The following is a 288,358-nucleotide window of genomic DNA, read 5'->3' on the forward strand; positions in this document are numbered from 1 at the left end:
ATTCTGGGTAACAGAACCTTGTCAGAGCCCCACAGGTCACCCCATCTTAGATTCCCCTAGGTCTCTAGTTTTCAAAAATGCACAGGTTTGATAGGTTTCCCTAGCTGCCGGCTGAGGTAGAGGCCAAAATCCACAGGTAGGCACTTTGTAAAAAACACCTCTGTTTTCTTTCCAAAAATGTGATGTGTCCACGTTGCGCTTTGGGGCATTTCCTGTCGCCGGCCCTAGGACTACCCACACAAGTGAAGTATCATTTTAATCGGGAGACTTGGGGGAACGCTGGGTGGAAGGAAATTTGTGGCTCCTCTCAGATTCCAGAACTTTCTGTCTCCAAAATGTGAGGAAAATATGTTTTTTAGCCAAATTTTGAGGTTTGCAAAGGATTCTGGATAACAGAACCTGGTCAGAGCCCCACAAGTCACCCCATCTTGGATTCCCCTAGGTCTGTAGTTTTCAAAAATGCACAGGTTTGGTAGGTTTCCCTAGGTGCCGGCTGAGCTAGAGGCCAAAATCTACAGGTAGGCACTTTGCAAAAAACACCTCTGTTTTCTTTAAAAAAATGTGATGTGTCCATGTTGCGTTTTGGGGCATTTCCTGTCCCGGGCGCTAGGCCCACACACACAAGTGAGGTATCATTTTTATCGGGAGACTTGGGGGTACGCTGGGTGGAAGGAAATTTGTGGCTCCTCTCCGATTCCAGAACTTTCTGTCACCAAAATGTGAGGAAAATGTGTTTTTTTAGCCACGTTTTGAGGTTTGCAAAGGATTCTTGGTAACAGAACATGGTCAGAGCCCCACAAGTCACCCCATCCTGGATTCCCCTAGGTCTCTAGTTTTCAAAAATGCACAGGTTTGGTAGGTTTCCCTAGGTGCCGGCTGAGCTAGAGGCCAAAATCTACAGGTAGGCACTTTGCAAAAAACACCTATGTCTTCTTTCAAAAAATGTGATGTGTCCACGTTGCGTTTTGGGGCATTTCCTGTCGCGGGCGCTAGGCCTACCCACACAAGTGAGGTATCATTTTTATCGGGAGACTTGGGGGTACGCTGGGTGGAAGTAAATTTGTGGCTCCTCTCTGATTCCGGAACTTTCTGTCACCAAAATGTGAGGAAAATTTGTTTTTTTAGCCAAGTTTTGAGGTTTGCAAAGGATTCTGGGTAACAGAACCTGGTCAGAGCCTCACAAGTCACCCCATATTGGATTCCCCTAGGTCTCTAGTTTTCAAAAATGCACATGTTTGCTAGGCTTCCCCATGTGCCGGCTGAGCTAGAGGCCAAAATCCACAAGTAGGCACTGTTTTCTATGAAAAAATGTGATGTGTCCACGTTCTGTTTTAGGCCATTTCCTCTTGCTGGCGCTAGGCCTACCCACACAAGTGAGGTACAATTTTTATCGGGAAACTTGGGGGTACGCTGGGTGGAAGGAAATTTGTGGCTCCTCTCTGATTCCAGAACTTTCTGTCACCAAAATGTGAGGAAAATTTGTTTTTTTAGCCAAATTTTGAGGTTTGCAAAGGATTCTGGGTAACAGAACCTGGTCAGAGCCCCACACGTCACCCCATCTTGGATTCCCCTACGTCTCTAGTTTTAAAAAATGCAGAGGTTTGGTAGGTTTCCCTAGGTGCCGGCTGAGCTAGAGGCCAAAATCTACAGGTAGGCACTTTGCAAAAAACACCTCTGTTTTCTTTCAAAAAATGTGTTGTGTCCATGTTGCGTTTTGGGGCATTTCCTGTCGCGGGCGCTAGGCCCACCCACACAAGTGAGGTATCATTTTTATCGGGAGACTTGGGGGTACGCTGGGTGGAAGGAAATTTGTGGCTCCTCTCTGATTCCAGAACTTTCTGTCACCAAAATGTGAGGAAAATGTGTTTTTTTAGCCACGTTTTGAGGTTTGCAAAGGATTCTTGGTAACAGAACATGGTCAGAGCCCCACAAGTCACCCCATCCTGGATTCCCCTAGGTCTCTAGTTTTCAAAAATGCACAGGTTTGGTAGGTTTCCCTAGGTGCCGGCTGAGCTAGAGGCCAAAATCTACAGATAGGCACTTTGCAAAAAACACCTATGTCTTCTTTCAAAAAATGTGATGTGTCCACGTTCTGTTTTAGGCCATTTCCTCTTGCTGGCGCTAGGCCTACCCACACAAGTGAGGTACAATTTTTATCGGGAAACTTGGGGGTACGCTGGGTGGAAGGAAATTTGTGGCTCCTCTCTGATTCCAGAACTTTCTGTCACCAAAATGTGAGGAAAATTTGTTTTTTTAGCCAAATTTTGAGGTTTGCAAAGGATTCTGGGTAACAGAACCTGGTCAGAGCCCCACACGTCACCCCATCTTGGATTCCCCTACGTCTCTAGTTTTCAAAAATGCAGAGGTTTGGTAGGTTTCCCTAGGTGCCGGCTGAGCTAGAGGCCAAAATCTACAGGTAGGCACTTTGCAAAAAACACCTCTGTTTTCTTTCAAAAAATGTGTTGTGTCCATGTTGCGTTTTGGGGCATTTCCTGTCGCGGGCGCTAGGCCCACCCACACAAGTGAGGTATCATTTTTATCGGGAGACTTGGGGGTACGCTGGGTGGAAGGAAATTTGTGGCTCCTCTCTGATTCCAGAACTTTCTGTCACCAAAATGTGAGGAAAATGTGTTTTTTTAGCCACGTTTTGAGGTTTGCAAAGGATTCTTGGTAACAGAACATGGTCAGAGCCCCACAAGTCACCCCATCCTGGATTCCCCTAGGTCTCTAGTTTTCAAAAAAGCACAGGTTTGGTAGGTTTCCCTAGGTGCCGGCTGAGCTAGAGGCCAAAATCTACAGATAGGCACTTTGCAAAAAACACCTATGTCTTCTTTCAAAAAATGTGATGTGTCCACGTTGCGTTTTGGGGCATTTCCTGTCGCGGGCGCTAGGCCTACCCACACAAGTCAGGTATCATTTTTATCGGGAGACTTGGGGGTACGCTGGGTGGAAGTAAATTTGTGGCTCCTCTCTGATTCCGGAACTTTCTGTCACCAAAATGTGAGGAAAATGTGTTTTTTTAGCCAAGTTTTGAGGTTTGCAAAGGATTCTGGGTAACAGAACCTGGTCAGAGCCCCACAAGTCACCCCATCTTGGATTCCCCTAGGTCTCTAGTTTTCAAAAATGCACAGGTTTGGTAGGTTTCCCTAGGTGCCGGCTGAGCTATAGGCCAAAATCTACAGGTAGGCACTTTGTAAAAAACACCTCTGTTTTCTTTCAAAAAATGTGATGTGTCCACGTTGCGTTTTGGGGCATCTCCTGTCGCGGGCGCTAGGCCCACCCACACAAGTGAGGTATCATTTCTATCGGGAGACTTGGGGGTACGCTGGGTGGAAGGAAATTTGTGGCTCCTCTCTGATTCCAGAACTTTCTGTCACCAAAATGTGAGGAAAATGTGTTTTTTTAGCCACGTTTTGAGGTTTGCAAAGGATTCTGGGAAACAGAACCTTGTCAGAGCCCCACAGGTCACCCCATCTTAGATTCCCCTAGGTCTCTAGTTTTAAAAAATGCACAGGTTTGATAGGTTTCCCTAGCTGCCGGCTGAGGTAGAGGCCAAAATCCACAGGTAGGCACTTTGCAAAAAACACCTCTGTTTTCTTTCCAAAAATGTGATGTGTCCACGTTGCGTTTTGGGGCATTTCCTGTCGCCGGCCCTAGGACTACCCACACAAGTGAAGTATCATTTTTATCAGGAGACTTGGGGGTACGCTGGGTGGAAGGAAATTTGTGGCTCCTCTCTGATTCCAGAACTTTCTGTCACCAAAATGTGAGGAAAATGAGTTTTTTTAGCCACGTTTTGAGGTTTGCAAAGGATTCTTGGTAACAGAACATGGTCAGAGCCCCACAAGTCACCCCATCCTGGATTCCCCTAGGTCTCTAGTTTTCAAAAATGCACATGTTTGCTAGGCTTCCCCATGTGCCGGCTGAGCTAGAGGCCAAAATCCACAAGTAGGCACTGTTTTCTATGAAAAAATGTGATGTGTCCACGTTCTGTTTTAGGCCATTTGCTCTTGCTGGCGCTAGGCCTACCCACACAAGTGAGGTACCATTTTTATCGGGAAACTTGGGGGTACGCTGGGTGGAAGGAAATTTGTGGCTCCTCTCTGATTCTAGAACTTTCTGTCACCAAAATGTGAGGAAAATGTGTTTTATTAGCCAAATTTTGAGGTTTGCAAAGGATTCTGGGTAACAGAACCTGGTCAGAGCCCCACAAGTCAACCCCTTTTTGGATTTCCCTGGGTCTTTAGTTGTCAAAAATGCACAGGTTTGCTAGGCTTCCCCAGGTGCCGGCTGAGCTAGAGGCCAAAATCCACAGGTAGGCACTGTTTTTTTATGAAAAAATGTGATGTGTCCACGTTCTGTTTTGAGCCATTTCCTCTTGCTGGTGCTAAGCCTACCCACACAAGTGAGGTACCATTTTTATCGGGAGACTTGGGGGTACGCTGGGTGGAAGGAAATTTGTGGCTCCTCTCTGATTCCGGAACTTTCTGTCACCAAAATGTGAGGAAAATGTATTTTTTTAGCCAAATTTTGAGGTTTGCAAAGGATTCTGGGTAACAGAACCTGGTCAGAGCCCCACAAGTCACCCCATCTTGGATTCCCCTAGGTCTGTAGTTTTCAAAAATGCACAGGTTCGGTAGGTTTCCCTAGGTGCCGGCTGAGCTAGAGGCCAAAATCTACAGGTAGGCACTTTGCAAAAAACACCTCTGTTTTCTTTCAAAAAATGTGATGTGTTCATGTTGCGTTTTGGGGCATCTCCTGTCGCGGGCGCTAGGCCCACCCACACAAGTGAGGTATCATTTCTATCGGGAGACTTGGGGGTACGCTGGGTGGAAGGAAATTTGTGGCTCCTCTCTGATTCCAGAACTTTCTGTCACCAAAATGTGAGGAAAATGTGTTTTTTTAGCCACGTTTTGAGGTTTGCAAAGGATTCTGGGTAACAGAACCTTGTCAGAGCCCCACAGGTCACCCCATCTTAGATTCCCCTAGGTCTCTAGTTTTCAAAAATGCACAAGTTTGATAGGTTTCTCTAGCTGCCGGCTGAGGTAGAGGCCAAAATCCACAGGTAGGCACTTTGCAAAAAACACCTCTGTTTTCTTTCCAAAAATGTGATGTGTCCACGTTGCGTTTTGGGGCATTTCCTGACACCGGCCCTAGGACTACCCACACAAGTGAAGTATCATTTTTATCAGGAGACTTGGGGGTACGCTGGGTGGAAGGAAATTTGTGGCTCCTCTCTGATTCCAGAACTTTCTGTCACCAAAATGTGAGGAAAATGTGTTTTTTTAGCCATGTTTTCAGGTTTGCAAAGGATTCTTGGTAACAGAACATGGTCAGAGCCCCACAAGTCACCCCATCCTGGATTCCCCTAGGTCTCTAGTTTCCAAAAATGCACATGTTTGCTAGGCTTCCCCATGTGCCGGCTGAGCTAGAGGCCAAAATCCACAAGTAGGCACTGTTTTCTATGAAAAAATGTGATGTGTCCACGTTCTGTTTTAGGCCATTTCCTCTTGCTGGCGCTAGGCGTACCCACACAAGTGAGGTACCATTTTTATCGGGAAACTTGGGGGTACGCTGGGTGGAAGGAAATTTGTGGCTCCTCTCTGATTCCAGAACTTTCTGTCACCAAAATGTGAGGAAAATGTGTTTTATTAGCCAAATTTTGAGGTTTGCAAAGGATTCTGGGTAACAGAACCTGGTCAGAGCCCCACAAGTCAACCCCTTTTTGGATTCCCCTGGGTCTTTAGTTGTCAAAAATGCACAGGTTTGCTAGGCTTCCCCAGGTGCCGGCTGAGCTAGAGGCCAAAATCCACAGGTAGGCACTGTTTTTTAATGAAAAAATTTGATGTGTCCACGTTCTGTTTTGAGCCATTTCCTCTTGCTGGTGCTAAGCCTACCCACACAAGTGAGGTATCATTTTTATCGGGAGACTTGGGGGTACGCTGGGTGGAAGTAAATTTGTGGCTCCTCTCTGATTCCGGAACTTTCTGTCACCAAAATGTGAGGAAAATGTGTTTTTTTAGCCAAATTTCGAGGTTTGCAAAGGATTCTGGGTAACAGAACCTGGTCAGAGACCTACAAGTCACCCCATCTTGGATTCCCCTAGGTCTCTAGTTGTCAAAAATGCACAGGTTTGCTAGGCTTCCCCAGGTGCCGGCTGAGCTAGAGGCCAAAATCCACAGGTAGGCACTGTTTTCTATGAAAAAATGTGATGTGTCCACGTTCTGTTTTGGGCAATTTCCTCTTGCTGGCGCTAGGCCTACCCACACAAGTGAGGTACCATTTTTATCGGGAGACTTGGGGGAACGCTGGGTGGAAGGAAATTTGTGGCTCCTCTCAGATTCCAGAACTTTCTGTCTCCAAAATGTGAGGAAAATATGTTTTTTAGCCAAATTTTGAGGTTTGCAAAGGATTCTGGGTAACAGAACCTGGTCAGAGCCCCACAAGTCACCCCATCTTGGATTCCCCTAGGTCTGTAGTTTTCAAAAATGCACAGGTTCGGTAGGTTTCCCTAGGTGCCGGCTGAGCTAGAGGCCAAAATCTATAGGTAGGCACTTTGCAAAAAACTCCTCTGTTTTCTTTCAAAAAATGTGATGTGTTCATGTTGCGTTTTGGGGCATTTCCTGTCCCGGGCGCTAGGCCCACCCACACAAGTGAGGTATCATTTTTATCGGGAGACTTGGGGGTACGCTGAGTGGAAGGAAATTTGTGACTCCTCTCTGATTCCAGAACTTTCTGTCACCAAAATGTGAGGAAAATGTGTTTTTTTAGCCAAATTTTGAGGTTTGCCAAGGATTCTGGGTAACAGAACCTGGTCAGAGCCCCACAAGTCACCCCATCTTGGATTCCCCTAGGTCTCTAGTTGTCAAAGATGCACAGGTTTGGTAGGTTTCCCTAGGTGCCGGCTGAGCTAGAGTCCAAAATCTACAGGTAGGCACTTTGCAAAAAACACCTCTGTTTTCTTTAAAAAAAATGTGATGTGTCCACGTTGCGTTTTGGGGCATTTCCTGTCGCGGGAGCTAGGCCTACCCACACAAGTGAGGTATCATTTTTATCGGGAGACTTGGGGGAACGCTGGGTTGAAGGAAATTTGTGGCTCCTCTTGGATTCCAGAACTTTCTGTCACCAAAATGTGAGAAAATTAGTTTTTTTAGCCAAATTTTGAGGTTTGCAAAGGATTCTGGGTAACAGAGCCTGGTCAGAGCCCCACAAGTCACCCCATCTTAGAGTCCCCTAGGTCTCTAGTTTTAAAAAATGCACAGGTTTGGTAGGTTTCCTTAGGTGCTGGCTGAGCTAGAGGCCAAAATCTACAGGTAGGCACTTTGCAAAAAACACCTCTGTTTCCTTTAAAAAAATGTGATGTGTCCACGTTGCGTTTTGGTCTGTTTCCTGTTGCGGGCGCTAGGCCTACCCACACAGGTGAGGTATCATTTTTATCGGGAGACTTGGGGGAACGCTGCGTGGAAGGAAATTTGTGGCTCCTCTCTGATTCCGGAACTTTCTGTCACCAAAATGTGAGGAAAATGAGTTTTTTTAGCCACATTTTGAGGTTTGCAAAGGATTCTGGGTAACAGAACCTGGTCAGAGCCTCACACGTCACCCCATCTTGGATTCCCCTAGGTCTCTAGTTTTCAAAAATGCACATGTTTGCTAGGCTTCCCCATGTGCCGGCTGAGCTAGATGCCAAAATCCACAAGTAAGCACTGTTTTCTGTGAAAAAATGTGATGTGTCCACGTTCTGTTTTGGGCCATTTCCTCTTGCTGGCGCTAGGCCTACCCACACAAGTGAGGTACCATTTTTATCGGGAAACTTGGGGGTACGCTGGGGGGAAGGAAATTTGTGGCTCCTCTCTGATTCCAGAACTTTCTGTCACCAAAATGTGAGGAAAATGTGTTTTATTAGCCAAATTTTGAGGTTTGCAAAGGATTCTGGGTAACAGAACCTGGTCAGAGACCCACAAGTCACCCCATCTTGGATTCCCCTAGGTCTCTAGTTGTCAAAAATGCACAGGTTTGCTAGGCTTCCCCAGGTGCCGCTGAGCTAGAGGCCAAAATCCACAGGTAGGCACTGTTTTCTATGAAAAAATGTGATGTGTCCACGTTCTGTTTTGGGCAATTTCCTCTTGCTGGCGCTAGGCCTACCCACACAAGTGAGGTACCATTTTTATCGGGAGACTTGGGGGAACGCTGGGTGGAAGGAAATTTGTGGCTCCTCTCAGATTCCAGAACTTTCTGTCACCAAAATGTGAGGAAAATATGTTTTTTAGCCAAATTTTGAGGTTTGCAAAGGATTCTGCGTAACAGAACCTGGTCAGAGCCCCACAAGTCACCCCATCTTGGATTCCCCTAGGTCTGTAGTTTTCAAAAATGCACAGGTTCGGTAGGTTTCCCTAGGTGCCGGCTGAGCTAGAGGCCAAAATCTACAGGTAGGCACTTTGCAAAAAACACCTCTGTTTTCTTTCAAAAAATGTGATGTGTTCATGTTGCGTTTTGGGGCATTTCCTGTCCCGGGCGCTAGGCCCACCCACACAAGTGAGGTATCATTTTTATCGGGAGACTTGGGGGTACGCTGAGTGGAAGGAAATTTGTGACTCCTCTCTGATTCCAGAACTTTCTGTCACCAAAATGTGAGGAAAATGTGTTTTTTTAGCCAAATTTTGAGGTTTGCCAAGGATTCTGGGTAACAGAACCTGGTCAGAGCCCCACAAGTCACCCCATCTTGGATTCCCCTAGGTCTCTAGTTGTCAAAGATGCACAGGTTTGGTAGGTTTCCCTAGGTGCCGGCTGAGCTAGAGTCCAAAATCTACAGGTAGGCACTTTGCAAAAAACACCTCTGTTTTCTTTAAAAAAAATGTGATGTGTCCACGTTGCGTTTTGGGGCATTTCCTGTCGCGGGAGCTAGGCCTACCCACACAAGTGAGGTATCATTTTTATCGGGAGACTTGGGGGAACGCTGGGTTGAAGGAAATTTGTGGCTCCTCTTGGATTCCAGAACTTTCTGTCACCAAAATGTGAGAAAATGTGTTTTTTTAGCCAAATTTTGAGGTTTGCAAAGGATTCTGGGTAACAGAGCCTGGTCAGAGCCCCACAAGTCACCCCATCTTAGAGTCCCCTAGGTCTCTAGTTTTCAAAAATGCACAGGTTTGGTAGGTTTCCTTAAGTGCTGGCTGAGCTAGAGGCCATAATCTACAGGTAGGCACTTTGCAAAAAACACCTCTGTTTTCTTTAAAAAAATGTGATGTGTCCACGTTGCGTTTTGGTCTGTTTCCTGTTGCGGGCGCTAGGCCTACCCACACAGGTGAGGTATCATTTTTATCGGGAGACTTGGGGGAACGCTGGGTGGAAGGAAATTTGTGGCTCCTCTTGGATTCCAGAACTTTCTGTCACCAAAATGTGAGGAAAATTTGTTTTTCTATCCAAATTTTGAGGTTTGCAAAGGATTCTGGGTAACAGAACCTGGTCAGAGACCCACAAGTTACCCCATCTTGGATTCCCCTAGGTCTCTAGTTTTCAAAAATACGCTGGTTTGCTAGGCTTCCCCAGGTGCCGGCTGAGGTAGAGGCCAAAATCCACAGGTAGGCACTGTTTTCTTTCAAAAAATGTGATGTGTCCACGTTGCGTTTTGGGGCATTTCCTGTCGCGGGCGCGAGCCCTACCCACACAAGTGAGGAATAATTTTTATCGGGAGACTTGGGGGTACGCTGCGTGGAAGGAAATTTGTGGCTCCTCTCTGATTCCGGAACTTTCTGTCACCAAAATGTGAGGAAAATGAGTTTTTTTAGCCACATTTTGAGGTTTGCAAAGGATTCTGGGTAACAGAACCTGGTCAGAGCCTCACACGTCACCCCATCTTGGATTCCCCTAGGTCTCTAGTTTTCAAAAATGCACATGTTTGCTAGGCTTCCCCATGTGCCGGCTGAGCTAGATGCCAAAATCCACAAGTAAGCACTGTTTTCTATGAAAAAATGTGATGTGTCCACGTTCTGTTTTGGGCCATTTCCTCTTGCTGGCGCTAGGCCTACCCACACAAGTGAGGTACCATTTTTATCGGGAAACTTGGGGGTACGCTGGGTGGAAGGAAATTCGTGGCTCCTCTCTGATTCCAGAACTTTCTGTCACCAAAATGTGAGGAAAATGTGTTTTATTAGCCAAATTTTGAGGTTTGCAAAGGATTCTGGGTAACAGAACCTGGTCAGAGACCCACAAGTCACCCCATCTTGGATTCCTCTAGGTCTCTAGTTGTCAAAAATGCACAGGTTTGCTAGGCTTCCTGTTGGACTTTTGCTTTTGCAGGGTCATCCCCAGACTTTTTTGCCTCCTGCCTCCTATATTTTTCTGACATGTTGCTGTTGGCTTTTCAACTCTGAGCACTTTACCACTGCTAACCAGTGCTAAAGTGCATATGCTCTCCTGTTTAAATTGTATGTAAGTGGTTTATCCATGATTGGCATATTTGATTTACTAGTAAGTCCCTAGTAAGGTGCACTAGAGGTGCCAGGGCCTGTAAATCAAATGCTACTAGTGGGCCTGCAGCCCTGGTTGTGCCACCCACATAAGTAGCTCTGTAATCATGTCTCAGACCTGCCACTGCAGTGTCTGTGTGTGTATTTTTACACTGTAAATTCGACTTGGCAAGTGTACCCACTTGCCAGGCCTAAACCTTCCCTTTTCTTACATGTAAGGCACCCCTAAGGTATGCCCTAGGTAGCCCCAAGGGCAGGGTGCAGTGTATGGATAAGGTAGGACATATAGTAATGTGGTTTATATGTCCTGACAGTGAAATACTGCCAATTTCGTTTTCACTGTTGCAAGGTCTGTCTCTCTCTCATAGGATAATATGGGGGCTACCTTTAAATATGATTAAAGTGTAGATTCCCCTAGAGAAGAGTTGGACAGGTGGAGTTTGGGATCCCTGAACTCACAATTTAAAAATGCATCTTTTAGTAAAGTTGATTTTGAGATTGTGCGTTTGAAAATGCCACTTTTAGAAAGTGAGCATTTTCTTGCTTAAACCATTCTGTGACTCTGCCTTGTTTGTGGATTCCCTGTCTGGGTCAGTTTGACAGTTGGGTTGTTTTTCACCTCACACCAGACAGTGACACAAAGGGAGCTGGGGTGTGATCTGCATTTCCTGATTAGCCATCTCTGCTAGGAGGGAGGGGTGGAGTGGTCACTCTCATCTGAAAGGACTGTGCCTGCCTCTGACAATGCTGTCTCCAGCCCCCTGGTGTGTGTCTGAGGCCTTGCCTGGGCAAGGCAGGATTTCACAAGAAGGTGTGAGTCCCCTTTGAAGAAAGGTGACTTCAAAGGCTAAAATGGGTATAAGAAGGGCACCCAAACTTACAAACTTTAGAAACACTTCTGGAATCAAGGGGAACCTCTGCCTGGAGAAGAGCTGATCGCTGAGGAACAAGTGCTGCCCTGCCTGTGACTGTGCTTTGTGGAGCTTTCCTGCAGTGCTGCTTCTGCCAGAGTAAGAGGGCAAAGACTGGACTTTGTGTGCCTTCCATCTTGAAGAAGAAATCTCCAAGGGCTTGATGTAGAGCTTGCCTCCTGTTATTGAAGTCTCAGGGATAGCAAAGACTTCTTCCTGCCAGCACCTGGAGTCTCTGGAGAGACCCCTACTCTGCTCTGTGGTGCCCTTCCAGTTCCTGGGACCCTGAAAGGAGAGGCTGGCAGCCTAAGGACAAAAATACACGCACCGAGCGCCGTGCGGAGAAAAGATCGACGCGAATCCGATCGCGGCTGAGAAAACGACGCGACGCCAGCTCCGCAGCTGAGAAACGACGCCGCAGGAAACGCGACCGAAGAATCGACGCCCGGAGCAGGAGAAACGACGCGCAGCATCGCTGACGAAGGCTGAGAGATCGCAACCTGCGCCGCGGGACTTTCGGACCGTCGCGTGGCTGGCTGTTTCGACGCGCATCGCCGTGCCGAGTTGTTTTCGACGCACACAGCCGTGCAGGGTTACTTTCGACGCACACCGCCCGTGCGGGGTTATTTTTGACGCAAACCAGGTACATTTACACGCTAGCAGCGCTAGTGTGTTGTTACAACTACCTAAAGACTCTTTTTATTTTAAACCTTTAAAAAATCATAACTTGACTTGTGTATGTTGGATTTTTGTCGTTTTGGTCTTGTTTTGTCTAGATAAATATTTCCTATTTTTCTAAACTGGTGTTGTGTCATTTTGTAGCGTTTTCATTAAGTTACTGTGTGTGTTGGTACAAATACTTTACGCCCAGCACTCTGAGGTTAAGCCTACTGCTCTGCCAAGCTACCAAGGGGGTAAGCAGGGGTTAGCTGAGGGTGATTCTCTTTTATCCTAACTAGAGTGAGGGTCCTTGCTTGAACAGGGGGTAACCTGACTGTCAACCAAAGACCCCATTTCTAACATTGGTGACCAGCGGTCGGGATTTGGACTTGTATTTGTACTTGACATACAGTAATTAAGTGTACACTACTGTTTTGATCTCAGACCACTACGTGACCACATACTACTTGTCTTGTGATTCTGCTTTTTGTTCTCTGATGTCCTCCTGGAAGTATTGCTAATATTTTTGGACTTTGGTTTTTGGTTGTGAAGCCTTTGCAGAAATGGAAGTCAATTTCTGGCACCTATCTATGTATAAAAAGTGGCAGCTTAAAGCATTCTGCATGGAAAGGGGACTGGCTGTGAACAAGGAATCCAGAAGGGAGGATCTTGAGTCAGCCCTGTTTCAGGATGAATTGAAACGTTGTCAGGCAACACCACCAAATGAGTCTGAGGAGGATAACTACTCTGAGGAGGAGGACTACTCCAAAGAGGAGGGCAGTGGCCCTGAGGAGGGAACAGAAAGAGATGATAGGCTCCTAGCTCGAATCCGGAGTCTGGAAGAGCTTAAGAGGGCCGAGGAGAAGAGAGCCTTAGTCCTGGCAGAAAGGAGGAGGGACTTAGAGATAAAAAAAATGATTTATGCTTACGAGCTTAAATTGAAAGAGCTGGAAGTCATGAGGGCTGAGTCCAGCTGGAATGGTGGCAGCAACAATTGTATATCCAGTGATGCTGCAGAAGTGCACATGCCCAGAGAGGTGGTGCCCTACTTGAAGGAGGGAGTTAACACACGCCAGGAGGTTCAGGGGTATGAGGTAGCTCCAGTGATGCACAGGGTCCCTGAGGTGGATTGGGGAACTGGCATGGGGAGTCATATTCCTACTGGTGGGAGGGACACTCTACTGACTCTAGTTGAGAGTGACAGGGAGAGGGGTTCCCCCCAGGTAGAAGTCCTGGTTATGGAGTGTGAAGACATCCCAGAAGAGTGTGGGTTGAGTGTCAGGGACAGTCAGGTACTGTCTCACCAGTCTCAGGAGGGTGATGTGGGGTGCTTTTTCAAAGCAGAGTCACTGGATGGTTGGGTGAAGGGTACTTTGGTTAATTCATGTGAGGGGCTGAGTGATGTAATTGCTGGAGAGCATATGTCTAGTCCTTATTTTCCAGAGCTATGCCAACACCAGGTGGAGTGTGAGTTCTCTGACCCCAGGGAGCTTACAATGGAGGCAGACTTCTGGGTGAGTACCAGAGAGTCTGAAGAGGCATTCGGGGGTGCTCCTGAGAGGAGTGGTCTAGGTAGTTCCCAACCAGGTGAGGTAGGGAAGGATTGTAGTGTCCCAGGTAGGTCCCAGTGTAGTGGGATGGGTGAGGGACCCCATGTCCAGTCTCAGAGGAGAGGGAATGGGGATGGGTTGAGGCCCAAGGTGCCCGAGATCCGGTCCCAGGTCCTGGAGGGTTCCCTGCGGGAACCCCAGGAGGGGAGCCTAGCCTGTACCATAGGGCCATCTGTTGAGGGAGACCCCACAGTGTCAGGAGAACTTGGGGGGGCGGCTGTAGCCAGCGTCCCACCAGTTCTGGTGTCTGGCAGTACCACTCCTAGTGAGGGGTTGCAGAAGTCCAGACAGAGGGTTGAGAGGGGGTTGCGGACCCCAGTGGAGAACCTGGAGGGTCAGGGGTCAGCTCTGAGTGCAGAGCCCCCCAGGAATGACCTTGGTGAGACCATTTCTGGGCTGGGGGGAATCCAGACTCTGTCAGATGGGCAGAGGTCAGGAGACCTGCGCCAGCCAGACTCTTGTATGGCCCTTGGGGAAAGTGTTTCCCTTGTGGGGGGTAGGTGTGCCCCCCAGGAAGTCCTGGTGCGCCAGGCAATGATTCAACCGCAGGATGGTGACTCTGGGTTGGATGATCAGGTTCAGGGGGTAAACTCTGACCTGATGGGGAGTACGTGTGCTCCCAAGGAAGTCCTGGTGCGCCAGGCAGTGGTTCAACCGCAGGGTAGTGACTCTGGGTTGGATTGCCAGATTCAGGGGGTAAGCTCTGATCTGGTAGGGGGTAGGTGTGCTCCCCTGGAAGTCCTGGTGTGCCAGGCAATGGTTCAACCGCAGGGTGGTGACTCTGGGTTGAATGATCAGGTTCAGGGGGTAAACTCTGACCTGATGGGGGGTAAATGTGCTCCCAAGGAAGTCCTGGTGTGCCAGGCAGTGGTTCAACCGCAGGGTGGTGACCCTGGGTTGGATGACCAGGTTCAGAGGGTAAACTCTGACCTGGTAGGGGGTAGGTATGCCCCCCAGGAAGTCCTGGGTTGCCAGGCAGTGATCCAGTCTGTGGGTACAGACCCTGGATTGGGAGGCCAGGTTAAGGGTGTCCCCCCTGACCTGGAGGAAGGGGCTACTGCTAACAGTACCCCTACCATGTTGTCTTCTGGGGGGGCCGCTCCTAGTTGGGTGGTTCAGGACCCCAGAAGAGAGGGCAGGGGGAGGGAAGCCTCACCCCTGGCCCTGGTCCAACCTGAAGGTACAGACCCCAGGTTGGAGGATCAGTTGCAGGTTAACATCCCTGCACTGATGGAAGAATTGTGCAGGACTGCTTCTACAAGCACCCTGACAGTTTTGGACTCTGGGGGTGCCGCTTCTGCAGGGAGGGTACAGAGCCCCAGAGGGGAGGACCAGGGTCAGGTTGTCATCCCTGACCTGGTGGAAGAGAGAGTGGTCAAAGGGTGCCAGGCACCTGGGGCTACCGCCCCCCACTCTCCACAGTCACAGTGGTTAGAGAGGCCTGAGGTCGGGCTCTCATCCCTGACAGTTGTCTGGGGCCACTGTGGCTTGCTGTCCTGGTGGACAGAGTTGCCCCTGGGGGGGGGAGGACGAGAGTCACACCCCGGGGGTGGAGTGGGCAACACCACTGTGTTGGCCCTGGTGGTACTATCTGCCCATTGCAATACATCTGTGAGCAAAGTAAAGTTAGGTGTTGCACAGATGGTGTCTGTAGATGTGGAGAAGGGTTCCCCATGGGTTAGCTTAGTGGGCCCTGAGAGTATGGACAGAGGGATCCAACTGGAGTCAGGAAGGCGTAGAACTGGAACATGCCCCTGCTGTTGTGGGCCTGGGTCCCTGTTCTATCGCCCCAATCAGGGAAGTACATCAAGGTATTGATTGTTCTCCCCTGGCTTTAGGCTGGTAGGGGGTCGTGTTGGACTTTTGCTTTTGCAGGGTCATCCCCAGACTTTTTTGCCTCCTGCCTCCTATATTTTTCTGACATGTTGCTGTTGGCTTTTCAACTCTGAGCACTTTACCACTGCTAACCAGTGCTAAAGTGCATATGCTCTCCTGTTTAAATTGTATGTAAGTGGTTTATCCATGATTGGCATATTTGATTTACTAGTAAGTCCCTAGTAAGGTGCACTAGAGGTGCCAGGGCCTGTAAATCAAATGCTACTAGTGGGCCTGCAGCCCTGGTTGTGCCACCCACATAAGTAGCTCTGTAATCATGTCTCAGACCTGCCACTGCAGTGTCTGTGTGTGTATTTTTACACTGTAAATTCGACTTGGCAAGTGTACCCACTTGCCAGGCCTAAACCTTCCCTTTTCTTACATGTAAGGCACCCCTAAGGTATGCCCTAGGTAGCCCCAAGGGCAGGGTGCAGTGTATGGATAAGGTAGGACATATAGTAATGTGGTTTATATGTCCTGACAGTGAAATACTGCCAATTTCGTTTTCACTGTTGCAAGGTCTGTCTCTCTCTCATAGGATAATATGGGGGCTACCTTTAAATATGATTAAAGTGTAGATTCCCCTAGAGAAGAGTTGGACAGGTGGAGTTTGGGATCCCTGAACTCACAATTTAAAAATGCATCTTTTAGTAAAGTTGATTTTGAGATTGTGCGTTTGAAAATGCCACTTTTAGAAAGTGAGCATTTTCTTGCTTAAACCATTCTGTGACTCTGCCTTGTTTGTGGATTCCCTGTCTGGGTCAGTTTGACAGTTGGGTTGTTTTTCACCTCACACCAGACAGTGACACAAAGGGAGCTGGGGTGTGATCTGCATTTCCTGATTAGCCATCTCTGCTAGGAGGGAGGGGTGGAGTGGTCACTCTCATCTGAAAGGACTGTGCCTGCCTCTGACAATGCTGTCTCCAGCCCCCTGGTGTGTGTCTGAGGCCTTGCCTGGGCAAGGCAGGATTTCACAAGAAGGTGTGAGTCCCCTTTGAAGAAAGGTGACTTCAAAGGCTAAAATGGGTATAAGAAGGGCACCCAAACTTACAAACTTTAGAAACACTTCTGGAATCAAGGGGAACCTCTGCCTGGAGAAGAGCTGATCGCTGAGGAACAAGTGCTGCCCTGCCTGTGACTGTGCTTTGTGGAGCTTTCCTGCAGTGCTGCTTCTGCCAGAGTAAGAGGGCAAAGACTGGACTTTGTGTGCCTTCCATCTTGAAGAAGAAATCTCCAAGGGCTTGATGTAGAGCTTGCCTCCTGTTATTGAAGTCTCAGGGATAGCAAAGACTTCTTCCTGCCAGCACCTGGAGTCTCTGGAGAGACCCCTACTCTGCTCTGTGGTGCCCTTCCAGTTCCTGGGACCCTGAAAGGAGAGGCTGGCAGCCTAAGGACAAAAATACACGCACCGAGCGCCGTGCGGAGAAAAGATCGACGCGAATCCGATCGCGGCTGAGAAAACGACGCGACGCCGGCTCCGCAGCTGAGAAACGACGCCGCAGGAAACGCGACCGAAGAATCGACGCCCGGAGCAGGAGAAACGACGCGCAGCATCGCTGACGAAGGCTGAGAGATCGCAACCTGCGCCGCGGGACTTTCGGACCGTCGCGTGGCTGGCTGTTTCGACGCGCATCGCCGTGCCGAGTTGTTTTCGACGCACACAGCCGTGCAGGGTTACTTTCGACGCACACCGCCCGTGCGGGGTTATTTTTGACGCAAACCAGGTACATTTACACGCTAGCAGCGCTAGTGTGTTGTTACAACTACCTAAAGACTCTTTTTATTTTAAACCTTTAAAAAATCATAACTTGACTTGTGTATGTTGGATTTTTGTCGTTTTGGTCTTGTTTTGTCTAGATAAATATTTCCTATTTTTCTAAACTGGTGTTGTGTCATTTTGTAGCGTTTTCATTAAGTTACTGTGTGTGTTGGTACAAATACTTTACGCCCAGCACTCTGAGGTTAAGCCTACTGCTCTGCCAAGCTACCAAGGGGGTAAGCAGGGGTTAGCTGAGGGTGATTCTCTTTTATCCTAACTAGAGTGAGGGTCCTTGCTTGAACAGGGGGTAACCTGACTGTCAACCAAAGACCCCATTTCTAACACTTCCCCAGGTGCCGGCTGAGCTAGAGGACAAAATCCACAGGTAGGCACTGTTTTCTATGAAAAAATGTGATGTGTCCACGTTCTGTTTTGGGCAATTTCCTCTTGCTGGCGCTAGGCCTACCCACACAAGTGAGGTACCATTTTTATCGGGAGACTTGGGGGAACGCTGGGTTGAAGGAAATTTGTGGCTCCTCTTGGATTCCAGAACTTTCTGTCACCAAAATGTGAGAAAATGTGTTTTTTTAGCCAAATTTTGAGGTTTGTAAAGGATTCTGGGTAACAGAGCCTGGTCAGAGCCCCACAAGTCACCCCATCTTAGAGTCCCCTAGGTCTCTAGTTTTCAAAAATGCACAGGTTTGGTAGGTTTCCTTAGGTGCTGGCTGAGCTAGAGGCCAAAATCTACAGGTAGGCACTTTGCAAAAAACACCTCTGTTTTCTTTAAAAAAATGTGATATGTCCACGTTGCGTTTTGGTCTGTTTCCTGTTGCGGGCGCTAGGCCTACCCACACAGGTGAGGTATCATTTTTATCGGGAGACTTGGGGGAACGCTGGGTGGAAGGAAATTTGTGGCTCCTCTTGGATTCCAGAACTTTCTGTCACCAAAATGTGAGGATAATTTGTTTTTTTAGCCAAATTTTGAGGTTTGCAAAGGATTCTGGGTAACAGAACCTGGTCAGAGACCCACAAGTTACCCCATCTTGGATTCCCCTAGGTCTCTAGTTTTCAAAAATGCGCTGGTTTGCTAGGCTTCCCCAGGTGCCGGCTGAGGTAGAGGCCAAAATCCACAGGTAGGCACTGTTTTCTATGAAAAAATGTGATATGTCCACGTTGCGTTTTGGGGCATTTCCTGTCGCGGGCGCTAGGCCTACCCACACAAGTGAGGTATCATTTTTATCGGGAGACTTGGGGGTACGCTGCGTGGAAGGAAATTTGTGGCTCCTCTCTGATTCCGGAACTTTCTGTCACCAAAATGTGAGGAAAATGTGTTTTTTTAGCCAAATTTTGAGGTTTGCAAAGGATTCTGGGTAACAGAACCTGGGCAGAGCCTCACACGTCACCCCATCTTGGATTCCCCTAGGTCTCTAGTTTTAAAAAATGCACATGTTTGCTAGGCTTCCCCATGTGCCAGCTGAGCTAGATGCCAAAATCCACAAGTAAGCACTGTTTTCTATGAAAAAATGTGATGTGTCCACGTTCTGTTTTGGGCCATTTCCTCTTGCTGGCGCTAGGCCTACCCACACAAGTGAGGTACCATTTTTATCGGGAAACTTGGGGGACGCTGGGTGGAAGGAAATTTGTGGCTCCTCTTGGATTCCAGAACTTTCTGTCACCAAAATGTGAGGAAAATGTGTTTTATTAGCCAAATTTTGAGGTTTGCAAAGGATTCTGGGTAACAGAACCTGGTCAGAGACCCACAAGTCACCCCATCTTGGATTCCCCTAGGTCTCTAGTTGTCAAAAATGCACAGGTTTGCTAGGCTTCCCCATGTGCCGGCTGAGCTAGATGCCAAAATCCACAAGTAAGCAATGTTTTCTATGAAAAAATGTGATGTGTCCACGTTCTGTTTTGGGCAATTTCCTCTTGCTGGCGCTAGGCCTACCCACAAAAGTGAGGTACCATTTTTATCGGGAAACTTGGGGGTACGCTGGGTGGAAGGAAATTTGTGGCTCCTCTCTGATTCCAGAACTTTCTGTCACCAAAATGTGAGGAAAATGTGTTTTATTAGCCAGATTTTGAGGTTTGCAAAGGATTCTGGGTAACAGAACCTGGTCAGAGACCCACAACTCACCCCATCTTGGATTCCCCTAGGTCTCTAGTTGTCAAAAATGCACAGGTTTGCTAGGCTTCCCCAGGTGCCGGCTGAGCTAGAGGTCAAAATCCACAGGTAGGCACTGTTTTCTATGAAAAAATGTGATGTGTCCACGTTCTGTTTTGGGCAATTTCCTCTTGCTGGCGCTAGGCCTACCCACACAAGTGAGGTACCATTTTTATCGGGAGACTTGGGGGAACGCTGGGTTGAAGGAAATTTGTGGCTCCTCTTGGATTCCAGAACTTTCTGTCACCAAAATGTGAGAAAATGTGTTTTTTTAGCCACATTTTGAGGTTTGTAAAGGATTCTGGGTAACAGAGCCTGGTCAGAGCCCCACAAGTCACCCCATCTTAGAGTCCCCTAGGTCTCTAGTTTTCAAAAATGCACAGGTTTGGTAGGTTTCCTTAGGTGCTGGCTGAGCTAGAGGCCAAAATCTACAGGTAGGCACTTTGCAAAAAACACCTCTGTTTTCTTTAAAAAAATGTGATATGTCCACGTTGCGTTTTGGTCTGTTTCCTGTTGCGGGCGCTAGGCCTACCCACACAGGTGAGGTATCATTTTTATCGGGAGACTTGGGGGAACGCTGGGTGGAAGGAAATTTGTGGCTCCTCTTGGATTCCAGAACTTTCTGTCACCAAAATGTGAGAAAAATTTGTTTTTTTAGCCAAATTTTGAGGTTTGCAAAGGATTCTGGGTAACAGAACCTGGTCAGAGACCCACAAGTTACCCCATCTTGGATTCCCCTAGGTCTCTAGTTTTCAAAAATGCGCTGGTTTGCTAGGCTTCCCCAGGTGCCGGCTGAGGTAGAGGCCAAAATCCACAGGTAGGCACTGTTTTCTATGAAAAAATGTGATGTGTCCACGTTGCGTTTTGGGGCATTTCCTGTCGCGGGCGCTAGGCCTACCCACACAAGTGAGGTATCATTTTTATAGGGAGACTTGGGGGTACGCTGCGTGGAAGGAAATTTGTGGCTCCTCTCTGATTCCGGAACTTTCTGTCACCAAAATGTGAGGAAAATGTGTTTTTTTAGCCAAATTTTGAGGTTTGCAAAGGATTCTGGGTAACAGAACCTGGGCAGAGCCTCACACGTCACCCCATCTTGGATTCCCCTAGGTCTCTAGTTTTAAAAAATGCACATGTTTGCTAGGCTTTCCCATGTGCCAGCTGAGCTAGATGCCAAAATCCACAAGTAAGCACTGTTTTCTATGAAAAAATGTGATGTGTCCACGTTCTGTTTTGGGCCATTTCCTCTTGCTGGCGCTAGGCCTACCCACACAAGTGAGGTACCATTTTTATCGGGAAACTTGGGGGTACGCTGGGTGGAAGGAAATTTGTGGCTCCTCTTGGATTCCAGAACTTTCTGTCACCAAAATGTGAGGAAAATGTGTTTTATTAGCCAAATTTTGAGGTTTGCAAAGGATTCTGGGTAACAGAACCTGGTCAGAGACCCACAAGTCACCCCATCTTGGATTCCCCTAGGTCTCTAGTTGTCAAAAATGCACAGGTTTGCTAGGCTTCCCCATGTGCCGGCTGAGCTAGATGCCAAAATCCACAAGTAAGCAATGTTTTCTATAAAAAAATGTGATGTGTCCACGTTCTGTTTTGGGCAATTTCCTCTTGCTGGCGCTAGGCCTACCCACAAAAGTGAGGTACCATTTTTATCGGGAAACTTGGGGGTACGCTGGGTGGAAGGAAATTTGTGGCTCCTCTCTGATTCCAGAACTTTCTGTCACCAAAATGTGAGGAAAATGTGTTTTATTAGCCAGATTTTTAGGTTTGCAAAGGATTCTGGGTAACAGAACCTGGTCAGAGACCCACAACTCACCCCATCTTGGATTCCCCTAGGTCTCTAGTTGTAAAAAATGCACAGGTTTGCTAGGCTTCCCCAGGTGCCGGCTGAGCTAGAGGCCAAAATCCACAGGTAGGCACTGTTTTCTATGAAAAAATGTGATGTGTCCACGTTCTGTTTTGGGCAATTTCCTCTTGCTGGCGCTAGGCCTACCCACACAAGTGAGGTACCATTTTTATCGGGAGACTTGGGGGAACGCTGGGTTGAAGGAAATTTGTGGCTCCTCTTGGATTCCAGAACTTTCTGTCACCAAAATGTGAGAAAATGTGTTTTTTTAGCCACATTTTGAGGTTTGTAAAGGATTCTGGGTAACAGAGCCTGGTCAGAGCCCCACAAGTCACCCCATCTTAGAGTCCCCTAGGTCTCTAGTTTTCAAAAATGCACAGGTTTGGTAGGTTTCCTTAGGTGCTGGCTGAGCTAGAGGCCAAAATCTACAGGTAGGCACTTTGCAAAAAACACCTCTGTTTTCTTTAAAAAAATGTGATATGTCCACGTTGCGTTTTGGTCTGTTTCCTGTTGCGGGCGCTAGGCCTACCCACACAGGTGAGGTATCATTTTTATCGGGAGACTTGGGGGAACGCTGGGTGGAAGGAAATTTGTGGCTCCTCTTGGATTCCAGAACTTTCTGTCACCAAAATGTGAGAATTTTTTTTTTTTTTAGCCAAATTTTGAGGTTTGCAAAGGATTCTGGGTAACAGAACCTGGTCAGAGACCCACAAGTTACCCCATCTTGGATTCCCCTAGGTCTCTAGTTTTCAAAAATGCGCTGGTTTGCTAGGCTTCCCCAGGTGCCGGCTGAGGTAGAGGCCAAAATCCACAGGTAGGCACTGTTTTCTATGAAAAAATGTGATGTGTCCACGTTGCGTTTTGGGGCATTTCCTGTCGCGGGCGCTAGGCCTACCCACACAAGTGAGGTATCATTTTTATAGGGAGACTTGGGGGTACGCTGCGTGGAAGGAAATTTGTGGCTCCTCTCTGATTCCGGAACTTTCTGTCACCAAAATGTGAGGAAAATGTGTTTTTTTAGCCAAATTTTGAGGTTTGCAAAGGATTCTGGGTAACAGAACCTGGGCAGAGCCTCACACGTCACCCCATCTTGGATTCCCCTAGGTCTCTAGTTTTAAAAAATGCACATGTTTGCTAGGCTTCCCCATGTGCCAGCTGAGCTAGATGCCAAAATCCACAAGTAAGCACTGTTTTCTATGAAAAAATGTGATGTGTCCACGTTCTGTTTTGGGCCATTTCCTCTTGCTGGCGCTAGGCCTACCCACACAAGTGAGGTACCATTTTTATCGGGAAACTTGGGGGTACGCTGGGTGGAAGGAAATTTGTGGCTCCTCTTGGATTCCAGAACTTTCTGTCACCAAAATGTGAGAAAATGTGTTTTTTTAGCCACATTTTGAGGTTTGTAAAGGATTCTGGGTAACAGAGCCTGGTCAGAGCCCCACAAGTCACCCCATCTTAGAGTCCCCTAGGTCTCTAGTTTTCAAAAATGCACAGGTTTGGTAGGTTTCCTTAGGTGCTGGCTGAGCTAGAGGCCAAAATCTACAGGTAGGCACTTTGCAAAAAACACCTCTGTTTTCTTTAAAAAAATGTGATATGTCCACGTTGCGTTTTGGTCTGTTTCCTGTTGCGGGCGCTAGGCCTACCCACACAGGTGAGGTATCATTTTTATCGGGAGACTTGGGGGAACGCTGGGTGGAAGGAAATTTGTGGCTCCTCTTGGATTCCAGAACTTTCTGTCACCAAAATGTGAGAATTTTTTTTTTTTTTAGCCAAATTTTGAGGTTTGCAAAGGATTCTGGGTAACAGAACCTGGTCAGAGACCCACAAGTTACCCCATCTTGGATTCCCCTAGGTCTCTAGTTTTCAAAAATGCGCTGGTTTGCTAGGCTTCCCCAGGTGCCGGCTGAGGTAGAGGCCAAAATCCACAGGTAGGCACTGTTTTCTATGAAAAAATGTGATGTGTCCACGTTGCGTTTTGGGGCATTTCCTGTCGCGGGCGCTAGGCCTACCCACACAAGTGAGGTATCATTTTTATAGGGAGACTTGGGGGTACGCTGCGTGGAAGGAAATTTGTGGCTCCTCTCTGATTCCGGAACTTTCTGTCACCAAAATGTGAGGAAAATGTGTTTTTTTAGCCAAATTTTGAGGTTTGCAAAGGATTCTGGGTAACAGAACCTGGGCAGAGCCTCACACGTCACCCCATCTTGGATTCCCCTAGGTCTCTAGTTTTAAAAAATGCACATGTTTGCTAGGCTTCCCCATGTGCCAGCTGAGCTAGATGCCAAAATCCACAAGTAAGCACTGTTTTCTATGAAAAAATGTGATGTGTCCACGTTCTGTTTTGGGACATTTCCTCTTGCTGGCGCTAGGCCTACCCACACAAGTGAGGTACCATTTTTATCGGGAAACTTGGGGGTACGCTGGGTGGAAGGAAATTTGTGGCTCCTCTTGGATTCCAGAACTTTCTGTCACCAAAATGTGAGGAAAATGTGTTTTATTAGCCAAATTTTGAGGTTTGCAAAGGATTCTGGGTAACAGAACCTGGTCAGAGACCCACAAGTCACCCCATCTTGGATTCCCCTAGGTCTCTAGTTGTCAAAAATGCACAGGTTTGCTAGGCTTCCCCATGTGCCGGCTGAGCTAGATGCCAAAATCCACAAGTAAGCAATGTTTTCTATAAAAAAATGTGATGTTTCCACGTTCTGTTTTGGGCAATTTCCTCTTGCTGGCGCTAGGCCTACCCACAAAAGTGAGGTACCATTTTTATCGGGAAACTTGGGGGTACGCTGGGTGGAAGGAAATTTGTGGCTCCTCTCTGATTCCAGAACTTTCTGTCACCAAAATGCGAGGAAAATGTGTTTTATTAGCCAGATTTTGAGGTTTGCAAAGGATTCTGGGTAACAGAACCTGGTCAGAGACCCACAACTCACCCCATCTTGGATTCCCCTAGGTCTCTAGTTGTCAAAATGCACAGGTTTGCTAGGCTTCCCCAGGTGCCGGCTGAGCTAGAGGCCAAAATCCACAGGTAGGCACTGTTTTCTATGAAAAAATGTGATGTGTCCACGTTCTGTTTTGGGCAATTTCCTCTTGCTGGCGCTAGGCCTACCCACACAAGTGAGGTACCATTTTTATCGGGAGACTTGGGGGAACGCTGGGTTGAAGGAAATTTGTGGCTCCTCTTGGATTCCAGAACTTTCTGTCACCAAAATGTGAGAAAATGTGTTTTTTTAGCCACATTTTGAGGTTTGTAAAGGATTCTGGGTAACAGAGCCTGGTCAGAGCCCCACAAGTCACCCCATCTTAGAGTCCCCTAGGTCTCTAGTTTTCAAAAATGCACAGGTTTGGTAGGTTTCCTTAGGTGCTGGCTGAGCTAGAGGCCAAAATCTACAGGTAGGCACTTTGCAAAAAACACCTCTGTTTTCTTTAAAAAAATGTGATATGTCCACGTTGCGTTTTGGTCTGTTTCCTGTTGCGGGCGCTAGGCCTACCCACACAGGTGAGGTATCATTTTTATCGGGAGACTTGGGGGAACGCTGGGTGGAAGGAAATTTGTGGCTCCTCTTGGATTCCAGAACTTTCTGTCACCAAAATGTGAGAAAAATTTGTTTTTTTAGCCAAATTTTGAGGTTTGCAAAGGATTCTGGGTAACAGAACCTGGTCAGAGACCCACAAGTTACCCCATCTTGGATTCCCCTAGGTCTCTAGTTTTCAAAAATGCGCTGGTTTGCTAGGCTTCCCCAGGTGCCGGCTGAGGTAGAGGCCAAAATCCACAGGTAGGCACTGTTTTCTATGAAAAAATGTGATGTGTCCACGTTGCGTTTTGGGGCATTTCCTGTCGCGGGCGCTAGGCCTACCCACACAAGTGAGGTATCATTTTTATAGGGAGACTTGGGGGTACGCTGCGTGGAAGGAAATTTGTGGCTCCTCTCTGATTCCGGAACTTTCTGTCACCAAAATGTGAGGAAAATGTGTTTTTTTAGCCAAATTTTGAGGTTTGCAAAGGATTCTGGGTAACAGAACCTGGGCAGAGCCTCACACGTCACCCCATCTTGGATTCCCCTAGGTCTTTAGTTTTAAAAAATGCACATGTTTGCTAGGCTTCCCCATGTGCCAGCTGAGCTAGATGCCAAAATCCACAAGTAAGCACTGTTTTCTATGAAAAAATGTGATGTGTCCACGTTCTGTTTTGGGCCATTTCTTCTTGCTGGCGCTAGGCCTACCCACACAAGTGAGGTACCATTTTTATCGGGAAACTTGGGGGTACGCTGGGTGGAAGGAAATTTGTGGCTCCTCTTGGATTCCAGAACTTTCTGTCACCAAAATGTGAGGAAAATTTGTTTTATTAGCCAAATTTTGAGGTTTGCAAAGGATTCTGGGTAACAGAACCTGGTCAGAGACCCACAAGTCACCCCATCTTGGATTCCCCTAGGTCTCTAGTTGTCAAAAATGCACAGGTTTGCTAGGCTTCCCCAGGTGCCGGCTGAGCTAGAGGCAAAAATCCACAGGTAGGCACTGTTTTCTATGAAAAAATGTGATGTGTCCACGTTCTGTTTTGGGCAATTTCCTCTTGCTGGCGCTAGGCCTACCCACACAAGTGAGGTACCATTTTTATCGGGAGACTTGGGGGAACGCTGGGTGGAAGGAAATTTGTGGCTCCTCTTGGATTTCAGAACTTTCTGTCACCAAAATGTGAGGAAAATGTGTTTTTTTAGCCACATTTTGAGGTTTGCAAAGGATTCTGGGTAACAGAACCTGGTCAGAGCCCCACAAGTCACCCCATCTTGGATTCCCCTAGGTCTCTAGTTGTCAAAAATGAACAGGTTTGGTAGGTTTCCCTAGGTGCCCTCTGAGCTAGAGGCCAAAATCTACAGGTAGGCACTTTGCAAAAAACACCTCAGTTTTCTTTCAAAAAATGTGATGTGTCCACGTTGCGTTTTGGGGCATTTCCTGTCGCGGGCGCTAGGCCTACCCACACAAGTGAGGTATAATTGTTATCGGGAGACTTGGGGGAACGCTGGGTGGAAGGAAATTTGTGGCTCCTCTCTGATTCCAGAACTTTCTGTCACCAAAATGTGAGGAAAATGTGTTTTTTTAGCCAAATTTTGAGGTTTGCAAAGGATTCTGGGTAACAGAACCTGGTCAGAGCCCCACAAGTCACCCCATCTTGGAGTCCCCTAGGTCTGTAGTTTTCAAAAATGCACAGGTTTGGTAGGTTTCCCTAGGTGCCGGCTGAGCTAGAGGCCAAAATCTACAGGTAGGCACTTTGCAAAAAACACCTCTGTTTTCTTTCAAAAAATGTGATGTGTTCATGTTGCGTTTTGGGGCATTTCCTGTCCCGGGCGCTAGGCCCACCCACACAAGTGAGGTATCATTTTTATCGGGAGACTTGGGGGTACGCTGAGTGGAAGGAAATTTGTGACTCCTCTCTGATTCCAGAACTTTCTGTCACCAAAATGTGAGGAAAATGTGTTTTTTTAGCCAAATTTTGAGGTTTGCCAAGGATTCTGGGTAACATAACCTGGTCAGAGCCCCACAAGTCACCCCATCTTGGATTCCCCGAGGTCTCTAGTTGTCAAAAATGCACAGGTTTGCTAGGCTTCCCCATGTGCCGGCTGAGCTAGATGCCAAAATCCACAAGTAAGCAATGTTTTCTATAAAAAAATGTGATGTGTCCACGTTCTGTTTTGGGCAATTTCCTCTTGCTGGCGCTAGGCCTACCCACAAAAGTGAGGTACCATTTTTATCGGGAAACTTGGGGGTACGCTGGGTGGAAGGAAATTTGTGGCTCCTCTCTGATTCCAGAACTTTCTGTCACCAAAATGTGAGGAAAATGTGTTTTATTAGCCAGATTTTTAGGTTTGCAAAGGATTCTGGGTAACAGAACCTGGTCAGAGACCCACAACTCACCCCATCTTGGATTCCCCTAGGTCTCTAGTTGTAAAAAATGCACAGGTTTGCTAGGCTTCCCCAGGTGCCGGCTGAGCTAGAGGCCAAAATCCACAGGTAGGCACTGTTTTCTATGAAAAAATGTGATGTGTCCACGTTCTGTTTTGGGCAATTTCCTCTTGCTGGCGCTAGGCCTACCCACACAAGTGAGGTACCATTTTTATCGGGAGACTTGGGGGAACGCTGGGTTGAAGGAAATTTGTGGCTCCTCTTGGATTCCAGAACTTTCTGTCACCAAAATGTGAGAAAATGTGTTTTTTTAGCCACATTTTGAGGTTTGTAAAGGATTCTGGGTAACAGAGCCTGGTCAGAGCCCCACAAGTCACCCCATCTTAGAGTCCCCTAGGTCTCTAGTTTTCAAAAATGCACAGGTTTGGTAGGTTTCCTTAGGTGCTGGCTGAGCTAGAGGCCAAAATCTACAGGTAGGCACTTTGCAAAAAACACCTCTGTTTTCTTTAAAAAAATGTGATATGTCCACGTTGCGTTTTGGTCTGTTTCCTGTTGCGGGCGCTAGGCCTACCCACACAGGTGAGGTATCATTTTTATCGGGAGACTTGGGGGAACGCTGGGTGGAAGGAAATTTGTGGCTCCTCTTGGATTCCAGAACTTTCTGTCACCAAAATGTGAGAAAAATTTGTTTTTTTAGCCAAATTTTGAGGTTTGCAAAGGATTCTGGGTAACAGAACCTGGTCAGAGACCCACAAGTTACCCCATCTTGGATTCCCCTAGGTCTCTAGTTTTCAAAAATGCGCTGGTTTGCTAGGCTTCCCCAGGTGCCGGCTGAGGTAGAGGCCAAAATCCACAGGTAGGCACTGTTTTCTATGAAAAAATGTGATGTGTCCACGTTGCGTTTTGGGGCATTTCCTGTCGCGGGCGCTAGGCCTACCCACACAAGTGAGGTATCATTTTTATAGGGAGACTTGGGGGTACGCTGCGTGGAAGGAAATTTGTGGCTCCTCTCTGATTCCGGAACTTTCTGTCACCAAAATGTGAGGAAAATGTGTTTTTTTAGCCAAATTTTGAGGTTTGCAAAGGATTCTGGGTAACAGAACCTGGGCAGAGCCTCACACGTCACCCCATCTTGGATTCCCCTAGGTCTCTAGTTTTAAAAAATGCACATGTTTGCTAGGCTTTCCCATGTGCCAGCTGAGCTAGATGCCAAAATCCACAAGTAAGCACTGTTTTCTATGAAAAAATGTGATGTGTCCACGTTCTGTTTTGGGCCATTTCCTCTTGCTGGCGCTAGGCCTACCCACACAAGTGAGGTACCATTTTTATCGGGAAACTTGGGGGTACGCTGGGTGGAAGGAAATTTGTGGCTCCTCTTGGATTCCAGAACTTTCTGTCACCAAAATGTGAGGAAAATGTGTTTTATTAGCCAAATTTTGAGGTTTGCAAAGGATTCTGGGTAACAGAACCTGGTCAGAGACCCACAAGTCACCCCATCTTGGATTCCCCTAGGTCTCTAGTTGTCAAAAATGCACAGGTTTGCTAGGCTTCCCCATGTGCCGGCTGAGCTAGATGCCAAAATCCACAAGTAAGCAATGTTTTCTATAAAAAAATGTGATGTGTCCACGTTCTGTTTTGGGCAATTTCCTCTTGCTGGCGCTAGGCCTACCCACAAAAGTGAGGTACCATTTTTATCGGGAAACTTGGGGGTACGCTGGGTGGAAGGAAATTTGTGGCTCCTCTCTGATTCCAGAACTTTCTGTCACCAAAATGCGAGGAAAATGTGTTTTATTAGCCAGATTTTGAGGTTTGCAAAGGATTCTGGGTAACAGAACCTGGTCAGAGACCCACAACTCACCCCATCTTGGATTCCCCTAGGTCTCTAGTTGTCAAAAATGCACAGGTTTGCTAGGCTTCCCCAGGTGCCGGCTGAGCTAGAGGCCAAAATCCACAGGTAGGCACTGTTTTCTATGAAAAAATGTGATGTGTCCACGTTCTGTTTTGGGCAATTTCCTCTTGCTGGCGCTAGGCCTACCCACACAAGTGAGGTACCATTTTTATCGGGAGACTTGGGGGAACGCTGGGTTGAAGGAAATTTGTGGCTCCTCTTGGATTCCAGAACTTTCTGTCACCAAAATGTGAGAAAATGTGTTTTTTTAGCCACATTTTGAGGTTTGTAAAGGATTCTGGGTAACAGAGCCTGGTCAGAGCCCCACAAGTCACCCCATCTTAGAGTCCCCTAGGTCTCTAGTTTTCAAAAATGCACAGGTTTGGTAGGTTTCCTTAGGTGCTGGCTGAGCTAGAGGCCAAAATCTACAGGTAGGCACTTTGCAAAAAACACCTCTGTTTTCTTTAAAAAAATGTGATATGTCCACGTTGCGTTTTGGTCTGTTTCCTGTTGCGGGCGCTAGGCCTACCCACACAGGTGAGGTATCATTTTTATCGGGAGACTTGGGGGAACGCTGGGTGGAAGGAAATTTGTGGCTCCTCTTGGATTCCAGAACTTTCTGTCACCAAAATGTGAGAAAAATTTGTTTTTTTAGCCAAATTTTGAGGTTTGCAAAGGATTCTGGGTAACAGAACCTGGTCAGAGACCCACAAGTTACCCCATCTTGGATTCCCCTAGGTCTCTAGTTTTCAAAAATGCGCTGGTTTGCTAGGCTGCCCCAGGTGCCGGCTGAGGTAGAGGCCAAAATCCACAGGTAGGCACTGTTTTCTATGAAAAAATGTGATGTGTCCACGTTGCGTTTTGGGGCATTTCCTGTCGCGGGCGCTAGGCCTACCCACACAAGTGAGGTATCATTTTTATAGGGAGACTTGGGGGTACGCTGCGTGGAAGGAAATTTGTGGCTCCTCTCTGATTCCGGAACTTTCTGTCACCAAAATGTGAGGAAAATGTGTTTTTTTAGCCAAATTTTGAGGTTTGCAAAGGATTCTGGGTAACAGAACCTGGGCAGAGCCTCACACGTCACCCCATCTTGGATTCCCCTAGGTCTCTAGTTTTAAAAAATGCACATGTTTGCTAGGCTTCCCCATGTGCCATCTGAGCTAGATGCCAAAATCCACAAGTAAGCACTGTTTTCTATGAAAAAATGTGATGTGTCCACGTTCTGTTTTGGGCCATTTCCTCTTGCTGGCGCTAGGCCTACCCACACAAGTGAGGTACCATTTTTATCGGGAAACTTGGGGGTACGCTGGGTGGAAGGAAATTTGTGGCTCCTCTTGGATTCCAGAACTTTCTGTCACCAAAATGTGAGGAAAATGTGTTTTATTAGCCAAATTTTGAGGTTTGCAAAGGATTCTGGGTAACAGAACCTGGTCAGAGACCCACAAGTCACCCCATCTTGGATTCCCCTAGGTCTCTAGTTGTCAAAAATGCACAGGTTTGCTAGGCTTCCCCAGGTGCCGGCTGAGCTAGAGGCAAAAATCCACAGGTAGGCACTGTTTTCTATGAAAAAATGTGATGTGTCCACGTTCTGTTTTGGGCAATTTCCTCTTGCTGGCGCTAGGCCTACCCACACAAGTGAGGTACCATTTTTATCGGGAGACTTGGGGGAACGCTGGGTGGAAGGAAATTTGTGGCTCCTCTTGGATTTCAGAACTTTCTGTCACCAAAATGTGAGGAAAATGTGTTTTTTTAGCCAAATTTTGAGGTTTGCAAAGGATTCTGGGTAACAGAACCTGGTCAGAGCCCCACAAGTCACCCCATCTTGGATTCCCCTAGGTCTCTAGTTGTCAAAAATGAACAGGTTTGGTAGGTTTCCCTAGGTGCCCTCTGAGCTAGAGGCCAAAATCTACAGGTAGGCACTTTGCAAAAAACACCTCAGTTTTCTTTCAAAAAATGTGATGTGTCCACGTTGCATTTTGGGGCATTTCCTGTCGCGGGCGCTAGGCCTACCCACACAAGTGAGGTATAATTGTTATCGGGAGACTTGGGGGAACGCTGGGTGGAAGGAAATTTGTGGCTCCTCTCTGATTCCAGAACTTTCTGTCACCAAAATGTGAGGAAAATGTGTTTTTTTAGCCAAATTTTGAGGTTTGCAAAGGATTCTGGGTAACAGAACCTGGTCAGAGCCCCACAAGTCACCCCATCTTGGAGTCCCCTAGGTCTGTAGTTTTCAAAAATGCACAGGTTTGGTAGGTTTCCCTAGGTGCCGGCTGAGCTAGAGGCCAAAATCTACAGGTAGGCACTTTGCAAAAAACACCTCTGTTTTCTTTCAAAAAATGTGATGTGTTCATGTTGCGTTTTGGGGCATTTCCTGTCCTGGGCGCTAGGCCCACCCACACAAGTGAGGTATCATTTTTATCGGGAGACTTGGGGGTACGCTGAGTGGAAGGAAATTTGTGACTCCTCTCTGATTCCAGAACTTTCTGTCACCAAAATGTGAGGAAAATGTGTTTTTTTAGCCAAATTTTGAGGTTTGCCAAGGATTCTGGGTAACATAACCTGGTCAGAGCCCCACAAGTCACCCCATCTTGGATTCCCCGAGGTCTCTAGTTGTCAAAAATGCACAGGTTTGGTAGGTTTCCCTAGGTGCCGGCTGAGCTGGAGTCCAAAATCTACAGGTAGGCACTTTGCAAAAAACACCTCTGTTTTCTTTAAAAAAATGTGATGTGTCCACGTTGCGTTTTGGGGCATTTCCTGTCACGGGCGCTAGGCCTACCCACACAAGTGAGGTATCATTTTTATCGGAAGACTTGGGGGAACGCTGGGTGGAAGGAAATTTGTGGCTCCTCTTGGATTCCAGAACTTTCTGTCACCAAAATGTGAGAAAATGTGTTTTTTTAGCCCAATTTTGAGGTTTGCAAAGGATTCTGGGTAACAGAGCCTGGTCAGAGCCCCACAAGTCACCCCATCTTAGAGTCCCCTAGGTCTCTAGTTTTCAAAAATGCACAGGTTAGGTAGGTTTCCTTAGGTGCTGGCTGAGCTAGAGGCCAAAATCTACAGGTAGGCACTTTGCAAAAAACACCTCTGATTTCTTTAAAAAAATGTGATGTGTCCACGTTGCGTTTTGGTCTGTTTCCTGATTCGGGCGCTAGGCCTACCCACACAGGTGAGGTATCATTTTTATCGGGAGACTTAGGGGAACACTGGGTGGCAGGAAATTTGTGGCTCCTCTCAGATTCCAGAACTTTCTGTCACCAAAATGTGAGGAAAATTTCTTTTTTTAGCCAAATGTTGAGGTTTGCAAAGGATTCTGGGTAACAGAACCTGGTCAGAGACCCACAAGTCACCCCATCTTGGATTCCCCTAGGTCTCTTGTTTTAAAAAATGCACATGTTTGCTAGGCTTCCCCAGGTGCCGGCTGAGCTAGAAGCCAAAATCCACAAGTAGTCACTGTTTTCTATGAAAAAATGTGATGTGTCCACGTTCTGTTTTGGGCCATTTCCTCTTGCTGGCGCTAGGCCTACCCACACAAGTGAGGTACCATTTTTATCGGGAGACTTGGGGGTACGCTGGGTGGAAGGAAATTTGTAGCTCCTCTCTGATTCCAGAACTTTCTGTCACCAAAATGTGAGGAAAATGTGTTTGTTTAGCCAAATTTTGAGGTTTGCAAAGGATTCTGGGTAACAGAACCTGGTCAGAGCCCCACAAGTCACCCCATCTTGGATTCCCCTAGGTCTCTTGTTGTCAAAAATGCACAGGTTTGCTTGGCTTCCCCAGGTGCCGGCTGAGCTAGAGGCCAAAATCCACAGGTAGGCACTGTTTTCTATGAAAAAGTGTGACGTGTCCACGTTCTGTTTTGGGCCATTTCCTCTTGCTGGCGCTAGGCCTACCCACACAAGTGAGGTATCATTTTTATCGGGAGACTTGGGGGAACGCTGGGTGGAAGGAAATTTGTGGCTCCTCTCAGATTCCAGAACTTTCTATCACCAAAATATGAGGAAAATGTGTTTATTTAGCCAAATTTTGAGGTTTGCAAAGGATTCTGGGTAACAGAACCTGGTCAGAGCCCCACAAGTCACCCCATCTTGGATTCCCCTAGGTCTCTAGTTTAATAAAATGCACAGGTTTGGTAGGTTTCCCTTGTTGCCGGCTGAGCTAGAGGCCAAAATCTACAGGTAGGCACTTTGCAAAAAACACCTCTGTTTTCTTTAAAAAAATGTGATGTGTCCATGTTGCGTTTTGGGGCATTTCCTGTCCCGGGCGCTAGGCCCACCCACACAAGTGAGGTATCATTTTTATCGGGAGACTTGGGGGTACGCTGAGTGGAAGGAAATTTGTGTCTCCTCTCTGATTCCAGAACTTTCTGTCACCAAAATGTGAGGAAAATGTGTTTTTTTTGCCAAATTTTGAGGTTTGCAAAGGATTCTGGGTAACAGAACCTGGTCAGAGCCCCACAAGTCACCCCATCTTGGATTCCCCTCGGTCTCTAGTTGTAATAAATGCACAGGTTTTCTAGGCTTCCCCAGGTGCCGGCTGAGCTAGAGGCCAAAATCCACAGGTAGGCACTGTTTTCTATGAAAAAATGTGATGTGTCCACGTTCTGTTTTGGGCCATTTCCTCTTGCTGGCGCTATGCCTACCCACACAAGTGAGGTACCATTTTTATCGGGAGACTTGGGGGAACACTGGGTGGAAGGAAATTTGTGGCTCCTCTCAGATTCCAGAACTTTCTATCACCAAAATATGAGGAAAATGTGTTTATTTAGCCAAATTTTGAGGTTTGCAAAGGATTCTGGGTAACAGAACCTGGTCAGAGCCCCACAAGTCACCCCATCTTGGATTCCCCTAGGTCTCTAGTTTAAAAAAATGCACAGATTTGGTAGGTTTCCCTAGGTGCCAGCTGAGCTAGAGGCCAAAATCTACAGGTAGGCAGTTTGCAAAAAACACCTCTGTTTTCTTTCAAAAAATGTGATGTGTCCACGATGCGTTTTGGGGCATTTCCTGTCGCGGGCGCTAGGCCTACCCACGCAAGTGAGGTATCATTTTTATCGGGGGACTTGGGGGTACGCTGGGTGGAAGGAAATTTGTGGCTCCTCTCTGATTCCGGAACTTTCTGTCACCAAAATGTGAGGAAAATGTGTTTTTTTAGCCAAATTTTGAGGTTTGCAAAGGATTCTGGGTAACAGAACCTGGTCAGAGCCCCACAAGTCACCCCATCTTGGATTCCCCTAGGTCTCTTGTTTTCAAAAATGCACATGTTTGCTATGCTTCCACAGGTGCCGGCTGAGCTAGAGGCCAAAATCTACAGGTAGGCACTTTGCATAAAACACCTCTGTTTTCTTTAAAAAAATGTGATGTGTCCACGTTGCGTTTTGGGGCATTTCCTGTCCCGGGCGCTAAGCCCACCCACACAAGTGAGGTATCATTTTTATCGGGAGACTTGGGGGTACGCTGAGTGGAAGGAAATTTGTGGCTCCTCTCTGATTCCAGAACTTTCTGTCACCAAAATGTGAGGAAAATGTATATTTTTAGCCAATTTTTGAGGTTTGCAAAGGATTCTGGGTAACAGAACCTGGTCAGAGCCCTCAGATCACCCCATCTTGGATTCCCCTAGGTCTCTAGTTTTAAAAAATGCACAGGTTTGATAGGTTTCTCTAGCTGCCGGCTGAGCTAGAGGCCAAAATCTACAGGTAGGCACTTTGCAAAAAACACCTCTGTTTTCTTTCAAAAAATGTGATGTGTCCACGTTGCGTTTTGGGACATTTCCTGTCGCGGGCTCTAGGCCCACCCACACAAGTGAGGTATCATTTTTATCGGGAGACTTTGGGGTACGCTGGGTGGAAGGAAATTTGTGGCTCCTCTCTGATTCCAGAACTTTCTGTCACCAAAATGTGAGGAAAATGTGTTTTTTTTGCCACATTTTGAGGTTTGCAAAGGATTCTGGGTAACAGAACCTGGTCAGAGCCCCAGAAGTCACCCCATCTTGGATTCCCCTAGGTCTCTAGATTTAAAAAATGCACAGGTTTGGTAGGTTTCCTTAGGTGCTGGCTGAGCTAGAGGCCAAAATCTACAGGTAGGCACTTTGCAAAAAACACCTCTGTTTTCTTTCAAAAAATGTGACGTGTCCACGTTGTGTTTTGGGGCATTTCCTGTCGCGGGCGCTAGGCCTACCCACACAGGTGAGGTATCATTTTTATCGGGAGACTTGAGGGAACGCTGGTTGGAAGGAAATTTGTGGCTCCTCTTGGATTCCAGAACTTTCTGTCACCAAAATGTGAGGAAAATGTGTTTTTTTAGCCAAATTTTGAGGTTTGCAAAGGATTCTGGGTAACAGAACCTGGTCAGAGCACCACAAGTCACCCCTTCTTGGATTCCCCTAGGTCTCTAGTTGTCAAAAATGCACAAGTTTGGTAGGTTTCCCTAGGTGCCGGCTGAGCTAGAGGCCAAAATCTACAGGTAGGCCGTTTGCAAAAAACACCTCTGTTTTCTTTCAAAAAATGTGATGTGTCCACGTTGCGTTTTGGGGCATTTCCTGTCGCGGGCGCTAGGCCTACCCACACAAGTGAGGTATAATTTTTATCGGGAGACTTGGGGGAACGCTGGGTGGAAGGAAATTTGTGACTCCTCTCTGATTCCAGAAATTTCTGTCACCAAAATGTGAGGAAAATGTGTTTTTTTAACCAAATTTTGAGGTTTGAAAAGGATTCTGGGTAACAGAACCTGGTCAGAGCCCCACAAGTCACCCCATCTTGGAGTCCCCTAGGTCTCTAGTTTTAAAAAATGCACAGGTTTGGTAGGTTTCCTTAGGTGCCGGCTGAGCTAGAGGCCAAAATCTACAGGTAGGCACTTTGCAAAAAACACCTCTGTTTTCTTTCAAAAAATGTGATGTGTCCACGTTGCGTTTTGGGGCATTTCCTGTCGCGGGCGCTAGGCCTACCCACACAGGTGAGGTATCATTTTTATCGGGAGACTTGGGGGAAAGCTTGGTGGGAGGAAATTTGTGGCTCCTCTTGGATTCCAGAACTTTCTGTCACCAAAATGTGAGGAAAATGTGTTTTTTAGCCAAATTTTGAGGTTTGCAAAGGATTCTGGGTAACAGAACCTGGTCAGAGCCCCACAAGTCACCCCATCTTGGATTCTCCTAGGTCTCTAGTTGTCAGAAAATGCACAGGTTTGGTAGGTTTCCCTAGGTGCCGGATGAGCTAGAGTCCAAAATCTACAGGTAGGCACTTTGCAAAAAACACCTCTGTTTTCTTTAAAAAAATGTGATGTGTCCACGTTGCGTTTTGGGGCATTTCCTGTCGCGGGCGCTAGGCCTACCCACACAGGTGAGGTATCATTTTTATCGGGAGACTTGGGGGAACGCTGGGTGGAAGGAAATTTGTGGCTCCTCTTGGATTTCAGAACTTTCTGTCACCAAAATGTGAGGAAAATGTGTTTTTTTAGCCAAATTTTGAGGTTTGCAAAGGATTCTGGGTAACAGAACCTGGTCAGAGCCCCACAAGTCACCCCATCTTGGATTCCCCTAGGTCTCTAGTTGTCAAAAATGAACAGGTTTGGTAGGTTTCCCTAGGTGTCCTCTGAGCTAGAGGCCAAAATCTACAGGTAGGCACTTTGCAAAAAACACCTCAGTTTTCTTTCAAAAAATGTGATGTGTCCACATTGCGTTTTGGGGCATTTCCTGTCGCGGGCGCTAGGCCTACCCACACAAGTGAGGTATAAGTTTTATCGGGAGACTTGGGGGAACGCTGGGTGGAAAGAAATTTGTGGCTCCTCTCTGATTCCAGAACTTTCTGTCACCAAAATGTGAGGAAAATGTGTTTTTTTAGCCAAATTTTGAGGTTTGCAAAGGATTCTGGGTAACAGAACCTGGTCAGAGCCCCACAAGTCACCCCATCTTGGAGTCCCCTAGGTCTCTAGTTTTCAAAAATGCACAGGTTTGGTAGGTTTCCTTAGGTGCCGGCTGAGCTAGAGGCCAAAATCTACAGGTAGGCACTTTGCAAAAAACACCTCTGTTTTCTTTAAAAAAATGTGATGTGTCCACGTTGCGTTTTGGGGCATTTCCTGTCGCGGGCGCTAGGCCTACCCACACAAGTGAGGTATAAGTTTTATCGGGAGACTTGGGGGAACGCTGGGTGGAAGGAAATTTGTGGCTCCTCTCTGATTCCAGAAATTTCTGTCACCAAAATGTGAGGAAAATGTGTTTTTTTAACCAAATTTTGAGGTTTGAAAAGGATTCTGGGTAACAGAACCTGGTCAGAGCCCCACAAGTCACCCCATCTTGGAGTCCCCTAGGTCTCTAGTTTTAAAAAATGCACAGGTTTGGTAGGTTTCCTTAGGTGCCGGCTGAGCTAGAGGCCAAAATCTACAGGTAGGCACTTTGCAAAAAACACCTCTGTTTTCTTTCAAAAAATGTGATGTGTCCACGTTGCGTTTTGGGGCATTTCCTGTCGCGGGCGCTAGGCCTACCCACACAGGTGAGGTATCATTTTTATCGGGAGACTTGGGGGAAAGCTTGGTGGGAGGAAATTTGTGGCTCCTCTTGGATTCCAGAACTTTCTGTCACCAAAATGTGAGGAAAATGTGTTTTTTAGCCAAATTTTGAGGTTTGCAAAGGATTCTGGGTAACAGAACCTGGTCAGAGCCCCACAAGTCACCCCATCTTGGATTCTCCTAGGTCTCTAGTTGTCAGAAAATGCACAGGTTTGGTAGGTTTCCCTAGGTGCCGGAGGAGCTAGAGTCCAAAATCTACAGGTAGGCACTTTGCAAAAAACACCTCTGTTTTCTTTAAAAAAATGTGATGTGTCCACGTTGCGTTTTGGGGCATTTCCTGTCGCGGGCGCTAGGCCTACCCACACAGGTGAGGTATCATTTTTATCGGGAGACTTGGGGGAACGCTGAGTGGAAGGAAATTTGTGGCTCCTCTTGGATTTCAGAACTTTCTGTCACCAAAATGTGAGGAAAATGTGTTTGTTTAGCCAAATTTTGAGGTTTGCAAAGGATTCTGGGTAACAGAACCTGGTCGGAGCCCCACAAGTCACCCCATCTTGGATTCCCCTAGGTCTCTAGTTGTCAAAAATGAACAGGTTTGGTAGTTTTCCCTAGGTGCCCTCTGAGCTAGAGGCCAAAATCTACAGGTAGGCACTTTGCAAAAAACACCTCAGTTTTCTTTAAAAAAATGTGATGTGTCCACGTTGCGTTTTGGGGCATTTCCTGTCGCGGGCGCTAGGCCTACCCACACAAGTGAGGTATAATTGTTATCGGGAGACTTGGGGGAACGCTGGGTGGAAGGAAATTTGTGGCTCCTCTCTGATTCCAGAACTTTCTGTCACCAAAATGTGAGGAAAATGTGTTTTTTTAGCCAAATTTTGAGGTTTGCAAAGGATTCTGGGTAACAGAACCTGGTCAGAGCCCCACAAGTCACCCCATCTTTGAGTCCCCTAGGTCTCTAGTTTTCAAAAATGCACAGGCTGGTAGGTTTCCTTAGGTGCCGGCTGAGCTAGAGGCCAAAATCTACAGGTAGGCACTTTGCAAAAAACACCTCTGTTTTCTTTCAAAAAATGTGATGTGTCCACGTTGCGTTTTGGGGCATTTCCTGTCGCGGGCGCTAGGCCTACCCACACAGGTGAGGTATCATTTTTATCGCGAGACTTGGGGGAAAGCTTGGTGGGAGGAAGTTTGTGGCTCCTCTTGGATTCCAGAACTTTCTGTCACCAAAATGTGAGGAAAATGTGTTTTTTAGCCAAATTTTGAGGTTTGCAAAGGATTCTGGGTAACAGAACCTGGTCAGAGCCCCACAAGTCACCCCATCTTGGATTCCCCTAGTTCTCTAGTTGTCAAAAATGCACAGGTTTGGTAGGTTTCCCTAGGTGCCGGATGAGCTAGAGTCCAAAATCTACAGGTAGGCACTTTGCAAAAAACACCTCTGTTTTCTTTAAAAAAATGTGATGTGTCCACGTTGCGTTTTGGGGCATTTCCTGTCGCGGGCGCTAGGCCTACCCACACAAGTGAGGTATCATTTTTATCGGGAGACTTGGGGGAACGCTGGGTGGAAGTAAATTTGTGGCTCCTCTCTGATTCCAGAACTTTCTGTCACCAAAATGTGAGAAAATGTGTTTTTTTAGCCAAATTGTGAGGTTTGCAAAGGATTCTGGGTAACAGAACCTGGTCAGAGCCCCACCAGTCACCCCATCTTGGAGTCCCCTAGGTCTCTAGTTTTAAAAAATGCACAGGTTTGGTAGGTTTCCTTAGGTGCCGGCTGAGCTAGAGGCCAAAATCTACAGGTAGGCACTTTGCAAAAAACACTCTGTTTTCTTTCAAAAAATGTGATGTGTCCACGTTGCGTTTTGGGGCATTTCCTGTCGCGGGCGCTAGGCCTACCCACACAGGTGAGGTATCATTTTTATCTGGAGACTTGGGGGAACGCTGGGTGGATGGAAATTTGTGGCTCCTCTTGGATTCCAGAACTTTCTGTCACCAAAATGTGAGGAAAATGTGTTTTTTTAGCCAAATTTTGAGGTTTGCAAAGGATTCTGGGTAACAGAACCTGGTCAGAGCCCCACAAGTCACCCCATCTTGGATTCCCCTAGGTCTCTAGTTGTCAAAAATGAACAGGTTTGGTAGGTTTCCCTAGGTGCCCTCTGAGCTAGAGGCCAAAATCTACAGGTAGGCACTTTGCAAAAAACACCTCAGTTTTCTTTCAAAAAATGTGATGTGTCCACGTTGCGTTTTGGGGCATTTCCTGTCGCGGGCGCTAGGCCTACCCACACAAGTGAGGTATAATTGTTATCGGGAGACTTGGGGGAACGCTGGGTGGAAGGAAATTTGTGGCTCCTCTCTGATTCCAGAACTTTCTGTCACCAAAATGTGAGGAAAATGTGTTTTTTTAGCCAAATTTTGAGGTTTGCAAAGGATTCTGGGTAACAGAACCTGGTCAGAACCCCACAAGTCACCCCATCTTGGAGTCCCCTAGGTCTCTAGTTTTCAAAAATGCACAGGTTTGGTAGGTTTCCTTAGGTGCCGGCTGAGCTAGAGGCCAAAATCTACAGGTAGGCACTTTGCCAAAAACACCTCTGTTTTCTTTCAAAAAATGTGATGTGTCCACGTTGCGTTTTGGGGCATTTCCTGTCGCGGGCGCTAGGCCTACCCACACAGGTGAGGTATCATTTTTATCGGGAGACTTGGGGGAAAGCTTGGTGGGAGGAAGTTTGTGGCTCCTCTTGGATTCCAGAACTTTCTGTCACCAAAATGTGAGGAAAATGTGTTTTTTAGCCAAATTTTGAGGTTTGCAAAGGATTCTGGGTAACAGAACCTGGTCAGAGCCCCACAAGTCACCCCATCTTGGATTCCCCTAGTTCTCTAGTTGTCAAAAATGCACAGGTTTGGTAGGCTTCCCTAGGTGCCGGCTGAGCTAGAGGCCAAAATCTACAGGTAGGCACTTTTCAAAAAACACCTCTGTTTTCTTTAAAAAAATGTGATGTGTCCACGTTGATTTTGGGGCATTTCCTGTCGCGGGCGCTAGGCCTACCCACACAAGTGAGGTATCATTTTTATCGGGAGACTTGGGGGAACGCTGGGTGGAAGTAAATTTGTGGCTCATCTCTGATTCCAGAACTTTCTGTCACCAAAATGTGAGAAAATGTGTTTTTTTAGCCAAATTGTGAGGTTTGCAAAGGATTCTGGGTAACAGAACCTGGTCAGAGCCCCACGAGTCACCCCATCTTGGAGTCCCCTAGGTCTCTAGTTTTAAAAAATGCACAGGTTTGGTAGGTTTCCTTAGGTGCCGGCTGAGCTAGAGGCCAAAATCTACAGGTAGGCACTTTGCAAAAAACACCTCTGTTTTCTTTAAGAAAATGTGATGTGTCCACGTTGCGTTTTGGTCTGTTTCCTGTCGCGGGCGCTAGGCCTACCCACACAGGTGAGGTATCATTTTTATCGGGAGACTTGGGGGAACGCTGGGTGGAAGGAAATTTGTGGCTCCTCTTGGATTCCACAACTTTCTGTCACCAAAATGTGAGGAAAATGTGTTTTTTTTAGCCAAGTTTTGAGGTTTGCAAACGATTCTGGGTAACAGAACATTGTCAGAGCCCCACAAGTCACCCCATCTTGGATTCCCCTAGGTCTCTAGTTTTCAAAAATGCACAGGTTTGGTAGGTTTCCCTAGGTGCCGGCTGAGCTAGAGGCCAAAATCTACAGGTAGGCACTTTGCAAAAAACACTCTGTTTTCTTTCAAAAAATGTGATGTGTCCACGTTGCGTTTTGGGGCATTTCCTGTCGCGGGCGCTAGGCCTACCCACACAGGTGAGGTATCATTTTTATCTGGAGACTTGGGGGAACGCTGGGTGGATGGAAATTTGTGGCTCCTCTTGGATTCCAGAACTTTCTGTCACCAAAATGTGAGGAAAATGTGTTTTTTTAGCCAAATTTTGAGGTTTGCAAAGGATTCTGGGTAACAGAACCTGGTCAGAGCCCCACAAGTCACCCCATCTTGGATTCCCCTAGGTTTCTAGTTTTCAAAAATGCACAGGTTTGGTAGGTTTCCCTAGGTGCCAGCTGAGCTAGAGGCCAAAATCTACAGGTAGGCACTGTGCAAAAAACACCTCTGTTTTCTTTCAAAAAATGTGATGTGTCCACATTGCGTTTTGGGCCGTTTCCTGTCGCGGGCGCTAGGCCTACCCACACAAGTGAGGTATCATTTTTATCGGAAGACTTGGGGGAACATAGATTAGCAAAACAAGTGTTATTGCCTCTTGTCTTTCTCTACATTTTTTCCTTCCAAATATAAGGAAGTGTGTAAAAAAGTCATCTATTTGAGAAATGCCCTGTAATTCACATGCTAGTATGGTCACCCCTGAATTCAGAGATGTGCAAATAACCACTGCTCCTCAACACCTTATTTTGTGCCCATTGTGGAAATACAAAGGTTTTCTTGATAGCTATTTTTCATTCTTTATATTTCAGCAAATGAATTGCTGTATACCTGGTATAGAATGAAAACGCACTGCAGGGTGCAGCTCATTTATGGGCTCTGGGTACCTAGGGTTCTTGATGAACCTACAAGCCCTATATATCCCCACAACCAGAGGAGTCCAGTAGACGTAACGGTATATTGCTTTCGAAAATCTGACATTGCTGGAAAAAGTTACAGAGTAAAACGTAGAGAAAAATTGCTGTTTTTTTCACCTCAATTTCAATATTTTTCTTTTTCAGTTGTTATTTTCTGTAGGAAACCCTTGTAGGATCTACACAAATGACCCCTTGCTGAATTCAGAAGTTTGTCTACTTTTCAGAAATGTTTAGGTTTCTGGGATCCAGCATTGGTTTAACGCCCATTTCTGTCACTGACTGGAAGGAGGCTGAAAGCACAAAAAATTGTAAAAATGGGGTATGTTCCAGTAAAATGCCAAATTTGTGTTGAAAAATTGAGTTTTCTGATTCAAGTCTGCCTGTTCCTGAAAGCTGGGAAACCCTTTGTTGATGCCATTTTCAGGGAAAAAACGACAAACCTTCTTCTGCAGTCACTTTTTCCCATTTATTTGAAAAAAACGTAATTTTCACTGTATTTTGGCTAATTTCTTGGCCTCCTTCAGGGGAACCCACAAAGTCTGGGTACCTCTAGAATCCCTAGGATGTTGGAAAAAAAGGACGCAAATTTGGCTTGGCTAGCTTATGTGGACAAAAAGTTATAAGGGCCTAAGCGCAAACTGCCCTAAATAGCCGAAAAAAGGCCTGGCACAGGAGGGGGAAAAGGCCTGGCAGCGAAGTGGTTAAAACAATTCAGTGACAAGGCTGTGCTGGAAAGACAATCGGAGATTTCTTGTGATAGGCCTAAAAGAATGTAATGCCCTTTCTGTGGAGTTAAAAATAAACCCATTCTCATGAACTATAAGAATGCCGTCTAAATGTTACTTTTCACCAATTAGGGCTAGTTTTATTATACAAATATCCCAAGTTTTTTGTTTTCTTTTATTCAGTCAGGTGCATACAGACAGTTTTGTTTGCGATACAGCCTATGCAAATTTTAAAAATGGAAAAGATAAATATATAATTTAATAATACATGTAAGCAGATGAGTGTAGAACCGAATTTGTAGTGGTTTGAGATTGGAGACAAAGGCGAGGTGGGATTGCTTCACTGTCTAAGTCGAATACGTTCAAGAGTTCCGTGATAGGATTAAGCATAGTGTGGAAGTAGTAGATGTTACAGTGTAATGAAAGGGGCTGATAAAGGGGAGTCAGAGTGCGTGAAAGAAGGAGTTCAGGGATTTGTTGTTAAGGAAGAGGAAAGAGGTGACATAAAATAGACAGAAAAATGTGGGTATAAATGGGTGTGTAGTGGAAGTGAGTTGGGAGAAGCAGGAAGATTTAAGATTTGCATGAGAAATTACAGGTGCAGGTGTGTGGGCGAGAGGAGGTGGAGGTGGGAGATAGAGGGCTTGGGAGGTTTACATCCATAATTGAATGTATGCTGGTGGGAGGAGATGTGGCTTTGGAAGATGGTTAGTGGAGGAAGTGGAAGAAAGTGTAATTGTACATGCAGCCATGGATGTCTGACTTCGACTTCACCAGTAAAACACAAAGGAATACACCATTTTGTGCGGCACACATATGGAGTCCAAACCAACTGCAGAATTTACCCAGCGTCCTCATGCACTACAGTATACATCGTTCACATATGTCCCCAGTATGATGATGGTAAAGGATCTCACATATCAGGATACGACTGGATGGACCCTTAAGGAGGAGAAGTGGGAAGCAATCTTCCCAGAGGAGTTCAGATAAACTGACCTTTATCCTTGTCTGAAAACATGCTGCCACCACCACTAGTCATAGCAAGCCTTAGTTAAAAAGGTGGTAGCGACTGTCACTCAGAATAGGAGTAATCTTTTGTGGCCATATTTATGAAAAATGACGCACAACTGTGCTAATGCAGTTGTGCGTCAACGTTTTTTAATGCCTCATAGCAACTTTTCTCAGTGCCATGTGTGCGTCATATTTATAAAATGGCACACCAGGGCACTAAGAAAAGGCTAGTATTGAAAAAATGGTGCTAACCTATGAGACATTTTGTAAGGAAAAATTATTCTAATGCTGCAAAAGTGGCGCTAGCATGTTTTTTGACGCTAGTCGTGCTAGCGCCATTTTATCATCAAAAGCATAAAAAAAGCCAGCTGAAACTCCAAACAGAATTCAGGAGGACCCAAGATGGAAAATGCAGGACAGGAGAGAACCCAGTCAATAGTAAATACAATCAACAGAATGGCTGAGGTCAAGAGGTCTGTGACTGAATGTAAAAAGTGCTGGCATGATTGCAAGTGCAGAACTGAAGAGAAACTGGGCAGCAATCAAAAGGCAGCACTGCAGGCCGGAGGTGGAAGTCCGGTACCCCATGAGCAGCTGGATGAGCTGGAGGAGATGGGGGCAGCTGTCATCCAGGAGGACTTGGTGATAAGAGTCCCAGGACAGGACAGTGCAGCACAGCAAGAACTACCACAAATGCAGGGTAGGTTGCAGCAGGAGGCAATATGGTAATTAACAAATGGCAGAAGGGGATGCACTGTATGCATGCAAAAGGTTTGCTAGGGGCACAATATTGGCTAAACACATGTAATGGGCACTGACCCTCCCCTATATGCACAGACCATTTCTCAACCCTCACATCACTCCCTTCACTGTGGCAACTTTACCATCTGCCCATGTGTCAACACTCATTGGGCATCATGTACAAGGCCTGTTGCGCAGGGTGGGGCAGCAAGAACTGGGATATGACTCCCTGCACCATTGGGAATGGGCACAAATGTGATTTATACACAACATATGGGGCATGTCTGTGATTACCATCTGCGCTGCTGTACAAGTTGCCGCCATGTGCCCATTCTGCAAGGGTTCCTGTGTAGTGAGGATGGTTGGTGTTGTGCCCAAAGGGACACCTTCCTGCATAACATCAGCCACAAGTGGTCTTTCCGTCTCACTAGGGGCCATATTAACAAGGTCTTAGTGCAACACTAGCCCCATTGTCATTGATGCTAATGTGGCCTTGAAGTTCTGATTCCCCTTTTACCATATGAACAAAGTGGCACAATGTATGCTTAGGTCCACATTGCAAAGCTTTGTGCAACAATATGCCTGTGCCAGTTATGACGAATGCAAGGGTGATGTACCCACGCAGTGAGGGATGAAAAAATGTAGTAAAATCTAGAAGATTTTGCTGCACCATCTTTTGATGTAATTTGTAATGCTTGCCAAAGCCAGACGTTCAAGTGACGCACCCATTGTAATCAATAGACCTTCCTGTGAATTGCTGTGACAATCGCCCTGTGCGTTGCTGTAATGGCATCATAATCTATGGCGCTAATGTAGGAAAGCACCACAATAGTGCCATAACTCATGAGGCTACTGTGGAAATGTCAGCCATGGTGTGCCGTATTGTAAATATGGGGCTACCATGGTGTCATTAGGCGGGGCGACGGGGGGCGCAAGAAAAGTTGTCCATCAGGAGCAATGCACCATTGTCTGCTAAATTGTACTGTATGCGTGATGCGCAATGCAACACACATTAAACAAATTAAATTACCGGTACATACAAAGATCTCAGACAGCCTCTTGTCACTGCTATTCCACCCCTGAGTGGGTTGGACAACACTGAAGCAAACCCATATGTGAAAAAAATAGAATGCATCGAAAGCTGGGCGGGTTACACATGTGTTGCATGGGATTACCCCCAGCAATACACATGGAATGCCAACTACATGCAGTGCCAGGTGTGAAAGGGGCATATAATTACCAGGCCATGATAAAGCATGCAAGGTGCTTTTCCTTGGCATGGTAAATATGAGCTAGTACAATGCATCACTGGAGTGTAATGTAAAAAATATGCACTGGTGGGGAACTATGATGTCAGTGTCTGGGAAATACGGCACATATTCACCCATGTGTGATGAAATTTTGCAATGCAGTGCACTATACCAGTTTGCTGTGCTGTGTTGCATCATTTCAAATGTGCAGGGGTGTGTAGTTGTCACTGGCATGCAAAGGATCCGTTTACTATCCTTGGTGATAGGCCAATAAATGATGACCAACACCAACACAGCCACACAATCTGCATGGTGTAGTGGTGCCTCTGTTGAAGGTCCAAATGCATATGTGCAGAAAGGGACACATCTTACAACGTCAACTAACAGGAATGCTGCCTGCCACTTACAATGTTTGTAGATAATTGCAACACCCATTAAAAAATGCAAAAACTAGACCAACAACATTGCCAGTCATTGTAGCGCTACTTGATTGCTACGGCTGAGGTGGCATAGCAACCTGATACATCCTCACATAAACAAGTTTGAAAATGTGTTACGTCATTATGCCACCAGACGTGTATTCTAAGAGTGATGGAAGGGGGTGAGCTATCCCCATGCATTATCCTTGCCTGTGTTCTGCATTCTGCTCCACCCATTGTAAGGATCAACCACCCCTTGTGCATGTGTTCAAACAGGAAGGTCTCCCTTCCTGCACTACACCACTCAGGGCTGAAATGCAGGCATCCTTGCGCACATGCTGCAAGGAGACCTGTGTTGCAAGGATGAGTGTTGCTGTGTAGGACTGTGAAGGGAAAATGAAAGTAGCTTCACTTCATCATGGTTGCCCGAGGAAGTTCAACTGCCTCATTTCCTGCACGTATGCGTCACGTTTTTATGTCATGCATCATATTTTTGGACGCATTACAGCCATGCGTATATTCTTGATGGACGACTGACAGGGTACAATGTATTATTTTTGAGGTGCAGGTGTGTGCATCATTTTTTGAATACGCAATGGCAGAAAAAGCCTGCATGCTCCTTTTTTTATGTCAATGTTGAAATGTGTTTTATTATGTATGTTGGTCTGTGGGATGCATGGGAGGAGTGATATGGACTGCAAGTGCACATGTGTATGATACTATTTTCCACATTCATGTTGTCACATGTGTACAATGTGTGTACTGTGAGTGTACATATGTGCGTAAACCAATTTGAGCCTGTGGTTTCCAGTGCAGGGCACTGGCATTTATTTTTGTGGGCTGGCACTTACTTTTTCTGCATCAGGCAATTACTGCAAGCAAATGGCACATGGGAAAGACCGCATAACAGAAAGACAGAAAAGCATTAGAAAGAGAGAAAGTGGAAAGCTGTAAGAGTGAGCTGACGGGTCAGGGAGTGGTTGTAAATGGATTAAAGAGGTCCACCATGGCTTTAGGATTACGTTGCCTCAGTATTCCTTGCTCGTACATTTAATCACAGCAGCCTCGTGTTTCAGAGGAGAGCTTTGGGCATTGGCACGTTTTTATCACAAATTAAGCATTGGTAAAAACTTGCATTGTTTGTCATACACTACACATTTTTTAGATTTCCTTTGTTTGTTTAGCCACACAGCTGTGCGAAACAGGTTCATGCACATGATACCCTTCACAACTGTATACCTAGGGATGCTGGTGACTTGACCTGGTATGTGGTCGGCTCACACAGACCTATGTAAGTGCATGTGTGACAATGTATGGTGTGTCTCAATGGCAATATATCACAATGTAATGCAATATGTGTAAATTACAGTTACCCATGCATGTAAGTTGTTGGATATGGTTGACTGACGTGTCATGGTCAGTTAATGTGTGATATGCTAATTTATGGTATGTGTTCTTCATGTGTGATCAGTAATGCCTACTACAGTGGTATGTTTAGGTATGTAACTCCTGCAAAGCTTTTGAATCCTTCATGAGTAATTGCACACCATCAGACCAAACATTTTTGCTCATATCAGTGTCAAACATGTTACCCTATGTAGATACATGTGTACTGCATCAAAATGTTCAGAGGTGGGTTTTCACATACACCATGCCATATGTTGCAAGTTTTCAACCCCAAGCCTGAGGCACCTATGGGGTTGATGTAGGATGAGTTTTGTGTCAATTTTGTTTGCACATGCACTTTGGCTGCACAAGTCTTCACCCTATTGTTTTGCAAGGACTTCCATTTTAGAACACAATCTGCATGGCAGGTCTGCTGTCAGACAGGGATAGCAGGCTACTCATCAATGCACCATTGGCATTTGAAATGTTTCCACAGGCCCATTGGTGCTGGTGTGGCCCCCACCTCAAGGTGGCCACCTCACTTACCTTGGTCACAAATCTGAAAAGCAGACATCACATGTTTTTTCAATGTGGCTGCTGCCAAATGTCAACCAGAAACACTTGTGTGATATGTTTGTTGCTATGTGAAATCATTTGTTCAACAAGGTAGGCATACATTCCACCAGCATATTAATTTATTTGTGAATTATGTGTAGTTGTTTGGAGTTCCTGAGTGTGCTCCTAATTGTTTCCAACTGGTGTGGCCTAGTCATGCTTTCCAAGATGTGGGTGCGTTGATGAGTCATGAGAAGGTGAAAAAAGTACTCTGAGACAAATCTGTGTTCAAGTGATTTATTTTAAAAATTGTGCCCAATGATGATTAAAGTACAGTCTCTAAGTGAAGAAGTTGTACACAATATTGTCCTTCTGGGTACTCCAGCAGTACAGTTTTGTTCTTCCCCATCCTCCTGTCATGCTTCATTGTCCTCATCCTCCTCCCTGGGGACCTCAACCTTTTCCTTCCAGGGGACATTGGTGCGAACACAGATGTTGTGCAAATTTGCAGAGTAGGATTGGGGATGAATGTAGTAGTCTTCCTCCAGATACATCTAGGCACCTGAACCTGAATTTCAGTATGCCAAATGTCCTCTCTACCACATTTCTGGTCCTTTTGTGTGTGGCATTGTAAGCCTTCTAGGCATCTGTATGTGGGTTTCCATATGGGGTCATGACCCATGGCTGGATGCCGAAACCTTGGTCCTCTGCAATGGAAGGTGAGAAACAGAGTCAGACTTGCATTTGTGTCTCTTTCTAACGGGCCTGGCACAGTATTTGTCATTGGAGTGGAGAATCTGACTAGCATCTGGCATTGTGTGGGTTGCTATTTGCATACATGATTGTATTGTTGTGTGGTGGTGCACTTTCCAGTCAAAGGTTGATTCTCAGGGGTATGGTGATTGTAGGATTTGTCTGGCTTGACAGTTACCCCATGCTGGATATCTGTGAGGTTACAAATCATTGTTCATTTGTCCTATAACTTTTGACCTGCAAAAGAGCCATGTTGTATGAGTGTGTACTTACTTTGTGTGGTGTGTGCCATAAGAATAGTTTTGTGCCCTGCTTGTTGCATGTGTACCCTGCCTTGGGCAGACAGAGCTGGTATAGATATTTCCTGGGTAGCATTCATGCTTGTATGCAGAGATCATGCAAAGTGTGACAAAGTAGCTTGAGTGTGACTACTTTAGACCCCTGTGGCACAGGGCATGAGGTGTTTTTCTGCATTGCCCTGCACCACTGGTAAAGGCCAGCAATATGCAATATCTCCTAGATATGGTACATTTCTGACCTCTACCAGTGTGCTGGCAGTAGATCAGCTGCTAAGCTCCAATGTAGGCACCCCTGTAGAATGGTAGAAAGATGGCAGCTTTGTGAGGTTGATTGTTTATGTGCAGGAAGGTGTCCTTTCCTGCACTTGACCAATCAATGATGGCGATTTCCTCTTTCTAGGTGTGCTGCAGTATGCACCACACATTGGAGAAGTCTACACAATGAAGGTATCAAGTATTTGTCTTCATTGGACAATGGTCATGCCACCCCTAGGGTTGTATTATTTGTTGGTGCTGTCTCAGGTTTACAGATTGTCGTAAATGGGGGGGGCAGTGCCAATATGCAAGGTGTGTTACAGTGGAGTGCCCACTGCAATTCCTATTGCAGACCACTTCCACACTAAGTGATGGGTGTGAAGGGGCTGTATTTTCAAGGTAGCGTAGGGACACAGCTAGTGGCTTGACACCATCTTTCAAATGCAGAGACGGCATTGCTCCACCGGAGCATCATTGAAACTGTAGCAGTAACAGGTCCATGTTGTCCTGTTGTTTGCCAGAGTTCTTTCTGAGAGCTTTCTTATATACTTATGGTTGTACTTCATTTTAATGGTTGGTCTGCCCAAGTATTAACATTTTAATGCAAATCAGAGTTTGCACAATTTTTCCTAGGCAATCCTAAGCATGCATTGTTTTTCCAAATCATCATAAATATCATGCTAGCATCATTTTTTAGGAGTGAATACTTACCTTGCATTTCATTGTCAATAAATAGTGGTGCTCCTAAAAAATGATGAAAGCCAAGGAAAAGTGCCACTAGACTTGCTTAGCGCCACTTTATGAATATGGCATTGGGGTAGAGCCGCTTATGCGTAAAAAAAGATGGGGCAGCGGCGGCGCAAACATTTAACAATATGGATCTTGGTGTTTTCTGAAAACAGAGCACATCTCTGGTGATGAATAAATTATGAGCTATATGAGCACCCCAGTTGACTTCTTTGATTGTTCAGCTCACTGATGAAAACACACCCTCTGTGGTCCACAATGATACAAGTGCCTGGTTACAGAGCTTCAAAAGCAAAAAAGCAATGCATAGAATGTTTTTCCCAGCAGGATTGTTCTGATAAAAATTATGTGTGGCTTCCTCCGAAAAGGGCAAGGGGTATGTTTAAAAGTGATGGAATGCCCCTTTAAACCTTCCTGAAACATACTGAGGACAAGGATTAAATATGCATGGGTTCACAGTTCACCTTTCCTCTCTCCAATATAGTGCAAAATAGTATTGTATTGTCCTATCACCTTCACTGGGCCCTGCATCCTATCATTTGCACTGTGAACCCAAGCTCACCTCTACCTACATGGTGTGACAGAGTTTCTACTTGATTAGGAACTCCAGTGATTATAGCAGAATCACTGTACCCTCATTCCTGATCTGACGGTTAACTATAATTCTACTTTCAACTGATTAGCTTGACTTTCATTGCAGAAATACTGTGCTGTATATGTAAGGCCATATGGCATTCTGCAAAACTAAAATCTGGAATCAGGACTTATAAAGATTATTAAATGCCATGATGATATATCAAATACTACTTAATGGCATACATCTCCTAGATCAAAATTGGTGAATCACTTAGCTAAATCTAGTGAAGATAAGATATTCTAAACTGGGCACTTTATGGGGCATTTCAACGAATATGTAACCAATTCTGAGTATAAACACACCTAACCTGTCACTTATTTTTCCGTTAACATCTTACACATGTTTAAATGCTACACCAATTATAATTAAATGGTGTGGCAAGACACACAGGGTCAATTACTTGTTTTCTTTTTGATTAGCGAAATGTTTTGAGCAATTACATCGGTTTGCAATGTTTCTGCCAATATGTTGGGGAAAAAAATATTTCTTATTTTTTTCAATAAATCTTAAGTTTGCATAATTGAAGATAAGGCATGCCAAATAATGAGAAATGCGGAAGCAAATATGCTAACAAAATGTAGGACGTTCACATCTCCTTTCTGAGTTGCCAAAACAATAGGAATAATTGCTCTACAAATATCCACCAAAATGAAAACTGAACTGTTGATACACTTTATGGCCTGATCTCCATTTTCTCTGGTGTACTGTTGAAAAGTGAACTATTAATTGAGGGGATGGAAGTCCACCACAGTAATAAAACGTAAGCTCAACCCCTGTTAGCTACAGCACAGAGAAAGGAAGCTTAACTTAGAATGTGTGAAGCATTTAGAAGTACCAACACATTTAAAAAAGTCAAAAACACAAAACAATAAAATCCCACTCCAATTTTGAAAAATACAGTAAAATTGAATGAACAGTGACAGCTAAACAGCAAAAAGCCAATAAGGTAAACCCGAGATATACATTTAAAAAACTTTCATGAAAAAATAGTTCCGAAAGCAGTATGCTAGTATGCTAGTCCATGGTCATGGTCAAACACATCCCAGGTGTGATTTTAGGCTGACTGCAAAGGAGTGTGGGTCTAACACACCAACCAGGTTGGTCCAGTCAGAGATTTTACTTCCTGATATAATCTATTTTATAGACTTCAGAACCCTCCAGCCCATAAAGTTGCAGGCTGTAAATGATGGTGAGTTCCACAAGGCTAAATACCTTCTCACTGACAGCACGCTGAAACAGATTTGCTGCTGTGGAGAAACCTGGTTGTTCAGCCCAACAAATTGGTGCCTTGGTTGGATATTCTTGGGTTGTTGTCCCCAGTAGTCCGGAGGTCTAGAAGTTAAAAAAAATTCTGAATTCCAACTTTCAGAGTTATTAGGGGAGGTCCATTTACACATAGCCAAATGTCCCAGGACCTTATGGTCAGCCCTTAGGGGGGTCAAGGCTCAATTCATCAGAGGCCACCAGCAGGGACCAGTTCTGGTCCAGTTGCTACTGGTCATCTGGGTGCTTCAGGGGAAAGGCCTATTACAGCTTGTTGAAGAGCCCACTGACACTTGAAATCCACTTTCTTGTCTGATCTACGGGTCGGAGCAGGACCATCGCTTCAGTTCTCCTCACAGGTCACAAAGTGCAGGTGCATTCTTTTTTCTGTTCTTCCACAGGTCCAGAAAGTGGTCTCAGGAGAGTGCACATTTATTACTGGCATTACCTAGTGTGTGTGGGGGTGACTCCTGACTCGTCTCACACCAATGGGGTATAAGTTCCCAGCAATTCATGTTTGCCCTGCAGCTTCAAGTTGGAGCAACCCTTCCTCAATTGTGCAGCGTCTGTGTGCCTACCAAGAGATGTAGCCAGGGTAAACAGCAGTCCACTCATCTGTGGTCACTAAAAACTGGTTCTGGTGGCGGCTTTCCTCCTGCTGGGTTTGGTGACAGCTTGACTGGAGGAACAAAAGCTGGCCTTTCCCAGTACTCGCGGACATGGAGACTGATGGTACACTGGCGTACTTGCAGAGATAAGAATCAATAAAGGGGCCGGTCGATTTAGGCATTAGACATTTCTATCTGGATCTTCCCAAGGAACTGGAGGATAATTAGAAGCTGCAGTACAAAATATAACTACAATATATGAGAGGGAGTACTTTGAGAGAAAGGGGATTTCACATATAAGCCTTGACAAGCCTTGAAAAAGTCATTGGGTGATTGTCCCAGACGAAACATGTGTTGGCTGGGCCGAATGTGGAGTTACAAAGAAATATCAAGTGGAATAAAGAAACTCATCACACTAATTGGACACATGAAGACGTGTGCCTGATTTCTCAATAATATTGTAACAATCATTGATTGTTAGTTCAGGGTTTAGGGTGATTCTCTGTCGGAGCACCGTCTAATACTTAGGAGTTAAGTTTATAATATGTCAACACATACTACTGTATAAACAAGATTGTGAGCACCAAATTCCCATCAAACCACCTTCCTTAATTACATTTTCCCAGTTATTGTCTTAGGTTTACATGTGAAATTCCAAGGCCCTATTGTAAGTAAATGACGTTCCTGTGTCCACCCTAACTGGACTTTGTGCCAGGGGAAGAAAAATACCTCCCCACATTCAGACCATGTCTCTGCTCTCATAGCAGTTTTTAAACCTTACTTTGACCAAGTAATGGCTGGGAAGGTGCTGGAGAGATAATGCAAATTATTAGCCTTCAGGAGTGTCAGGCTGGGAACATTTAACTATTTAAAAGTCACTTTTCATAAGTATTTCTTAAAATCTGACTTTACCATTAGATCAGATTTGTAATAAACATTACAACTGGTGGTTGAATCAATTTTCTAGCTGGCCCCAATCTCGAGATATCAGAAATAATATTTTAATCTGTACTCTGTTTTCTCATAGGGCAGTCAGAGACTTCTACAATGAAAAAAGATTTTGGGGCCTTCTTACTGTAGAGTCATTGTAACATTAAATTCATACATGCCCCATTTTTAAATACCTTTGAATACCATGCACCCTACCTTGTGGGCTAGAAGTCCTACATAAGGGTAACTGATTCATAGCTAAATAGGAGTTGTTTTAACTGATAAAACAGGTTATTGTGACCAGTGCTTAATTTGTGAATAAAAAGGTGCCGGTGCCCAAAGCCCTCCTCTTAAACATGCGGCTGCTGCAATTAAATATGTGAACATGGAATAGTGAGGCGGCGTAATCCTGAAGCCATCTCGGGCCTCTTCAATCCACATAAAGCCACTCCCTGCCCCTTCAGCTCACTCTTGCAGCTTTCTAATTTCTCCCTTTGTGAAGATTTTTCGTTTTTCCCTTCCGCCGTCTTTCCCATATGTGACTTTTGCTCGCAGCAAATGCTTGAGGCAGAAGAATAAGCCCCGGCCCTCAAAAATAAGTGCTGGTGCTTAGCACCGGAAACAACAAGCACAAATTAAGCACTGATTGTGACAGGTCATAGTGCAGGTTTTGACTACAGTAGTCAGGTTACAGTGGTAGGTCTGCAGCCAAATATTCTTTTTTACATTAGTGAATGGCACAATACGTGCTGCAGTCCACAGTTGACATTACTCTTTCCATACTATGGCCTTGTTTCTGCACCATATAATATTGCCTTATTGGAAAACTAAACATGTAAATAGGAGTTAGCCAATTTGCCATATTTTAAGGGGCAGAGCACATGCACTTGGGTCTCAATGGCAGTGTCCCGGCGTGCAGAGCCAAAAAACAGCAGAAAAAGGTGGTGGTGGTGGTCATGGAAATAAGAACATTTTCTCACAGTTACAAACCCAATTTTTTCTTGAAATATCTTGTTCCTTAAACACTTGGATCCTCCTGAATCGATGGGAGCAAATATTTCTATAGCTCTTCAAAAAGTTGTAATTAGTAATGGCAATCAATAATAAGGCTTGTAGGTGGCTGACAAACAATACTCAACTTATCTTTATCCCTTAAGACAGTTGCTGTGCTTCCGAGCAAGGAGGGAAAGAACATATGTAATTACTGCTTTTCTCACACTACATGCACAAGCCTGCTTTTCATTAGTTTACTTTTTCTTTTAGTCAATGGGGCTAAATGACCAGTTGGTTTTAGTTCTTTGACTGGACCTAAAGCAGGAATTTTGGGAGGTAGTGTTGTACAAATGCAGCACTATAGTTTCTTTCATCATAAAATCTTTTGTTGTGTTTCAATCAGCAAGGTGAGATTTATTAGGTCATTATTGGTTCTGAGCCTGTGCACCAAAACATAGGGCATGATTTAGATTTCGGTGGACGTATTACTCTGTCACAACGGTGACAGATATCCTGTCCGCCAAAACATAAGTCCCATTATTTCCTATGTGATTTATATTTTGGCGGACGTGGTATCCGTCACCATTGTGGCGGAGTAACCGATCTGCTGAAATCTAAATCAGGCCCATAGTCTTGGTGGACAGGTTCAGAACCAGTAATGACCAAATAAATCTCACCTTGAATCATTTAGTTTATCTAGCAGGCCTTAGTAGAATTCCACACCTAAGGTTCCTTGGTCCATGATGCTTCTCCTAACAGTTGTTGAAGCTCACTGATTAATGGTACCAGTCTCAGTTGCTTTATTAAGATGTCTGTGTGTGCTGTGTGAATGAGTTTGTCTTTTTTCAAATATAGCCTTAAACTGGTAGGAGAGATGGCATAATGAGTTAGCCTAGGGCTCTGGTTAAGCATGCAGGGCATGGACAAGGGCATGCCATTATTGCTAAGAAATTATAATAGAAGAGCTACTTTAGCTTAACCAGTCAGTAATTGGAGGGGTCTGGCCAGAAAATGAAGAAGAAACTGTCAAGAAATATATTTTGGGTCATCAATATACTTCGTTAGAGGAACCAATGTCAGAATAATCTTACTGAGAGAAATGATAGGAAGCGTAATGGCCAGGATACTAGCCCCTCTGGATCTTTTTTGGCTGTCAGACGCTGAGCAGTCTCAGATTGCATGGGAGAAGCTGCAGGTGATAGAGGAGACAGGGGAGTAATGCAGTCAGATTGAAGACACATTCCTGACTTTCTGTGTTAAGGTCTTGTTGACCTTTACAACACAATCTAAAGGTTCTCACTGGGGATCAATGTAGCCTCAAAAACTGCCAAGACACACCAACAATTCTGCTGGAGCTCTAGAGAACCCTACATCTTCCAACAACCCCTATATATGATCAAAGACAACTGACACTGTAAGAGGAAGATTATGGGGGAAATGGGGAAAGAAGAGGAAGACCAAACACTAAAGATGGTGACAAAGCAAGTGCTTCTGATCTTACATTCTGCTTTAACCTAATTTGTCTCTTATGCTAATACTTAAAAACAGGCGATCATAGAATTTATATTAAAATAAAATATAGACTACAATTCTCAATTAGAAGTATTGCTTACCAGTCTTTGACAGAATGAGTCCCATAACAAATGTTGGAAAAAACAAGTACTGAGGTGACATCTGTGAAGACTTGTCAACCAATGAGACCATGAGCTACACAGGAAAATGGTAAGTACAGCAGAAAACAAAAAAATGTGTGGGAATGATAGGCTGGATACTATCTGTAGGAAATTGTGAGCAAGCCACAACAACATGTTTTAAAACTTGCAAGGCAAGAATTGACTAGACTTACCATTACTTGTACTGACTCTTCCTACTCTCACCAGGAAGTATCCTCCCACCACACAGAAAAACATTAGCGGACTATGAAATGTTGCTTCTAAATTATGAATGCTGACCCTTAATATTCCAGACTAACATTGGAATGTCGGTTCCCAACTTGATCCTTTATTACTATAACATAATTGTAAAGTTAAATGTTTATCAAGAACATGTTGTCTGATCTAGTGTGTATGAATCTGGTGACTCCTATGCATCACCAATATGAAATCCATAGAAGGTCTGGTGGTGGAAAAGCACATGCTCTGCCCTTGGAGCTGAGTGTTTGCTCTATTGCAGTAGGATATGGAGGAACAACATTCATGGTGTGACTCTAATTTCTTTTTCCATCACCCATCTCCACAGGAAGTTAAATCACTGGATGTTCCATCATCCATCTGCAAAGGAAAAGACATCATTGGTCTCCAGCCCATGGCATCCTGTGCTTCTCCCCCTTCCAGCACATACGTAATGGCCACTACAACATGGTTGGTCACAGTGAGTGTGCCAAAGGTGTACCAAACGTTAGTCCATCTGCACCAGTCAGCTCCAGGCACACTGGTTCTTCTACAACCTAATGATACCCAGCTGCTCTCCTATGTGCTCTAAAACCAGGCCACTGCTCACAGGACTGCGTCCACATTGCACAACACACCATGAAAGGAGCATTCACATGTGCCTCCTGAAAGATCTCTCATAACCTGTACCCACCACTCCTACACAACAGCACCTAGTCCCCCACTCATACAGACCAAACACCACACACAAGACACCACACTTGTATGTATGCGCTTCAGCAACTGTTTGCTCACTAAGGCCCATATTTATACTTTTTGACGCAAAACTGCGCCAACGCAGTTTTGAGTCCAAAAAATTAGCGCCGGCTAACGCCATTCTGAAGCACCATGCGGGCGCCGTATTTATTGAATGACGTTAGCCGGCGTTAGCCGCCGGCGCCGTCTGGTGTGCGTTAAAAAAAACGACGTACACCAGGCAGCGCCGGCCTAGGGGGAGATGGAGCTTGGGCGTCAAGAAATGGGGCAAGTCAGGTTGAGGCAATTTTTTCGCCTCAACCCGATTTGCGCCATTTTTTTTCACTCCCAACCCCCATAGAAATGACTCCTGTCTTAGCAAAGACAGGAGTCATGCCCCCTTGCCCAATGGCCATGCCCAGGGGACTTCTGTCCCCTGGGCATGGTCATTGGGCATAGTGGCATGTAGGGGGGCACAAATCAGGCACCACTATGCCACAAAAAAAATAAAAAAAAAATACTTACCTGAACTTACCTTAATGTCCCTGGGATGGGTCCCTCCAGCCTTGGGTGTCCTCCTGGGGTGGGCATGGGTGACAGGGGGTGTCCCTGGGGGCATGGGGGGGCACCTGTGGGCTCCTTCAGAGCCCACAGGTCCCTTAACGCCTGCCTTTTGCAGGCGCTAAAAAACGGAGCAAAAGCGGCCGTACGTCATTTTTTTGGACCCGCCCACTCCCGGGCGTGATTTTTGCCCGGGAGTATAAATCCCACGCACATGCCTCGGAGTCGATTTTTTAGATGGGAACGCCTACCTTGCATATAATTAACGCAAAGTAGGTGTCCACGCTAAAAAATGACGCTAACTCCATGTACTTTGGCGCTAGACGCGTCTAACGCCAAAGTATAAATATGGAGTTAGTTTTGCGTCGAAATTGCGTCAAAAAATACGACGCAATTTCGGCGCAAACGGAGTATAAATATGCCCCTAAACATGCCACAGATGTATGCTATCTAATGCGCCACCATATTCTGGACCTTCCCTACCTTATGGAAACATGGCTAAACCCAACCTATGCACCAAATATCAATACAACCATCTCTGTTGGCTACAAGAACACCAGGCTAGGCTGTCAGCATAAATCTGTAGGTGGAGTTGCCATCATTTTCAAAGATACCATCAGGTGCACCCTCATCATCTACATGGAGCACCTCATGTCCAAGGTATGCATCACAACTATCTTCTCCCTCGGTGGAACCCTGACATACAGATCATAAGGACCTGTACCAATTTCCCCAGCAACCTCACATTGAACCCCTCATCATTAATGCAAGCACCTTCAGCTTCCTTGGATAACTTAGCTTTCATCCAGAAGACAACACTGACCCAAACTCTATTGCCCTTCTAGAAAATGTCACAATACTTGGACTCAACCTACATCTCACCCAACCCACCCACACTGCCATTCACCTATTGGACACAAATTTCTCCTCCGTCAGCAACATCACAGTCAACAAGTTGGCAGTCATGACCTGGATAGACCACACCCTCATCACTTTCAAAATACCCATTCACACCACCACTGACCTACCACCACTGGAACTGCCTGTCACTGGTGGAAAAGCATCACAGAAGAGGAGTGGCCTTTTCCAGGCACTGGCCCGAGCACACCAGCAGCTTACCAAAAGGCATCAAAAACGGAATCATCAGGTCTCGACACTCTGGCTCCCATTAAGTGCAACCCAATGGCAAGAGCCCAACCACAGGCTAGCTGGTATACAGAGGTACTCCAGGTGATAAAATACAAATGCAAGCAACTGAAGCATAAATGGAGAAGAAGTTACAACACCAAAGATAAAGACATTTTCCAAATATCCCTAAGAGGCTGCCACCAGCAGATAAAAAACACTAAGGGCCAGATGTAGGTAGGTTTAAAATTGCGACTTGCAATTTGCGAGTCCGTGCGACTTGCAAATTGCAAGTCGCAATTTGCAATGCAGGAAGGTGTCTCAGACACCTTCTGCAACTCGCAATGGGGTCGCAAAGACCCACCTCATTAATATTAATGAGGTGGGTCGCAGTTTGCGACCCCATTGCGAGTATGGGCACTCACGGGGATGGTGGCCTGCTGGAGACAGCAGACCACCATGTCCGTGACTGCTTTTTAATAAAGCAGTTTTTTTTTCCATGTGCAGCCCGTTTTCCTTAAAGGAAAACGAGCTGCACTTGGAAAAAAATACCGAAACCTTTAGTTTCGGTTTTTTTCAGAGCAGGCAGTGGTCCATTGGACCACTGCCTGATCTCAAAAAATATTTTGTGTCCATTCACAAAGGGGAAGGGGTCCCATGGGGACCCCTTCCCGTTTGCGACTGGGTTAGCATCCACTTCAAGTGGATGGCAACTGCGATTTCATTTGCGACCGCTTTTGCGGTCGCAAATGAAATTGCATAGCATTGCGAGTCGCAAATAGGAAGGGAACACCCCTTCCTATTTGCGAGTCGGAAATGCATTTTGCGAGTCCGATCCGACTCGCAAAATGCATTTCTGCATAGCGGAGCGGCTTTTGCGACTCGCAAACGGCGTTTTTTGCCGTTTGCGAGTCGCAAAACCCTTCCTACATCTGGCCCTAAGTCACAGCTCTTATGGATTACATTGATGCTGCCACTAAAAACAGCAAGGAAATCTTCAGTTCAAACCTCTCAAAATGTGGTTTGAGGTTGTTCACATGTAGGATCCTCAAAGGGTTTCTAGAAGTATGCAAGTTCACCCGATAGGTGACATTACTCTTGCGCTCTACCATCTCAAAAGGCCGAGTCCACTTGTCCTGGAGATCACAAGACTCCCCTGGGGCTATGATCCACACTTTCTGGCCAAGCTGAAGCTCAACCAGAGTGGCATTCTGGTCGTTCCACCGTTCCATGTCCTCCTGGCTGGCTTCTAAATTTGCCTGAGCGAGTTTCCTGAAGCGGGCAGTCTGGTTTCCAAAGGCCTGCACATAGCTAAATATGTCATGGTGGGGCCTACTGGGAACTTTATCCCAGCTCTCCTTCACTAGACTCAGAGGTCCTCTCACAGGGTGCCCATACAGCAGCTCATAGGGGCTAAAACCAAGTCCCTCCTGCGGTACCTTCCTATATGCAAAGAGAAGGCATGTCAAGAGGATGTCCCACTTATGCCTCGTGGGTTCTGACAGACCTATAATCATTCCTTTCAGGGTGCAGTTGATCCTTTCAACCAACCTATTTTCTTGGGGGTGGTAAGGAGTGGTGAACTTGTAGGTTACCCCACAATCCTGCCACAGAGACTTCATGTAGGTAGGTATGAAGTTGGCCCCGGTCAGATACCACCTCCTTAGGGAACCCCACATGGGTAAAAACCCCCATCAATGCCTTGACCACCATTGTGTCTGTCACTGATCTCAGAGGGTTGGCCTCTGGGTCCCCGGTGGCATAGTCTACCAAGACCAGGATAAACCTGTTGCCCATGGCTGTCTTAGGGTCCAGAGGCCCTACAATGTCAATTCTCACCTGATCAAAAGGGGTGTGGACAACAGGGAATGTTTGGAGGGGAGCCTTGCATTTCCCTCTACTCTTGCCACTTGCCTATCAAGTCTGGAAAAGACCTACAATTGGTGTCAGAGGGCCTTCACATTTGGGGCCAATGAAAGCGGGAGACAATCCTCTCAAAAGTTTTGTCCTACCCCAAATGTCCTGCCAAAGGCACATCATGAGATAGCCCCAGTAGGAAGGTTCTGAAGCACTCAGGTACCACCAGCACAAGGGCTGCCCCAGGCTCAGCAACCTTAGGCTCACTATACAGGAGGCCATCCTCCCAGTAAATCCAGTGTGATTGAGACTTCTTGCCAGATGCCTGGTCTGCAGCCTATTGCCGCAGACTCTCAAGAGAAGGGCAGGACTTCTGAGCCTCACAGAACTCCTCCCTGGTGGGACGGATCAGCTTGGGAACATCTCCCAGTTCAGCACTTGTTCCCCTGTAGGCTCTGGGTCATCCACACAGGTTCAGCCTCCTCACAGACTGTGGGAACTTCTGGGGTGGGTTTTCCGCTCCCCTTGCCCTTCCTTTTTCCTAGTAGACACCTGGGCCACTCTTTCAGGCTCCAGGGTATCCTGATCTCCCTAACTGTCTGACATAGACTGGTCAAACATGCCCACCCACGCAGACTCAACATCTCCAAGTGTGACCGTGTTCCACCCCACTACATGGGGAATCCTTCAGGTCATTACCTAAGAGACAATACACATGCATGGTTGGGCTCCTAGCTACCCTCAAGGAACCTGAGACCCCCCAATTCAAAAGGAACCTGAGCCACATGACACAGGAACTCTGAATTGTATATAGCAACTTCTTGGTGAAGCACATTGGGAACCACTTGCTCTTCAGATATCAGGTGACATCTGAAAGTAGTCACACTGGCTCAAGTGTCTCTCAGAGCTCCCACCCTCTGTCCACTGATGGTCAACCATTGCCTGTATTTCTTAGAGTTCTCAGGCACGAGGGTCCTAGTGGGACAAGGGTCATCTCAGCTACCTCCCACCACTTCTCCTGGAACCAATTCCTCCCCAAGTGCTACACTGGCCAAACCATGTGACTGTGATCACATGCATAGCACTTATGGGGACGCCGCTCTGCAGGCTTCCCTGTAGAGATCCATGTCTTCTCACCTGGGGGATGGGAATCCTTACCCTGGGAACTAAGTTTGGGTCCCTTATAGAACTCCCCCAGTTTACCCTTATCCCCCACTTCTTTTAATGGGGACCCTGCCCACCCTTAGAAAAGTCTCCCCCATACCTCTTTTGGACTATTGTGCTGGCTCACTGGTCCTCCTCCTGGGCAAGCTTTCTGGGGGAAGTCAGCTTGCTGTTAATTAGGTGCTGGCCCAGCTCTTGAAAACAAAGACTATACAAGGGCTTCAATGCTATCAAATTGTACAGCTGCTCATAAGTTGTTACCTTGCTGCCCTTCACCCTTCCATCCAGTGCCCTGCAAAATGAATTAACACCTTCTAACCAAGTTTGAGACTACCCCTTCTTGTAAGACCTTAATCTCTCCTTGTACTGTGTGGAGTGAGACCATATCTACTGAGTAGGGTGTCATTCATGGTAGAGTAGGTGAGTGCCTGAGAATCCCCTAGGAGTGTCAAGGTGTCCCTATCTTCTACCTCAAAGTGATTCCACAGACCCCCCCCCCCAGTGTACCTCAGGGACCAGGTTGATGTGAAGAGCTGACTCATACTCCTTAATCCACAAATGTATGTCATCGCCCCTTTTATAATCCTTTACCAGATCTTTGGGAATGCACACTCTCTTCTCAGGTTGCACAGGGGTACTGCTGCAACCGTCTGTGTTTGACCTTCCCTTCAGATCCAACTCCTTTAATCTTGGCTCATGAGCTAACAACATTTCCTCTGTGGTAAGACCTTTAGAAAAAAACACTGCTGCCTGCCCTGGAGGCCCTCCCACCAGGCAGGTCTAGGTTGTCTACCAAATCACCATGCATGCTCTGCACCTCCTCGCCCAGAGCTGTATTCTCTTATGCTGTGCGCCCCCTAGCATACTTTACTGCCAACCAGACCCTCAGCATCTTTTGCTGCTCATCCTTCTTGGTGGAGCTTTTGATTGGGCCACTGGAACTCCTTACAAAACTGCTTGAGCTGGGCCACTGTGTAATCCTCCAATTTCTCCAGCTCACACACCACTTTTGCAACAACTACTGATGGCTCCCGAGACTGAGACATGTTTGTGAACAAGATTCAATAAAGCAAAAGAAATTTAAGAGAAAAACAGCATTTGGTTGTGTAATGGTCTGCAATAAAACAGTAGTGTACACCAATCACTGTATGTCAAGTACAAATACAAGTCCTATCCTCACTGCTGATCACCAGCGTTGGCAATGGTGTCTCTAGTTGGGAGTCAGTTTGCACCCTGTCCAAGTAGGGACCCTCACTCTAGTCAGGCCAAGGGAGATACACAGCTAAGATAACCTCTGCTCATCCCTTTGGTAGCTTGGCACAAGCAGTCAGGCTTACCTTAGAGCCAATGTGTAAAGTATTTTTACAGACACACACAGTAACACAGTAAAAAACACCACAAAAGGACTCTACACCAGTTTAGAAAAACAGCCAATATTTATCTAAATCAAACAACACCAAAATGACAAAAGGCTGTGTGTTTACTTTTTTCTCCGACAGGTAAGCGATGTGTCGATTCTTTCCACGCAGGAAAGGGATGCGTCGATTTCCGGACAAGCAGCCTCAGGTTTGTGCGGTGATGTTGAAGATTTTGACACCCAGGGTTTATGCGTTGAATATTCTGACGCTTAGAACAAGCACTGTGTTGATTCTTCAGCCGCAAGGCAGGCTCTGTGTGGAATTTGCAACAGTGGGATAGGCTCCAGATCGATTGTTCTGATGCACACACTTCTAAGGGCCCAAGGACTGGATTTGGCACCACTTAGTAAGTCTGGACTTCCAGAAAAGAGCCCAGGCACTGGCAGATGAAGTCTTAGATGTCCCTGAGATTTCTTAAAAGGAGGCAAGCTCAGTCCAAGCCCTTGGAGAATCTTTACAAGCAGGATACACAGCAAAGTCCAGTCTTTGTCCTCTTTAAGGCAAGAACAGCAACTGTAGGCCAACCCAGCAAAGCACACACAGCAAAGGGGCAGTACTCCTCCTCCTGCACTTCAGCTATTCTCCTTGACAGAGCTTTCTCTTGATCCAAAAGTGTTCTAAAAGTCTGGGGTTTCGGGTCCACTACTTATACTCATTTCTGTCTTTGAAGTAGGCAAACTTCAAAGGGAAGTCTCTGTTGTTCACAAGATCCTGCCTTGCCCAGGCCTGGCACCAGACACACTCAAGGGGGTTGGACACTGCATTGTGTGAGGACATGAACAGTCCTTTCAGGTGCAGGTGTTAGCTCATCCCTCCCCGCTCTAGTCCTGAAAGACTCATTAGGATTTGCAGGGCACACCTCAGCTCCCTTTGTGGTTCTGTCTAGAAGCATTCACAAACAGCCCAACTGTCAGTCTGACCCAGACGTGTACTCCATAGGCAGGCAGAGGAAGGGAATAGTTAAGCAAGAAAATGCCCACTTTCTAAAAGTGGCATTTTCAAACAGACAATCTAAAAACCAACTCTACCGAAAGATGTATTTTAAATTGCGAGTTCAAAGACCCCAAACTCCATATCGGGCTCTGCTCCCAAGTGGAAACTGCACTTAACATATGGGAGAGATAGGCCTTGCAATAGTGAAAAACGAATTTTGCAGTATTTCACTATCAGAACATGTAAAACACACCAGTACATGTTCTACCTCTTAAATACACTGCACCCTGCCAATGGGGCTACCTAGGGCTGCCTTAGGGGTGACTTACATGTGGTAAAAGGGATGGTTTGGCCCTGTCAAGTGGGTACACTTGCCAGGATGAATTGGCAGTGCAAAACTGCACACACAGATACTGCAGTGGCAGGTCTGAAACATGTTTACAGGGCTACTCATGTGGGGGGCACAATCAGTGCTGCAGGCCTACTGGTAGCATTTGATTTACAGGCCCTGGACACCTCTAGTGTACTTTACTAGGGACTTACTAGTAATACAGATATGCCAATCAGGGACAATCAGTCCCAATCACAATATACACAGGGAGCACTTGCACTTTAGTACTGGTCAGCAGTGGTAAAGTGCCCAGAGCACCAAAACCAGCAGAGAAGACGTCCAGCACACAGTCAAAAATACAGAAAGCAGAGGCAAAAAGGCAGGGGAAATCACGCCAAGGATTCCAAGTCTAACAGTGTCCCTTCTCCAGCCATGTTGCCAACTCTCAGACCCGCCTCCCTCATTCTATTCTCAGCAAATGTCTTAGAGAAATGCCTCACCAAACACCTCAGCAACCACCAGCTCCTCAGTGCCATGCAGTATGGTTTCAGGCCCTACCACAGTACAGAAAGAGCACTTATCACTGCCACAGATGACATCTGCATGATCGTCGGCAGAGGAGACATGCTAGCCTTATTTTGCAAGACTTCTCTGCAGCATTTGACACAGGCTCACGCCCCAGCCTCATCAAGTACCTACTGCAGATGGTCATCAAAGGACCTGCTCTCTGCTGGATCTGCTCCTTTTTAACAAGAGCACAAGTTGTCAGCCCGGCACTTTACTCCTCAGAAGCCCACAAAATCATCTACAAGGTCACTTAAAGTTCATCGCTCAGCCCCCCCCTTCAACGCATACATATTCTATTTGGCCAATGTCATCTGTGCACACATCAACATCCTCTTCTACACAGCACATATACACTTATAACAGAGACTCTTAACTAATCTCTGAAAGTCTTCAGCAGTGTAACAATTCTCATCTGTTATCCACAACTAGAATACTTAGTATGTGTGCTGGGATGTGACATTCCTTTCTCATGAAGGAGCCACCCTAAATGGCAGCTGTGCTGGAAGTTTTCTGGGACATATATTCCAAAAGCTCCAAAGTAGGAAATAGCACACTGCTGCAGCTTCACAAGAACCACAGGACTATTCACAAATGTAGCTTACACTTGTGAGTAATTTACTTGTGTGAATTACTTTTATACTTTTGAGTTAGCTTTACTACGTTTTGCCTTAAAAAAAATGTAACTATAAACTTTCTCAAAAGTATAGACTTGCACATCTTTGCCTCATAAAAAATAGGTGGAGCCCAATTTACAAGTGGAAGTTACTACTGCCAAACAAGAAACAGTAATCAGTTCAGTGTGCTGCAACACACTCTCATAAAATATAATGAAGGAAGGGACTTAAAATAAATCTCCATTGGAAACAACGTGTAATTAAATGAATTAAAATAGTTAAAAATACAATTAAATGTAATTTATTGTTAAAACAATCTAAAGCTAGTACATACTTATTATTTCTGTTTTAAATATTTGAATAACCTTTCCTGAATTAAAAATCTATATAATATTATTTTGTAATTACTTTTAACCAACTATGTACATCACTCTTAACAACTATAAATGTTTAATTTTATATGTCACATGTGAGTTTGTTATTTAGCTTAAACTTTAGAAAAAATGAAAATAACTGTGCTGCAGCATTTCATTCTATTATTTTACATTTCAAATAAGTATATATAATTAATTTACATTCATATTTTACATAAAAATATGGTTACTATTTTTTTTTCAAGTTTTATAAACTTATTTACTTTTCTCTATTCTTTGCCATGCAGCGATTTCTACACTACATGCAGAGTCTCCCTATGGTAAAATACAGGGAAAACTTCTAGAAAATAATTTTGATTTACAGCTTCTACAACTTCTTGTGGATTGAAATGAGATTGCAGTAAACCTGTATCTTTGGAGTCTCATCTTGTTAAAGAAGTAGCTTTTCTATTCTGTGGACCTGGTCTAAAAATTACAATATTATCGAATTCTGCAACTAACAATATCAATTGTAGCTGATGGGGGTGAGTTGTCAAATTGCTTGCGTAAACTATACAGTACAGTGATCAGTAAACCCGAGAACTGCACGGTTTGCTCCCACCAATTAATGCCTCCATTGCTTTAATTTTTTTAATTGTTGAGAATTCTTTCACAGCAATGATGTAATTGATTTCTTCAGGATTTAGTATCCGGGACATGGATATGACATACTACCTAAATTGTCTTGTGCCATAGGCATATTGGGGGTCATTCTTACTTTGGCGGGCGGCGGAGGCCGCCCGCCAAAGTAACCCCGTCAGAACACCGCACCGCGGTCGAAAGACTGCTGCTGTGATTCTGAGATTTGCCCTGGGCTGGCGGGCAGCCGCCAAAAGGCCGCCCGCCAGCCCAGGGCAAATCAACCTTCCCACGAGGACGCCGGCTCAGAATTGAGCCGGCGCAGTGGGAAGGTGCGACGGGTGCAGTGGCACCCGTCGCATATTTCAGTGTCTGCTTTGCAGACACTGAAATACTTTGCGGGGCCCTCTTACGGGGGCCCCGCGGCACCCCCTACCGCCATCCTGTTCATGGCGGGTTTCCCGCCATGAACAGGATGGCGGTAGGGGGTGTCTGAATCCCCATGGCGGCGGAGCGCGCTCCGCCGCCATGGAGGATTCAGAAGGGCTGCGGTAAATCGGCGGGTGACCGCCGGTTTACCCTTTCTGACCGCGGCTGAACCGCCGCGGTCAGAATGCCCTTCGGAGCACCGCCAGCCTGTCGGCGGTGTTCCCGTGGCCGGTGACCCTGGCGGTCACCGGCCGCCAGGGTCAGAATCAGGCCCATTGTTTGGTAATAAAATTATCCCTAAAAAAAAACCACTTTGAAGGCAAATCACATTTTGGCAGTTTGCAATAATACTTATTTTTGGTAATGCTAATAAAACTGCTCACACATGTTGAATATGACCAGTCTCAATAGTTTAGAACTTACGGATGTTGTCAATGTATACAATGGCAATACAATGTAATAACTTCCAAAGAACAACATTTAAGAACATACTGGAGTATTACACAGCCTCAACAAAATTACCTAATATTAATTCAAAACATTACATATCCTAAATGCTATCATCCCCTTGTCTCCGTCTCCCACTGTCACCAAAGGATACACTCCCCAAGATCTGATTTTGTGTAAATGGTGGAGCTCTTCACTTGATTTAATAAGGCAGGGATCAATTGTTGTGGATATTTATTTTGACAGTTATTTTGTTTAGTGCCCCATAGTGAATGCTAGGCTGCAACTAACCATTGGTCATAGGTACAAAGAACAATGGTGAAGAGGTTGAGGAACATTATGGCCAAGTAAAACCATTGGCTAGCTATTTGTCTAGGTAAGCCCAGAGATGAATGTTTTCAGCTTCCGTTGGGGCATTATGGAATTTAGTACCAAAAACCAACTCAACCCAGTAATCATGTTGTTGACAAAGCAGCAAAACTCCAGCCATTTTTTGTAACATATGTCAAAATAAAGCACTGGCAGCTCTATACAATTTTCTATGGCTGTACATGACTATTCATTTAGGATTTACTCTTGATTCCCTAACAGATAAATCTCTGCTTAAATAATGCTTTGTACAAAAAGATGATTGAAACAAAACTCACCATTTCTTCTGAACAATGCTAGGGTTGTGGATTACCAACTATGGCAGTGCAGGAATAAACCTATAGTAGAGCGCATCACTCAAGTAAAAATAAATCCATTCTGTATGTGTACCTTGTTTAGTTTTGTACGCAAGAGTTAAAATGATGGTTTGCAATGTATTGGTCCTGTAACATAACTGGGTTCCATTGCCCCAAATACTACATCTGGAATTTATTTTTTGATCATTAAAATACTTAGTTCATTAACCATTTGGATATGGACAACATGTTTAGTAATGTCAGTCAATAATGATAATAATGGGGACTGGTGGTTGATCAGAGTGTGGCAAACTCATAAACAAAGCCAAAGGAGGTAGAAGCTGAATCTGGACTGAGAAGGAATTTCCCAGTTGTTACTGCAGGTACACCTTTCCTTCAACCTTCTTTTCAGTTTTTTGTTTTAACAGACAATAATTTTAGATATTGTTTCTGCAATATATGCAATGCTTATTTCATCATATGGCTACTTTTTCTTACTTCAATAACAAGTTTGAATTCTACCAGTCTCTATTTGTTCTGCAATGTTTTCAATAACATACCTAATAGATTTCATGGTATGTTAATTGCTACCAGATTTATCACTTCTTCCTTATCGACTTTTCTATCATTCATATAATAATTTATGAATTGGAATGTGGGCAATGTAATTACCAGCAGCTTCCAGTGTGCCACCCGCCGCCTTTTAGATAATCTCATTTCAACCTGTTATTCATTATTGAAACCTGGTTACACGAATATATAGCACCAATATTCCATGATGTAGTCACAGGTTACAAAACAGATACTGGTACTCACCCCAGGAAGAATGATTAAAGAAGGACTAGCCATGGTTTATAAAACACTTGGCCACTAAATCCATACACGATTACACTGCTGGAGAATGTTAAAACGTATTTGTCCAATGCTCCCCAACACCAAACCTCACATCCTCATTTATTCTATTAAACAGATCACTTGTAGAATGTTCTGTATTTGCTGCACTCTTGCTTGACTTTGCTGTGAAAAAACAACATAACAAGAGACCTACATTCCAGGTTTGGCAAACTTTGAAAGCCCAGGTCTACATGTATCTTTGATAATCTAAATCACACAAATGAATTCAACTCATCATTAATCCTACCCATACTACTGAACATTCCCTTGATGCAATATACACCCTTCAGTATCTCATAATGGGTCATATGTACAGAGAAACAGGTTGAAAAAAGTGGGTGCCAATCCCTTACCAATGAATTTGTGATGTGACCTTTGTACTGATAGGTTGCTTTACAAAATATACCAAAACAAACAGGGAGAAGTTTATGTACCCCTCTTAAGTCTAGGTTACCATAAAGCACACACCAATAAGGAGGGTCCTATCAGGTTCAATCAACCATTTTTCATCAACAATAACATTAAAATAGTTATTGGCTGAATTGTGTCCTTCTAATGTATTATTTAAAAAAAAATTACACACTGGATATCCCCTTTTTATGTACCTCTTAACATGTATAATACTTGGATATACAATTGTGTAATTTAACGCAAAGACATTTTAATATTAATTAAGTCTCAAAATCATATGTCTACACCACCCTTGTGTATACGTAATTGGAAAACAATGGTCACTTCTCTTGATTTATTAGTTCTGAACTGTCAAAAGATAGTCGGCTCAAGGTCAAGACCAGCTGAAAGATTTGTGCGCCAATAATCACAATATATTAAAAGCAACAGTCTACTATCTGATTGTTCATGTAAACGTTTGTGGCGGGATTCTGTATGGTTGATGCATTTTGGCCTATTGATTTGATGCCTCCTCAGTAATAAAGAAGGATGTGTACTACTGCTTCAAAAAACAAAATGTTAGAAGCATTGTGATCAAATGATATGTGTGGCCAAACAAAATCATGCATAGTGAATAAGGCTGCTTGAAAGCAGTGCTCACAGAAAGGACTATGGGCCAGAGTTGAAAATCCTTTTTTCAATGTACCAATGTACATTTTGCTTTTGCGATTTGGTATTTGAAAGGGGCTTGTTTAAGCTATCCCTTCCAAGTACCAAACCTGTTTGGCATATATTACTGTTTTGAGACTGAATTCCAGCCGCAATACTATATAACTTTACAACCAGATTCAAACAGGTGGTAACCCATTCACAAAAGGAAGGGCCCCCCCAGGGGACCACTTCCCCTTTGAAAATGTAAATAACAATATTATTTAAAAGCAGGCATTGGTCCAATGGACCACTGCCTACGCTTAAAAAATGAAATTTCAAAGTTTCATTCTTTTAAAATTTAAACACATCCCATTTCCCTTTAAAGAAAATGGGCTATAATTTTTTTTTTTAAAGATTGCTTTATCAAAAAGCAATGACAGACATGGTGGTCTGCTGAGCCCAGCAAGTCACCATCCCTGTGCTGGCTGCGATTTCTAATGGGTCGCCATTTGTGACCTACCTCATTAATATGCATGAAATATGTCTATTTGCAGCCCATTAGGAATTGCTAATGAAACACAAAGGAGTATTATACATTAAGAATAGCAATGTTCTAATTGCAATTCAGCGGTAATTGCAATTAGGAAATCAGTATACCTAATGTTAGTACATCTGACCCAAAGTGTCTACCATGACCCTGGAGTGGAAGAGCCTGTGGCTCCCAAACTCCAGGACAATATCTCTCAATAGTCACTTGTATCTGTGACAAAAGGTAATACAAGTTAATACAAGTATGCTGAAATGACTACCCCCAACAAACTTCCACTGCCTACACTTCCATCTGAGGTGTCTCAACTCTGTTATAAAAGGGGATGTAGTTCCTTGCGGAAGTCTTCCCTTCTGAAATTCAGTTACCAAGTTCTTTGAGGTGCCAGTAACTGCTCAATGGTTTGTGACTCTAGTGCCCCAGCTCATACTCAAGAAAGCTGGTAAATGAGACAGACAACTCCTGGTGGGAGTAGCTCATCTAGGTTTTGACATTTCATTGGTAGAGTTCCAGAATGTATCCCACCTGCTACAACCTGGCAAAGCCTGAAAGGTGGTTCCATAATTAATTTTATGTTTACTTTCTAAGAATTATTTTCCCTAATTACAGACATGAAATTCTATCATAAGTGATTATAATTTGATTGTATCAGCACAAAGATTTGAAAAGATGTTGGTGATGAAAATTTGATTTGAACAGGTAATTTCCAGGGTCATTGGTCTCCTTGTGTTGTGTCTCAAGCCCATTTTCCTCTTACTGCAGTAACAGGAGGGCCATTTCTTCATGTCAATAGAGAAATATTTAGTCAAGTTTGAATTGAAAATACAGAGGCCTGTGACGTGACTCTCAAAGCAAGACCATTCACCTAAATATTTTAAAGGTGTGACCATTTACCGAAAGGATGAGTTTAAGTCTAGTAAAGAAAATTATATCTGTCAAATTCTAATCTGCTGATCAGGTTTCAACATTTTAACTATTTCACTCTGCTACAGATGTGAGATTGTAAGATTAAGGCAGGAAATTTGAGACCTGCGACAAACGTGTGTAGAAGCACAGTTCTGGTTCTTCCTAACAGCAGCTGTATCGCAAATTAGTGTCTAAGAGTACTTGGACTGATAGCAAAAGTCACTAGAAGACTGTCAAAAGTCAGGATGTCTATTCTAAAGGAAGCTTGCACTAAGTACATATTTAAGTTTGCTGTGTAGTCATTTTAGTTTTAGCTCCATGCACGTTATTTTAGCACACTGGGCCTGCCGTTGTGCACTTTAATCTTGATATATTTTATTCAGCTTTGTTTATTATTTTAACAATAGCCACTTTTGCGGTCTTGTTTTATTTTTCTCTATCTAGCTGTTCTTTGCTTAGGCCAGCACTACGTTCTTAAACAAGACATTCTTGTCACTCTGTGCTTCTTTCAAGGCTGCAGTGAGATAGGCTGCCAGTAAAACGTGGCAGCGCTTTGTCTCTGGTATTTATAGAAATACACACATCCTTACGTAGAGACATTTTCTCAGAACCTCAGCTGTTTTATTATAAAAACACTTTGCTGTCCCATACACATTAGAGGGAGATTCCAGCCAGATGACCATGACTGTATGCTGATTGCTGAATGCTTTGCTACAGCTGCTTATGCAGAATTCAGGCCTTTGCTCAGGTATGGGGGATGATATCATCCCAGGGGAACCTGAAGGGCAGAACAAGAGCTTAACATGCTTCCTATATAGCCTAGGTAGGAATTAGTCTATTGACTCTAGTGACAATATGGTAGCGTAATTTCTATGCTTTACTCTCCTTGTCACAATTTTAATCCTGTCATGCTTTGTCATCCTGGTTATTGCAGTGCATGCTTCATTATCTAAGATGCAGTTGTTTCATTAAAACTTTATTGAAACATATACTGACTCTGTTTGTCATTGTATATGTGAGACCAATGTAATTGAGAGAAACGGATGAGAACTTAGTGACCATGATTTCCCTGATCATGTGCTCGGCTGCCCAATCACCCCTGCCCTTTGGTAGAGATGAGGCACTGCTAGTTAGCTGGAGAAAAACCCAGATTGGGCGACAGGTGTCACTTGTAGTGGGTTAAGACTCAGTCTCCCACACTGCAGGTGATTCTGCCACTCAAATCCAGTGGTCTCATTGGAATAATGATAGCCTACGCGACAAGTTATATTCCCAAAATGAGGGAAAGTGTATATCTGAGCACATGTTCGTGTTTACATAGTGGCTCGGATAGCTGTTGCACTTCTCTAATGATTGCCAAAGAATTTACAAGGGATTACAACACTCTCAAGGTCTAGATTGTTTACCAATCTTACTGATGAAGGACAACCCTAAATTCTACAGGAATTTCTCAATGCCCCTTTTCCGCCTCTACAAATTGAATCTTCCTTCTGATTTACAAAAAGAGGCTGCTTGGGTGGTTTCTGAAAATGTATGCAATGTGTAAACCTTTTGCAAAGTCTGTTCTGGAACATTCACAGAACTGGGAAGAACCCCAAGGCAGAGCTTGCAGCAGACAAAATAATTCTATTCTTCATATGTGTTGGGGAGTTTTTTTATGAGTTCCTTGCAGAATGTCTCTAAATGTGTTTATTGCCAATGGCTTGAAAAATAGTACCTTTTAATACTCACCCCTTTTTCCTCCCCTGTCTGTTCGTGACTCAGCCAAGTAGTTTGATATGGTTCAGAACTTTCCATGAATTATGGGTGGTAAAAAACTAAACATCCCTAAATATTCTGATGATGTGCTTTTGTTGCATTTAACACCTATTGTCCATGGATGGGTCAAAATGATCTTCATATTCATTCCAGTTCTCGTAATATGAAAATGAAACTTAAAAGAGTGAAATCATGGTATTGAAAGCCACCCAAAGAGAACTAGATTTTTGTAAAATCTTAACGGAGAGTGCTTGGAGCAAATGCCATACTGTAAATATATGGGCTTTGTAATAGCTGTTAACCTCACTATATATAGATCAATTTACTACTAAAGGCCTTTAAAGCAACAGGGAAACAGTCTAATCATTTGTTGAAGATTTACAGTGCACAAAATCCCCATTCTAGATTAAAGGGGATTAAATGTACCTCATTATCCAGCCAACCCTTTTTGATCAAACTGGAAAGTAGAATACTAAAATCTCTACTGCCTGTAAGAACAACTCTCTCAATTCAGGCACGTTGCCTTGTTTAAACAGCCATATAATATAAAGCATATGGTAACATAGCGATTTGGGAACTAGAGATCTTTTAGGCAGAACAAGACACCCATAGATTTCTAATAAAGGAGGTAGTTAAAAATGATATAGTCTATTACCAGAGTAAAAAATAGACACCTTATCAATGCATTATTTTTGTATAGCACTAAGAAAGGTAATTAGTAATACAGGTTTCAATGGAGGGTGTTGGGGTTTTAAAGAAAAGGTGCAGCAATATATTGTTTGTATAAATGCGGTACTAAGAAAGTCATATTTTAGTTTTTTGTTTGATCATCAGATACGCAGAATTATTTTTAATCTGCAAACATATGTGTTACCCTTGTTACACCATGCATCAAACAAGAATAGGCTTCGTAAACTCCATGGTCCATATTTATACTTCAATTTTGCCAAATTTGTGTCTTTTTTTTACTCAAATTCGGCGCAAACCTAACTTCATATTTATATTTTGATGTTAGAGATGTCTAGCGTCAAAATATAGGAGCTTGCACCATTTTTTGGACGCGTGCACCTACCTTGTGTCAATGAGCTGCAAGGTAGGCATTCTCATCTAAAAAATGGTGCTATCCCAATAGCCCCATATTCATCCCCCATGCTAAATTGACGCACGGGAGGGAGGAGGGGCTAAATAATGATGCGAAGCTTGCTTTTTACCATTATTTAAAGCCTGGGTCAGACCAGGCGTTAGGGGACCTGTGGACCCATTTCCATGGTTAAACACCATGTAATGGGTCTACAGGTGCCCTCCCCAACCCCCAGGAACACCCCCCCCACACCGGAGTGACACCAGAGGATGGGGACTCCATCCCAGGTGATTAGGGAAAGTATAGGTAGCTATTGTTTATTTTTTTGTTTTTGCGTTCAGGGGCCCGAACTTGCCCCCCCTGCATGGAACAGGGTGCAATGGCCATGCCCAAGGGACTCTTGTCCCCTGTGCTGGCCATGGGAATGGTGGGCATGACTAAGACAGGAGTCATGTTTTTAGTGCTTGTGCACCAGGAAATGGCGCTAGTCTGGTTAGAGGCATTTTTTTTTCATGCACAACCCCATCCTTCCCTGCCGCCACCCTCACCTGGCTAAAATCTTCTTTTAAGACGCTAGCCCAAGTTTAGCACCGGCTTGCGCCATTCCTTTAATATGGTGCCCGTCTGGCGCTGTGGAATGGGACAAGCCAGCACTATAATTTTTGCCACAAAACTGCGTTTGCACATTTTTGAGGCAAAAAGTATAAATCTGGGCCCATATGTCCCCTTTGAAATACTGATTCATGATCTTAACCATTTGGTGTCCATATGACCTGCATTAAGGACACATAGAAGACAGTACTTGCAACTTTTGTTCTTAAGAAGTAATGGTAGCTCACATGGTTATGCATACATTTTTTTCTATACTCTATTAGCATGTGATGTTAATGGAATGTTGATTTTTTTGAAAGCTTTTAAAATGTTTAGATCTTTTTAAATGTTGTGTGTATTGCTTAGGCTTGAAATATAAACATGTTTGTTGATCTCATTATGAGTTCGAAAACACCCTTAAATACATTTTGATTTCTTGATAGTTAAGTGACTGTGAGAAATTGGGTTGATGGTTTACCAGGGTGTGAGCCCTTGTCAAGCAAAAGCCACAATCCCTGTCAGTGTGAATCACAACATTTTCCAAATTAATCTGTGCTTAACCCTGGGTAGCTTGGCATTGAAACCAGTGAGGCTTAACTTTGAGGCAATATGTAATGCATGTATGCTGCATTCAAATAGGAATAAAGTGAAAACACAACACAAAAAAAAAACAAAGAAATAACCTAGACAGCTGAGGACCAGTGTACCATACTACCAGGGAGTTCTCTTGTATGTTTCGGATCATCGCCCACCTCCATAGGTTGGCTATCCAAAATCAGAGAGAAAAAGAGCTTAATCAGGGCTCATAGTGTTTGAAGAAGCAGTGTGTGGCAACCTGTGTGTACATTCTAGTGTCAAACTGATCTTTGGCAATTTGAAGCAAGGATGTAAGCACAGGTTGCCGCACATGGTATTTTCAAACATTAAGGAGCATAAGAACACGTCGATTTGTTCTGACATGAATCTGAATATATATTTTGTCATGATATTGACATGCGCTATGAGCCCTGATGAAGTTTGTGCATGAGTGAAAGCGTTGGCTGTTTTTAAGTAAAAGAAGAATAAATAAAGAGTATATTTAAATTATATTGGCTGAAAACACCTCTAAATATTGACTGCCTCTGGAAGACTGGAGCTGCACCTGAGTGACTCCAAGGGCTAGTTAGCCAGGCCCCTGTTCTGAGCTCCAGAGCTCAAGATGCCTCTCTGCAACAGCCGAGCTGGCCTGCTGTTTAGACCTGCCAGAGCCCTGAAACTGGACGTTTTTGAGACATGTTGGCCTCGGCTGGAGTGAGTTCCTGTTCCCCAAGAGGGTCCGTCCAGGTTCTGGACCCTATATGTGGCATCTGTTAAGCTCTGTCTAGAAAAGAAGGAGATATCTTGAAGTTTTGGTCTCGCCATGAACGCAAACAGGCCAGTTCATCGCAAGATCTAGCTGCCTGTGTCAGCCACCAACATAAAGCTTCAGTGAACCTGACTCTTCGTGCTACAGTGACTGCGGTGACAACCAGCGATGTGAGATCTGAACTTCGCACTACAGTAGTGACAGCCTGTGATGACTGCCAATGCTATGCTCCAACAACAACCATCTGTGATGCCCAACAGGATCTTCGTGCTACAGCAACAACCATCCATGACGCTCTCCCTGCTCCCGCGGCTTCCTTCACCACTTAAGGAACTCTTTGCACTGGACTATAGAAGGTAATTTTTCAGCAAGACTAATCTGGTCCCTGCTCACAAAAAAAGTCAGGCTTCAGTTAGAGGCAACATGGATATGTTACGATTCTGTTGTCCCATCTCTAGGGGGAGCTGTAAACAAACTATCTGTAGCCTGGGAATCACCGTTACATTTACCCAGATTCCCTTTCTGACCCCTGTTTGCTTCCCTTTTAGAGATTGTATGCTATGAAAGAACTACATTTGCTCCCATGGACTTCAGGTTCCATAATGCACTGCCTCGTAGTTGATAAGACCTGTAATCTTCTGTCCATTGCTTCCTATAGGAAAAGTCTGGTTGTTCCTTTATACTGGATTCTCTCCTCCAGGACTTGTGAGAGACTGAAACTGCACACACCTATGACCTCTCTTGTGCAGCCCAGCCATGTGACTCCGCCCTGGGCTTGCTGCTGCATGGAACTGCTTATAAACTGCCATTTCCTGAAGCTCCTTGTCGTGCATTAGAGTTCGATTCCATTGTGTTCCAGACCCCTAGTTGGATTGTGTTCCAGTCCTGTTCCTATTCTGCTTCAGTCTGAACCTGCTCTCTGTTTCCCCAGTCCTGTTCCTTCTTGTTCCAGCCAGAGTCTGCTCCCTGTTTCTTAGCCTTGTTCCTGTTTGTTTCAGACAGAGCCTGCTTTCTGTTTTCCAGCCCTGTTCCTGCTTGTTCCAGCTCTCTGTTTCTCAGTCCTGTTCTTGCTTGTTCCAGTCAGAGCCTGCTCTCTGTTTCCCATTCCTGTTCTTGCTTGTTCCAGCGAGAGCCTGCTCTCCTTTTCCCAGTCCTGTTCCTGCTTGTTCCATCCAGAACCTGCTCTCTGTTTTCCAATCCTGTTCCTCCCTTTGCTTCAGCCTGAGCCTGTTCCCTGTTCCTGTCTTTGCCTCCTAGTTTGTTCCTTCTGTTTCTGTTTCCTCTTGGGTTATTGTGTCTGGTAAGTGTACTATCAGTCCTCACCTATGTATAAGTGTTTTCCTTTGTACTGGGGTTGGCTCCTGGTTTCCAGGAGGCAATTCCAGCCCCATCCTTTGTCTGGTGTTGTATGTGGTATTTAGTGCCTAACAGTGACTGTGTGCTGTTGCTGTTTTTCAGGAATTGCCACTGTGATTCCAGCTGGACCCATAAGGGCTTGTCTTGTGCATGTAAGTACAATCCTTGTTTGGGCCCTACGAGTCCAGAGACAGAATCACTTCTGCTGCCTCCTTTCTACAGGGCTTGCAGGGTCACTATCTGTAAGAGTAATCTGCACAGAGGTGTTGACGCTCCCTGTTGCTGTGGGAAGTTCTGAGCCCTACCCTTTGTACAATCTTAGTGGTAACCCCAGTTCACACTAAGGTTGCTCTGCCTTCACCATCCTGTTTTCTGTGCCTTTCCATAGCTGTCTTTTCCCCGTGAATGCCTTAAGCTGCTCTTCTGCTTCGGTACACCACCTCCTTGGGACATGTTCTGTGAACTCAAGGGGTGCCCCTACCAGAGTCCTGAAAGACCCGCCCGAAACCATGACAGGATAGTATTTAGCTATAAAATGAGAAGACAACCCAAGAAAAATCCCAAACAAATTTATAACAGTAGAGTTAATTTTAATAAATACAATTACACCAAATAATCAAAAAATGGAAACAGTAGAGCTGATGTTTAAAGTTTCTAATGAAACTAGTTACAAAAAGCACAACATTCCAACTGTGGGTACCTGATTGAGCTGGACTGGGACAAAGTCACAAATACAGACCAACCAGGATAGAGTTCAGGCCTGGTTCATGACCAAGTTTGACCCAAAAGGAGTTATACCATATTTGATTTTGGTGCAGGGGCTGTGCAGTGCTGAAATGTAAAGTTCTTCGTTGCATTCAGTGGTACCTTCATGTAGGAGCTGTCTTGCTCTATTAGTTTCAGTATCTTTCTGCATTGTCATGACAAGGAGCTGCAGGGTGCTGGAGTGCAAGGTCTTGTGTCGATTTGCGGCACGCTGCATTGGTGCAAGTAAAGTCACCAATCAGGAACTGTGAAGTGTGACAATGTGAGGTCCTGCATCAGTCTGAGATGTGCTGCATCGGCTCTGGTGAAGCCTTTTGCTGTGCATGGAGAAGTATGCTCCTACGTCAGCCAAGGGTTCAGGACCTTAAGGGAAGGTCTTGGGTGGAGGTCAGGATTCACCCCCACTGAGGCCAGAAAATGGGAACAGGTAAATGAGGCTTGTGGATGCTTGATGTGTCCCTGTAACTCAGACAGGAAATCAGCAAACTGGTGCATGGAGTAACTTATGGGGAGGCTGGAATCAAGCAAGCAGGGTCACTCTTCCTTTTTTATGACAACAGGGTAGTCCTTCTACTGAATCTTCCACAGGTCCAGATGTGTTCTGTTGTGAGGTTCTGTGGTGCCACTTTTATCACTAGTGCCAGCCTGTGGGTAGGGGGTACCCCCTTTGTCTAATCTTTCCCTTTTCCTGGGTGTGGCTCCAATCTATCTATGTATGCAAAGGACAGGCAGGCCCAAGTGTGAGCTGCATTTGTCAGTTACAGGGCAGGCAACCCTTTGAAGACAGGAAGGGGGTGGCCCAACCTGAGGCTATTGTTCGAAGCTTAGGAAGGGCACCAGAACATGATGCACAGGAGAGAAACACCCTAGCACTCACCCAAGGCTCTTGTGTGCCTATATCTTAAAGGAATACACAAAACACCACAGGAGAGCTATTCACATGTGGCCATTGACATTCGCAGAAAGGCACAGTTGGTTTATGCAGAACAATGTACATTTCCTAAAAGTGGTATTTTCAGAATAGTAACTGAAAATGTGACTTTACCATCAAAACATTTTTTAAATTACAGTTTTTCAGACACTCAACATGACTTTCCCACCTCCTCCCAATCGAAGGTTACCACATATTAAATGTAATAAGGTGCCCCAATGTTATCCTATGGAAGAGGTAGTCCTCACAGTAGTGAAAATCAGGTGTTTCCCACTAACAGGACATGTAACACTCAAATGTACATGACCTACTTCTTGAGCACACTACACCCTGCCTATGAGCCTTTAGGGCCTAGCTCATAAGTATTAAAAGGGATGGTTTAGGCCTGACAAATGGTTTATTTTGCCATGTCGAAATAGCAGTTTAAAACTGTTTTACAGGATGTAGTGGGAGGTCTGAAATATGTTTTGATTGACTACTTTTGTGGGTAGAACAATGATTGTTCTTGCCAATAGAAGCATTTAACTTACAGGTCTTGGGTACATGTTGTGCCATTTACTAGAGACTTATAAGTAAATTAAGGGGTATACGCCATTTTCACCAAGTTTAAGGCAGAAAGCACAAGCACTTTTCTGCTGCATAGAAGGGGTAAAGTGTTCAGAGCTCTTACACCAATAAAAACGGATGCAGCAAAAAACAGGGGATGGAGGCAAAAAATATTGGGGAATACCATTCTAAGGATGTCTTGTCTAGCAATGATATATTTGAACATGACTCATAGCTAGTTTGATACTCCAACTGGGTTACACAGTTTAATAATTCACCATCACTTTAATTACACAGCAAGAACTGGGACTCAGTGGTATTATCTTGCAAGATAAATACAGTCCTTAAAAAAAGAGAATTGAGGTGAGACAAGCACAATCATAACGTCATATAGATTTAGTAGCATGTAGACCAGGTGAAGCTTATTGGAATGAGAACACGTAAATTGGTTTATTCACTTATAACATAATATTAATATTAATATTTATTTGGGATTAGTAAACATTGTTGTGTGACATATTTGGTTGTTTTGTTTTTGCTTTCATTTAGTAACTAGATTGTTACTAGATTGCATATAATATGTAACGTTGTGAAGAAGGGCAACTAAAAGGCCAAAATCCATCTGGGATACAGAGGAGATAAAAAAGAAGAGTAGAAGGCATATCAAGAAAAGTGAGCTTACAAAATATGAATATGGAATAGAAAGATGTTGACACAAATATATATAGCAATTATAAAATCAAATTAAAAAGACACAAGGTCTGATTTAGATCTCGGTGGAGGGTTTACTCTGTCGCAATGGTGACGGATATACCGTCCACCAAAATATAAATACAATTGTTTTTCATGGCATTTAGATTTCGACAGACTGGATATTCGTCACTGTTGAGATGGAGTAACCCCTCCACGAGATCTAAATCAGGCCTATAGGTCCTGATATAGTAGTTGGCAGAGGGGACTACTCCATCGTATTGCAAGTCTATTCTATCCTGTGGGGATCGTAATATGGCGGGCAGGATGTCCGTTGTGTTCGTGACAGAGGATTCCCTCTGCCAATATCTAAAACAGCCCCATAATTGAAAATGCAAAAATAAAAATGGATAAATAAAAGTGCCAAATGGAAATGGAGGATACAGAAATTAGAGGAAATAATATGTTTTGCAAAAGGGTGACATGAACTAGGAAGCAATATTAGTTTACCATTGAGGGATTTGGAAACCAACAGACCCACTCATTTTAGCATAAAACCTAAGGCATATTATGAAGAAGAACACGTTGGTAACAGTGAATTATGAGAATACTGTTCCCCAAAGTGTTCTGCATGACATCAAACAGGCAATGGGGAGATTTGGCCTAATGGCCAGGTCTCCCAAATTTGGAACTGGGATACCAGGTTCTAGTACCGGTGACAACTTACCATCCTGGGATTCTCAGCAAACCACTTAATCCCTCGGGCCTGAAAAATTTTTTTTGTAATTAATCTGACCTTGTGTTATGTACTCTGGTGCTTATATAAAGTACTCCAATGCCCTTGGGCAAGCTCACACTATATAAAAACCGCAAAAAAAACCCCAAAAAAACAGACCGAAGTTTGAGTTGTTTATGATGTCACTTAGATGAAAAACATGCCTGTAATTAATTTACCTATCAATAGTTTTCCGTAACGTATGGCCTTTAAATTCTTCTGCCCCCAGTTTCAACTGCTACACGGGGCAGAGCACTAATGGGGAAGCTATAAATAATATGACTTCTCTTCTGTGACCTTAATGTGAAAAAAGAATTGGCAATGCTGGTAGGTCAGGCTTATAAATGCACTGTCAAGCCAGAAGTTAAGGACTGCCCTCTTCCATCTGTGCTGCTGCCAGAGAGAAACGCCATAAATTATCTAGTTATTTAAGACAATTTAACTGCAGTGAATGGCATGTGTGTGCCCCTAAGAGTACAATCTCAGGAAGCTGTATAAATAAACAAAATGATCACAGTTTTGCAGAGGGCAGGCACTTCATTGTGAAAGCATTCAACTTCTGCTCCATTGAAACATGTAGTTCTAGCTCCCAGCATGTGGGCGAAGCCAAGGCCCCTCTCCAGGTGATACTCACATAATTTTCTGGCAAAAACTGCGTTGTCACACTAGACCATAACACAGACCATAATCTCCCATTCTTCACCAACCCCCACCGCCTGTCTGCCTTCGTTCCCGTTCCTGCATCTGTACTTTCTGCTTTTAGTAAAAGCAGACAAGGAGTGCTGTGTTAACAGGCTCTCAGAGTGCCCTGTCACCCTGGCCTGGAAGACCTTTATGAGGTAACTGAGGATAATGAGTTTTGATATTAGCTATTACTATGTCATAGCAGTGGTTTACCAGATTAAGATCTGGCATAAATGATAAAGGCTTTCTATGGAGGCCATGCATAACATATAGAATTATGACAGTGAATTACAGGGTTGTTTTCCACCAAGGAGATCTGAGTGAGGTCAAATAGACAATGAGAGCGAAACTTGAGTTGTCTATGATGTCACTTAGAAACCTATGGTAAAAAAATCACGTAATTCACTTGTTACCGGTCTATTATTTTATATTATATATGGCTCCCCAAAACTGTATGGCCCTGCCTTCAACTACTGTGGATGGGCAGAGGATAATGGGAGAGTTATACGTAACATGTCCTCTCCTCCCTGACGCAAATGTGAAAAATAAATATCTTATCTGCTATCATTAACCAAAATCCTCTACCTTTCACGTCTTCCTTTCCCCTCCTGCAGCTATGCTTTCTGCTTTCAGTCAAAGCAGGCAAACAGAGCTGAGTTGACATGCTCTTAGTCATGTCACCTGGCCTAGAAGGTCTTTATGACATCACAACAATTGATAACCAGTTTTGTTATCAACTTTTGTGAAGTCATAGCAAGGCGTTATGACTTTCAGAAACTGAACTACAGATAGAGGCTCTCTGGGAGCTGATTACAGAACAAGATCATTACAATATTTAAAGACTTTATTTAAAATTAAAGTGCCATTCTCAGAATTCTCAATTGAGGAAGCCACTGATAGGATTTTCAGAATAAGATTCAGCTCAAGTTAATGAGTTTGTGATCTAAGCATTACTGCTATATGTAATTGATGTCAGACTGATTACATGTGCTACCCCATCCTCCGATTTTCTAATTCTACTACCATCGCTAGTGGGGTCCTGTATTTTGATTGGGTAGAGGTTTGGCAGATCAAGTGCCTGCAGTCAGACTGTGACTAGTTCTTGCCAGGAAACTGTGTCTACAAAGTAAAGCCAGAGAAAACGGTCTGCCATGTTAGGGTAATACAGGGGCCTAACTCTGGCTCGTGCAAAGACCAGGGGCCCCAGAACACTAAAGGGTTGCCCTATTCATCTAAAAGACAATTAATATTTGTGCGGTATGGGCTACTCAGAGGGGACACTTCGGGGCAAGGTACCAAAGCTTGTGTGCTAAGTGCTGCCTCACATAGACTGGTTGCATCACATTCAGACCTGAGTACGTCAACGGCTGTGTTGTGCAAACAGCAAGGAAGCATGCAATTGGTGGCCGCTTAATTCTAAGCAGCCATTTTTGTGTTACTATCGACTGAGAATTATTGATAACCTGTCAGTGACACCGGCGTAATTTTCTAAAATGAAGCTAGACTTGTTAATTTTTTATGGATAATGTTTTTTTATGATGAACTCCAAGTTAAGACCGCTACTTACGGAGTTATTAATTACAAGCATTGCAAGAATATTAATGGCGGCCTTGTGGACAGGTATTCACTGTTCTTTGCTACTTTAAAAGGTGCAGCAGTAATCAAGAAAGCTTCTTCTTGCGTTCAGCGTCCTCCCACTTTTAGGGAAAATTACTTTTAGATGAGTTCTGCCCCACTGGAATTAAAAAATCAGAAATCATTTTACGGCACGAAAAGTTCACATTGTGTGGAAATAACCTTTCCTGGTTCCACCGGCTGGAAAGTTTTTTATGTATCTGTACCTACGGCTCCTTGCGAATCGCATAAATACACTCGAACAAACACAATGTGGTCATAAAAAGCTCCGCTTCGCCTTCCAAACGGGAACAGAATCGTGCTGGACTGTTGATGAGCTGGCATCTGTTTGGCAAACAGTTTTATCTGGCAGCGGCACTGAACTGATAATATTGACAAAAGTACATTTTTTAAATTGTAACCTTAATTTAAAGCAAATAAATTAATGGAATGGTGATATTATGAAACAACATTAGCTGGTGCTAAGGTACAGCGCCTTTAATCAGGAAAGCGGAAAAGATGTTTGTTGGTTCATGTCTCTTCTAATTATGGGTGCACATACTTTAATATCTTACTTTGTCTTTCTCATTTCATAATAACAGAATTATGAAGTGACATATCTTTTTCAGCTATTTTGCTTGAATAGGCAAATAGGATATTAAATTCAACCGTGGTATTGGATTATAAATTAGTCCTGAAACAGGCGTCATAATGACATTTAAATTTCCAGAATACATGACTCCTGCTGCAACTCCCGAGAGAGCTGCTGCAGAATTGGACTTGGGTGTCCGAAAATTGATTTTGTTGCTGATGTCAGTGAACTATTGCTCCCTGGGAAGTCATCCAAAATTAACATTTAATTGTAAATCTTAAAGCTGAGTAATGAATAAAGGGGCATATTTACAAGTCCCTAGCGCCTCCTTGCGCTGCCCTAGTATCATTTTGTTTTACTCTAAGGCGGCGTCCAGGAGGGCTTTTCCCCACACCAGATTTACAAAGTGGCGCAATGCAAGTATAGCGCCACTTTGTAACCCCCTGCACCACATTATGCCTGGTGTATGCAAAGGAGGGGCGTTCCCCTATTAGGAGGCCCAGAATAATGGTGCAGTGAAATTTACTAGTTTTCACTGTGCGATTTTTCCGATCATTTTTAGCGCCTGTCCAAGGCAGGTGTTAAAGTGGCGCTCCCATTGTTTCAAATGGATTAGCGCCATCATTTTTGGTGCTAGTTGACAAATGCGCCACAAGAGCGTTGAAAATGTTGACGCTATCGTGCTAACGCGCTCCATGGTGTGCAGTATTGAAAATATAGCACTACCATGCTGACGTTAGGCTAACACGGGGGGAACAAGAAAAGTGGCGCATCATAGCTGATGCACCACTTTCTTGCAAATATTCCCCTAAATACTTTGATGGTTTTGACAGACGGAACACAGTTGAGCTCTTTGTGTGCAACTTGAATGATTTCTTTCAGTGTAATTATGCAAATTTTCTGTGAAATTATGCAAGATTATATTTTGCCCTATATTTTAAAATGAAACGTATCCAAATGTCGAAGTTAAATACGAAAACACACATTGCTCTAAAATATAGCACCAAAAAATACAAACGGCTCCAACAAGAGCCTTTGCGATTTGTTCATTTGTGCCCCCCTGCAAAAGGATTTTTACTTGAACGAACTCCAAATATGCCATGTGCCACAAAGGCATAATTTCACCGAATTTCATGTAAAAACTGTTAAACAAAAAGCGAGTAATTAAGTGATTTACACAAAATACTTGTAACTGAAATTTGTCCAGGCCTGCTCTTTAGTAACATAGAAGGCTTTACTTTAATTACAGTAATACAAAACCAATCCGACTGAACAATACCTGCCTTATTTATTACATGTACACTATTTGGCCTTATTTATCACATGTATGCTTTCTCACGATTATCACATCTTCGTGTCTTTGCTTGAAAAAACCTTGATTACATTCTGAAAATGTTCATTTCTCCAGATACACAACCAAAAGAAACCACCCTGAACATACTACAACAGTCACTTTCCTTGCGCCCCTAAGCGCCCGTCTACCGCCACCATGTGTGCACTGTAGTTAAAATACAGTGTACCATGGCGCGGGGTATGAGGCAATAGTTTTTTTTACGCTATTGATGTACTTTGCAGGTGTAACACCAACGTTTGAAGCTACTCCTGCAGAGTGCATAGGGGCCCACTATCAATAATGGAAGCCCCCTTTTAATGCCTGCTCTAAAAAGGAGTTAAAAGTGGCAATAAAATGGCGCAAGGAAATCTCTTAGATTTCCTTGTGCCATTTCTTCAGTCCCCCTAACGGGGCAACGCCCTCTTGCATACACTATGCCTGGCGGAGGCATAATGTGGCGCAAGGGTTTACAAAGTGGCGCAATGCATGCATTGCGCCACTTTGTAAACATGGCGCTGGGAAAATGCCACTTTAGCACCACCTTAGTGCCAAAAAAATGATGCTATTGTGGCCCTAAGGTGGCGCTAGGGTCTCTTAAATCTGCTCCTAAATGTTTGTTAGCTGACAAAGGAGACTGAAGGTTTCTATGTGAACGAGGACAGAATGCTGTCAGGGGACAAGCAGGTAACAAAACATGCAATTTGTAGTGGCTCACATAGGTGTGAGGATGAACTCAAGCAGCAGCATTGCCTGAATTCAAACAGTGACAACACCTGTACTCTCATCCAAGATGCAGCCATCTGACGAATCTGCTCAGCACCCTACGGAGGGGCACCTGCGAAGTCAAATTCGTTAAAGGCGGCAACATGTGTATATAAGGGGGTGTAAAATAGTGTTAATTGTTCCTGTAAAACTCCATAAAAATATCTCAGGCTTATGTTTTTTGTGTGAAATATTGTTTGTTGGTATCCGGTGTGACTTTTTCACACAATCACTTGGGTAGAAGAGACTTAAGAGACACCGGAAGGAAACTAGTCCAAAGAGGAAATGGCTTGTGGCAAGATTTTTTCTGCTCAAAAGAGTTCCTTGTATGAAAAAGACTAAGCACAATGGCATAATATGACATTTGTAATTTTGAGAATTTCAGGTAACACGAAATTTGGGATATATGAAAATGTTCCCAGAATAATAGTAATTAAAATTTCTCCTAGGCCTAAATGTGCACTTGTGCTTCACAGTAGAAATGGAGGAGTCATACCTTTTCACCAATTCCAAAGGTGGCCAGTAAGGATTGTTGTTAGAAATCGGGTCATTAGTTATGCAGGGATTGAGGCCTCAACAAGAAATAGGTCCCTAATTTCCTCCTACTGGGGACCTCTTACAGTAGCAAAGCAGAGCAGTCCAAGGTACACTCAGGTGAGGAGGTGTAGGCTAGTGAACACCATTTTCTAGTATGCAAAGATAACACTCAAACAATGATTGCCCAATCAGTGTTTTTCTTAAATAGGAAAGTTACATTTACTACACGCACTCTATCCAATGCAACATAATAATTTACAAATATATAATATAAGGCAGATAGAAAAGCCTCAGTTGAAATTCTGAAAATCACATTTATCCCATAATGGATCAACCACGGTACCCCCACCGTCAACCTATTCCAGAATGAACAGTACATGGGGTTATCATGTCAAGTAAGGCAAGCCTATTGGCTTTGTCAAAAGGGTCATCACAACAACATATGAGGTAAGCCTATTGGCTTTGTCAAGGGTCACCACATTAAACAAAAAATAATCCACATGTTAAATACCACCATTATGTCACCATAATCAACAGCCGTGTTTAATTGTAATCATTGTTACCAATAAAGCATGCTCATGTTTAACAAAAATAACTCTCAGCCATATATTGATAACAAAGCATTTAAAATCAACATACCATGTATTTGAGCCTTTTTTATGCACCTTCATGCCACATGAAATGCAGCCATAAAACCAACCACTAGAAGATGCTACAGTCCCAGGGTGTAGAACTAAAGGTCCAGCCTTATGAGTGTTTGAAAAATAAGGTTGAAACACCTGGGGGGTCATGCATTTCATTTCATGATCCTAGAAAGTTAAGGTCATTTGTTTAAAGGGGGCTGTTGCTCTCCTGTAGCCCCAAGCACCTTTTTAAACATGTTGGTAGTGTCACTGCCCATTTTTGGGGTACCACAAAGCACAATTTGTTAATCCAAAGAAGACTCACAAGGCTTTATGGGGCCCTCCCTGGAGGAGCAGTGAATAATAAATTCATATTAGATTAGCAACCCTGGCATCTAAATTGTTACAGAGCAGCTGGGTGCCACAAGTCCTTTCTTCTTTTTTTATTTCAGATAGGGGTACCTGACCCCTGGTACCACTCGGAACACCCCAATGTAAGTAATGCAGCAGCAGGGGCTAGGGCTCCTGCAACCATGGCTGTCTCCCTCATGCCCGCCCTTCTCCGGCAGCCTGAGTGGGAGGCAGCCTGTATTGTTTTTCCCACCTGCACTCCATGAAGGTGGTATGCAGGCTCTCAGGTGCTCTCTACCCACCCAGACCCAGGCCTCACCAGTGCTGGGTCCCAGAACCTAGAATTTGTTTTCGGGGCCCAAAGGTGGTGTTCCTGGCCCCCTGCAGAGTTTATGCTAGCCCAAGAGATGGTTTCCTTGGGTCTGGGGAAGGGGCCATATGCACAGCCCCCCCATAAGGAAAATTAATTAATAAATGGTGACCCTGCCTATCCTGGGGGTAATTTAAGAAAGAAAAATCAGATCCCCACATGCTTCATTTTCCACTCTAAGGGTCAAAGATCCAATCTTTGAAAATGCCACAACTAAGGCTCGATGGACTGATTTCCACAGTTGAGGTCTTATTTTACTCCTGGAGGAGTGTTCTTTTTTCTCAGTTGCTCCTCTCCTTCTGCTAGGGCACAGAAGTCCAGACCTTCCTCCAACTGGTCCTTAAGGGGTGTACAGGTGCCACCCTCACTGGTCCTTGAGAGACCCACTGGTTCTTGGGTCAGCTGTAGGCAAAGTCACTAGGGCAATAAGGCATCAGGGGACTTGTTGTTCCTGCTTTCCATAGTTTTGCCTTCCGATTCCAGTGTTCAATTCTCTTTCTTTCCTTTGTGTAAGAGTTTTTAAATGAGAGTGGAAAAATCTAGAAGCAAGTCACACCTGGCCAACCCTAGGGTGCCACATCACCCAATTCACCCATGTTCCAACTCTCCTGCACAGCATGCTAAGACAATTCAAGATGGCGCTATCAAGTGGTCTCTGTTTACATCTCCTCTAGAGGTGTACGCTCCACCCCAGCTGATATCACTGCCAAGGACTTTCACACCAAAACTTCAAAGTGGAACCCACTTTTGGTTTGGCTTCCTCCTTTGATCAGTGAGCCTGGGCTGTCCCATCCTTGGTGCAGCATGACAGCTAATTATCAGATGTTCCTCCCCCCTCATTCTTCCTCAGGAGCTGAATGAAGCACTGTTAATTGCTCTTTTTGTGTGGGGAGGACTTTGGTCTCTCTGCTGGGGAGCAGAGCAATTAACTTAGCTCAGCATGGTGGCAAAAGCTCTGGTCAGTCTAATCTTGAGCTGAGTCAGAGAAATATGAACATTCTGGACCAACCATAAGATGTGCATGTAGGTCCTTGGACTTGCATATTCAAATGTGCATGAGTGTACTAAATCCTATGGCAACTCTATCAACCAATAACTAATAATTGTACATCGCATAGTACAGGTGAGGGGCAACCAACACACCATGCAAAAGATTAGTACAAAATGTTTTATGAGACTGCATATAAATTCTTACATTTAACACAAATAACATAAGACAGCCAAATTGAGACCCCACAAGAATCACATTCACATCTGCATGCACACATCCACTCGATCTCTACTAATAAAAAACAGAATAGAAAAAACAAGAATAGAAAACACAAAATCTACGTGTTCTCCCCAATTTGCTCAGATAATCCAAAGAATTTATTCACATATACAAATTTATTAAGTTCATATTGCGAAATCACTACATTATCTATCTCATCTCTTAGAATTCAATGCACAATACTGTTAACTTCATGTGATTTCCCTGCCTTTGGAACTCTGTTTTGTAGCAGGGGGCTCTTCTGTTTTACAATATGCAAATGTGCATACATGTTTTACCTAGTTTAATACCTTACTAGGCTTTGCAGGCCTAAGGGAACCAAAACTGCACTCAAAGACAGGTTTCCATTTCCACTGTATATGTATGTGTATGAGTGCCCACAAAAAGGATAGGGCCTACCCTAGGTCAGCATCTAACCTTGCAGAGTCCCCTCTGTGCTAGGCTACCTGTTTGCAGTTTCCAGGCTTAGAAGAGTAGTAGTCTCACATATGCAACCCCCATATGTGCACACAAGTGCACACACATGTTCACGTGTAACCAGCAAAGTGCCCTTTACCCTAGCGACATTGCATGGGCCTTATCTTAAAACACAGACACTTACGGTAGACATGCACAGTCCATTTACACTCAACCAGTGCCAGCTAACTCATGTTTAATGAGGGAAAACATTTAATTGCAGAATAGTGAGGAAGTATCTACACATGAGACCTCCTCTTTTCTTCTGAGCCAAATTCACCTGTGCAGCATACAGACCCTATACCAACGTTTGTATACGCAAGACTATATTTAAAAGGGTCAAATAAGGTTGGCACACAAGAGGCTTGGGCTCTTAATATTTAAATGATGTATACAATCAGAATCACATGTAATAGTTGAATGCCCCAGATATGGAACACTATGTATAATATTGTTTCTGAGTACACCTTACATCCTCTGATTGCTTTCTATCTCAGAAAGACTTCCCCCAACTATACTCCTAAAATGCTGCATGGCTAATTGACCTTAATGTACTCACACTTGTTTCCTCTCCTTTCTTTCTTCATTGGCCCTTTTCTTACCTTTATTCCTCTGCATGCCTTCTATTTTAGACTATAACCTCCTCTTAGTTTAATGCATGCTTTAATCTTTCTTACTGTATTTCTGTAATTGGCTGATACCTTATTTCATAGATCAAAACCTCTTGTCTTTAAAAGCTTATCCATGGAAACTAACATGATCTAATCTCCACTAGCCCATCTATCTCACAAACATTTCACCTTAAACCACATATCCCCCCACTAATGACCACACTTAACGGTTATTACATAAACTATCACAAAGTAACTGGAGTAAATGCATGCAGTTTTTCTTAAAAGCACATGAATAATTCCAATAACCAACAACAATCCCTAGATTAACCACTAACCTTGGGTTCTGGAGCAGTTTGCTATTTGCTGTAAAGAGCGTCAACCCGTCATCAAGGGTAGAAAGCGCAATATAAATACAATTACACTTATCGTGGGCGAGAAACAAATACTGAGACTCACCCACAGTAAAAAGTCAATAAACAGGTGATCAAAAAAGCAAAGTAATTGGGTGTACTAAATGGGCAGAACCCATTTGCAACAATTAGCAATGGTGAAACAACTTGTTTCAGATCCAAAAAAACAAAACTGCTAATGGGATATCCAGCATGTCCATCATGTGCCAAGTGACCTCATTCTCGGAGGATGGATGATGAAAGGATGCTGTCAAAATAGTAAGAAACATCAATAATCATTGGGACAAACCCATGCCGTGGTTGCAACTAGCATATCCGGGAAGGTATTGAGATAAGGATTGTTGGGAATATGCCCTTTCTGGATGGTCATTCCAGATTTTGCCTTCTTTTACCAAATCCATTTTTGTTTGCCATACAACATTGTGAACTTTATCCTTGGTAATTGGTGGTAAAATACTTATGCTCTACTCTCTAAACATGATATAATTGACATGCTACATGTGGGCTAAATCACTCATTATTCCACCCACTAAACTAGCATTGTAGGGCATGTCTTTAAGCCTTTCCTTGCAGCCTATGAGTGCAAAGTAGAGCATATATATTTAAAGTTTTACATGTGCTAGCAGTGAAAAAACTTACAAAGTATTTTTTCACTGTAGTAAGACTGAAACTTCATTAGGAAAGGACTGGGATACATTATAACAATTTATAAAGCTTAAATTCAGTTTGGTAGCAACTAGAACCATGACTCAAGGACTCATTTCAATAATAATTTAAAATCAGACGTAAAGATCAAGTTGAACTTTATGATACTATTTTAGAAATGACACTTTTAGAAAGCTGTCATTTCTCTGGCTAAGCTAAATCTGCCTTTCTGCCTGTGACACTTGACTGTTAATGGCTCTTCAGTGGTGCTGTATGTATTGCTCCCAGACAGTGGACAAAAATCATGAGGGTAGAGAGGAGTTTTTCTTCTTTGAGCAGGATGGCCTGATGTGGTGTGCTTAGCCCCTTTCTGAGCTTCAAAGGGTGACTACCCTGTCACTAGTAGATGTAGCTCACACTTAGGTCTATCTCTCTTTGTCTTCCTAGTCAGCTTGGCTCCAAAACAAGTGGGTGAGGGGAGCTGCCCCAGAACTGGTTTGGAGTGACCACAAGGGAAAGTTTGCCCATTACCATAGCCACAACTCTGTGTGGGCACAGGGAGCTCGGACCAGGAGGAGTAAGAGTTCCTCCATGTTTGATTTAGATGGAGAAGGGCACTGTGGAATAGTTCACAGTACAAAGCACAGCAAGTGCTGCAAAAGTGGGTTAGGCTACCCTGGGAATTTTCACTCCATTGGTTAGGGAATGGCCATGAGTTTCCCCTACCCGCAGGTTGGCCCTGGGTATAAAGTTTGCATCCTAAGTACACCTCTCAGAACATTATCGACCGGGGAATAATCAAAAGAAGGACTGCTCTGCTGTAAAAAAAAAACCTGAATGAAAACTCGACCTGCTTGCCCTGAACCCAGAACCCTAAAAGTGACTTCAAAGGTCACTTAACTGGCCTCCTGTTTGTGCTACAAAGAGACAACAAGCTTTCAGATGCCTTTCCTGAACTGCTCAGCTAACCAATTTCAACTAAACCTGCACTGGCCCCTGCTTCACGCATTGGCTGGAGTGAGCATTGACTCCTGAATGCTCTCCCAAAGTCCTAGATCCTTGACTGGTGACTCGCCTCCTCCTAAGTTTCCTGAAACCTGGGACTTAGAAATATTTTGCTCTGAGAATCCCACCCAACTCCCATGGATTTTGATACTAAAATAATGCCACAGGAATGATCTAATATTATACCAATTTGTTAAGTGGAAGGGTGAGAAAAATAACATCAAATCGCATACAGAATTCCTGTGGAATTCAAGTTTTCGTTAAAAGAATTCCATTGAGTGCTTTGACAAGTAAGTAACCCACAGCCACATTACCAAACTGAGTTGACTGGACCATTTATTAGTTTATCCCTTTTTTTCCTGACACTTCTCTCTCATCATTGTGGACATAGTCACCTTTATCTCAACTCTCATTGTGTGCCACTGAAGTCCTTGTACCCTTCACTGTCAATTGTGTCGATCTTTTAGTGCTAGAGTGCTGCAATTGGTAACCAGAGTTCCTACACTTGTGGCCATTCCAAAATTGTGCTCTAAAAATTCGTAAAAAAATACAGAAGGCATTCTTAATCCATACAAAAGTATTAGAGTAACCAGTTTGGGATGTAAATTGTACATCTTGAATACATAGGGCCTCATTACCAACCTGGCGGTCTCATGACCTATATGTTTGCGGTGGTGGTCAGCCCGCTGCCAATGCGGCTGTCCGAGCACCATATTATGACTGCAGTGGTTGCACTGCTGTTGGGCAGCCAGCACTCCCAGGATTAGTCATCCTGACGGTCTGGCAATAGAGGCGGTCCTAATATGCCAGGGTGGCACTGCAAGCAGCGCTGCCCTGGGAACTACAACTTCATTCTCCACAAGCGATTTCATGGCGGTTTCACCACCATGAAAAGGCTTGCGGAGAATCGGTGCAGGGTGCTCCAGGGGAGCCCCGTACTGCCCATAATCTTGGCATGAGCAGTGCAGGGCCCTCTGACCCGCACCGTCACAATGTTCAGTGTCTGCTTTGCGGACAGTGAATATTGCGAGGGTGCTGATGCACCCTGCGCACTACAGCATTGCCACCGGCTTGATTACAAGACTGGTCCACTTTCCGCTGGACCAGTGGGCGGAAACGGAGGTACTGGGCCCGGTGGGGAGGCAGCCTCCCTGTTGGGATTTCAGCAGACAGGTTTTTCCATCTGCCAAAATTGTAATAAGGCCCATAGTCTTTAAAATAGAAAATATACAGTTTGCATACATAATCTTCATAGATTAAGGAGAGTAACTGATCATGTTTACACATATATATTGTGCATGCACAAGAGTTAAAGATGATCTAAGGTAACATACATTGTGTACACATGATCTTCATAGATCAGCCAGTGTAACTGATCTGTCATCAAGAAATGAAGTGCAAGTGTATAATCTTTATAAATGATGTATGGCGGCTGATCAAGCAAAAAATTTGAAATATACTACTTGACAATGGCCCTCGTTACAACCCTGGTGGTAAATCCTGCTTACCGCCGTGCTGAAGGCCACCAACATACAGTGGCGGAAATCCACTACAGGTATAACGACCCACATCTCGTAATCCGCCACAATACAGACACCAACACAAGTCCACCACACCAAAGGTCAGTGATAAACTGGTGGTACCAAAACTCACACCGTCACGCCAACAAGAATATGCCCACACTATCACGACCCACGAATCAACGCAGCGGTCTTTCAACCGCGGTAATCCATTGGCTGTACAAACCGCTGCGCTCAAAATACACACACACTTACAAAACACAACCACATTCGACAATTCAAAATACACATACCTGATACACATACACACACCACACCCACACACTCACAACACTAAAAAACACACTTCCACATTACCCACAACCCCTTACAATGACATTTCTGTGAAGAAGCAGAGAGAGAGAATAGCAAACACTACACCAGCATCCACAAGCACACAAAACCATCACTCATACAACATCCACGCACCTCAAAGAACACACACCAACACTACATTTCACACAGCACAACAAACATCACCACACACATCACCCACACCACGTCATGGCACCTCAATGACACCCCAGGTTTTCTGAGGAGGAGCTCAGGGTCATGGTGGAGGGAATCATCAGGGTAGAGCCACAGCTTTTCGGATCGCAGGTGCAGCACACCTCCATTGCAAGGAAGATGGAGCTATGGCGGAGAATCGTTGACAAGGTTAACGCAGTGGGACAGCATCCAAGAACACGGGATGACATCAGGAAGAGGTGGAACGACCTATGGGGGAAGGTGCGTTCCGTGGTTTCAAGACACCAGATTGCTGTACAGAGGACTGGCGGTGGACTCCCTCCCCCACAACTAACAACATGGGAGGAGCAAGTCTTGGCAATACTCGCAGGAGTAGCAGGAGGACTGGACTCTGGTAAGTCATATCTTAACTACCATATGCCCCCACCCCACCTGCATGCCATCACAGACACCCACCATCACCCCATCACTCCAACACCTCAGATATACACCACTATCACAAACCACCCATCCCAATACCAAGCCCTGCATGCAACACCAAAGCATGGACACCCATTACCAAAGCATATCCAGTACAGATACCCACACAGACCCCAAAACACTAATCACACAATGGCAAACACAACAATGCAGGCACAGGAGTAGAGGGTAACTCACCCAATGGTGAAGATGGCACACACAGATACAATAACTATGCATTTATACCCCAACAGGACCCATACCCAACGTCACTGGACAGGTGGTGCGAGACATATCCAGTCACCCCCCCAGAAGAGGCCCACAGTGACAACAGCAGCTCTGCACGCCTGGATCTGGATGACCAGCCCGCCCATCAGGGACCTCTGGACAGTCGGTTCCCCTGCCACAGTCACAAACCACCACAGAGCCTCCACCCTCAGGAGATACCACCACAGCACCCACCCAGCAGACCCATCCCTCTGTCCCCAGGACACATCAATCAGCAGTGTGTCCACCACTACAGGGACCCCAGGCAAACCCACCAACCCAAGACAATCAGGCACCTGGGGTCAGTGGCAGTGGGCTGGGAGGACTGCTGTGCGACAGGGAGAGGACCGGCTCAGGGAACCCACTCTCCACGAGGCACTCTCCAACACCATAGGAGCATACCATCATTCCCAGGAGACCCTTGGCACGGTACTGGCCAAGTTTCAGGAGACCCAGTGGCTGCAGGAGGAACACTACCTGGGGATCAGGGAGTACTTGAAGTCCATCAACACCACTGTGGTCACCATTGCAGGGGTGCTGACAGACCTGGCCAGCACCATGAGGGTTATAGTGGCACACAAACGGGCCCCTGACACTAGCCTGAACGATGAACAGCCCTCCACCTCCACCGGTGCTAGTGGACAGGAGGTTCCGCACATGACAACAGGCCACCAGCACCCCACCCCCTGCAGATGGAGAACCACCCCGCAAACGGTCCCTGAGATCCAGGAACAAGACAGGGAACATTGCCAAGACGCCGCCAGGAAATAAGACTCTCCTGAATGTCACCCTTTTGTCCCACTTTGTCACCCTGACAACTTTGACCTGCTATCACTCCACTTCCTATGCCCCCTTGGACAATGCCCCTGTGAGACCAAGAGACTAAACTCTACCATGGACATTCCTCCACCATCACCCCAGCCCATTGCACACCCCCCTCCACTTATTAGCACAGAAATAAACACCCTTGAATCACAAATCTGGAGTCAGTCTTTACTTTCACAAATGTGTAATTGCAACCTCTCAGAAATATAGCTATGCCAATGTTCATGTCCACATACCAATGTGGCACAGTTGTTGGGCAGCAGTAAACATAGCAGAGGGCACAAAGTGGGACCCAGATCTGTGAAATGGAAAGGCAAAGTGACATGTCAGGGTCACTACACAGAGGTAAAATGGCAGATTTATGCAATATCCTACAGTAGTATGAGATGTGAGAAGCAGTGCCATCCTCTTACCTGTGTCTCACTGGAAGTATTGCATGATGATGTTGTTTCGGTTGTCTATATCTTCATCTTCTGCCTCCTCTTCTTCACTGTCCACAGGCTCCACAGCTTCCACAAGACCAGCATCAGGCCCATCCTCCTGCAGAAAAGGCACCTGGCGTCGCAAAGCCAGGTTGTGCAACACACAGCATGCCACGATTATCTGGCACACCTTCTTCGGTGAGTAGTACAGGGAGCCACCTGTCAGATGGAGGCACCGGAACCTGGCCTTCAGGAGGCCGAAGGTGCGCTCTATTATCCTCCTAGTTCGCCCATGTGCCTCACTGTAGCATTCCTCTGCCCTTGTCCTGGGATTCCGCACTGTGGTCAGTAGCCATGACAGGTTGGGGTAACCAGAGTCACCTGCAAATATCGAGGGACAACTGTTAGACATACTTCAACCCTTAGGGACTCTCCCATACCCAGACACCTATGTTAACCAGAAGAGGCCCACAGTGACGACAGCAGCTCTGCACGCCTGGATCTGGATGACCAGCCTTGGGCTCACCTATTAGCCACACCCGGTGCCTCTGGAGTTGCCCCATCACATAAGAGATGCTGCTATTCCTCAAATTGTAAGCGTCATGCACAGAGCCAGGATACTTGGCATTCACATGGGAGATGTACTGGTCTGCCAAACACACCATCTGCACGTTCATTGAATGGTAGCTTTTGTGGTTTCTGTACACCTGTTCATTCCTGCGGGGGGGACAAATGCCACATGTGTACCATCAGTGGCACCAATAATGTTGGGGATATGTCCCAGGGCATAGAAGTCACCTTTCACTGTGGGCAAATCCTCCACCTGAGGGAACACGATGTAGCTGCGTATGTGCTTCAGCAGGGCAGACAACACTCTGGACAACATGTTAGGGAATATTGGCTGTGACGTCCCTGATGCCATGGCCACTGTTGTTTCAAAGGACCCACTGGCCAGGACATGGAGCACTGACAGGACCTGCACTAGAGGGGGGATTCCTGTGGGATGGCGGATAGCTGACATCAGGTCTGGCTCCAACTGGGCACACAGTTCCTGGATTGTGGCACAATCAAGTCTGTATGTGATAATGATGTGCCTGTCTTCCATTGTCGACAGGTCCACCAGGGGTGTGTACACCAGAGGATGCAGCCATTTCATCACCTGCTCCAGCGGACGTTCCCTATGGAGGAGAAGGGTGTGCAGAGGGTCATACACCACATAGGTTTCACAAGGCTGTTTAGCACAATCATGATATAATAGTTGTGTGCTTTTGTCTGTCCGTATTCCTGGCCAAAAGTGCTGTGACACAGTTAGTTGGCCTGCCATGTGGCCACCTGAAATGGCGACTGCCTGACCTGTAAGGAGGGACAAGAGGAAATGAGGTACCTGCGGTGGCGTTGTGCAGCATCGCGGTAGGCGGTCGAAGACCGCTGCGCAAATCAGCATTGGTTATCAATGGGCCCTATGGGTTACAGGAGCAAATGACGATGTACGCCGGCAGTGACGGTACGCATCGCCGCAGACGTGACCGCCATTTTCTATCTGTTCACTCACTTGATACCTGACCTTCAACAGGAGAGGACCTACACTGCGAGTGCTGCTGTGACCTGAGTCTGGAAGCGACAATGACTACAGTGTCTGGGGAAAGGGCCCCTGCCTTCACTGCAGAGGAGTTGGACAAACTGGTGGATGGGGTCCTCCCCCAGTACATGCTACTCTACGGTCCTCCAGACAAACAGGTGAGTAAACTGTGTGCATGGTGGATGGCACATGATTGTATGGAGTGTCGTGGATGGAAGAGACGGGGGGAGCACAGGCCAGCATGTGAGGATGTTGAGTGTATGTTTTTCTGGGCCAGCGTGGGAGGTTTGTGGGCATTGAGTGTGAAGAACCGGGCGGTCGAGTAGCATCCATTCTTACTTCACTATTCCTCTAGGTCAGCGCCCACCAGAAGAAGGGTATTTAGCGTGCCATTGCTAAGGAAGTGCGGACGCTGGGGGTCTACCATAGACGGAGCACCCATTGCCGCAAAAGATGGGAGGACATGCGCCGCTGAAGCAAGAAGACCGCGGAGGCCCAGCTGGGGATGGCCTCCCAATGTGGAAGGGGTGCCCATCGCACCATGACCCCCCTGATGTACCGGATCCTGGCGGTGGCATATCCTGAGTTGGATGGGCACTTGAGGGCATCACAGCAGCCACAAGGGGGTGAGTACAGTCTCATTCAGCTGACTCTGCGCGCTTCATGAGGTGTCTGGGTGGGGAAAGTGGGCTGTGGGTTCCCCTAGGCCAGGGTAGAGGTGCCACGGTAGATCCATTGTTTTGCAGGCTCAGTGCCACTCCAACCCCAAAGGTGGTAGTTGCCCTCTACACCTAGTCAGGCTCCTGTGGGTTCCAGCTGTGCATCAAATGGGTCTAGGCAGAGTCCCTCATGGGCATGTGCTTTTCCCCTGCACTGTTAGTGCATGCGCTAGTGCATAGGGCTGCTCCCTGTCTGTTGTGTCCGCCAACGGTAGTAGTGTTGCAGGCATTGAACATGTGTCTCTTCTGTCTTTTTCCCCCTTTTTGTTTTGTCACCCTGTCTTTGTGTGCATTAGCATCATCTGGCGGAAGAGCACTGGCACCGGAGCAGGAGGGAGCTGCAACCCACATGGCCGTGGAGGGTTGATTTACGGAATCTGAAGGCACCAGTGGGACGGAGGGTGAGGGGAGCTCCATGATGGGGCAGGAGCAGACACCAGCGACAGCGACTCCTCCTCTGATGGGAGCTCCCTTACGGTGGCGGGCACATCTGTGCCCACCACAACAACAGGTACAGCCGCCACCCCCCCTACCAGCACCGCCCTCCCAGCAGCCCCTAGTCGAGTTTCCCGTGCCCACTCACCCAGGAGGATGGGCATCTCTTTCAGGCACCTCAGGCCCTGCCCCAGTCAGGCCTGCTGCCCTCAGTGAGGAGGCTATTGACCTCCTGATATCCCTCACTGTTGGCAATCAACCATTTTAAATGCCATCCAGGGTGTCGAGAGGCATTTGCAGCAAACAAATGCATACCTGGAAGGCATTCATTCTGGCGTGGCAGCCCAACAGAGAGCATTTCAGGCTCTGGCCTCAGCACTGATGGCAGCCATTGTCCCTGTGTCCAGCCTTCCCTCTCCAACTTCCACTACCCAGACCCAATCCCCTGTACCTCAGCCTATCCCAAGCACACCATCAGACCAGCATGCACACTCATCAACACACAAGAGAGGACATGGCAAACATAAGCCCCACACATCCCACAGGCAGTCACACAAGCACCAGACCCATGCAGACACACCAACATCCACTTCCTCCACTGTGTCCCCCTACTCCACGTCCTCCTCCTCCCTCCCTGTCTCGTCTCCACTCACACCTGCATGCGCTACATCCTCAGCCACTACCTCCATCACCAGCACGCCCATCACCACACACCGCTCAAGTGCATTCACCACCCCCACTACCATGCACACGTCCCCTTTGTCCTCCCCCAGTGTGTCTGGAGCCCTCCTCCCAAACTACACAAACGCAGGCACAAACCCACCAAACAGCCATCCACCTCACAACAGCTTTCGGCCCATGCACCTTCACCCAAATTCAGCAGACGTACACCTCCTACAACCACTGCCTCTTCCTCCATTCCCAAACCCCCTCCATCTTCCTGTCCCAGTGTGTCTAAAAAACTTTTCCTGGCTAACATTGACCTCTTCCCTACACCTCCCCCTGTCCTTCCCCTAGGACCAGGATGTCCAGGTCACAGCCCAGCACCTCAGCCACCAAATCCTCCAGCACTGTGGTCTCAGCAAGTCCTGTCACATCGCGGGCGGCACCCATCAGGGCCGCCAGTGTGCCACCTAGTGAGGCAAAGGATCAGCCCATTCCACCACCTGCCAAGGTGAAGAAGGTGCCCACATGCCGTAAGGAAAAGCCGCGCCAACCACCCAGCAAGGCCTCCTCCAAGCCAAAAGGGGACAGTGCCAAGGGACCAGCAGTGACATCCAAGGTGGGGAAGGGACACAAGGCTAAGGGGAAGTCAGCACAGGGCATGGAGCCTCCGGCTGAGGGACTAGAGTCACCCCTTCTGGCAAACATAACAGCAACCTGTACGGCGGTGGACACCGCCATCTGCACCACCACCTACACCGCCCCCTGCACGTCTGCTGCCTCAGCAACAGTCCCCAGCATCATCCTCAGTGGGCAGCCGTCCAAGGCTGCAGGAGACGACCTGCTGTCTCCCTCCACAGGTGCTGACACATGCACCACCGGCAGCATCTCCGCCACAGACACTGCCGCAACCACCGCCACCAGCCCCCCGATGTGCTCAGACAGTGCCACCGCAGCCGGCATGGCAAAGATTCCCAGTGTCCAGCCGGCCGAGGCTGCAGGAGACGTCCCGGACCCTGCACAGCATACAAGAAGCACCACACCCAGCACTGTTAGTACCAGCAGGTGGCAGGCAAAGTTGCAGCAAGGTGGAGTGTGTCTCTGACTCCATGGAGTATCATGCTACCTGTTCCCAGGCAATCTCATGGAACACACACCCAGGTGAGGGAATGGGACCTGCCACACTGCATGTGCAGCACTGTGGGCACCAAGCCCCCTCCAGAACCAGTGGAGAAAAGCATCCACTACCCCAGTCCTTGGCAGGATGAAGCACTCTGGGCACCAAGCCCCCTCCAGAACCAGTGGAACATGTCACCAACTTGAGAGACTGTGGCTTTGCACTCCCCAGGACAAATCAGTGGGCAAACGACCCACTTGAGAGACTTGAGAGACTGTGGAGTTGAGCAAACCACCCACTTGAGAGACTGTGGCTTTGCACTCCCCAGGACCAATCAGTGGGCATGAAGCCCCCTCGTGGAGGAGTGGCGTTGTCCCTTCATCCGGCTGAGGTGCCCCCCTTCCCCTCCCCCTGAGGTGCCTGTTTTTTTTCGACCTGATGCCCCAGCAGTGTTCTCTCTATTTCGAGTCAGGTATCATGTGTGGGCTTCGCCCATGCATTTTGGGACCACTGGTCCACGGACAATGATTGGAACACTATCCAGACTTGTGTAGTTGCTGTACATATTTGTATATAATGATGATTTAAAGTTATCTTGGCCTATCTGATTTTTCGATGATTACACTCGTTACAATCATTTCATTTTGTCCTTGCGTTCTTCCAGGGGGTGACAGGGTGTAAATGTAATATTGCTGCATGTATTTGTGTGTATGTTGTTGTGGGTGAGAGTGGGGGTGGGGGTGTTGCGTGTTGTGTGTGTGTGTGTCACTCTCTCTTTCCTCTCCCCTCCCCTGTGTGCTAGGTGCAGTACTCAAAGTGGTCGTCGCCGGCGTCTTTGCTGCTCCTGGTAGAAGAGGAGGTAAACCTACATGGGCAGGACCTGTAACTCGGACTCCATGGTGTCCTGGTTCCTCGTTGGGTGTCGAGAGGTGAGTGGTTTCCGTTCCAAGTACTGTTTCCACCGTGTTTTTGATGGTGTTGGTACCGCCCCAGAAAAGGTGGCGGATAGGTCTGTTGTGATACAGTGGGCGGTACATTGTGTTCCGCCTGTCTGTTGATGGTTACCGCCGTGGTGTTTGTTTCTACCGCCGTGGTGGTCGGAGTTTTAAAGTGGCTGTCTGTGTTGGTTTCAGCCATGGTCGTGATTCCATTTTGTTAACCACCAGCCTGTTGGCGGCATTACCACTGCTTTAACACCGACGCCAGGGTTGTAATGAGGGCCAATATGTACGTTGGAGGTGAGTCAGTGTGACTTATACATGGCTGAATGAAGACCACCTCATACTAGACTACAAATATATTATACACCCCACTAAGATATGAAGAATATTTGATCTTAATTCATTAAAGTTTAAATAAGTGCATGAAAATTCTGTTTTGTCATTTATGTCAGAATTTAAGTAAAAGTGGAGTGTACATCTCGATTCTTGTGTGAATACCCTTCCAGAATTCACATGCTTACTGTCTCAATCAACAAGCACTGACAGGGTCATGAGGTTTAGCCTTATTTAATGCATGCACACAGTGTCCCCCAGCATTGATGGAAACACACATGCACACTGCACACATCTTTCTTGAATCTCAAAATCTAGTTGCCTTGTGCCATCATTTATGGAGGTCCAGATGGACAAAGTTGATAAGGAACATAGAAACAAATGGCTTCAGTTGGGATGAATGAAAGACAGAATTAAACTTCCAAGTGTGAGGTAAATTCAACCAAAAGGACACAGTACTGGTTTGATGAGTTATCACAAAGTGACTGATCAAATAATCCATAGCTACTGAAACCAAAGGATCAAAATTAGTACACAATACGATAGGAAAGAACTCTTGTATAAAATTCTTGCATAAAAACATCAAGCAAAGGCATCTTTTGTGGCACTATGGCTTGCATTATTATGAAAACATTATGCAGTTAGTAAATAGGAAGCCACATTGTGTTGAGTTACATTAAAGTATGACAGTAAATATTATTCGAGAATTTGATTTGTTCACTCCGCCTGCCCATTTAACTGGAGACGATGACCAAAAGAGCTTGCTTACCTTCCATGCCCTACACAAAGTTCTCTAGAAACTTGAAAAATATTGTGTTCCTCTATTAAAAATTATATTACAAGGTAATCCAAGAAAATTAAAAAGATTGGCTAAAAAGGGCCATTTCTTTGATAGCAACTTTGACAGAGGAAAGAAACTAAGCCATTGTTTAAAAAGTGCCTTCTGTAACCATCGTTATCACGTAGTTGTAATGTTTCTACAACAAGAAGTGTCTGAGTCCTGACAAATTGTTTATATATTCAACTATAATTCCTTAGTCATTACAAAGATGGCATGTTGGCTGTAATGCAGTTCATTTCATCAAACTAAAGTTGTCCTTAGATGAAGATCTAATTCTATCCAGCTTGACAACTACACCTTGACTGGAGATGTCGTAAACACCTCAGGTTCTGATCATCATTTTCAAATGGCTTACTATTGCCCATCAAACAATGCCTCCATTCAGCACATCTTCATGGCTATGAGTTCTCTTCCAAGTACTGAGTAGTCCCATTCAGACGCTGACAAAATATGAGCTAAATAAAAGACAAGATGTCCTTGTACATTATTGTCTTGCTCTTGTAACAGATGTGCCCTAACTACTCTTTTGGGGGTGTCTGTATTCATAATAGACATACTTGCAGTATCAGGCTGCTATAGAATTAGTGTTTGCTAAAAAAAATTTGAATGTATTAAAATCTTGTTTGATATACTCAAACAAATGTTGACTCTCAGAAAAAAATGCTCTTCATGTTTTCTTTGTTTAAAACATTAATGATGCCACTGCGTATTTCTGCAAAATGTGTAATAAAATTACAATAAAAGTTTGTAAATCAAAGGCATCTGGGGGGCTCTTCAAAATTAGTAGGTGGAGGCCTGGGCAAAATAGCTGAAACATTTTTGGCAGCCATGCAAAAGGCAGAAACATTCAATCAAAATCTGAAATTCTCTATGTCCTTCTTCTCAGACTCACACACCTCAGATTTGTAAGACAAATTATATTGATAACTTTTTGATACCTAAAAGCCCAAATGTTCTAGGTCTTCTGAAAGTATTTTTCAAAATGCTCGAACAACATTCAAGTAGAGCAATTCAAACTAATTTAAGACATCATAGAATGTGGAATCAAAAAAATGGTGAAAAATGTCAGGAGCATTGCACAGACCAAATGGCATTTCACATTTCTCAAAATGCACAAATGGGGTGCAGAAATTTATTTTTCAAATATCTTTGTTTATATGCAGTAGATAATAAACATTGCATAAATCAGTTTAGTAGAGGTTCATACTTCATCAACCAATTTAAATGTGACCTGTATAAGAGGTACAGGTTATTTATGCTAGATCATGATCTGATATAAGCATTATATAATCAATGCTAGGTCATGAGTACAAAAACAAAGGTGCCCCAAAAGGTGATGTAAATCGTACAATGAATCAATTTAGCAAATTCTACAGTAACAAAAGCCTTTTATATATCTGTTTTTAGCCAAGGAATAAATATCACTAAAAAAGAAAAATAGTGTAATGTTAGATTGGTATGGTGCAATGAAATTCTCTATGAGGGGAAGTGAACAAGCTTTATGTTTAGCAAAAAAGAGAAAGCATGGTACTGTAGCAGGTATGAAGAAGTGTTAGCCACTATTACATTGGATATGAAATATTTTGCCTCAACTCTTGCTAATGAATAATTTCCTACAGCATAGTAATGTTCTTCACAATTAACTGATAACAAAGATATTGTTTGAGTAGATAGATTGACATACTGAAGATCACATATTACAGCATATTGGGAGAGTCATTAATGTCAAAAGATGTGACTTCTATGAGTTCTCCAAATGTGACTTACAGAAGAGAAGAAAACTCTTCCATTGGACCTGACGTTAATAGTAAACCATTAACAGTTTGATTATCTTAAGGGGTCTTCTTAGGAGGTTCTGTTTAGTAGCCCATTCCTGATGAATATACATTCCACATGTGTTACTAATTAAGAAGGCACACGTATAAACAACCTTTTTTTTCCTGTTTTGATAACAATTGTTAGAAAGAACAAATGATTATCTGTATTATTTATAAAAGATCCAAAATAAGGAAACCAACTCACGTCTGTATTCTTCTCATGACAGGTTTGGGTGCTCTCAGCATTCTGCTAGGCCATTTAAAGTAAATTTAAATCATATGACAACCAGCACCACTATTTAGAGACAGTTGAGTCTTATGCTAGTGTTCCTTTTCATGTTCTGTTATAGGATGCCTATTTGCTTCTGTTTCCATAGGCTCTTCTTGAGGCAACAGTTCCAGCAAAACCTCTGACCATAGGCAAAAACCTCTGGAATGAATTAGGACATTTTCCTGAAGTCAACCTTCTTTCCTTTTGTCTTTTATAATCTGTGTTTAATCAACAGCACTAAATCAATATGTTCAGAAAATTAAGTAGGGTGTTACAAACTCATCCTTTATTTCTCCTTTCAAACCTGGTACAAATAGAGTACAAGTAGTTAGAATCAGCTGCCAGTAGATAGAAGGAAATGACATACGTAAATCCCACCTTGCTGAATATTGCTCAATGCTTCCGCAACAGAATATTCTAAGTCAGAAAGTACAAATAGCTTTTTAAATTCTAGTAGGAAAGTATCACATCTATTTGTACAAACACATATCTAAATTAATTACTAAAGCATTTGTCTGGGCAAGAGCAAATCCAGTAAGGCAGTCAGGCATTTGATCTTCAGAAATATAAAGTTTGAATCTTTTGATTTCCAGAAAAAAATGTAATTCCTCAAAGTAGCCACAGTGCCACCCTGTACAAATTATTACTCTTGAAAGGTGTCAAGTCTCTCAGGAGGAAAAAACAAAAAGAAGAAAAACAAAAGGTAAAAAACCTCCGTATCAATCTTGTAGCTCTTGATTGAAGATTAACAGTAATGGGCAAAGCGTCAAGCATAACTATTCAAAAGTAGAGTTCAGTAGAAGCTCCATCTCCGAGAAGCAAAAATCTGGGCCAGAAAATAATCACACTAAGACAAAGAATGTGATATAAAGTAAAGGAATGAATGTGACCCATTCATCACTTGGAAATGCCTTACCGTATTTAATTTAAACAGAAACTGACATCACAAGAAAAGACTCTATTTCATCATTGATTGGCAACTTTAATCGCGTTCCATGGTCACAGCACCATCTTGGACTTGGCAATATAAGAGGCTTGATCTGAAACCATTGGTATTTATTTGACCCATGAAGAAGCAGCATATGTATTACAACATTTGCACAGCACTCAGGGGCACATTTACAATCTTTTTGCTTTTTTTGCTCTTTTTGGTAAACTGCCCTGCTTCAAAAGAAAAGGGCAGTTACAGACCAGCGTAGGGGAAAAGGACATTCCTGTCCTTTTCCCCAATGCTGGTTCACAATGGGCTGCCATGCACCAGTGCAGGCACCCTAGTGCAAGGATGTCTGCATTGCGGGGATGATTGTTTTTGTGCAGGAAGGAAAACCTTCAAAAGAGGTGTTTCCTCTTTCTAGCACACATGGAAGAAGGAAATAACGAGGATAAATAAAGGTATCTCTCCTTGGTGCACCTCCCTTACATCTCCCCCTACAAAACCTTGAAAATCTGTGAATGCATCAAAATCCATTGGGTTTTCAAGGGAATACCCACCCTAACACCCATGTAATCCCTCTTTGACGCATAGTGAGGCAATGCAGCAACTTGCGCCTCTTTGTCTTATTCCTTTTCAACAAGGCTATGTAATGCCACGCAAAAAGGCTTTGCTTCGCCTTGTAGATATGGGCCTGCAGCCTGTGCCATCGGTGCATCAAAAAAAGTGATGCACTGGCGGCGCAAACCGCTTGTAAATATGGCCCTTAATTCTGAAGTTCCACAGCCGGCTTTTTTTTTCTGAGTGAATGCTCCACATAGGTCACAGAACACCTCTCCAAGTTCCAGGTCCCTAGAAAATGCACATAGTTAGATAGAGAAAACACAAGCTTTAATTACTTCCTAAATGCCTGTAATAATGTGGCCAGGTGGAATTGCAGCGGACATTAATTACAGAGCCTATAGACCTGTTTGTGGGTTTTAGTATAGTTCTTTTCACTAGTGATGCAGCAAAACTAAATGGCTGTGAGGATGCAGCCAGATGAAAGTCCAGTGAATGTTAACTACAGAATCCTTGCCTGTTGGTAAAAAAGATGAGTAAGTGGTTTTTGGTTTACCTCACTAGGGGTACAAGAACAGATCTGATGTGTGATGATCAAACATTCCTGAGCAATTTAAACGAGATTCATGAAGGCAGAAGAATTGTGTGCAATAAAATAAAATTAAAGTGGACTCAACTTTTTTTGTTATAACACGTTTTACAGCAGTGGGATAAATGACATATTACAGGTGCAGATGTGATTATGATGCAGCTGCTAAAAAGAGCAAGGATTGACTTTAGTTCAAAATGTAACAGCTTAATTGAAGCTCTTGATTTTGGATTTAAGGCAAAGTTCAGGTTAAAAAACGTAGATAAAATAGCATAAGTCATTGATTGGTGAGCTGCAAAGGTTTGGCTAGAGTTATAAAGGAATGACTGGAAGGAACTAGGACTCATATGTACTAACATATGATTGCAAAATACTGGTCTCAAATGGGGATAGGTATTCTTGCCACCAGTCAATATGTTTAAGAACGGACCTCAATACTAGTAGGTAGGTTTATAAAAAATCTTAATCGCAGTGGGTTGGAATCCATCTTATTTCATGCATATTAATGAGGTAGGTTGCACATCCCTACTCACAACGATTTGTTAGCATCACAGAAATGGTGGCCTACTTCGGTCAGCAGACCCCCATGTCTGAGACTGCCCATAAATAAAGCAATATTTTTTTAAATGTCGCACATTTTCCCTGGAGGAAAAAGAAATGTGTTAAAAAGAACGATTTCACAAACTTGTTTTTAGGAGCCCCTTGGACCACTGCCTCTTCTTAATTTGTCTTTCAATATTTAACAGACATTTGAGTCGTCAGTGAAATATAAATGCTTTTCAACTGGATTTCAGTCACCAAACATTAATACATACCTTAAGGAATCTGTATTTGAAAGGGATGCACTAAACAGAGCCCTTCCAAAACAGATTCTTTATGGTTTCCTAAACCCATTAACGGTCTGGAAACCCTATTCTGAATCATTAAATAAGCTTAGTACATTTTAAAAACGATTTTAGCATTGGCAAATGTTCATATTGAGAATTAAAGGGATTCTGAACCATAAAGCCCTTTGAATATTTGGTCCTAGATTTGCAGGTTTTGCTATTGAATGACAAATAAATGTAGTGTGTTAGAAATGGGGTTCCTGGTTGGATAGGGTATGCACCTAAGCCAGGCAGAACCCACCCACTCTAGTCAGGGCGAGGGAGTTACACACCCAAGATAACCCCTGCTCACCCACTTGGTAGCTTGGCACAAGCAGTCAGGCCTATCCCAGAGGCAATGTGTAAAGCGATTGCACAACACACACAACACACGTGACGCACTATCCCCACCACAAAGGAAACACAACACCAAGTTATATCAAAAGAAACTGTATTGTAAACAACATCATTAGACCAAACACATGTCAGTAATACCATGCTACCCAAGCAGTTGTCAGAACATTAAACAGTACTGTTACTCTGCAAAAATCAGCAGTAGACACATATAACACACAGGTTACTCATTATTCTGCAACATAAGCAGCAGTCAGGAAAAACATTACTACAAAAATGCACGTCATAAGATCCTCATAAATGCCCATACCAGGACCATCAGGGAACACATGGCAAGTCATAAAAATATATTAGCAGAGAATGCCCATAACAGGAGCATTAGCAAGCACATGGCAAATCATAGGAATCATATCAGCATACATGCATCGGTTATAAAAGCATTACTACAAGAGGCCTATACAAGACATATTATCAGAAATGCACAAATCACTATAAAGCCCATGTCATAATCACCGTATTGCCAAAGTAAGATACCAAGCCATTATCAGCAGTACCCCCATCACTTATATTATATCAGGGGTGGTAACACCAGCTCCACAAGTGAACGCAGGAGCTCCTATGCTCCGTTAGTAGCACCTACTGTGCCCAGCGATTATGGGGGGACCTCCGTCGAGGTTTTCCCACCATTCGCGGGCAAAAATTACGAAGAGGGGTGGCCCAGCAACAACAGGTACCCTCTGGCACAACACGAGAAGGGGCCCGGCAGCAGAGGGAGCCTCCAATGAGGCTTCCCTTCCTGCCACGGACCTCAGTAGTCCACCAGGGGGCCCAAAAGCACTGTGGGGGCGTTTACGCCTTTAGAGCAGTGACCAGGGGAGAGTGACTCACCCTCACCTCCCAGTGTCCTGCTTCACTGGTGGCAGCCTCCCCTGTCCTCAAGGTGGCTGCACTTATAGACACCCCCCCCCTCCGGGCACGCTGTTGTCCCCCTGAGGAGAGCGCCTGGCCTGCTCCTTCCGTCACATTGAGTGGCCGGCTCCTCTCTCTCTCGGTGGCAGGTCAGCCGCCTGGAACTCAGGCTCCAGGAGTGGAAGTCTGCTTGTGCCCTGGGGGCACCTCTTGACAGCCTCCCGTGCCCCAGGGCACCACCTGGAGTGTTCCTGCTCCCGCCTTCCTCTTTCTCGTGCCGCGGGGGCAGGTTGCACAGCGTGCTTTCGGCATGCTTCTCAATTTCCAAATGCCCGGGTCACGGCAGTGATTTCCTCACTCCAGGCACACAGGCAAAGCACTTCCAAGGTGCTTAATAAATCAAACACCGGTGCCCTCAAGACGCTCTGGGCAAATACAGTGGAGTGCTCACCAAGGGCAATGCCCATAAAAAGAAAGCTCTCCTCATTCGCTACTAGCAATGAAGTTCAGAAGTTGCACAGGGAAGGGGCCACAGCACCCAACCTCTGGGGACACCAAAGTGGAGCAGAGGGCAGCAGGGCCCAGCAACAGACCAGCACAAAGGTGATACAGATAGTCACAGTTCCTCCTAGGGATCCAGCAGGTCACAGGCCAGCACAGCAGCAGCAGTCCAAGGCATTTCCTGGTGAATCTCTCCAGCACCATTCTGTGTCCAGTTGCAAGTATGTCAAAAGTGTTTCAGTGTCTCATTTTCATGGGGAAAACCCCTTCTACTTACACTCAGTTTTGCACAAGGTTTAACAAAGAGTGGGAGTGAAGGTTCCAACCAGTTCCAACTGGTTCCAGGAGTTTCTCTCTCCTCCAGCAGAGGCTCCAGACATCAGTCGGGGTACACAAGCCCTTTGTGTGACACCAGGCACAGCCTTTACAAATGCAAGTGTGCCCCGCCTTCCCTTCTCTCAGCACAGGAAGACCATTCAATATGTAGATGCACCTCTGTGACACCTCCACCCAGTCTGTGTACAGGCTATCTAAAAAGTATGCACAAACCCCAACTGTCACTTTGTCCAGATGTGGATTGGAGTCAAGCTGTAAAACACCAGAGTCAGAAGCACAGAGAAATGCTCACTTTCTAGAAGGGGCATTACTGTAATGGTAAATAACATCCACTCACACTAGTAAGCAGCATTTTTCATTTCCATCACAACCATACCAAACATGCCTATGCTACCTCTCATAAATCAGACAATACACTCTAGGCATAAGGCAGGGCATTTCCAATGCAATCCTATGAGCAAGGCAGCTCTCACAGCAGTGACAAACCAAATAGGCTGCTTGTAACTACCAGGACATGCCACGCAACCAGGGACATGTCCTGTCCTGCCTTCTATATACATAGCACCCTTCCCATAGGGCTAGCTAGGGCCTATCTTAAGGGTGACTTACATGTAGCAAAAGGGGAGTTCTGGGCCTGGCAAGTAAATGTAGATGCCAGGTCCCTGTGGCAGAAAACTGCCCATGCAGACCCTGTGCTAGCAGGACTGAGACAGGCTTGAAAGGCTACTTCAGTGGGTGGCACAAGCAGCACTGCAGGCTCACTAGTAGCATTTAATTTACAGTCCCTGGGTGTAGGGATACCACTGTACAAAGGAATTACAGGTACATTAAATATGCCAGTTAGGTGTAAACCAATCACACCAACTTTAGTAGGTTGAGCACCTGCACTTTAGCACTGATCAGCAGTGAGTAAGGCCCATATTTATACTTTTTTAGCACCGCATTTGCGCCACTTTTTAACGCAAAAGTGGCATTAAAAAAGTATAAATATGGGCCTAAGTGCTCAGAGTCCTAGAGACAACAACAAGAGGTCAGAGAAAATAGGAGGAAGGAGGCAAAAAGTCTGGTGATGAACCCGCAAAAAGGGCCAGGTCCATCACAGTGCATATATAGTGAATGAAGACAGACATTTGTTTATTGCTCTTTTTATCTAGGGCTTCCCTCATGCTCTGCTGAGTGGTAGTGTGCTGGCCAAATACATATAATATCCAAAGGTTGGCGTATACAATTGCATATCTTAATAACACAAGCACAATGACTAATGTATGAAATGGAGATGTGTGGTATATAGAGTTCAAATAGAGACAATCAGGGGCATATTTATACTTTGTTTGCACCAGATTTGCGTCTCTTTTTTTACTCAAATCCAGCGCAAACTTAACTCCATATTTATATTTTGACGCTAGACCCGTCTAGCGTCAAAATATTGGAGTAAACATAATTTTTTGCCTGCGGAAAACTAACTTGTGTCAATGAGATACAAGGTAGGCGTTCCCAGCCAAAAAATGACTCTAAGGCCTTTGCACCTTATTTATCCTCCCATGCACAAATCACACACAGGAGGAGGAGGGCCTTAAATAATGGCACTAAGCATGTTTAGTGCCATTATTTAACGCCTGGGTCAGGGCAGGCGTTAGGGGACCTGTGGCCATTTTCTATGGTCAGAGGCCATGGAAACAGCCCACAGGTGCCCTTCCCTGTACCCAGGGACACCCCCATCCACCCTCACCCACCCCTTGAGGACACAGAAGGATGAGGGGACCCATCCTAGTTAAGTCCACGTACGTTTTTTGTTTTTTTTAAAGAGCCTTTGGGGGCCAAAACTGCGCTAACGCAGATTTGCGTCAAAAAGTAAAAATCAGGGCCTCAGTACTCCTCATTTAGCACTGTATGATTTACATGATATAAGTGATAGACTCCAGGGGCTTTGGACTTCAGTATAGCAGAAAGAAATGCAATGGTGTATGTTGGAAAGTGGCTTAAGATGTGTAAATATTAATTGTAGTAAGCAGATAATTAATTATCCTTAAGGTGCACCTTACACGCTTTAGATTTGAAATATTGTGATTGTGGGATGGGAGTGACATCCAAATCCTTGGGACATTTCCCACAAAGGTATGTTTCAATGTGAAACTTTTCTTGCAGTCATATTTTCGATTCAGAGGATACCTCTATTTCCCGCTGTAGATGGTCAGTTTGTAAAACAAATATTCTGTGTTGTCAAGTACAATGCCTTGTAAGTGAGTGAAATGGCCTTGCTGTCCTCAGTCAAGAGATAGTTTATCCAAATATGTGCAAATTGCCCCTATAACAGAAAGTGTGCATTGCTACCTCAAAAACGAATCACACTCCTCTTCTCCAGTTGTGATATATGACTGTGTGTCAGAATATAATCCACCAAGCTGCCAGCTTGAAAGTTGCTACTTATGATGAAGTACACATTCTGTCAGGTCTAGCTTTTTCCACAGTGAGAAGGCAGCAACAAAAGGAATAGAAGACTTTGAGTGACTAGAATCACATCAACCATAGTGAGTTCCACAAATATTCCTAGAGGTACCCAATTCTGTGGCCAACTATGTGGAAGCCAGTGGAAACGTTTGCGGATTTCCAAGGGAAACTGATTAGTGCAAATGTTTCTTAAGGCCCATTTCAAAACAATGAGAACAATGAATTATACTGCTGTGATTATAATTTCAAAATGTTATATTTCTTTTCGCTAGTTTAATTTCATGCTTCTTGAAGCAGTGTTTTTATAACTAAATAATAAACTGGCATCTCTTCCTGTGATTAGATGCGTGTGTGTTATTTCAAATCTTTGTTTACTAAAACCTTCGGACACGTAACAACTGTCATTAACTTCACAACACAAAATTTCTGTAAATACGGTGATTGTGGAGAGTGTGATGTCTACGTTCTTCAAACTACACCTGTAGTGCAGAGTACTGAATTTCAGATTCGTGCACCAAGGGAAGGAATTCCCCCTCATGCTCACAAAAGACTGGTTCCCTTTCCTTCCCTGTAAAACGTTCTCTTGAAGCCTGTGATATATTTATATATTTCAGAGGCTGGTAGTACCCCATGCATCACTAATGTTAAACTGAAAGCCGCTGGAGTCTTCAGCTGATTTCACTTTGATTGGTTCTTGGTGGCACAGCTTAGCCTCCTAAACAATGATCTCAATGGAAGAGGAACCATCGGGAAGGGTGGGACTCTCCTGTTTCCGATATTACCTCTCCCTAGTCAATCCCTGCCCAGGATTTGCCACAGATTGTGGAACCACAGAGCAGAAATCCTCCCTTTAGATACTAAGGAGTTTATAAATGGAGAAACAGCCTAGTCGTGGGTATTTGCTAACCCCATAAAAAAAACACAACTCAATATACATCTTAACAATTTTATTTCCCTATTAGTTAAAATGCTAAGTCATGAGATTAATTCAAACTTTACTCAAGTCCACTCAAGATTAATTCATTAGTGACCACCAATAACATAACTTAATCAGAACTTGAGAAAACATGTTTTCTAATGCCTCAACATAAGCCAATAACGATGAATATGTTAACATGAGTACAAGAGGTCAGCAAATCAGTCCGTCAATCATTTGTCACCGTTTATGTCAACGTCTCAGAATAAGAACCTACCTAACCTAGATTAGCTTTAGCATGTGGGACTTCATGCGAAAACAGTTTAGAACATGAATTTGGAAAACATCTAGTTTAAGAGAAAAACTATTTAGACAGCGCAGTTGGTACCTAGAAAGAAAAGGCACAAAAAGTCAATCAGTCACATTGTCAGAGCTACATATCCACGGTATGGATCAGCAACAAATCAGTCTTCGTCTTCAGGTCATCAATCGATCAGCATCTCATTAGGCTCTCAAGAGCATGAGCCCAATGACAGATTCTCAAATCTCTTTGATCTTGTAGTCTCTCTCTGTATATCTGCACCTAACATCTCTCTCCGTCAGTTCTGAAGTTTTCCCCCTCTGTCACGGCATTATATCAAAGTCACCTAGACTATTCCCCAATTCCTAATAGATCAATTAGTCACCAGTTATGTCTCTATCCAATGATCTTAGTTTCGATTGGTTCACTGTCGATGTCCTCATCATCCGGCTCGTCAGGTATAAAAAAATGTTGCATCTTCTTCTCCAATCCATTGTTCGAGTCCTGGGAAAGTACATCTCGTCTGCTTTACACAGTCCTTGATACATTTATAATTCCATCATCTCTTGTCCATCGGTTCACGCATAGGATTTTTGCTGAGCAGATTTTATTAAACAATAAGCAGTTCAGGGTCAGTTCAGCACATTAGCTTCTCTACATCACACTAATAATTCAGCTTCTTCATGAGGCCTGGCAAAACTAGGCCACAACTTTGGCTAAGTTAACTCTACAATATAATGCAAAACATATGTTATATATCTCAATATGACATACAACTACATTATTTTAATACATTTTCTATATTTCATATGTTATTCATTTTATTAATACATTTGTGAATCTGGGTACCACTCTCCGATGGCACATTTTCAAATGTGCACATTAATTCTCTACATTATTTATTTCTACATGTTATTATTATTATTCAAAATGCATGAACACTTATTAAAATCTCTAATTAACATATTTGCTTCAGCACTATGCATAGGTAGCACCCTTCCAACATGGGGCCATAGCACTGCTATACAGTAGGAGTGATTTTTGTATCGGACACTAGGAAAGGGGCCCGTATTGATGCTGAGCTGCACCCGCAGCTCTGGGGGCTCCAACAGTCTTTCTGGCATTTAGAGACCCCTGGGAATGCAGGGTGATGTGGCCTGCAGGGATTTAACCACTTTTTCTGTCCAGAAAGTTCTGCAAATTTCAAGGTTAATGCACTTTCTCCATATTTATGATATAGAACTCACAGTAACTTTCTGCCAGTGGTCTAACCATCCTGTATTTCTTACTTCTTCACGAGAAAGATGGAGCCCTACATGTATGAATGGGCCTAACACAAATGACAGAAACGTACCAAACTATAACCATGTCAAGATGACATTGACTCTATATTGACTTCCCAACTTTGTTCCATTCATGTCCGATATGACAAGTACACTCACATCTCTGGGGAATTTGTTTCATTAAGAGAAGTGGGAAAAAACATAAACCTTATATAACTTTACAATTCTCAAAAGTTATGAAGGCTTATGTGAAATAAGCCCCAAATATCAAAAAGAGCTGAATACTCAGGAGGGGGGCCCTCGCCGTTTAAGGGATTATAGTTGAGTGACCATAACAAATTTAGATTAGCCTGGCGCTATGGAGAGTTCGGAGTTCGGCAGTCATTAGGTATTTTGCACAGGTAAGAGACACAGGCCCTCATTCTGACCTTGGCGGTCTTTTCGCAAGACCGCTGAGTTACCGCCGCGGTGAAGACCGCCGACCGCGGCGGTGTGCCGCTGTGCGCATTCTGACCGCTGGGAGCGTTCCGCCGGAAAACCGCCAGCAGCCACACTGGCGGTCGGCGGGAAAGTGGAGACTGGTCAACCTCCACCGCCACGCCAGCAGAACACCGCCCACAGAATTACGACCCACATTTCTGTGTGGCGGTCTTCTGTTGGCGGTCTTCTGTTGGCGGTCACGTCCCTATGGCTCCCGTCGCCTCCCGGAGGACCAACGCACAAGGTAAGTTGATCGTCCGTGAGGGGAGGGGGTGGGGGGGTGTTGTGTGATGTGGGCGTGCATGGGAGTGTGCGTGTGAGTGTGTAGAGGGGGTGTGTGAGTGCGTGTATGCGGGCGGGGGGTGCTGCTGTGTCTATGGGTAATGTGTGCTGTTCGGCAGGTGCGCATGTCGGCATGTATGTGTGCGGGTATGTGTCCCCGTTGTGTATGTGTGTGTAGGGGGTGTGTATATGTGCATGTTGGGGGTGTGTGCATGTCGGGGTACATGTATGTGCATGTCGGGGTGGGGGTGGGGAGGGGGTTCGTACCACCTCTGGGGGGTGGCAGGGGGGTGGAGGGTGTGGGGGGAGGACTCGGGTGGGTAGTGGGGGGTGGGGGAGACCCCTATCAGTGCCAGGGAAGGATTTCCCTGGCCCCGATAGTGCTTACCGCCATGGTTCGCACGGCGGTTCCCGCCCGCAAGAAACCGCGGCGGTAGGCAGGGTCATAATACCCTTGGCGGTCTTGGGACGACCGCCGGGCCGGAGTGCGCAAACTCCAGCCCCGCGGTCATGACCGCCGTGGCGGTCGGAGTGGAGAAGTAGCGGTCGGTCGCGGCGGGGACCGCCGCGGTCAGAATGCCATTTTTAATACCGCCGGTCTGTTCGCGGTCCGACCGCCGTCTCTCCGCCGACCGCCAGGGTCAGAATGAGGGCCACAATATTTTGATAGGGGTTAAATAGACTGAATCCCCTAGAAAGTATTTATTCATATTTGCTGCAAGAGGGATTTCTCTTTAGTGCTGTTTTGATTCAAATAAAATAAAGAGAGGAAAATGTGATAACTCGAAATGAAATAGATTCAGTAGGTTGAGAAATAATATCTAAATATCGTTATGGTTTGTTTAAACAAGTGACGCCGGGTGATATTGCAAATCTGTGTACATCTTGACAAACACAAGGTAATAACTTATTTTAGACAAGCAAACGTAAATAGATTAGTTAATGAGTCAAAACAATTTGAAAAAATGCCACGCCAGACGCTGCCTCATTGCCCTAGGCCCCTACGTTTAAGTTAAAAACAGGTAGGGTATAATTATTACTATTAATACATCCAGATAGGAAAAGCCCCTGAAATTATAACAGGGACAGGCAGGTCTGTGCAGAGGGAAGTAAATAAGGTTGAATTAATTGTATTTATGAAACTTACTAAAAAGGAAAAAAAACAACTAAAACAGCTGAGAGTCAAATTTACAACTTGTCAAGGCTTTCTGAAAAGCCAGGTGCTTGGTAAAGCGGAGGCAAGAAGATCATTCCAATACTTGACAGCCAAAGGAGAAAAGATCTATTACGAGTACCTATTTACATTTGGGCAGTAAACAGTAAAACACTGGTACAATTCTTGACTCGTGCTATTCACGTAATATGCAACGTTCCTGGTTTAAGTTTGCCTTCATGAAAAGTTTTATACTCTGTGATACAGTATTTCAAGATAATTTTCACTCTCGTCAAATAGCAGCAAAAGCATGCATAACTCATCTCTGCAAATTGAGGGGCATATTTATTAGAGGCTTGAGCCGCATTTATGTCACTTCTAGTGATGCACCGGGGTGCACACTTTTCAACCATATTTATGAGGCTTTGTGTGGCTTTGAATGGCCTCATAGATATTATATGGAAGAAGGCAGAGCAAATCGCTGCTTTGCTTTACTCTGCATTGCTGAGCCATTCCATAGGCATTGTGGTAGGTGTTCCCATGTAACACCCATGGATTTTGACGTATCCCCAGATTTACAAAAGCCTGTAAACCTGTGAATATGCCAAAATTTCACACCTCCCAAGGAGATGCTGAGCGAGGAGAAATATGCTTATTTCCCATAGTTTTATCATATTTCTATGTGTGCTGCATTGGGCCGTAGGCAGCCAAAATGCACCAGCTCAGGGGGAAAGGACAGGAATGTGCCACATGCAGCACATTCTTGCCCTTTCCTTTGGACGCAGGTTGCTGCACTGCACTAAAAGTCTATAAATCTGGGACCTACTATATGCACAAAAACTGCAATCATAATATTTTTCACAAAACTAAAAATGAAAGCATAACATTTCACAGCTTTGAGATATCGCAAGGCTTTTCCTAGAACTTCTCAAATATTGTCAGAAAAAAACATGGAAATCCTGAAATTTTGACATGTAACACACTGAAGAAAACACTACTTGAGCCACTAGGACCCACTTTTTTTTTTCTTTTTTTTTTTTAAACATATTTTATTGTTTTCATAAACACAAGAAACAGGTGGGAACACATAAGGCATACATTGATTGTACATGTGCATTTTTTCATCGAATTTGTATGTTGTTACATCATTTGTATCTTTACATATCAACCGTATTGTCACTAAACTGTCTCGGTCTATATGTCATGTATGGTGGATATGGTGCATTATCGTGATGGTACTTTCAATTAGTATGTCATTCTGTTTTCCTTACATCGAACGTAATTTTAACTACAAACTATTGATCAGACATCTTAGTGTTGAAGAAGGGTGCTCTATTACTGCATTCATGACTTTATCTATTATCTCAGATTATTGGTATAAGTAAAAAAAAAATCAGGGGGTTCGGAATACTTTGACGATTTTATTATGTGTTTGGTGATTACTACCTTGTGGATAGCCACGTGTTGCTCTTCTTAGATCATTGTGGTTTGTCCTCATTATTTTCACCCTTATTCAATGATATGAACTTATCTACTAATTCATCCCATTTCTGGGCTATTGGGTATTTCCTACTTCTGGCATTTTCTTCCCTTCTGAGGGCGACTCCTTCTGCTTTACCCCATTCTATTACCTCTGTCCTCCACTGGTTCACCGTGGGTGCTGTTGTGGCCTTCCAGCGCCTAGTCAGTAGACGTTTAGCCAACAGGAGTGCTAGGTTTATCAATCTGGGGAGAACGTTCTTCTTTTTGGGACGTGGAAGCATTCCCAGTACACATGTCTCCATTTTGCCGTATATAGGGGGTGATTCTAACCCTGGCGGTCGGTGATAAAGCGGCGGCCAACCCGCCAACAGGCCGGCGGTCCAAAAAATGGAATTCTGACCCTGGCGGGAACCGCCAACACAGCCCGCCACATTAACACTCCGACCGCCACGGAGGGACCGACAAACAGCGCGGCGGTCACCGCCAACAGCCAGGCGGCAGACAATGTTACGCCCACACTATCATGACCGGACAATCCGCCACCTTTTCCGGGGCGGGAGCACTGCCGATAAAAACACGGCGGAAACAGACTACGAACGGGAAAACGCGCACCTCTACGCACTCCACGAGGAAGGAGGACAGCATGGAACCCGAATTAAACATCCTACCTGCTCTCGTCTACCTGCTCATCTACCACGAGTACGAACGCCGGCGCAGACGACAACGGTGATTACTGCACCTACGACACAGGGGAGGGGGGAGGACGAAAGGTCACGTGCACACACATACGCGATACACCCACCCCCCCAAACCATGTACACACCAATGCAGAGCAACAAGTCACAGTGAAACCACCCAAACCCCCGTAAAGAAAACAAGGACAAAATTAAATAGTGACTCGAAATTTATGGGAAATAAAAACCACTGATAAGTCACGGTCAAATAGCATTAACAACTCAAAAATCAAAATGCAACATCCAGTGCATACGAAAAAACGAGGCAACAAGTCCTGCACAACAAACGAGATTCAAAGTGTCCGTGGGCCAAAGTGTAGCAACACAAGGGCAAAGCCCACACAGGAGACCTGAGTCCTTTGGAGAGAACACCACAGGGGCATCTGATGAAAAAACTACAGGCTCCTCAGGGGGAAGGGAAGGGGAGGGGCACCACAGCCACATGATTCCACGACGCCAGATCCACGAAGGGGCCACCATGCCCACTCGGCCATCCTGGGGAGTGCAAAGCCACAGTCTCTCAAGTCTCTACAGTGGGTGGGTTGCCCACTGTTCAATCCTGGGGAGTGCAAAGCCACAGTCTCTCAAGTCTCTACAGTGGGTGGGTTGCCCACTGTTCAATCCTGGGGAGTGCAAAGCCACAGTCCATCAGGTGGATTACAGTCTCCAATGGTCAAGGAGGAGGCATGGTGGGCACAGTGAACCGTTAACAGTGCATGACAGGAAGTGCCCAGTGGAGCGGTGCTTGAGACGGTGGGGCCCAGCGGGGCGGTGCTTGGGATGAAGGGCCCAGCGGAGCGGTGCTTGGGATGAAGGGCCCAGCGGAGCGGTGCTTGAGATGGCGGGGCCCAACGGAGCGGTGCTTGAGATGAAGGGCCCAGCGGAGCGGTGCTTGACAGGAAGGGCCCAGCGGAGCGGTGCTTGAGACGGCGGTGCCCAGCGGAGCGGTGCTTGAGACGGCGGTGCCCAGCGGAGCGGTGCTTGAGATGGCGGGGCCCAGCCGAGCGGTGCTTGAGACGGCGGTGCCCAGCGGAGCGGTGCTTGGGATGAAGGGCCCAATTCAGCGGTGCTTGAGATGGCGGGGCCCAGCGGAGCGGTGCTTGAGATGGCGGGGCCCAGCGGAGCGGTGCTTGAGACGGCGGGGCCCAGCCGAGCGGTGCTTGGGATGGCGGCGCCCAGCGGAGCGGTGCTTGAGACGGCGGTGCCCAGCGGAGCGGTGTTTGGGATGAAGGGCCCAATTCAGCGGTGCTTGAGATGGCGGGGCCCAGCGGAGCGGTGCTTGAGACGGCGGTGCCCAGCGGATCGGTGCTTGAGACGGCGGTGCCCAGCGGAGCGGTGCTTGAGATGGCGGGGCCCAGCTGAGCGCTGCTTGAGACGGCGGGGCCCAGCGGAGCGGTGCTTGGGATGAAGGGCCCAATTCAGCGGTGCTTGGGATGAAGGTCCCAATTCAGCGGTGCTTGGGATGGCGGGCCCAGCGGAGCGGTGCTTGAGACGGCGGTGCCCAGCGGAGCGGTGCTTAGGATGAAGGGCCCAATTCAGCGGTGCTTGAGATGGCGGGGCCCAGCGGAGCGGTGCTTGAGATGGCGGGGCCCAGCGGAGCGGTGCTTGAGACGGCGGTGCCCAGCCGAGCGGTGCTTGAGACGGCGGGGCCCTGTTCAGCGGTGCTCTTCTGCACGGCGGGGCCCTGTTCAGCGGTGCTCTTCGGCACGGCGGGGCCCTGTTCAGCGGTGCTCTTCTGCGCGGCGGGGCACTCTTCAGCGGTGCTCTACTGCACGGCAGGGCCCTGTTCAGCGGTGCTCTTCTGCACGGCGGGGCCCTGTTCAGCGGTGCTCTTCTGCACGGCGGGGCCCTGTTCAGCGGTGCTCTTCTGCACGGCGGGGCCCTCTTCAGCGGTGCTTTTCTGCACGGCGGGGCCCTGTTCAGCGGTGCTCTTCTGTACGGCGGGGCCCTGTTCAGCGGTGCTCGTCCAGTAGGTCAAGGGAGCCAGACCTGGCCTGGACTCCCTGCTCAGTCGCCCTCCGACCGTGCTGTTGCTGGACCCTTCGGTGACGGAGTCCTGGGCCCTTTGGTGTCCTTCCTAACACCCGGGATGGGGCTTGTGGGCCCCTCCTGCTCCGCGCTCCTGCTGGCTGACCTTTCCGCCCTGCTGCCCTTTCGCTCCTTAGATGGGGCTCTCGGGCCCTTGCCTCCCCTAGATTTTGTGGCTGGTGAAGTGGGCGAACTTGGCTCCTTGGGGGCAGCCGTGTCAGTCCTCTCACGGCGGCCCTTTAGCTTCCTGGTCTTCTTGCCTGGTGGGGGGCTGGCTGTCCCCTTGCTGCTGATTGAAGTGTCACTGCTGGCAAAGGGTGGGCTCCAGAACCCATGCACCACAGTGACACTAGAATCTGGGCTCTGTGGTGGCTGAGGTACTCTTGGGACTCTTTGCAGATGGAGGGGGTGGGTCAGTGGAGGGAAAGAGGTCAAGACTAGCAAGGAAAACTTTCTTAGGACCAAGGTAAAAGGTAGGAGAAGTGGAGATGGAAGTGGAGGAAGAGGATGTGGTTGTAGGAGAGTCAGGTGTGCTGTCTTTGGGTGCAGGTGCATGTGCTGGAGGCTGTCGTGAGGTGGATGGCTGTTGGGTGGGTGTCTGCCTGCGTTTGTGTGTCTTGGATGAGGGGGTGACAGACACAGTGGGAGAGGACACAGGGGACGTGTAAATGGTAGTGGGGGTGGTGACTGCACGTGTGCGGACTGGACTGGAGGGTGTCCTGGTGATGGAAGCACTGGCTGATGCTGGTGTGCATGCAGGTGTGAGTGTAGACGTCACAGGGAGGGAGGAGGGAGACGAGGAGGAGGGGGACACAGAGGTGGTAGTGACTGTTGGAATGTCTGCATCTGGGTGTTGCTTGCGTGAATGCTTGTGGGTTTTGTGGTGCTTGTGTCTGGATGAGCTGCCCTTGGGTGTTGAGGTGTGTGCAGGCTGGTCTGATGGTGTGGATGGGATAGGCGAAGGAACAGGAGACAGAGACAGGCTGGAGGCAGTCAGAAGAGGGAGGCTGGAACCAGGGACAATGGCTGCCGTCAGTGCTGAGGCCAGAGCATTGAACGATCGTTGATGGGCAGCCTGACCCGAATGAATGCCCTCCAGGTAGGCATTGCTCCGATGCACCTCCCTTTCTACCCCCTGGATGGCATTCAAAAGGGTAGTCTGCCCAACAATGAGTGTCCTGAGGAGATCAATGACCTCCTCACTGAGGGCAGCAGGGGTAACAGGGGTAGGGGCTGTGGTGCCTGGGGCGAAGGAGACGCCTGCCTTCCTGGGCGAGTGGGCACGGAGCGTAGGCTGAGGGGCTGCTGGGAGGGTGGGGCTGGTGCGCTGGGTGGCGGCTGTACCTGTAGAGGCGGGGGGCCCGGATGTTGCCGCCACCGCTAGGGAGCTCCCATCCGAGGACGTGTGGCTGTCGCTGGTGTCACCACCGGTCCCCGTTGTGGTGCTCCCCTCGCCCTCCGGGTCACTGGTGCCCTCGGTGTCTGTTCCTGGTCCCACCGGGGCCTTGTGACTTGCAGCTCCCTCGTGCTCCGATGCCAATTCTCCTCCACCTGATGATGCTAATGCACAGATGCACAAGAAGACGAAGAAGAAGGGTGGGGGGAGAAAAACGAAGACCAGGTTGAGTGCATGCAATGTCAACACCGTTGGCGGAGAGGACAGACACAGGAGCCTCATGCACTAAGCCGCGCATTCGGGGTACACTACTCAGTACTTCTGACTAGGACAACAGGTCTAGAGACGACAAAGGCGCACATGTGTGATGCTGGACCATCGATAGCTGTACTTGTCACCCTACAGAGGTGGGGGCCGGGAGCACAGGGCCATGCCTAAAGGAGAGGACTACACTACAGAAAGCGCCCTGGCCTAATGTCACCCCCAACCCTCCTCCCCCACCCAGACACCTCCACTGCGCAGAGAGATAGCAGAATGTGCTGATACTCACCCCCTTGTGTCTGCTGTGATGTCCTCAAGCGCCCATCCAAATCAGGGTAGGCCACAGCCGGGATCCGGGACATCAGGGGGGTCAGGGTACGACTGGCACCCCTCCTAGGTTGGGAGGCCATCCCCAGCAGTGACTCGGCGGTCTTCCTGGTCCCGCGGCGGATGTCCTCCCACCTCTTGCGGCAGTGGGTGCCCCGTCTGACGTGGACCCCCAGGGCCCGGACTTCCTTGGCGATGGCACGCCATATGTCCACTTTCTGATGGGCGCTGACCTATTTGACATGTACAGGATGGGAAGGAGAAATCATCATATTCCTGCATGTTAGATGCGATTGACCCCCCCCTACCCAACCTTGCCATATGGCACATGCTCTCATCTGTCGTGCGTTGCACTCCTCATTCGCCCCCCACCCCACCAACTTAGCATCCACCCCACTACACACAGGCATAGCCCATTCGATGTGCACCCAGTGTACTTACCTGTTGGTCTGGAGGACCGTAGAGTAACGCATACTGGGGGAGGACCCCGTCCACGAGCTTCTCCAACTCTTCGGAACTGAAGGCGGGGGCCCTTTCCCCAGTCGCGGCAGCCATTGTCACTTCCAGACCGAGGTCACAGCAGCACTTGCAGTATAGGTCCTCCCCTGTGGAAGATCAGGTCTCAAGTGATTAAGCAGATAGAAAATGGCGGTCACGCCCGCGGCGGTGCGTACCGCGGCGGTGCGTACCGCGACCGCCGGCGCACTTCATTATTGGCTCCTGAAACCCATAGGCTTCAATGTTAGCCAATGCGGCTTCGTATAGCGGTCTTCGACCGCCTCCCGCCACGGTGTGCCACGCTAGCTCATTGACCTCACATCCCATTGTCCCACTTCACAGGTCAGGCAGCCGCCATTTCAAGGGCCCACATGGCATTATTTGTACTGCGTCACACAGGCCTAGGCCTTGCATTGCCACACATACACGCCTTTCTATACATGGATAATCGTGTGCTATGCATGCAGTGGTGAACGTACCTGTGACTTGCTTGACTCTGTGCTCCATGTTGTCCTTCCTAGGCACCGTCCGCTGGGACTTTTGGGGAGAAGGATGAATCCTCGCGTGTACCGACCGCTGGTGGACCTGTCGACAATGGAAGAACGCCACATCATACTACGATACCGACTTGACCGAGCCACTATACATGAACTGTGTGCCCAGCTGGAGCCAGCCCTGATGTCCCCCATCCGCCAACTCACAGGAATTCCCCGTCTAGTGCAGGTTCTGTCAGTCCTCCATTTTCTGGCAAGTGGCTCATTCCAGACAACAGTGGCCATGTCATCTGGAATGTCTCAGCCTATGTTTTCGAAAATCTTGTCTAGAGTGTTGTCTGCCCTGACGAAACACATGCGGCGCTACATTGTATTCCCTGAGGAGGTAGATTTGGCCACTGTGAAGGGTGATTTTTATGCCCTTGGACATATCCCAAACATAATTGGTGCCATCGATGGGACCCATGTGGCTTTAGTACCCCCAAAAGACGATGAGCAGGTGTACAGAAACAGGAAAAGTTACCATTCGATGAACGTTCAGGTGGTCTGTTTGGCTGACCAGTACATCTCCCATGTGAATGCCATGTTCCCTGGGTCAGTGCATGACGCGTATGTGATGCAAAATAGCAGCATCCCTTATGTGATGGAACAGCTACAGAGACAACGTGTGTGGCTAATTGGTGACTCTGGTTACCCCAACCTGCCTTGGCTATTGACCCCAGTGAGGAATCCCCGGACCAGGGCAGAGGAACGGTACAATGAGGCCCATGGGCGAACTAGGAGGATCATTGAAAGAACCTTTGGCCTCCTGAAGGCCAGGTTTAGGTGCCTACATATGACAGGGGGATCCCTGATGTACTCACCAAAGAAGGTGTGCCAGATCATCGTGGCCTGCTGTATGCTTCACAATCTGGCATTGCGACGTCAGGTACCCTTCCTGCAGGAGGATGGTCCAGATGGTGGGGTTGAAGCAGCTGTGGAGCCTGCGGAGAGTGAAGAGGAGGAAGGCGAAGAGGACGACCCAGACAACAGGGACAGAGTTATCCAACAGTATTTTCAGTAGCACACAGGTAGGAATCACCCACGCCATTTAACATTTACTGCATGCCCCCTGCATCTTTACTTTGTGTATTTCCCCCCAGTTCTTTTAAACTGAAGTTTACTTTTCCCTTCCCTTTTCAGTGCTGTATGACCCACTGCGTGACTTCTGCTTGGTTAGCCCATGGACTAATGCTTATTGACATCGGTATGTTGTCCACACATAAAGAACAGAACATTATTGATAAGTAATGTGTTATACATTTGAAATTAATACAGGCTGACTCCAGAATGATTTCAGTGCAATGAGTGATTTATTTTTTGTGCTATAGATTGGAACATGATATTAAAACGGTGAAGGGTGAGGGTGGAGTTATGTCCATGGCAGAGTCCAGTTCTCGGTCGCACAGGTGCATTGTTCATATGGCTGTGGAAGGATGGAGCAGGGGCAGTTCAAGATTGGACAGGGTGACACTGTGGGACAGTGGAATGACATCCGGGGGGATATTAGGCTGGCGGGGGTCTTGGCATCCTACTCTGTCTTCCTTTGAGATCTCAGGTTCCTCTTGCGGGGTGGTTGTTCTTCAGCAGGAGGTGGGGTTCTGGTGGCCCGTCGTTCTGTGGGGGCCTCCTGACCACTAGCGCCGGCGGAGGTGGTAGGTTGTTCCTGGCTAGTGACAGGGGCCCTTTGCGGTGTCACATGCTCCCGCAATGTGGTTTCGATCCGGTTGAGGGCCTGGACTATGGTCCCCATTGCGGTAGCGATTTCCCGGAGTTCATCTCTGAACCCCATGTACCGTTCCTCCTGCTGTGCCTGGATCTCGGTGAACCTGGCCAGTACCGTTGCCATCGTCTCCTGGGAGTGATGGTACGCTCCCATGATGGTTGTGAGGGCCTCTTGGAGAGTCGGTTCCCTGGGCCTGTCCACCCCCCCTGTCGCACAGCAGCCCTCCCAGTTGCCCTGTTTCCCCGGGCCTCTGTCCCCTGGACGGTGTGCCCACTACCACTGCCCCCAGGTCCCTGTTGTTGTTGGGGTGTTGGGTCAGCCTGGGTGCCCTGTAGTGGCGGACACACCGCTGATTGACGCGTCCGCGAGACAGAGGCATGGGCCCGCTGGGTGGGAGCTGTGCTGGTGTTCCCAGAGGGGTTTGGGTCTGCTGTGGCCTGTGTCTGTGTGTGGGGAACCGACTGTCCAGAGGTCCCCGATGGTCCGGGCTGGTCGTCAGGTTCTAGGTCGACAGAGCTGCTGTCCTCGCTGGGGGCCTGTTCTGGGGGTGGGATGGACATCTCTGGACCCTCCGTAGCGGTGTGTTGGTGTTCGGGCCCTGCAGGGGTGAAGGAGTATGGTTATTGTTTCTGTGTGTGCCATGGCGTGCATTTTGAGTGCCCTTGTCCCCCAGTGCTGGCATTCCCTTGTGGGAGGTGTTGTGAGGGTTTGGGGGGGGGTGTAAGGGTATGTGCAATGGTCATGCTTTGGTGGTGGCTGTCTACGGTTTGTGTTGGCATTCAGGGGTTGGTGTTGTTTAGGGTGGGTTGTGCTGGTGAGACATTGGCAGGGAGGTTATGTGCTGGGGGGTGATATTGGGGGTGAGGGAGGGGGGGGGTTGGCATGCTGGTGGTTGGGGGGGGTGAAGTAGTTGAGATTCGACTTACCAGAGTCCATTCCTCCGTGTACTCCAGCGAGGCCATCAGGATGCAGGATGTTTACCACCTCTTGCTCCCATGCTGTGAATTGGGGTGGGGTGGGTGGGGGTCTGCCGCCAGTCTTCTGCACAGCGATGTTGTGCCTGGAGATCATCGAGCGCACCTTCCCCCGTAGGTCGTTCCATCGCTTTCTGATGTCTTCCCGATTTCTGGGATGCTGTCCCACAGCGTTGACCCTGTCTACGATCCGTTGCCATAGCTCAGCCTTCCTTGCTATGGTGGTGTGCTGCACCTGTGTGCCGAAGAGCTGGGGCTCAACCCTCATGATTTCCTCCACCATGACCCGGAGTTCTTGGTCAGAAAACCTTGGGTGTCTTTGGGGTGCCATGGGGTGGTGTGGATGAGGTGTGGGGTGGTGTTTGTGGTGATGTGCGTGGTGAGATGTGGTGATGTGTGCGTAGATGTGGTGTGGGTGATGAAGTTGGGTTTCTGTGTGTGTTGGGGTTTTCTATTGCTGTGCTCGCTATCTCTATCTCTCTCGCTCTCGCCTTCGCTCCGATTTCCAACTAGTGCGGGTTTGTGGGTGATGTGGGTGTGTGTTTTATAGTTGATTGGATGTGTGGGAGCGTTGTTTGTATGTGTCTCAGGTGTGCGTATTTCAAAAAGTCCAATGTGGCAGTGTTTTGGAGTTGGGTGTGTATTTTGACCGCGGCGGTGTGTACCGCCAATGGAATACCGCGGTTGAAAGACCGCCGCGTGGATTCGTGGGTCAGAATGGCATGGGCCTGTTTGTGTTGGTGTGACGGTGGAGGTTTGGTCATCTCCAGTTTTCCGCGGCCCGCTGATGTGGCGGCCTTCCTTGGATGTCGGATTTTTGGCGGTTTCACTGTTGGTGGTCAGAATGACCGTGGCGGTGTACCGCGGCCGCGGCGGTAGTATGGCGGACTTCTGACCGGCGGTAAGGGCCTTTTACCGCCGAGGTCAGAATGACCCCCATAGTCTTTCCTGCTAATGTATTCAGTGCGTTAGTTATATTTTCCCAGTATTCAGAGATAGCAGGGCACCCCCGAGCATGTGTGTGAGTCCTGCCTCCTCCTCGCTGCATCTAGGACATGTTGAGGGCAGTTCTGGGTATAGGATATGTAATCTGTGTGAGGTAAGATATGCTCTGTGAAGTATAGCATATTGGATGAATTTAAATCTCGTATTACGAGATATTTGACTTGGGTAGTTTTAATATGGTAGTCCATTCCTCTTCTGATATCTCTCTTCCTATGTCTGTTTCCCATTTGATTTTTTATTCCGTCAGGGGTTTAGATAGGTGGGTTTTCAGTCCCCTATATAGCCATTTGACCATATGCGCCCCTTGGCCTATAGTGTATATGGAGTGTACCAGTGCGTGTGTAGGCCGTTCTTTATCATTCGGGGCCCAGTGTTTAGTGACGTAGTGCATGATACTGGCATGCAGGAGGAAAAGTGAGGCGGATAGATTGTGTTCATGGATGTAGTCCGTGTGTGTTAGTAAACGTTGGTCTTTAAATAAAGAACCTATGGATTCTACGCCTTCCTGTGCCCATTTTTGTAGTTGTGTAGGGGTTAAATTACCTATGGTTACTGGTAAACCCAACAGTGGAATATTGGGAGAATAGGGGATCGTGCCAGAAGTATATTGGAGCGCCAGCTGCCAATATTGGAGTGCTATTTTTAATAAGAGAGGGGCGTGTCCCTGAACTGGGGCTCCAGGACATAACAAGGAGTGCAGACTACCCCTGTCCAGCATCCGTTGATTATAGTTTATTTCTTGTAAGTTTGGGCCACTAAGCCAGCACGCCAGCCACTGGAGCTGTCCCGCTATGCAGTAAACCTTATAGTCTGGTGCATTCATCCCACCCTGTTCTACCGGCATCTGTAACTTGGCCAGGCTTATCCTGCGTCTTCCCTTCCCCCATATAAGTTCCAGCAACATAGAGTTGAGTAGTTTGAAATAGGACTCCGGTACTTTCACCGGTAGGTTAGTGAAATAGTATAGCAGGCGGGGTAATGCCACCATTTTGGCTAGTGCCAATCTGCCCACAATTGAAATTGGTAGTGTTATCTAGAACTGGATCTGCATTTTAAGTGAGGAGAGGGCTCTTTTCAGATTACCTTTCAGGAGGTCTTCTGGTGTGCGATATACTTGAATCCCAAGATATCGGAAAGTGTCCATTGCTACTTGTAGCTGGTGATCTCCAAATGGTAGCATACTGCCTCTATGTGGCTCATACAATGAGAAGGCTATGGACTTGTTAAAATGTATGGCCAGTCCAGACAGGGGCATGAATTCTTCGAAGATATATGCAGCTTTGTTAGGGTTTTGGTTAAGATCGTTAATGCATAGAATAATATAATCGGCATATAGTGAAACTATGTGTTGCATATGATCTATTTCAATGCCCCAAGCCCCGCCCTCCTGTCTCAACAGTTGTGCCAGAGGTTCTATGTCTAGGACAAATAGCAAGGGGGATAAAGGGCAGCCTTGCCTGGTGCCTCTATACACCGGGTAAATGTCTGATATATTTTGTCCTGTTCATGCTCTGGCTGTTGGTGTTGCATATAGTAGGCTGACCCATTTAATATAGTCCGGTGGGGCCTGAAACTTTTCTAAGACCTTTATCATATATTCCCAACTAAGGGAGTCGAAGGCCTGGCGGAGGTCCAATGAGAGATACCCCGTTTGTGGGAACTTCCCCCTTGCCGCATCCATCACTGGGTGACATATCTAAACACATTTAATCTAATAATCTAATCTAAGCACATTTAAGGAGGTGTTCCTAGTCGGTACAAAACCGCATTGGTCCGTGTGTATAAGATTAGCTACATATGGTAGGAGCCTTTGTGCTAAAATTTTTGCTAGGATTTTGTATTCCATGTTTAATAAGGATAACGGTCTATACAATGAGATATCTGTTGCGTCCTTACCCGGCTTCAGAAGGGACGTCACCAGTGCCTGCCCAGTAGTATCTGGTAGTCATCCCATCTCTAGGGATGCTTGATATAAACGTTCTAAGTGTGGGGGTGAGCTGTGTGTTGAATAGTGAATAAAATTCCACCGGTAGGCCATCTGTTCCTGGCGTTTTATTGTGCGCCATGTTTTTAATAGTTTCCCTGATTTCCCCTTGGGTAATTTGAGCTCCTAATATCTGCACGGCCTCTGCATCAAGTGTTGGGAGTGTTATCCTAGTCAGGAAGCAGTCAATTCTCCCCTCTGCCATTGGGGGCGGGGCAGAGTATAAAGCCATGTAGTAATCTTTAAAAGCTATGTTTATGTCCAATTGGGTAGTTATATCCCCATGTTGTATTGTCCTGATGTGTAATATGGGAGTGGGGGCCAGTTCTTCACGTATTAGACGTGCTAGGAGTGGGCCTGCCCTATCACCTTCTCTGTGCATCCGTTCCTTATATCTAGTATGATCAAATTTCTGGAGTTTTTTGACCAGAGTGTTTTGCTTGATCATCATTATATTCATGTCCGTTGTAATCATATCTAATCTGTTCTCTATGGCTTGCCGGGAGTCTCTGATTTCTTTTAGTATAGTGTATAGCTTGTCCATGTTTTCTTTCGCCTGGGGCGGCAGGATCTGGTTCTGAGGAGTCGGGGTTACACCGTTTTCCATTGATTTGCCCTTGGTGCGACCCATTACCGGACTTCTCTGTAGTGTTCTTTTTGCCTTGCACCTCCGATCAGATTATCATACGTTCAGTATAGGTGGGAGGAGAACTTGTCCCTTGCGTGGGCCCTCTGGTCTTATTGTCCTTTCTAGCACTTTATCAGGTTGCCAGAATCGTATTCCTGCTTAGCGGTATACAGCAGGGGTGGGGGGGTGGTCCCGGGAAGGGGTTTGTAAGTTATTCTTTTCGTGTGTACCACAGTAACACTTTGCCACTGCATGATCTAGTTATCCACTCTCCCCCCCGTGTCATCTCTGGCTGTCTCTGGAGTAGTCTGTACTCTCCGGCGGGGCATTTCCTCTGTGGTTGGTCCTCCGTTCAGAGGAACGCCATCGCCATGCCCCCAATTGGAGCCGTAGCGAGGTCTGGACCACAGCTCTGTCCAGTGCGCCTCCCTCTGCACAGGTAGTGTGTTTTCCCTGTTTTCTGCGGCTGCTAGTGTCGCAGGCCTTCTGGAATGGTGTGCATGGTCGCCGGGGCGCTCAAGGGCGGGGGGAGGGCCGCTGGCAGCCGGATCAGCATATAGGTTTGTAATTCGGCTAGTTTTCCGCCCTCGGCCATGTCCCAACCCTCCTCCACTCACCGCTTCCGAGCTGCGTCAGTTTTCGTGGCTCTTCCCCAGGCCCATTCCGCTCTCTGTATCCGCTGGTGTCGTGGGGCCTCCGGCGCGACGTCGCCTCCGGCCGCTTCTTTAGTCACCTCCACTCTGTGCCCCTCAGCCGCAGTTGGTCTCGTCACCGCCTGTCCTTGCGCTTCTTACTTAGGCCCATTCAGCCTTCTTCTCGTTAGATCACATCAAGACCTCATTGGGGGCCCTGGATTGCACCATCTAGCTCCCGTCGCTTCGCCCGGACTAGTGCTTGGTTTCCGGTCCTGTCTCTGCTCCCGATATGTGTTGGATTACAATTTTACGGCGGGCCTGGTCGGGAGCCCCTCGTTTATGTGGCCGCCATCTTAGGCGGATAGCCACGCCCCCTAGAGCCACTAGGACCTACTATGCTTTCCTACTAATTCAAGAGTCTAGATTTAAACCACCTGATTATGATATAACACAAAAAAGGTGTGATACAGGACTGTAAAGATTTTAATAAAGCCATTCCTTGCTTTTGTTAGGTGAAACACGTGGAACCTGGTGCTGTTGTTTGAGATCAACTACAAACAAATTGTAGGGATCGAGCAACTGGAGTGGCTTTAGGATTTACATCAGACATAGCTCACAATTAAATATTAGGGGTTTGTGTAGTTTATGTTCAGCTTGGCTCCATATTATTCAAATCTCACCAAGAAAAAAAAGTTCATCTCTTTTTGTTTGATGCGGCTGTTACTAACACATGAACATGAAAAGAAACTAGAAATGTCCTTAAGGCAAATTTAGGAATATTCAAAATGATGTCCTTGCACTTACTCTCACTGACCTGCATTTTAATTAGAGTAAGGATGTCCTGCTGCCAATTATTGCAGACATACCTCAATTGTGTGAGGCCATAACCCTTGTTCTTTTTGTGCAGATTATGCAGTCCTGGTGGCTAGGAATGCAAATAGGTTAATTACACTAATTAGCTCTTTTGATCATTACTGAATATGCAGATATCATCAGTTGAAATGTATAACAATAGTTAAGAAAACCCTCAAAAGGAAATTGCATTAAAAAAAAGTTGAAATAGTGCTCGAGTGTCCCTGCCAGAAATGTAGAGTCTGCACCGTGAAAACAGACTGATTAAGTTATTTCAGGCTTTGAGAGAAGTATTTGTTTTCATGTTTAAGAGGCGACTATGTCCTTCTGCAATATATGGTGATAGACATTTTGTAAATAGAAAACGTAAACAGTAACAATGCCTATGCCAATAGACAGGCAAGTGAGGGATCTCTCACTGGCAGAAATTCCTTGGTGAATGGTGGAACATCAACCACTGACAATCATGCCTGCGCAAAAAGGCAAGTGTGTTGTATTAGAATGAATGTGCTGCCTCCAGGGCAGCTGCCAACTCACGCTGCCCCCCAGGCATCACATTCCAATACGAAGCAGCTGTTAAAAGCTGATCCCTGTTTCACTGAGCAGGCGGCAACCTACCTTCAGTTTTAAGGGTGAGTAAAGATCCCCTTGCAAGCGGGTGCAGTGAGTGACTGCACATGCCTGCAAACGGATGTATGAGGGGTCCACCACCCCCAACAGAGCTGCCTTTAGGAGGCACACTGATAATGCACCACCGTTTTGTGGTGCACTTTTAGTGTGCCTCTTAAATGCATTGCCTATGCACCCATGTCAGTAATACGGAGCGGGTGCAGAGGCAAAGTGATTTCCTTATTTGCATGGGGCCACACTCCCATGCAAATGAGGGTACTCTCTCTCATGATAATGCTGGCGCAACATGGATGCCAGCACTATCTGTATTACAGAAGTGGATAGAGAAGCGTCTGCGGCCCCTTCTGTAATACCATTGTGTCTGAGGGGCATGCCTGTTATGCCCTTGGGACACAGTGCATAATATGGGCCCTGGTGTGTTTACCTCTGAAGTCGCTGTAGTCTGCTGAAGATGTGTTAGGCATGTGTGCACTGTTTAAATAGACAGCTGCTTTTTATTTCCAAGCTGCCATTGCTAGTACTCTGATAAGGAGGGCCATGTGCAGTAGCTCTAGTTTGCAAGAGTGATTAAAATATTTTCTCTGAAAGAATGACATGTCATTGTAGAATACATTTTTCCCCTAGTTAGTAGGGGTTGCAGTATAATCGCCTATAATGCTGAAATCTTTTAAATTTGATAGTAAAATGTTATTAAAACCAAATTAGCAGCCATGTGACAGTTTGGCCTGATATAAACCAGTAGTGTGGAGCAACAAGGTAGATATACCTAATTAGCAGGATACTATAACAGCCTCCAAACCCATGTTAACTGGAGATGTCCTGACAGATAATGTGGTGGTGGATAAATGGGCTACAACTGTAGCCAATGTGGTCACACCAGAATCTAGTTCTAGGACTTTGAGACACTCTCCAATGACCCGGTGATTTAGTGACAATCTAGCCTCAGAAAGGACATTTTGAAAAAAACTTGAATGTCTGTGAAGATGAAATTACCATCAAAAAGATAAAATCCCATTCAAACAAGCCCTGAGTACACACAAAACAAAATCTAAAGCTTGCACATTGCACTTTCTACTCCACAAAATCAGTGAAGCAAATATCAGTTCCAAAGAAATTTTGTAAATTGTGTTGGACTTCACTAACTCCAGAGTAATGGCTTCTCTACTCAAACTGATGCTCTAGGCTGAATAATTATTTAGAGGACAAAATCATGAGGGTTCAGTCTTAATCTCTTGAGGATAAATGCCAATGAGCATGGTGGTCCAATTCATAGTCCAACAATGCCCTCAGTACAGGGCAAACTGTCATATTTTATACCCCCCCATGAAAGAGGACTTGAAGAGTTGCCAAAGTAAGTGTAAATCACGCTCCCCTCTGGACCCATTTCTTCCTCATATTTTGATGCACCTAGTGGACTGTATAAGTTCAGAATATTTATAACCTTTTATCACCTCGCTGCAATCTTAGTTGTTACGTAGATCGTGGAAGAGGGAGAATACCATCCCTCTTCTTAAAAAGCCTATTGCTAATCCTAAACCTTATCTAATTTTAGACCCATCTACTTACTACCAGGGGTCTCAAAGCTGCTTGAGAAGAGTGTTAATAAACAACTCTATAAATTTATGCACACTTTCAATCTTTTACATCCATCACAATCAGGATTCAGGATCCAACACAGCACAGAAATGGCCCTTATGGAAATAACCAATTACATTAATCTAAATCTTGACTCTGGCCTCAATGCCACCCTGATCCTGTTAGACAACTCCACGGTGCTTGATATGGTCTGTCATGAGATCTTGTTGCAGATCTTTGCTCTAATTGGGCTAGGGAGGTCAGCATGAGCTTCGCTTGGGTCCTTGTTAGACCATAGAGAACAATTTGTGTGGCTGATACCTTTTAACTCAGAGGTGAAGACCCTAAATTGTGGTATAGCATATGTCCCCCCTTGCTTTCTTGATTGACATTTTTGGTACCTTCCAGAAACACCTACATACCCATCTTCTCAATCTTTAAGATGGTAGATTCCCCTTTTCCTTTTGCCAGGACACTTTTGTACTAGCTGTGCACTTTAGAAGTGTTTTGATGGATTGATTCATTCATCAGTTCATTTGTTCATACATTCATGTATTCAATTATTATTACATGCTTCCTCACTATCAGTATGACAAAGGGGAATATTTTCCTCTACTAATCAGATGAAGTGCAAAGGCATACACTTTTCTTTCTCAGGTCACACTTTCTAGAAAGAATGTCCTGCCACCTCCTACTTCAAAAGAATATCCACATAATATCCAGGATGTTAGATTGGAAATGTCTGAAAGCTGCTAAGTGGGCCAATGAGGCAATATGTGCTTGAAATGGATTCTTTAGGAGCTTCCCTTTTCAGAAAAGAAGTCCTCCCACTGGAGCCAAACACTACTGGAGTCCAAACCGAGTGTTTGCAGTTGGGAAGAAATTTATTTTTAAGTTCTGTGAGCTGATTAAAAGCTGTGAGGCTAACTCTTAGGAATGAGATGGAGAGAGTTGAAGATCTGTATTATGTTTGTCTCCTGAAGAGCTTTCTCTTCAAGTGAAATCCAGTTTATCGCTTGACCTAAAACCCTTCATGTGCCCCATACTCTGAAGTGATTACCTGATTTGTTAGAGCAATCAAGGTGAGAGCTGGATCTTGTAGCTACAGGAGTTGCATGATCCTTTTTTAGTGGCAAAAGATTATCAAAGACAAAAAAGGCAGCAGGTGGGACAGTATGTAAGAGTGAGAGAATTTGGTGACTGATTACTGCCATGGCACTCAAGAGAAATTCAGTATTTCGTTATGGGGAAAGGGTGAGTCTTATTCAGTCTCAGTCAAAGTCACCACTAGTAAAAGGTTATTATAAATGATAGCAGGGTTGTGATCTAAAAGTAGTTCTCATTCATGAGATGTATTAGTACACATTATTCTCTACAGTGTGACAAAAGGCCTGTGATATCTGACACTTGCTGTATGTTTTTTTTAGAAAGACCCCTTTTGTGTTGTCACCCTCATTTTTGTGGACCAATATTGCTGGTTTTTAGCTCTGTGCAATGGGGCACTGCTGTCCAGGCCACATTGTTGTGTTCTGACCCCCTAAAACATGGCAGATATTGCTCACTTCTAATTGGCATATTTAACATTTGCAGTAAAATATACCAATGGCTTAGGAATTTAAATGTTACATCTGGACTGCAGAACTCGTTATGCCTTCTACTAGGCTGACAAAGAAAACATGTCTTCAAACCTAACTGTTTAGCTCGACTATTTAAGTTTTTAAACCTACAGCCAATCTAGTCACCCTTGACAGGAAAGAGACCTACTTTTAAAAATTAATTCATACCTAAGTAGGCATTCCAGCCCACAAGAGAGTGGGCCTCCTATGTGAAAGTGGTAAAAGGAGGAATTTAGTGTTGACATGTTCAGATACACTGACTCCCAAAAGCTATTTTCATTGTATAGGCTGTAGCTGACCCCAAGAGCAAACCATAGTGCAATAAAAATAAAAATGTTGCTAACTCTAGTTTGGTATAAGATATAGAAAAGTGTCAGCCACTGCTTTTAAAATATATTATGAATTCAGTTCAATGATAAAATTGGATTTTTGAGAAACATTTAGAAAAGGTAACTTTTGGAAAGTTAGACCTTATCTGCCTGACACTAATAGTAGACTAATTAGCATTGGCATGCTAGCCTCTGGCCCCTGTAGGGGCTTTCCCTTAATGAGATGTGAAAAAAAGGCCTGGGAGAAATGTAATTTATGCCTGCATCATTTGCATGATTTTCGAAATTTCATATTATGATAGTTAAGCAGAATTCCTAAAATAAAGCCTTATGCCACTTTACATAGCTATGCGACATTCGCAGTAAAAGTTTACTGAGAACTAATGGTAAAAACAGAACGCAAGTAGCTGTTGTTTGCAGTACTTTTTTTTCCATTATTGAGAGCACAATGTGTCTTTGCATCAAACACTGCTGCAAGAATGCAGATTTTAAAAAACATGTTGTTATTGGCATTTTAGCATGCATGCAATGCCATTATGGTGCATTTTAGTATAGTGTAACGTCTACATCCAACCTCACCTTGGACCTTAGAATTTATGCAGTGGGGTGTCCACAGGCCAGTGGAACTTCCAGTGGAATAGGAAAGTAACTTATCATGGTTGTGGGAACGGATAAACAACATCCAGTATCTGTGGCTACTGTTTGCCCGTGAACAAGAGGACTAATGGCAGGACCAGGAGGCTGGGTAACCCTCGGCCCCCCAACACCATTGTGTACCATCTGGTGCCTTGGGAACTCCCTAAGTGTATGGTGCCTACCGCTGTGGAGTCCATTACTTCTGTCCCCGCTTGGTGGCCTTTCTCAGCTGTCATGTGAGTCCAAGTCCTACAGTGAAGGATTGTGATCTTGTTCTGTCAGTTGTCTAATCTGGGTATGTAGGGTAGGCCCCATAATGAACACCGAACCACCTCTGAACTTTCTAACTGCTGTCTCTGGGGACAGGATAACTCTGTAATGTGTCAACTGGCCAGTTTCATCTTTTTATGAATCTAGATGACGCTCATGATTTTCTTGATAAGATGTCGAGGTCACTTTTGCTTTTGTTTTTTTTTAATGTGTTTTCTTATGTTTTCTGTTTTAAGGGCTCAGCATTGTGATAATTGACTGGGTTGGATTGAGGGGTATATGAGCAGGAGGGAGGCGGAGGAAGCCACCTCTTCTTCAGAGGAGGTCATGAGTGATGACAGGTGCTGCCACATGGCATCCAATGGATAGGGTGGTAGTTGGGGATAGGGCAGGCAATTAATCCCCCATTGTGTTTTGGGGTTCAGAAGGACACAGGCTTTTTGGACGGAGGTTCAGGGTTGGATGAGAGCACATGCAGAAAAAATGAGCAGGTCTAATGTGAGCATTCATAAAATGATCCAGAGGAGAGGGTTGAGGAGGCTTGAAAAGGGGAAGTGTATGCATGAATTACAGAGAGATGTTTGAATTATGAATAATGTTAAGGAGATATCATGCAGTGGCAATGGTGTGTTAAGCAAACGTAAATATGGGGCTTTGATGAGATGGCTCTCCTCATTCAGTACAGAAGTTATTTTTCTGCAGGAGAACCATCTCTAAAACATTAAACCAAAACTTCAGACCGTGAGGAAATTTTCTCATGCATATTTTGCCTCGGCTGGGGTCGCAATGCAAGTGGTGGTGATCTATCTGGGTAAGTCTTTCGACTGGGAGATGAGGGACATAATTAATAATAGAAGAGGAAGATGGGTCTGGTTGAAGGGTACAATTCAAGACTCCCTTTTGAATTTAGTGAACTACCATGGCCCCATCAACGATGATTTTAGAGTCATTAATACAGATGCACAATATTTCTATGAGGCAGAAGGGCCCATGATTTTTGGGGGCGATTTTAATTATGTCCAAGACTTGACCCTACACACGTCCAGGTCTGCGCAAACAAACTGTTATGGTCACGAACTACAAGGGTTCTCAACATAATAATGCAGGATTTTAGTTTAGATGACCACTTGTGAGAAGACCATCTATGTGTTGCTCAAAACACTTGCTTCTCACACTGATTTAATACCTCGTCATGGATAGATTTTTTTTGGTATCCCAGACAATTAGGCGGGGGCATCAGATATCTGGGCAAATGCATTCTCCGATCATTCGATCATATTCATTCAGTTCAAACAGGAAACTACCAGAGGAGAGAGAAGTAGATGGCAGATTAATAAGTCTCAATTAGCAGATCAGGATTGGCTGACAGCAACAAGAATGTTCACAAAATCATTTTTCAAGGCCAATCGTAACACATCTGTACATTTTGTATTCTGGGAGGCCTTCAAGGCCACTTTTCTAAAATACGTTATTGTACATCAGGCAAATCAAAATAGGCTGTTTATCGGATACAGGAACTACATTTAGCAGTCAGCTCTCCCTTAAGGGCCAATATGGATACACAAGGCAGGTCTGACTCAAAGGAACAGCTGGAGAAGGCCAAACAGAATCTCAGGGATATTTTTGTACAAGCAAAATTGTTATAAATTCAAAGGCGGAGGATTTTATGGTGGTGCAAAATGTCTGCCATTCTTTTCACCTTTTTTTATAGAACTTCTAGCAAAGAAGATTTGTAGTACAGGAACGATATACTCACCAATCGATGGGTTGCCAAAAATAAAATTATTTGCAGATGATATCATTTTATATCTTATATCCATGATGGTGTATTCAACTTAATCCAAGATTCCACTCACATAGGTGGGTACAAAAGTAATCAAGGTAAAATGGAGTTGGATTTATTTAACACATCCTCTAGTGATCTTCCACTAGTTTCAGGGTAGCTCCCATCACCCAATCTACTATTTAGGGATTTTAGTTACTGATAAATACTTTCAATTATTTCAATTGAATTATGTTCCATTTCTCTGGAAAATCCCGTGTTTATTGGAAAGATGGGCTCTACTTCTGTTGAGGCTGATTGGCAGGGTAGCGCTTATTAAAATGTCTATATTACCGCTATTTTTATTTCTTTTTTGTAATGTACCCATTAAAATCTTTAGCTCATATTTTAAGGAGTTAGATTGTCTCATAAGGTTTGTAAGGAATAGGAAAACTCCTTGGGTTAATTACTCAATTCTCCATTTGAACAAAATCCAAGGTGGTTTAGCGATTACCCATTTTCAGACTTTCTATCAGGCAGCGCTGCTTGACATCACAGTACGACTCATTATAGGACTAGAGTACTGGATGTTTTTTATTGAGGATTATGGTGCAATAATCAGCAATTGACTTACCAACCTCCATAAAGTCCACAAAGCTTCAGAAGAAGACTAGGTATAAAGTATTAATGGAGTTGGCAAATCCAATCAGTGTTCTTCTCAGATCCCAGCCTATCATAGTTTTATCCCGCTGCATGATTGCAAATTTCAAGCCCTGAATCCATCTGGAGCAATGTTAGGATTTTGGAAATCTAAAGGTTTTGGAGATGTAGGAGATTGTTTTGTAAGCTATAACCAGACTAAATGGGAAGAGCTCATCCTGCACCATGGAATGGGATGTCATTCGTTTGGTTTTCGTTTTATTCAGATCAGCAGTTTTTTTGACCAGCTAATGATCAGTAGATGAGCGAAGAGGCTCAGAGAGTTGTTCACTCCTTAGTTAAGAGCAAGCTGAGCGGAACTGTCCTTAGGTACAGGGTTTTGCAGAAACACAAGGATCAAGATAAAATTACCATATATTTGGAAAAAAATCTATGAGAAAGCTAATTGAAGGCTATTAAAGGGAGATTGGCAGCTCATTTATGAGTTGGGGCACAAATCCCTTAGGGCGATCAACTTTAAAAGGATGCTCTTTCTGTCATTTTGGATGCATATTACACTTTTAAATCTCTGCCTAAAATGTTTCTTTAAGTCCTGGATCAATGCTTTCGGTGTAAGAGTGATGGATTGGAGAAAATATTTTATGCATGCCCAAAACTCTCACGATTCTGGGAGGAGTTTTTTCAGCCCTTACAAACGGTGTGCAGCTCAGGATTACACCGGAAGCCAGTCTAGTGTTAGTTGGCATCTCCGATTAGTGTTGTAAAGCAAATAAGTATGGGGAATATTTTATCTCCATATCCTTAATAGTAGCACGTTCTTTAATATTCTAAGGTTGAAGAAAATGATAAGGACAAAAGCCTTTGAAGAAGTATATGCGAGATGATCAGGGAACATCACAGGTTTCTTTGCTATCTGGAAATCATCAGAATATATAGTAAACAACACAGTTTAGCTAATTTGATGACCTATAGGGTCTGATTAGTCACATTTTAAGATCTATGTTTTTCCAGCTCCTAGGATTTTTTGAAGCATGAAATAAGCACTTTTTACCGAGTAGGGGGACATGTTGCGATCACACGTCAAGTAAATGTTGCATTTTAAAAGAATAATGTTTTTTCTTGGACTTCCCCTCGCAGGAGGTTGCTGGAATACATTGATGCACTGTATTATTGTGTACATGAATAGAGAAAAGTGCACATTGTTTCAAATGAGGTTTTTAACCCATCTCATAGTAGGGTTTTAAAATTCCAGCAAACTGTATGAGTTACAACCACATTTGCTTTGCGTTGTTTGTTGGTGCATGATTTGGCGCTCCTTTCTGGTAATTTATGTCAATGTATTTTCTTTGGTGTCTGCTCACTAAAAAAAGATTAAAATGTGTGTGTGTGGGGGGGGGGGCAGAATGAATGCCGTAAGGGAAGGGGGTGACCTCTCCACTGTCTAGGGGGCCTCCCGCCCACAATCCATGGGGGAAAACCTGGCCAAGGTGCCTTCGCACCCGACTGGTCCTACGTGAGGGGGGAAACTGACCACCATCCCTGTCCGAGGCCACCCAGCTGTTTTCCTCTGCCCCCTACTCTGGGGCTGAGTTTTTGAGTTCACTGTCTCCTCGGGAGACCCCGGACAGGTTCTTCATGCCTGAGGGTCACTCCCATTCATCCACTACCTCCGACCAGAATCACTCTGTCTCCTGCACAGCTTGTGGGCTTCCTCCCATTACAATGCTCTGCTCTGGCCAATCTGGTGACATCCCTGACCAAGGTTTCCACATTTGGCCCTTTAGTGGACTTCCATGGTAGCGTTATGCACCTTTTAGCCAGGATCAGGGCCAAGTGCAGGAGCCTATTTCCGACTTTCTTGGGTTTCGGATGGGGAAAGACTCACAGTATGAACACCTCTATAGTGTTAAAAAAAGAGCAATTCAGAGTCACCGCTAGCCACTCCAGGACCATCCCCCAATACATCTGGAGCTAAATGCCCAAATCATGTTAATAAAGTCTGCATTAGTTTGCCCACACCAGGAGCATTTCCTAGGCTTGTCACCATATATGACTGTGATTTTACGTGGGGTCAAATAAGTCATATGCATGTAGTTGAATTGGATGTATTTTAGGCGAGATTTTGGGACAGTTTGTGTGGGTACGCCAGGATTCTACATGTCCCACCCCAGATGCCTCCCTGTCCCCAAAGTAAGTAGTAATCGGCCCCAGAGCTCACAGAACATCTGACTGTGCCTCGTAGGTTAGGACCGGGCCTTGTGGCAGGTCAGTCTGCAGTGTTAGTGTGCCCAAGTGGTAGCAACCGCTGACCTTCACAATCCCTGCTTCTGTCCAAGCTGTAATTTATCCTGCAGTGAAGAAGGAAATCTGGTCTCCATGCAGCAGGCCCACCAAGGGCAACACAGGAGCATAAAGAACATTGCTGCACAACTGCCTAATGCAGACTTACCACCAATGCAGCGCAGCAGATAGTAGGAGGCCCCACCTCAGGATCCTCAAAGCCGGATGAGCAGTTTGGCCAGCAAGGCCCCCTAGTTCAGTTTCAGCCCAATCGGGCCCAGCACTGCCTAGTTGGCCCCATCCAACCACTGATTGGTCCACTGGAGCTGAGCAACAGCAAAATACCTCTCAAAATCTGTGTTAGACTTTTCATCCTTGGCGTGGTCTCCCTTAACTTTTTGCCTCTGTTCCCCAGGTTGTTGATGTGTGCTGGACTCTGATTTTATTGTGTTTGTTACTCTGGGCACTTTACCACTGCTAACCAGTGCTAAAGTGCAAGTGCCCCTGTTTAAAATATGTACGTAATTGGTTCTCCATGATTGGCATATTTGTTTTACTGTTAAGTCCCTAGTAAAGTGCACTAGAGGTGCCCAGGGCCTGTAAATCAAATGCTACTAGTGGGCCTGCAGCACTGGTTGTGCCACCCACATAAGTAGCTCTGTAATCATGTCTCAGACCTGCCACTGCAGTGTCTGTGTGTGTATTTTTACACTGTAAATTCGACTTGGCAAGTGTACCCACTTGCCAGGCCTAAACCTTCCCTTTTCTTACATGTAAGGCACCCCTAAGGTAGGCCCTAGGTAGCCCCAAGGGCAGGGTGCAGTGTATGGATAAGGTAGGACATATAGTAATGTGGTTTATATGTCCTGACAGTGAAATACTGCTAAATTCGTTTTTCACTGTTGCAAGGACTGTCTCTCTCATAGGATAATATGGGGGCTACCTTTAAATATGATTAAAGCGTAGATTCCCCGAGAGAGTAGATGGACATGTGGAGTTTGGGGTCCCTGAGCTCACAATTTAAAAATACATCTTTTAGTAAAGTTGATTTTAAGATTGTGCGTTTGAAAATGCCACTTTTAGAAAGTGAGCATTTTCTTGCTTAAAACATTCTGTGACTCTGCCTTGTTTGTGGATTCCCTGTCTGGGTCAGTTGACAGTTGGGTTGTTTTTCACCTCACACCAGACAGTGACACAAAGGGAGCTGGGGTGTAACCTGCATTTCCTGATTAGCCATCTCTGCTAGGAGGGAGGGGTGGAGTGGTCACTCTCATCTGAAAGGACTGTGCCTGCCTCTAACAATGCCGGCTCCAAACCCCCTGGTGTGTGTCTGAGGCCTTGCCTGGGCAAGGCAGGATTTCACAAGTAGGTGTGAGTCCCCTTTGAAGAAAGGTGACTTCAAAGACTAAAATGGGTATAAGAAGGGCACCCAAATCTACAGACTTTAGAAACACTTCTGGAATCAAGAGGAACCTCTGCCTGGAGAAGAGCTGTTAGCTGAGGAGGAAGTGTTGCCCTGCCTGTGACTGTGCTTTGTGGAGCTTTCCTGCAGTGCTGCTTCTGCCAGAGTAAGAGGGCAAAGACTGGACTTTGTGTGCCTTCCATCTTGAGAAGAAATCTCCAAGGGCTTGATCTAGAGCTTGCCTCCTGTTGTTTGAAGTCTCAGGGACAGCAAAGACTTCTCTCTGCCAGCACCTGGAGCCTCTGGAGAGACTCCTACTCTGCCCTGTGGTGCCCATCCAGTCCTGGGACCCTGAAAGGAGAAGCTGGCAGCCTAAAGACAAGAAAATCCACGCACAGAGCGCCGTGCGGGGAAAAGATCGACGCGAATCCGATCGGCGGCTGAAAAACGACGCGCCGCCAGCTCCGCGGCTGAGAAATGACGCTCGCAGGAAACGCGACCGAAGAATCGACGCACGGAGCAGGAGAAACGACGCGCTGCATCGCTGACGGAGGCTGGGAGATCGCAACCTGCGCGGCTGGATCGTCAACTCATCGTGCGGCTGGATCTTTGACTCGAGTACCGCCGTGCGGAGTTATTTTCGACGCACGCCCGCCCGTGCGGGGTTATTTTTGACGCACACCAGGTACTTTTTCACTCTAGCAGCGCTAGTGTGTTTTTAAAACTACTTGAAGACTCTTTTTGATTTTTAATTAATAACTTGACTTGTGTATGGTGGATTTTTGTCGTTCTGGTCTTGTTTTGTTTAGATTAATATTTCCTATTTTTCTAAACCTGTGTTGTGTCATTTTGTAGTGTTTTCATTGAGTTACTGTGTGTGTTGGTACAAATACTTTACGCCTAGCACTCTGAGGTTAAGCCTACTGCTCTGCCAAGCTACCAAGGGGGTAAGCAGGGGTTAGCTGAGGGTGATTCTCTTTTACCCTGACTAGAGTGAGGGTCTTTGCTTGAACAGGGGGTAACCTGACTGTCAACCAAGGACCCCATTTCTAACATTGGTGATCAGCGGTCGGGATTTGGACTTGTATTTGTGCTTGACATACAGTAATTAAGTGTAGACTACTGTTTTGATCTCAGACCACTACGTGACCACATACTACTAGTCTTGTGATTTTTGTTTTTTTCTATTTGGACTGTTTTTGCTCTGCATTCAGTTTCTTTTTTCGCTGATCCGGTGATTGACTTTTCTGGAACTTCATTTGAGAACTTGCTTTTCTGCATTTGGAACTTTGCACTCTTTTAACCTTTTATCATGTCTCTACTTGGAGATGCACCAGTTGAAGCTGTTTTTGACCTGAAGCAATTGGATAGTTATAACAAGGCTCAGCTAAAGCAGTTTTGTAAAAATTTTGGTTGTCCCATTAAGAGCTCTTCCAAGAAGGATGAGCTGAAAAAGGCGCTGAGGGCCTGGGTGACAACCAGAAGCACTGGAGGGCACACTGAGGATGAGGAGGATGAGGATGAGGAGAGAGAGCAATCAGTACAGAATGGTATATTGGGGGGGCCTGTTATTCCCAGGGAAGGAGTCTCTAGGGCAAGTAGCAGTGTATCCTCCAAGGGTCTGACACCTGAAGAGTTATAGGACAGACAGGCAGAGAGGGAGTACCCATTAGAGTTGAAAAAGCTCAGTCTAGAGGTGGAACAGAGAAAGCTGGCCATTGAGGAAAGGAAGTTAGCCATGGCTCATGAGCTCAGTTTAAAAGAGATAGATCAGAGGAGTCAGTCCAGTAGAGATGGTGGCAGCAATCCTACAGTGCAGCCTGAGAGAAGGGTACACATCCCAAAAGACCTTGTGAGGGATTATAAGAGGGATGATGATATCTGCTTGTGGTTCAAGGGTTATGAGTCAGCTCTCCACATGAACCTGGTCCCTGAAGCTCATTGGGGGGCAGCCCTGTGGAAGCATTTTGAGGCAGAGGGGAGGGACACACTGACAGCCTTAGGGGATGCTCAGGATCTCACCTACCCTGTCATGAAGGAGGCCTTTCTTACAAGGTATGGTCTCACCCCTGAGCAGTACAAGGAGAAGTTTAGATCCTACAAGAGAAAGGAATCCCAAACATGGTTGGAATGTGTTGATTCTTTTTGCAGGTCACTGGATGGTTGGGTGAAGGGCAGTAAGGTAAACACGTATGAGGGGCTTTACAATTTAATTGCTTGGGAGCACTTGTACAGTTTATGTTTTCCAGAGCTGCGCCAGCACCTCATTGACAGCAAGCTGACTGACCCCAGGAAGCTTGCACAGGAAGCGGACCGCTGGGAGAGCACCAGGGTCCAAAAGAGGTATGGGGGAGACCACGCCAAGGGTGGGCAGGGTCCCTCTCAGAAGAAAGGGGGGGGGTAAGGGCAAACAGGGGGAGTTCTCTAAAGGGCCCCAAACTGATTCCCAGGGTAAGGATTCCCAACCCCCCAGTGAAAAGAAGCCATGGTTGTCCAAAGGGAAGCCAGTGGCAGGTGGTCCCCCACGTAAGTGCTATGCATGTGACCAGGTGGGTCATGTGAGGGGGGACCCCAAATGCCCCAGAAGTACACCGGCACCCACTGGTGCACCGTCCCAGGGTTTGGCCAGTGTAGCGCTTGGGGAGGAGTTGGTTTCAGGTGGGTGGGAACCAGCAGAAATGACCCTTGTCTCACTAGGGGACAGTGAGATGGTCCAGAGAAACCTAGTGCCTGATAACACTAAGAAGTACAGGCAATGGGTGACCATCAATGGACAGAGGGTAGAGGCTCTGAGAGACACAGGAGCCAGTGTGACTACAGTGAGGAGTCACCTGGTGTCTGAAGAGCAGATTGATCCCCGGGTACTTTACCAAGTAGTTGCGGTAGACAACTCTGAGCGCCTCTGCAGAGTGGCGCAGGTTCCCTTTGAATGGGGGGTGGGGTCTCAGGTTCCTGGAAAGTAGCTGGGAGTCCAACCATGCCTGTTGATTGCTTGCTAGGTAACGACCTGGAGGATTCCCCTTGGAAGGAGGTGGAACACAGGTCTCACTTGGAGATGTTGGGTCTGCCTGGGTGGGTATGCGTATCCACCCGGTCTATGGCAGCCAATCAGGGTAGTCAAGAGCCCCTGGAGCCTGAAACAGTGGCCCAGGGGACCGCCAAGAAGAGGAAGGGCAGGGGGCGCGGGAAACCGGCCCCAGAAGTTCCAACGGTCCGGGAGGAGGCAGAGCCTGAGGGTGATGCCCCGGAGCCTACTGGGGAACAGGTGGCTGAACTGGGGGAGGTCCCTGAGCTGTCACAGTGGCAGCAGGAAGTGGGACCCACCAGGGAAGCATTCTGCACAGCGCAGAAGGAGTGCCCTACTCTTGAGGGGCTGCGGCAGCAGGCTGCAGCCCAGGCGGCTGGCGAGGCGCCAGGTACTCACCTGATTTACTGGGAGGATGGCCTTCTGTATAGTGAGCCTAAGGTTCCTGAGCCTGGGTCAGCTCGTATGCTGGTGGTACCCCAGTGCTTCAGGGCCTTCCTACTGGGTTTGGCTCATGATGTGCCTTTGGCAGGACATCTAGGGCAGGACAAGACCTATAAGAGGCTTGTCTCCCACTTTTACTGGCCCTTGATGCACAAGCAGTCAGCTGCTTATTGTAGGTCTTGTCAGACTTGTCAGGCAAGTGGCAAGAGTGGGGGGAAATGCAAAGCTCCCCTCCAACCTTTACCTGTAGTCAGTACTCCCTTTGAAAGGGTAGGAATTGACATTGTGGGGCCTCTGGATCCCAAGACAGCCATGGGCAACAGGTTTATCCTGGTCTTGGTGGACCATGCCACACGGTAACCAGAAGCCATTCCTCTAAGGACGGTCACTGCCCCCGTGGTGGGACGTGCCTTGATGGGAGTTTTTACCCGCATGGGGTTCCCCAAGGAGGTGGTATCTGATAGGGGTACAAACTTCATATCCACTTATATGAAGTCTCTGTGGAAGGTGTGTGGGGTAACCTACAAGTTCACCACCCCTTACCACCCCCAAAGTAATGGTCTGGTTGAGAGATTCAACCGCACCTTTAAAGGCATGATTCAGGGCCTGTCAGAGCCCTTGAGGCGTAAGTGGGACGTCCTCTTGCCATGCCTTCTGTTCGCTTACAGGGAGGTGCCTCAAAAGGGACTTGGCTTTAGCCCCTTTGAGCTCATCTATGGCCACCCTGTGAGGGGACCGCTCAGTCTGGTGAAGGAGGCTTTGGAGAAAGCTCCTAGTAAACCACCCCAGGATGTATTTAGCTACATGCTGGCACTAAGAAACCAGACTGCCCGCTTCAGGAGTCTCGCTCAGGAGAACCTGGAAGCAAGCCAGGAGGATATGAAACGGTGGTACGCCCAGAATGCCACTCTGGTTGAGTTTCAGCCTGGACAAAAAGTGTGGGTCATGGCACCAGTGGAGCCTAGGGCTCTCCAAGATAAGTGGACTGGGCCTTTTGAGGTGGTGGAAAGAAAGAGCGAGGTCACCTATCTGGTAGACTTGCAATCCCCCAGGAACCCTTTGAGGGTCCTACATGTCAACCGCCTCAAACCACACTTTGAGCGAACTGAGCTATCCATGCTCCTAGCGACAGATGACGGGGTGGAGGAAGAGAGTGAGCCTCTTCCTGACCTCCTGTCTGCAGGAGAGAAAGATGGGACTGTGGAGGGAGTGATCCTCTCCCCCTCCCTGACTAAGGAACAGCAGAGGGACTGTCGCCACGTGCTGGGACAGTTCGCCTCGCTGTTTTCCCTGATCCCAGGAGTCACACACCTGTGCACACATGATGTGGACACTGGGGACAGTACACCTGTTAAACATAAGGTTTGCAGGGTGACTGACAGGGTCAGGGCTTGCATTAAGGAGGAAGTCTCCAAAATGTTAACCCTAGGGGTTATTGAGCGCTCCAGCAGTCCTTGGGCCAGCCCAGTGGTCTTGGTCCCAAAGGCTGCTGCTCCTGGTGCCACTCCAGAACTTAGGTTCTGTGTGGACTACCGGGGTCTCAATGCGGTCAGCAAGACTGACGCACACCCCATCCCCGAGCTGATGAGCTCATTGATCGGTTAGGAGCTGCCAAGTACCTCAGTACGTTTGATTTAACATCTGGGTACTGGCAGATTGCCTTAACTGAGGGGGCAAAGGAGAGGTCAGCATTCTCTACCCCAGATGGGCACTTCCACTTCAATGTGATGCCCTTTGGGATGAAGAACGCCCCTGCCACCTTTCAGAGGTTGGTCAACCAGGTGTTGGCAGGACTGGATGAGTTCAGTGCTGCCTACCTGGATGACATTGCTGTGTTTAGTTCCACATGGGAGGAACACCTGCAACACCTCTGGAGAGTGTTAGAGGCCCTGCAGAAGGCAGGTCTCACTATTAAGGCGAGCAAGTGCCAAATAGGGCAGGGTTCTGTGGTGTACTTAGGACACCAGGTGGGGAGTGGCCAGGTGGCACCCCTACAGCCTAAGATTGATACGATTCTGGCTTGGGAGCCTCCCAAGACCCAGACTGAAGTGAGAGCCTTTTTAGGTCTCACAGGATATTACCGGAGGTTTGTTAAGGGATATGGTACCATTGTTACCCCCTTAACTGAGTTGACTTCCAAGAAGCAACCCAAGAAAGTGATCTGGACAGAGGCTTGCCAGAACGCTTTTGATGCCCTGAAGGCTGCCATGTGCACAGCACCTGTGCTGCAGGCACCTGACTACTCCAAGGAGTTTGTTGTGCAAACAGACGCCTCAGAGCATGGTATTGGAGCAGTACTCTCACAGCTTAATGAAGAGGGCCTAGATCAACCCGTAGCCTTCATTAGCAGGAGGTTACTACCCAGGGAACGTAGGTGGAGTGCCATAGAACGCGAAGCGTTTGCTGTGGTCTGGGCACTGAAGAAGCTAAGACCCTACTTGTTTGGGACTCACTTCCGAGTTCAGACCGACCACAGGCCCCTCAGATGGTTAATGCAGATGAGGGGTGAGAATCCAAAACTGTTGAGGTGGTCCATTTCCCTACAGGGGATGGACTTTACGGTGGAACATCGTCCTGGTACAGAGCACGCCAATGCTGATGGTCTGTCCAGGTTCTTCCGCCTTAGTGATGAGAACTCCCATGAGGTTGGGTAGTTGCTCCCCACTTTTAGCTGGGGGGGACACGTGTTAGACTTTTCATCCTTGGCGTGGTCTCCCTTAACCTTTTGCATCTGTTCCCCAGGTTGTTGATGTGTGCTGGACTCTGATTTTATTGTGTTTGTTACTCTGGGCACTTTACCACTGCTAACCAGTGCTAAAGTGCAAGTGCTCCTGTTTAAAATATGTACGTAATTGGTTCTCCATGATTGGCATATTTGTTTTACTGTTAAGTCCCTAGTAAAGTGCACTAGAGGTGCCCAGGGCGTGTAAATCAAATGCTACTAGTGGGCCTGCAGCACTGGTTGTGCCACCCACATAAGTAGCTCTGTAATCATGTCTCAGACCTGCCACTGCAGTGTCTGTGTGTGTATTTTTACACTGTAAATTCGACTTGGCAAGTGTACCCACTTGCCAGGCCTAAACCTTCCCTTTTCTTACATGTAAGGCACCCCTAAGGTAGGCCCTAGGTAGCCCCAAGGGCAGGGTGCAGTGTATGGATAAGGTAGGACATATAGTAATGTGATTTATATGTCCTGACAGTGAAATACTGCTAAATTCGTTTCTCACTGTTGCAAGGACTGTCTCCCTCATAGGATAATATGGGGGCTACCTTTAAATATGATTAAAGCGTAGATTCCCCTAGAGAGTAGATGGACATGTGGAGTTTGGGGTCCCTGAGCTCACGATTTAAAAATACATCTTTTAGTAAAGTTGATTTTAAGATTGTGCGTTTGAAAATGCCACTTTTAGAAAGTGAGCATTTTCTTGCTTAAACCATTCTGTGACTCTGCCTTGTTTGTGGATTCCCTGTCTGGGTCAGTTGACAGTTGGGTTGTTTTTCACCTCACACCAGACAGTGACACAAAGGGAGCTGGGGTGTAACCTGCATTTCCTGATTAGCCATCTCTGCTAGGAGGGAGGGGTGGAGTGGTCACTCTCATCTGAAAGGACTGTGCCTGCCTCTAACAATGCCGGCTCCAACCCCCTGGTGTGTGTCTGAGGCCTTGCCTGGGCAAGGCAGGATTTCACAAGTAGGTGTGAGTCCCCTTTGAAGAAAGGTGACTTCAAAGACTAAAATGGGTATAAGAAGGGCACCCAAATCTACAGACTTTAGAAACACTTCTGGAATCAAGAGGAACCTCTGCCTGGAGAAGAGCTGTTAGCTGAGGAGGAAGTGCTGCCCTGCCTGTGACTGTGCTTTGTGGAGCTTTCCTGCAGTGCTGCTTCTGCCAGAGTAAGAGGGCAAAGACTGGACTTTGTGTGCCTTCCATCTTGAGAAGAAATCTCCAAGGGCTTGATCTAGAGCTTGCCTTCTGTTGTTTGAAGTCTCAGGGACAGCAAAGACTTCTCTCTGCCAGCACCTGGAGCCTCTGGAGAGACTCCTACTCTGCCCTGTGGTGCCCATCCAGTCCTGGGACCCTGAAAGGAGAAGCTGGCAGCCTAAAGACAAGAAAATCCACGCACAGAGCGCCGTGCGGGGAAAAGATCGACGCGAATCCGATCGGCGGCTGAAAAACGACGCAGCGCCAGTTCCGCGGCTGAGAAACGACGCTCGCAGGAAACGCGACCGAAGAATCGACGCACGGAGCAGGAGAAACGACGCGCTGCATCGCTGACGGAGGCTGGGAGATCGCAACCTGCGCGGCTGGATCGTCAACTCATCGCGCGGCTGGATTTTTGACTCGAGTACCGCCGTGCGGAGTTATTTTCGACGCACGCCCGCCCGTGCGGGGTTATTTTTGACACACACCAGGTACATTTTCACTCTAGCAGCGCTAGTGTGTTTTTAAAACTACTTAAAGACTCTTTTTGATTTTTAATTAATAACTTGACTTGTGTATGGTGGGTTTTTGTCGTTTTGGTCTTGTTTTGTTTAGATAAATATTTCCTATTTTTCTAAACCTGTGTTGTGTCATTTTGTAGTGTTTTCATTGAGTTACTGTGTGTGTTGGTACAAATACTTTACGCCTAGCACTCTGAGGTTAAGCCTACTGCTCTGCCAAGCTACCAAGGGGGTAAGCAGGGGTTAGCTGAGGGTGATTCTCTTTTACCCTGACTAGAGTGAGGGTCTTTGCTTGAACAGGGGGTAACCTGACTGTCAACCAAGGACCCCATTTCTAACAATCTGGTATTCCCTGCCCTCCCTCCAGTGGTGGGTGGCATAGAGTCTCAAGTGAGACCCTGGGACTGTCTACAACCCAAATTAATTCCCAAAGCAGGAAGTCTAACTAATGGAACACGGGGGCCAGGACCCTTAAAGGGAGATTCATGAAGTACTATAGAAGCCTTTGAAGTATCACTAGTTTTGAGACAGCTATGGGTGGCATGAAAGGGAGCCAAAGTGATCTCCAGAAGGGAACACAGGACCTAAATGACAGCAACACCACTCCCAGGTTTTCTTCCTGTAAGTCCTCAATCTTGTGAACGATTTAAATACCTAAGTACCTAAAGATATGAGATGCCCAGAGAATGCCAGATGGGAGCACCTTAGGCTGTAGGGCATCCCAGACCACCGGGAAAACACAAGTCATTGTCAAGTTCACCTGGAGCCCTGAGTGAGTCCCGAAGTCCTTGAGGAGCTGTAACATATATACTATCTCTGCTTCCCCATTCACCAAATAGATATATTGGCCATCTGCATAGAGGGAGATGAGGTGATCCCTCACCTCCAATCCACTGTAATTCCCCTGCCCTCACCTGCTAGCTAGATCTTCTCCATCAGTGGCTCAATGGCAGTGGCAAATAGGAGGGGAGATAGCGGACACCCCCGTCTCATGTCCCTATGAATGTCATACAGGTCTGAGATTGTGTGGCCCATTTTGATTATCGCAGTGGGGCTTGCTTACAGTAGCCGCACCTATTTGACCCATCACTGTCCCAGCCCCATGCGGAGAATGACATTCTCGAACAAGTCCCATCTTTTCAAATCAAATCAAATAAAAAAAATATATAAAGTGCGCTACTCACCTGTGAGGGTCTCAAGGCGCTAGGGGGAGGGGGTTACTGCTGCTCGAAGAGCCAGGTCTTAAGTTGCCTCCGGAATGCGAAGTGGTCCTGGGTGGTCCTGAGGTTGGTGGGGAGGGAATTCCATGTCTTGGCCGCCAGGTAGGAGAAGGATTTCCCACCTGCCGTGGTGCGGCGGATGCGAGGGATGGCGGCGAGTGCGAGGTTGGCGGAGCAAAGTTGACGGGTGGGCGTGTAGAAGCTGAGGCGATGATTGAGGTATTCAGGTCTCTTGTTGTGGAGGGCTTTGTGTGCGTGGGTGAGGAGCCGGAAGGTGATCCTTTTGTTGACGGGAAGCCAGTGCAGGTGTCTCAGGTGGGCAGAGATGTGGCTGTTGCGGGGTATGTCGAGGACGAGGCGGGCGGAGGCGTTTCGTATTCGCTGCAGACGTTTCTGGAGTTTAGCGGTGGTTCCTACGTATAGGGTGTTACCGTAGTCCAGGCGGCTCGTGAAGAGGACGCGGGTCACAGTCTTTCTGGTGTTGGCGGGGATCCAACGGAAGATCTTTCGGAGCATGCGGTGGGTGAGGAAGCAGGAGGATGATACGGCGTTGACTTGTTTGGTCATGGTGAGAAGAGGGTCCAGGATGAATCCGAGGTTGCGTGCGTGGTCTGAGGGGGTTGGTGTGGTGCCAAGGGCCGTGGGCCACCAGGAGTCATCCCAGGCGGACGGGGTGTTTCCGAGGATGAGGACTTCCGTTTTGTCTGAGTTCAGTTTCAGACGGCTGAGTTTCATCCATTCTGCGACGTCTTTCATTCCATCTTGCAGGTTGGTCTTGGCGCTGGTGGGGTCTTTGGTGAGGGAAAGTATCAGCTGAGTGTCGTCGGCGTAGGAGGTGATGTTGATGTTGTGTTTGCGTACAATGTCGGCGAGGGGGCTCATGTAGACATTGAAAAGAGTCGGGCTGAGCGAGGAGCCTTGAGGGACGCCGCAGATGATCTTGGTGGGGTCTGAGCGGAACGGTGGGAGGTAGACTCTTTGGGAGCGGTTGGAGAGGAAGGAGGAGATCCAGTCCAGGGCCTGTCCTTGGATACCGGTGGAGCGGAGGCGGGATATTAGGGTTCGGTGGCAGACGGTGTAGAAGGCAGCCGAGAGGTCGAGGAGGATGAGGGCGACTGTTTCTCCGTTGTCCATCAGAGTTCTGATGTCGTCTGTGACTTAGATGAGGGCGGTTTCTGTGCTTTGATTGGCTCGGAATCCAGACTGAGAGGGGTAGAGTAGGTTGTTGTCTTCAAGGAAGTTGGTAAGTTGCTTGTTGACGGTCTTCTCTATGACTTTGGCAGGGAAGGGGAGGAGCGAGATGGGGCGGACGTTCTTCAGGTCGCTGGGGTCTGCCGTAGGTTTCTTCAGTAGGGCGTTGACTTCTGCGTGTTTCCAGCTCTCGGTGAAGGTGGCAGAAGCAAACAAGTTGTTGATGATGGTCTGGAGATGCGGGGCGATGATGTCGTTGGCTTTGTTGAAGATGAAGTGTGGGCAGGAGTCCGAGGGGGCACCGGAGTGGATGGAGTTCATGGTAGCTTTGGTCTCTTCCGTGCTGATGTGAGTCCAGGCGTTGAGGGTGACGGCTGGGGTTGTAGGTTCTGTGGTGGTTGGCTGGGTCTGGTGTCCGAAGCTGTCGTGTAGGTCGGTGATCTTACGATGGAAGAAGGTGGCGAGGGAGTTGAAGAGGTCTTCGGAGGGCGTGATGGCATTGGGATTGGAGAGCTCTTTGACAATGTTGAAGAGTTCTTTGCTGTTGTGAGTGTTCTTGTCCAGTCTGTCTGTGAAGGAAGTTCTTTTGGTGGCGCGGATCAGATGGTGGTGTTCGCGGGTGGCGTTTTTGAGGGCAGACATGTTTTCTGCGGTGTGGTCCTTGCGCCAGGCTTTCTCGAGGGTGCGGCAGTTTTTTTTAGATTCTTTGAGGGTGTCTGTGAACCAAAGAGGTTTCCTGGTGTTGGTCTGTCTTCGGATGCGTCTGAGGGGTGCGAGGTTGTCTGCGCAGTTGGTGATCCAATGCATGAGGCGGAGGGCTGCGTTGTTGGGGTCGGTGGAGAAGGTGGGTTGGTTGTCGCTGAGAGTGGAGAGAAGCTGTTCCGCTGGGATTTTGTTCCAATGTCTGCGTGGGATGGATTGTGTGCGGAGGTGGCGAGTCTCGCGTTGGAAGGTGAAGTGGACACATCTGTGTTCGGTCCAGTGTATTACAGAGGAGTGGCTGAAAGATACGTGGTTGCTGGCGGAGAAGGTGGGGTCGAGCGTGTGTCCGGCGATGTGGGTGGGGGTGTTCACCAGTTGCTTGAGACCGAGGTTGGCGAGGTTGTCGAGCAGGGCGGTGGTGTTGGGGTCGTTGTTCTGTTCCAGGTGGAAGTTGAGGTCACCGAGGAGGATGTAGTCCAGTGAGGCAAGGGCGTGCGGGGAGATGAAGTCAGTGATAGAGTTGCTGAAGAGGGCGCGTGGTCCAGGGGGTCTGTAGATGAGAGTTCCTCTGAGGGTGGTCCTGGGGTCGGTGTGGATCTGGGAGTGCAGGTGTTCGGTGGCGAGGGGGGTGTCTTCGGTGGAGGTGGTGACGTTGATGGAGTCCTTGAAGACGATGGCGATTCCTCCACCGACATGGTTGGTGTGGTCTCTCCTGGAGATCTTGTAGCCGTCGGGGATGGCTATGGCGATGTCGGGGGCCGAAGAGGCGTTCATCCAGGTCGCAGTGATGAAGGCGACGTCCGGTGCGGTGGAGTCCAGGAGGTCCCATAGTTCAATGGCGTGCTTGTGGACGGATCGTGCGTTGATCAGGATGCATTTGAGGTGGTTGTTGGCGCGTGGGCTGGCGGGAGGGGTGGTTACGCGGTGGAAGGTGAGTTTGCAGGAGAGGCATGCGAAGGGTCCATGGGTGCATTTAGGGTTGGCTTGGAAGCAGGTACAGGAGCGACCCAGGTTGAGGGCGTGGAGGGTGTTGGGGTCGTAGCGGTGCTGAGGGGTTTGGGAGTGCTGGGGGCCAGGGGTCATGGCACGGGCGCGGACGGGCACAGACGGGCTTGCCTTTGGCGCGCCTTCAGCGCGGCCGCACAGCGACCGCCATGAGAGGGAGGAGGGGGGGAGGAGGGGTCAGCTGGGGGCGGGAGGGGGGCGACGAATGGGAGCAGGGGGGGCGGGGCCGAGCAGATGGTAGCGGCGGGAAAGCAGAGGGTGGGGGGGTCAGGTAGAGGGGAGGGGAGAAAAGATGGGGGAGGGCGGATTACAGAGGGGAGTCAGGAAGAACAGAAGAGAGAAGAGTCAAGAAGAAGAGTAAAGAAGAAGAGGAGAAGAGTCAAGAAGAAGAGGAGAAGAGTCAAGAAGAAGAGGAGAGAAGAGTCTAGAGAGAAGAGAGAAGAGTCAAGAAGAAGAGTCAGGCAGAAGAGGAGAGACCTGAGAAGCAGAGGGGAAGCGTCCAGAAGATGAGGAGAGGCCCCAGAGGAAGAAAAGGAACACGCAGAGAAAAATACAGAAGAGGAGAAGAACACGCAGGTCGGGGTGCAGCGGAGAAAGAAGAACACAGATGAAGAAAGAAGAAAATAACACGCAGGTCGGGGTGCAGAGGAGAAAGAAGAACACAGATGAAGAAAGAAGAAAAGAACACGCAGGTCGGGGTGCAGAGGAGAAAGAAGAACACAGATGAAGAAAGAAGAGAGAACACGCAGCAAGTGGGCTGCAGAAGAGGAGCAGAGAGCGAAGGGAAATGGACAGCAGAGGTGCGGAGAGAGGTTGGAGGAGAGAGCGGAAGGCAGAAGACAGAAGTACAGGAAAAGGAGAGGTGAGTAGCGCGGGCTTGGCGAGGGGCTGGGCGGGGGGAGTACTTACCATTTTAGCAGGTCTTGCTGGGAGGTGTCAGGAGCCTGGGCTGGTGGAGCTGCAGCGGCAGGGGGAGCGACCTACCCTCGGGTCAAGGGTCGCTGACTCTGCGGTGCAGCGGCCGCCATAAGAGGGAGGAGGGGGGGAGGAGGGGTCAGCTGGGGGCGGGGGGCGGGAGGGGGGCGACGAATGGGAGCAGGGGGGGCGGGCCGAGCAGGAGGTGGCGGCGGGAAAGCTGAGGGTGGGGGGGGTCAGGTAGAGGGGAGGGGAGGGGAGAAAAGAAAGGGGAGGGGGAATTACAGAGGGGGAGGGAAGTCAGGAAGAACAGAAGAGAGAAGAGTCAAGAAGAAGAGTAAAGAAGAAGAGAAGAGAAGAGTCAAGAGAGAAGAGAGAAGAGTCAAGAAGAAGAGGAGAAGAGTCAAGAAGAAGAGGAGAGAAGAGTAAAGAGAGAAGAGAGAAGAGTCAAGAAGAAGAGTCAGGCAGAAGAGGAGAGACCTGAGAAGCAGAGGGGAAGCGTCCAGAAGATGAGGAGAGGCCACAGAGGAAGAAAAGGAACACACGGAGAAAAATACAGAAGAGGAGAAGAACATGCAGGTCGGGGTGCGGCGGCGAAAGAAGAACACAGATGAAGAAAGAAGAAAAGAACACGCAGGTCGGGGTGCAGAGGAGAAAGAAGAACACAGATGAAGAAAGAAGAAAAGAACACGCAGGTCGGGGTGCAGAGGAGAAAGAAGAACACAGATGAAGAAAGAAGAAAAGAACACGCAGGTTGGGGTGCAGAGGAGAAAGAAGAACACGTCTTCTCATGGCCTATTGACAAAAGTATGGTGTGTGGGTTGGTCCTCAGGTCCCGATTTGAAGAGAATGTTATACAACCAATGGAGATTGAGGAAGGTGCTACACGCCGTGATAAACTTGTGTTGGTCCGTATGGATCAAAGTTTGCACCTGCTGCCTTGCTGAGTATCTTCAAATCCATATTCAGCATTCAGAGGGGTCGGAAGGCTGCAATTTTGGCCCTGGGGAGCTGGATTTGGGCAATGGGACAACCATTGCCTCAGTGGTTGAGGCAATAAGAAGCCCCAATGTAAATGCTTTGGTATAAAGGCCCTCATTACAACCGTTGTCGTAAATGCGCCAACCGCTGTGCTGACGGCCGCCAACATACCGTGACCGTGGCGGTATTCTGCTACGGGTATTATGACCCACACTGAGAATTCCGCCACAATACAGACACCCACACCAGTCCGCCAGCCCAAAGGTCAGTGATAAACTGGCGATAGCAAAACTCACACCGTTACACCAACAGGAATACGCCCACAGTATCACGACCCACGAATCACCGCTCAAAATACACACACATTTACAAAACACCACCACATTGGACAATTCAAACTACACACACCTGACACACATACACTCACCACTATAAAACACACACCCACATTACCCACAACCCCTTACAGTGAAACAAAAATAGCAAACAGAGATAGAGAAGCCAGGAGCACCCACTCAATCAGAGGCACAGAACACCATCACGCATACACCATCCACGCACATCACAGCATACACCCCAAAACATCACCCCACACATCACCCCACACATCCTCACACATATCACTCACACCACATCTATGGCACCCCAAAGAAACCCCAGGTTTTCTGAGGACGAGCTAAGGGTCATGGTGGAGGAAATCATCTGAGTAGAGCCACAGCTATTCGGATCACAGGTGCAGCAGACGTCCATTGCAAGGAAGATGGAGCTATGGCGGAGAATAGTGGACAGGGTCAACTCTGTGGGACAGCTTCAAAGAACAAGGGATGACATCAGGAAGAGGTGGAACGACCTATGGGGGAAGGTGCATTCCGTGGTTGCAAGATATCAGGTAGCAGTACAGAGGACTAGCGGCGGACCCCTACCTCCTCCCCCACAACTAACAACATGGGAGGAGCAAGTCTTGGCAATAATGCATCCTGAGGGCCTTGCAGGAGTAGCAGGAGAACTGGACTTTGGTAAGTCAAATCTTTACTACTACATACCCCTCCCTACCTGCATGCCATCACAAATGCCTACCCCTGCCCTCACCCTCATCACTCCACCACCTCAAATATACCCCACCATCACAATCCACCCATCCCAATACCAAGCCCTGCATGTAACACCAATGCATGGACACCCAACACAGACCTGCATGGACACCCATCCCCACAGCATGCCCAGTAGAGAGACTCACCCAGCCCACAAATTCACCACTCACACAAGGCCAAGCTGACAGGGAAATCACAATCATACAGGGAAACACACCCATGCACACAGATACACTAACACTGCATTTGCATCCAAACAGGACCCATACTCAGCGTCACCGGAGAGGAGGTGCCAGCTACATCCAGTCCCCCCCCGAAGAGGCCCACAGTGACGACAGCAGCTCTGCACGCCTGGATCAGGATGACCAACCTGGCCCATCAGGAACCTCTGGACAGTAGGTTCCCCTGTCACAGTCCCAACCCACCACAGAGCCTCCCCCCTCAGGAAACACAACCACAGCACCCACCCAGCGGGCCCATGCCACTGTCCCCAGGACACGTCAATCAGCAGTGTGTCCACCACTATAGGGACCCCAGGCAACCCCACAAACACAGGATGATCAGGGACCTGGGGTCAGTGGCAGGGGGCACACAGTTCAGGGGACAGAGGCACAGGACAACAGGGAAGCTGGGAGGACTGCTGTGTGCAAGGAACCCACTCTCCACGAGGCACTCTCAAACATCCTGGGAGCACACCACCATTCCCAGGAGATGATGGGCCAGCTACTGACCAAGTTGCAGGAGACCTAGGAGGGACAGTACCTGGGTATCAGGGATGACCTCAAAAACATCTACACCATCCTGGTCACCATTGCAGGGGTGCTGGCTGACATGGGCAACATCATGAGGGAGGCAGTGGCACAACAACGGGTCCCTGACATTAGGCACACCAAAGAACAGCCATCCACCTCTGCCGGCGCTAGTGGACAGGAGGCCCCACCACAGGAACAACAGGCCACCAGCACCCCACCCCCTGCAGAAGGAGAACCACCCCGCAAACTGTCCCTACGATCCAGGCAGAAGCCAGAGAACATTGCCAAGGCCTCCGCCAGGAAATAGAACTCTCCTGATTGTCACCCTTCGGTCCCACTCCGTCACCCTGTCCACCGTGAACTGCTATTACTCCCCTTCCTATGCCCCATTGGACAATGCACCTGTGATACCAAGAGACTGGACTCTACCCTGGACTTTCCTCCACCATCAGCCCAGCCCATTGCACATCCCCATATACGTCTCAGCACTGAAATAAACACCCTTTGAACAAATACTAAGCTGGAGTCTGTCAAATGATTCACAAAATGTATTAGTACAACATAACCAAAGCATTGCAACTCAAATGTACAGTGAAATATACTTTAGAATGACCTTTGGTGGGGTGGGCAGCAGTACACAAAGCAGGAGTCAGAGTGGAGCACAGAGATCTGAAATTAGAGATGCCAAAGGGTACAGTCAGTGGCCATAGACATAGGGAAACAGGCTGCCATGTACAATGTCCAACAGAAAAATGAAATGTAAAGTGAAGTTAGAGTCTCTTACCTGGGTGTCACTGGAAGTACTGCTGATTTATATTGCTTCTGTTGTCAACATCTTCTTCCTCTGCCTTCTCTTCCTCACTGTCCACAGGCTCCACCGCTGCCACAAGACCATCTCCAGGCACATCCTCCTGCAGAAAAGGTACCTGATGTCTCAAGGCTAGGTTATGCAACATGGAACATGCAACATGCAACGATGATCTGGCACACCTTCTTGGGTGAGGAGTACAGATGTAGGCACTGGAACCTGGCCTTCAGGAGGCTGAAGGTCCTTTCAATGATCCTCCTTGTATGCCCATGTGCCTCATTGTAACGTTCCTCTGCCCTTGTCCTGGCATTCCTCACTGGGGTCAGTAGCCATGAGAGGTTGGGGTAACCAGAGTCACCTGGAAATATCGAGGGACAACTGTTAGACACACACTAACCCTTAGGGACAACCCCATACCCAGACACCTACTCGTACTGTATGGGGACCTTGGGCTCACCTATTAGCCACACCCAGTGCCTCTAGAGTTGGCCCATCACATATGGGATGCTGCTATTCCTCAAGATAAAGGTGTCATGCACGGAGCCAGAATATTTGGCATTCCCATGAGAGATGTACTGGTCCGCCAAACATACCATCTGCACATTCAGAGAGTAATAGCTTTTTCTATTCCTGAAAACTTGTTCATTTCTCCAGGGGGGGTACAAATGGCACATGTGTACCATCAATGGTACCAATGATGTTGGGGATATGTCCCAGGACATAAAAGTCAGCTTTCACTGGGGCCAAATCCTCCACCTGGGGGAACACGATGTTGCTGCACATGTGTTTCAGCAGGGCTGACAGCACTCTGGTAAACACGTTGGAGAACATTGGCTGGGTCATCCCTGATGCCATGGCCACTGTTGTTTGGAAGGAACCACTTGCCAGGAAATGGAGCACTGACAGGACCTGCACTAGAGGGGGGATACCTGTGGGCTGGCGGATAGCTGACATCAGGTCTGGCTCCAACTGGGCACACAGTTCTTGGATTGTTGCCCGATCAAGTCTGCATGTTATGAAAATGTGTCTGTCCTCCATTGTCGCTAGGCCCACCAGGGGTCTGTACACCGGAGGATGTCGTCATCTCATATTCAGCCTCAGCGGTTGAAGCCTATGGAAGAAAACAGTGAGCAGAGGGTCATATTCACACATCTATTGCACTAATGATGATTTTTTTCCTTTACAGAAACAAGATGTGCCAATGTCTGCTGTGATGCAGTTAGGTGCCATGCCCTGTGCCCCCCTGAAATGGCGGCTGCCTGGCCTGTGAGGATGGACAAGTGTAAATGAGGTAATTGCACTGGCATTGTGTGTCGTCGTGGTAGGCGGTCGAAGACCGCCGCGCAACTTCGCATTGGTTATCATTGGGCCTCTGGGTTGCAGGAGCCAATGGCGATGTACGCCGGCAGTGACGGTACGCACCGCAGCGGACCTCACCGCCATTTTCTTTCTGTTCACTCACTTGCTGCCTGACCTTTAACAGGAGAGGACCTACACTGTAAGTGCTGCTGTGACCTGTGTCTAGAAACGACAATGGCTCATGTGTCTGGGGAAAGGGCCCCTGTCTTCACTGCGGAGGAGTTGGAGAAACTGGTGGATGGGGTCCTACCCCAGTACAGGTTACTCTACGGTCCTCCAGACAAACAGGTGGGTACACTGTGAGCATGAGGCGTGGGCCATGAATGTATGGGGTGCTGTGTATGTAAGCCACATGTGGGGGGGGGCAGAGGCGTCCTGGCCAGAGTGCTGCATGTAAGGTGGTCAATGTATGTGCGTCAGGGAATGGTAGAGATATGTTGGGCCATTACTGTGACGGTCCGGATGGTTGAATAATTCCATTTTCTGGTGTCTTTTCCATGCAGGTCAGCGCCCACCAGAAAAAGGGTATTTGGCGTGCCATCGCCAAGGAGGTGCGGACCCTGGGGGTCTTTGACAAGCGGAGCACCCACTGCTGCAAGAGGTGGGAGGACCTGCGCCGCTGGGCAAAGAAGACGGCAGAGGCCCAGCTGGGGCTGGCCTTCCAACGAGGAAGGGGTGCCCGATGCACTATGACCCCCCTGATGTTCGGCATCCTGGCAGTGGCCTATCTGGAGTTGGATGGGCGCTTGAAGTCATCACAGCGTTAAGAAGTACCTGGGTGGAGGATGTGGGCTATGGGTGCCCCTAGGCCAGGGCGAAGATGGCAGGGTAGGTCCCTTGTTGGGCTGGCTCAGAAGCACTCCTACCCCAATAGTGTTGGGAAGGGTCCTGTGGGTTTCAGGTGTGCAGCTAATGGCGTTAGGCATTGTACCCCATGGGCTGATGACTATCTTAGTAAATGGTTGGGCATGGCCTGGTGCATAGGGCTGCTCCATGTGTGTTGTGTCCGCCAACGGTAGTGGTGTTGCTGGCATTGACCAAGTGTATCCTCTGTCTCCACCTCCACCTCCCCTTTTTGTTTTGTCACACTGTCCTTGTGCGCATTAGCATCAACTGGCGGAGGAGCAGAGGCACCGGCGACGGAGGGAACTGCATCCCACATGGGCCTGGAGGCCGAATCCACCAACGGTGAGGACACCAGTGGGATGGAGGGCGAGGGGAGCACCAGGACGGGGACAGGAGGGGAGACCACAGACAGCGACTCCTTCTCCGATGGAAGCTCCCTGGTGGTGGTGGACACCTCTGTGCACACCCCAACAACAGGTACAGCCGCCACCCCCCACCAGCACTGCCCTCCCAGCAGCCCCTCAGCGTGTTTCCCGTGCCCGCTCACCCAGGAGGGTGGGCATCTCCTTCACCCCAGGCACCTCAGGCTCTGCCCCAGTCAGCCCTGCTGCCCTCAGTGAAGAGGCTATTGACCTCCTGAGATCCCTCACTGATGGGCAGCCTATTATTCTGAATGCCATCCAGGGTGTTGAGAGGCATTTGTAGCAAACAAATGCATACCTGGAGGGCATTCACTCTGGCGTGGCTGCCCAACAGAGAGCATTTCAGGCTCTTGCCTCCTCACTGATGGCAGCCATTGTCCCTGTCTCTAGCCTCCACCCTCCAACTTCCTCTGCCCAGTCCCAATCCCCTCAACCCCAGCCTATCCAAAGCACACCTTCAGACCAGCATTCACCCAAATCAACACACAGAAGTGGCTCAGGCAAACACAAACACCACACATCATCCGACAGCCACTCACAAAAGCGCCACCCCCATGCAGACACACCAACATCCACTGCCTCCACTGTTTCCCCCTCCTCCTCTTCTACCTCCCTCCCAGTAGCGTCTCCACTCACACCTACATGGACTACATCCTCATCCACTCCCTCCATCACCAGCACGCCCATCACTACTCACCCCTCACTGGCAGTCACCACCCCTGCATTCATGCATATGTCCCCTGTGTCCTCCCCCACTGTATCTGTGACCCCTCCTCTCAAAGTACACAAACGCAAGCATCAACCCACCCAACAGCCATCCACCTCACAACAGCACCCAGCCCATGCACCTTCACCCAAACTCAGCAGACAGATACCTCCTACAACCACACGCACTTCCTCCACTCCCAAACCCTCTCCCTCTTCCCGCCCCAGTGTGTCTAAAAAGCTTTTCCTAGCAAACATTGACCTATTTCCTACCCCCCCTCCCCGTCCTTCCCCTCAGGCCAGGGTGTCCAGAACCCAGGCCAGCACCTCAGCCACCAAGTCTGCATCCGCTGTGGTACCAGCAACTCACAGAGGCTCAAAGGGGGCACCGTCACCCCAGCCAGTGTGCCTCCAACCCCTGCAAAGGACAAAACCATTCCGCCACCGGCCAAGGTGAAGAAGGGGACAGCATGCAGCAAGGACAAGGAGCACCACCCACCCAGCTAGACCTCCTCCAAAACTCCAGCTGCCAGGGCCAAGGTCACCTTTATCTTGAGGAATAGCAGCATCCCATATGTGATGGGCCAACTCTAGAGGCACTGGGTGTGGCTAATAGGAAGGGTCAGAAAACACAAGGCAAGCCACTTCAGCCATCGGAGGCTGCAGGTGAAGGCCTGGTGCCCACCAGCACAACCGCAAGCACCGACGCAAGCATCGCCACCTGCACCGCCGCTGGCACCACTACTGTCAGCAGCAGCATCCCCAGTGGGCAGCCGTCCAAGGCTGCAGAAGAAGGGCTGGAGCCTCCCTCCACCACTGGCAGCACTGGCACCTGCACCATGGCCAGTACCGCCACCAGCACCGCCAGCAGCACCGCTACAAGCACCGCTGCAAGCACAGCCACCGGCACCGCTGATAGTAGGACCAGCAGCAGCAGACCCAGTGGGCAGCCGTCCGAGACTGCAGGAGACGGGCTGGAGCCTGCCACCACCACTGGCAGCACCCCCACCAGCCCCAGCACTACCACCAGTTTGCAGCCTTAGCTGCCGCAGGATGGAATCTAGCCCTGCCTCCATCGACTATCATGCAACCTGGTCCCTGCAAATCTCGTGCCTCAGACACCCAGGTGAGGGAATGTGAACTGCCACACCCCAAGTGCTGCATCACTGGGCACAAGGCCCCTTCCAGAACCAGTGGAGATATGCATCCACTCACCCTATACTTGGCAGGATGAAGCACACTGGGCACAAAGCCCCCTCCAGAACCAGTGGAGATATGCATCCACTCACCCTATCCTTGGCAGGATGAAGCACACTGGGTACAAAGCCCCCTCCAGAACCAGTGGAATTAGGCAACCACTCACCCTGGAGAAGTGTGGCTCAATGGTTAGAGCGGCAGACCCTGAAGCAGAGATCTGGCTCAAGACCAGGGTTCAAGTCCTGCTTCGGCAGGTCTTGGGCTCAATTCCCCTTAACCAGATAATTCTCGCCTCAGTGCCTAATCTAATTCATGGGTCCCACTCTGCAACTCTGGGCAATAGCTTGCTTAATCTCCACAATGGCCCCAACAGCGCTTGGATGCCTGGCTTCACCCTGGGGGTGCCCAGGAGTGGGCACCTCACAGGGAAAAGCCAGGAGGGGTTCCATAGCGGTATGAGTACAGCACCTTGAGACCCTAACGGGTGAGTAGTGCGCTATACAAGTGCAAATTTACATTTTTTTACATTTACCCTATCCTTGGCAGGATGAAGCACACTGGGCACAAAGCCCCCTCCAGAACCAGTGGAGATATGCATCCACTCACCCCTATCCTGGGCAGGATCAAGCACACTGGGCACAAAGCCCCCTCCAGAACCAGTGGAAGAAGGCATCCACTTGAGAGACTGTGGCTTTGCACTCCCCAGGACCAAGCAGTGGTCCAACCACCCACTTGAGAGACTGTGGCTTTGCACTCCCCAGGACCAAGCAGTAGGCAAACCACCCACTTAAGAGACTGTGGCTTTGCACTCCCCATGACCAAGCAGTGGGCAAACCACCCACTTGAGAGACTGTGGCCTTGCACTCCCCAGGACATCACTATGGGCATGGAGCCACCTCCATGAGCAGTGGCATTGTCCCATCTTGTCCCATCTTCCGGCTGAGGTGCCCCACCCCCTTCCCCATCCCCCTGAGATACCTGTGTGTTTTCGACCTGATGCTCCTGCAGTGTTCTCTCTGTATTGAGGCAGGAGTCAAGTGTGGGCTTGGCCCATGATTTTTGGCCCAGTGGCCCACAGACATTTGGAAAGGACAATGTACGGCCTTATGTATATATTATGTATTTTTGTAAATATTGTTTTTCTATTTGTTACGTATATCTGCCTATTTCTAACATATCATTGATTAACTCAATTCCTTTTGTCCTTGTGTTCTTCCAGGGGGCTTCGGGTTGTAAATATAATGTCATTGCATGTGTTTGTGTGTATGGTGTTGTGGGTGAGGGTGTGGGTGGGGGTGTTGCGTGTGTGTGTGTCACTTTCTTTTTCCTCCCCTGTCCACTGTGTACAAGGTGCAGTACTCAACGTGGTCGTCACCGCCGCCTTTTGTGTTCCTGGTAGATGAGCAGGTAGACCAGCATGGGCAGGACCTGGAATTCGGGCTCCATGGTGTCCTGGTTCTTCATTGAGTGTCGAGAGGTGAGCGGTTTCCCTTCAGTGTTCTGTTTCCGCCGTGCTTTTGATGGCGTTGGTACCACCCCGGAAAAGCTGGTGGATTGTCGGATTGTGATGGGGTGGGCGGTACATTGTCTTCCAACTGTCTGTCGGCGGTGACCGCCGCAGTGTTTGCTGCTACCGCCGTGGCGGTCGGTGTGTTAAAGTGGCTGTCTGTGTTGGCGGTTTCCTCCATGGTCATGATCCTATTTTTGTTACCGCCGGCCTGTTGGCGGTATTAGCGCTTTAACACCGACCACCACTGTTGTAATGCTGGCCATAGTGTCTCCAGTTTCGGACCCAGCAGTCCACCATACGCCGTATAAAACTCCACTGGCAGTCCTTCTGAGGTTGGTGTCCTACCAGCAGCTCTGACTTTATTTCTTATATCATGATACGGCCTCCCAAGTCTCCAGCCTCACCATCAGGGAGACACTGGAGAGCCAGTCCATCCAAGATGACACCCTGAGCCCCTGGCAGGGAGGGGTCTACTGGCCAGTATAATGCAACATGATAGTCTCGGAATGCTGAGTTATTTTCCTTGGGGGAGTAGAGCACCATGCCCCCTGGGAATTGCAGGCAGTGACAGGGGTGCCCCTGTTCTCTGGTCGAATGAGCCAGGCCAGCAGCCACCCCGGTCTGACCTTCTCCTCATGTGCCCGGCTAACATAATCTTTACACAAAGATGTTATATTGTTCCCTGGTGTTCAATAACTGGGGTACAGTGCTTCGGTTAGGGCATAGCTCATTATCTAAACTATGGAGCATTCTATCCACAGGTGTTAGCTCCTGGTTAAGCTCGTGGTGGACCCACACCATCTGGGTTAGGCAAAGTCCCCGACCACCACTTTGAACACCTCCCATTCAACTAAACAGCTGAAGGCAGTCCCTTGATTTGTTGTAATGTTTTGCACTATCACTTCCTGAAATGTCAGAAAGAGGGAACTGTTGTATGAATAGTGCAGCCAAGATATTCTGTGCGCGTTACACCCTGGGGCAGACATTTCGGTCCAGTCTTGTGTGCACCTTATACATGCTAGAGTTAAAGGTATAGCCCCTGTCTGTGCCATGGTGTATCCCCCAAATGTCCTCTAGTTCCCAATGCGTCATCCAGTCACTCATGCCTTTGGCCGTCCTGTGGGCAGGTGCCCCTGGTAGTGGTGGGTAGAGAGGTCTAGGGTGGTGTCTACCCCAAGAAGCAGGACTCCTCGGCCATGTGGCTCAGCTGCTCAGGAAGAAATGCCAGGAAAGAGACAAGATCTTGATTGGGTGTGTATTGGGTGTGTATATGCTGACCAACACCACCTATCTACAATTCATCTTCCCCACCACGAGAACATAATGCCTCTCCTTTTTGTTCTTAACGGTCATGGCCTCACGCAAATCAGAGCACCCCCAATTAATAGCTGAGTATGTCGTAGCGTAAACCTACCCTTGACAACGACACTGCAAGCATTCTGCCTCTACCCTTGTAAGGTGTGTTTCTTGGAGCAAGGCAATATGCAGTCCCTGACATTTGAGATACACATTGATTTTGTGTCTCTTAGTCACCATCCCTATCCCACGAATGTTCCACATCATTAGTTAGATAGTATACTGTGCATCAAACATGGGAGGTGATAGAATCTGAGATCTCTAGGGTCACCCTACCTGACCCCCTTTGCATCCTAATCAGTCCCCCCACTATTTCCAACCCTGATACAGTAAACCAAACACACTGACTTGAGGACAGTCCAGCAACAGCTGGCCACCCAGACATTAACATTCCAAAGTGGAAATAGCATGCTGCTCTGCTAATCAAATTCCCAGTGGAAAGCGGTGTGTGATAGACTCAAAAGCAAACAGTGGTGTGGTCCCCATACAGCCTTGGCCGCAGTGTGACTGTCACTGCACTTGACAAAAGACAGCGATCATATACATTGAAGGCCCATGGCAGCGGGCTCTCATGCATGCAGTGTAATGAAGCACTCCAATCTGGGGAAGAAACAACCCAGGGAGGGAGATAACAAAGGGCCCTGACCTCCATCAGGTCCTCAACTGAACCAACTGGGCCCACTGCCCGGGTTCTTCCCAGGGCTCATGTACTTTATAGAAGGTAATCCGTGTTCTGGGGGTGTTGGGGTTTCTTTGATGGTGATCTCCTTCAAGGCCCAGGTCACCTGAGTCAGTGTGCCCAGAGCAGTGTCCTAAGGTTGTGCTGCTCTCAGATTGAGATTGCTTGTCTATGGAAAGCTCTGCTTTGGACAGTAAAGGAGCCTTCCTGTCCATGTCTGTTTGCGACTTGGATGCTTTTCTCAGGAATCCATGCTGAGAGGCTCCCTAACAAAGGCGCCAGGGATGGCGTTGCCACTTCATGTCTGCTGTCAGTGGCTCTGAGCGCCCTTGTTCCATTCGATATGCTTTCAGCCATCTCTAGACTTCGTTAGGTTCCAAACAGAAGTGGCTGCAACCGTCCAGCATGATGTTCAGCATAGTGGGGAAGAGGAGTGTTGGACTTTTGGCCTTACGCAGGGTCATCCCCAGTCTTTTTGCCTCCTTCCTCCTGGTTTTTCTGACCTCTCGCTGTTGGATCTAGGACTCTGAGCACTTTATCACTGCTGACCAGTGCTAAAGTGCAGGTGCTCTCCCATCTAAAGTTGGTATGATTGGCTTATACCTAATTGGCATATTTAATTTACCTATAAGTCCCTTGTACAGTGGTATCTCTATACCCAGGGCCTGTAAATTAAATACTACTAGTGGGCCTGCAGCGCTGCTTGCGCCACCCACTGAAGTAGACTTTCAAACCTGTCTCAGGCCTGCTAGCGCAGGGCCTGTGTGTGCAGTTTTCTGCCACAGGAACCTGGCATCTAAACTTACTTGCCAGACCCAGAACTCCTCTTTTACTACATGTAAGTCACCCCTAAGGTACACCCTAGCTAGCCTTATGGGCAGGGTGCCATGTATGTAGAAAGGCAGGACATGTGCCATATTGCATGGCCTGTCCTGGTAGTGACAAACAGCCTAACTTGGTGTCTCACTGCTGTGAGTGCTTCCTTCTCATAGGATTGCATTAGAAATGCCCTGCCTTATGTGTAAGGGGTATTGTCTGATTTATGAGGGGTAGCGTAGGCGTGTTTGGTATGGTTGTGATGGTGATAATAAATACTGCTTACTGGTGTGGGTGTATTTTTTATTACTATCACAGAAATGGCACTTCTAGAAAGTGCACATTTATCTGTACTTATGACTCTGGTGTTTTGCAGCTTGACTCCAATCCACGTCTGGGCAGAGTGACAGTTGGGGCTTTGTGCATACTTTTCAGACAGCCTGTACACAGGTAGGGTGGAGGTGTCCCAGAGGTGCATCTGCATACTGAATAGTCTTCCTGGGCTGAGAGAAGGGAGAGGCGGGGCACACCTACATTTGTAAAGGCTGTGTCCTGGCCTCACACAATAGGGTTGTTAACCCCCCATTGATATTTGGAGCCTGTGCTGAAAGGAGAGAGGGGGCACTCCCAGAACCAGTTGTAACTGGCAGGAACCTCCTCTCCCTACCATGGTAAAACACTGTAAGAACTGACTATAAGTACAGGGGAATTTTCCCCACAATTTGGAGACTCTTGGAATCATCTTGGAACTGGACACCAAAGGCTGAAAGGACTCACCAGGAACCGCCATGGACTGCTGCTGCTGTGCTGACCTGTGATCTGCCTGGTCACTGTGAAGGACTTGCCACTTGCTGCCTTTCCCTTGTGCTGGCCTGTAGCTGGGCCCTCCACCTGAGGACCTTGTCTTAAGATTCTGCTCCCCAGGGGCAGGGTGCTGTGGCCCCTGACCCCTGCATCCATTTCTTCACGAGGGGTGCTTCTCCGTGGTTGCGGCTGCCATAGCGCTGATTGCAGCGCGCTTATGGAGCCTTGGGAGCTCGTAGGCTCCTTGCTGCAATGTGCCCCTTTAAATAAGATCACCGCAGCGGCCCGGGAAGCTGGAAAAACACTCGCGCACCGCATCAGGTACAGGCGAGTGTCTGCTCGGGCCCCAGGAGGGGTCCGATTTTCTTGTGGCTTCACGGCAGGATGTGGGAAAGGAGCGTTAGGAGAAGGACGCTCCTTTTCTGCTGTTAGGTAAAACGGGCATTATTGTGGCCCCCCCCCTTGGTGGAAGGGCTTGTGGAGGCCCCCCAGAGATCGCGGGTCCCGGGAGGGGCCTGTCATTAAACCGGAGGGGGTGCGTGGTACCCCCTCCTGCCCTAAGTTGTTTTTGCTGGCTTTGGCCCCCCTCGTGAGGGCCGGTTGAGGCCCTGGGGGCCCCCCAGTAATCACGGTCCCTGGAGGGGCCTGTCTATAAAAGAGAGGAGGTGCATGTCGCCTTCCTCTGACCCCAGAGTATAAGGGAGGCCCCCGTTTTGCGCATAGGAGCGCCGGGGGCCCCATTGTTCGCCTTCTAGGCACTGGAGGTGCCTTCATCCAACCAGGTACTGTTTAAAGGACCAATATAGTTGCAATCCAAAGTTCTTTCTACAGACTTTTGTTTGATTCATATATTACCTACCTGCGTTTGATGTTTTTACATATGTGTATGCAAATGTTCCTTTTATGGACATGCTTGCTAATATGTTTTTCTAACTTGCCATATGTTTTCTAATGTTCCTACTATGGGCATTTTATGATATTCTTATGACAAGTGCTGTGATGTAATAACGTGTTTTCCTGACTACTGCTTATGTTGCAGAATACTGAGTAACCTGTGTGTTATGTGTGACTACTGCTAGGTTGCAGAGTAACTAATGTGTAACATTCTGACAACTGCTAAGGTAGCAGGATAGTACTGATATGTGATGTTTGGTCTGATAATTGCCTTGTGTACAATACAGTATATTTTCATATAATCTGGTGTTGTGTTTCCTTTGTGGTGGGGATATTGCGTCACATGTGTTGTGTGTGTTGTGCAAACGCTTTACACATTGCCTCCGGGTTAAGCCTGACTGCTTGTGCCAAGCTACCAAGGGGGTGAGCAGGGGTTATCTTGGACATGTAACTCCCTTGCCCTGACTAGAGTGGGTAAGTTCTGCCTGGCTGAGGTGCATACCCTAGCCAACCAGAAACCCCATTTCTGACAAGGAGCAAATAGCATAGTCATTCTTCGCAATGCATCTTTTTGACCTCAAAGAAGAAGGCTCCATTAGCTTGCACAGCTGCAGTGAAGCCAGGAACTAGGGACACTGGACCAATGCCCACTCGAAGTGGGCCTCTGTCTCTTGCGTGTTGAAACAGGACATCCCTGTCCCTGTTGTGTAATACCTTTGCCACCACTGCCCTGGGTGGTTGCCCTGGGGCTGGAATGAAGCATGAAGAAGGGGGTGAGCTGGGAGGGGCCCACTTCCTTGCACATCCAGTTTTCCAGGTAGGCCATCAGGAAGGCCTACTATGCGTACATTAATGCACCTGTTGCGTCCTTCCACATGTGTTGTGCAGTATTCCAGTTTGCACACACATTCTGTTAGTTTAGACAGTTGTGTTTTCAGCACTTGTTGCATTGGCTGTAGTTCAGTGATAGCTGCCTCCACTTTTCTTGACCTTGTCAGCTAGTTTATGATGGTCTGGACATAACAGGCCAAGATCTGCAGATGCCATGCTGATCTCGCTCTGCAGAGTGGTTTTGAGTCCTCTATAGCTGTAAGCTAGGGTGAGTTGCAGTGGCTGAGAGTGGGGTTCTAAGGCCACCTCCATGTTCAGGGGGCCTTCTTGTTGGGGGTCCTGTGCATTGTGCTGCGACCCCTGCACTTTAGCCTTCGGTTTACCCATGGCTGCTCCCAAGTGCAAAGAACAATTGTACACCAGGAGTCCCCCAAGTCTACTCCCCCCAACTTGAGGGGGCGCTGCTTCAAGACCTGCATGCAGGGCCCCTCACCACATCCCGGGGCTCACTCCCACAGCAGCCCTCTAGCTCCTCCTGAGCAACTGTTTGTGGACAATGTGCTGTCAGTTGCCACAGGCTGCCAGTGCTGCACCAGAGGTATGCCCCTGTGTAGCCTTACCCAAGGTACCAAACCTGTGCCCCGAGAAATAAGGAGTGGGAGATGACAGCCACCAGTGGTGTCCTTAACTCCCAGCATGCCTCAGTGGGGAAAGATGGGGGGCTCCCTCTCCTAGTTAGGGGTCCCCATGGTGTTGTTAGGCCCAAACTCTGCCTCCCCACAGATCCCCACTTCACAGCAGGAGAAAAGTCCTCTGCATCGATTGGGGTTCACGTCATCGCCCCTCTGCCCTAGACATCACAAAGGGGGGGCTCCGAATCCATGGGTCCTTATTTGCTCAACAGAACAGTTTCTCACATCACACACTTCATCCAAGGGGTGGGTGTCTTTTCTACATAGGCCTTTTTCCATCCCCAGGGGCTCCATTCTCCATTCTCTCCAGGGCTGCACAGAATTTCCGGCCTGTCAAGGGCACAGGCCCTACCCTGGCCTACACTGAATCAGCTGTCAGGGTCCCCAGCTCCACTCCAGTGTCACCTGATGGGGCCTCTATCACGGTTGTGGGTCCTCAGAATTTGTGCAGCGCAGGACGTGCCCGGCCTTCCAAGCAGGCCTCTCATTCTAGGCCTTCCACTGACGGTCTGACCACTCATCAGTCTGTCCATCTGGGCACCAATAAGGTTGAGCCACCCTTCATTACAGAGCTTAAGGGTGTCGCTTCCCTGCCACTGGTGATGGCCCCGGGGTTATATGTTGGTGGGCATATGGGCCGATGCAAAGCTTGGATAGCAGGCATCCGCCATCTTGGCTAGGTTAGCCACACCCCGAAGCAAGAACACATTTCAGGCTAAAATACAGGGTAAAATTATGGAATAATTTATTTTGCATAATTATACTTAATTTTGTATACTTTTCTGAAATTTCAGATAACTATGTGGGAGGATATTATGCAAAATGTTCCCACCCTTAGCAAAAACTGCTCCCAGAGCAAGAACAATGACAGGAAGACCTGGATGTCATGTATGTCACTCCTTTCAGCTCTGGAAGGGCAGCTGGGGAGGGTTCAAGAATGTCATTAACTTGAAAGGGACCCGAGTGAGGCCTGTCTATTGATAGTTAACTGCAAACAGCAGTCAGGTTACTTCAATATACTTGCATTCAAACCATGAGCTTCATGTGGGTTTAACTAGGACCATGCATATCACACAAAGGAAGCACAGCAGATGCTGAGTTAATTTCTATTCATTGTGAGGACCCAGGCATATTATCAACTTGTTTTAAGCTAGTATTGAATTAAAACATTTCTCTTACATATTTATTAATGTTTAATATTCAGTTTCCATGACTAACAAGTACTGATGTAGCCAACATCTTCCACTGTATTTCTGAAGTCATTGGGAAGTGATGAGAAGTACTGCTATTTCATTTCCTCTCTTTTGTCATCACCTAACGTGCTATATAATCCTAGCCTAGTTTTGGGCTCCTATAGTAGACCAAGTGGATGCAGGGCTGGTTGACAACTAAAAGAATTAACTCCACTTTACAACTGTTGATGCAAAGAAAAATCAAGAAATATGATGCAACTTCTGTCAAAATGAAACTTTACTGTGAGGCATAATATGTCCACTAAAGCCAATTCTGCCAGCAATCTATGCCTATTAACTGTTTGTCAGGTGATGCATTTTTGATGCGAACTAGACCATCTCTTCCCACCTTTATGAATGGCTCCTGGTGTGCCCCATTTCCCCAAATGCTGATAAACCTTTAAGTACCCAAACCACTGATAAACAGCAACAGTGCTGCTGCTCATCCTCACCTGTGTAAAAGCACAAAAAGTGGGATTGCACCTTGGACCTACTGTGCCTAACAGACCACATTTTTACACATGTGCAGTCAATCAGAATAGAGAGCAGCCAAGTAGCATCTGTTGCTGATTTAGTTGGTAACATTGTTGCAACCATGCAGTTCCTCCATTCAAGACTCCAGTTCTATTATTTTGTTTCTGCAACCTCCCTGCCAGGAAACATTGCCAATTGAGCAGACCACTTTTTTTCCTTGTCTGTAACCTCCACACCAATACCTCTCTAATGTAGGAAAATACTTTATTCAATTAACTTAAACTAAATGGAATTCTATGTTGGATTCTACCACCAAGCCTGGTTAATGGTCAAGGATGCTATGCTCCTATATGACTGCACACGCCATACATAAACCCACTCAACCAGCCATAATTAGAACCAAGCAGTGTGTTGGTGCAGTTTATTCTGTAAGTCTCCTCAGTTTTTGAGCTATTGTCACAGGTAAGTTCGAGGGCCTGACACGTCCTGGAATGTGGTACATGGCCTCAGTGCAGCCTTGCACCTAGATAAAATGCACCTGCCCGCGTAATGTCCACAACAGTTAAAGAGGCAAGGAAAGAAAAAGTAATGTAATATGAGGCTAAATGCAGGTGGAGTGGTGTGGAACCAGGGCATGTGATTCTCACGCTTCTCCTTTGTTGTATAAGTTTGTGTCATGATTATCTTAAATTGAATTTCAAAAACATAGTTAGAATGATGGTGATGCCTATCCTCTACACCCATAGAGGCCGGAATAATAGGTTGAAAGGGCTGTATTTACGCCACCTTGTAAATACCGCACAGGACATTGCTAGGGGCTCTTAAAATGCCCCTTTATACCCTGATTCTCATTGAACAGGGGCTGCCCTTGTTTTCTTAAGAATTCACAAATTCATGAATGCGCTGTTGTCACATGCTTGATATGGCCAGTGAAAGAGGACGGGATGAATAAACTAATATATCATCTAGATAGACAACCAAAAATGCATCAGGATAATCACCAAGGGCCAGATGTACAAACCTTTAGCATTGCAATTTCAAATGTATGAAAATCTATTGACTTTTATTTGCGATTCCTAGTGGGTCACAAATAGACCTACCTCATTAATATTAATTAGTTAGGTCACAATTTGCGACCCACTGGGAATCACAAAAATCACAGGGATGGTGGCCTGCTGGGATCAGCAGACCACCATGTCTGTGGTTGCTTTTAAATAAAGTTATTTTTTTTTTTAAACAAAGCCCCTTTTTTTTAAAGGAAAACAGGATGCTTTTAAAAAGCAAAAAATGAAAGTTTCAGTTTTATTTTAAAGAGTAGGCAGTGTCTGTGAGACCACTGTCTGCTATTTAGAAACATTTTTGCATGCATTCACAAAGGGGAAGGGATCCTTGAGGACCCTTTCCCATTTGCAAATTGGGTACCACCAATTTGGTAACTGTGATTGCTTTGTGACTGCATTCCTGGTCACAAACAATCATACTTACCACTGCGAGTCGCTAGTAGGAAGGGATGCCCTTGGCACACCCCTTCCTAATAGCGAGTCGCAAACTCATTTTGCGATTTGGTAAATAGATAACTGAATCGCAAATTGGGGTTTGTACATTGGAAAATGCTTTTTCTTGGTCGCAAATGGCCAGATTCTGAGAATCGGGCTGTTACATCCAAGAAAAAGCAAAAGCTATGTACATCTGGCTGCAAATGCCTTATTTAGGAAAAGTTGAAATGTTGCATGGGATTTTTTAACCTGAAGGGCATGACCAGAAATTCAAACTATCCATAAATAGTCCAAAAGACAGTCATCCATACATCACCTTTTGATTAGGCATGGGGGAAATTGTAATTGATCTGGAGTAATTTTAGTAATTGTTACAAAAATGTATGCCAGTTTGTAAAATTAAGTAATTTGGTGCAAAGATCCTACCAGAGAGCACAGAAATAAGAAATTTATCAAGTGTGAGTGGCTGGTGGCTGCTGCTGTTCATGTTCTGTTGCATTTCCTCCTATTTAGTCCTATTTTCTTTCTATTAATCTTTATCTATGTAAAATTAATCCTCTGGTACATTTTGGACACAAGGCTGCACTTTGAGCTAATGAATAACACAAAATGCTGAGTTACACTCCTTGTGTAATCCTGTGTAATTGTGCATAATTTTGCTATAACTTTGTGCAATCACGCTACATGAAATTAAGCAAGTTATGGTGACCCCTATGTTTCACACCCTCATCAAATGGGATGCCGTTCAAAGATCAATTTGACGCCAGAATTCGCCACAAAGCCCTGGACTGGCTCACCTCCTTCCTCTCTGAAAGAACCCAAAGAGTTCTCCTCCCTCCTTTCCGGTCTACAGCCATCAAGACCATCTGTGGGCTCCCCCAAGGATCCTCCCTCAGCCCCACCCTTTTTGATATCTACATGGCTCCTCTCGCCAACACAATCTGCCCCTACGGCCTCACCATCATTTCATACGCTGACGACACCCAGCTCATCATCTCCCTCACGAAGAACCCATCTACCGCAATGAATAATCTACATGCCGGACTCCTTGCCATCGCTAACTGGATGACAGCAAGCCACCTCAAACTGAACTCAGAAAAAAACGAGATCATCATCTTCGGTCGCAACAAGACAGCATGGAACGACTTTTGGTGGCCCACCACCCTTGGACCACCCCCAACACCCACCACCCATGCACGCAATCTCAGCATCATACTGGACTCATCTCTCTCCATGACTCAGCAAATCAACGCCATATCATCCTCCTGCTTCAACACCCTTCGCATGCTACGCAAGACTTTCAAATGGATTCCTTTAGAAACAAGAAGAACGGTCACCCACGCCCTCATAAGCAGCAGACTGGACTACAGCAATGCCCTCTACGCAGGGACCACAGCCAAGCTTCAGAGAAAACTCCAGCGCATCCAGAACGCAGCCGCACGTCTCACCCTGAACCTCCCTCACCACGAACACATCTCCGCCCACCTCAGATACCTACACTGGCTGCCCATCAACAAAAGGATCATTTTCAAAATCCTTGTCCATGCTCACAAAGCCCTCCATGACACCGGACCGGCCTACAACAACGAACAAATCAACTTCCACAAACCAACTCGACAGCGCCGCTCCACCGACCTCACCCTCGCTACAGTCCCCGGCATCCAACACACCACCTCTGGCGGCAGATCCTTCTCCCATCTCGCTGCCAAAACCTGGACCTCCCTCCCCACCAACCTACGCAAGACCCAGGACCTCCTAACCGTCAGAAATCACCTCAAAACATGGTTTTTCGAGCAGTAACCCCCCAGCGCCTTGAGACTCTACTGGGTGAGTAGTGCGCTTAAGAAATTTGTTTGATTGATTGATTGATCCAGTTTGCTGTAAATTATAGTGGAACACATTTGACTTCATGAAATACATATAAGGAGCAAAGAATATGAATATTTTACAGTTATATTGTACATGGTCCTGTAATCCACACAAGGCATATTGTGACTGTTATGTCATTTATTGCCCTGTAATCCACGGCTACAATTACCCTTCTTTCTTTGGTACAAAAAAGAGGGGATGCAGCAAGAGTCTTAAAATGCTGAATACAACTGGATCACAAAGGGCATTATCTTTTTCATCAGTAAAGGCAAATATTTGTTCACATTGCATTTTAGCCTTAGTCACAAAATCAGTTTGACAATCTAACTCAGTATGGTACTGATATAGTTTTGTGAATATGTTATCAAAAGTGCCCAAATGGGAAGAATAGTATTTCAACAACAGAGTATGCAATTCAAAGATCCAGTTTGCTGTAAATCGTTGTGGAACACATTTGATTTCATGAAATACATATAAAGGGCAAAGAATATCAATATTTTACAGTTATATTGTACATGATCCTGTAATCCACACATGGCATATTGTGACATTCATATCATTTATTGCCCTGGAATCCACGGCCACAATTACCCTCCTTTCTTTGGTACAAAAAAGAAGAGATGCAGCACGAGTCTTAAAATGCTGAATACAACTGGATTGCAAAGGGCATTATCTTTTTGATCAGTGAATGCAAATATTCATTCACATTGCATTTTAGCCTCAGGCACAAAATCAGTTTGACAATCTAACTCAGTATGGGATTGTTACATTTTTGTAAATATTTTTTCAAAATCACCAGAATGGGAAGAATAGTTTTTCAACAACAGAGTTTGACCAGCACTCAGCAGATGCACAAGTGGAAGAAAAGCTGCATAGGCCACAAATTGAGTCAAAGACCCATCTAAGTCATCAGGAAAACAGTTATTTGAACAAATGTTTGAAGACACTATAATGGTCTGGTTTTGCTAGTGGATAACAGGGTTGGTTAAGTCAGAGCCAGGACATTCCAAGAACAATGCCCAAACTAAGAACAAAAAGTTCTCTTCACTACGTCCTTTAATAGTGGTCATGGGTAAGTGAATTTGTACCTGGTCCAGTGTGCCATCTACTGTCTTAACAGTTTCAGACACACTTTTATATAGAAACAAAGCCTATACTTTCTGGGCATATATTAGAACTATGTAGTTATTTGTAGCTTCAGAGCCTACCATCTCAGATGCAATCACTGGTTGTTAGTCTCAAAGGTAAATATACATATGAGTAAATCTTCATGCAAATCTGCTACTTTATGTTATTTCCATTTATGAATGTAATTGTACTACAAAGTGTGAGGCTACATTTCTTACTTTTCCTATATTTTAAGATAAATATTAATGTAAATGTATCTAAAATATTTATTAGTAAGAAAAAAGGGTGTATCATTATTAATTTAATTTTGAATTAACTATTTATTAATTTTGAATATATACAATTAACATTAAACTAATTTTCCTAAGATTTAAAAAAATAATTCCCACCAGAGTTATAAAATGTATATTTATTATGTAGAAAAAATTATTAAAAGTTCTGTGCATAGTTAATTTAAATTAGAGGTTTGCATACACCAATTAAGAAAAATAATAACACATTAAAAACATTTGCCATTCCCCGCTTCTCTCACCTATCTCATAATATTTAGGGCAACTTTCAGTCCCCAGGGCTGTTTGTGATCCATACATTCGACTGTTCTTTCAACTTTCCCCCAAGGCCATAGGCTGAGTCCTTGCTTTCCACATTGTAGGGGGTACTGTGTCTCTGGAGCTGCATCGGCTGCTTATTCTCCCATGTCTCCCATATGCAATATCAGGGTCAGGCTGTGACCCCTCTACCTCCTCATAACAACGTGTGATAGTTCAGCTACTCTAGAGCAGCAACACCATGCCCACACCTGACATTGTTCCTGCATCTCCCTCACTCCTCTGTTTACTCCGCAAGTCAGCCAACATTGCCACCCAAGCGGCCAGATCATCTTCCACTTTCTCATTATGTCTTCCATGCTTCAGCCATACCTCCACCGCTACAGCTCATTCCAATACATCCCAGAGCCAGTCTGAGTGGGGGGAACAGCTTCCATCCACTTTATGGTAATACTGCATTTTGCAAGAAGGAGGCCCAATAAAATACATTTTTGACTCCGTTTCTTATTTCCTACTGCATGTGGAGTAAGCTATATATCCTACCCCATAGCCACATTGAGACCCCCCCACCACGCTCGACCAGTAGGGTGCCAAAGACGGGCAGCTCCACACCACATGTATAAAGCATGCTGCAGGGCTTCTGCATCTACTGCACATCCCCGGTCTGTCCTCATAAATGTAATGCAGTGTTTTGGGCGAGAGGTAGACCTAGTGGAAAAAGTTGTATTGAATTATTTAAAATTGTGCATTCGAGCTAACCATTTGCTCAGCAGCATGAGTTTTCTTCCATTGTTGAGCCAACAGGGGTTCCCCCCAAAACCCTTTCCCACTTAGCACATGCCTTTGGTATCTGCTTAGGTGTATCTTGTCAAAGTGCTCGGTACATATGGGACATCAGACTGCCCCCACCCGAAAGGGACAGGAGTGACGTCAACATATGTGAGGGTTCCAGTTCCCCTGGAAAGCAAGGCCAAATTTCCCGGACTGTCATGGATAATTTTATATATTGCATTATTGCCCCTCTATCTAGTGCAGAGAAGTCAAAGTCGTTAAGCCGGATTATGAATTGCCCACTCCCCAAGTATAAGCCACCAAGCACATCACATCCGTCCTCCTCACAGTTTTGTAATGACATCACCTCTGCAATCTGGGTGTATCTGGTGGCAGCCGCTCCCTCTCCCTCTTTGGCATGTAACCTATGGTAGTACGCTGTGTATGTGTGCTTCCCCAGCCTTCTCCAGCGATCTACCAATTCTTTACACATTTGTGCCCATTCCATGAGTTTAGATGGCGAGGTTGGAAGTTGTAGTTCTAGTTCACTTAAATGAGTCTCCTGGCGACCCAGGTCCTGCTCCACCGATCCAATGAACAATGCAGGATTACATAGTGTCCATCTGGGTTTAATACATGAGCCTTATGTGAAAAGGGAAGCCCTTGTGCCATCCAGATCAGCGCCCCATGAGCATATCTGGAGTACGAGGTGGCATACAGTTGTCTCTTCCATCTCTTCTGGAGACAAGCATCTCTGTCTTGCAAAAAAGCAATAGAAACTCAATATCATGTTAAGTAGGCATGCACGTCAGCCGTTTTCCAGGTGGCCGAGGCCTCTCGCATTCCATGTCATAAACTTAAACCCATTAGCCACCATCCCCATTCAGCATCAAGTTGAGCAGCCCCCATACTCTTCAAGGCAAGCCATCTATCATCCATTTCACCAGACACCAGAGATAAAAACACCAGACATGTTCAGGAAAAGAGCAGCGTTGAATACCCCGAACTCAAAAAACTCTCAAAACAAAACTCCCCCCCCCAAAAGAGTGCAAACTCGCCTGGTCCAAAACTAGGCAGGACATCAACTGGTACCTTCCGCCTCATCCCCAAGTACTTATGTAACATTAGCTCAGATTCAGAGCCCAGTACTTTAAGTTTCGCTAGAGGTCTGAACATGACGAGTGATGCGAGGGCATACTCAAGCAGCACTCGGGCATCTGAACCCCTTCTTTAGCCTAGTATCACTTCCGGACCCAAATTACTATGAATATATCTTTTACAAACATTTCACAGCCACACATATAGTGTCAAGCATAGACTGCAGGAGTATGGGTACATAGAAAGTCTATAATAGAATGCGCTAATGGTCCATCTCGCACACCCCGAGTCAGTGTGGATCATTGAATCTGGAGGCTCCCATGGCCCTGGTAGGCCTGTTTTCCCCTTTTCTCTTGGAACCCTCCTTCCCACCAATACAGTACTTACAGCAGTGTTTCCCAAAGTGTGCGCCGTGGCTCCCTGGTGCGCCATCAGAACTCACCAGGGGCGCTGCACACTTCCAGGGAACACTGAAATGCTTTCATTTTCAAACTACTGTAGGGCCCCATTCTAAAAATACATCACATTTAGAATGGAGCTGTACAGGAGTATGAAAAAGAAGGAATCACAGTGGAAATAAATCTAACTTGTTAGGGTTTTGCAATGTTATGTTGTAAGTTGTAAAACCCATCAAGTTTGATTTGTTTCCACTGTGAGGCCCGGCTAACAAAGCTGCATGGACGTATGAAAGAGAAAGACTTGCAGTTTTTACATCTAATAGTGATGGTGTTGATTCTGCCACCTCCTTGGAGGTAGACTCCAAATTTTTAACAGTCCATCAGCAGGTGGATCGCCAGTCAGCACAGTCTGAGTGCAGTTGATTATCTTGTCGGATTGACCAGATTGGACCCCTAATCTGCAATCTGGGGGAGGGGAAGGAACCTGTGAAACCATGCCCACTTTTAGCCACTTAACCCATATCACCACCAATGCCTTCTGTCAGCACCCTCTGGGCATTCCTCAGTATTATGGCCCCTATATATCCAACAGGAGGGGTCCTCCAGCCAAACCATTGGCTGTCTCACTCTCTGTCGACCTGTACTTAAGGAGCTATCAGGGCACAGCCGGTCTTGGCAAAAACGGTTATCCCCTTTGCCCTCACCAGTTAAGTAGTAGGTGCCATGGGCCCCTATTAAAGAGGAAGGGAAAGAATGGAGGCCCTGAATTATTCATCTATATCTCAGTCAGCACACATAATAGCTTTACACTGCTCAATACTTTTCCTGAGCAGGGGGGACAAATGTTAGGGGCAAGCCAATTATAGGAAATAGATAATCTCACATGCTACCTTACGCAGGAGGAGGGTAGGTGAATGTTTAGGTGGATAGGATGGAGGATAAATCAGGCAGGCATGATAGTAACACAGTAGAATCGAAAGAATGTGTTATGGTCCTGTGATGGAATATAGCTGGGGTTATGTCCAAAATAAGCAATCTAGATTGGTTAAATCTCATACAGGATTATTCCATCCTAAATTTCAGGAAACATGTCCTTGTTGGAAGGATTTTGTTATTTTTGTATTCCAGTTAGTAGTTTGGATCATGACAGGGCTAAAGGTGTGTTGGCCATCTTATTATCTGTGACCCTTCGAGGTAAAGTGACCAAGAAAGCCTTTTTATCAAATAATTATGCTTGAATCTAAGGGCGGTTAGGACATTCTGCTAATTAGTTATGACAATAACTTTTTCAATAAAACTAGAGCCAAAGTAGTTTGTGCTTTGGAAAGTGATCTCAATGGCTTCTTGTAAAGCAGGTAAAGGGAGATTTTTATTGTATGGCAGGGATATTTTAATACTCATAAGAGGATCAATTTGGACGTCCGGGCAATTGCCCTGGGAAGATTCATGAGCGGTTCGACTCAGCTATCATGAGGGTACACAACATGCTTGCTGAGGCCAGCCCCGTGAGACACGGAAAAGCTTAACACATTCTGGATGTCTTATAATGATGGATTAGCAAGGCATAAGAGAATCTTTAAGCAAAAAGCATGGGAGTCAGTCCTAGAGGCTAGTGTGAAATCAGACAGCTCCCCCATCTGGAAATTGATTAATGCCCCTTTCGTTAGGGAATCTGATTGCCCAATAGTAGATGTCATTGCCCAGAAGAGTGGGTTAAACATAGTCATTAGAAGAAAATTCAGAATGTACCTATGAAAGAGGGGCCCATGTGAGTGAGGCAGTCCTATTATACGGCCCCCCTAGATTTGAATATTGATGAGGTGATGAGCTGCATTAAGAGTTGTACGAAAGGGAAAGTCCTATTTGATAGGTTTATAGATAATATTGATTTCTGAGCATGGCTGGTAACAAATGATTTGAAAGAAGTGTGCCCCCACCTGGAGTCAGCCTGTGATTGTTATAATATTTAAAGAAAGAAAGCAGATCTGATCCAAGATGTTACAGGCATATTCCTATCTTTAAAGTTGTGAGAAAAATACTTTAGGCAAGACTAGAGGACTGGGTAGAAAATATTTATATAATATGTGATGTTCATTATGATTTTCAGAAGGATTTAGGTTCCACTGAGGAGTGTTTGAACTCTCCTCATTAGTAAACATATCCTGCCCAAAAAGGGGTCACTTCACCTGGCGTTCATGGTTTTGTCATATGCATTTCAGTGTGTCAGATTTTAAAACTGTGGGGCCTATTTGCAAGATATAGGGGGTTGAGGCCTTGATTATCCTTTTTTTATCACAATTGTACGTGGCAATCAACGTCCGAGTGGGTTATGATAGAAAGAGAGAGTACAGTGAGTCATTTGATGTGAACAACAGGGTAAGGCAGGGATATATATGAATAATATCAAGCAATTCTTTGTGGAGAGAGCTTTTGATATGCTGCTAGTATGGTGGCCTTGCTCTATGCAGATGATGCTGTTTTGTGGACATGCAAAGGAAATGCCCTTCAAACACCTTTGGATAACTTTTCTATTTTTTTGGATAACCTGGGGTTGAGTGTGAACCAAGGAAAGTCTTTTATTATGGCTATTGGAATATCTTCCACTGACACCTTTTCCTATCTTGGTCTTCTTTTCAGTTGTCATACCAATTGGAAATCCTTCATATCTCGGGGGGGGGGGAGGGATGTGAGGGTGAAGGGAAATTGGCATATTCAGATGTCGATATATTGCAGCGTGGTGAAGATAAATATTTGACAAGGATGTTCGCTGTTCCCCTTAATTTTATGTCAAAAGGAAATTGGTGTACCATATGTTGGGGATAGAATCTATTTAGCATCCTTATTTTTGAGACAAGCATTTTGGACAAAGCTGGCACCATCATTGAACAGGATGACTATTCAGGATTGCATGTCATTTGATGGTGCTCAGAAAACCCCATGGCAGAACTTTATTAGGAAATAGTTTGAAAGTACAAGAACCATAAATATTTTGGAGAACCAGACATCTTGGTAGGCCTAAGTAAAAGGGATCTAAAAGTGAGATTTATTACTTTTGTTAGGGGAGTGAATGAAAATATAAAACTGGAAAAATATCAGTTGCAGCACGTTCCCTCTTTCTTATCCAGCCTGACAGTCAATCCTGTTTTTCCATGGTAACACATGTGGAACATAGAACTAGTAACTTGATTAAATTTTAATATTGTTAGAAATGGGGTCTTTGATTGGCAGTCATGTTACCCCCTGTCAGGGTAAAAGAGAATCATCCTCCTCTAGCCCCCGGTCACCTCCTTGGTAGCTTGGCACGAGCAGGCAGGCTTAACTTCAGAGTGCTAGGTGTAATATATTTGTACCAACACACACAGTAACTCAATGAAAACACTAAAAAATGACACAACACAGGTTTAGAAACATTGAGAATATTTATCTAAACAAAACAAGACCAAAATGACAAACATCCACCATACACAAGTCAAGTTACCAATACAAATGCAAAATGAGTCTTCATGTAATTTTAAACACAACATCCTTCGAATGCTCCCCAACATCTTCCATTGGGTACCCATCTCCAGCAGGAAGACAGTCAGCCAGGCTCTCATCTCCAGCTGACTTGTCTACAGCAATGTGTGCTACGTCAGAGCCGCCAAACATCTCCTCAACCGCCTATGGACCACCCAGAACACCACAGCAAGACTCGTCCTCCACCTTCTCAGAAGGACCAGCATCACTCCTTACCTCAGAGCCCTCCACTGGCTCCGGCTCCCCTAGAAGCAAAGAGGCCTCTTCATACTCATCATGCACACATACAAGGTCCTCCACAACCTTGGATCCACCTACATCAACAACATCCTCACATTCCACCAACCAACCAGAGAACTCCATTCAGCCTCCTCACCATGGCTCACACCCCATGCATCCACTGCAAATGATTTGGAGAACGATCCTTCTCCCACCTTGCAGCCAAATCCTGGAACAACAACCCCATCCACCTTTGCACCTCCACCTCCCTGAAGGACTTCAGAAAACAGCTCATGACCTCGCTCTTTGAACACCTGCCCCACAGGCCGGACTAGACCTGCAGCACCAATCCAGCGCCTGGAGACCCCTCAGGGTGACAAGCTTGCATTTTACAAGAACCCCCTGATTTATTGATTGATTGAATGGGCAGCCTAATATTTACAAAGTGTTAAAAAGGAACCCAGTAAAGTTACACTGGGTTTTAACAATAAAATTAAATGTGCTATTGGTTCCACACCTATAGAACTGAAAAAATACAAAACTTCAGCGTATAATAAAACATTGCACAACCCATCTACAAGGATAAAGATGATACAGTCCAAAATGTGAATCCAGTGCTGAATATCCGGTACTAATCAATCAACCTGGCATTTGTAACAGCTCAAAAAACATAGTCGACATATGCCCTTGTCTATGAATACCCTCCCAGATAGTGTATACAAGGGTTTAAAGAAAAATATCCTCATAGTGTAAAATTGTATCTAAACATTGCGTCGGCATATAGCTTGAAGCACCTTATTCTAAAACAAACACAGTGGATGACTGCTGAATTAAACTGCTTGTGAATAGAAGTTACATGTAGACTATGTGAAACTCTAGAAACATAGATGAGTTGACTGGTTGTGGTGTTTACAAAAAGCACATAATTTCCATCTTATCTTTAAGACCATTTGGTGACAACTGTCCAAGTATTTTATCCAGAATGTTTCCTGCTGAGAGAGCACTTTCTGTATGTTAGTGTCTAGATTAATAGTTATCCTTTCGATAACAGTGAAACATAACTGGACTATATTATGGTGGTGGTCCAACCACTGGACAACCAGACTAGAATTTATGTTCAGACGTCCAAACTTTTACTTTCTTTTCTGTCTTGTCCACATATAGTAGACCACAAGGGCACTTAGATCACATACTCTGAATTGCAGTCTGCAGAATGAAGAAGTCTGGTGGGTTTACCCATCCTTGCATGTGATATTAAGTTGTGTTTGACTACATTACCGCAATGGATATAATTGTGGCATTTTTGCATCCCTTTATGATTGTCTGCTTGTGCTTTGCAGAGCACTTTACAAAATATCTCGGAGATACCTTGAACATGAATATACAATGGGTGGTTTCTGGCTCAAAGGACCTCTAAAATCTGTTTGTTTGCAGAAGACCCCATCAATTGTAAATGCTGTGTTTAATGCCATCAGACTAATTGGAGAATTTAATGACAAATACATCTCGTGAGGATTTTCGTTTCCAGACTTATTTAAGAAGTGCTTCCCAGGTCATCAAGTGTGTGCATTGTAAAGCTGTGTCCAATATTTTATCTGAGTAACCTCTTTGCTTAAACTGAGAATGATATGTATGTAAGGTGGACTCACATATGTCCTGATCTGATGTAACTCTTTTAACCCTGATGAATTGGGAAGAGGAAGATGTTTCGTTAGTGATGAAGGATGAAAACTTCTGTAATGTAGGGTATTATTTCCGCCTGTAACTTTTCTGAACGCTCGAGTGGATAAACCTTAGGCTGACAATTCAAGTTGAACATCCAAGAGAATAATCTGCACATCAATAATGGTATGTGTAAACTGTATTTGTGGATTGTGAGTGTTCAAAGTGCATATGTTATGTTCCAACTGGGTTTTTTATGCCCTTTCAAATTAAGAAGATGTAGTCTATGTAACGTACGTGCATGACAAGAGTGTCCATCCTCTGTGTATTTTCAAAAATGTATTGATGCTCAAATTTAGCCATAAAGATATTGTCATAGCATGGAGCTCCTGAAAATCCCAGTGATATTCCTGTTCTTTGTAGGAAAAAATAACCTTTCCAAGTAAAATAAATATAGAAGAAACAAAAATGTAGAAGTTCCAAAATAAACACCTTGTTTGCTTGGATGCCTTCGTCATGAGGGATGGCAGTGTAATGCGCTGTGACATTGATGGTACATAACCAATGAAATGCCATGTTTCTGTCTGGTAGCTGGAAGTTATGCCATACTCTGGCTCTCAAGAGAGGTTGTACAGTCATTCAAATTAGACGCTTCCTTCCCTGCCTGCTGGTAGTTCACAAACCTCTCTTCTACATTGCCTATTTAATCATTCGTGGCCCACATAGCGTTAGGTAAAATGGTTGCAATTCAAGTCTCTTTACCTGGCCACATGGTGGTTGATTTTCTTTTACAACTAATATTAGTATAGCACTACACAAAGAGCCCTGGATCAAAGATGAGAGAGGGGTGACTCGATCCAGCCTTTGTCGGCTGTTGGCAGGTGCTAACTGTTCTGCCCTTGATTTGAGGCACAAGATAGAGGGCAGCACTTTATAGCACTAGTGCTGGAAGTCCTCCCTCCTCTAGCAACATCACTCTTGTGGGTTGGGTGGCTCCAAGGACCTGTAGTCCTCACAATAGACCTCATGGTTTCCTGCCCTGTGAGAAAAAGTGCAACACTTTATTGCACTTGTGCAGGTGCTCCTTCCCCTCCAGCAGCATCACTTTTGTGGACTTGATGGCTCCTGAGACCTGTGGTCCCCACAAAAGACCTCCATGAGTCCACCTATTATTTAAGATATTGTTTAAGAAATGCTTCATTTGTTTCATACATCTCCGGAGTGCAGTTGCTGAGGAAGCAAGTGGAAGATATCTCTTACCTTAAGAAGTTTCTGATTTGCCTAATGAAACCCTAACCATGATCATACCATGCTGAATTTGCAGAGTCTGTTAATGGCTTACGTGATTTTCCTATAAAACCTCTTGGATTCTGTACTCCATGGGATTACTTTGCCATTTTCCTTGTGGGTGACCTGTTATGCTGTCAGTGCTCTTCATGAGTCTGACACTGTGGGACATATTTATGGCCTGGTTTGTGTCTCTCTTGCTCCACTCAACATGTTGCAAGAGCAACACAAACCTTAAGTGAGATGTATGAAGCCACGCAAGGCCACCTTGCGTGGCCCTCTCTGGCTGCATACGTCTTGAGTAATGTAACACAGGTGTTGTGTTGTGTGGGTGTTCCCACTGTACATCTGTAGATTTTGATCCATTCCCAGAATTTCAAGAACTTGTAAACCTGAGAATGTCCCAAAACTTTACGCCTCCCTAGGAGAGGCATAAAGAGGTGAAATATGTTTATTTCTCCTCATATTTTCATCTTTCTAAGTATACTGAATTCTGCAGCATGCATAGAAAGAGGAAAACATCTCTCAGGATTGCTTTTTGTGCAGGAAAGTGTCTCTTCCTGCACAAAAACAATCCTGCCTGCATTGGTGCTGTGCTGCCAAAATGGAACCGATGCAGTGGGAAAGGACAGGAATGTTCTGCATTGGATAAATACAGTGCATTCCTGCCCTTTCCCTGTGATGCAGGGCAGCATAGCAATGTGACTTGCTGCTCTGCTCTGTGCCACAAGGCCCATACGTATGAGCCTCAGAATTCTTGCTTAAATTATGTCTGAATAGGGTTTATGATTTTGCATTTATTCTGTAATTCTGTATTGAGCCTTAATTGCAATTCATACATTTCCTTCTCTGTACCACACTTTTATTATTCAGTTAAAAGTACCCTTTTTGCTCTATTTTTGATCTAGAAATCAGCCCTTTCTGTATCCAATATTTAATTCTATTTAAACCTGCTTAATTGTGTTTCCAGATGAGAAGTGTAGTCTCTACCCATCAGAGTAAATGGAGACTCTGGAGCTAAATGATTTTTGTAAATTTTTGGGGTGATCAATTATTAGGGTGCTGATGATTATTGGGGTTTGACTCCCACAATGTTAGTAGCAGAGGATGGTTAGCATTAGTGCAACTCCTCTTTAATGGGTCCTCTAAAGATTCTTAAAGAATTTCTGGCCTTTAAAGATAAGATCAAAGAAGAAAGCAGTTTTGGAGATTTTCCTTGAGGGGTGATGACAAGCTGTGTGGTCCTGACAGTCTAGATTGCACGTTTGAACAGGGAGAAATTGAGGGGCAGGTTTATGAAAAGTGGTGCTCCATCTAGTGCAGCTCCACTTTTCTTGCACCCCTTAGCGCCACCCCAAATGCCACCATGGTAATGCCATATTTAAAATCTGGCACACCATAGAGGTATTTAGGGTGACTAGCATCATAATTTTTTACGCTAGTCCAGCGCTTTGCAGGATTGGCATGAAGAATTATGACACTAATCCTGCAAGGCACCCAGAGACCCATTGTAAGCAATGGGAGCCTCTGTTTAATGCTTACACTTAGCAGGTGTTAAAAAATGCCAATACAAATGGCTCAAAGGAATCTCATGGATTCCTTTGCACCATTTTTACGGACCCCACCTAGCACCGGAACGCCCCCCTTGCATACATTATGCCTGGCACAGGCATAATGTGGCACAAGGGGTTACAAAGTAGCACAATGCAAGCATTGTGCCATTTTGTAAATATGGCGCTGCGTTTTTCCCCGTCCATCACCACATTAGCGTAAAAAATAATGATGCTAATGTGGCGCTGGAACGGCACAAGGCCAGCATAAATCTGCCCCTGAATGCATGAGTTTGTGTATGTTTAGTAATGATGGATTTCGGTTTCTGTGGTGAATTGTTTGGTTATGTGATGATGATTGTGTCTTCAATTGGTGGGATAATTACTGTTTTGATGTATTATTTGCACTTGTAAACCCATGTGATGTTGTTTTGTTCATAGGAGAATTTATTAATTTACCAGATTTCATCAAAGATCTAAGATGTCAAGATATTGTCACTGTGTCTGTATTGTGGTGCATAAAGTGAGGCCTTGCTTTCTAATTTGTTCAGGTCTGAGTGATTAACTTATGTTACTGTGCTTAAGCTTATTGCACAGGGTGTAGTGCATAAACTGGGGCGGTAGAAGTCTGCTGGTCAAAGTTTTTCCTCATGAGAACTCTGTACATTGTTTAGGTTTCAGTCTTGTTTTCTGTTACTGTCTTTCATCACTTTCTTGAAATCAACTTTTTAACAGTTGAGAGTATTATGTCCTGTGAAATACTGATTTATTTTCCTTTCTAGGGTAAACAGACAAGGGTTTTATTAATTTCTAAAGGTATGTTGTGGTACTGTAGTAGTTTTCATGTTCATGGAGAAGCCACAGCATTACTGGCTATTCAGTTAGGGAGCTATGATGAGATTGATAGAATGCAAAAACAACAAGGTGACGGAAGAAATGCTGAAATGAATCTCAACCACTGGCAATCACTTGGGGCTGCATTCCAACCCATAGGTTTTTTGCCCCCTATGCCACCTCAGTTTGGACCCAGCCATATACAAATCAATCTTAATCGTGTTACTCATGGGAAAAGTCCAGCCAGAACTGGCTGGCTAGGTCCTCTCTGAACTCAAATATAAGCAACCTAGGACCAGTTTTGCCCTAATTAGAGCTCTTCAACTAGGTGCAGCTTGGTTCCAGTGGCACAGTGAGCCAGGGACCCTTGTCTGGGCATACCCACCGCACTTAGCACAGCAAATGAAAAAATTAGAAGGTGACGGATGGAATCCTTGTATTAATCTCAGACAATGGCAATCACTATGGCCGCATCCCAACCCATAGTTTTTTTTTTTTTGCCTGCTATGCCATCTCAGTTTGGATCCAGCCATATGCAAATCAGCCTTGACCCTTCTCCTCATGGGAACAGTCCAGCACAAACTGCCAGGCCAACTCCTTCCTGAACCAGAACACAAGCAACATAGGACAGTTGTACCGTAGTTATAGCTATTCAGCCATGTATAGCTTGGTTTCAGTGGCACAGAAATGCTCGGAACCTACACCTGGGCATACCTGGCGTTCATCAGGCAGCAAACACAAAAACAAGGTAATGGATGGAATGCTTGAATTAATATCATCCACTGGCAGTCGCTTAGGGTTTCATCCAAATCCATCTTATTTTGCCCACCGTGCCACCTTAGTTTGGACTCAGCTATATGCAAATCATTCTTGCCCCTCCTCATCATGGGAACAGTCCAGCCAGAACTTGAACACAAGCAACCTAGGTCAAGTTTCACCCTATTTATGGCTCTACTGCCAGATAAAACTTGGTTCTAGTGGCTCAGGGAGTCCAGGCATACCTGGCGCACTTAGGTCTGAGCATGCCTGGCACACTTGGAGTGGCATAGGCAATAACAAAAATAGTGATGGATGGTTGGTGATGGATGGTTCCAGTTGCACAGTGAGGCTGGGACCCACATCTAGACATACCCAGTGCATTTAGAGCAGCAAATGAAAAAACAACAAGGTGATGGTTGGAATGCTTGCAGTAATCTCGACTCCAGGCCCCAATCGAACTGCCAGGCCCGGTCCTCCCTGAATCAGACCATAGGCAACTTAGGACCAGTTTCACCCTATGTAGGGCTCTTCAGCTACGTAGAGCTTGGTTCCAGGATCACAGTGAGCCCTGGAACCACGTTCACTACAAGGTGACGGATGGAACTTGAATTAATCTCAGACATTAGCAATCACTCTGGCCGCATCCCAATTCTTTAGGTTTTTGCCCACCATGCCACCTCAGTTTGGACCCAGCCATATGCAAATCAGTCTTGACCCTGCTCTTCATGGGAACAGTCCTACCTGAGCTGCCAGATCAGGTCCTCTCTGAACCGGAATACAAGCAACCTAGGACCGGTTTCACCATGGTTAAGGCTCATAAGCCATGTATAGCTTGGATTCCAGTGGCAGTTGAGCCCTAGACCGACATCTGGGCATATCAATTGCACTCATGGCTGCAAATGCAAAAACATCAAGTTGATAGATGGAATGATTGAATTAATCTCAGGCACTGACAATCGCTCGGACCACATCTCAAACCGTATTTGTTTTGCCACCTCAGTTGGGATCCAGTAATATGCAAATCAGTCTTGACCCTGCTCATCATGGGAACACTCCAGTCCGAACTGCCAGGCAAAGGTCCTTCCCGCATCAGAACACCAGCAACCTAGGACTGGTTTCACCACAGTTATGGCTCTTCAGCCAGGTATAGCTTGGTTCTAGTGGAACAGTGAGTCTGGGACACATGTCTGGGCATACCTGGCACACAGGGCAGCAAATGCAAAAACAACAAGGTGATAGATGTAACGCTTGAATTAATATCAGCCATTTGCAATTGCTTGGGCCGCATCATTTTTGGCTCACCATGCCACCTCAGTTTGGACCGAGCCACATGCAAATTAGCCTTGACCCTGCTCCTCATGGGAACAATCCAGCCCAAACTGCCAGGCCAGATCCTCCTTGAACAAGAGCAGTAAGGGCTCTTCAGCCAGGTATAGCTTAGTTCCAGTGGCACTGTGAGCCTGGGATCCACGTCTGCCCATACCCGGTGTACACGGCGTATGCAAAAACAACAAGCTGTTGGTTGGAATGCTTGAAGTAATCTCAATCACTGCGTACTAATCCATCATTGTTTTTCCCACCATGCCTCCTCAGTTTGGACCCATGCCTCCTCAGTTTGGACCCAGCCATATGCAAAACAGTCTTGACCCTGCTCATTATGGGAAAAGTCCAACCTGAGCTGCCAGGGCAGTTCCTCCCTGAAACAGAGCACAAGCAACTTAGAACTGGTTTTACCATACTTCAGCCAAGTATAGCATGGTTCCAATGGCACAATGAGCCCGGCACCCATATCTGGGCATACTTAGGGGCATATTTAAAAGCCCTTAGCACCACCAGCGCGTGACTTAATGCCACCTTGTAAATATAGCCCCTTCACATGCAGCACTTAGCGTGGAAGGGGCGTGCAATCGGTGTTACAGTGGTAGTGCCACAGCAACACCTATTGCATTTTGAAGCTGTCTCAGATTTACGAGTTTTCGTAAACCTGAGGCAGCTGCAAAATCTAGTGCCACCCCTGGGGTGGCGTTAGCATGGCGCAACAAGGGGAAATGTTTCATTTCTCCTAAAAAAAATATCTATGTGTTCTGCATTCTGCAGCACGCATATAAAGAGCAAATCACCATTTAAGATGTTTTTTGTGCAGGAAGGTGTTCCTTCCTGCGCAAAAAAAATCTCCCCCTCAACACAGCTACCCAGGCACTATGGTGCAAGGGTTGCTGCGTTGGCACACAGCAGCACATTTAGCGCCTGCGCAGGGGGAATCACAGGGATGCACCATATTCTAGTAAATATGGCACATCCCTGCATTTTGAAAATGACAGTATGCGGTCAGTTTGGACCCAGTTACATAGAAATCAGTGTTGACCCTGCTCCTCACGGAAACAATCAGCCCACACTGCCAGGTCATCCTTGACCCAAAACACAAGCAACTTAGGGCTGGTTTCACGCTAGTTGAGGATCTTCAGTCAGGTATAACTTGTATCCAGTGGCACAGTGTGCCCAGGACCAACGGCTGGGCATACCCAGTACACGTAGGGTGACAAATGCAAAAAAACACAAGTTGATTGATGGCATGCTTTAATTAATCTCAGCAACTGGCAATCACTGTGGGTTGCAACCCAATTCATCATTGTTTTGCCCACCATGCCACCTCTGCTTAGACCCAGCCATATGCAAATCAGTCTTGACCCTGCTCATCATGGGAGCAGTCCAGTCTGAACGCCAGGCTAAGCTCTCCCTGAACCATAACACAAGCAACTTAGGACTGGTGTCACCCTAGTTAGGGCTCTTCAGCCAGATGTGCCTTGGTTCACGTTCCACAGTGAGCTCGGGACCCGGAGATTGGTAGGATGCCACCACTAGCTGTGTTTTGATTGGTTGATAGTCGGTATAGTCACGCTGTGATAGATTAACTTTTGACAGAGTGGTGCTGTGATTGGTTGTTGTTCGCTAAGTTTGTTATTAATGTTTTGTTTACTTTTTAGGTTGATTTGAGCTTGATTAATTGTAAACATTGAAGGAGTAGACAGGAGGAGTACTTATAAACCTTAAGCCTAGGAGATAAGAGATGCTTAGAGAAGGTCAGAAAATGCCACAGGAAGGCACACTAGCATTGGAAATGATGGAAGAGGTTGAGCATTATATGTTTGTTTGGATTTGTGAATGGAACAAACATACAGCAAATGATGAGAAGCTATAATTTCCTGTGGAGAGTACTTTTAATTTTGAGAAATTAGATTTTCTGATACAGGCAGTGTACAATATGAGTCTAGTGCCTAGACCTACACAGTTCAAAGCACTCAATAGATTTGATTGCATGGTGCCACAGAAAGAACAAGGAAAAATACAGATCTATTAAAATGTCTTTCAGGGGCTGGTTAGAAGCCAAGCTAGACAGAGAATTGAAGGTTTGGAGACCAGACGAGGTGGAAAGGATTAAAACATTTTCTGGTATTCTTACAGATCAGGACAACACTGACAAATCAAAAGAGAAGAAAGATGATAGGAAAATCAGATAATGATGATGATGATGACAGTTACAAGTTTTTCAGTGAGTAGTAGTAGTAGTAGTAGTACTAGATCCACCTTCTAAGGGGTTCCTGAAAATTGAATTTGCAGAAATGTTACAGGGTAATGTAGATTTGAGCAGACTACTGATATATAATGATGATGAAATTATATATCTGATCACAGACGCAGCCAGGTGCACCAATGAAGTGCATGATAAATTAGAATAAATGGCTGATGAATTAGTTGTTATCATGCGGATCTAAGACCTGATAAAGTCACAGAGATGGGTCTTAATACATTGAAAGCCCACATTTAAGATTTAACTGAGAAAACACTAGTTTGGAGTGATTTAAAGAAATATCAAGGAAAATGGAGGAAGGGAATGGTAAATAAGACAAAGATGAAGAATAGTGAAATGAAAGTGGGGAAATGCATAGCAAGTGATTCAGACATAGGGTTGTGGCTGAGTTTGCCTTAAGATACCTGGATTTGGTGCATGTTCCTTGAACAAGGGCACACTTGTTTGCTTTCACGCATAATTTCCCAAAATTGAAAAAAGATCCAGGAAATCGGTATAATGAGGTCCAGAAATTAATATGCCTTTCTCCAAAGCTGTGGATGGATTTGAAATAATTGTTTGAAATTGCCGTTCCAGGAGATTTGTGGTTGAAGTGTAAGGTTGTTGGAGGGTGGCCGACAAATGAACCACCTAGACGGAGTTCTAACAATGCACCAAGACAGGATGAGGCAGAGAAATATAAGGCATTTATTAAGTATTTGAAGAAAAGGATTCTAGAAAGGAATTTAAATTGGAACATGAATTTAGGAATAACAGAAACATAAAGAGTCAGAGCTATAATAAGTGGTTGATGCCAATATTCAAAAAGCATAGAGGAGTCTAGAATACAGAAAAGGATGCTGTTGAAGGTCTTGTTTCTGCTTTCATGAATGGGTTGAAATCAGAGATTAGCAATCACATTCAGCACAGTGAATTGTGTTGGATGACAAAGGGCATCATTGATGAGGTTTTGAAATTGGTAAAAAACAGTAGTGATTATCCTGAAAAGAAACAGAAAAAGCTGAAGGAGAAACTGATGATTGCTCAAACAAAGCAATTTGAAAGGGGTCAGGTGGTTCAAATATGATTTTTTGGGAAAATTAAATAAACAGGATGAATCAAATGGTGAAAAGTGACAAGATAAATGGTATGAGTGGGAATATTGAACTGTTGATAAAGACTAAGCTTGCCATTTGTGTTTGGAGATTGGGCATTAGAAGGGGAATGTAGTCAGAATCTAGCTAGAATTCAAGACAATATGCAACTGATGGTGCTGAGAAATAATGCAATGTGAAATATGCAGCATGTGGGACAGATAATGCAGTCCATTAGGTTTCAGCAGATGGCCCAGTCAATGTAGGACAAATGTAGAATAAACATTAGTTTATTCTCTGTGCTTCAAGCACAGTGAACTTGCTTCCAAGATTAATTTTGATATCTATTGCACACAGGATGGTGTTGCAGTAGAAACAAAAGACGAGGATTCACTTTTTAAAATAAGTGCAGAGGACTATAAAGTTGAGATATGCCCAGTTCTAACAAAAAAGATCTCCCTCCTGATTTAAAACTCACTGTCAGAGAAGAGGTGTGGGGTTTTTCAGGGAAACAAGTTGGATTGATTAAAACATCAGAGTCAGTGAGAATAGAAGTAAAACCAGGTGCAATATTCCCACGCACAAGTCAGTACTGATTATCTGAAGAAACAGAGGAAGGGAGGAAACCAGTGATCGAGAAAATGATTAAGCAGGGAATGCTTAGAGAGGTTCTTGGCAGTTCATGCAAGTCTTCTGTAATGGGAATTAAGAAACCAGGTGGTAAACGGAGGATTGTTCAAGACTTCTAAAAGATTAATAAAAGTGTGGTTCCTTGTAGTTCAATTGTACTGAATCCAGCAGTAATACTGTTCCAAATTCCAGCAGAGGCAGAATGATAAACAGTCATTGACTTGTGCTAAGTCTCCTTTTCAATACCATTGCATGAGGATTCACAATTCCCCTTTACATGCAGCTCAATTGTTAAATAAAGTGCTTGTGTAGAGTTGAATGCCACAAAGGTACACAGAGAGTCCCTCAATTGTTTCTCAAATTCAGAAGAAAGATGTTGAGAGTTGAAATTGCCTTGTAATTCAGTCCTAGTCAGAAGTTGAATCCCCTGACCACTCAGAGGGAGGTTCGGTTGTTTCTGGGAATTCTTGGTTATTGTCACCAGTGGATTCTAGATTTCTCCCAGATTACATAGGGCCTGATTACAACTGTGGAGGAAGGTGTTAATCCTTCCCAAATGTGACGGATATACCACCAGCCGTATTACGAGTCCATTATATCCTATGGAACTCATAATACGGCTGGTGGCATATCCACCACAATTGGGATGGATTAACACCTCCTCCAAAGTTGTAATCAGGCCCATAGGGGGTCATTAAGACCTTGGCGGGCGGCTACTGCCGCCCGCCAATGCGGCCGCACTCGCGCGGCCCCCATTATGACATTCCCGTTGGGCCGGCGGGGATGAGGCGGCAACATAGGAGCCGGCTCCTAATGGAGCAGGCGGTGTTGCGGCCGTGCGACGGGTGCAGTTGCACCCGTCGCGCTTTTCACTGTCTGCTATGCAGACAGTGAAAAGCTGGCCGGGGCCCTGTTAGGGGGCCCCTGCACTGCCCATGCCAGTGGCATGGGCAGTGCAGGGGCCCCCAGGAGCCCCAGGACACCCCTTACCGCCAGCCTCTTCCTGGCGGTGCTAACCACCAGAAACAGGCTGGAGGTAGGGATGTCATAATCCCCAGGGCAGCGCTGCCCTGGCGGATTATCACTGCCGGGGCTAAAATTGCAGGAAACCGCCGGCCCCGGCGGTGCGACCGCGGCGCTACCGCTGCGGTCGTAATGAGGGCCTCCGTACCGCCAGCCTGTTGGCGGTACGGATGCTACATTACCCCTGGCGGTGGACCACCATTGTCTTTAGTAAGGCTGATGTAATGATGTCGAAGATCTAAAGTGGCTTGAATCATTTACAGAACTAAAAGAGAATTTCTCTCATGTCCCCCAAACTAGGGCTGCCTGATTGCAATATGATTTTCTATCTGTTCTGTCATGAAAAAGATGGATGTGTGCTTTGAATACTTACTTGGAAACACGGCCGACTCATGCATCCAACTGCTTATATTTTGGATCTAGTTGGTGAAAGTCTTCTAAGATGGCTTAAATCAGTCGAGCAATTTGTTTCGCAACAGAGCAAAGTAAAGGAATTGGGATGGGCCATAGTTTAACTATTCCATACTCCGTTAACATTTTTATAACAAGAACAAAAATACAACACTTTACAAACAGCAGACTGACACTATATGAGCAGGTAATATGTGGAGCAGAAGATATGACAATTTAAGTTGAAGGTGCAGTATCCTAAAGTCCTATTAGAGGACTCAATATTTCAATTGGTCATGGTTCCTGTGTGTGGGATCCATATGGAGGATTGAGAACTTCTTATGCAGTCTGTTCTGTTTCAGAGGCATTACAGGCATCTTCCTTACCAAATAAGGCTTCAGCAGAAGTAGCAGGGTTAATTGCCCTAATTGCTGCTTGTCAGAAAATTTGAATGAGACATAACGTGCTCCAATCAATAATAATATGTACATATTGGATTTGTTGAATGCAATTCAGAAACCAAATTAAGTGGCTGTTGTAAACCCTACAAGGCTGGCAAGAGTGTGGTCTCATGGGAAACAAGTATGCTGACCAAATGGCAAGGTATTGTGCTTCGCAGGAAGGGACTGTAATTCAAGAATATGAAGATCAAACATTCATTGATGGTGATTTTACACAGAGTTAGAATAATGTGAATTGCTATTTCATGGATTCATTGTAGACTTCCTTGACTAAATTGAGGGACCCTAGGAAGATGCCCCTGATGGTGAAAAATTAAAATAACTGAAATTAGGTTACAAAAGAACTACTAGGATTTATATGTGAATAAAGATAGAAATATATTCTACTTAATTCAATGCTGCGGCCTATTTCTAAATATTTGCATAATCATACTCATGCAGATAGAGATCCCTCAATCAGAATATTTAAGACATATTTGGAAAACACTGGCTTTCAACATGTTGCTGAAGATGTGTGTGACAGATGTTTGGTCTGCCCTCTGTAAATCATATTGGCAAATCAGAAGGACCATTTACGAGTTTGCAAACAGACTTTGAGATGCCACTTTGCGCTTGTCATAAATACATCTTGGTAGTAGTCTGTTTCTTCTCCAAAAGGGCCATAGTATATCCCGCTACTTCAAACAGGAAGACAAGGTATCAGCCGATGAAATTGTCATGGGCAGAGCAATTTTGACTTGCATATATACCTTCAGCCGCATTAGTTTCAATAACTGATGATATTGTTCTGGACTATTGTAGAGGTCTGGCCTATGTGGTGAAAACTGTCCCTCACCAGGTTGATGCAGTCACAGAAGACTACAGAGACACTCCTTGTCACAGCCTAAATGCAGGGGACTGGATCTTATAAAACATGTCCACAAGGAATGTTTGGATGAACTTGCTGGAGTGGTCCTTGCCAGTTGTTTTGACCACCAATAGTACTGTGTTCAGGAGTGTCTCAATGGATCCACACTGCTCACACAATGAAAGTGAGAGCAGTTGAAACCATAGAAGAGGCCAAAGAGATTGATGTTCAAGATGCACAGACTGCAGAGAGGGTGGAGATATTGTACAGGTGAAGATATGGTTGAAAATTGATTTAAAAGCTGGATGGAAATTTTAAAGAGACAGCTCCAAGCGAGTGAGAGTGCTGTAGAAGAGCAAGAAGCTCCAGACATCCAGTGACAAAACAATCAGAGTGAAGGGCAGCATGGGAGACAACAATAGGAAGTAGACTCTGACAATAATGAGTCTGACAAGTTGAAAATCAGAGTTGAAAAGACTCAGGAGCATATTTATATTTCCTTTGCGCTAAATTAGCATAATTTTTTACACTAATTCAGTGCAAACTTAGCTCCATATTTATATTTTGACGCTAGACCCGTCTATCGCCAACATTAGAGTTAGAGTCTGTAGGAAGTTGGCTCTGTATGTGCTATTTCAAAGTAAGGAATAGCATGCACAGAGTCCAAGAGTTCCCCTTAGAGGTAAAATAGTGGTAAAAAGAGATAATACTAATGCTCTATTTTGTGGTAGTGTGGTCGAGCAGTAGGCTTATCCAAGGAGTAGTGTTAAGCATTTGTTGTACATACACATAGACAATAAATGAGGTACACACACTCAGAGACAAATCCAGCCAATAGGTTTTGTTATAGAAAAATATCTTTTCTTAGTTTATTTTAAGAACCACAGGTTCAAATTTTACATGGTAATAGCTCTTTTGAAAGGTATTGCAGGTAAGTACTCTAGGAACTTTGAATCATTACTTTAGCATGTATACTTTTTACATAAAACACAATAAGCTGTTTTAAAAGTGGACACAGTGCAATTTTCACAGTTCCTGGGGGAGGTAAGTTATTGTTAGTTTTCACAGGTAAGTAAGTCACTTACAGTTTTCAGTTTTTGGTCCAAGGTAGCCCACCGTTGAGGGTTCAGAGCAACCCCAAAGTTATCACACCAGCAGCTCAGGGCCGGTCAGGTGCAAAGGTCAAAGAGGTGCCCAAAATGCATAGGCTTCAATGGAGAGAAGGGGGTGCCCCGGTTCCAGTCTGCCTGCAGGTAAGTACCTATGTCTTCGGAGGGCAGACCAGGGGGGTTTTGGAGGGCACCGGGGGGGACACAAGTTAGCACAGAAAGTACACCCTCAGCAGCGCGGGGGCGGCCGGGTGCAGTGTGGGAACAAGCGTCGGGTTTCCTTCAGTTTTCAATGGGAGACCAAGAGGTCTCTTCAGCGATGCAGGCAGGCAAGGGGGGGGCTCCTCGGGGTAGCCACCACCTGGGCAAGCGAGAGGGCCTCCTGGGGGTCACTCCTGCACAGAAGTTCCGTTCCTTTAGGCGCTCGGGGCTGCGGGTGCAGGGTCTTTTCCAGCCGTCGGGAAATGGAGTTAAGACAGTCGCGGTCAGGGGGAGCCTGGGGATTCCCTCTGCAGGCGTCGCTGTGGGGGCTCAGGGGGGACAACTTTGGTTACTCACAGTCGTAGAGTCGCCGGAGGGTCCTCCCTGAGCTGTTTGTTCTCCACCAGTCGAGTCGGGGTCGCCGGGTGCAGTGTTGCAAGTCTCACCCTTCTTGCGGGGAGTTGCAGGGGTCTTTAAATCTGCTCCTTGTAACAAAGTAGCAGTTCTTTTGGAGCAGTGCCGCTGTCCTCGGGAGTTTCTTGTCTTTTTCGAAGCAGGGCAGTCCTCAGAGGATTCAGAGGTCGCTGGTCCCTTGGAAAGCGTCGCTGGAGCAGGGTTCTTTGGAAGGCAGGAGACAGGCCGGTAAGTCTGGGGCCAAGGCAGTTGGTGTCTTCTGGTCTTCCTCTGCAGGGGTCTTTCAGCTCAGCAGTCCTTCTTCTTGTAGTTGCAGGAATCTAAATTCTTAGGTTCAGGGGAGCCCTTAAATACTAAATTTAAGGGCGTGTTTAGGTCTGGGGGGTTAGTAGCCAATGGCTACTAGCCCTGAGGGTGGGTACACCCTCTTTGTGCCTCCTCCCAAGGGGAGGGGGTCACATCCCTAATCCTATTGGGGGAATCCTCCATCTGCAAGATGGAGGATTTCTAAAAGTTAGAGTCACTTCAGCTCAGGACACCTTAGGGGCTGTCCTGACTGGTCAGTGACTCCTCCTTGTTGTTTTCTTTGTTTCCTCCAGCCTTGCCGCCAAAAGTGGGGGCCGTGGCCGGAGGGGGCGGGCAACTCCACTAAGCTGGAGTGTCCTGCTGGGCTGTGACAAAGGGGTGAGCCTTTGAGGCTCACCGCCAGGTGTTACAGCTCCTGCCTGGGGGAGGTGTTAGCATCTCCACCCAGTGCAGGCTTTGTTACTGGCCTCAGAGTGACAAAGGCACTCTCCCCATGGGGCCAGCAACATGTCTCTAGTGTGGCAGGCTGCTTGAACCAGTCAGCCTACACAGATAGTCGGTTAAGTTTCAGGGGGCACCTCTAAGGTGCCCTCTGTGGTGTATTTTACAATAAAATGTACACTGGCATCAGTGTGCATTTATTGTGCTGAGAAGTTTGATACCAAACTTCCCAGTTTTCAGTGTAGCCATTATGGTGCTGTGGAGTTCGTGTAAAACAGACTCCCAGACCATATACTCTTATGGCTACCCTGCACTTACAATGTCTAAGGTTTTGCTTAGACACTGTAGGGGCACAGTGCTCATGCACTGGTACCCTCACCTATGGTATAGTGCACCCTGCCTTAGGGCTGTAAGGCCTGCTAGAGGGGTGTCTTACCTATACTGCATAGGCAGTGAGAGGCTGGCATGGCACCCTGAGGGGAGTGCCATGTCGACTTACTCATTTTGTTCTCACTAGCACACACAAGCTGGTAAGCAGTGTGTCTGTGCTGAGTGAGGGGTCTCCAGGGTGGCATAATACATGCTGCAGCCCTTAGAGACCTTCCCTGGCATCAGGGCCCTTGGTACCAGAGGTACCAGTTACAAGGGACTTATCTGGGTGCCAGGGTGTGCCAATTGTGGAATCAAAAGTACAGGTTAGGGAAAGAACACTGGTGCTGGGGCCTGGTTAGCAGGCCTCAGCACACTTTCAATTCAAAACATAGCATCAGCAAAGGCAAAAAGTCAGGGGGTAACCATGCCAAGGAGGCATTTCCTTACACAACCCCCCCCCCAAACGAAAGAGGATGAGACTAACCTTTCCCAAGAGAGTCTTCATTTTCTAAGTGGAAGAACCTGGAAAGGCCATCTGCATTGGCATGGGCAGTCCCAGGTCTGTGTTCCACTATAAAGTCCATTCCCTGTAGGGAGATGGACCACCTCAACAGTTTTGGATTTTCACCTTTCATTTGCATCAGCCATCTGAGAGGTCTGTGGTCAGTCTGAACTAGGAAGTGAGTACCAAAGAGATATGGTCTCAGCTTCTTCAGGGACCAAACCACAGCAAAGGCCTCCCTCTCAATGGCACTCCAACGCTGCTCCCTGGGGAGTAACCTCCTGCTAATGAAAGCAACAGGCTGGTCAAGGCCATCATCATTTGTTTGGGACAAAACTGCCCCTATCCCATGTTCAGAGGCATCTGTTTGCACAATGAATTGCTTGGAGTAATCTGGAGCTTTTAGAACTGGTGCTGTGCACATAGCTTGTTTCAGGGTGTCAAAGGCCTGTTGGCATTCTACAGTCCAGTTTACCTTCTTGGGCATTTTCTTGGAGGTGAGTTCTGTGAGGGCTGTCACAATGGATCCATATCCCTTCACAAACCTCCTATAGTACCCAGTCAAGCCAAGTATGCCCTGACTTGAGTCTGGGTTTTTGGAGCTACCCAGTCCAGAATAGTCTGGATCTTGTGTTGGAGTGGCTGAACTTGGCCTCCACCTACAAGGTGTCCCAAGTAAACCACAGTTCCCTGCCCTATCTGGCATTTGGATGCCTTGATAGAGAGGCCTGCAGATTGCAGAGCCTTCAAAACCTTCTTCAGGTGGACCAGGTGATCCTGCCAGGTGGAGCTGAAGACAGCAATATCATCAAGATAAGCTGCACTACAGGATTCCAGCCCAGCAAGGACTTGATTCAACAACCTTTGGAAGGTGGCAGGGGCATTCTTTAAACCAAAGGGCATAACAGTGAACTGATAATGCCCATCAGGTGTGGAGAATGCTGTCTTTTCTTTTGCTCCAGGGGCCATTCTGATTTGCCAGTACCCTGCTGTTAAGTCAAAGGTACTTAAGAATTTGGCAGCCCCTAATTTGTCTATGAGCTCATCAGCTCTAGGAATGGGATGGGCATCTGTCTTGGTGACAGAGTTGAGACCTCTGTAGTCCACACAAAACCTCATTTCTCTCTTTCCATCTTTGGTGTGAGGTTTGGGGACTAAGACCACTGGGCTAGCCCAGGGGCTGTCAGAGTGCTCTATTACTCCCAATTCCAGCATCTTGTGGACTTCCACCTTGATGCTTTCCTTAACTTGATCAGACTGTCTAAATATTTTGTTTTTGACAGGCATGCTGTCTCCTGTGTCCACATCATGGGTACACAGGTGTGTCTGACCAGGGGTTAGGGAAAAGAGTTCAGCAAACTGTTGTAGGACCTTCCTACAGTCAGCTTGCTGTTGGCTAGAGAGGGTGTCTGAGTAGATCACCCCATCCACTGAGCCATCTTTGGGGTCTGATGAGAGGAGATCAGGGAGAGGATCACTCTCAACTTCCTGGTCCTCATCTGTTACCATTAACAGATTTACATCAGCTCTGTCATGGAAGAGCTTAAGGCGGTTCACATGGATCACCCTCTTGGGGCTCCTGCTTGTGCCCAGGTCCACCAGGTAGGTGACCTGACTCTTCCTCTCTAGTACTGGGTAAGGGCCACTCCATTTGTCCTGAAGTGCCCTGGGGGCCACAGGCTCCAGAACCCAGACTTTCTGCCCTGGTTGGAATTCAACCAGTGCAGCCTTTTGGTCATACCACAACTTCTGGAGTTGTTGGCTGGCCTCAAGGTTTTTACTTGCCTTTTCCATGTACTCTGCCATCCTTGAGCGAAGGCCAAGTACATAGTCCACTATGTCTTGTTTAGGCTCATGAAGAGGTCTCTCCCAGCCTTCTTTAACAAGAGCAAGTGGTCCCCTTACAGGGTGGCCAAACAGAAGTTCAAAGGGTGAGAATCCTACTCCCTTCTGAGGCACCTCTCTGTAAGCGAAAAGCAGACATGGCAGGAGGACATCCCATCTCCTTTTGAGTTTTTCTGGGAGCCCCATGATCATGCCCTTTAATGTCTTGTTGAATCTCTCAACAAGGCCATTAGTTTGTGGATGATATGGTGTAGTGAATTTATAAGTCACTCCACACTCATTCCACATGTGTTTTAGGTAAGCTGACATGAAGTTGGTACCTCTGTCAGAAACCACCTCCTTAGGGAAACCCACTCTGGTAAAGATACCAATGAGGGCCTTGGCTACTGCAGGGGCAGTAGTCGACCTAAGGGGAATAGCTTCAGGATACCTAGTAGCATGATCCACTACTACTAGGATGTACATATTTCCTGAGGCTGTGGGAGGTTCTAGTGGACCAACTATGTCCACACCCACTCTTTCAAAGGGGACCCCCACCACTGGAAGTGGAATGAGGGGGGCCTTTGGATGCCCACCTGTCTTACCACTGGCTTGACAGGTGGGGCAGGAGAGGCAAAACTCTTTAACCTTCTGGGACATATTGGGCCAGTAGAAGTGGTTGACTAACCTCTCCCACGTCTTGTTTTGTCCCAAATGCCCAGCAAGGGGAATATCATGGGCTAAGGTCAGAATAAACTCTCTGAAACTCTGAGGCACTACCACTCTCCTAGTGGCACCAGGTTTGGGATCTCTTGCCTCAGTGTACAGGAGTCCATCTTCCCAATACACCCTATGTGTTCCATTTTTCTTGCCTTTGGACTCTTCAGCAGCTTGCTGCCTAAGGCCTTCAAGAGAGGGACAGGTTTCTTGTCCCTTACACAACTCTTCCCTTGAGGGTCCCCCTGGGCCCAAGAGCTCAACCTGATAAGGTTCCAGCTCCATAGGCTCAGTTCCCTCAGAGGGCAGAACTTCTTCCTGAGAAGAGAGGTTCTCTTTTTGGTGTTGTGTTGCAGCTGGTTTCCCAGCTGACTTTCCTTTTCTCTTGGTAGGCTGGGCCATTTTTCCAGACTCCAGCTCTACTTTTTCACCCTGTGCCTTGCACTGTGCCCTAGTCTTGACACACACCAGTTCAGGGATACCCAGCATGGCTGCATGGGTTTTCAGTTCTACCTCAGCCCATGCTGAGGACTCCAGGTCGTTTCCAAGCAAACAGTCTACTGGGATATTTGAGGAGACCACCACCTGTTTCAGGCCATTGACCCCTCCCCACTCTAAAGTTACCATTGCCATGGGATGTACTTTAGTCTGATTGTCAGCATTGGTGACTGGATAGGTTTGTCCAGTCAGGTATTGGCCAGGGGAAACCAGTTTCTCTGTCACCATGGTGACACTGGCACCTGTATCCCTCAGGCCCTCTACACTTGTCCCATTAATTAAGAGCTGCTGCCTGTATTTTTGCATGTTAGGGGGCCAGGCAGCCAGTGTGGCTAAATCCACCCCACCCTCAGAGACTAATGTAGCTTCAGTGTGACACCTGATTTGCTCTGGGCACACCGTTGATCCCACTTGGAGACTGGCCATTCCAGTTTTAGCTGGATGGGAGTTAGAAGTGGTATCTTTCTTGGGACAGGCCTTGTCTCCAGTTTGGTGTCCAGACTGACTACAGCTACGACACCAGGCCTTTTTGGGATCAAAGTTTTTACCCTTGTACCCAGAATTGTTTTGTGAAGAGGCTCTGGGCCCACCCTCCTGTGCAGGTTTTTGGGGGCCTGTAGAAGACTCTTTACTATTTTTGTTTTTGGCTGTCTCACCACCTTTCCCCTGGGGAGGTTTTGTGACCCCTTTCTTTTGGTCACCCCCTGTGGAAGTTTTGGACACCCTAGTCTTGACCCAATGGTCCGCCTTCTTTCCCAATTCTTGGGGAGAAATTGGTCCTAGGTCTACCAGATGCTGATGCAGTTTATCATTGAAACAATTACTTAATAGGTGTTCTTTCACAAATAAATTGTACAGCCCATCATAATCATTTACACCATTGCCTTGAATCCAACCATCTAGTGTTTTTACTGAGTAGTCTACAAAGTCAACCCAGGTCTGGCTCGAGGATTTTTGAGCCCCCCTGAATCTAATCCTATACTCCTCAGTGGAGAATCCAAAGCCCTCAATCAGGGTACCCTTCATGAGGTCATAAGATTCTGCATCTTTTTTAGAGAGTGTGAGGAGTCTATCCCTACACTTCCCTGTGAACATTTCCCAAAGGAGAGCACCCCAGTGAGATTTGTTCACTTTTCTGGTTTCACAAGCCCTCTCAAAAGCTGTGAACCATTTGGTGATGTCATCACCATCTTCATATTTTGTTACAATCCCTTTGGGGATTTTCAACATGTCAGAAGAATCTCTGACCCTATTTATATTGCTGCCACCATTGATGGGTCCTAGGCCCATCTCTTGTCTTTCCCTTTCTATGGCTAGGATCTGTTTTTCCAAAGCCAATCTTTTGGCCATCCTGGCTAACTGGATGTACTCTTCACTGGAATTATCCTCAGTGATTTCAGAGAGGCTGGACCCTCCTGTGAGGGAGCCAGCATCTCTGACTATTATTTTTGGAGTCAGGGCTTGAGAAGCCCTGTTCTCCCTAGATAGGACTGGTGGGGGGGAATCACCCTCCAAGTCACTATCATCATCCTCTGTGTTGCCATCTACAGAGGGGTTGGCTCTATCATACTCTGCCAACAGCTCCTGGAGCTTTAGTTTGGTAGGTCTGGAGCCCATTGTTATTTTTCTTATTGTACAGAGTGACCTTAGCTCTTTCATCTGTAGATGGAGGTAAGGTGTGGTGTCGAGTTCCACCACATTCATATCTGTACTAGACATTATGGGGGTCATTCTGACCCTGGCGGCCGGTGGCCGCCAGGGCCACCGACCACGGGAGCACCGCCAACAGGCTGGCGGTGCTCCCACGAGCATTCTGACCGCGGCGGTTCAGCCGCGGTCAGAAGCGGCAAGTCGGCGGGCTCCCGCCGACTTACCGCTGCTCGGGGGAATCCTTCATGGCGGCGGAGCACGCTCCGCCGCCATGAGGATTCTGACAGCCCCTACCGCCATCCTGTTCATGGCGGGAAACCCGCCATGAACAGGATGGCGGTAGGGGGTGCCGCGGGGCCCCTGGGGGCCCCTGCCGTGCCCATGCCAGTGGCATGGGCACAGCAGGGGCCCCCGTAAGAGGGCCCCTACAAGTATTTCACTGTCTGCTTGGCAGACAGTGAAATACGTGACGGGTGCAAATGCACCCGTCGCACCTTCCCACTCCGCCGGCTCGATTACGAGCTGGCATCCTCGTGGGAAGGTCGTTTTCCCCTGGGCTGGCGGGCGGTCTTTTGGCGACCGCCCGCCAGCCCAGGGGAAAACTTGAAATACCCGCCGCGGTCTTTTGACCGCGGCGCGGTATTTTGGAGGGCGGAATTCTGGCGGGCGGCCTCCACCGCCCGCCAGAATCAGAATCAGGCCCTATGTTTCTAAAAGTTGGAATACTTTTTAAGAAACTAAAACTGGTTCTAGAATCTAATTGAAACTTTTACCAAACTTTTAAACTCTAAAAGCAATGCTAACAGGGACTAACACAAGGCCCTAGCAGGACTTTAAAGAGTTTAGAAAAATTTCAAATTGCAAAAAATCAAGTTCTAATGACAATTTTTGGAATTTGTCGTGTGATCAGGTATTGGCTAAGTAGTCCAGCAAATGCAAAGTCTTGTACCCCACCGCTGATCCACCAATGTAGGAAGTTGGCTCTGTATGTGCTATTTCAAAGTAAGGAATAGCATGCACAGAGTCCAAGGGTTCCCCTTAGAGGTAAAATAGTGCTAAAAAGAGATAATACTAATGCTCTATTTTGTGGTAGTGTGGTCGAGCAGTAGGCTTATCCAAGGAGTAGTGCTAAGCATTTGTTGTACATACACATAGACAATAAATGAGGTACACACACTCAGAGACAAATCCAGCCAATAGGTTTTGTTATAGAAAAATATATTTTCTTAGTTTATTTTAAGAACCACAGGTTCAAATTTTACATGTAATAGCTCTTTTGAAAGGTATTGCAGGTAAGTACTCTAGGAACTTTGAATCATTACTTTAGCATGTATACTTTTTACATAAAACACAATAAGCTGTTTTAAAAGTGGACACAGTGCAATTTTCACAGTTCCTGGGGGAGGTAAGTTATTGTTAGTTTTCACAGGTAAGTAAGTCACTTACAGTTTTCAGTTTTTGGTCCAAGGTAGCCGACCGTTGGGGGTTCAGAGCAACCCCAAAGTTATCACACCAGCAGCTCAGGGCCGGTCAGGTTCAAAGGTCAAAGAGGTGCCCAAAACGCATAGGCTTCAATGGAGAGAAGGGGGTGCCCCGGTTCCAGTCTGCCTGCAGGTAAGTACCCGCGTCTTCGGAGGGCAGACCAGGGGGGTTTTGTAGGGCACCGGGGGGGACACAAGTTAGCACAGAAAGTACACCCTCAGCAGCGCGGGGGCGGCCGGGTGCAGTGTGGGAACAAGCGTCGGGTTTCCTTCAGTTTTCAATGGGAGACCAAGAGGTCTCTTCAGCGATGCAGGCAGGCAAGGGGGGGGGCTCCTCGGGGTAGCCTCCACCTGGGCAAGGGAGAGGGCCTCTTGGGGGTCACTCCTGCACAGAAGTTCCGTTCCTTTAGGCGCTGGGGGCTGCGGGTGCAGGGTCTTTTCCAGCCGTCGGGAAATGGAGTTAAGACAGTCACGGTCAGGGGGAGCCTGGGGATTCCCTCTGCAGGCGTCGCTGTGGGGGCTCAGGGGGGACAACTTTGGTTACTCACAGTCGTAGAGTCGCCGGAGGGTCCTCCCTGAGCTGTTTGTTCTCCACCAGTCGAGTCGGGGTCGCCGGGTGCAGTGTTGCAAGTCTCACGCTTCTTGCGGGGAGTTGCAGGGGTCTTTAAATCTGCTCCTTGTAACAAAGTTGCAGTTCTTTTGGAGCAGTGCCGCTGTCCTCGGGAGTTTCTTGTCTTTTTCGAAGCAGGGCAGTCCTCAGAGGATTCAGAGGTCGCTGGTCCCTTGGAAAGCGTCGCTGGAGCAGGGTTCTTTGGAAGGCAGGAGACAGGCCGGTAAGTCTGGGGCCAAGGCAGTTGGTGTCTTCTGGTCTTCCTCTGCAGGGGTCTTTCAGCTCAGCAGTCCTTCTTCTTGTAGTTGCAGGAATCTAAATTCTTAGGTTCAGGGGAGCCCTTAAATACTAAATTTAAGGGCGTGTTTAGGTCTGGGGGGTTAGTAGCCAATGGCTACTAGCCCTGAGGGTGGGTACACCCTCTTTGTGCCTCCTCCCAAGGGGAGGGGGTCACATCCCTAATCCTATTGGGGGAATCCTCCATCTGCAAGATGGAGGATTTCTAAAAGTTAGAGTCACTTCAGCTCAGGACACCTTAGGGGCTGTCCTGACTGGTCAGTGACTCCTCCTTGTTGTTTTCTTTGTTTCCTCCAGCCTTGCCGCCAAAAGTGGGGGCCGTGGCCGGAGGGGGGGGGCAACTCCACTAAGCTGGAGTGTCCTGCTGGGCTGTGACAAAGGGGTGAGCTTTTGAGGCTCACCGCCAGGTGTTACAGCTCCTGCCTGGGGGAGGTGTTAGCATCTCCACCCAGTGCAGGCTTTGTTACTGGCCTCAGAGTAACAAAGGCACTCCCCCCATGGGGCCAGCAACATGTCTCTAGTGTGGCAGGATGCTGGAACCAGTCAGCCTACACAGATAGTCGGTTAAGTTTCAGGGGGCACCTCTAAGGTGCCCTCTGTGGTGTATTTTACAATAAAATGTACACTGGCATCAGTGTGCATTTATTGTGCTGAGAAGTTTGATACCAAACTTCCCAGTTTTCAGTGTAGCCATTATGGTGCTGTGGAGTTCGTGTAAAACAGACTCCCAGACCATATACTCTTATGGCTACCCTGCACTTACAATGTCTAAGGTTTTGCTTAGACACTGTAGGGGCACAGTGCTCATGCACTGGTACCCTCACCTATGGTATAGTGCACCCTGCCTTAGGGCTGTAAGGCCTGCTAGAGGGGTGTCTTACCTATACTGCATAGGCAGTGAGAGGCTGGCATGGCACCCTGAGGGGAGTGCCATGTCGACTTACTCATTTTGTTCTCACTAGCACACACAAGCTGGTAAGCAGTGTGTCTGTGCTGAGTGAGGGGTCTCCAGGGTGGCATAATACATGCTGCAGCCCTTAGAGACCTTCCCTGGCATCAGGGCCCTTGGTACCAGAGGTACCAGTTACAAGGGACTTATCTGGGTGCCAGGGTGTGCCAATTGTGGAATCAAAAGTACAGGTTAGGGAAAGAACACTGGTGCTGGGGCCTGGTTAGCAGGCCTCAGCACACTTTCAATTCAAAACATAGCATCAGCAAAGGCAAAAAGTCAGGGGGTAACCATGCCAAGGAGGCATTTCCTTACAGAGTCCTTTTTTGAATCTGTGAAACCACCTTGCATCAATGAGATGAAAGGTAGGCTTTCCCGTCGATAATATGACTCAAAGCCCCTAGTGCCTTATTTATCCTCCCGTGTAAAAAAGGTGCACTGGGGGACGCAGGTCTAAATAATGGAGCTAAGCCTGCTTAGCGCCATTGTTTAACGATTGGGTCAGGCCAGGCATTAGGGGACCTGTGGACCCATTGTCATGGTCACCATGGAACGAGCCTACAGGTGCCCACCCCAAGCCCCAGGAACACACCACCCACATCAAAGGGACACCACAGGATGGGGGACCCCATCCCAGGTAAGTAGGGTTAAGTATTTTAATTTTTTTAAAGTGCCATTGGGGGCCCTGAAATGGGTCCCCACGCATGGCACTGGGTGCAGTGGCCTTACCCAGGGGACCCTTGTCCCCCGTGCTGACCATTGGGGTGGTGGGCATGGCTCCTGTCTTTAATAAGACAGGAGTCATGTGGTGTAGATGGTTTTGCATCAGGAAATGACGCTAGGCTGGTTAGAGGCATTTGTTTGCCTCTAACCAACCTAACGTCATTATTTGATGCAAAACACCCTTCCCCCATATTGCCACCCCCACCCGGTTTACGTAGTTTTCCCAGACGTTAGCCCACCCTATGCGCCGCTTGCAGGATTCCATAAATTTGGTGCCCGGCTAGCACTCTGGAATGATGTAAGCCGGAGCTATATTTTGTGTCGCAAAACTGTGTTTGCGCAGTTTTGCATCAAAAAGTATAAATATGGGCCTCACTCTGGAAAAAAAAATCATTGTTGGAAGAATTAACAATAGAATATTGAACAACATACAAAATCAAGTGAAGACTGGTAAAAGATTGACCAGAAGAGCATATCCTAATTGGAAGTGTGCTTCACCTTAGTAAGTATATCTAGCTCCAATAGACTCAGTATGACACAGAGGAAACTAATTATTTCCCATTGAACAAGTGCCATGCCTATCATGGAAATAACCAAGATTTAAAATCTAAAACAGAGGAAAAATTGAAATATTGTTGGTTTAAATGCAACTCAAAACAAGATGGTGGAATGCTGTTTAAAACTGAAAAGACTGAAAGAGACATCTGCAGAAAAAAACATATGAGCTAATAATTTGAAACTGATCTTGATTTCTGATTTTTATTTTATTTTATTTTTACACTAACAAGAACTAATAAAAAACTTTGATTTTCAAGAATTGAACTTGACATTTTTCCTGTTTCCTTTTGCCCATAATGTAGAAGAACTTGATCTTTGCTACACAAATTCTTGTTTTTGCTTTTGTTATTGTCTCTGATATGAAGATAGGACACAGCACTTGCTGTAAAAGTTTAGGGATGGAGGTGGTGGCAATCCACCTAAAATGGTGAACAGACTTTTGTGAAGCTCCGGAGGGACGCCCATGAAAATTAAAAATCTGTTAGCAACCTGTACCTGCTAACTAATTACCGCAAATGCACTCCATAAGTACTGTGCAGCTGCAAACTACAATAGCCGGAGCCCCGGCTGCACCTGATAACCCTGTCTCCACTCACCTCTGAGAGCCAGGGGCCTCCTGACATTCAGCAGAGACGCCTGCCCTTCCTCTGGTCTCCTGGGCTTGAAGAAAGGACCGCCTTGCTGCACTCCAGGCCAAAGGAGCACCGGCCCGCTTGATGCTGCTACACCAGTCAGAACCAGTGATTCCATGTGGTCTGTGTAGTCTAAGTATAGTCTGCACAGCTACAAGGCAAAAACTCGATGGGCCCTACACCTCATACCCTCCAGATTGGCCTGTGAAGAGGGTACAATGCATTCCTTCATGGCAGGCAGGCTGCCGCAACAAAGTACTCACCGCAGCCCTCTTTTTGTGCTCCTGAGGGCACGGATGTGCTCCAGGTCTCTTGTAGGGTCAGCCCCAGGGAAATTTGCAACACGAGACGGTTATGGTCGCCCAAGTCGCCTACAAACCAAGGAGACACAGAGCACCGTATAAATAGAAGGAGGTGTGTGCAGCGCGATAGCCCTATTAGGAGCTCCTGCATTAAAACAGTAAGCGCTAGGGCCTGCCAGTGCTCCCTGAGGCACAGCCAATAAAGCTCCACTCTGAAGGGCTGGCCCTAGGGCATTTGCCTCACCTAGAACACCATATTTAATCCCAACTCTCTGAGGACAACATACTTGTTGGTACTTTGCTGCATCATGCTGATCCCTGCTGATGTTCTCATATCAGGGCCTACTACACTCAGGCAGGAACTCGTACTTGCAGGTCAAATTTGTAGATACAGAGGCATAACCTAACTTTTCTGCCACATAATCTCTGGAGCTACAGAAGAAGCCCTGCAGGAGCGACTTGCAGCGGATCATCCATGGGCTTCACCTCGTGCACTGCACGGGTCCTCTGCACACCGTGTTCTCCAGACATATTGAGCATAAGGAGGAAAGGGAACAACCAAGTCAAACAAAGCACTCACTGTGCATACCATTGTCAGGGTGGAAAGCTCTGGCCAGTTGCGTTTGTGCCACCACTCCTCGCTGTCAATGACCTGTGCCATCTGTTTGTCACATTGGGCAGTCAAAATCACAATTCACCCTAACTGTTGGTTTGCGTAATCATCTCACCCCTCCACCATTTACAGTGACTCTGCGTCCCCAGTATGTTGCATCCATGAACAGCAGAGGCCCAATCTCCTACCTTGTTTTGCTAAGGCTGCACCAACAAGAAATTCTGATAACCCCTCTATGAAAGCTGGACAACTCACCTTCGAAGGGCCTGAATACTGTCTTTTGAAACAGCAATACCCCATGCCTAAATGGCATGAGGTATAACATCTCCCTGAAACCTCTCACACTGCTCCATAGCCCGGCGTTCAGGTTTCCATGGGCTGCACTAGGCGCATGAAGCAGGCCTCTCTGCTAATCTGCAAAAGAATGTGCCGATGGATGACTGGATCATATGGGATTAGACTTTATTCCCCCTGCAGCACCCAACAAATGATCGGACATTATCGGTGGGCATTTCTCTGTGCTTATGACTCTGGTTACCTCCAGTCCATGTCTGGGGCAGAGTGACAGCTGGGCTTTGTGCATACCTTTCAGACAACCTGTAAACAGGGAGGGTGGAGGTGTCACAAGAGAGCATCTGCATACTGAATGGTCTTCCTGGGCTGGGAGAGGTGGGGCACACCTGCATTTGTAACGGCTATACCCTAGCCTCACACAAAGGTTTTGTTTACCCCTACTGATGTCTGGAGCCAGTGCTGGAGGTGAAAGGGGACACTCCTGGAACCAGTTAGCATTAGTAGGAACCCCTTCTCCCCCTATTGTGGAGATTGCGCAAATGAATGTAAGTACAGGGGGTCTTCCCCCACACTTTTAGACACTAATGGACTGAACTGGACACTGGATGCTGATGGAAGGACTCGCCAGGAACCACTTTGGGACAACCCTGCTGTTGTGCTGACCTGTGAACTGCTAGGTCACTGAGAGGGACAGCCACTGCCAGTGAACCCTTGTGCTGGCCTTTTTGCTGGGACCCGGCAGCATTGTGCTCCCATTGTTGTCTCCAGGGACTGGGTGGTGTGTCCCATTCCCCTCTGCACTCAAGCTCATACAGCCTGAGGGTAGCACTGTATTTTGTTTCTTCCCATGTGCGTGAAGAGCACTGCATTTTTACTTGTTTCCGAGCCCGTGAGAAGAGCTGCATTCTACTCTTCCTAAGTGTGTGAAGAGTACTTTCCTTTGTCTTCCTCAGTGCAAGGAAGTACCCGTGTCACTGGGTGTGGGCCCCTCTCCACCTCCCCGATGTGGGAGAGGTTGTGAGGAATGGAGGAGCTAACATGGACCAAAGTGCTCCCTGTGGTGCCCCCAGGCACCCACAGGAGCTGCTTTTAAGGAATCACCACCTCAGCCCTGGCAGGGAGGAGAGGGGGAGCCGGCTCACCTGGAGACGCTTGGAGGATCTCCAGGGCGTGGCCGCCGAGTGAAAACTAAGGTGCATTGCCCTTGTCATCAGAGGGTAGTTTGAGCTGCATTGTCTGCTGACCGGTCCGACTGCCAGAGGATACGCAGAGCAATGGGAAGCCACAGCTCCGGAATGTGAGGTGCACCTGTTGTTCATTGATGGAGCCCCTTCCGGCGAGAATGGCTAAGAGAGGTCACCAAGCAGCCGGTGGCGTTGTGGGTATGGGGGCCTTGTACTTGATTCTTCACCCGATTATACCATAACTAGGACGGGGTGGTGACCCTCGATGGAGATCCCCGATCCGACTCAGGTTAGCTATTTCCTTTGGCTGCAAAAATTACTGTATTTACTGCAAGAGGAGCACAGAAGCTCCTGTGTGGACATGGTAGGATTTGCTCATACTGGATACTTTGCAAGAGAAGTGCGGGCATGCTACGACCTTCATTTAGAAGGCGTTGTCGGAAATAAGCCGGTCATGTGCATTTGTTTTCGGTAATAAGGATGACCTGCCATTTGGGGAATGTTTGATTCCAGGTGTCTTCATGACAATGTCTTGGCATTCATGATTATGTGTTTAGTATGACCTGTGCATTTTTGGTAATAATGACAACCTGACTACTGCTTTTGTTGCAGAATAACCAGTAACCTATATGTTTGCCTGACTACTGCTTATTGTTGCAGAGTACTAGTAACCTTTGTGATGTTCTGACAACCACTTGGGTAGCAGGGTATTACTGATAAATGTTATGTTGGCTTATGATGTTTTATGCATTACAGTTTGTTTTTAAATAACTTGTTGCTGTGTTTCCTTTGTGGTGTACTTATTTCGTCAGTGTTATCCTATGGGAGGGATAGGCCTTACAGTAGTGAAAAATGAATTTAACAGTTTTCTCTACCAGGTACATGTTAAACTTAAAACTACATGTCCAGCATTATAAATACACTGCACCCTACCCTTCAGCTAACCAGGGCCTACCTTAGGGGTGACTTATAGGTAATAAAAAGGAAGTTTTGGGCCTGGTAAGTGGGGGCACTTGCCAGGTTGAACTGGCAGTTTAAAACTACAAACACAGGCTCCAAAGTAGCAGGCATGAGCCATGTTTAAACAGTTACTGTAGTAGGTGGCATAATTAGTGGTGCAGGCCCACTAGTAGCATTTAATTTACAGGCCCTGGGCACAGATAGTGCACTGTACTATGGACTTAAAGTAAATGAAATATGGCGGTTGAGGAGAAGCCAATTTAGCCATGTTTTAGTGTACGGAGGACTTGCAGTATAGCATAGGTCCTCAGTGGTAAAGTGCACAGAATCATAAAACCATCAAAAATGAAAAACAGGAGGTCCAAAGGCAAAATGTCAAGGGAAAATACGCTAAGGATGGCAGATCTAAAAGACAGCCATGGAAGAAATTAAGGAAGAAGAATGTATATTTTTGAGTGTAACCTGAGATTGAGATTGGAGAGAGAAAAGAGAGGTGACGTGTATGGTAAGGCACATTCCTATAGAAGGAGGCAAGGCAGAATTTGTTGGTGAAAGCACATGTGACAAAACCTATGAAGTTAGTGAAGAGTTTTTAACTGGGAAATAACCTGTGATGAGGGTGATTTCCTATATTTGTGGGAAGATTGTTTATTTTAATTTGCCAACAAATTGAGTGGATGAATGTTACTTGACTTTAGTTTTCCCTCAGATCTATCATGTAGAAGAATTGAATGAAAAACATGAGTTGATCAGAACAAATGGGAGGTCTTGGGCAAGTGGTTCTGGATATATTAGGGGCTAATATTCTTCCTATAGGACTAGCCATGAATAATCTAAGTATTAGACATTTGTCTAGCATTACAGATAGATTTGCCATGCACCCAACAGGATCTTTTAAGATGGTGAATGTAGAGATGTTGGCAACGAGAGCAATGGTAATCCAGAACTATCTCACATTAGACATTATCTTAGTAAAGGAAGGTGGAGTCTGTTAGGTAATTGGGGCAAAGATGTGTTGCGCTTCTGTCCCTGATTATAGTGGGGTGATTGACTCATACGTTACTAACATAATTTACCTGACACATGAAAGTAAATCATTAGAAGAGCCAGATGTACAAGTAAATGTAGGGTTCTGTGTAAAGGATCTTGGAAATGGTTTTGGGAAAGTAGGTGAGTGGCTAAGTAATATTGATAATTGAGTTTTGCATGCTGCTCTAACACCAGTGATGATACATTTTATTTGTGCCATTTCTTTGTTGTTCCTATTAAAACTGATACAGTGTATAAAGAAAGGATATGACAATATGAGGGAGAAGAAACAAAGTGATATAAAATCTTGAAGAAGGAGGAGATCAGATGACCATTTTGAGTTAAATGATTATCTGGATCAAATGTTCCAAGAGATAGGATGGATGGAGGATTCATGTTTGAATTAATTAGGTTATTAATTGGGTTTTTAGTGATTACTAATATAAACAGAAGGCAGAAATGTTAAAGTGTGTTTCAAAATATGAAACAGCATGTGGAAATTAATTTTGAAATATTTTTGTTTTAATGATGCATAGATTTGTAACCAATAAACTGACAAAAATGGCACCTGAAACAAATTCCCTAGGTGTTTTAGAAGGGTAAATGAATAGTTTTGTTGCATGTTTGTGTAGAACACCATTGTTATAAAATGGCTACATTTTCTAGTATTCTGTTCAACTTCTTTCCACCCTTTCCCTGGCGCATCATGTGAATGACGTCAGTCTCGATATACAATATTTGTTTCAAAGCGTTTATTGTGATTGAGGCTTTTATCATGTACCCAAAGTATAATTTTCCATACCTTCTGCTGCAAGTGCTACTAGAGACTTGTTTGTATTAGTTCTATGAACTATTGTTTAAGACATGTTTAATTTGTATTATAAATCTCCTGAATGCATTTGCTGTGGAAAATGTATCTTACCTTAAAATTTGGTTCAGTGCTAAATAATTGTATAGTTTGCATTGTGTCTGATTTGCAAAATGTGACCCTAACCATGAGCATACCATGTTGAATTTGCAGAATCCAATAATAGCTTATGGGATTTTCCTATAAAACCTCTGAGATTCTGTGTTTCATGGGATTATTTTGCCATTTTCCTTGTAGGTGACCTGTTATTCTGTTAGCGCTCTTCATGTATCTGACAGTGAGAATTTTCGCTTGGACTATGTCTAAATAGGGTTCATTTTTTGCATTTATTCTGTACTTCTGTATTAGGTCTTCTTGGCAACTAATGCAATTCCTTCTTTGTACCACAATGTTATTATTCTACAATAAATACCCCTGTTTCTGTATTTTTGATCTAGAACTCAGTCCTGTATGCATCTAATATTTTATTCCATTTAATGCTACTAAGTACTGGTTTTCTGTTCGGAGTGTAGTCTCTAACCAATAGATCAAACGGAGACTCTGGAACTGTTTTTGTACATTTTGGGGTGATCAATAATTGAGGTCCAGGTGATTATTGTGGTTCATTTCCTACGCCAGTCACATAAATGCAATATGCAATACGCCACCTCAAGCTCCAGATGTGGGGTCACCAGGAATAGGACAGAAAAGCATACCTAAAAGAATGGAACCAGTAAGTTGTATGACAAAGATCCAGGATTTGGACAGCTGGGAGGGAAGCAACTCTTTAAAGGAAAGCTGCTGTGAGGACACATGACATCTCTGTCAGATGGAGCCAAAGGGCTGTGCTAGTTTTTCTGTGCGGTCTCATGGGCCTGATGCTTTGTCTGACCTTTATTCAATAATTAAAGGGAATATGAATTTTAAAGCAATTAGCCTGGTGGGTGAACCAGGTCATTTATGATATAGATGGACCAGGATCCAGTGACATTTGAATTAGAATACCAGGCCCAAAGACTGCTACATTGGATTAGTCTGTGCATGCACTAGTTGAGAAAGTTTCAAAGATTTGAAATTTGTGAGAATAATTGTCGGACTGAGCAGGTCTAGTTTATCCATCCAGATATTATAGTCACCTATAAGTATTTTTCTTGGTGTTCCAAGGGGTGTTGGGTGGTAATGTTTTTGGAGCAAGTGATATGAATGTTGTCTGCGCTGTGATAGAATATTTCTTTGAAGTAGCATTATCTTTCCAAATTGATTCCACATTGGTCTCCTTATGGGAGAGTAGATTCTATCAAATCGATGTAGGAATCTTAACTCTGTCTTGCATACAATTTTTTTTTAATCCACTTGTATACCTCTAGAGTTACATGATCTAAAATTGGAGTATTTTCTTCTCACAATCAAATTTACATTACAAATACTAAGGAGCATGTATGTGAATGGGAAAATAAGTGCACAATAATTTTGAATTATGTTGGGTAGTTTGTAGGTCAGACTTGAGATGATTGATATGCTCAGTCCGATTCACGAGTGTTGATTGGCCACGGCCACAGCATCAACAGGTCTTCCCCAATGGACAAAGACATGCGTTCCAGGCGTCTTCTCATAGACCTGGAAAAAGCACAGTGCTAATGTTTCTGTTTCAGAAAAAACTGTCATAACTTCAAATAGTGAAACACATATAAAACAAAGAAAATGTATGTATTCAACGCAAGGTGGAAGGTATGGATAGCCTGGCCAATAGAAAAGGTGCAACCGCAATCTACTGCCTCAAAAATTCTAAACTAAATTGAAACTGAAACACCGAACAAATCGAGATAAATTAAGAGAGAAAAGATACGCCTGGATGATCTAGCTCAGGGTGTCTTTCAGAGGACTCTCACATACTTTATTGGATGTGCCCTGCCCCTAACAACAGAATAGAGCCTATAGATTTTCAAGATACCGAGCCAGTATGTTTTTTTGAGGTGGATAAATTATGTCCTTGCAGAAACCTCTGTAAGAGGAGTCCTGGGAAAACCTGTACCCCCATTATGAAACCGTGTATCTTTCTAAAAACGAAATTTTAATAATCCATCAGACAGTATTGTTCGCAAAAATGTGTGTGAAGTTACAGGATTAATAATATGGGCTCCCACCACGCGGTCTGATCAATACATTTAAGCTTGATCGATACATTTTGAGATTGATTAATGGGGTCACTGGTAAAAGAAAATGAAAAAAAAACATGCACTAACTTGGAAAGGAGCTGTGATCAAGGTTATCAACCTGTATTGGGCTTTTTAAAAAGGCTGCAGCTAGAAATATTTAATGAGGATGGAGACCTCCAGGGTCTGAAGCAGCTTATTTTTAAGAGTGTCAACAAAGGGAACAATGACAACCAGTGTTTGTGGATTTATAGTGCAAGGCACTGCATACAGAGCAATAGATGCAACAGAGCACTTATAATTTACAGCCGCGAAAGGGAGATGTGGGAACAGCTTTGCCTGAAAGTTCAACTTATTTGGAGAATTGTTGCTCATTTAAGCAGATGCTCCGAGTTAATGAGGTACTTTAAAATGGCAAATTTACACAGGGTGTATCAGAGAAACAATAAACAGAAAATGTGTGTCCCGTCAAACTAGAAAACAGGACAATGGCAAAATTCTTCTAGAAAGTTCAAAATATATATTCTAAATGTTTTCTAAAATATAGAGAATGAAGCAAAAGCCAAAGGAAATAGTAGAGAAATGCGTAAAGCGTTAGAATATGCAAATGTTTTGTATTTAAGAAATATATGTATTGAAGGAGTAGTTGCAAATTGCACACCGATTTTTTGCAACCAGTTTTTAATTTTGTGACGCAACCGCTGTACTAAAAAATCTCATCATAAAATGTCTGGTTGCACAGGGTCGCAGAATGACTTGCCTAATGAGTATTAATTAGACAGTTTGTTGTCTGCGACCACGTCTGATTGACTACAAACAAAGCGATGATGACATGCAATGAACAGCAGACCACCAGCCTGGTGTTTGTGTTCTGAAAGGGATTTTTTTTAAGCAACCATTGTTGCTTGTAAGAGCCAGTGCTGCTCTTTAAAACAAGAAAAAAGATTTCCATTTGGGAAAACTTGTAGGGGAGAATGTGGTTGTCCCTTGACCACTGCCAACTCCTCCCCAAGGCTGCCAGTATATAGGAAATTAAGATTTTGATTAAAGGGGTGAAGACCATTCTCAAGCAATAACCACAATCCCTATAAGTTAGAATCACAAAAGCCACTGAGTTAACCTGTGCTTAACTTCTGGTAGCTTAGCACAAAAGCAGTCAGGCTTAACTTAGAGGCAATGTGTAAAATATTTATGCAGCACACAACCAGTAATAAAGTGAAAACACAACAGAAGGAAAATTCCACACCAATTTAGAAACATAGTGTACATTTTAATAAATAGTTTGATACCAAAATGCTAAAAATCAAATCAGTAGACTCAGTGATATGATTTTTTTTTTTTTTTTAGGTAAGTATAGTGCCGAAAAGCAGGTCATGCTAGACTGCGGAGCAGTTATTAGTTCAGGCCGGCCGAGATAGTGCTCGGGCTGGATACAAGGATCAGATTAGTCTTGCTGAAAAAGTTACCTTTTCAAAGTCCAGCCAAAGAGTTCAGTTTGTGGTTGAGGAGGCCACAAGGAGAGGACAGCATCGCAGATGGTCACTACTGTAACCAGAACACAGGCCTGTGGTCGTGGATGGCTGTTGCTGTAACACGAAGATCCTGTTGTTGGTGCTGGAGCTTGAAAGTGGTGATCACTGTGGGCTGTCATAGCTGTAGCGGGAAGTGGTGATCTTGTGTTGCCAGTAGTCGCTGGTGTTTGCTTTAGCACATAGAATAGGGCTCACCAGAGATTTGCGTTGGTGGTCCTCATGGCTGGCTGGATCATGGTTGGGAAGAAACCAAAACTTTACGATTTCTCTTTTTCTTCACAGGAGGGGTTGTGCTGATGCCAGCCAATGGTCCAGGACCTGGAAAGGTACCTCTTGGGGATCAGGAATTCATTCAGCAGAGACTAGCAAGGCTCAGACAGGTCCTGTTGCAGGTCCGTGTAGAGCAGAACAGGAAGTCAGCTACATGATCTTTGGAGTCACTCTGCCTGGGATAACGTAGCCAGGTCCAGTCTTTGTTCTCTTTGTCTGATTTCCTCCCACAGCTGGTTCTGGAACTTCCTTCCCCTGCCTAGCCTCAAAGGTATCTGGAATGACAATAGGCTGGTGCCAACCTCTTTTGGAGTGTGCTGGAATCTGCCCCTTTGTAATATAACTGGGGAAGGGAACAGCTTCTCCCTCCCATCCTGGCAGGATGGCCCATCATGTCAACAACTAGTCCCCTTTGTCTGACAGGCAACTGTTACACCCAGTCATGTGACCTAGGATGCAGGCTTGTGGCACCAAATGGTTAGGGCAAGAAAATGCCAACTTTCTAAAAGCGGCATTTTCAGAATTGTGATTACAAATCTGACTTTACCATTAAAGAGGGTTTTTGAATTACAATTCTTTGGAGACCAAGCTTAATTTTTCTATCTGTTCCCAATCAAATGTTTGCCCATAGTTAATGTAATAAGGCAACCAAATTGAGTCCTATAGGAATGGCAGGCCACAACAGTAGTGAAAACTGACTTTAGATGTTTTTCACTACCAGGACATGTACAACATTAAAATACATATCCTACCATTTACAAACACTGCACCCTTTCCTCTGGGCTTTTCAAAGCCTAGCTTAAGGGGGCTTATCTGTTCCTAAACTGCATGTTTACGCCTGGCAAAAGGTGTATTTTGCCAGGTCAAATTGGCAGTATAAAACTGCATGGAGGCTGCAATGGCATGCTTGAGATATGTTTTGAAATGCTACTTAAGTGGGTGATATAATATGGGCTGCAGGCCCACTAATAGCATTTAATTTACAGGTCCTGGGTACATGTTGTGTGTTATGTAATGTGTTATGTTATGTTATGGCATTTATAAAGCGCGTGGCTGCCCATGCGCTTCACAGTGCTAGGTCAGTGCGACTGACCATAGGGAAGCGACCAATAGTCCAGATATTACCGGGGAAATAGCCAAGCTTTAAGCTTTTTCCTAAAGATGGTTTCCTCCTTCAAAACGCCTTAACTTAAGTGGCATAATTTTCCAAAGTTTGAGGACCAAGTAGGAAAAAGATCTGCCACCCCACCGTGCCCTTCTGATGTTTGGGATTCCTAGTAGAAATTGGTGGGCTGATCTAAGCAATCTAGAAGGGACAAAGGAATCAAGGAGGTTTCGGATCTTAGCTGGTATCTTGTCATGAATGGCTTTTTGTGCAAGGCAAAGAGGTTTAAACTTAATTCTTGCATTGACAGGCAACCAGTGGGGATTCCTCAAGGCCTCTTTCACTGATTTTCAGCTAGGTATTTTGAGAAGTAGTCCAGCTACCGTGTTCTGGACTACCTGTAATTTTTTTATAACCGACTTTGGAGAGCCTAAGAACAGCACTTTCCCACAATCCAATCGAGAGACCACCAGAGACTGAATCACCATTCTTCTTGAGTTTTCTGGGATGAGATCTAGTATCTTCTGAATCATTCTGAGGAGATCAAAGCATGTTGCTGCAAGTTTTTTTGATTGGCTCTCCATCCCTAGGGTTTGATCTAGCCACATACCCAGACTCTTTATGGAGCTACTGTGAGTGGGGAGAGGGCCCGTACAGCTGGGCCAGTTAATTGCTGACCGGAGGGAAAGATTATTTCCCACAATCATTAGCTCTATCTTCTCACCATTTAACTTTAGGCAACAGCTTGCCATCCAGTAGGCCACTTTTTCTAGGAGATGGCTTCCCGAATTTGAACCGTTTGCAAGGGAAACAATCAACTGAGTATAGTCCGCATATGAGACTAGGGGTAGCCCATAACCTTGTACAATGTTAGCCAGCGGATGCATGTAGATATTAAACATGGTAATACTCAGTGACGAACCCTGTGGAACCCTGCAATCGGAGGGCATGATATCTGAGAAACATATTTTCAATTATTTGGAAGGTTCTGTCTTCCTCAAAAGAGGACAGCCATTCTAAGGCGCTATCTCGAATCCCCACTTCTTTCTATCAGGATTGTATGATTTACAGTATCAAACGCCGCACTTAGGTCTAAAAGAAAGGAAGCCTTGGTGCCTCCTTGATCGCATAGGTTTGTGAGATCCTCCATCACTACTAGGATTGCTCATTCAGTGCTGTGTTGTGCACTGAATCCCATTTGGTTCTCTTCTAAAAAGCAAGACAGTGTATTGTTCACATGCTTTTCTAGCAGTTTCCCTATCCCTGGTTACAGGGAAATAGGTCTATAGCTACCCGGTATAGTGGGGTCAAGGTGGGCCTTCTACAGCAGAGTTCAAATCACTGCATGTTTCCACTTTTTTGGGGCTGTCCCAGTCCTTAATGACAAATTCATCAAAGTGACTATTGAAGGAAGTAGCGCTTGTAGTCCCCTAGATAGCATGTTCAGTCGAGATGGATCTAGGGGCGATCCAGATTTAACTTTGCCCAACAATGCCTGGGTAGTCTCATCATTTACCTCTGGAAAGTGTGATAAAACACTGTACAAATTTACCAATGACTTTTAAGTAAATGCATTGTGCCAATCAGGTGTAGTTCAATTTTTACCATGTTTTAAAGAGTGAGCACAAGCACTTCAGCACTGGTTGGAAGTGGTATGTGCACAGAGTTTTAAAGTCAACAAAAGGAATTTCAGCAGACAGGAGATGAGTAGGCAAAATGTTTGGGGGCAGGCCATCCTAAGGGCTCCCTAGTTTAACACAATGCAATGCACAAAGGGGAAGGTGTCATAGTATGACACCGTGCCTTTTCCAAAACAGTTACCTTCTCCTTTGAGGTGTCAATAATTGATCAATGGTTGGTGACCACCGTTGCAGTCATCAATCATGAGCAAGTATAATACAGAATCTCAGTTAGGACAGAACACAACTTTCACTCTCATTCCAAATTGCAATTATAAATGGGTTGTTCCAACTCACAAAATGGGTTTCACACATATCAAAATCTATTTTTCAGCTCTAGACCATGTGATTTAGAGAATTATAGTGGTTGCAGTTGCAAATAACGTGTGCACCTCTTGTAGTTCCATTTTGGGTGAAGACATTGTGATTGATTCAAAATTAATGGGGCACTCTGAATGATGTTCTTAAAACTTATTTGCACTTTCCAGGTGCCAAAAAACTGCAACAATGGCTGTCAATTGAACACTGCATCTTATACAAATACAATGCAACAATTTCTTCATGGTTCTATTTACTCTTACCTGGCAGAGAAGATGATCCTTAAGATCCACTTAGACAGGTCTTCAAAGTCTAATATCTATTTGTTTCACTATTATGAGTGGTTGTAGTTTTTGCAGTCTGAAGAACCAGAAACTATAGCTAATTTCCTGATGGGACTACCCCAGTAACACAATGACTGCTTTTTACAGTCCACAAATTATTACATTAAATAATTATTATAGACTTGTTTTTATAGCTAATATATCATGCTCAGCCCCTTATGCAATGAACAACATTTATGTAGCAGTTGCACAGGTTCTGGTGCTGGATTGTTTCAACGCAGTCAACATTTTTTAGCACTAGACCACACTGAGTAGATGGCCTTCAAGTGGTTGTCCATCGCTTAATCCTTGCTTGGCCCCTTGATCAATCAAAGTGTGAGTTATAATAATAAAAACTTGCTTTTTGTTTTTCATGTAGTACTTTATACTGCTGTTCTGCCATTTTTAAGTGCTGTTAACAGTTATTATTGCCCATTTTAATGGTACTCAGTCAACCCACCTGAGAAGGATGGAAAGCTAAGTTGGTCCTTTCATGATAAGAATGTATGACCTGCAGATCAAAGCATGCTTCATTGAGGTCCATTCAACAGAGACAGGCATCTCACTATCAAACAATTTCTGGGCAAATACTCTCTTTGTGCCTGGAGATGTGATCATATCTATACATAAGTACATATAATTTATACAGTATGTAATGGACTGTCATTATACTACAACATTTATTACCAATAAACTTTATCATTAATCTATGTGACAAATCAGCTCTTTGTGTTCTAATGTACCACCTTGTTAATATGTGCATTATTTCCGCTTCATTTACAAGAAATACATTTAAAAATACTTGCAAAGTAGCCAGTGGTGTAATATAAAATTATGCCCACCGCAAAATGTGAAGAAAGTACCTTGAGTCTCCCATACTTGAGAAGCAGCTGAATCAACTCAAAAGTACCTATTTGAGTGAATTTTCTACTTGAATGGACAGTTCAGGTAGCTTCTTTGTGCAAAAAGCACTTTTTTGAATGTTACTTCTTTTTTTCAACCCCAAGGAAGACTCCAACTTCCTCTTCCTGCCCAGAAGGTTCCCCCCCAGTGCTTTCTCCATCTCCTGATCCTTTTTTTATTTGTATTTTTAGGTAAAAGGATCATTCTTGTTGTCTGCAATTCCTGATGCATATATACTATTACTTTTTTGAGGACTTTGTTTTCATTACATCACAAATAAGTTAAAATACTTTCGGATAACGGTGCTTTTTTATAGAAGGCATGCACCACTATATATTTTGTCTTTTATTACAATTTTTATGATTGTGGTCGGTGGCCTAGAGTTGCAGTAGGGGCACATTTTTTGCATTCAGTTTTTTAGCTTTTATGAGGGAAAAAGATTGTACAGTTAAGTACATTTTCTCTATGTTTGTGAAATTTGCATTATTAATTTATTTTACCATGTGACTTAGTGTGCTCATGGGCCATCCCACCAGTACTAGGCATTGGGTACATGAAACAAGTGTTTCTGTTATATATGTTGTTTTAAAACATCTATGATTTACACCAGGGCTTTTGTATTTTACATTTTATTCTACTAAAAGTGATAATGTTTCAATGCCTTGGGAGAATGTGTGTTGTTTGAAAATGTTTATAGCTGATGTTGCTGGCATTACTGGATTAATAGTAGTGTTCGCATCATTGTTTACCATGCCTCCTTTGTCTGGGCTGTGTGTGTGTTTACCATAGGCCACCATTTGGTCTTTGCTCTCCACTTAAATGACCAGCAGACATTTTGTGTAGTCAATGTCCTTAGGCCTGCCCGTGCCCCTTGTTGTCCATTCCCCCTTGCTTGTTGTTGTTTCAACATGAGGTCAGCCGCCCTTTTGTGTATCCAGCCAGTATGCTTTTGTCATGGGCCTGCATGTGATCTTGGTTGACCATGCCTCCTTGCTTGTTGTGGTTTGAACATGTGGCCAGTGGCCATTTTGTGTAGCCAGTGCGTGTGCTTTTGCCATAGGCTTGCATGTGCTCTTTGTTGTCCATGCCCTTTGCTTGTTGTTTTTACATGTGGCCAATTATCCTTTTGTCTAGCCAGCTAGTGTGTGTTTGCCATAAGTCTGCATGTGTTCTATGCAGTCCATGTCTGCTTGCTTGTTGTTGTTTGAACATGTGGTTGTTTGTTATTTTGGGTAATAGTCAGTGTGTTAAATCCTTTTTTTTCCTGTTTTCAAACCCATTTTTTTGGAGGCATAGATAGAAGAGGGCTATGGGGGTCATTCTGACTCCCGCCGGCGGCGGTAACCGCACGCCCGGCGGGAGCCGCCGAATGACCGCTCCGCGGTCAAATGACCGCGGCGGCCATTCTGGCTTTCCCGCTGGGCTGGCGGGCGACCGCCAGAAGGCCGCCCGCCGGCCCAGCGGGAAAGCGCCTTCAACGAGGAAGCCGGCTCCGAATGGAGCCGGCGGAGTTGAAGGCGTGCGACGGGTGCAGTGGCACCCGTCGCGATTTTCAGTGTCTGCTTGGCAGACACTGAAAATCAATGTGGGGCCCTGTTAGGGGGCCCCTGCAGTGCCCATGCCAGTGGCATGGGCACTGCAGGGGCCCCCAGGGGCCCCATGACACCCGTTACCGCCATCCTGTTCCCGGCAGTGAAAACCACCAGGAACAGGATGGCGGTAAGGGGGTCGGAATCCCCATGGCGGCGCTGCATGCAGCGCCGCCGTGGAGGATTCCCTGGGGCAGCGGGAAACCGGCGGGAAACCGGCGGGACACCGCCGGTTTCCCGTTTCTGACCGCAGCTGTACCGCCGCGGTCAGAATGCCCATGGAAGCACCCCCAGCCTGTTGGCGGTGCTTCCGCGGTCGTTGGCCCTGGCGGTCTTTTAGTTTTTTTGGTTAATTTATGTTCCCTGATGTCATTTTAATGTGTTTGAGGATCAATGTGCTTATGGATCACTGTATGTATGTACAGTGTTTCTATAATATTAAATGCATTTTTGCTAATTTCCCCTACACCCCCATGGCTCTCAAAGGATTTCTCTTAGTCCGTAATGAGACACCAGCAATTACTTTTTTATATTATTTGGTTTTCCCTGCATCCCCTGCCTGCCATATTCTCACACTGGCATTCATGTTTTAAGGATTATTATTGTTATTATATTTTTCCCTACACCTGCCTGCTTGTGATAGGTCTTTTAGACACTAGGCACACACCTGCATTAATTTCTTGAGAATTATGTAATTTCTCCCTGCACCCCCTGTCTGCCATAGGTCACATAGGCCATAAGCACACACAGCATTTATTTTGTAAGGATTATTCAGTTTTTCCCTGTGCCAGCCTGTCTGCCACTGGTGTTTCATTCACTTTACAGGCACAAAAAGCAAACTTTTAAATCTGTATGGTGTTTTATCCTAATTGAAATATGGTGTTATGGTTTGGATTGGAATGGATACACTATTGTTGTTAATTAATTATTTGGGATAGCCTCACTAAATTATATTGTCTGTATCAATAATTCTAACTGCAAAAATACCATCCTTCACGGATTGTTTTTCTTATTTGTTTGCTTAGGTGCACAAGAGACATTACCCACAGTACTGCCAGTAGGTATGCTGGCACAAAGTGGTAGCACACAATACCACCTGAGGGCTCATCTGCCTCGTTCCACTCCTGCAGCTAAGTGGCAAGTAACAGAGCCTGAATATGACATCAAAAAGGTATTCCTCACAAGAAAGTGGCCATTGAGGAGGAGAAGAAGCAGCAGATTGACACCACTAGTGTGATACCCTCCATCTTTTTCAGGAAAAGTGGTGCACCTGTTGCACTGTCCTCGGGGCAGAAAGATGGGAACAGCACTCCTGCATCAACTGGACCACCCCAGTCTAAGCCCAAGTCCATGTTTATCAGCAAGGCAGCCACTGCAATCATGATGAGCAGTGAGTTTAAATTGGATTTGTCTCAACTGCAAAGTACCCAATCATCACAGGAAACTGCACAAAGTGGAGCAGCAGCCAGCAACAGTTCTTCCTGAAGTAGGAGCAGAACAGGAGGTTGAGCTTCCTGCTGAGCAAGATGTAGTTCTTGAACCATTGGTTTCCCGATCTCCAGCAACAAAAAATAAAGGGTTTTGCACCATCTACTCTAGGGGTGGGCAATTATTTCCACCTATCCCCCCCAGCAGATGTCACAGCGGTTTGCGCACTCCGCAGTCCATATGCAGAGCAGAGTTCTGAAAAACTCTCTGGAGCACTGCGGAGCAGAGTTTTCCTCTCTCACAGATCACCAATGTCAGGTTGGCATGCTCGAGCAAGAAAAATCACATGCAAGACCACCTTCCGGTGAAAGTTCTCAACATGGGCGCTCACAGTAAGTCACTACTGCTCAAATTGAAAAACCTGCTGCTCTCATTGAGGAAGCTGCCGCTCAAGTAGAAAATCTACTCAAGCGGCATAAAGAAGCAGCACCCTCTTGCTCTGTATCGTTCATGCTAATTTTACAGAACGCGACAAACCGTTGACACTAAAAATCTGTATAAGCAGCATGACGTACGGTACTCCACTGCTCGCAGAAATCCGCAGAGTGCTACAGAGTTTTTTGGTACTTCACAAAGTTCTGCCTAGCAGAGCTCCGCGAACTTCACCCAGGCCAAATCTACTCCAAACCTCCCTTCTGATGACCTGGAACTGGATTGGACTCCGGCTAAGTATGAGACGTGGCACAAGAGACAACGGAAAAGGAAAGTTCTTTAAATCCCTAGAGTTGTGGAAAGTCACAGTGATGAGGCTGAGCCAGTGATTGCAGCATTGAAGGGGGCTCAGAGGACACTGAGATTACCTCTCCTATTCAACCATGGCATTGATTCCATCACCATCACTGCTGCTTTCATATTTCTAAGACCCTCACTAAGGCCTGCACCCACCACTACCTCTGTCGATTTGTGCCCTGCAGAAATGTAGATGAAACATGCACCTCCCTCGATTTCTTCAGGCATTAGCAGAGAAACACTAAAAAGTTCTCCTCCCCTGTTTGGGGCTTCTTTATGATTAACAAGCAGGAGGATAACATTGAACTTTACTCCATTTGCCATATGAGTATATGTCGAGGTGATCCTGGTTTACACTATGGTACTGGAAGCCAAACGTCCCATATGAACAAACATCCCGCAAGCTGGTGGGAGGAGCACCTTAAAAAGGTAGCCGGTGGTGGTGAGGTAGGGGAAGCAGCTCTCATCACGGCGATAGAGTGAGGTGATGAGGAAGAAGAGGATGACAGCTTTACAGGGGCGACTCTTCATTAGGGCAGAGGAATGTTGCCCCTCGCAAGCAGTGGCAGCTGCAAACCTTTTCTCCCAAAAATGTTAATAAACTGTTTTTATTATCATTTTCGGGAAAAGGGGCAGGGCCTTGCGGATGACGAGCAGTGAGGGGGAGTGCACAGCACTCCCCCTCAAAGTGCATGTGTGTTTGGCCGGCCAGCTCGGGCCAGACAAACACACTTGCACAATGAGCTCTCTCCAGCCCAGCAACACAGTTTCCAGGCTGGAGAGAGCATGCACAGGCTCCCAGTCTACCTGGGAACACCTTGGCTGGGCGCTCCCAGCCAATCCTGGCACTGCTCTAAGCAGTGTCAGGATTGGCACAAGGCAGGATGGGAGCCTGTGCCTGCAGAGGAGCAGGAGAAGTGGGAGAAGCGGATGGAGCAGTGGAGGTAAGTGGTTTTGTATTTTATTGTTTTATTATTTTGAATGTAATCCTCCTTCGCACCACCCTGCCCCTTTTGTATGCCACAAGCCGCAAATGCAGCTTTACACAAAGCAGCTTTGTTCCCTGCACTGTGCCAGCGTCACCCACAGTAATGATTCCCCCAAGACGTACTTTGAGTCTACCACCTCCTGGGTCTCTCTGGAAGTCGCCTGTCTCAGTGGCAAAACAAAAGAAAAAAATCCAAGCAAGTGTTTTGGGCATGCTTAGTCAGGAGCGGGCCTACAAACACAACCATCTAATGGCACCTTTTTACAATGAAAACCTAGGTAAAATGTTTACACTGGACCTCCTCCTTTTTAGTGAAAGGAGTGGGATTTTTAGAATAATGGGTGGCCATATGCCTGGAATGGAAGGTTTCCAGCCAGACCTATTTTGCCAGAGGTAATGTTCCATTGCTTCATTGTGATGTGCTGCAATTGGTTGGATTCGCTTTGCAGCAGATTGCTGTTCACACCACCTACCTGACAAATGACATGTGGACCAGTTGTCAAGTAACTGATTGCATGTGGATCTCTTTTGTAGGGGTTAAGCAAGAGGTATTTGCAGCTGAAGAAAGTTTTATGGGCATGCAGCAGTAGGGTTGTTCACCATGAAGAACTCCCATACAGCTGCAAACATCTTGGAAGACTCTCACAACAAGGTGTTTGAGTGGCTGCCACCCAGAGGTCTCAGAATTTTATTTTTTGCCACAGAAAATGTCATTAATATAGTCAAGGCCATGGCAGATGGCAGACTACATCAGCCTGATTGTAGAGGACTCTCGCAAAAATGAAGACATAGGGCCTGATTTAGATCTTGGAGGAGGGGAATACTCCGTCACAAACATGATGAATATCCTGTCCACTGTATTACAATCCCATGACATCCAATGGAGATCGTAATACAGCAGATGGGCTATCTGTCATGTTTATGAAAGAGTATTCTTTCCACCAAGATCTAAATCAGGCCCATACTCAGCATCATACTGGCCACCTGCAGAAGAATCTGCACTCATTTCAGTCATTCTTTTAAAGCCCAGAAGAAGTTGAGAATCATTCAGCGTGCTAATAGAGTAGCAGTTAAAGCCCTCATACAGGAGGTACCAACACATTTGAATTCGACCTACTGCATGTTGCAACCTCTGTTTGAGCAGTACAAATTGATCACCAACTTTGTCCTTCAAAGAGGAGGATATCTAACTGGGAAAAGCATGAACATGGAGATGGATTAATGGTGCCTAGTCAAATTCCTGACACAAATGCCACTTCCTTTTGAGGGTTTCACACAGGAAGTAAGTAAGGAGAACAGTGTGTTGAGTCAAACCCTCCAATTGTTGCCTCTGCTACAGGACCGGTTAAACAAGTTGTCTCAAAGGTTCGCCGGTTTGAAAGAACAAGCGTTTGAGTTGATTCAGAGATTAATCCTTTGCTTGACTGTTTATACATAGCTGTGAATAGAGATTGTTTCTTCCAAAGAGTACATTTGTGTCACAATACCTGATCCACAGTACAAAAAATACTAACAAGAGACCTGGAAGAAGAAGAACTAGAAGCAAGAGTCCTTTGCAGATGTTCTGGCATGCAGACTTTAACCTCCAGAGAGGGCATTGCTGTTGTCCCACAGCAGCCTAAACCAGCAACAACACCGGCAGCAACACCAGTAACAGAAGAATTGGACCCAACCTCTGCAATGTCTTGGTTTCAAGTGGCAGGGATTATGTCAAGTACAGAGGCGAAAGCAACAGTTGGCCATCAAGTGGCAGCACCAATGACCATTAAGAGAATGGTCCAACACTATCAGCGTGACCCAAAAGAGGTCTACCTGGATGAAAACCCATTGGTCTACTGGAAAGGGATGATCCACCAATGGCAAGACCTCAGCATGCTGGCATTAAAGTACCTTGCTTGTCCAGTAACCTCTGTGGCTTCTGAGAGTGTGTTCAATGCAGGTGGAACAGTAGTCAGTGCCAGAAGGACTAGTCTCCCCTCAAAACATGGAGAGATTGAACATGATTAAAATTAACTACAACACTTCATACCACAAGATCAGACTGTTCCTGAAACAGCATAGGGCAGTGGTTTTCAAACTTTTGAATGCCATGCCCCTCAAGTGGGAAATAAATCATTGGGCCCCCCTCAGAATTTTTCACAATTATTCTATTAAGTTGGCAGAGTTTAAATGTGCCTAAACTTCTTTAAACATTGCAGTTAAGGTCTGTTATCTTTTTAAAAATGCAATAAATGTTTTTCTGCATAAGAAAGCAGTGTTATCTGCTTAATGCCTCTTTTGGCCAGATCCTGGCGCCCCCCCCTGGGATCACTTAAGGCCCCCTCTAGTGGGCCACACACACCCCAGTGTGAAGTCCCCTGGCATATAGGGAAGATGAGAGTGATTGGTCAGACTCAAGTGCCAACTTCAGGGTGAACCCACTGAGTTTGAAGACAAACTCGACTTCAATGACTTTCACAGTATCATTGAGCTGTTTTGCAAAACAAAATGGATATAGCTGGAGGAACATTTCTATATTAGGAGTCCGACTTAGGCAGCCCCACCATTTATTCACTTGTATTCACTGGATTGGAGTTGGACCATTATGTATAGAAGAAGCCTCCCCATTCACTTAAAGGACATGAAGACAATGCCTCCCATCCCTATCCTTCTTTTTTAATTTCCTAGAAGGGCTGCCCCAGTAAATATCAGTAATTTACAGGGCTGCCATTGTTTGTTTCTTCCCTGGGAAAAGAGTAGACACAATGATTAGAATTTTTTTTACCACCATGCTTGGAGTAGGCAACTATTGCATGCATGACTTATATCTATTGAGTGAGTGTGAGTGATGATGATTCATGTGGTTGCAGACAGCAATGGTGTTGTTCAACTAATTTGTAAGCTTGATTTTGATAATTTGCAATATTTGGGGCCTTGTGAGTGTTTCTATATGAATGTAATTGCCCCTATCACATCTAGCTATATTTACCTGCACAGTTCATCCTTTGCTGTACCAGCAGACCAGGCAGTTTAGATAACATATCTTCATAAAATGCTCAATTTCTTTGCTCTTCTTGTTCATCAACAGCAGTGCAATACAGGTCTATCTCTCGCTATCTCATTTGGGTCGACAAAATTGAGACTTGGTGTCGGGCCTCAGGGTGAGATCGGAACTTCCTCAACAGCCAGAAGAAGGAAGTTATGATGAACAACTCCTGTTCAAAGGAAAACCAACATGACTCAAAGAGGTCTACTGAGCCCTGTGGTCTGGAGAGAGGTGTGTTGATTTGGGAAATGCTGAGTAGTGTGATGGCTCAAATGTCAAACTCCTCTAATTAAGTGGTTGTGGCCAATGGGGGAGACTGTAACTAGATGCAGACAGGTCACGTGATGGACTCTCTTGGCTAAATGTTATGACAGTTGTGAAAATGATCTGCCAGATTTATTCCTTTCCTTGTCTGGGATTGATTGTAAAATTGTTCTCACTTCTCAGTTAATCACACGAGTCATGATGATTGCAACAGACTATGCTCTTGCTCTGCCTCTTGGTCCTCATAATGCTTGCTGTCTCTTTGATTGTACAATATCAACAGTCACTGTTTTGTAATCCACAGGCCTTCTCTTCTTCTGGAGGAAAGCTCCATAACACTCCTGCTTACCTTACCAGACAAGTTCAACCATGCACCCAAGGCGGAAATTCTGAAAAGAAGAATGTATCATTTTTCTTTTAACAATCATAATTTGTAGAACTGTGTGGGTTCACTCATCCCTAATTTGTATTTTTCAAACTTAGATGACAGAGTAATTAGATAATAACTCACTCTGGATCTGAAGGACTGTTTGCAATGCATGTAACTGAACTCTGTCATTTCATCATTTCCATCTCTAACAGATTTGATGATTATGAAATGCTGCTCATCGATCTGATGAATATTATTGTTGTGTGTCTTTGTCACACCTTCACCCAACTCCACATTCCACTCCATTCATGAAAACACCTAACCCTCTTCCCCCATGTTGTGTTTTATATTGAGGCATGACTTATGAATTTACACCATAAACGGATCAAACAGTCGGTGGGGTGGATGTGGTGAAAGGACACAAACTCACTGCTGGATCTTCTTACCTGCCCAATAGCCCACACCAGTGCCACTTACCCACCCAGACATGAAAGGGATAACATCATCAAAGTGCAGAGCCAGAACATTGTCTGTTCCACAATAGGCCACTGTTAGAAATGGGGTCTTTGGTTGACAGTCAGGTTACCCCCTGTTCAAGCAAGGACCCTCACTCTAGTTAGGATAAAAGAGAATCACCCTCAGCTAACCCCTGCTTACCCCCTTGGTAGCTTGGCAGAGCAGTAGGCTTAACCTCAGAGTGCTGGGCGTAAAGTATTTGTACCAACACACACAGTAACTTAATGAAAACACTACAAAATGACACAACACCAGTTTAGAAAAATAGGAAATATTTATCTAGACAAAACAAGACCAAAACGACAAAAATCCAACATACACAAGTCAAGTTATGATTTTTTTAAAGGTTTAAAATAAAAAGAGTCTTTAGGTAGTTGTAACACCACACTAGCGCTGCTAGCGTGAAAATGTACCTGGTTTGCGGCAAAAATAACCCCGCACGGGCGGTGTGCGTCGAAAATAACCCGGCACGGGTTTATGCGTCGAAAACAGCTCGGCTCGGCGAGGCGCGTCGAAAAAGCCAGCCACGCGACGGTCCGAAGTCCCGCGGCGCTGGTTGCGATCTCTCAGCCTTCGTCAGCGATGCTGCGCGTCGTTTCTCCTGCTCCGGGCGTCGATTCTCCGGTCGCGTTTCCAGCGGCGTCGTTTCTCAGCTGCGGAGCCGGCGTCGCGTCGTTTTCTCAGCCGCGATCGGATTCGCGTCGATCTTTTCTCCGCACGGTGCTCGGTGCGTGTATTTTTGTCCTTAGGCTGCCAGCCTCTCCTTTCAGGGTCCCAGGAACTGGAAGGGCACCACAGAGCAGAGTAGGGGTCTCTCCAGAGACTCCAGGTGCTGGCAGGAAGAAGTCTTTGCTATCCCTGAGACTTCAATAACAGGAGGCAAGCTCTACATCAAGCCCTTGGAGATTTCTTCTTCAAGATGGAAGGCACACAAAGTCCAGTCTTTGCCCTCTTACTCTGGCAGAAGCAGCACTGCAGGAAAGCTCCACAAAGCACAGTCACAGGCAGGGCAGCACTTGTTCCTCAGCGATCAGCTCTTCTCCAGGCAGAGGTTCCCCTTGATTCCAGAAGTGTTTCTAAAGTTTGTAAGTTTGGGTGCCCTTCTTATACCCATTTTAGTCTTTGAAGTCACCTTCCTTCAAAGGGGACTCACACCTTCTTGTGAAATCCTGCCTTGCCCAGGCAAGGCCTCAGACACACACCAGGGGGTTGGAGACAGCATTGTCAGGGGCAGGCACAGTCCTTTCAGATGAGAGTGACCACTCCACCCCTCCCTCCTAGCAGAGATGGCTAATCAGGAAATGCAGATCACACCCCAGCTCCCTTTGTGTCACTGTCTGGTGTGAGGTGAAAAACAACCCAACTGTCAAACTGACCCAGACAGGGAATCCACAAACAAGGCAGAGTCACATAATGGTTTAAGCAAGAAAATGCTCACTTTCTAAAAGTGGCATTTCCAAACTCACAATCTCAAAATCAACTTTACTAAAAGATGCATTTTTAAATTGTGAGTTCAGGGATCCCAAACTCCACCTGTCCATCTCTTCTCTAGGGGAATCTACACTTTAATCATATTTAAAGGTAGCCCCCATATTATCCTATGAGAGAGAGACAGACCTTGCAACAGTGAAAACGAAATTGGCAGTATTTCACTGTCAGGACATATAAACCACATTACTATATGTCCTACCTTATCCATACACTGCACCCTGCCCTTGGGGCTACCTAGGGCATACCTTAGGGGTGCCTTACATGTAAGGAAAGGGAAGGTTTAGGCCTGGCAAGTGGGTACACTTGCCAAGTCGACTTTACAGTGTAAAAATACACACACAGACACTGCAGTGGCAGGTCTGAGACATGATTACAGAGCTACTTATGTGGGTGGCACAACCAGTGCTGCAGGCCCACTAGTAGCATTTGATTTACAGGCCCTGGCACCTCTAGTGCACCTTACTAGGGACTTACTAGTAATTCAAATATGCCAATCATGGATAAACCACTTACATACAATTTAAACAGGAGAGCATATGCACTTTAGCACTGGTTAGCAGTGGGAAAGTGCTCAGAGTTCAAAAGCCAACAGCAACCTGTCAGGAAAAAATAGGAGGCAGGAGGCAAAAAAGTCTGGGGATGACCCTGCAAAAGCAAAAGTCCAACACGACCCCCTACCAGCCTAAAGCCAGGGGAGAACAATCAATACCTTGATGTACTTCCCTGATTGGGGCGATAGAACAGGGACCCAGGCCCACAACAGCAGGGGCATGTTCCAGTTCTACGCCTTCCTGACTCCAGTTGGATCCCTCTGTCCATACTCTCAGGGCCCACTAAGCTAACCCATGGGGAACCCTTCTCCACATCTACAGACACCATCTGTGCAACACCTAACTTTACTTGGCTCACAGATGTATTGCAATGGGCAGATAGTACCACCAGGGCCAACACAGTGGTGTTGCCCACTCCACCCCCGGGGTGTGACTCTCGTCCTCCCCCCCCCAGGGGCAACTCTGTCCACCAGGACAGCAAGCCACAGTGGCCCCAGACAACTGTCAGGGATGAGAGCCCGACCTCAGGCCTCTCTAACCACTGTGACTGTGGAGAGTGGGGGGTGGTAGCCCCAGGTGCCTGGCACCCTTTGACCACTCTCTCTTCCACCAGGTCAGGGATGACAACCTGACCCTGGTCCTCCCCTCTGGGGCTCTGTACCCTCCCTGCAGAAGCGGCACCCCCAGAGTCAAAAACTGTCAGGGTGCTTGTAGAAGCAGTCCTGCACAATTCTTCCATCAGTGCAGGGATGTTAACCTGCAACTGATCCTCCAACCTGGGGTCTGTACCTTCAGGTTGGACCAGGGCCAGGGGTGAGGCTTCCCTCCCCCTGCCCTCTCTTCTGGGGTCCTGAACCACCCAACTAGGAGTGGCCCCCCCAGAAGACAACATAGGAGGGGCACTGTTAGCAGTAGCCCCTTCCTCCAGGTCAGGGGGGACACCCTTAACCTGGCCTCCCAATCCAGGGTCTGTACCCACAGACTGGATCACTGCCTGAAAAACCAGGACTTCCTGGGGGGCATACCTACCCCCTACCAGGTCAGAGTTTACCCTCTGAACCTGGTCATCCAACCTAGGGTCACCACCCTGCGGTTGAACCACTGCCTGGCACACCAGGACTTCCAGGGGGGCACACTTACCCCCCTCAAGGGACACACTGTCCCGAAGGGCCACACAAGAGTCTGGCTGGCGCAGGTCTCCTGACCTCTGCCCATCTGACAGAGTCTGGATTCCCCCCAGCCCAGAAATGGTCTCACCAAGGTCATTCATGGGGGGCTCTGCTCTCAGAGCTGACCCCTGACCCTCCAGGTTCTCCACTGGGGTCCGCAACCCCCTCTCAACCCTCTGTCTGGACTTCTGCACCCCCTCACTAGGAGTGGTCCTGCCAGACACCAGAACTGGTGGGACGCTGGCTACAGCCGCCCCCCCAAGTTCTCCTGACACTGTGGGGTCTCCCTCAACAGAGGGCCCTATGGTACAGGCTAGGCTCCCCTCCTGGTGTTCCCGCAGGGAACCCTCCAGGACCTGGGACCGGATCTCGGGCACCTTGGGCCTCAACCCATCCCCATTCCCTCTCCTCTGAGACTGGACATGGGGTCCCTCACCCATCCCACTACACTGGGACCTACCTGGGACACTACAATCCTTCCCTACCTCACCTGGTTGGGAACTACCTAGACCACTCCTCTCAGGAGCACCCCCAAATGCCTCTTCAGACTCTCTGGTACTCACCCAGAAGTCTGCCTCCATTGTAAGCTCCCTGGGGTCAGAGAACTCACACTCCACCTGGTGTTGGCATAGCTCTGGAAAATAAGGACTAGACATATGCTCTCCAGCAATTACATCACTCAGCCCCTCACATGAATTAACCAAAGTACCCTTCACCCAACCATCCAGTGACTCTGCTTTGACAAAGCACCCCACATCACCCTCCTGAGACTGGTGAGACAGTACCTGACGGTCCCTGACACTCAACCCACACTCTTCTGGGATGTCTTCACACTCCATAACCAGGACTTCTACTTGGGGGGAACCCCTCTCCCTGTCACTCTCACCTAGAGTCAGTAGAGTGTCCCTCCCACCAGTAGGAATATGACTCCCCATGCCAGTTCCCCAATCTACCTCAGAGACCCTGTGCATCACTGGAGCTACCTCATACCCCTGAACCTCCTGGCGTGTGTTAACTCCCTCCTTCAAGTAGGGCACCACCTCTCTGGGCATGTGCACTTCTGCAGCATCACTGGATATACAATTGTTGCTGCCACCATTCCAGCTGGACTCAGCCCTCATGACTTCCAGCTCTTTCAATTTAAGCTCGTAAGCATAAATCATTTTTTTAATCTCTAAGTCCCTCCTCCTTTCTGCCAGGGCTAAGGCTCTCTTCTCCTCGGCCCTCTTAAACTCTTCCAGACTCCGGATTCGAGCTAGGAGCCTATCATCTCTTTCTGTTCCCTCCTCAGGGCCACTGCCCTCCTCCTCAGAGTAGTTATCCTCCTCAGACTCATTTGGTGGTGTTGCCTGACAACGTTTCAATTCATCCTGACACAGGGCTGACTCAAGATCCTCCCTTCTGGATTCCTTGTTCACAGCCAGTCCCCTTTCCATGCAGAATGCTTTAAGCTGCCACTTTTTATACATAGATAGGTGCCAGAAATTGACTTCCATTTCTGCAAAGGCTTCACAACCAAAAAACAAAGTCCAAAAATATTATCAATACTTCCAGGAGGACATCAGAGAACAAAAAGCAGAATCACAAGACAAGTAGTATGTGGTCACGTAGTGGTCTGAGATCAAAACAGTAGTGTACACTCAATTACTGTATGTCAAGTACAAATACAAGTCCAATCCCGACCGCTGGTCACCAATGTTAGAAATGGGGTCTTTGGTTGACAGTCAGGTTACCCCCTGTTCAAGCAAGGACCCTCACTCTAGTTAGGATAAAAGAGAATCACCCTCAGCTAACCCCTGCTTACCCCCTTGGTAGCTTGGCAGAGCAGTAGGCTTAACCTCAGAGTGCTGGGCGTAAAGTATTTGTACCAACACACACAGTAACTTAATGAAAACACTACAAAATGACACAACACCAGTTTAGAAAAATAGGAAATATTTATCTAGACAAAACAAGACCAAAACGACAAAAATCCAACATACACAAGTCAAGTTATGATTTTTTTAAAGGTTTAAAATAAAAAGAGTCTTTAGGTAGTTGTAACACCACACTAGCGCTGCTAGCGTGAAAATGTACCTGGTTTGCGGCAAAAATAACCCCGCACGGGCGGTGTGCGTCGAAAATAACCCGGCACGGGTTTATGCGTCGAAAACAGCTCGGCTCGGCAAGGCGCGTCGAAAAAGCCAGCCACGCGACGGTCCGAAGTCCCGCGGCGCTGGTTGCGATCTCTCAGCCTTCGTCAGCGATGCTGCGCGTCGTTTCTCCTGCTCCGGGCGTCGATTCTCCGGTCGCGTTTCCAGCGGCGTCGTTTCTCAGCTGCGGAGCCGGCGTCGCGTCGTTTTCTCAGCCGCGATCGGATTCGCGTCGATCTTTTCTCCGCACGGTGCTCGGTGCGTGTATTTTTGTCCTTAGGCTGCCAGCCTCTCCTTTCAGGGTCCCAGGAACTGGAAGGGCACCACAGAGCAGAGTAGGGGTCTCTCCAGAGACTCCAGGTGCTGGCAGGAAGAAGTCTTTGCTATCCCTGAGACTTCAATAACAGGAGGCAAGCTCTACATCAAGCCCTTGGAGATTTCTTCTTCAAGATGGAAGGCACACAAAGTCCAGTCTTTGCCCTCTTACTCTGGCAGAAGCAGCACTGCAGGAAAGCTCCACAAAGCACAGTCACAGGCAGGGCAGCACTTGTTCCTCAGCGATCAGCTCTTCTCCAGGCAGAGGTTCCCCTTGATTCCAGAAGTGTTTCTAAAGTTTGTAAGTTTGGGTGCCCTTCTTATACCCATTTTAGTCTTTGAAGTCACCTTCCTTCAAAGGGGACTCACACCTTCTTGTGAAATCCTGCCTTGCCCAGGCAAGGCCTCAGACACACACCAGGGGGTTGGAGACAGCATTGTCAGGGGCAGGCACAGTCCTTTCAGATGAGAGTGACCACTCCACCCCTCCCTCCTAGCAGAGATGGCTAATCAGGAAATGCAGATCACACCCCAGCTCCCTTTGTGTCACTGTCTGGTGTGAGGTGAAAAACAACCCAACTGTCAAACTGACCCAGACAGGGAATCCACAAACAAGGCAGAGTCACAGAATGGTTTAAGCAAGAAAATGCTCACTTTCTAAAAGTGGCATTTCCAAACTCACAATCTCAAAATCAACTTTACTAAAAGATGCATTTTTAAATTGTGAGTTCAGGGATCCCAAACTCCACCTGTCCATCTCTTCTCTAGGGGAATCTACACTTTAATCATATTTAAAGGTAGCCCCCATATTATCCTATGAGAGAGAGACAGACCTTGCAACAGTGAAAACGAAATTGGCAGTATTTCACTGTCAGGACATATAAACCACATTACTATATGTCCTACCTTATCCATACACTGCACCCTGCCCTTGGGGCTACCTAGGGCATACCTTAGGGGTGCCTTACATGTAAGGAAAGGGAAGGTTTAGGCCTGGCAAGTGGGTACACTTGCCAAGTCGACTTTACAGTGTAAAAATACACACACAGACACTGCAGTGGCAGGTCTGAGACATGATTACAGAGCTACTTATGTGGGTGGCACAACCAGTGCTGCAGGCCCACTAGTAGCATTTGATTTACAGGCCCTGGCACCTCTAGTGCACCTTACTAGGGACTTACTAGTAATTCAAATATGCCAATCATGGATAAACCACTTACATACAATTTAAACAGGAGAGCATATGCACTTTAGCACTGGTTAGCAGTGGGAAAGTGCTCAGAGTTCAAAAGCCAACAGCAACCTGTCAGGAAAAAATAGGAGGCAGGAGGCAAAAAAGTCTGGGGATGACCCTGCAAAAGCAAAAGTCCAACACGACCCCCTACCAGCCTAAAGCCAGGGGAGAACAATCAATACCTTGATGTACTTCCCTGATTGGGGCGATAGAACAGGGACCCAGGCCCACAACAGCAGGGGCATGTTCCAGTTCTACGCCTTCCTGACTCCAGTTGGATCCCTCTGTCCATACTCTCAGGGCCCACTAAGCTAACCCATGGGGAACCCTTCTCCACATCTACAGACACCATCTGTGCAACACCTAACTTTACTTGGCTCACAGATGTATTGCAATGGGCAGATAGTACCACCAGGGCCAACACAGTGGTGTTGCCCACTCCACCCCCGGGGTGTGACTCTCGTCCTCCCCCCCCCAGGGGCAACTCTGTCCACCAGGACAGCAAGCCACAGTGGCCCCAGACAACTGTCAGGGATGAGAGCCCGACCTCAGGCCTCTCTAACCACTGTGACTGTGGAGAGTGGGGGGTGGTAGCCCCAGGTGCCTGGCACCCTTTGACCACTCTCTCTTCCACCAGGTCAGGGATGACAACCTGACCCTGGTCCTCCCCTCTGGGGCTCTGTACCCTCCCTGCAGAAGCGGCACCCCCAGAGTCAAAAACTGTCAGGGTGCTTGTAGAAGCAGTCCTGCACAATTCTTCCATCAGTGCAGGGATGTTAACCTGCAACTGATCCTCCAACCTGGGGTCTGTACCTTCAGGTTGGACCAGGGCCAGGGGTGAGGCTTCCCTCCCCCTGCCCTCTCTTCTGGGGTCCTGAACCACCCAACTAGGAGTGGCCCCCCCAGAAGACAACATGGGAGGGGCACTGTTAGCAGTAGCCCCTTCCTCCAGGTCAGGGGGGACACCCTTAACCTGGCCTCCCAATCCAGGGTCTGTACCCACAGACTGGATCACTGCCTGAAAAACCAGGACTTCCTGGGGGGCATACCTACCCCCTACCAGGTCAGAGTTTACCCTCTGAACCTGGTCATCCAACCTAGGGTCACCACCCTGCGGTTGAACCACTGCCTGGCACACCAGGACTTCCAGGGGGGCACACTTACCCCCCTCAAGGGACACACTGTCCCGAAGGGCCACACAAGAGTCTGGCTGGCGCAGGTCTCCTGACCTCTGCCCATCTGACAGAGTCTGGATTCCCCCCAGCCCAGAAATGGTCTCACCAAGGTCATTCATGGGGGGCTCTGCTCTCAGAGCTGACCCCTGACCCTCCAGGTTCTCCACTGGGGTCCGCAACCCCCTCTCAACCCTCTGTCTGGACTTCTGCACCCCCTCACTAGGAGTGGTCCTGCCAGACACCAGAACTGGTGGGACGCTGGCTACAGCCGCCCCCCCAAGTTCTCCTGACACTGTGGGGTCTCCCTCAACAGAGGGCCCTATGGTACAGGCTAGGCTCCCCTCCTGGTGTTCCCGCAGGGAACCCTCCAGGACCTGGGACCGGATCTCGGGCACCTTGGGCCTCAACCCATCCCCATTCCCTCTCCTCTGAGACTGGACATGGGGTCCCTCACCCATCCCACTACACTGGGACCTACCTGGGACACTACAATCCTTCCCTACCTCACCTGGTTGGGAACTACCTAGACCACTCCTCTCAGGAGCACCCCCAAATGCCTCTTCAGACTCTCTGGTACTCACCCAGAAGTCTGCCTCCATTGTAAGCTCCCTGGGGTCAGAGAACTCACACTCCACCTGGTGTTGGCATAGCTCTGGAAAATAAGGACTAGACATATGCTCTCCAGCAATTACATCACTCAGCCCCTCACATGAATTAACCAAAGTACCCTTCACCCAACCATCCAGTGACTCTGCTTTGACAAAGCACCCCACATCACCCTCCTGAGACTGGTGAGACAGTACCTGACGGTCCCTGACACTCAACCCACACTCTTCTGGGATGTCTTCACACTCCATAACCAGGACTTCTACTTGGGGGGAACCCCTCTCCCTGTCACTCTCACCTAGAGTCAGTAGAGTGTCCCTCCCACCAGTAGGAATATGACTCCCCATGCCAGTTCCCCAATCTACCTCAGAGACCCTGTGCATCACTGGAGCTACCTCATACCCCTGAACCTCCTGGCGTGTGTTAACTCCCTCCTTCAAGTAGGGCACCACCTCTCTGGGCATGTGCACTTCTGCAGCATCACTGGATATACAATTGTTGCTGCCACCATTCCAGCTGGACTCAGCCCTCATGACTTCCAGCTCTTTCAATTTAAGCTCGTAAGCATAAATCATTTTTTTAATCTCTAAGTCCCTCCTCCTTTCTGCCAGGGCTAAGGCTCTCTTCTCCTCGGCCCTCTTAAACTCTTCCAGACTCCGGATTCGAGCTAGGAGCCTATCATCTCTTTCTGTTCCCTCCTCAGGGCCACTGCCCTCCTCCTCAGAGTAGTTATCCTCCTCAGACTCATTTGGTGGTGTTGCCTGACAACGTTTCAATTCATCCTGACACAGGGCTGACTCAAGATCCTCCCTTCTGGATTCCTTGTTCACAGCCAGTCCCCTTTCCATGCAGAATGCTTTAAGCTGCCACTTTTTATACATAGATAGGTGCCAGAAATTGACTTCCATTTCTGCAAAGGCTTCACAACCAAAAAACAAAGTCCAAAAATATTATCAATACTTCCAGGAGGACATCAGAGAACAAAAAGCAGAATCACAAGACAAGTAGTATGTGGTCACGTAGTGGTCTGAGATCAAAACAGTAGTGTACACTCAATTACTGTATGTCAAGTACAAATACAAGTCCAATCCCGACCGCTGGTCACCAATGTTAGAAATGGGGTCTTTGGTTGACAGTCAGGTTACCCCCTGTTCAAGCAAGGACCCTCACTCTAGTTAGGATAAAAGAGAATCACCCTCAGCTAACCCCTGCTTACCCCCTTGGTAGCTTGGCAGAGCAGTAGGCTTAACCTCAGAGTGCTGGGCGTAAAGTATTTGTACCAACACACACAGTAACTTAATGAAAACACTACAAAATGACACAACACCAGTTTAGAAAAATAGGAAATATTTATCTAGACAAAACAAGACCAAAACGACAAAAATCCAACATACACAAGTCAAGTTATGATTTTTTTAAAGGTTTAAAATAAAAAGAGTCTTTAGGTAGTTGTAACACCACACTAGCGCTGCTAGCGTGAAAATGTACCTGGTTTGCGGCAAAAATAACCCCGCACGGGCGGTGTGCGTCGAAAATAACCCGGCACGGGTTTATGCGTCGAAAACAGCTCGGCTCGGCGAGGCGCGTCGAAAAAGCCAGCCACGCGACGGTCCGAAGTCCCGCGGCGCTGGTTGCGATCTCTCAGCCTTCGTCAGCGATGCTGCGCGTCGTTTCTCCTGCTCCGGGCGTCGATTCTCCGGTCGCGTTTCCAGCGGCGTCGTTTCTCAGCTGCGGAGCCGGCGTCGCGTCGTTTTCTCAGCCGCGATCGGATTCGCGTCGATCTTTTCTCCGCACGGTGCTCGGTGCATGTATTTTTGTCCTTAGGCTGCCAGCCTCTCCTTTCAGGGTCCCAGGAACTGGAAGGGCACCACAGAGCAGAGTAGGGGTCTCTCCAGAGACTCCAGGTGCTGGCAGGAAGAAGTCTTTGCTATCCCTGAGACTTCAATAACAGGAGGCAAGCTCTACATCAAGCCCTTGGAGATTTCTTCTTCAAGATGGAAGGCACACAAAGTCCAGTCTTTGCCCTCTTACTCTGGCAGAAGCAGCACTGCAGGAAAGCTCCACAAAGCACAGTCACAGGCAGGGCAGCACTTGTTCCTCAGCGATCAGCTCTTCTCCAGGCAGAGGTTCCCCTTGATTCCAGAAGTGTTTCTAAAGTTTGTAAGTTTGGGTGCCCTTCTTATACCCATTTTAGTCTTTGAAGTCACCTTCCTTCAAAGGGGACTCACACCTTCTTGTGAAATCCTGCCTTGCCCAGGCAAGGCCTCAGACACACACCAGGGGGTTGGAGACAGCATTGTCAGGGGCAGGCACAGTCCTTTCAGATGAGAGTGACCACTCCACCCCTCCCTCCTAGCAGAGATGGCTAATCAGGAAATGCAGATCACACCCCAGCTCCCTTTGTGTCACTGTCTGGTGTGAGGTGAAAAACAACCCAACTGTCAAACTGACCCAGACAGGGAATCCACAAACAAGGCAGAGTCACAGAATGGTTTAAGCAAGAAAATGCTCACTTTCTAAAAGTGGCATTTCCAAACTCACAATCTCAAAATCAACTTTACTAAAAGATGCATTTTTAAATTGTGAGTTCAGGGATCCCAAACTCCACCTGTCCATCTCTTCTCTAGGGGAATCTACACTTTAATCATATTTAAAGGTAGCCCCCATATTATCCTATGAGAGAGAGACAGACCTTGCAACAGTGAAAACGAAATTGGCAGTATTTCACTGTCAGGACATATAAACCACATTACTATATGTCCTACCTTATCCATACACTGCACCCTGCCCTTGGGGCTACCTAGGGCATACCTTAGGGGTGCCTTACATGTAAGGAAAGGGAAGGTTTAGGCCTGGCAAGTGGGTACACTTGCCAAGTCGACTTTACAGTGTAAAAATACACACACAGACACTGCAGTGGCAGGTCTGAGACATGATTACAGAGCTACTTATGTGGGTGGCACAACCAGTGCTGCAGGCCCACTAGTAGCATTTGATTTACAGGCCCTGGCACCTCTAGTGCACCTTACTAGGGACTTACTAGTAATTCAAATATGCCAATCATGGATAAACCACTTACATACAATTTAAACAGGAGAGCATATGCACTTTAGCACTGGTTAGCAGTGGGAAAGTGCTCAGAGTTCAAAAGCCAACAGCAACCTGTCAGGAAAAAATAGGAGGCAGGAGGCAAAAAAGTCTGGGGATGACCCTGCAAAAGCAAAAGTCCAACAGCCACTATATGGCCTGAGTCACAAAGGTAAAGTTGCACTCAATGTAAGTTCACTCTTGCAGTTTAAATGAACTTCCAGAACTTTACCATTATGAGTACTAACCTTAAGAGTAGTAGTATCTGACTGGTTGTAGTAACTCCATTTAAATTGATAGGGATTACTTACTATGCACAAAGTTGCCAACTGTAAAATTACTGATGGACAAGTTAATAGTGGTAAATGTACTCTGCAAGAGTCAATAAACGAACACCAAAAGTGTAACTTTACCTTTGTAAATCAGACCCTACCTGTGTTACTTACAAAATCTATGCAACATGTAATAGCCACTCCTTCTCCTCCTATGTCCTGACTTGAGGATTTTGTAAGTTTAGGTTTTATTCTTTTGTATAAGTTAGACCATGGATTACCTAGAAGTTACTACTGCTAGTTTTTGTCATATGAGTTTTTGTTATGACAGTCTAGTCTCAGTCTTTGATAACTGACTAACTCTGTGTTTTGTTTTCAGTCTAGTTGCCTGTGATGGATAATCTTTCTGAATAATGAACAGGTGGAGTTCACCTCATTTTAAATAGGTGGAAATGGGACCTCGCTTTGCAATGTCTTCCCTGTTAGCACAAAAACACGAATGCCTCCACCATTAATAGGAAGGCACTTTTGGGAAATCCTGTAATAAAGTTTAGGAAGATTGTGAGAGATACCATTGCTTAACTCTTTTGCTGCTAGGCCTCTCCCTCAGTGCTGAGCTGAGCCCTTTTTGGGCCATTTGGGGTAGTTTGCGCTTAGGCCCTCATAATGGTTTCTCCACATAAAGTATCCACCCGAAATTAGCGTCCCTTTTTTCTAGCATCCTGGGGATTCTAAAGGCATCCAGGATTTGTGGATTCCCCTGGAGGGGACCAAGAAACTAGCCAAAATACAACAAAATTTGGGTGTTTTGGGGAAAATGGAAAAAAGTGTGGCAGAAGAAAGCGTCTGATTTTTTCCCTGCAAACGGTAACAACAAAGGGTTTGTGGTGCTAAAATCACCATCTTCCTAGCTTTCAGAGTCAGGCAGATTTGAATCAGAAAAACAATTTTTTAAACACAGCTTTGGCATTTTACTTAGAGATAGCCCATTTTTCCTATTTGTTGTACTTTCAACCACCATCCAGATAGTAGTAAAAACGGGTGTAAAACTAATAGTGAATCCCAGAAAGCTCAACATTTATGAAAAGTAGACAAAAGTCTGAATTCAGCAAGAGGTCATTTGAGCATATCCTTCAAGGTTTTCTTACAGAAAGTAACAGTTGAAACAAAAGAATATTAAAATTGAATTGAAAAAACAGCCAGTTGTGTCTATGTTTTCATTTACAAAAGCAATATACTGTTATGTCTGCTGGACCCCTCTGGTTGCGGTGAGATGTAGAGCTTGTAGGTTCACCAAGAACCACAGGTACCCAGAGCCAGTAACTAAGCTGCACCATGCAATGTTTTTCATTGTTTACTGGGAATATAGTAATTCATTTTGTAAAATATAAAGAGTGAAAAATAGGTACCAAGGAAACCTATGTATTTCTGTATTGGGCACAAGATATAGAGTTTAGAAACAGTGTTTTTTTGCACAACTCTGAATTTGGGTGTACTCATATTTGCACGTGAATTAGATGACATTTCTTAAAATGACTTTGTTCTTACCCATTGTCTTGCAAATGCAGAGAAAGACAATTGGGGTAGTTTGCGCTTAGGCCCTCATAATGTTTCCCCACATAAGGTATCCACCCAAAATTAGCGTCCCTTTTTTCTAGCATCCTGGGGATTCTAAAGGCATCCAGGATTTGTGGATTCCCCTGGAGGGGACCAAGAAATTAGCCAAAATACAACAAAATTTGTTCTAATATTTTGTGTTACTCTAAGTCTCCTGATAAAAATGGTACCTTGCTTGTGTGGGTAGGCCTAGTGCCTGCGACAGGAAATGTCACAAAAATCTAAGTGGACACAGCACATTGTTTCACTAAAAACTGGCCCTTTTTTCCAATGTGCCTAGCTGTGGTTTTCGGGCTCCAGCTCAGCCAACACCTCAGGAAACCTAGCAAACCTGTACATTTTTTTAAACTAAACTAGACAAGCTGTAGGAATCCAGGAGAGGGTGCCTTGTGTAGCTCTTACTAGGTTCTGTTGCCCAGAATCCCTTGCAAATCCCAACATTTGCCTAACAAAACACATTTTCCTCAAATTTCTGTGATGGGAAGTTCTGGAATCTGAGGAGAGCCACAAGTTTCTTTCCACCCAGCCTTCCCCCAAGTCACCAAGTAAAAATGGTACCTCGCTTTTGTGGGTAGGCCTAGTATCCCCAACAGAAAACGGCCCAAAACACGAACTTGACCCATCACATTTTTCCACACAAAATTGACCCTTTTTGTAGCAATGTGCCTAGCTGTAATTTTTGGACCCTATCTCAGCTGGCACCTAGTGAAATCTACCAAACCTGTACATTTGTTTAAATGAGACATCCAGGGGAGTCCAAAATAGGGTGACCTTTGTGCCTCTCACTAGGTTCTGTTACCAAGAATCTAAAAAACACATTTTCTTCATATTTCTGTGACGTAAGGTTCTGGAATCTGAGGGGAGCCACTCACGTCCTAACACCCATTGTTCCTCCAGGTCTCCCAATAAAAATACTTCCTAACTTGTGTGGGTGGGCCAAGTGCCCGCTACAGGGAAGGGCCCAAAACATAGAGATGAGTTATCAAAATTATCTATCATAAAATGACCTGTTTTTAGAAGGGGAACACCAGCGTTTTTGGTCCTGGGTTCAGTGGCCATCTTGGGAAACCTACCAAACACAGGCATTTCTGAAAGCTAGACACCTGAGGAAGTCAAGGGAGGTGTGATTTGCATGGATCCCCCAACATTTGCTTATCCAGAATCCCCTGCAAACCTCAAATTTACCCCCCAAAACACTCACATTTCTGTGTATGATCTCTGCACCGGCTCAAATTTCCTACCACCCATTGTTCCCCTTGGTCTCCTGATAAAAATGATACTTCAAGTGTCTGCAACAAGCAAGGCCCAGAAATGTGTAGAAATTGATGGGAGAACCAAAGTGGGGCGAAAAGGGCTGTTTTTTCATATGTTTTTAGGATAATTCTGCTATGGGGCAGAGTTTTTATCGGGACAGAAGGATTATTGCTGGGTGGTAGGAATTTCATGGATTCAAGAAGTTTCCATCACAGAAATATAGGGAAAATGCATGATCTCAGGCAAAGTTGGCGATTTGCAGAGCATTGTGGGTAAGAAAATGGTGTGGGGTGCATGTGAAGCACATCACCCTGGATGCCCCCTTATGTTTAGTTCTCAGAAGTGCCTGGGTCTGGTAGGATTTTCCAGGTGGCAGTGTACCCATGTCCAAAAAGTGCAACCGCCTACCATTGCAAGTGAGATGACATTGGGATTTAGCCGAGCTCTCTTGGCCCATATGTAAAATCAAAACCCAAAAGAGTCAACTGTCTTCTTATTTGCCATTGGGAGGAGATACTTTAGTCCACGGGGGAAAGGGGAGCCAGAAAGGCTGTTACCCCCTTCAGTTAGGGAGGGAGGCACATAACCATGCCCATGATGATGGGCAGTCCCACCACTCTATTTTTGTAATTCCCTGGTGCCTAGTGGGCTGCTTATCCCTCAAGGGGGCAGATTGAGGGGAGTTTTCCCATCTACCCCCAGGGGGCAGAAAGCCTTTGTCCCCATTTATTTAGAGAGGGGCATGACCTTGCTCCACCACTCTTTTTTTTATTTATTTTTAAACCTCTCCCTTGATGTCTAGTGGGTTTTATGCCCCGCTGGGAGGCAGAACAGGGGTAATAATGCCCATCTGCCCCCTGGGGCAAGAAAAACTGTGGCCTTGTTTTTTGGGAGAGGAGGCATAGCCACCCCCATTCTGTGTAGCTAACACTACCAAAAAAAGATCTCTGGTTTCTAATGGGATTTAGCCCCAATCTGCCTCCCAGGAGGGGCAGAAAGACTGTGCCTATTTGTGCTTGGGAGGGGTGGGGGCATTGGCATACCCATTTTTGGCAACCCCCACCCCTACATAATCAGAAAAAATCATTGGTGCCTATTGGGCTTTCTGCCCCCCCCACGGGGACATATCACGGCTTCTGCCCCCATCTGTCCCCTGGGGGGCAGAAATCAATCAATCAGTTTTTGTAAAGCTTGGCTACTCACCCTTGAGTGTCTCAAGGTGCTGGGGGAAGGCAGAGACCTCATCCGAAGAGCCATGTTTTGAGGTTCTTCCTGAAGATGGTGAGTTGCAGGCTTTGAGGTACAGAGGAAGGTTGTTCTTTGCTGCAATGTAGGTGAAGGATCGTCCACCGTTGGTGGTTTAGTGGATGGGAGGGATGGTGGCCAGGGCCATCTGGGCAAGTGGAGGCATCTGGCGGGATGTGGAAGGAGAAGCGGTGGTTCAGGTAGGCTGGTCCTGTGTTGTGTATGGTCATGTATTGGGGAAATTACCCCATGTACCTCTGGGGGCAGAAAGACTGTTTCTATTTAATTTTGGGGGTTGGTGGCTTTGGCATGCCCATTTTTGCAGCCCCCACTCCTATATATTATGTAAAAAGATCCTGTACCTAGAGGTCTGTCTGCCCCCACAGAGCATATTGGGGCAGAAAGACTAAACTCAACTGGTCCTAAAGCCTTTACCCAGGGGGTCTCTCCCCACTCTCTCATGTCTAGTGGGTGGATCCCTGCTTGGAGATCAACCACCTGTGGTAATTCTGAAGCAGTGATCCATTGAGGAGAAGGATTAATAGTAAGTGGAGATTCTCCCCTTTTTAACAATACTTCTCCCATCTGGATTGGTGCTCGGGAAGCTGAGATAGCCCCCAAGCTCCGATGCAGAGAAAGTGAGATGAGCTAATCGGCTCATTTCACTTTAGTTTTCAGGGAAATCATGTCAGCGTGTGCTTGCATGCTGTTCATCATTTTCACTGAAAAACAAAAACAGCATTGGGACTTGTTCCCCATTCCTGAGGCTGTTTTGGCAGAAAGGAAATCCCTCTGGTGTGTGCACCAAAGGGATTTACTGCTCATGTGCTGAGGACGCAACAGTTCCATCATCAGCACACGTGCACTATGGCTGAGGACAAAGCCATTCCATCCTCAGCACGGAAGGGGCTCATCAATTCAGGTAAGAACTTGAAGAATTAGTAAATAACTTAATTCTGAAGTTGCCTTTTGGATGAGAGATAATATTACATTTTTGTGTATGTTGACTGACCCCGTAGGGCAGTAACTATGCTTACCACTGTATATACAGTATAATTGATTGGTGGCTGGGTGCAAAACCTCATCAAGTGAAACAGAAATGAATTAACTACTTTTCTATTCCCAGACAGTGCCACTTGGTGGTGGGGTATAGATAATTACTAGACTCCAGGAAGAGGTAAGTAACCTACTGAAGTTTACATACATGTCAAGGCCATCTTATGGGACAAGCTCTAGTGTCCTTGCCCTCCCACACCTCAGGTGGGAAACCTCATGTAGGAGTCATGGCTGGCGACGCAAGGAACTTTAGGTCTGTGCTTCCTCCTCTTCTTCCTCCAGGAGGATACTCAACAACCACAGCCTCCAACTTCTGCTGTTAGAGCCAGGCAGCTATCTCATACTGTATGGTGCTGTCTATTGCTACCTTTTGCCAGACCCAGCAGCCGGAGAAGGTACATCAGTTACATCAAGAAAGGAGGAGAGAGCAAAAGCACGAATTATGATGTTTAGCTCACACACTTGTTTTTACTGTCTATAGTGGCACAGTACAGTAGCAGATTATTGCTGGTCATCAAAGGGCAATTGAAATCTAATTTGGATGTGATGACTGATGATATTAATTAGTCACACAGCCTGGCCAAGTTTTTTCCCGCTCCTGCATCAGATCATAGGGTTGTAATCCGTCATAGCACAGACTGCAAGAAATTAAGCCAGAACATAAACACAATCAAAAAATTATTTTTGTTTATACTATTGCATATAGAAACTGAACAGACTCTTTATGTGTGTTAAAAATGGCAATGATACATATGCCAGTAGGTGGTTATTCTTGCTGTGCAACATGTGTTTCCCAAGTTAGTTCCCATAGGAGTTTTGAACATAAGTACAGCCCAAACCGCTGAGTGGAATTACACCACATTTGGCAGAAAGGAAGGCTATGGTACACAGATTACACTTTTGGATATTTAGTGTAAATCCGTTCAGTACATTTTGAGAAATTAAAGGAGAAATACATGAATATATCTAGGGCCACCTGTCCATCACGGCAACAAGAATTGCTGTGTTAGACTGGCTGCCACCTGACCAGAAAGTTGCAGCCACCATTTGAGGTAACAGTCAATGGGCCCTGGGGCTGAAAAATAAAAGCAAAAGTGGTATAAGGGGTCAGGGTGGAGGTACCTTGACCGCATGGCTGTGATGTAGGAGTCTTTGAGGGTGAAATCATGTTATAGTTACTTGAAATAAATTCAGAACCTAACTATAACGCCCCTTTAACCTTTGTTTCTTTAAAGTGTATTTTATATATATATATATATATATATATATATATATATATATATATATATATATATATCTTCACACCAGTTTGACAATTGAGTCAAAAATGCGGCACTCACAGGATTTCATCAGACTTCTTTTATTCCATAATAAGACCCCAAACAAACTAACCCCAACGCGTTTCGCCATTCCCGGTCTTGGTCACTGTAATTATCCAATCCATTACAAGCACTATTTATACTAATCCTCTAAGCCATGCCCTTATGTGGCATTCTGGGATATGTAGTCTATACAATGTGTACTATTTCTAAAACCATACACAAAACCTTTTAAACCCTAATGTGTACTCCAAATACAAATAAGACTAGAAAATAAAAAAAACTAGTGCACATAAACAATAATAATAAAACAATGTACAATGAGCATAACAACAGCTACTCTATTCATCATTACAATTGTTAATATGTAACATTCTTCTCTTTGCTTAGGTTCCCACCTCAACAATGTCCATTACTGTTATCAATTTTTTCATTCCAAACAATTTTTCAACTTATATTTCCTCATTAATCTATAGGGATCCAATTCCCAATTATTCTTAATTAGAACCATTTCACTTATTTCAATTAATGTACTTCGTTGATTTTTACATTGACAGTGAGAACTAGTCCGTATTATGCAACCAAGCTTAAAGATGACAATACAATTCCTTGTCATAGTTAATCCCAAATGGCATCTTAGACTTCAACCTAATAATAGATCTGGACTCCAAACATCTTAATCTCTGAACCCTATCGCCACCCCGTTCATTCTTTTGTGTTGTTGCAACACCATAGTACTTCGTGGACAGCCAATCAAGTTCTGAGTGAGTTTTTAAATGTTTGGTCATTGCATACGTAGTGTCCTCATTACGCACTGCCCTTATATGTTCTAAAATACACTTTTTCAAAGGGCATATAGTGCTACTTACGTACCTAAGACCACATCGACATTCCAACACATATACCACAAAAGATGTTTCACATGTGATTCTTTCTCTGATCTCAATTTCTCTTCCTCTTAAATCTGTTACAGCTTTTTTTATTACATCCAATTTTGCATGCTTTACTTTTTCTGCAGCAAAAGAAACCCTTACTGTCCTCTGATAACCAACTGGGCGAATTTGGTATCTCTAGGTGACTTTTAACTAACATGTCTTTCAAAGATGGTGTTTTCCGGTATGTAATCAAGGGGCAAATGCCCACTCTTTGTCCAATGTCCGATTTGAGCATGGGATCATAGGTATTACCGAAACCTCAGGGCTCAGGGGAGGACAGGGAGCCTCATTCCCTACGGGAGGGCCACCTGTGATACTCAAAGCTATGTCCAACCCACTACAGGATATTCAGGATAGTTCGAACCCAGATGTTTCAGTAGTCCTTTTTAATTCAATCTCTGTTGTTTTTTCTTAAATATGTCTGGTATTTTTGTAACGGGGGGACCCTGTTGTAAAGGCAATGAGTTCAAATTATCTCCTAAAATAGCCTCCACTTCTTCTATTAGAGTGTCTATGTCTTCTAAGGAATGACTTCCTTGATTGGATATAAGACTTGCTTTATTTTTAAGCAGTTTCAGAGCTTTTTTTGGACCACTGGCATGTATAAGAGTATCTACAGCCTTTCTCAAAATGGCACTATAATAAACAACAAGAGTGTATAACCAAGTTAAATCAGTCTTAAAAGTAATGAGTTTATAACTTACTTCTTAGAAAATAATAACACCCAGCCCAGCCTCTGTCAGGTGATAACGGGAGAAGACGGGCCTGTCCTGCGCGCGCCCCACGCTACGTGAATGAGAGGGCGCTTATGAGCACAGGTTCTGTCGCAAAGGTAACTGGGGGGATGTAATCCCACCCCAGGTCGAAGGTCGGGCCCCCCAAAAGATGTTGTCACCAGCACGTCCCACACTGCATGAATGAGAGGGCGCTTAAGAGCACAGGTTCCGTCACCAGGTCGAAGTTCAGGGCCTCCAAAGGATGTTGTCACCAGCGCGTCCCGCGCTGCATGAATGAGAGGGCGCTTAAGAGCACAGGTTCCATTGCAAGGGTACTTGGGGGACGTTGTCCCACCCCAGGTCAAAATTCAGGGGCCCCAAAGGATGTTGTCACCAGCACATCCCGGCGGGGAGAAGCTCTTCTCTCAGGTGGTCTTCCAGTGCCCCTGCAATGCCTGGAGCTTTAGCTTTAGCTACAGTCTGGTCTCCATGCTGCTGCCCACTTTGGTGCTGCTGCTGCTCGGCTTCCTACTCAACTCGCGCACCTGGCGCTGCTCAACTCGCCGTAGTCTTTCAGGTCAGGGCATGTGTAGTGTGAAGGGTCTTGGATCCTCACCCTTGCACACAACCGGCCACCGTCTCTGACCCCATCGTCCAGGCCTCAGTGGTGCAGCAGCGTGGGCGATTCCTGCTTGGAAAAGCTTATTGCAGCCCGATCCTCAATCAACAGGGGTCTCGTCTGCCGGTCATGGTGTTCAAAGTAGGTAGTTATCATTAGTCTGCTTTTCCATAGACAGAGTATTTGCCAATAACTTTGGCCCTGTTTGCCGAATCTTCACGAAACATCCAAAAATAAATCATCTACCTCAGGTCCTTCTTGGTAAGTTTTGGAGTGGTCAGAAAGGAGAGGCCAATCCATGCACAGATATGACTATGTACATCTGTCATCTGAAAAACACATCTGACAGGAGATGCCAGTCCATGTACACGCCATAACATGCACACCAGTCATCTGAAAAAGAAATATATATATATTTAGAGATGCAGACCCTTCACAGATCCACTCACGAAGGATCCACGGATCCTGATGGATCAACTCTATTTCACAAAGGATGGTATCCTCTAAAGCTAGTATTTGGTGTGGCATCTCTGAGGCAGGGGAACAAAAATTTGATTTGTTCTTCAGTCCAGTAATTTATAAGATCTTATACATTCAAAACAGAGTTTTTGGAATTCCTTACGAAAATAAGCTTAAATGTGTACTTTACCAATAACAAACACTCCAATGAAGAAAGCACTACTACACTAAAGAAAGTATCCAATTTTTGACCCCCATCCATCCATCCAAAACATTCATTTGTACCTAGAAACCTCTCATACGAAGAGTTCCAAGCACTCAAGTCTATTTCACAAAAAACCCAAAATCATAGTAAAACCAGTTGACAAAAGTGGAGGAATCATAGTGTTAGACACTGAACAATATGACAAGGAGGACTTCCGCCAACTCAACAATCAGGAACATTATCACCTATTAACTCATAATCCAACTTCAGAACTTAAACACCAGATTCTGTCCATTACAGAAGAGACTCACACCAACAGCTGGATAAGCAATAAGGCATTGGCTTATCTTATTAATAAACCTCCCAGAATACTAGTAATATATGTACTACATAAGATCCTCAAAACTTCAGAAGATCCTCCAGGCCAACAAATCATTTCAGGATGTGGATTATTACTTGAAGCCATTGCTCAATATAATGATTACTTTCTTAAACTCATAGCACAGGCTATTACATCTTACATCCATGACTCCATGGACTTCATCAATAAATATGAAGGCATGGCTTTTGACACTAGCACTGAAATATTAATATTGATGGACGTTGAATCGCTGTTTAACAATATTCCACAAAATGAAGCCTTGGCGGTTATGGTTATGGATACTTTAAACAAAAGACCTCAGCCCAGTGTTGTTTCTACAAATTCCTGACTGAACTTGCCACATTATGCTTGAAGAAAATGTTTTTGCTTTTAAATATGACTTACTTCTTCAAATAAAATGAGTAGCAATAGGGTGTTCTTTTGCACCAGAGATCGCCAACATTTCTATGGCCTACTTCAAAGACAAATAGATCTTTGGTACAGTGAATGTATTCACTGCCAACATTAAAACCAGGCATCATTACATACACAATTTATTTATGGTATGGAAGAGCCACGAGGACCAACTTATACAGTTTCATGGTTGGTTGAACAATAGGTCCCCTGATTACAAGTTTACTATGGCTATAAGTAAGGTGAAGCTCAATTTTCCTGATTTATCTGTGTTGAGTGAAGAAGGTCAGATATATACCAAACCCACTGACCCATAACATTCTGCTTCAAGTAGCTCTCCTAAAACATTAAAATATGATCTTCCATGTGGACAGTTTCTGCATATTCACATAAACTGCAGTAGGAAGGAAGATTACTTTCATAAGGTGAAATTATGAGCAACAGACAGACTCATTGCTCAGGACTACCCCAATAAACAAAGGAAGAACTCTCTGAAAAGGGCCTGGTTCACACCCAGGGAAAGCCTCTTGATGTCAAAGACCTAGAATGATTCAACCCCTCTCACATGTGTTCTAACTTACTCCAACATTTTCAATCAGATCAAAAATATCATCATAAGAAACTGGAAAATCAATCTAAGTTCCCAATTCGCTCTTCTCCTTCGAGCAGGGAAAAAGGCTACAACAACCCTTGATGAAGGCCACACACAAAGTAAAACCTAAAGACCTGGCAGGACTAAAACTTCTTCCTATTGCAGGCCACTATAAATATGGCCAATGCAAGGTCTGTAACTTCACCTCTAATTCCAAAGAAGTCACTATTAATGGAATCAAACATACACAACAAAAAGCGTCCGACTGTAATACCAAAAATGTTGTTTATTATATTTGTTGCCAATGTGAAAAATACTATAATGGTCAACCCACCCAACCAGTTAAAAGCAGAATCCTGCAGCATAGAACTAGGATTCCTTACAAAACAATAGGTGCCCCGCTTGTTGAGCATTTGACAGTAGCACAGCATTCTGAGAACAACATTAAATGGTTTGCACTTTTTGTAGCAAGCAATAGTTTGATAGGAGGGCCAGTAGGAACCTTATTTTTACAAACAAGGGCCAAATACATTGAGAAATTTCTGACACATAATAAAGGTCTGAATGAGCATGATGAACTATGGGCACTTATCTGAACATGAGCCCCTTAATAGCCAAAAATACTTTTTTTTCTTCCAGCTATCTAATGTCACCCTGCCACATGACAGACATAAAGATGTGTTGCTCGCTGTCCATTGCTACAACTGACCCATGTGAATGGAGTTTTTTTTATATTGCATTGGAATATCCCTTTAAACATTCCTAGACAAGCAAAAGACTTGAGCTGTACATGGAATCAGAACAGAAACGCTTTGAGAGCCCAAAATTTTTTTCTGCTCTAGCTATTTACTGTCACTCTGGTTTGAGGTAGAAATGTAGATGTGTTATTCTTTGTATATTGCTACATCTGACCCATGTGAATGGTACTTTTTTATATTGCATATCCTATATTGTTAATGGACAGCTTATGCAACTTGATACATTCAAATAAACACATATGCATTCTCCAGTAAAAAAATAGAAACATTCATAATTTTGGTGTAAATGTCCAGTAACATTATGGGGGTCATTCTGACCCTGGCGGTAATTACCGCCATGGCGGAGGTCGGCGGTAGCACCGCCAACAGGCTGGCGGTGCACCGCTGGGCATTCTGACCGCGGCGGTTCAGCCGCGGCCAGAAACGGAAAGTCGGCGGTGTCCCGCCGACTTTCCGCTGCCCTTGAGAATCCTCCATGGCTGCGGAGCGCGCTCCGCCACCATGGGGATTCTGACACCCCCTACCGCCATCCAGTTCCTGGCGGTTCTCCCGCCGGGAACAGGATGGCGGTAGGGGGTGCTGCGGGGGCCCCTGGGGGCCCCTGCAGTGCCCATGCCAATGGCATGGGCACTGCAGGGGCCCCCGTAAGAGGGCCCAAAAAAGAATTTCAGTGTCTGCCTAGCAGACACTGAAATTCGCGACGGGTGCAACTGCACCCGTCGCACCTTCCCACTCCGCCGGCTCAGAATTGAGTCCTCGTGGGAAGGGTGTTTCCCGCTGGGCTGGCGGGCGGACTTTCGGCGGTCGCCCGCCAGCCCAGTGGGAAAGCCAGAATGACCGCCGCGGTCTTTTGACCGCAGAGCGGTCTTTCGGCGGGAACCGCGTGGCGGGCGGCGACCGCCGTCCGCAGCGGTCAGAATGAGCCCCTATGTCCAGTAACATTATGAATGCTTTAAAAATAAAGTGCATTTTAATCAAATAATAAAATAGTTCACTTATATATTTAGAAAATGAAATACAATCCAAAAAATGGTCCAAATAAGTCCATTTGTGAATGTTTGGCTGCATGCCCAGAACTTGCCTCCTAATTCCAATGTCAGGTAAACCTCCTTAGGAAGGGGCATCTATTGGCCACAGAGCAGGCACGTTAATAATCTTGCTTAGAGGGGTCAGATTTGGGGGTGGTTAGCTTGGGTTTGAGAGGGAGGGCTGGCTTTGTGTATGGGAAGGGTGGGTTCATGTTTGGGAGGCATGGATTAGGATATAGAAGGGGTCAAGGCTAGGGTAAATAAAAGGCCTTCCTTGGGGAAATGGGTAGAATGGTTGGTGGGGAGTTGGGTTTGGAAGGTAAAGGGAGTAGTAGAGGGTAATGTGCATGTGTCTGTTGAGAGGGTATGTGCCTGTGGGTCTGGTGTATGTGGTGTAGGTTTGGGTGTGAGTTCTTGTTGTTCATGTGAGTGTGGAAGTTTGTGTCTAGTGGTTGTTGTGTCTAATGTATGTGCATGTGTGGATGGGTGTGCTGTTGAGGTGCTGGGTGTGGTTTGGGGCTTGTGTATGTGGTGGTGCATGTGGGTATGGAGTCTGGGTGTATGCTGGTGGTGGCTGTGCAAGTCAGGGTTGTGTCTGCATGTTTGCTGGTGGGTGTGGTGTCTGTGGGTGTGCTGGTGGTGGAGTATGCTTGTGGTAGCTGTGGTAGTGGTTGTGGTGTCTGTATTTTGTTTGTGCGTGTGCCTGTGTTTTATGCTCTGTTTGTGCTTATGCGTGGATGTTCTGCTTGTGTGTGTTGGAGTACGTAAGTGCAAAGGAGTGAGTGTACAGGACAGGGCTGGAATAGGGAAGTGGAATGAGGAAGGGGTGGGAGTTGGGGCACAAGGTTGGGGCTGCCATCAGTGAAGAGGCTAGACCGGGAATTACCTCTGTAGGCCAACCATAGCACTATGAATGCCTTCCAGGAAAGCTAGCATTTGTTGCATCTTGCCACTAAGTCCCTGGATGACATTCAGTAGTGCAGTCTGGCCTACAAAGATGTTCCATAGGAGGTCAATAGCCTCCTCACTCACACAGCTAGGGGGACGGGGTTGGAGGTGAGGTGCCTTCAGCAAAAGAGATGCCACTTCATTTACAGGGGTGGGTTTGGCCAACTTGGGGAGGAAGATCAAGAGGGAGGGTGGAGACGGGTCTCTGGGTGGTAGATAGGGATGCAGTTGGTACTATAGCAGTAGGGTCTGCCACCTCTAGGAACTAGTCTTTTGTAGAATCCCCCGAAGATGAGGTTGAGGAACTTTTTGCCCTCCGTGCCACTGGGTCCCTCACCCTCAGTGCCACTGGGTCCCTCGGTGTCAGTGGTCTCAACACCCAAACCACAGTGGCCAGCGGCTTCCCCACCTAACTGGCCAATGTCCACTTATCCAGCTTCAGAAAATGCTGAAATGACAGATGCAATAGTTTCAATGTATCTGTTTAAATAGAATTCATCATGATCATTAAGCAAAATCCATTTTTCTAGTTTAGAGATTTCACCTGCTTCAAGGTTTCCAAACTTTGGTTCTTTATTATCATTATCTCATGCATTTAGGGAGCATTTTCAGAAACCATTTGGTCACAGTTTTGTTATTCCCCATGATAGCTCCTATATTATGTATGACCTTGACTCTCATATCTATTAGCCATTTTCAGCAGGAACTGTTGAACACCTCTGAATGTGTGGACCTTGTTGTTAATAATAGTGAACGTGTGTCACTAAACGAGTTTACCTGATAGGATACTCCAACTTATATGGGATCGAACCTTTCATCTTCAAAAGCCCCCTAAAGTATCCCATTAATCACCAACATTGGTATATCATCTGGACAGAACAAAGGACATTGCAAAATAGTTTACAGTATGTGGAAATCTGTCACCAATGGGTACAGATTCCTCTGTGTTGTACCAAAAATTGTATACCTATCATAATTATTCATCAACAAACTGACTGGCTTGCATGCACATTTGTGAAGGAGAAAGACATCATGCAGATCTGTCACTTTTAACATGAAAGAGCTACTAATTTTGTTTCAAAACATGACTGGGTTACGTTTGGAAACTAAAATGTAGCCGTTAACCTGATATCGTTAGTCATTTTGGCTCACATGCTCACTCTCATTTTTCTATAAAATCAACTTACCACTGTGATGTTTGGAACATCCACTGTATCATAATAGCATTTTATGCTATGTCACCTGTAATGGGGCTAACGTAACATCATTCACAATAGTGAAGGAGCATCACACCTCACATAATCAAAACTAGTGGCCTGTCTGGTACTACTGTCCCTTATAACATCAAAATACCTTATATATATTTGTTGTTTAGGCAGGCATGTGTCTGCTTAAAGCAGTCCTTTGGTAGTGAACACAACTCAGGTGGTATGACTTACAAAATATAATATATAAAATACATTATCATACAACTTGGACAAAACAGACACATTCAAGGACTTTTCTTCAGCATTGGACATATAACAATCAACCTTAATGTTGATGGCAAAATTAGTTGCTGTAGCAAAACATAAGTTATTTAACATGTTCAACTCACACTAGAACTTACCCCCTTGATGCTGCTATTGGGCTCTCAACAGCCCATCAAGGTCTGGATAGGCCACATCAAGTATATGGGCCATTAGGCGGGGTCAGAATGCAGCACACTTGCTTCCCACGGTTGGAGGACAGGCTGTGCTGGATGTCTGATGACATTTTGGCCCATCTTTGTAGGTCCCTCCACCTCTTTCATTGACGGACGCTGTAATGCAGATAGACCCTCTGGGTTGGCACCTTCTTGATGATGGCCTCCCTATTGCCTTTTTCTGATGGGTGTTGACCTGTATGGATAAGAAAAAACAAAGACATAGAGTTTTGTGAGGCTTTTTTTATCTGTATTTCTGTGACACAATTTTATTACATCTCGCACAAGCATTTCTAACAAGTCAGTACAGATTATTTAGCAATATGAATTTTTTTTTTAAAATGCACATTTGTAGTGGCCTGTTGAGTACGCTCAACATTTGCAATGTATTCATGTTACTAACCCAGTCCACAAACATCATCTAGTCCAGGGGTCTGAAACCTTTCCTGTAGTGAGACCTACTCCTCACCAGTACAACTCATTGTGAGATACAAAAGGCTAAACATCTTGTGCAATATTAGCACACACACCCTTGCCCAGCTACATTAGCTTAATGCAAACATTTTTTGAGGCAGATACCATGGGTATGGGTGATTGAGAGCCTGTGTGCCTATACCTGCAGTATAGGAGATACCTTTCCACATATGCAGCGCCCTCACCTGACTAAAACATACCAACACACATCTTTCAGAAAATGGATGACAGTTAAAATTGAAACCAAAACATCAGACAACTTAATTACTTGAAGGTTTCTCACTGCACTTTACATTTGTCTGTATTTTTCACTCATACAGTGTTTACTGGCCACTGAAAGAAAGGGGCATACAGTTTGTCAAATGCAATCTGGATTTGTGGCTAAAACAGAAAAGTCAGCGCATACATTCAGATGACTATTCATTTCAATTTACAGACTTTTCAAACATTGACAAACATTATTATGTCCCCTTCTAAATTATTGAGTTCACTACACTCCAATCACATCATTTCACGCATGAACAGAAAGGGACAAATTAGCCAAGCCAAGTTCATTAGAAATACGTTTTCCAAACAAACTTGTCCCAGTTCCTCCGGGTTCCCACAGAGCTGGCTGTACAGGAACAGAACCTCCATAGTGAGGAGTTCCAACACCTCATCTGAGAAGTAAGGAGCCCTGTCACCTGCTTTGCCAGGTATTCCAGGCTCCCAGCAAATGAGAACAGCAGCAAAGGTGGAGGAAGTGTTGATGGCTACACTGTTAGGAAGCAAGTGAGATGTTTTCTTACTGCCACATACATGTTATCAACGGACACAATCCGCAACAGAGACAGACGCAACAATTGGCTTTCATGCATAGCCATCACACACATTAGCCTATGGCTGTGTTTGTCGTGGAGTGTTGCAACTTCTCCATGGTCAGGTTTTGCCGACTTCTGGTAGGTTGCCAATGTCCTGATGGCAAGGTCAAGTGACTGCCATTTTAGGAGGTGAACAAGTGTTTTTTGAAATGTTAAGTTTGTCACCACCAGTCAAAATGGTGGCTAGTTTCTTTATCAACGTAAACACAGTTTTCAGTTAATTTTGGCACTATAATGTAATGCGCTATTGTGTTTTACCACAATAGTGATGATGTGTAGTTTATACTTCCATTGATGGATTTTAAAAAGAAAAAAATCATGTGTAAATGATACATTTCAAATGTATCATTTACACATCAAAAAAGTACATGTCAAAAATTGTTATACTAAGTTGCAAAATCATTAGTAAATGATGTGTACATATATATCACCAAGATATGTGCATTGTTACAAAGACTTGATGTGTGTTCATTATCAAAGTATTGTAGCAGCATTTTAATTGATACTTTTTTTTTTCACTGCAGACATTTGATCCCAGGGAGATATCAGCCTCAATTCTTTAGACCTTTTCCAGATCTTGCCACCATGGAGGAAAGGGACTACATAAAAAATACAGATTGACTACTTTGGATTTGTGTCACCAGCTGGAGCCTGATCTTCATATTGCATTGGTGCCACCATAGACCAGGGAACAGTTCTACCTCAATCTGAAATACTTCCATTCTATCAATGAGCAAGTTGTCTGCTTACCTGCTTTGTACATCTCAAGTGTGTGTGCCCATTTGCAGGGGTCGAAACATGATTCCTTTGTAGTACAGAACAGCTCCATACCCCTGCAAATTTCACAACCTGGACCTGAGAGGACCTTGGCTGTTGGTAAGTACAATATGACTTGAGGATCATTTGCTTGAATCCTACTTTAGGAAGGTACAATGGCTTGATATGATATCTATTGATGTGTTGCTTCCATGTAGGAGACTCAGTGAATCCTAACCGACAATGGTTGTGTCTCGTCATAGTTGAAATAATGTTTTGTAGCATACCACTGAATAGTGGTTGTGACATTCCACCAGATAGTGCCACAGTGTACTGAAATGACCCTGTGGCCACTAAGGGTACTACTGCCATGATATTGACTATTTGGGTGGAATTCCTATTGTGAGACAGGATGTCTGGATCCAGCTGATGACATGAATTAATAATATTTTTATTTGGATCATTTCCCCTTCTGCCACGGTGTCAAGGTCTTGGGCTGTCAAATTTTGCCACAAACTATTTGGGCTATGCATGTGGTGTAGAAATCTTCTGGACAAAGAATTGTTACCTACAAATGTAGGACACCAATACTTTGAGATATCATTTTTTCTGTCTGTAAGAAATGGGAAACACATAACCTAAATGTTATATCTTATTTTTGTTTGGCACTTATTATTATTTTTTTTAAATGATGGAGGGAGGAAGACATAAAAAAAGAAATACCACAATAAATACCACACCAGTCTTTGACTTTGCATTATGTGAAATCATTTTATTAACACAAACTTACCAAAAAATGTGTGACACATAAAATCAAAGGAAAACAAAAAAGAAATTAGGTTCATGAATGGAACTATTTATGATGAGGTTAAATTGTTTGGAGTCCAATGTACAAAATACAACTGCCGTCAAAAAGGCAAATGTGTCCATGAAATAGTTCACATGGTAGACACACACTGGAGGAAATGAGGTTCAGTGTCTTTGAAGATGGTTGTAAAGGTCTTGCCATCCTCTCCTGGTGGTCTGGAGGAATGTTCCCTTCTGGAAAGAGGGGCCACTGTTGCTGGGACTAGGGTGGGTGGAGCAGTTTCCTTTTGTAGCAGGACCTCCCTGTCTGTGTCTGATGAAGGTAAATTGTATCCTGATGTTGAAGGAACACAGACAGTGGTAGATGGTACAGGAAAGGCCCTGCACAAATGATAAATGTCAAGGAGCACAAATTGGAATTGAGAGTCTGCATCTCAGCATTGTGCTCGCTCTCTGTCCCTGCTTAATGTCCAGGAGCTCTGTGAGGATCTGGCCCATCACATCTTGGGACTGCTGTAGTGCTCCCAATAGTCATTTGATAGTAGTCTGGGTAACAGTTATCCCAGTGTCTTCACTTTGCTCACCCACTGATTCCCCTCCCCACTAACCAGTGACCTTAAGTCAGTGTACCCCCATCCCACTGGATCCTAGCAGAACTGGAGGTGGATGTATTGGCTCAACAGCAGCCAGGACTGGGGACGCACTATTGGTATGATGTTCCTTTGAACATAGGAAGTGGAGGTATCCATTGGCTGAGGTTTTGTTGCAGCTGGGGTGGAAGGTGATGGTGTGGGCTAAGTGAAACTCAACTCACTGTAGTGGTCTGCCCAGACAGACAAAATGGACCAGCCAGCTCCACATCATCCGGACTTGCAGGAGTGTTGTCTTCACTAAAGACTTGATCCTGGTCTGGAGTGGAGGTGTCTTCAGTTGCAGACAGTGGTCCACTGACCCTGAGTGTTGGACCTAAAATGGATTACAAACAATATGAAATTAAAAGTCTGGCTTGTACCTCAAATGTGTCCTCAGCTACAAACTAAGCAACCTAAAAGTGGTGATTATGGTTGATAGAATGATTAGGCCTTTGTGTTGTTTTCATTATTTTACACATGCAGGCTGATTTACACAGATGACAACTTCAGTAATGATGTTGAAAAGATAGATGTCCTGAAATGAAAAATGTTATTTTTAAGGTGACCATTATATGTAGCAGACATTCTCCTCAACACAGTTGTAATGAGAATTGGGAACTAAACCATTCCAAGGCCTAGCAGACTACCAAAATATTGCAGTACACCTTATTAGAATCAATGGCAATGGTTATCAAAAGGACACTGCAAAGTGAATTGTGTATCAATACTAATTGTATTCGGCATGCCACAGAAGATGATTGCAAATGCAATTATATCAGTTCAATGGAGTAAACAAAAGGTTAAAAAATGCTGGATCAACTGAGCAAATTAAATTTTTTCCATAAATAGCATGTAATGATGAATGACAAATGCATAACACTGACATATGTGCATGTAAGGGTGTAAAGGGAGGTTGAACAGCATCACATTGCTCTATTATTTTGTAGAGACAAAAACAGGGCATCATGGTAGTTGTAGTAATTTGTAAACACCATTGACAATACTTCTTAGGATGTGGGATAAACATACCAACTTAAATACCTCCAATGAAAACGAACACACATTTGCAATATGTACACATCTGTGAATGATGTAAATAGATGAAAAAACACTTACAAGCACTATTCCTTCATGTGCAAATAGGTGGAGTTTGGAACCTGATTTTGTAAGCACAACAACATACATTGTAATAAAGCAAGGAACAAGGAAAATGCAAGGGATGATCCATGGAGAACAGCACACATTCTGAAAGGCCGACTTCCAAGCTATTCACAGTACAAGGACATAGTAGCGGACAGTAAGGGCCTCATTATGGCTTCAGCAGTCTTTTTTGTAAGACCGCCGAAGCCGCTACAGGCAACAGATCACCAGTGCTGGCAGTTTGTTGCCCATCATATTAGGAGTCTTTGCAGGATTTCTGCCTATTTATGGGCGGAAGTCCGACTCCAAAGAGGCGGTTGCATCGCCAGCACCACCATGCCAGCAAGACTCCGGCCACCGTATTACAAGCCGTAATATGGCTTGACGGAGTCCTGCTGGTGTAGTGGGGCTGGCAGTGCAAGACCGCCAAGACCCATCCCCTCCCGGACGACCTCCTCGACGAAGAAGGTAAGTGGTCGCCCAAAGGGGCGGTGTCTGTGTGTGTGGGTGCGTGTGTGCGTGTATGTGTAGGGGGTGTAGTGCAAGTTCGTGTATGCAGAGGAAGTATAGTGTGAGTGGGTGTATGCGGAGGGGCAGGGGGTAGTGAATGCATGCATGTATGCGATTGAATGTGAATGTTTGTGTGCATGTATGTGCGCGTGTATGGGGTGTTTGAATGCATGTGTGCGAGTGAGTGGGTGTGTGTGTCTGAACGGTTTCGAGTGAGTGGGGGTGTATGCGTATGTGTATGCCGAGGGGCGTGTATGTGAATGCATACATACGTGAAGGGGTGGGGGGATGTTTGTAAGTGTGTGGACGGGTGGGGGCGAGTGTGCATGTGTGTGGATGTGTTGGGGTGCATGTGCCGGCAACAGGAATGGGGATTCCTGTTGCCTGGTGTGTGACTGCCAGGGTTTTCGTGGCGGGGTGACCACCATGGAAAGCCTGGTGGTCTGCAGCTTTGTGATCTGGTGGCAGGCTGAGGCCTGCCACCGGTTTGGAGGTGCACAACACAGCCAGGCGGCTTTGTAGAGGTTTGGTGACCACCAGCCTCATAATGAGGGCCTAAATGTTTAGGACAAGAAAATGAAGACTTTCTAAAAGTGGAATTTTCAGAATTGGGACTTAAAATCTGACTTCACCATTGAAGAGGATTTTAAATTAGAATTCGTTGAGTCCAACCTTGGCATCCCTATCTGATCCCAATCAAACGCTACCACTTATTAAAAGTAATAAGATAACCCACTGTTATCCAGTGGAAGAGATAGGTCTTATAGTTGTGAAAAAACAAATTAGAAATTTCTCACTGCTAGGAGAGATAAAACTTTAAAAAACAAACACGTTCTACTTTTGAAATAAAATGCTAACGCCCTATTGGCAGTTTAGGGCCTACCGTAGTGGTGACTTAAATGTCTTAAAAAGAAAGGTGTAGGCTTGTCAGAATGTTTATTTTGCCAGGTTGAATTAGCAGTTTAAACTGCACTACAGACCTGAGATGTGATTACTACTTACGTTGGTGGCATGGCACCATGAGTTCTGCAGGGCCACTGGTAACATTTGATATACATGCCCTGAAAACATTTAGGGGGTTATTACAACTTTGGAGGAGGTGTTAATCCGTCCCAAAAGTGACGGATATACCACCAGCCGTATTACGAGTTCCATAGGATATAATGGACTCGTAATACGCCTGGTGGTATATCCGTCACTTTACCGTCACTTTTGGGACGGATTAACACCTCCTCCAAAGTTGTAATAACCCCCTTAGTGTCATATTCTAGGGGCTTATAAGTAAACTAAATATGCCAATCAGGTTTAAAGCACCTGGATGACCACTCAAGTAACAAGCTGCTCTACACAAATAACACCTGATTGATTGATTAAACTTTTAAGTTTAACAGAAACAGGCCTGGTGTATAAATACACAGTCAAGCTTCACAATGCACGAGGAAGCTGAAATGCAAAAGATTACATACATTGTAATACTAGTGACTACTGAAAAATACACTAAGGGGGTCATTACGACCCTGGCGGCTGGCGGTAAGGTGGCAGTAACACCGCCAACAGGCTGGCGGTGTACCGCCAGCAATTATGACCGTGGCGGAATTGCCACGGCCATACCGCCGGCCCCTCCAATATCCCGCCATGATTCCGCCTGGCGGTCATAATCCCCAGGGCAGCGGTGCAAGCACCGCTGCCCTGGGGATTATGAGTCCCCGACCGCCAGCCTGTCCGTGGCGGTACACACCGCCATTGAAAGTCTGGCGGTAAGGGGACTTGGGGTGCCCCTGGGGGCTCCTGCACTGCCCATGCACTTGGCATAGGCAGTGCAGGGTCCCCCAGGCATAGCCCCGTCGTGCATTTCACTGCCCGAATTTCGGGCAGTGAAATGGGCGATGGGTGCTACTGCACCCGCTGCACATCAGCATTGCCACCGGCTCTATTACGAGCCGGCAGAAATGTTGATGTGACATTTCCGCTGGGCCAGCGCACGGTAACACTGTTACCGTCCGCTGGCCCAGCCGAAATGTCATAATAGGGAGCCAGGGATACCACCGGCAATGGCGGTATTCTGTCTCCCGCGGCCTCAGCGGTCTTTTTACAAGACCGCCGAGGCCCTAATGACCCCCTAAGTTTGTTAAAATGACATAAAAGCCAGTGAAATGATGCAAAATCTACACCAGTCCAACCGCAATGCAAAAAGTCAAAACTATATAAGGTTTTATATAAAATTTAAATAACTAATTGGCAACACTTAATTTGGGACAGTAACACAAAACTGGCCAGTTAATATAATGGGCATTTGCACCCATTTCTTGTTGCCCAGTGCACTTTGGTATCAAAGAAGCTACAGCAGACAATTGTGTTCCTTTGTCTATATTATGGTTTGCACAGGCACACCTTTTGTGACTGACAATCTAAAGGGTGCATTTCATATGTTGAGCATACGTAGATCAGCTGTTTGGGCTCACTTGTGCTGTTTGTAGACCCTGTTTGTTCCCTAGCACCTTGCCTTCATAGAATTATGTGCACACCCTCCTCCTTGACACAAACCCTGGGATGTGTGACTCACTCCTGCTTCGAATTAATAATGCTATGTAACCAATCTACTCATACACCCATTCCTCTGCAGCTCCCTGGGGTTCATAGTGCTATGTGGACATCATGCTCACTCATTCAGTCACATGAGCCCAGCCGCATCCTGAGTCCACCTCTGCCCCACACCTGAGTTCAAGCCTGCAAAAATGCAAGATACTGCTTTACAAGATCTAAGTAGGTAGTTACAACATCAGTTTTGACCCTAGATTTAAAACAAAGATATGCATGTTGCTAAATGAAAATGCAGAGGGCAGTAATACAAGGAAAACATTATATTGAAAAGGCATTAGAGAAACTGAAAAAAATAGTATTGTCAGGACCAAGTTGACTTGGTAGTGAATTATACATGGCCCGTCTTGCTGCCATCGTCAGAAGCCACGATTTGACCATCGTATCATATGGCGATGACACACAACTCATCATTTCCCTCACCGAAGACCAGGACAAGGCCAAAAGGAACTTTCACTTAGGAATGGAAGCCATCACCACCTGGATGAGAGAAAGCTGCCTTAAGCTCAGCTCCAACAAGACATTGCTCATCATCTTCAGAAAGGCCACCTGAGTTTTTGATGACTCCTGGTGGCCCACATCCCTAAGCCCCCCCTGCACTGATCCAGTGCGCCCGCAACTTGGGAATCATCCTCGACTCTTCCCTATCCATGACCCGCCAGGTAAACTCTGTCATCTCGTCCTGCTGGCACACACTTCGCAAACTTCGGAAGATCTTCAGATGAACCCCAGAAGACTGTTGCAGGACAGTCACGCACGCCTTAGTCACTAGCAAGCTCCACTACGGCAACAGCCTCTATGTCGGCACCTCAATTAGGAACATCAAAAAACTTAACTCATCCAGAACACTGCCATCCAGTCTCATTCTGGACCTCACTCATTGAGAACACATCTCTCAACACCTGAGGACCCTCCACTGGCTACCGGTCGAGAAGCAAATCACCTTCAAGCTTCTCACCCACATGTACAAGGCCATACACAACGCAGAACCAGCCCTCCGGAACCGCCTTGTCTCCTTCCACACCCCGTCAGATCTCTCTGCTCCACCCAGATGGCCCTGGAAAACCACCTCCGGAGGACAATCTTTCAACTACGCTGCAGCAAAGAGCTGGAACAACCTCCCCTTGCACCTCAGACAAAGCCTGTCGCTCACCATCTTCAGGAAGAACCTCAAGACGTGGCTCTTTGGATGAGGCCCCTCCCCCCAGTGCTTTGAGACCCTCATGGCTGAGTAGCCGCTCTTTAAAAATATTGATTGATTTATTGATTAAATTATGTAGGCAAACTGTGACATCTTTATGATGGTATTGGCCTCCACTAAGAGTGTGATGCCCTATGATATATGGGCTTGGTTATCTGTTACTGAGGGTCCGTCTGCCTGTTCCTCATAAAATGTATGTTTGAGCCAGCTCAGCATGTCCTGACTCTTTCAGAGCAGTTTTAGTTTAAATGATGCAAATGAATATTATTTTAATTAATGTGTTCTTGCTAATTTAACAGGAAATTGTTCTTAGACATTCAGCAGCTCTGCTCAGTCCTAATAAGAAAAGCGAGCCAATAATGAATTTAGAATTTGCTTGTACAAATGTTTAAAACATACTGTCTTGCTCATTAAGGTACTTGAGCTAATGAAATGGCCAACGTATTGCCCCAGAAATGATCATTGGAACCAGGAAAATCACAGGCCTACTGGGCTGTGCCACCCAACACCTGTGCCCCATCTGTTACCCCACTGTGTTTTCTGCTGCTTTCAACTTTCCATGCTTGAGAATAAGTGGCTCCTGGCAAAGAAAAAGCAGCACTAGGTTATGTTATCTGTATTTGTAAAGCGCACTATCCCAGGCTAAGGTATCTTATGCCTAACAGAGAATGCCCTTCAGACGGGTTTAGTTGCTGTAAATCAATTGGAAAATGTGCCTACCACTGTCCCACCCTGCCCCCCTTCCACCTTCTCCACACCTCATCCTGAGTAAGTAAATGACAAAACTATTGCCACACCACCAACAGCAGTTGCCTCGCAGCTCCATCAAGTGTGCTATGAAAGCTCCCATATTGCTGCTTGCAGATTGAATTGTCTATTGGTGTGCATTCCTTTCAGGTGTGAACTCTAGCAGTAAAGAGGCAAAATATCCTCACTCACGTTGGTGTAACCTGAAAAATGGGAATACTACTTCAAATAAGCAATGGATTAAATAGGTGACCCATGTTATTTCTTGATATTGTTCCTTTGACTATCCTAAAACACGAATGACACTTTATTTAAGCAATGGATAAAGGTGGCTGTCCAATGATCACTCTCTATGTTCAGTGGATCCAAAATTATGAAGTTCACCCGTTGTTTGGGCTGAGTTGACAAGACCACACTCTATGTGCAGTGAGTCAAAAACATGGAGCTCGTCTGCTGTTTGGGTGTAATTGATATGATCATATCACACCAGCCATGAAAGTCTCCCACTGGGTTCTAGTAAAAGAAAAACAGACCTTCAAAAGAGTCTGTTAAATCAAAATAAACTACAAGGTCACTCTCTCACCTATCTTGCCAATTTTGTTTACTCCTTTTACCTGGCAAGAAAGCTTGAGTCTTCCATCCGGCCCCTACTACCTACTCACCCTTTTTGCTATGATATACAATAGTGGATCCATTTACAGCTTCGGTTCCTTCATAAGGAATTGTCTACCATCATAACTGAGATGCAAAAATAACCTTCTCAAATTTTGGTGATCCTTAAGGACCCATTTTTTCCTCTGTCCTCTGGCTACCATCTCATGAAAGTCCTCAGGTTTGAATCGTATTCACATACAGGACTTTGGTGGTCATTACAACTTCAGCGGTGATTTCCAAGCCTGCCAAAGCCGCTGACGACAACAGACCGCCAGGAAGGATTCCTGCCCATTTACGGGTGGAAATCTGACCCCGTCGGCTTGGCCAACAGAGGAAGAGAGGTGGGTTCACCACCAGCACTGCCACGCCAACAAGACTCTGCCCGTCGTATTACGATACGTAATACACCATGACGGAGTCCTGTCGGTGGTGCGGTGCTGGCGGTGGAAAATCCCAGGACCCATCTCCTCCCGGCCAACCACCTAGCCAGAAAAGGCAAGTTGATCATCTGAAAGGGGGGGTGCTGTGTGCATAGGAGGGGTGTGTGCGTGTACGTGTGCAACTCGGGGTGCCTGGGTGCATGCATGTGTGCAGATGTGGGTGTCTGGGTGTGTGTATGTGTGAGGATGGGCTGTCTGAGTGCATGTATGTGTGTGGATGGGAGTGTCTGGGTGCGTGATTGTGTGCAAATTAGGGGTGTCTGGGTGTGTGTATGTGTGCGAATGGGGGTGTCTGGGTGTGTGAATGGATATGATGGGAGGAGTGAGTGAATGGATGCGATAGGGGTGTGCATGATTGCGGGGGGGAGTGAGTATGTGTGAACGCGAGTAGGGGTGTGTGTATGATTGTGTGCAGTTGGGTGGGGAGGGTGTTTGCATGTGCGTGAAAGTGGAGAGGGTGTTTGCATGTGCATGGAAGTAGGGGAGAGTGTTTGCATGTATGTGAAAGTGGGGGGAGGGTGTTTGCATGTGTATGGTAGTGAGGGGAGGGTGTTTGCATGTGCGTGGAAGTGGGGGTGGGTGCATGTATGTGTGTGGACATGGGCGGATGGTGCCGCCAACAGGAATGACGATTCTTGTCACAGGTCCATTACCGCCAGGGTTTTCATGGCAGTGTGACCACCACGGAAAGCCTTGCGGTCTGGCGAGTCATGATACGCCGGCAGACTCATGGCTGCCGCCGGGCTGGAGGTGGGCACCGACCACACTGGTGGTAGTGGCGGTGATGTGGCTGTGTTTGGGTTGGTTCACCGATGCGGTCGTTATATGGCGTCTTCACTGCCGACCTGGCGGCGGACCCACCGCCACCACGCAATGGGGATCAGGTGACTGGCAAAAGCAAAATGACCACCTTTATCTCCTAACACAGCCTTGCCATATTAGTGTGAGGCTGATACTCAGCCTCAAATAAACAGAAGAAAACAGCCATAACAGAAATATGATTGTGTACAGCACTAAAGTATCTCATAAAGTGTTGAATATGTGATAGTTAACCATGCATTTTAGATGTAAATTAGTCTCCCTGGTGCTTCATTGCAGGTATAAGTATACAGACAAACAGTCAATACAAAGAAAGTGAGACTAAAATACTCCTGTGGAATTAATCAAGATGTAATTGACCATGTTTCAAGCTAATGGCAGAAGAGGACTGAATAAAGCAACCCAAAGTTATGAAGGGGATTCCTCAAAGCACACTTCCAAGTCTGTTCTCAAAGGTAAATCTGCATGTTAGTAAATAAATGTGTAAGTATACTTTGAGTAACTTTACTTCTGTTGGCTAGCCAGCAATTATGAATGTCAAGTTATTCAAAAGTGTAGGACTACATGTCCCCACCCCAGGAAATGGGGTGACATCATTACAAACATCATAAGTGACAGTAAAAGTACTATTAGTATATACTTTATTACTGTATTTAATGTTCTGCACCCTTGGCAGAGACTTCTGGAATTGGGGCAGGGATCTGTCTGTGGTGAAGGATTGCAAAATGTTGTAAAGTTGAAGTTTAAAAACAGCATTCTAAATATTTCTAAGCTAACTTTATATATTCCTTTTAAATGTTGAATATTTTTTTTAAACAAACACAGTATTATTAAACACATTTTCAGTGGAAAATGTAATTAATTTAAAAGTATTAAATTAAAGTAAAATTATTTTTCAAAGGTTTATCTAAAAAATAACATCCACCTAACATAAAACGTTTATATATAATTATTGTGTATTAAAAGTTACTAAAAGATTTATATAGAATTGATTTACATTTTATTTTTAAAGTAACATTTATTTTTAAATTGAAAAACTTTATTAAAATATAATTATTTAAATATTTGTTTTACTGACTTCTATGCCAAAGTTCACTAGGCAACATGAAAGGGGTGCAAATGTATATTATGTTACCAGGGCAGTTCCGTATTACTGTCCCAGATCAAATACTGCCACTCTCATTTCAGATGTGCCTTATATAGTTTTGCATCTTGGTGCGACTGGTATACATTTTGCATTGTTTTACTGTTTTAACCAACTTTGTATTTTTGTGAATGTCAACAGCACTCTGCTAAAGTGGTATTTCTGCCTCTATTGACTATGCAGGGTAAGCAGTCACTAACATTACAAAGCAAGTAATTTTATGCATTTCAGCTCCCTTGTGCATTGTGAAGCGCAACGTTGTATTTGTACACCAGGCCTGTTATTGCAAAACTTGAGACTTTAACCATTTTTTCAAAAATGGTTGCTTGAAATCTTGAATGCAGCAGCTTTATTTTACTACCTAAATCAATATCTTGATTCTTAGTAGGGAGGATAGCATCCTATTTCAGACCAACAAAAATGTTTTTGAAAATGGAGACTTCATTCTGAACTACAATTATTTTCTGTTCAGTAGTAATTAGTCTCTTCAGAAATTTTGTACCACAATTGGCTCTGTCTTCTCAATTGTATGGCAGTCTCGCCATAGACGTTTTATCAATTTGATTTTTTCAGCATTAAAAACCAGTCACATGTATTTTAAAAATGTTTAAATAAATTAATTCATTTTAACTTTATTTCTAATGGGGTTTAATGGTTTAATCATAAATCCGTACCTTAATTATATTTTATGGGAGAGTATTGCAATACCTGTGAGTGGCATTGGGTGGTGTTGGACTAACTCCAAGTCTGCGCTGGAGTGCATTTATGACTGTTTAGGCAGACATTGCCTTCCCGGTTGGAGACAGCAGGCATAGACTTCAACTCTGCCTCAGAGCGCCCTGGCTGGGTGCTCTGTCCAATCCTAACGCTGCTTTCATGCTGCCAGCAGCATGAAAGCAGTGTTAGGATTGGATGCAGGGCAGGCTGGGACCAAGGATCGGCGCAGCACGGTGTAGCAAGAAAGGTACTTTTTTTTTTATTATTACATTTTCTTTTGTATCTCTCCCTCGCCAAGCGCCGCCCTGCCCCTTTTACCTCCTGCGTCGCTGCCACTGATTATGTGCCTTGTTTTTTTTTAGGACAAGTTATTTGACGGAGCGGTCTGTGTCGAGTGTGAATCCATCTGATAATGGAGCGTGACCTACTATTATGCGTTCAGTGCTTTGCGGATGTCGATTACCTCTGTTTATTCTGAAAGCCTCCTAACATGGGCTTTCTGCGGGAAGTGAAGTGAACAATAATAGTAGTTTTAGTGTGTTTTATTTCATAGATGGTGTTTTTGTCTTCACTTCTGAAACTTCCTTCTGTACCACCTTCTGCTTTTCGAAGAAGAACGTTAAGCCAGTGGGCTACATTTGAAAATATTTCGCAACACTGCAATATCTGCGATAGACCAATGATGTGCTTTGCACATGTCATAGATACATTTTTCTAAGAAAAAATGTAAAACACAAAATGCTCCATTCAAACTGTTTTACAGTAGAGCATTATGACACCCAGCTTCTTAAACATACCGGAAACGTGTGCATTATAGGAAGCTTGCGTCTGCCATATTGAAACGTTCACTTTTATTGCTGTTCACATATTCTATGCTGTTCTCTATTCATCTTATAAAGGTGCACATTTTTGAATCGCCTATACATCTGTTTAAAGATCTGATAGTATAGTTAATGCACTATAATTAGAAAGGGGACCACATAATACATAGCCACTTACCATTTGAAACATAGTAAAGCACTGAGCCACTAGTGACTACAAAATATAAATGTAACACGCTTTAGTCCAGCATGGACAAAAAAAGGAAACATATATATTTGACTTTCTCTCACCTTTAACTAATGATCTTAGTAAATTAGTAGTCCGACGTATGTCGTCCCATCATACTGTAAACGGTAGAATGCTTTTGGAGGAAAGTCATTTTAAGCCTCACTCTATGTCTATTTCTGGTACTGTTTCATTTAGTCCCTGTGCTTTTATTTCGGTTTCATTCATTTCACACGTTTGCAAAGTGCTTCTGCTCCCGATAAAAGCTCACGTGTCAGATCGTGAAGGCAGTCAAACCGAGAACAGCTACTCGGTCTCAGTTTTTCAAGGAATTTTGAAGGAACAGCGGGAGCAAAGCATGGGGTCATATTTATGACCCGGTTTATGAAGCCACCCAAGCCACTGGGCACTGAGTGGCTCCATAAATCAGGAGCTAGGCGTAATTGTGTTGTCTTACTCTGCCTTGAGAAGGTGTTTTATGGGCATTGCTTGGGTGTTCCCATGCAATTCCCATGGTTTTTGACACATTCTCAGATTTATCAGAACTGGTAGACCTGAGAATGTGCCAAAAAGATTCTCCTTCTCAGGGAAGCATAACAAGGAGAAATATATTTATTTCTCCTCTAGAGGATTATGCCTCTCAGGATTGTTAATGTGCAGGAAAGTATCGATCCCTGCAAAAAAATAACATCCTGCATGCAACGCAGGCACCCTTGCACCATGGTGCAATGGAGCCCTCTTTAACGTCAGACAGCCCATTGTGCACCAGCACAAAGGAAAAGGGCAGGAATACACCATATTGCTTTAAATACAGCGCATCCCTTCAGTTTCCCTGCGATGCAGGTCAGCAAGGTGACTTGCTGCGCTGTACAGCAATTTCACAAATATGCCCAATACTGTTTTATTCATACCAATAATCTTGCCGCCGTTCTCTCTCTCGCAAATCCACACACACTCTCTGTCTTTCAGTCCTTCGCTCTCTGCCTCTCTCTTTATCTTTCGCCATTTAGAAGTGTCTCTGTCTCTGAGGTAGGGGGGTAGAGGTAGTGCCTAGGGGTGAGAACATTCTTCCCAGATTATCCTTTTATTATCCCTAACTCTTTGCATTTCCTTGATTCTCTCACACCCTGATATGTCTCTGGCTTTTATCTTTATTTCCAATTGTCTGTGTTATTCCAGATCTCCATGCTTCACAGCATTTTCGTATATGTGCCTCGTATAGTCACACTGCTCCTGCCACTGTCTTCTTTTTGAAGTTATCAACCTTAATCTGTTTACTTGACATGTCTTCCTATTTGTGGTTCATTTCTAATGTGGTTTGTTCTCTTTCCTCTCTCCAGCCCTGTCCGCCCTTTCTTTGTAACGCAGTTAGGATTACATGATGTAGGTTAGTTCCAAAGAATATAAATTTGATCTTATTCTTATAGAAAGACCGCTGGGGCCATTCTGACTTTCCCACTGGGCCGGCGGGCGCTAGCCAATATAGCGCCCGCCGGCCCTGCGGGAAAGAGGCCTGCAACACTGAAGCCGGCTCCAAATGGAGCCGGCGGTGTTGCAGGTGTGCGACGGGTGCAGTTGCACCCGTCGCGCTTTTCACTGTCTGCTAAGCAGACAGTGAAAAGCTTCATGGGGCCCTGTTAGGGGGCCCCTGCACTGCCCATGCCAGTGGCATGGGCAGTGCAGGTGCCCCCAAGGGCCCCAGGACACCCGCTCCCGCCATCCTGTTCCTGGCAGTGAAAACCGCCAGAAACAGGCTGGCGGGAAGGGGGTCAGAATCCCCATGGCGGCGCTGCTTGCAGCGCCGCCATGGAGGATTCTCCCAGCCGGGGTTAATCCGGCAGGAAACCACCGGACCCGGCTGGGCGACCACGGCTGTACCGCCGCGGTCGGAATGACGATTGACGCACCGCCAGCCTGTTGGCGGTGCTTCCGTCATTCTCCACCCTGGCGGTCTATGACCGCCAGGGTTGGAATGAGGGTCATTGTTTGTTGCCTTTATCTGACCATGTGACCTACATTGAGGAAGATGGTCCTCTTGCTATTTCAACAGTGGGATCCTACAACTGTTTCACAGAATTGGTCCATTGAAATGTCTATACATTTCTGACCACGCTGGCCACATTCTGATTGCTTATATACTTAACTATTGTATTTAAGACAGCCCTAAGAAACTGTCACTTTTGTTTTAATACCCGGCGTTCCCAAGACCCTACCTGGCAAGCACCTGAGCACTGTATGCCACAGAGGGGAAGGTTGACTCAGAATCACATGAAATGGGATAGTTGATTCAGAAAGATGGCTCTCTCCTGATTAGCTTTTGGAGGCGGGCAGAGCAAAAAGGTATTTATTGATGGTGGGTGAGTTATTCATTTAAAAGATGCATTTTCAGTTCCTTTTTTAAAATGAGCACCTTCTTATGTCACTTGAGAAACCTTCCTTACTAGTCTTTCTAATATTCAATTAATAACCATTTGTAGTCTCTTAGAGTAGGACCAGACACACCACATGATGATGGACTCACATATGATGTATGGTAGGCAGTCAACCCATTAGGAGGTATTTATACTCTACTGCAGACATGAGATTGTTACTCTTGTGTATGGGGGTACGCTGCAGACCACTAATCATGAACAGTTCCAGAAGCAGTTTATGTATACCTATGGCTGAATTAAATCCAGAATGTGAACATATCACCAACATGAATTCACATTTTTATGTTAAAAAAAAAATATATATATATATATATATATATATATATATATATATATTCATGCTTACAGCCACTAGAAAATGCAATGTGACCTGCCTATAGAACTCAGACTTGACTAGCAGATGATGTTGACAATTTGGATCAGTCAGTTAAATGCATATTATTGATTTTTCTGCTGAGAAGTACAAGAAATGATGGATATAATTTTTTAATTAATAAGCCAGTAGTAGTCGCTCTGAACTATATCCTAGTTCATAATGTGCAACTACATACTGGGTCCAAGCATATGGAAATCCACATTGACCGCATTCCAAAAGGGGCAATCAATCTCGAACTGCTAGTGGCAGGAAAATGTATAGACAAAGTAGAGCTGGGATGTAATCTAAGCATGAGCTGTAGTTGAACCCTAAAAAATAACTCTATTTTTTATTAGGTAAGCTATTTTCTGTGGGGAGATACATAGCTTGCTTCAGGTAGTGTGGCACAAGAAGCAATGAGAGAATGAGGTGGTACAACATGTATAGTTACATCAAAACATTACAGTTAAGGCTTATGTATGTAAACATTTCCAAATCAGTTTTTTTCTGCTTTGGCTTCTACTATCTCTAAGTGGGTGACATCCCATTCTTTATCACCTTACATTCCTTTTCCTCCCTGTTCTCTGCTTACATCTTCAGGTGTCTTACTGCAATCAAGCATGGGATTGTCATTCTGATTTGGAGACATCATATGCTTCCCAGCCTCCCTTAAACCTATCCTCAACCTCCTGAGCACCTATAATTGTATTCTCATCAAGTTCTCTTGCACCTTACATGCACCAGAAACCTAGAAGTGCTTTTTAACTAAAAAAATCATCTTCACTTCTGCACACCTACCACAGATATTGTGGTGGGATACCAGCTGCCCAACATCATTAAACTGTACGTCTAGATCCCATTCCTTACTTGTATGTTTGTCATCAGTTCACAGCCCTCTGTAAAATCAACAACTGTAGGTGTCTGTTCTTAGATGTCCTAAAATATACCTAGCCACTACTAGACAAAGTTATCCTTTTCCCACAGTTGTGCCCTTTATTCTCCCTCCCTCAATACTAGTTTACTCCTGTCTTTCAGTGTTAGATTTACTGGCACACAGGTACTAATAGAGCTCAATGTAGAAAAATCAATATGACAGTGGTTTATACTCATCCACTTGTTTCTACACTCTTGTCTGATAATCTGTCCTGGGACTCACTTCCTGGTGCTATGTGCTCTTCTAATATTCAGCATTACACTGCCTCCAAACAACTCTCCACTAAATCTCACAATTATTCACTTAGTCTTCTTGTCTTACTCTTCCAGAACCATTTATAACTCACCATCAGACTACCCTGCTGAGTACTTTTACTGTCCTGAAACTTACAATTTATAATATACAATATGTTACCCCACACCCATCTTTTTTCTTCTTCATCCTTCACTACTCTAAGCATTATGCTATCCCATCATACTTACAAACATTCCTTGTGCCATCTCATTTCACTTCAAATCAGCACCTAGCAAACACTAAATCAATACATACTTACTGATCATCCCAAAATGATTTCTGTGTTGGTAAGTGATTAAAGGTCTGCTCTCAACAAAATGTGCTTTATCGTTTAGGAATTTTAACCACCACTCACCCTTGTAGTCGCTAAGACTGGCATGAATGTAAAGGATTGTTTAAGACTTGCAGTCTTCCAAATCAACTTTGCCACCTTCTCTGATTCGCCATTCTGATCCTGAAAAGACAGAAGGAATGGCCTGTTCATTGACAGGTCAACGATAATCACTTGGGCTGTACTTCCTGACCCACAAAAGATGGTGGAAGGAATGCTTGTGAATAGTATAAACCACTAGCAATCACTCTGGACAGCGTTCTAACCCTTCTTTGTTTAGCCACTGTGCTACTATAGACAGAGGGTCCTACAGGAATGTTAGGAAAATGCATGATTTTAGGCAAGGTTCGAAGTTTGCAGAGCACTGTTGGTAAGAAAATGTTGTGGGATCTATGCAAGACACACAACCCTGGGCTCCCCTGTGTGTCTAGTTTTCAGACACATCCATGTTTGGTAGGTCTCCTTGAGTGGCTCAAAATCCACAAATCCCCACATTAAAAAGTTAAAAACTGTGATCAGTCCATGTTGCATTTTGGGGCCTTTCTTATCACAGGCGCTTGGCCCACCCTCACGGGGGGGGGGTGCTGTGTTTATCAGCAGTTTGAGGGAATGTTGAGTGGTAGGGATTTTATAGATCCCCACAGTTTCTAGAATGTTCTCCCAAAGAAATGTGAGGAAAGAATGTTTTTAGGCAAACATTGAGGTTTGCAAGACTTTGTTGGTAAGAAAACATTGTGGTAGCCACACAAGTCACAGCACCCTGGACTCTCTTGGATGTTTACAGAAATATCAACTTTGAGAGGTTTCTTAGGATGGTGGCTTATAAAGGACCTAAACCCTGCAGCTACCCACTTTGTAAAAAAATCAGTTTTGCTGGGTGAAATATGATGCCTCCAGGTCGTTGTCTGTGGTGTTTTATGTTGCAGGCACGAGGCACAAATAGGGTGCTCTTTTTTTTGGGAGACCCATAGGAACACATAACAGTACAACATGTGTTATTACAAATTGGATTTCTCTGCATTTTTATCTTCCAAATGTAATCCAGTGTGCAAGAAAAAACACATTTTATAAAATGCACTCTGAATCATAAGACAGTAGGGGTAACTTCAAATACAGAGATGTGCAAACAAACACTATTTCTACTCAATATTGTGCACATATCAGAAATATGTAGATTTCCTTCATGTGCATTTTTTATGAGACTTTACAATATGAATTGCTGCAGGCTTGGTACACAATGCAAACTCATTTTATGCTGCACCTCAGCGGTTGTCTCTTGGTATCACATGTTTTTGGAAAATCTACAAAGGCAATGTATTCTTGTGACCAGAAGTGTCTGGCAGACATAACCATGTATTGCTTTTGTGAAGTGACCATTGTGACAGCAGATTACAGATGAAAACATCACTAATTGTTATTTTTCCTTCCTTATTTTCATTATGTTTTCTATTTCAATGACTAGTTTCCTTGGGGAAACGTTCAGGACTCTTTCAAAGTTACCCATTGCTGAATTCAGAATTTTATCTACTTTTCTAAATAGCTTGCTTTCTGCGATCACTGATTTGTATCACACCTACATCTGCACATACTGCATGTAGGTAGAAACCACAAAAATTATGAAAAATTGACTACCTCTTGACCAAATGAGAAAACTGTGGTAAAATGTTTTTTATACAACTCTATTCCTTCCTGAAACTGTGAAATTGCTTGAACAGCACTTTTCCCATGTTTCCACAGAAACTCAAAACTAGCACTATTGTGGCTATTTTCTTTCTTTCTTCTAGTGGAATTCACAACAACTGTGTACCTTTTTTTTAGGTATTTTTTTTTTTTAAATTTTATTGAAGATGTACAGCAAGAAAAAGAAACAGTACAAGTAGAATGCATATAAATACATATAAATACATATAATTTAACTCATCCATATGTAACAAACAGCAATTATTAATTAGGTTTGTTGAAACCATCATAACATAGTGGTAAAAAAGGAAGTAAAGTGCGGGTAAAGTGCAGGAATTAATTATACCTAATACAAATCCCCTGCTGTCAGCGCTCAGCTATCACCAAGCCACTGTGCAAGCGGGGCCCAGGTAGAATTACTGATCCATCTGCGGGCAGGCCCCTTAAGCGCATAGGAACTCATCTTAAGATAAAACATTGAACACAGCCGGGGCAACCAGTGATTAAAAGTTGGTGGCATCGATTCCAGCCAATCGGACGTAATACAACAGTGGGCCACTGACATATCTAAGAACAAGAACATCCATGGCTGGTCCGCATGCACAGCTCCATCAGTTCCTAACAATACAAGTTGAGGCGTAATCACAATGTCCTGATGAATAATCCTAGACAAAAACTTAGCCATATCAGTAAAAAATTCACGTAATCTGCAACAGCTAAAAAACATATGTACTAAGTCGCCCACTTCGCTCTTGCAGCGGGGACATACCACCCCCCTCGAGCTACCCCATTTAGATAACTTGGCAGGAGTATAATATAGATGAAATACTGTTTTATATTGTTGTGCTTGAGGGCCAGCCGCAAGCAACAAACGCTGAGCCATAGCTAAAGAAGCCAGAAATTAGGCTTCAGAAGCCCTGGTACTCTGTGCTCACCTCTCTTCTCGGTTACCCAAATCGTCTGACAATAAATCCAAAAAAAGAGGGTATACCGACCTAACCCACCATTTTGTAGACTTATATAAAACCTTGAGGATAGGGATTCTGCCCCCCAATGACCCGTATACAGAGGTGGAGGTTGTCAACAGAAAATCCCTGATTTGTAGGAATTTAAAAAAGTCTTTGCTGGCAAGCTTGAAGTCGTTTGTCAATTCCTCAAAGGATTTAAGATGGGTATCCTCATAAAAATTACCAATGCGCCAAACACTCCGCTGTGCCCAATTGGCACAGTGATTATCCTTATAAATGTCAGGGAGTATTGGTGAATTCAAGATCGGGGTGTCAAAGTTAATCTGTTCTATTCCCATTTGAGTTTTAATACTGGACCACACCTTAAATGCCGCCCAGATGGTCTTAAAGGTATTTTTTTTAAATAGCTATGCTCGACAAACTGTTGAGGTGGTCCATCTCCTTACAGGGAATGGACTTTATAGTGGAACACAGACCTGGGACTGCCCATGCCAATGCAGATGGCCTTTCCAGGTTCTTCCACTTAGAAAATGAAGACTCTATTGGGAAAGGTTAGTCTCATCCTCTTTCGTTTGGGGGGGGGGGTGGGTTGTGTAAGGAAATGCCTCCTTGGCATGGTTACCCCCTGACTTTTTGCCTTTGCTGATGCTATGTTTTGAATTGAAAGTGTGCTGAGGCCTGCTAACCAGGCCCCAGCACCAGTGTTCTTTCCCTAACCTGTACTTTTGATTCCACAATTGGCACACCCTGGCACCCAGATAAGTCCCTTGTAACTGGTACCTCTGGTACCAAGGGCCCTGATGCCAGGGAAGGTCTCTAAGGGCTGCAGCATGTATTATGCCACCCTGGAGACCCCTCACTCAGCACAGACACACTGCTTACCAGCTTGTGTGTGCTAATGAGAACAAAATGAGTAAGTCGACATGGCACTCCCCTCAGGGTGCCATGCCAGCCTCTCACTGCCTATGCAGTATAGGTAAGACACCCCTCTAGCAGGCCTTACAGCCCTAAGGCAGGGTGCACTATACCATAGGTGAGGGTACCAGTGCATGAGCACTGTGCCCCTACAGTGTCTAAGCAAAACCTTAGACATTGTAAGTGCAGGGTAGCCATAAGAGTATATGGTCTGGGAGTCTGTTTTACATGAACTCCACAGCACCATAATGGCTACTAGCCATGAGCTCGGCGCCTGCACTCCATCCTGCACTGACAAAAACAGCGCCAGGATGTTGTCTTTCAGTTCCTCAAAAAAGGTCTTAAAAAATTCCATTGGGATCATGTCGGGCCCAGTAGCTTTCCCATTAGGCAGAGAAGCTAATGCTGCTGTGATCGCATCCAACAAAATAGGAGTAGCCAGCTGGCGGTTCTCGCCTACCGACAGCCTAGGGCCTGGCGTTTCACTCAAGTACTGGCTAATCTTTTCTTCTAAACCACATAGGGGATGGTTTTCCTGCTGATACAAAGCAGATACAAAGCAGAATAATAATCCTTAAAAACCTTGAATATCGCCAGATCCCCCCGTACGATCTGCCCCTGGCTATCCTTAATAGCGATAATGGCATCCCGAGTCGCCTTCTGTCTAGTATTGTATGCAAGCAGCTTGCCCACCTTCTCGCTAAACTCGTAGCACTCCTGTCTACGCGTCTGGGTCTTAATAATATCTTGATCTAAGTACATCTGGGTAATCCTGGCTTTAATAGAGGCGATCTTATCTAAAAGTATCCTGTATAGGAGGATTATTTGTTGTCAACCCCACTATCTGTCGTTCCAAAGAGGCCAGCTCCATCTGGGCCGCAGATATACCTGAACTACATTGTTTTTCCCGGTTTAGGGCATAGCTCAGGGTTTTCCCACGAACAGCTGCTTTTAGGGCATCCCAAAGCATCCCAGGAGGAGCCGTGCCCCTATTAAAGCTCAAGAACTCTGGTATCCATTTTTTCAGCCGTGACACATAAGCTGGGTCTAATAATAGTCCCCGATCAAAAGATCAGGGTTTAAGACGTCGCTCTTTACGCAAGACAGTGAGTTGTGCTACCAAAGGATTATGATCAGACATGACCCTCGGACACTTTTCAACAGAAAGCCCTTCACACAGTGAGGATGACAGAAAAAAATAATCTAGCAGAACAGACTTCCTGTGTGGATAGGAAAAAAAGGTATAACCAGGATCAGCAGGCGTACAATTCTGCCAAGCATCCACAAGGCCATGGTTCTGCACTGGAGTTTGTAGAGCTCGAAATACCTTAGTTTTTTTTCTCAAATATGAATCCTGATTCTGCAAGGGAATACTAGTCCCAAAATGTATATTCAAGTCACCACACACAATAAGCGGTAAAGGCCAAGCAGCAAGCTCCCCATTGAAGATATTAATACTATCCGGATCGTCAAAGTTAGAGTCATAAATTGAACACAAAGTAAAATTAAATTGACCCATTATACACTCTACCCAGCAGCCCAGATTATCAACCCTTTTTTTAGCCACCGTAAAGAGGTCACGTCGTGCAAGTAATGCAACTCCTTTTGTTGTGGTTCCTTGAGTGGTGTAGGCCAATAGTTGGAAACCATGAAAATCCAACAAGTGTTTTTTGGTCGGGACAACATGCGTCTCCTGTAGGCAGATTATATCTGCCTTTAATGTTTTTAGGCCATGAGTGACAAGGCGCCTTTTCACCAGATCATTTAGCCTGTATATATTTATAGTGGCTATACGGAGAGTATTACAGTGCCCCATTTAAAACTCTAACAAATGCAACCATAGTTAAACCAAACCTAATCATACATACAAAAAAAAACTTAAATACTTCCATGTACATTGTTCTGTGCATCTTCCTTGCTTTAACACTACCCCAGCCTACCCCACCCCAACCACCAACCACCAGCCCCCCCAAACCAGGACCCACCTCGCCCCCCTCTTCCCCTGCACCCTACCAAATGAGACAGCCAGACTGAAGGTCTGTAAGTTGGACAAGGCCCCTCCCCTCGGGGGCTTCAACAACGGCACCTAGAATAAAGAAGACAACCCACCTAATAACCCCAAAAGCAAGCCCCAGAAAGTAAACTAAATAATAAACTCCAGCCGCATCAGGAAACACCTGGCTATTAAACTAGTAAGCCCAAAAATGTTTTATTTTTCCCCTCTTTTCAATTATTTTTCCTCTTCTCTTTTCCTTTCTCTCTTTCCCTCCTTCCATCCCCCCTCTTCTCCACCTTCCTCAATCCTTCCCCCATATATATATATATATATATATATATATATATGTATATATATACATATATATATATATATATATATATATATTGTTTTTTAAACCTCTTGAAGTCAATTAAGTCAGAGATTGCAAATACTCTTTAGCCTTGATCTCAGACGAGAACATGCAAACCGTGCCTTTATATATTGTCTTAAGTCGAGCAAGGGACAGTAGAAAGGCTTCAGCTCCCTTCTCCTGAAAGGGGCTATTCAATTGTCTCAAGCGCCAACGTCTCTCTACTGTAGCATGGCAAAAATCTGGATGAGAAAAAAAAGTACAGTCCTCACAGTTAATCTTAGAGTCGGGGCGAGCTTTCTAAAAAATTATTTGGCGCAGCAGGTAGTTGCCAAAATAAACAATAAAGGCCCTGGGCTGCTGTTGATTTGCTCCGGCTCCTCCTGCCGCTTGTAGCTTCTTCAGATACAATGGGAACCAATGGGCTCTTTGTATCTCTTTCTCCTAGTCCCATCTAGTCTGCTCTGAAAATGCTGCCCTAAACAATCAAATTATGAAGTCCCTTCGGTCCTGCCCTTCTACTCCTTCTTGTATCCCCAGTAAGCCTAAATTATTACGGCGTTGCCAGTTTTCAAAGTCCTCTATTTTCCACTGGATGTCAGAGAGTTGAGTATCATGCATGGCAGTTTGTTGTACCACCCCCTTCACCTTGCCTTTCATGACACTTGATTGCAGTATGCCTCAGCATGGAGGTGGGGGCACTGGAACTATTACCAGTCTCTGTGTCTGTGGAAGAGCTAGTGCTGGCATCATCTGAGTCCCTAGATCGATCCAAAAGGGAATAGAAATTCTCTCCTACTTCACCCAGAGCTGGGCAATGCTCCTTTCCCTGCCGGAATTGCGGGTGGCCCCAGGAATGCAAACAGGGGCCAACAGGTCTGCACCTGCCTATGGAAGTTTTGCCACTGCCTGGTCACGGTGCTCTATCTCAGGGACTTGAGCGGGCTTTACATTGCGCAGAGGGGCGAGGCCTTGGGGCAGCGGGCAGGTCTTTCCCTCAGGCAATGCAAGCTGGTCATCACCACTAGAACTAGGAGCGGAGAGGTGTAAAGATGTCATCGACAGGCCCTCCGTAAGGTTCCTTATGTCCAAGGGCTCATTACCAACAGTAACAGCATCAATCTGGAGTGACGTCTTATTATATGAAAAAAGTGCAGGAGTCGCTGAGTCGCTGCCGCTGTTGGTCTCCTCAGCCACTACTGCTGCCAGATCCCAGGGGCACTCAAAGTTA

This window comes from Pleurodeles waltl, chromosome 1_2 (assembly GCF_031143425.1).
Source record: "Pleurodeles waltl isolate 20211129_DDA chromosome 1_2, aPleWal1.hap1.20221129, whole genome shotgun sequence".
Taxonomy (NCBI): Eukaryota; Metazoa; Chordata; class Amphibia; order Caudata; family Salamandridae; genus Pleurodeles; species Pleurodeles waltl.